The sequence below is a fragment of the Lepidochelys olivacea genome (assembly GCF_965140295.1).
Source record: "Lepidochelys olivacea isolate rLepOli2 genome assembly, chromosome: 2".
In the NCBI taxonomy this organism is placed as follows: domain Eukaryota; kingdom Metazoa; phylum Chordata; order Testudines; family Cheloniidae; genus Lepidochelys; species Lepidochelys olivacea.
In genome coordinates this window covers 267,180,347-267,437,564 of record NC_140412.1, presented here as the reverse complement: position 1 = coordinate 267,437,564, position 257,218 = coordinate 267,180,347, and the positions used below count along the sequence as shown (strand labels likewise).

At 51.0% G+C, this 257,218-nt stretch overlaps 3 protein-coding genes and 1 pseudogene across 14 annotated transcripts; 3 read left to right on the top strand and 1 right to left on the bottom strand.

The window, feature by feature from the left end:
* The first annotated feature begins 14,700 nt into the window (after positions 1 to 14,700).
* Positions 14,701 to 54,306, top strand: ELP6 (elongator acetyltransferase complex subunit 6). Of its 2 annotated transcripts, XM_084620497.1 has the most exons (8): positions 14,701 to 14,872; positions 15,626 to 15,760; positions 25,055 to 25,133; positions 27,138 to 27,208; positions 48,009 to 48,136; positions 49,969 to 50,161; positions 52,676 to 52,822; positions 53,793 to 54,306. In XM_084620497.1, the coding sequence occupies exons 2-8, from the start codon at positions 15,680 to 15,682 to the stop codon at positions 53,919 to 53,921; spliced, it is 828 nt and encodes a 275-aa protein (XP_084476623.1). In that variant the 5' UTR covers positions 14,701 to 14,872; positions 15,626 to 15,679; the 3' UTR covers positions 53,922 to 54,306. The 2 variants fall into 2 exon arrangements, with proteins under 2 accessions (XP_084476623.1, XP_084476624.1); XM_084620498.1 differs by lacking the exon at positions 15,626 to 15,760.
* A 6,940-nt stretch (positions 54,307 to 61,246) lies between these two features.
* SCAP (SREBF chaperone) lies at positions 61,247 to 171,156 on the top strand. Of its 10 annotated transcripts, none has more exons than XM_084621505.1 (25): positions 61,279 to 61,324; positions 61,908 to 62,185; positions 64,273 to 64,414; positions 90,696 to 90,922; positions 130,726 to 130,855; positions 132,932 to 133,089; positions 137,631 to 137,851; positions 139,076 to 139,181; positions 140,199 to 140,371; positions 141,079 to 141,205; positions 148,307 to 148,419; positions 149,412 to 149,506; positions 156,618 to 156,716; positions 157,158 to 157,376; positions 158,167 to 158,603; positions 159,406 to 159,600; positions 160,804 to 161,005; positions 161,936 to 162,051; positions 163,341 to 163,911; positions 164,921 to 165,006; positions 165,842 to 165,924; positions 166,765 to 166,931; positions 168,144 to 168,224; positions 169,184 to 169,390; positions 170,317 to 171,156. In XM_084621505.1, the coding sequence occupies exons 4-25, from the start codon at positions 90,801 to 90,803 to the stop codon at positions 170,560 to 170,562; spliced, it is 3,954 nt and encodes a 1,317-aa protein (XP_084477631.1). In that variant the 5' UTR covers positions 61,279 to 61,324; positions 61,908 to 62,185; positions 64,273 to 64,414; positions 90,696 to 90,800; the 3' UTR covers positions 170,563 to 171,156. The 10 variants fall into 10 exon arrangements, with proteins under 10 accessions (XP_084477635.1, XP_084477638.1, XP_084477631.1 ...); XM_084621508.1 differs by lacking the exon at positions 61,279 to 61,324 and adding an exon at positions 81,582 to 81,666 and having other exon boundaries at positions 61,802 to 62,185; XM_084621509.1 differs by lacking the exon at positions 61,908 to 62,185 and having other exon boundaries at positions 61,247 to 61,324.
* A 4,404-nt stretch (positions 171,157 to 175,560) lies between these two features.
* On the bottom strand, positions 175,561 to 220,414 carry PTPN23 (protein tyrosine phosphatase non-receptor type 23). The gene is made up of 25 exons (XM_084620437.1): positions 220,259 to 220,414; positions 206,229 to 206,303; positions 202,278 to 202,405; positions 198,757 to 198,833; positions 197,076 to 197,125; positions 195,479 to 195,610; positions 193,825 to 193,905; positions 192,322 to 192,453; positions 191,976 to 192,023; positions 191,026 to 191,082; positions 189,486 to 189,544; positions 188,897 to 188,976; positions 188,306 to 188,420; positions 187,640 to 187,705; positions 186,712 to 186,857; positions 186,068 to 186,376; positions 184,856 to 185,010; positions 184,283 to 184,434; positions 183,444 to 183,623; positions 180,519 to 182,895; positions 179,709 to 179,893; positions 179,194 to 179,298; positions 178,620 to 178,758; positions 178,356 to 178,469; positions 175,561 to 178,135 (listed from the first exon to the last, which is right to left on the bottom strand). The coding sequence occupies exons 1-25, from the start codon at positions 220,340 to 220,342 to the stop codon at positions 177,581 to 177,583; spliced, it is 5,601 nt and encodes a 1,866-aa protein (XP_084476563.1). The 5' UTR covers positions 220,343 to 220,414; the 3' UTR covers positions 175,561 to 177,580.
* Positions 220,415 to 235,404: 14,990 nt separating this feature from the next.
* Positions 235,405 to 238,364, top strand: LOC311516818 (cyclin-dependent kinase 5 activator 1 pseudogene; annotated as a pseudogene). Its single transcript has one exon. The product of its transcript is annotated as a cyclin-dependent kinase 5 activator 1 pseudogene (transcript).
* Positions 238,365 to 257,218: the final 18,854 nt, after the last annotated feature.

The window sequence follows — 257,218 nt, the reverse complement described above, 5'->3', positions numbered from 1 at the left end:
ATGCAGGCTACATTTGACAGGATGTGACCAGAAGACTGACAGGCCATAGTACGAAGGGGAGAAGAAAGCTGCTGTTGGTGATCACAACAGGACGTAGAAACCAGACTCAGCAATGGGGGACAAAAAGAGAATATTTCCACTGCCTCAAGCTTCTTGCCTGTAAATCCCTTTCCGACTTCCCTTGACCTGCCTAGCTACTCTGTTAATGCCTCCCCACATCAATCACTCACTTTCTCTCTGCCAACATCCCCAGCTGTCACTGTCTGTGGGTCACTTCGCTCTCCAACGGACTAGGGATTTCTTGCATGAGTGGGAAAACCGCTTGCAAAAATCAGCCACACTTCTAAAGCCTTCTCCTTCCAATCCCACCTGTGGCCTCAGTCCTGCCATGTTACCTGCAATGCTTATCATAGACAGGCAGGTGGGGCCGGATCCACTGAAATCAGCGGCAGTCTTTCCATTGAATCCATTGGGCTTTGGATCAGGCCCACGGTGAGCAGAGACCACTGTTCAGCGTACAGTGACTGACTTAGTTTGCCTCATCCTCTCCTGCTCCTTCGTTTGTTTCCGGCACCCGTTATATATTGTCCTAACCTCGTTGCTGAGCTCACTGGGGCAGAGAATACCTTTTTACTGCTGACTGTACAGCACCCAGCACAATGGGGCTGAGGGGCTCTTTTCTTTGATTCTCTTAAGTGCTACTGTAATACAATTAAGGAGTAACAATATATTGACCTGGTCGGTGGTGCTTACCGAGACAGTGAGGCTACCCTTCAGCATTTCAGTATGTGACCCCCCCTATAAACAAACCCTCCAAGCCAACTTCTGCTCTCAGTTACAGGGGCGAAGTCACAGGCGTTACTCTGGACTAACACAGTGTAAGCGAAAGCAGGATTTCACCCAATACTTTTTCAATCAGACATTGTTGTCTGATGCATTGTGGTTGCGTTGGTCACACTTCTGTAGTTCAGGTCACATTGAGATTTGCACTTAAATCAGCACTAAAATCAGAGGGTGACACACCTTAATGGTTGAACTTCGACTTCCAAACTGGGCATAATGACTCTTCAGAGGACAGTTGCAATTGGCATTATTCCTTGCTTTGTATGGTTTGCATTGGGGCGATATGCAATGTAACAACCCTAAATCAAAGTTTACACAGGTGGGTTTTTTTGTAGGAGCTGAATAAAAGACGGTCCCAATCCTGCCATTTTGCTCAAGCAGACCTCCTATTAACTTCAGTGACTTTGCACCAGATTCTGTTCTCACTTACATGGGTATAAATCAAGACTAACTCCATTGGTTTCAATAGCATTATTCCAGATTTGTGCTAGAGTTATCGACATCAGAACCTGGCTTTCTGTGTGAGCAGGGATGGCATGATCAAGCGCAACATTTACAAAGATCTTTCTCCGAGCTGTAGGGAAAGCGAAACTATGCCTATTACTCAGTACCGTTCTCCAAGTGAGTGCCCAGATCTCTTGGTTTTCCCTGGAGGAGGAATTCATCCTCAAGCTAAGCCTAATGTATCATTCAGAGAGCGAAAAATAAGCAATTAGCACACCATTAGAAAAATGTCATCTGTTAAGGATGAAAGCCTGCAAGCCAATCCCTCCAAGTCACATAAAAGAAGTAAAACAATATTTCACCATAAAACTTAGAATCGTCCCTGGGAACATAAACAGGGGAGTCTTGAGTCAAATCAGAGAGTTATCTTACCTCTGTATTTGGCACTGGTGCTATTTCTGCCAGAATAGTGTGTCCTGTTTTGATGTCCACAATTCAAGAAGTATGTTGATAAATTGCAGAGTGTTCAGAGCAGAGCCATGAGAATGGGTAACGGATTAGAACCCCTGCCTTATAGTGATAGATTCAAGGAGCTCAATCTATTCAGTTTAACAGAGAAGATTAAGGGGTGACTTGATCACAGTCTGTAAGTACCCACATGGGGCACAAATAGTTGCTAGTGGGCTCTACAGTCGAGCAAACAAAGATCTAACAAGATCCAATGGCTGGAAGTAGAAGCTAGAAAGATTTCATGGTGAGGGTAATTAACCCTTGGAACAATTGACCAAGGGTTGTGGTGGAGTCTCCATCACTGGCAATTTTTAAATAAGAATGGGATATTTTTCTTAAAGACCTGCTTTAATTCAAACAGGAATGAGTTCACGAAAGTTCTCCGGCCCGTGTTATGCAGGAAGTCAGATTAGATGATCACAATGGCCCCTTCTGGCTTTACAACTGCCACTAGTTAATCCATCAGCAAACCACGCCAGGAGGTTAGTGTAGTGCTAAGCCAGGTTACAGACCGGCTGACAGAGACGTTGCATGACTTACCTGAGCCTGCACATCAAGTCAGTGGAAGAGCTGGGTTTGGCCACCAGGATTTCCTGGCCCCTAGCCCTGTGCACAGTATATAGTTCACCATGCTCCCTCTCCAGCTAAACTTGACTGCACTTTCCTGTGATCTCAAACCAGTACCTGGCTAGGCAGGAACTTCCAAAGAACTCTCCCATTTGCCTTTCATGCACTTAAGGGGTTGACAAGGTGTACAGCAGGTACAATGCTAACTGTCCCCTGAGTGTGTGTGAAAGAATCCACCATCTGGCTGTATATATATGTTAAGTGTGCAAGTCCCTCTAGAGCGCATTTGTAAGAGTAAAAACAACGAGGAGTCCTTGTGGCACCTTAGAGACTAACAAATTTATTTTGGCATAAGCTTTTGTAAGAGTATATACCAGGTAGGTCCAGTGTTATTCACAGCTGACTTATCCTGTCCTTATCTCTCTGCGATCTCTTCTATGCTAGTTCTTACGCCAGGCACATCACCATAGTATTTGAGCACCTGCAATGAGGGTCTTTCAGAAACACAGTCCACCCACTTTGCTGCCACCCACATTTAGGGGAGTTATCAGAGCTAGGTGCTGTGGATTTGGCTACCCATATGATTCAGTTTTGCAGGAGAGGGAAAACTTCCTTTGCAGGGAAAAACCAGTGAGTATAAAGAGCCCCAGTAGCCAGAGGGACCCACTCTGTCCCTGCTTCCCTGGGAAGCCCTAAGCAGATTTCCAGTGCTTGATTTGTGCCAGGGCTTGCAAGGGCTGAACCCTGGCACCTCTAGGCTTGGCATTTCATAGCCCTGGCACCTCTGGGCTTGCCACATCAGTTATGAAAGTAAAAAATTTGCATGAGCCCCGGCACCTCTGTCATGACAAATTAAGCACTGGAAATTTCCCACTTGGTAGCTGGGCTGCCATCACCGTTTGGCTCTGAGAAAGAAGGGAAATTAGCATTTCTGCCTTCGCTTTTTGAATTTGTTTGTTTAGTGGTTGGTCAGCCTTCCAGCAGCCCACTGGCTCAGCCCTCATTAATCGTGGTCTGAGCCATTGCGCTCCTCCCAGACAGCCGCTGCTCTCAGCACCTTTGTGAGACTTCCAGGGCTTCTGGTGGGAAATGAAATGTTTTCAACTGTAATTGACCTTCACATTGGAGACTGCATGACCCATTTTTTATTCCTTGTCCTCTAGCTGCTATCTGGCTGCTCAGAAAGCAGCTCAGGCTATAACAAGCACAGAAAATAGAGCAGATAGCAAAAACCAAACATCCAAAAAAACCCATGCCTCACCACCTGTTTGAGTGCACTGGTGACCGCCTCCGAACCCACGCTGATTCCAGTACACTCCAGAGATTCGATGCAGAGGATATGAGTAAGGGGGTATAAATGGTAGGGAACCCAAGAGCCAAATTCTGTCCATTGTTACACCCATGCGTGCCCATGGACTTCAGTGAGTTACATGGGTGTAACTGAGGACAGGAGTCAGGCTGGAGTATATGAGTAAATCTAAGGGAGTCCATGTTCATGTAACCAACGTGTTAAGAGAGCCAGAAGATGTAAATTACTTCAGCTCAGGTTCCCCTGGACAATTCTAGTCTATGCTGTTCAGTTCTATTCTATCTCGGTTCTTATGCTGCCCTCATCACCGTAGTATCTGAGCCACTAAGTTTCCTATTCCATCCAGATACATGGAGTTCAATTGTTTTCCCATAAGAGAGACAATCTTCTTTTGCTAGCATACTCCTTGTATTTGCCTAGACCCAAAGGTGTGGTAATACATGACTGGGAGCCAGGAGTTCCAATCCCATCTTTTGCACACATTCCCTCTGGGGCTTTGGGCAAGTCACTTTGCCGCTCTGTGCCTTGGTTTCCCCACGTGTATAATGAGGTTGATGAAACTTTCCTAGTTGATGCGAGGGCTAATGTTTATAAAGTGCTCTGCTGATTGTTACCTACAAAGTTTTCTATAGCCTCAGGTTTAATGATCCAGTGTATCTGCTATCAATAATGGAGGGAAAAAGTGAGATAACAGCGGATCTTGTAGGGAATGGAGGTAAAGCTAGTCCTCAAAAGGACAGGAGTGACACCCTGGATAAGCAGGTACATTTGAGGGGTCTGGTTCCCATCCAGGGCCTCACTACAATACAGTGGGACACTGAAGCAGGGAATGGGTAAGAGGTGCCACACTGTGTTAAATTGGTCACTTGAATTGATTTCACATTCATGGCAAAGGAATGTGCCTCCCATTCAGCAGAATAACACATGTGCTTTAATAAGATGTTTAATCACTTTTGATTTGAGAGGCTGCAGTCAGCTATTCAATTTAGCTGCTTGGTTAGTTGGCCAGGAGGGGAGACTGTCTTTTGTGACAGGGCAATGGTTGGCATAGGAGAGAGGGTATAAAAGAGAGGGAACTGGCATATAAACCAGGTCTGTCCTTCTCACTCTGTCTCGCTCTTTTCTGTCTTGAACACATGAGTGGATTAGAGCCATGAACCTCCAGACAAGGAGCCTTTCTTCTCTTTGACTAGCTCCGCTTGCTCAGAACAAAATAGCACTGAGTTCTGATTCATCAACTAAAGGCCCAGAGCAAGGGACAGGGGGAAATAATAAAGGAGAGGAAAAGGGGTCAAGGGAGCAGCGTCTCTTCCCTCCATGGTGGGCACTGCTGGCGTTTTGGTATCCCCCTTCCCCCATTAACGGTGCCTGCCCCCTCCATTGCAAGGGAGTGTTAATCATTTCAGACCCAAATTTACCTCTGTCCCTCCCAGATCTGCTGCAGGATTTTTTCCCCCACTGTTTAGAACTGACAATGATTTAATAGATAGAGCTGGCAACCAACACAAGGGTAATCTTTCTACACTGTATGAACAGAACGGATCCTGTGACCTTTCTAGCTTCGCTCCTTTGCTGGGGTGGGGTGGTGACAGCTTTCGTTTTGAGTCTGCAAAATCGCAAGGGCCTCCTGCTGTGACTGTGCAACAGGCTCCGCAACCCTCCTGCCTACACAACCCTCCCGGCAACAGGCTCAGGTATCCGTCTATGTGATGGTAGCTAATTAGGAGGGAGGCCACAAGGACGTCTAGCATCTTCTTTAAGGGTGGCTGCTAGATCTGCTCTACCTTCCTCTACTGTTATCATGTTCCTCTCCCTCTCCCCTTAGTACTCTCGGTTTGCCTACCCTTGCAATGCTACAGTTGCACAGCTGCACTGCTGGAGAGCTTCAATGTAGACATTCCCTTCTGTGACGGGAGGAATTCTCCCATAGGCGCAGGTAATTCACCTCCCCAAGAGGCAGTAGCTAGGTTGACAGAAGAATTCTTCCATCAACTTAGTGCTGTCTAGGAGGGGGTTAGGTTGGCTTAATTACATCACTGACACAACCCTGACAAACGTAACTGATTTGACCTAATTTTATAGAGTAGACCAGGTCTCAGCGTAATCTCTCCTTCCACATCAATCCCTGAGCTCTGATTGTCTGTCTTGCTCTCAGCTTCGTCCAGTTTGTCTTTCAGGTATTGAGATTCCTAGAAATAAACCCATTACTGCAGACACCCCAGAGCTGTTTAGAGAGGGACCGTTCCTGTCCAGACGTGGGGCATGGTGCCACTATGTATGCAGCACCAAGCTGTCAGCCTTTTTCACTGCCACATTGCACCGAAAACTCATATCTAGCCCTGCTGCCTTCAGGTTCCATCTTCAGCACCTCACAGAATCAGGCCTCACTGTTCTCCGTTATCACCCCCATCTCTCTTTCAGCATTACTACTTCCCAGGACCCAGGGATGGATGAAGAAGGGTCAGGGCTGTGGGACTAGTTCTGATTTCTTTTGATCTATTTGGGTCACCACTGGGAGCTGTTCTGTCTAGCACTACTGCAGGGCTGGCAGAGCAAGAGGAGGATAGTGCATTTCACTGTACATCAGCGTTACTTTCCTGCCCTGGCATTGTGACTTAAAGGAGATGCAGCATTGAAAGATCAGCCTCTGTCTGGAGGAGTCCACTCCCTGTAGTGCAATGAGAGGGAACCGTTGTGAGCATGACATTTTTCTGTCATTGCTGGGTTGCCCTTTGGGTGTGTATGACTCTAAGGGAAATATTTGCCTCTCATTAGTATAATAACCTTTACTATCTGAGACATCCCCTGCCAGGGGGAGGACAGAGCATCCTGATCTAATTGGTATTTCCCATCTCTAACTATTATGATCCTAACACGCTGTCTGACTGTTTGTGCACCAGGGGGCAAAGTGATACTCACCTGAATCTAAAGATGGGCCTAGAGCAAATCCCTCATTCAAACCCTCCCAAACTGGAAAACACTCCAGGTAGACAGGGTGAGCGATGCTCTTTTAACACTGTGCTTGATGGTTGTGGTTAAGCCTTGGAACCAGCCAAGAGGATTTTAAGCATGACAGGTCTTGTCTATGCTATTTTACATCATTGTTAGTTAACACATCTTCTAACATGATGCATCTTCCAAGTGTGAACAAGCCCTGACAGAAGTGAGGCTGGAGCGTAGGTGGCTCTGGCCTGTCCTGATGATAAAGCTCTTTCCTTTACTTCTGCCTTTCCCCTGAAATGCCTGGACTCTGGCATATTGCTCAGATTCTTTCTTTCTTCCTTTCTTTCTTCCTTTCTTTCTTATATGCATGAGCCAGAACCCCATTGTGCTAGGCACTCCACAGACAGAACAAAAAGGTGTTCCCTGCCCCAAAGAGCTGATAATCTAAGCATGAGACAAGAGACAACAGATGGAGACAGGAGAATACAAAGAAACAGTGAGACAATATTGGTCAGTACGGTAGGGCAGTGTTTTCAGCACACCTGTAGCCTAACCATTGTCAAGTTTTTTGTAGGCATCATGGCAAAGGAGAGTTTTAAGGCAGAATTTGTAGGAGGATAATGAGGTAGCTTTGCGGATATTTACAGGGAGGCCATCACAAGTGTGAGGGGCAGCATGAGAGAAAGCACAAAGGTGCTTATTTGAAAATTTGATGGAGGCTGACTTGGCCGATCAGAGGCGGGAGTTGACATTTGGTAGTGAATGAGTGCTGGTGGATAGGTGCTGAAGGGCCTTGAAAGTGAAGCTAAGTAGCTTATGTTTGATGCAATAAAGAAGAGGGAGCTAGTGGAGGGATGCAAAAAGAGGGGTAGAAAGAACGAGGAGGACTTGTGGCACCTTAGAGACAAACAAATTTATTTGAGCATAAGCTTTTTGTGGGCTAAAGCCCACTTCATCAGATACATGCAGTGGAAAATACAGTAGGAAGATATAGATATATATATATATACAGAGAACATGAAAAAATGGGGGTTGCCTTATCAACTCTTAACGAGACCAGTGGATTAAAGTGGGCTATTATCAGCAGGAGAAAAAAAATCTTTTGTAGTGATAATCAGGATGGCCCATTTCAAACAGTTGACAAGAAGGTATGAGTAACAGTAGGGGGAAAATTAGCATGGGGAAATAGTTTTTAGTTAGTGTAATGACTCATCCACTCCCAGTCTTTATTCAAGCCTAATTTAATGGTGTCCAGTTTGCAGATTAATTCCAGTTCTGCTGTTTCTAATTGGAGTCTGTTTTTGAAGTTTTTTTGTTGAATATTTGCAACTTTTAGGTCTGTAATTGAGTGTCCAGGGAGGTTGAAGTGTTCTCCGACTGGTTTTTGAATGTTATAATTCTTGACGTCTGATTTGTGTCCATTTATTCTTTTGTGTAGGACTGTCCGGTTTGGCCAATGTACATGGCAGAGGGGCACTGCTGGCACATGATGGCATATATCACATTGGTAGATGTGCAGGTGAACAAGCCTCTGATAGTGTGGCTGATGTGATTAGGTCCTATGATGGTGTCCCGTTGCCCACTCTGTCCCTATTAGATATGTGGACAGAGTGGGCAATGGGCTTTGTTGCAAGGATAGGTTCCTGGGTTAGTGTTTTGGTTGTGTGGTGTGTGGTTGCTGGTGAGTATTTGCTTCAGGTTTGGGGGCTGTCTGTAAGCAAGGACTGGCTAGTCTCCCAAGATCTGTGAGAGTGATGGGTTGTCCTTCAGGATAGATTGTAAATCTTTGATGATGCGCTGGAGAGGTTTAATTGATGGAGTCAAAGGGTGGTTTAAGATGGGAGCAGCTACAGTATGTTTGTATTGTGAGCAGAAAGCTCCAGAAAAGACTGAGAGATTAAGGGGAGAATAAAGGAGGGGATGAGAGTGGGCACAAGGGAGACCAGGATATGTGATGATGGGGTCACTCACTGCGGGAAGTGGACGTGTTAGAGGAGGAGAGCAGATGAGAAACTTCTGTGACAGGGAACAAGGAGGAGACAGTTTCTTTCTGTGTATGTTGAGTCCCTTTTATCTACAATGGTCCTCAGAGTCTCTCCCATCCTAAGAAACCCCCACTCTGATGACTCTTCCTTTCTGTCTCCTGCTCTTTTTAGCACACTTTCTCACTCCACAGGAATTTTTCAATCTACCCTGGAAGATGGCATGGTGCCCCCTGGTGGCACATTGGCAGGCATCTCAGCTTCCAACCTCAAAAACTAATTTTAAAGGTGACCAGAAGAAGGAGGCAGGAACATTGGATTTGTGGTATTTTTTTCTACTTTATGATGAAAGTCCAAAAGGTTTTCTCCTTTTTTTATCAAAAGTGTCAAGTTTTTGCCTTTCCTGATTTTGCTGGAGGATTTATTGGAAGTCTCAGAAATGAAGTTTATGAGGTTTGTCAGCCCTTCATTGGAGGGAGATGGGATGCTGAATCATAAACACACAGGTAAAATATATCTTTGTTAATCTCATATTTGAATTAAATAGGAGTTATACAAACAAAAAGCAAAGAGTCTGAAAATGACTGAATACAAACCAATGTTCTTCTCAGTTAATCAGCTGTATTTATGTTGTATCTCCGATGTCACAGTACTACTAGGTCTTCATAGAATCTTCCAGGAAAAACAGGGTAGACAGGACCAAAATTTCAAATGTAAAAAACCAGAAAGGAAAACCCCTTTAAAAATAACTTCAGGCCTTCTTTAGCCATCATAAAGAAGTGGAAAAGGCTGCACACTCCATTTTTTCCCCTTTGAATGTCACTTTTAAAGAACGACTCTTAAGTTACCATTACTAGCAGGGTGTTAGATAACACAGACAATGCTCCATCAACAAAGGACTCTCCTGGCCGAGGAGTCCTGAAGTCCACTCAGCCTCCTGCTGGGTTCTAGGGCATTTTCATGTTTCTCTCAGACACTGCAGCAGGGGCTTCCTTTTCTGTTCCCTGACGCAGCAAAATAGGTGGACTCACTGTGAGCTATTGAGGAGAGAACTGGGGGTCTGCAGGTGCTTGAGAGACTCGGTTTCATCAGCCATGGTATTCCCAACCCTCGTTAAGACAGAGCAGTCAGGATTGTAAGGGATGTTCCCAATCCTTCCTGAGCCTGCTGGGTGGCTGAGCAGGAGTGTCTGTGTTTAGGTTAGCATGGGTCTTGTGACCTCTGATGGAGGGAACAGTGCCATTAACCACGGAGGATGGAAAGAAAGGGAGGTGACAGTGACTGTGAGGGTCCCAGTGGGTACTATCAAAACGACTAACAGTGGGCCCAAGTGATATCTGTGAGAGTGGCTCTTATCAATAGCGACACCATTGGTATCTGTAACCAGGTCAGGTACTTTTGCTCATTTGCCATAGGCAAATTAGAGACAAACAGGGCAATAGGGCAAATGTCCACCCCACCCAGCTGACATTCAGACAACAAACAGAAGAAAACAGCTGTTCTGCTTCCCTAGGAAATTGTTTGCTTTGCCTATAGAAAAGAGCTGGCTCTGTTGACACCAAAGGGACATTGCCAGAGGTTATGCCATGGTCAGAGGAAAGAACAGTGTGAGTAATAGAGACACTGACAGAAGCAGGCAGAAGCAGGCTCACTGACAATGGCATTGCACTATTTTCTCTCTAAGTAGTGCAGCTTCCTCTTCCCCATCTGCTGTCACACAGAGACCCACGTGGTTGGAAATTCTGTTGTGTCTTGTTCCCACATTGCTTCAGTGAACTTCAGCACCTGGCAAGCAGGCTCCCTTCCATTATTCCCTCCAGCTGCTTCTTTCTCACGTCACAGTGCTGCTCAAGTATTAAATTTATTTAATTTATCCCCACAACATGAGCTGAGTTAAAGTGTTAATTTGCCTGTTTCTTTTCTTATCCTCAGCACTTGCTATCCTACCTGCTCTGAACTGGTCCCTTGTTAAAATTTCTTAGCCTCACAACACCCATAACCTCCTATGGCTTTAATGTGGCTTTACATAGCAGCCTGGAGGACTGATCAGCAACGACAGAGTAGTAACACTACTGTGCTAATAAGCGATGGTCACATAAACACCACCTTATACTGGAAACCTACTGACTGCTATACTTACCTTCATGCCTCCAGCTTCCATCCAGGACACACCACATGATCCCTTGTCTACAGCCAAGCTCTACGATACAACCACATTTGCTCCAACCCCTCAGACAGAGAAAAACACCTACAAGATCTCTATCAAGCACTCTTAAAACTACAGTACCCACCTGCTGAAGTGAAAAAACAGATTGACAGAGCCAGAAAAGTACCCAGAAATCACCTACTACAGAACAGGCCCAACAAAGAAAATAACAGAACGCCACTAGCTGTCACCTTCAGCCCCGAACTAAAACCACTCCAGTGCATCATCAAAGATTTACAACCTATCCTGAAAAATGATCCCTCACTCTCACAGATCTTGGGAGACAGACCAGTCCTCGCTTACAGACAGCCCCCCCAACCTGAAGCAAATACTCACCAGCAACCACACACCACATAACAAAAACAATAACCCAGGAACCTATCTTTGCAACAAAACCCAGTGCCAACTCTGTCCACATATTTATTCAAGTGACACCATCATAGGACCTAATCACATTAGCCACGCCATCAGGGGCTCATTCACCTGCACATCTACCAATGTGATATATGCCATCATGTGCCAGCAATGCCCCTCTGCCATGTACATTGGCCAAACCGGACAGTCTCTATGTCAAAGAATAAATGGACACAAATCTGACATCAGGAATCATAACATTCAAAAACCGGTAGGAGAACAGTTCAACCTCTCTGGCCAGTCAGTAAAAGATTTAAGCATGGCAATTTTGCAACAGAAAAGCTTCAAAAACAGACTCCAGTGAGAAACTGCTGAGCTTGAATTAATTTGCAAACTAGATACCATTAACTTGGGTTTGAATAGAGACTGGGAGTGACTGGGTCATTACACATATTGAATCTATTTCCTTAAGTTAAGTATCCTCACACCTTCTTGTCAACTATCTAAATGGGCCATCTTGATTATCACTACAAAAGTTTTTTTTTCCTGCTGATAATAGCTCTTCTTAACTAATTAGCCTCTCACAATTTGTACAGTAACTTCCAAATTATCTGTATGTATATATATATATCTTACTATATGTTCCATTCTATGCAGCCAATGAAGTGGGCTGTAGCCCATGAAAGCTTATGCTCTAATAAATTTGTTAGTCTCTAAGGTGCCACAAGTACTCCTGTTCTTTTTGAGTTATCTAGTACGAGAAAACCCCTGTATTTGGGATGTGAAGGGGTCTGCTCTGTTTGCAATGACATATTTTTGATTTGTTAATATCCTAGGAGACTGGAATATGTCAGTCAGGCATCTCAATTCCCTGAGCTGGGAAATCCAGGGAGGTAATCTAGGTAATCTACATATGTCTGCTTAGCCCTCCTACATGTACAAGACTTGAAGGAAACCCACGTTTTTAGTTCAGATTCCCTGCCACACTCTTGGGAATTATACTGAAAGCCATGAGATCAAACTGCTTAGTACTGTCATGCATTGCATTTATTCATTGCTTTGTTTTCAAGATAGCAACTTGATTATATGCCGCATCATGACCCTATGGATTCCGTATGTCTCCACTTTTGATACTTATAAGGTTTGATGGGTTGTAAGTATAACAAATAAGATGGAAGTGGAAGGAGGGCTTGGGGCAACCGTTTTAATAGTTGTATTTTCATTGGTTTAGCACAGTGACAAACCCCAAAATGTGAGGAGGGAATCTATTAAGAAAGGCAATAGGTACAATAGGTCCAATGCATTATTAAGGATCTACAACCTATCCTGAAGGATGACCCAACACTCTCACAAATCTTGGGACACAGGCCAGTCCTTGCCTACAGACAGCCCCCCAACCTGAAGCAAATACTCACCAGCAACCACATACCACACAACAGAACCACTAACCCAGGAACCTATCCTTGCAACAAAGCCCGTTGCCAACTGTGCCCACATATCTATTCAGGGGACACCATCACAGGGCCTAATAACATCAGCCACACTATCAGAGGCTCGTTCACCTGCACATCCACCAATGTGATATATGCCATCATGTGCCAGCAATGCCCCTCTGCCATGGACAAACTGGACAGTCTCTACGCAAAAGAATAAATGGACACACATCAGATGTCAAGAATTATAACATTCATAAACCAGTCGGAGAACACTTCAATCTCTCCGGTCATGCAATTACAGACATGAAAGTTGCGATATTACAACAGAAAAACTTCAAAACCAGACTCCAGTGAGAGACTGTTGAATTGGAATTCATTTGCAAATTGGATACAATTAACTTAGGCTTGAATAGAGACTGGGAGTGGCTAAGTCATTATGCAAGGTAACCTATTTCCCCTTGTTTTTTCTTATTCCCCCCCGCTCCTCCCCCCCCCCCGGTTCCTCAGACCTTCTTGTTAAACCCTGGATTTGTGCTGGAAATGGCCCACCTTGATTATCATACATATTGTAAGGAGAGGGATAACTTTAGATAAGCTATTACCAACAGGAGAGTGGGTTTGTGTGTGTGGAAAATAAGGGGGGGGGAGAAGAAAACCTGGATTTGTGCTGGAAATGGCCCACCTTGATTATCATACACATTGTAAGGAGAGGTTTCAGAGCAACAGCCGTGTTAGTCTGTATTCGCAAAAAGAAAAGGAGTACTTGTGGCACCTTAGAGACTAACCAATTTATTTGAGCATAAGCTTGTAAGGAGAGTGATCACTTTAGATAAGCTATTACCAGCAGGAGAGTGGGGTGGGGAGAGAGAAACCTTTTGTAGTGGTAAATACCCATTTTTTCATGGTTTGTATGTATAAGAACATCTTCTGTATTTTCCACAGTATGCATCCGATGAAGTGAGCTGTAGCTCACGAAAGCTTATGCTCAAATAAATTGGTTAGTCTCTAAGATGCCACAGATACTCCTTTTCTTTTTGCGAATACAGACTAACACAGCTGCTACTCTGAAACCAGGTACAATAGTGCTCTCCAGAGCGGGGTGGCACCTGGGACTCTGTAGGGACAAGGATGCCTCATGATAGCTGGGATTAGTCCTGAAGAAGGGTCCTGGCAGGAGGAAGAAGGGAGCGGAGATGGGAGCCAGAAATGGAAACATTTACTAGCACACCCAGACTTTGCAAAGCTCAATTTGGAGTGACCTGTGTTGGGCCCTCTTCAGCTCTGTGCTGAGTTATGAACACCCCATGTTGTTATTCTTATTGCCATGCAGCTAGAGACCTCACCCAGTTACTGGGGGCTGTGACAGGAATTGTCACCCCACACAGGGGGGTAGTTGCTGGGGGTCATGAGGGGGAATTGTCACCCCACATGAGGCAGTTGCTGGGGGTTGTGAGGGGAATTGTCACCCCACACGGGGGGGTCGCTGGGGGCCGTGAGGGGAATTGTCGCCTCACACGGGGGGGGGTCGCTGGGGGCCGTGAGGGGAATTGTCACCCCACACGGGGGGTCGCTGGGGGTCGTGAGGGGAATTGTCACCTACATGGGGGGTTGCTGGGGGCCGTGAGGGGAATTGTCACCCCACACGGGGGGGGTCCCTGGGGGTCGTGAGGGGAATTGTCACCCACATGGGGGGGTTGCTGGGGGCCGTGAGAATTATCACCCCACACGCGGGGCTCTCGTGGGGGGCCGTGAGGGGAATCGTCACCCACATGTGGGGTGATCGCTGCGGGCCGTGAGGGGAATTGTCACCCACATGGGGGGGTTGCTGGGGGCCGTGAGGGGAATTGTCACCCCACACGGGGGGGGTCCCTGGGGGTCGTGAGGGGAATTGTCACCCACATGGGGGGGTTGCTGGGGGCCGTGAGGGGAATTGTCACCCCACATGGGGGATCGCTGCGGGCCGTGAGGGGAATTGTCACCCCACACGGGGGGTCGCTGGGGGCCGTGAGGGGAATCGTCACCCCACGTGAGGCGGTCACAGAGTCTGGGGCAGCACAGCTCGGAGTTCGAGGGGGCGGGGCGCGAGAGAGGCGCATGCGTATTACATTCCACGGGGTCAGGGCCACGAGCCGCCGCGCGGCTTCCGAACGGCTCTCGCGGTCCCTCGGCGGGCACCGTACGGGCTGTGGCGAAGGGAGAGGCAGAGCAGAACGCCTGGGGCAGGATGTTCGTTGAGCTGAACGAGCTGCTGAACGCCTCCCCGGAGAGGCCCGAGCAGGTGAGGAGGGGCTCGGTCCTGGCTGCCGCCCGCCACCGTCCTGATAGGATGTGGGGGACCCGATCGGGACTACGACTCCCAGGATGCACCGCTCGGTCACGGACGAGCAGCGCCTGCTGGGAGCTGTAGTCCCATCCCTGCCCCTCGGCTCAGGAAGGAGCGTTGCATGCCGGGAGCTGTAGTCTGTGTGGGGCCTGCTCGGGGAGCGTTGGGTGCTGGGAACTGTAGTCCCCGCGAGACCTGCTCTGCCCACGCGGCCCAAAGGGGGGCGTTGAGCCTGCGGGGCGCTAGCTGCCTCGAGGGGTCCCTGTGCGGGCTTGGTGGTGGCTCTGCCTCCTTCCCCAGGGCCCCTGGCCAGACAGACGGACGACCCCCAGCTCCGCCTCCCCTTGGGGCTGCAGGTCCCAGGGGTTCCCAGACTTTCCCCCCTGAGGCCCACCCGTGCAGCTGCAATAGGCTCTGTGGCCCACTAGGAGCGTGCAATGGGGCGTGCTGGGACCAGGGCTGGCGAGAGGCTGAAGGGGCCAGGCAGGTGCCACAGGCAGCCCCCGCCGACACCCTCTGCCTCAGCAGCCCCCCGAGTGCCTCCTGGCAGCCCTGCCCCCGTCGCCCGCCCAGCACCCTAGCACGCCTCACAGGCACCCGCTGCCCAGGAACGAGGTAAGGGCTCGGGGCAGCCAGAGCTAGGCAGAGGCAGGTGCTGGGGCCAGACCTGCCCGTTATCTTGACGGTCCAACTCATGGCTTTGTCCAGGCAGAAACAGAGCGGCACTGCTGAGCCCCGGTCCCTGGGGGGGCCACTGGACCGATGCTACAGGGGGCCTGCCAGCCACGGTTTGTGGGAATGGCCACGAATCCTCCAGCTGCCCTGGGAGCTGCCGCCTGTCAGGTTTGGCCCCTTTTCCTCACCCACCACTCGGCGGCTCCACTTTTCCCTCCGCTGCCCACTGCGGGTGCTGGGCTCCACCAGCCCTGGGTGGGGGCCGTCACTGGCTGCTACTCTGCCAATGTACACAGTTGGGGTGAGGGTTGGAGGGACCCCATGCCTCTCCCAACTCTGCCCATGGCAGACCACCTGGGACTGTGTTGTGGCCCACAGTTTGGGAACCCCCGCCCCAGATGACTCTGACACCCCCTTTGGGCTGCTGGATGCCCCCCTTAGTTGTGCTGCCTCATCCCTGGGGCTGTGGGATCCCTGGCTGGCTGGATGACCCCCCTGCTTTGCTTCCCCTGGAGCTGCATCCCCCATGTGTTTCCCTGTGACTGCAGGTCCGGTCTAATCTTGCATCTTGGAAAGGCAATAAGCGGGGCCCAGTGTCCTTTCCTGTTTCTCCAGAGTTCCCCCAGCCTGTGGCATGAGGTTCTCTGAGAGGGGCTGTGACCCGTGTCCAAACCATGTTCTGAAGTGTCCCTAGCCTCTGTTTGCCAGAAGGCAGGAATGGGTAACAGGAGATGGATCACTTGCCTGTTACCTGTTCTGTTCATTCCCTCTGAAGGATTTGGCATTGACCACTGTTGGAAGAACTTAAGAACATAAGAATTGCCCTACTGGGTCAGACCAAGGGTCCATCTAGCCCAGTATCCTGTCTTCTGACAGTGGCCAGTGCCAGGTGCCCCAGAGGGAATGAACAGAACAGGTAATCATCAAGTGATCCATCCCCTGTCGCTCATTCACAGCTTCTGGCAAACAGAGTCTAGGAACACCATTCCTGCCTGTCCTGGCTATTAGCCATTGATGGACCTATCCTCCATGAATTTATCTAGTTCTTTTTTGAACCCTTTTGTGGTCTTGGCCTTCACAACATCCTTTGGCAAGAAGTTCCACAGGTTGACTGTGTGTTGTGTGAAGAAATACTTAACATAAGAAAATAAGAATTGTCATATTGGGTCAGACCAAAGGTCCATCCAGCCCAGTATCCTGTCTACCGACAGTGGCCAATGCCAAGTGCCCCAGAGGGTAATGATCAAGTGATCAATTACTTCCTTTTATTTGTTTTAAACTTGCTGACTGACAGGATACTAGGCTGGATGGACCATTGTTCTGACCCAACATGGCCGTTCTTATGTTCAAATTGTTTGAATATATGATGGAGCTGCCTGCGATAGTGGGCACTTGACTTATTGCCCCAGGAGGCCTCTTCCAGTCCTATGTTCTTATCATGTTCTGCTGTGCAATTCTCTTAGCCCCTGTGTCACTCCAGTTTGGAGAATTGAACATCCAGCATCCCTGTCCTTATGGTTATGAGTTGAGATATCTTCCCCTCCACTTCTCTGGATTCCCCCTTCTGCCATGCAGGGAAGACCAGGCATTACAGTTCTGATATTTCTTTGGCTACTTCCCCTCCAGCCTCCCTAATCCCTACATCGCTGTCTTCCCATCAGTACAGAATGCTGCAAGATCATCTTCTTTGCTAGTTCTGAGACATCACTACTCCCAGTAAATCATGTCAGTGGCTCCCTTTCTTTCACCAGACCCTGAGCTTGTCAGAAAATTTGCACTGGTGTAACTATTTTATATATATATAGTAACTATTTTGATTGGTCCAAACCCCTAATGTAGACATACTACATCCTTGCAGCTTCATTCAGTAACTTACTACATTAATGTAATCATACTTGTGCACATTTGCTTACTATACACAAGCCCTAAGTTTAATTTTTTTGTCTTTACTTGCAAGGCCCTTAACAACTTGCCCCTGTCTTCTTGTGTCTCACTGTATCTCCATCTCAATTTCATTTGCTCATTTATCAGCTTCTTATGCAAACCTCTCCATGCCTTCTGCCACTATTCTCCTCCAAATCCCTCAAGACCCACTTCTGCTGGGACCCTTCTAAAAAACCAACCAATTAATGATGGCCAGGTTGGGGTAGCAATGTAGATAGCTGATTTTTGCTTTATTTAGTTATAATAATACTCACAAAAATGTGTATCTGTATAATGTCTGTTCCCCTTCTCCCAATGCTTTGCATGTCATTTGCCTTTGTATGTCCTGTCACTCTTGCAAAGACATATGCGTATGTATATCTTTATTCAAGTGAGTAGTCCCGTTATGTTACCCATATGTGTAAGTCTTTAGGATCAGGCCCGCACGTTGTAAGCTCTTTGAGGTAGTGGGGGACTGTAGTATCTTCCTATGTGTTTGCATAGTGTCTAGCACAATGGGGCCTTGATCTAGATTGGAACCTCCAGGTGCTCCTGTAACACAAATAATAAATAAGGTTTTTTTTTAAAAAGTGGGGAGTGGAGCAATCCTTTTTTGACAAAAAACCTTTCAGGTTTCCATAATACACCCTAATGAACCCTCTCCTTACTTTCATTCAGGTCACTTTAACTCCCCACCCTTCCCCCACCCCTTTAATCCCCAGTGAGACTTTGGTTTGTCTTGATTTAGGCCCCCATCCTGCAATCAGATTCTTGTGCGCAAACCCTTTGTACATGCGGGCTCCTGTTGACTTCATTTTGTCCTACTATAGGTAGAGCTGGTAGCTGCCTATAGTTAAGGTTGCCTGACACTTACCATTATAAGACTCTGTTTTCAGTTGTTTATAACTTTGCTAAACTTAGAATCATAGAATCATAGAATCATAGAATATCAGGGTTGGAAGGGACCCCAGAAGGTCATCTAGTCCAACCCCCTGCTCAAAGCAGGACCAATTCCCAGTTAAATCATCCCAGCCAGGGCTTTGTCAAGCCTGACCTTAAAAACCTCTAAGGAAGGAGATTCTACCACCTCCCTAGGTAACGCATTCCAGTGTTTCACCACCCTCTTAGTGAAAAAGTTTTTCCTAATATCCAATCTAAACCTCCCCCACTGCAACTTTAGACCATTACTCCTCGTTCTGTCATCTGCTACCATTGAGAACAGTCTAGAGCCATCCTCTTTGGAACCCCCTTTCAGGTAGTTGAAAGCAGCTATCAAATCCCCCCTCATTCTTCTCTTCTGCAGGCTAAACAATCCCAGCTCCCTCAGCCTCTCCTCATAACTCATGTGTTCTAGTCCCCTAATCATTTTTGTTGCCCTTCGCTGGACTCTCTCCAATTTATCCACATCCTTCTTGAAGTGTGGGGCCCAAAACTGGACACAGTACTCCAGGTGAGGCCTCACCAATGTCGAATAGAGGGGAACGATCACGTCCCTCGATCTGCTCGCTATGCCCCTACTTATACATCCCAAAATGCCATTGGCCTTCTTGGCAACAAGGGCACACTGCTGACTCATATCCAGCTTCTCGTCCACTGTCACCCCTAGGTCCTTTTCTGCAGAACTGCTGCCTAGCCATTCGGTCCCTAGTCTGTAGCTGTGCATTGGGTTCTTCCGTCCTAAGTGCAGGACCCTGCACTTATCCTTATTGAACCTCATCAGATTCCTTTTGGCCCAATCTTCCAATTGGTCTAGGTCCTTCTGTATCCTATCCCTCCCCTCCAGCGTATCTACCACTCCTCCCAGTTTAGTATCATCCGCAAATTTGCTGAGAGTGCAATCCACACCATCCTCCAGATCATTTATGAAGATATTGAATAAAACCGGCCCCAGGACCAACCCTTGGGGCACTCCGCTTGATACCGGCTGCCAACTAGACATGGAGCCATTGATCACTACCCGTTGAGCCCGACAATTTAGCCAGCTTTCTACCCACCTTATAGTGCATTCATCCAGCCCATACTTCCTTAACTTGCTGACAAGAATACTATGGGAGACCGTGTCAAAAGCTTTGCTAAAGTCAAGAAACAATACATCCACTGCTTTCCCTTCATCCACAGAACCAGTAATCTCATCATAAAAGGCGATTAGATTAGTCAGGCATGACCTTCCCTTGGTGAATCCATGCTGGCTGTTCCTGATCACTTTCCTCTCATGCAAGTGCTTCAGGATTGATTCTTTGAGGACCTGCTCCATGATTTTTCCAGGGACTGAGGTGAGGCTGACTGGCCTGTAGTTCCCAGGATCTTCCTTCTTCCCTTTTTTAAAGATTGGCACTACATTAGCCTTTTTCCAGTCATCCGGGACTTCCCCGGTTCGCCACGAGTTTTCAAAGATAATGGCCAGTGGCTCTGCAATCACAGCCGCCAATTCCTTCAGCACTCTCGGATGCAACTCGTCCGGCCCCATGGACTTGTGCACGTCCAGCTTTTCTAAATAGTCCCTAACCGCCTCTATCTCCACAGAGGGCTGGCCATCTCTTCCGCACTTCTACCATTCAGGCTGAAATTGTCCATGCCAGGTGTCCGCCTGAGGCTGAATTGTTGTGGTTTATTTGGCAATAAAAGCAAAGATTTTTGAATTATAAGTACTCTTTATTTGTTTCCACGCAAGGTATGATACCTCATAGCACCTGCAAATCAACAGGCACTTTTATTAGTTCCTTACATTGAATCCTAGGCCTTAACAATCACAACTGCTTCCTAGCATACCAAATGTAATTAACCATTGTAGTCCCAAGCATAGCAAGAAATATTACTGGTTTTCATCTTCGAAGAGTTGCCTCAAGGCATCCTGATTCTTATTGCTCCATGTTGTGCCCCTCTAATAGCCCTGGTGTCTGGCTGCTCAAAATCAGCAGCCAGGCGTTCTGCCTTGGCAGTCCACCCCTGAGTAAACTATTCGCCCTTCCCTTCACAAATATTATGCAACATACAACACGTGGCTATAACCATGGGAATATTTTCCTCATTCAGGTCTAACCTACCATATAGGCATTGCTAGTGAGCCTTTAATCGGCCAAACGCACATTCAAGGGTCATTCTGCACCTACTTAGCCTGTTGTTGAACTGCTCCTTACTGCTATCTAGGTTTCCCGTGTACGGCTTCACGAGCCATGGCATTAAGGGGTACGCTGGGTCTCCCAGGATCACTATGAGCATTTCAACTTTCCCTATGGTGATCTTCTGGTCTGGAAAGAAAGTCCCTGCTTGTAACTTTCTATACAGGCCAGTATTCCTAAAGATCTGTGCGTCATGCACCTTTCCAGACCACCCCACGTTAATGTCAGTGAAATGCCCACAGTGATCCACAAGTGCTTGCAAAACCATGGAGAAGTACCCCTTCCGATTGATGTACTTGGTCACAAGGTGGTCTGGTGGCCAGAATTGGAATATGCGTACCATCTATCGCAGTTAGGGAATGCCATCCACAATTTCACACATGTTGCCAAGAGTCATGGTCTTTCGCAACAAGATGCAATTAATGGCCTTGCACACCTGCATTAACACAGTCCCAATGGTCGACTTCCGCACTCCCAACTGGTTCACAACTGAACAGTAGCAGTCTGGAGTTGCAAGCTTCCACGCTGTGATCGCCACGTGCTTCTCCACCGAGAGGGCAGCTCTTATTCTGGTGTTCTTGCACCGCAGGGCTGGAGCAAGCTTAGCAAACAGTTCCAGCAAGGTGGCTTTCCACATCCGAGCGTTCTGCAGCCACTGCTTGTCGCCCCAGACTTGCATAATGATGGGATCCCACCACTTTGTGCTAGTTTCCCGAGTCCAAAAGCGACATTCCACTGTGTTCAGCTCCTCCATGAATGCCAAAAGCAATCTAATGTTGCTGCTTTCCATGTCAGGACACCATGTTAAGCAACTGTGACTGCCGTTGCCTTTGTAGCTTCAAGATCAACTCCACTGCCACTCATGATGTGCTAGTGAGAGTTATCAGAACAGTGGAGAGCAGTGCGGGATCCATTCCTGCAGATAGATGTGTCAGGGAAAGTAGAAAACAAAGGACATTGAAAAATGCTGCAAACTGAAGATGGAAGCACATGGAATGCTGGGACGGAAAGCAGTGCATCATAGGGCATTAAGCCCGGACCCATGATGAGATGCAATCCCCTCCGCCTTCCCACAAGATCTAGAGGCAGAAGGGGGAGAGCTGCACTGTGGGATAGTTACCCACAGTGCACTGCTCTCATTGGTGATGCAAGTGCTGCAAGTGTGAACACGCTATGCCTCCAGTGGAAGACAATGTGAAACACAACAATGGTTTTCTTTAAGCGCTTTTTCATCAGCGATTAAGCTCTCAGCAAAAAAACTCTGCCAGGGTAGACATAGCCTAAGTGTTTATTATTATTGGGAACAGACCTGTGGTATATTGCACAGCGTGCTGAAAGACAGGCTACAAAACTAGTTGTTTAATCTGAGATCTAGTCCTGTTTCCTTCATCATTGTAGTCGGGGAATTTATCTGGAACCATTCTAGCCACACTGAGTGCATGTTGCTCTGTGTCTTCCCCCGCGTTAGCTCATTTCTACAGTTGTTATGTTATCAGGGCATCACAGATCACCGACAGAGAAATTATATGTCCATTACATGTATACAGACAGCATTTGGCCTTAGACCTTGGAGAACCGATTTGAAAGATTTCGTCAAGTAAGTTGCATTGTCACTTATGAAAGCAGATACTTTTGTCAAAGTTCGCACTGTACTTTGAAATGGTTTTAATTATCACTTGAGAAACTGTAGTGTAGTTAACAGCATCCAAATAAATGCAGTCGGTGAGCACTATTGTTAGCTTTCCTGTCCGTACGTCTTCAGCCTTGCCAGACATAAAATCAAACAGAACACGCAGTACATGGTTGTCTTGTTCATCTGTGGACTCATCCAAAATGATTGCAAAAGACACATGAGTTAATTTGAGCCTTTATCTCCTCAAAATGTGTAGCAAAAACCTTTGGAAGGTAGTCCTGCCGTAGCTGATTCGCACTTGGTAAGCAACTGGCATTTTCTACATTCCGTTGAATGAACTCATACAGCTTTGGGTGATCAAGTTTGTCCAATGGTATATTAGCACTTGCAAATGCATCCACAAGTTCCATTCTAGCTAAATGAGAGTCTCAGAGCTCTCTGTCATCTTCTTAGAAAGAGAAGAAATTGTTTTTGGAACTTTTCGTTTACCAGCAATGCACTCTCTGCAGCCCTCTTTCTGCTTTGATGGGTTTCCAAGTCTGTGGCGCTGAACCATTTCCCGATGTGTGTGATCCAATAAAACATTGCAGCTTGTATAAAATTGTTTGTCCTCATCGGCGTGTAGAATTTGGAAGCCAAATCCGCTGCAGTAATCATTTTTGAGGTTTTTGATTTACTTTGGACACTCATTTTATAGTAATTGCATGTGTCTTCTGGTAGGCAGGCAATTGACATCACTACACTACAAAACCTCCCCAATGTCCATATCTACCAATCAGTGAGTTGAGCCCTGAGTATGATTTGCTGCTGTAAAGTGTCAATCAAAAAATTCTGTCAAGTGCCTCACCTTTCTTTCTGTTATTATTGAAATAAGCTAATAATTGCCCCTGAAAGGGGGGGCAGTTCCCTGTACAATGTCCCCTCCCCAGGCAGCTGCAAAGGGAGAGGGATAGGAAGTGAGTGAGGAGAAGGAGGTGTAGAGCTATCTGCAGCCAGGAGAGAGATCCAAGAGCAGTGCTGCAGGGAAAGAGCAAGTCCTGTCATGCCCCAGCCCTGCCTGGAGTAGCAGCTAGGAGCCCCCTGCTGGGATGCTCTCAGCAGCACAGGGAAGATTGGACACAACTCCACAAGCCTCCTGCAGCTGCAGGAACCTCAGGCTGCTGCCCAGTCCCAGAGAGCGTCCTGCAGCAGGGGGAGGCACCCGGAGGTTGGTTTGGTCGGGTTTCACGGGGAAGGGCGTATTTCACGGTCCCTGACGCATTTTTCATGCTGTGAAATTGGAAGGGCCCTACTTACCCGATCACGCCTCTAGGCAGAGTTCCTCTGGACGGTGTCCACTGACTAACACCTTTGAGGAGCAGTGGGCGCTATCTGGGGTTCTCTGCTTGGTATTCTCCTCTGGAGCCCTAATTTTCAACCTTTGACTTTATGCCTGTTCCTGCGTTTTCATTTGTTGTCCCCTGCATTGAGTTGTGGCCTGGGTCCAATGGCTCCTCCCACTCGGTTGATACTCCTTCTTGTCCCAGTATTGGCAATTTATGCTACAATTCGCGCGCCTCCCCCGCCTCCAATTTCTCACTACTGCTGCCGCCAGTGGCAGACTGGTATTTAGTGTTTTACCGTCATGTTGTCTAGACCTGCTCTGAGTATAGTTAGACTACACACAGTGGTCAAAATTTCAGCAGCCACCTGCCTCTTACTTACACTAACGTGCCTGCTATTGCTACTAACAGTAGAGCTACACCAGCAGTAAGAACAGTAGGAAATTCTGGAGGGCAAAAGACTAGTGTAGACACAGCCACAGCATCCAGTCACTATGCTTTTGTAGTGTCGATGGGGCTACACTGATGAAGGTAGCTGACTAGAACTCCGTGGTGACAAACGTGTTTATCCTGAGCCCAATGCCAGCAGGAACAGGCTGTTAGTTTTCCAACTGAAATCAGCCTGCTACATCTATGCTGGGCCAGAAGAAAACCTTAAAATGAATTTCAGACAGAGCTGCACCGTGTTTGAACAATATTTCTGGACCCGGCTACAGCTTTGGACTTGGCAGGGCAGTAGCACAATCTGGGCACACTTACAACCATTTGGTCCTGTTCATATTTCAAGACCAATCCATGCTGGGAGCCAATCATAGCTCTCCTAATGTGGTAGAATTTATAGAAGTAAATGGGACCTGAGTCTCTTCCTGAATCTAAGGGTTTTGTTGCTAATTGTAAGGGACGGATCTATAGAGGCAGCTTGAGGACCAGTCTGTACTGTGTAGGACTCTTCCCTGTAACCAGTCACAAATAGTAGTGGAGACCCCCTCATAGCTGTGTGCCTCAATCAACATAGATTCTGCCGCTTTGTAGCTGTGGTGGGGGGAGGGAGATCAGCATTTTAATTTTGCCACCTAGAATCATAGAAGATTAGGGCTGGAAGAGACCTCAGGAGGTCATCTAGTCAAACCCCCTGCTCAAAACAGGACCAACCGCAACTAAATCATCCCAGCCTGGGTTTTGTCAAGCCAGGCCTTAACCTGTAAGGATGGAGAGTCTACCACCTCCCTAGATAACCCATTCCAGTGCTTCACCACCCTTCTAGTGAAATAGTATTTCCTAATATCCAACCTAGACCTCCCCCCCGGCAACTTGAGATCAAGGCTCCTTGTTCTGTCATCTGCTACCACTGAGAACAGCCGAGCTCCATCCTCTTTGGAACCCCCCTTCAGGTAGTTGAAGGCTGCTATCAAATCCCCCCTCACCTCTCTCCTTTCTTTAAGGTTCTCTGTTCATTGTTTTCCAGGGGAAGCTCACATTGCTGCGTGACACCAAGACAGATGGCAGCTTCCTGGTGCATCACTTCCTCTCCTTTTATCTCAAAGGTATGTGAGAACGTGGAGCTCTGCAAAGAAGATGTGACTTGCTTGGCCCTGGTAGAATCATCCAGCCGACACATGAACTATGTCTGATGGGATAGAGCTTGGATTTAGGGAGACTGTGCCCTCTTTTGATTAGAGCAGGATACTGGGAGTCGGACCTCTATTCCTAACTTGTCTTTGGGCTTTCTCTGTGACCTTGGACAAGTCATTTAATCTCTCTGTGGTTCAGCTTTACCATCTGCAAAATGCATAGCATACTTGGACGTAGGGATGTTGTGAAATTAAATGAATGTTGTAAAATGCTCTGGCTTGTTAGGGCTGGAAGTTGCTATATAACATAAGCTTATTCACTACCCACACATTTTGAAATGTAAAAGGAATATTATGTAACAAATGTCAGCAAACTTTCTGGTACATGACTGTGTTTAAAAAAGAACAAACAAGAACCCAGCCCAAATGGCAAGTTGAGTAATAGTGTCTCTCATGCTAATGATTCACCTGCTACAGCAGAGCAGGCCTGTCTAGTTGAATTGTTTTAAATACTATTGTGAGGAGCCCTGGACTTTTCCAAACCTCTCATGGCAAAGCTGCAGTTCTGGATAAATCGGTTTGGATTGTGACGTAATGTGGCTCTCAGGAACCAGCCTTCTGAACCTGCATTGATGTTTAGCACATAGGTGCTGGTACATCAGATGCTGTCCTCCGTTACGCCTGCGTATCCTGTTGCACTCAGTGGGGTTGCATGGGTGTCCCTGAGGGAAGAATTTTGCCAAACTTTTCCTTCATTTGAACTGAATGTAAAATATTGAGCGCTTTTGAAAGTGAAGGATGTATACAGCTGCATATTGACCTATGCACCGTGCAGGCTTCCCATCCTGGGTTTCTAATGGACTTCAGTTCTGATCCTCAGCACTCCCTTATAATCTAGTTCTGTGTCCTGGCCCAGCTCTGTCAGTGCACTGCATTTCTGAGCAGCAAACACCGTTTGCGGTCCTGGAATCCCTCACAGTATTCCATCCATGTGCCACAATCCTGTCCTCTTAGTCCTGAGACCCACCCAAAGCTACCATGCTTGCTCCTCTACTTTATCTGGGTGTTCCTATAGCACCCACTGCTAGAGAAGCTTTGCTAATGAACCTCAGTCCAGTCTTGCAACACCCCCTGTTTCACTGCAACTCTGCCAGTGATCCTCAATCCTGATTGGTAGCACATCCGTATTGTTTGAGTATAATGTCACTGTCTAGCAGAAACTGCCCAACTGGTTGGTGGCTTTCTGACATCATTGAACATTCACTGTTGGCTAAAATGACCCAGCTCAACTCATTTTACCAAGTCACTGTCTCCAATGGGGAGAAGCAATTGCATCGAATTAATTCCATGTGCCCCAAATCTCAAAGACCGTGTTTCTGATGGATACTGGGTTTTATGTTCCTCAGACAGCCAGGGCCTTTATTTTCCAAAACCCGTATGTTTAAGAAGTCTCTTAAAGAGACTTCTTTGTTGAAACTTCTCATTTATCATTATGTCCAAGCTTGTGAATCTGTCAAGACAAGGACTAAACCATGTGCGTGCCCCATGATAGCCAAATGAAAGGGTCTTTTGCCACTCCAAGAGATGTTAATTCAGCAGACAAGACCATGTCTTGGTGTGGCCCATAGTCCTTATTTTAAAGACTCTCCAGTGGTAGAGAATGCTTGGGGCTCTCATGGCAGCAGGGAGGGGAGACATAAGAGGCTTTCTAATTTATAGGCTTTTTTTAGCGATATTTTAATTGTTCAGTAAAAAAAAAAAAAAGTTTTCTTTAAATGGGGGAGAGATCATCGGTTTAAAGGTTTAAAATAAACTTACATTAAATATGAGCCAGCAACTCCATCGGGGGGTGAGAGTCTTCTCCCCTTGGGCTCTTTTTGATCGGCTTTTGGTTGTCTGACTCTTCTTCATTTCAAATGCCTTGAGAGTGGGAGCTTACAACACTGAAGGGATAATGTGTCTTGTCTTATTTCCCAGCTGGCTGTAAAGTCTGTTTTGTGGCCCTGCTCCAGTCCTTCAGTCACTATAACATCATAGCACAGAAGCTGGTAAGTCTCTTGGAATATGATCATAAGTACCATTCACGCTTGAGTAGTGTGGTTACGGCTTGTAGCTTTTGGAAGCTACTGCCACTTGAGGGCAATGCCATTTCTGTTCCATGAAGGTCTGATTCTGGTCAGTAACACAACTCAGTTTTTGTCCAGTAGAAAGCAGTGGTAGACACAAACAGGATTTTCTATACATAACTTGCATGTTCATCCCCCCAAATCTGAATCTTTTACAATGCATGGGTCTGATCCCATGAAGCACTGAGCATACTCAATTTATTTTGAAATCGATGGAAGTTGTGGATGTTCAGGATTGAGCATGAATTTAGGGCTTGCTTTTCCCTCCATTGAAAATAGATATTTAGCACATGGCTCCTGTTACGGGGTTAACTCTTTGATGTACATTGTTATCTTTTCTAAGCACGATCATTTTTGTGAGAAGGATGTTTTAAATGTGCAGGGAACTAGCAGACATTTCTCAGAGGAAAGCTTTTGATTCAACTGGGGCAGACTTAAAACACTGATTAATTCTGTTAAGTATATATAGTAAGAGACTGTATCTAAGAACCAAAGTAAGCTTAGGTGTAAGTGGGTGCAGCTCCACTGACCTCAATGGGCATTTAATATACTTACTCCCAGGTTCAATTTGGCCCTAAATACTGGGATTGAAAGCATTTTTCAGGTCTGGCAGATTGTTACCAGCTGTCCAAGGTTAGGAATCCTTGAGAACTTTGATACTGGGCTCAGTGGTCCCCATATTTGTTATATGGAGAGGGGGACAGGTAACCAAATCCACATGTGGCCAATCTCCTCTTATATATATCCCTGCAATGTGTTGCAGCTGGGTTAGACCTAAGCTTAGGGCTGTGCTGAGTGAATATGGCAATGGAACGGAATGGATAACATAGCATTCTACCTACTCAGTGGTTTGTGTGTTAGGCCCAAAATAAGGCAGAGCACTGGCTGTGTATATGAAATCTGTGGAGCATCTACTTGTGGCCTTGGGAGAGCTGGCTGGTCATGCGGTAGAAACAAGGAGGAGCGTTAGCGTCTGCTACATAATATTAAAAGAAGCTAAAAATACATTAAATGCAGTTCAGGCAAGCAATTGGTGTAGTTGCTGCAGGGATGTTATGCGATTGCAAATTGGTGGGGAGATTGGTCCATGAAACAATATCTTTATTAAGGTGTAGTCCGTGTGATGAAAAAGGTTCAGAATCCCTGAGATGGAGCAATCAAAGTCACTGACATGCTCCTGCAGAGTGGGCTGGAAAGCCATTGTTATTGTAGAAAAAGATCAGTTCAACCATCACATCCATCCCTGAGCAGCCAGTGCAGGGTTACTCTCTGCAGTGTGTGCTTCAGGCCTAGGTAACTCAAGTATGGGATTTCTTCTTGGGGAAGCTTGGTTACACAGGTGATTGGGAGGGTGGGGGAGGAGCACTAGAAATGTCTGGAGAAACTGAACAATCTCAGAGAGATTCCAATTAGGAAGTCCTTAACATTCATTCTAAACATCATCCTTTGCTGAACTTCATCCAGTTACTTGCAGGTAAACCTTGTACCACCTAAAGACATTCCTCTGCCTCTTTGGTGTTTACACCTTGTGTGCAGTTACCGTTTACCCCTTAGTCAATGCTTAGCCAAACTGCATATATTTAGCTCTCTCTCAGGCTTCCTTCATAAATCTGAGTCCCTCCATCAACTTAATCATTTTTGTTACTCTTCCCTGAATTCCTTCCCTCACCTCTGGCAGCATTAAACGAAACTAAATCTAGCCTGGTTGGTGCAGTTTCATTAGTGCTATAGCGAGGAACACTTGCTGCCTCACTGTGTAACATGATGCCTTTGTATGCAATTCAAGATTTCATGGGCTTATTTGATAGCATTCTTCTTAGTGTATGCGCAACATGCTTCAGGTGACCAGGATTCATCACCGAATTTAGTCCGCTGGTTGGATCATTAGCTTCCCTGGCTTGGGCTGGGTACTGACTGGGAGTCCGAGATGAACGCTGATCCATGCCCCCTTTGATTACATTGAAAGCCCATATCTATCTAGTTTTCTGTCTGCTATCCCAAGTCTATGGATCTGTGTCTACATTGCTGTCAGCGGCATGAGTGCAGCACATGTAGACATACCCGAGCTAGCTTGCTTGAATAACAACAGCAATAAAGCTGTGGCAGCAGGGGCTGTTCAAGCTCGCCCAGAACCCTGGGTATGTACTTAAGAGGCTAGCCCATGCTGTCATGGTTTCACTGCTGGCTAGCTGGCACGTCTACATGTGTTGCACTCACATGTCTGATTGTGGTATAGACACACCTTACGTTGTGATGTACCAAATTGGTTCTAGGTGATTCTTGGTTTTTAACAATGAGTTAGAACACCTTACAATTTCCGAATAACATAATGGGATGAAGGGGCGATATTTTATAATATTTTTATGAGATTGTGCCTCAGTTTCTCCTATATGCTGAACTATTACGCAGTGGAAGTGGAAAACATCTGTTTGCTCTCGGGGCAGGCTAAGAGAGAGAGGTGTGATTGTTGCCTAGCTGTCTGGGCCTTGGCCCCCATATCAGAGGAGCATTTGAAAAGATGGTGGCAAATGCAGTTGCCCACCCATTGACATCAACCAACCAACAACCCAGCGGGATTTGGATTTTCCCACCTCTCTGCAGGAAGACTGAGCAACATTCTCCACCTGGAGAACAAAGGACTGGGAAGGTGTGACATTATGGGGGCGGGGAATAAGAGCTGGCTGCTAGCAGGAGTCAGGGCTCTCACCTGGAGTATGACCAAAGAGGTCAGAGGGAGAGACAGAGCTTGAACAACGAGGTTCACTACAGTTTGGCTGGGCTCAGGGCTAACCAGAATGGACTGTGCTTTAACCTTCAGTTCACTATGGTACCCACAGGACTTCCTGTGCTGTGTTCCAGTTAATGAATAAACCCGCCTGTTTTGACAATGCTGTGTGAGTGTCACTGCAAATGCTGGGCGAGGTGCATTAATCCCTGCAGAGTGTACAAGTCTCCAGGAGTCTGTCTCAGTTGGACTCACTGAACAGAGCTCATGGGTGAAGCCGGGGTGCTGAAGGCCCAGAGTCCAGTCTAAAGACGCCGTGAAGCTATCACAGACTGTTCCAAAGTTGGGGCATAGCACTGATTGTGTGGAGCTGTGATATACAGTAAGATGGCGCTTCTCTAGGAGCTTCCATCTTTGGCTCTCCAAGCACTTTGCGAGCATTACAGAATTGTCTTTGAAAGCCCAGTGAAACAGGCAAGTATTGTGCCCATTTTATAGATGGGGAAGGTGAGGCATGGAGAGGGTAAGTGACTTCCCCAAGGTCAGCCGTAGAATTGGATATAGAACAGGCAAGTAGCAGACACGACCAATTTGGTCAACTTAATGTACCCTCTCTACATAAAAGCACATCATTGGAAACTTATTATGTCTACTTTAAGATGAGGTATGATGTGATGCTGCTATGATGGAAATGGGGATAAACAGTGACACATCAACACATTAAAATGACCATTTTGAAATAGTTGCATTTGTTTGTTAGCTTCATGGTTATGTATTATTTCGAGAAATAAAATTGGATTTCTTTGTGACTTCAGAGCAACACAACAATCTGTGAAATAAAATCTAATAATTTGTACGGGTATCGCTGAAAGGTAATAGAGCTGGGGACATTTCTGGTCAACGTCATTATCATCATTTTGTTTATGGTCTCTGAGAGTGGGGGTGACCACAGTCCTCATTTCTTGGCATGTCCACAGTTGGGTGAAGTGACGATTGTTCTGACTGCAGATACAGTTTATTGTGCACCAATCTCTACTGCTGCAGGCACCGATAAGGCCTTGTAGAAGCTCAGATGCCACTGGGCCCTTGACGAATCCAGGAAATAGTTCATCATCCACATTTTTCCATCCGTGTGGCAATGGTGATCCAATATCTGGTTTACCTATGTGTGAAGACATACAGTCTTTAAAAAGAAAAGGCGGACTTGTGGCACCTTAGAGACTAACGAATGTATTCATCAGATGCATGTAGCTGTAGCTCACGAAAGCTTATGCTCAAATAAATTGGTTAGTCTCTAAGGTGCCACAAGTCCTCCTTTTCTTTTCGCGGATACAGACTAACACGGCTGCTACTCTGAAACATACAATCTTTGTTTGCCAAGATGCTCTTTTGACATGCTCTTCAAAACTATCCTCATATGGTGGGAATTTGGCCAGTGACTGGTCCTTTTTGATGTGAGGCACAAGTAATTCAGAGCTCTGTGGGTCTCCTTTTCTTTCCCGCTCTGGTCATACAGCCCTGCTACCAACTTACTTGCTGCAGAAATTGCGGCTTGTCTGTCACCTTCTACCAATTTGGCAAGATCGCTGCAAGTGGTAAGCTCTCTTTGTTTTGACAACATTAAACACATATTTTCCCCCCAGAACCATATAGGGATGACACAGAGTCGCATCCTGTTAATGCATATACAGCAGAAGTCAGGAATAAGTGCATCATAAATCGCATGCTCAGGTATGAAGCAACAGCTTGTCAGCTGTGCTGGTAATGATGCCTATTTCAAACCACATGTTATGTATGTGCTATTTTTGGAAAGTACTAAACAGCAAAGACCAAAATGTCGGTATCAGGACACTAAGACCCAAAAGCCATGATGGCACATACTGCATGCAGGAGGATCCTTGTATCTGCTTCCTCTTGAGTACTGGACAAATCTTGGGTTTCTTCAGCACCTCTACTCATGACAGACTTTGCTACTTCATCATTAGAAAAGCTTCCTGCAAGAAGGAAGGTATGTATTGGGTTTGCACCATATATTTACACACGAATTTTGCAAGTGACTGCTTGTTGAATGCCATGTTTAGAAACTTTTTCCATGGAGGCACAGGTTGTTCACCAATCACCTGATATTTCTTGCACCCAACCGTAGATCCTGTCCGGTGCTGACTTTCTGCAGTTTTCACAGAGTTACTGTTGCCATATCTGTCAAAGACTTAGATTACAGAATTAGCTTTGTGAAATCCTTTTAGGATCTGCCTCAACGACTCAGCAGCCAGTTCATGGAATGTGTGGAATTCGTTTCCAGACATCATTTGTGTGATAGCCGTGTATGCTCCGATTTTTGTTTGCATGGATTCTTTCCTGAATGCCCTCATTCAGCTTTGTCTGTTCTTATAGTTGTTCCCTCACCATGGAAAAGGGACATAGGCACAGGTCCTGTTGGGTGACTGAGAACAGTTGCCATTGAAACATCATCTCTGCATCTTGCGAAGGACGTGGCTCTATGGAAAACAATTTCTGGACAGAGAGCTCTTGTGACTATTCCTCCTTTGCCAAGCTTTAATTTGGTCATCTTGACCAAGTCACTAAATGTTCTGATACCAGATTTCTTGACTGGGCTGAAGAAGCTGTGTGTCCCATCAGAATCAAGTGCACCTTTCATAAATCTCTCCATTTGTTCTTCACCAACACCTGTTTCAGTAGAGACTCTTGCATGTCTCATGTTACATGCAGTAGATATGCTGGTAAGCACCTCTGGATGTGATTTAGGATGAAATGGGTTTGTTATATTGTTGATGACATGGTTGGAAAGAGCTGTAACATGATCTTCACCCCTTTTCAATGCAGAGGCAAGGACTTGTTTGTAGACTTTGTCTTAAGTACTTCTTATTAGGCTATTTCTTTCTCTCCTAGCCTTTACATATTTGTAATATGAAGCTGTGTATTGTCATCTCTAACGCTAATACTGACCTGTGCATAAGTGTCACTGAATTAAAAGGCAAGTTTCTAGAATATTTCAAATGGTTACTACTGCATGTATAGGTAATTACAAATTAAAACTTTCTACCATGTAAACTAGATGCTACGTTGTATGTATAAAAGCTTGCAAATGGAGAGGAAGCATTACACTAGGAATTCATTTACATTGTATCTACCCCTGTACAGTACAAACTGTGGACATGCAAGCTACTGCTACTGGGGCACAACCTTCAGTGTGAGACTGATCTGGCCAGCACATTTCAACTGGAAACACACAAAACTATTACAATCACTTGTGAATACTTTGATAATTAAGGATCATAGACTCATAGAATATCAGGGTTGGAAGGAACCTCAGGAGGTCATCTAGTCCCCCTAAGTAGAATATCTGATGTGAAAACACTTTATGTTGGTATATTTCAAAACGTTGATATTTGCTGTTTTTTGCCACATGCTAAACAGCTTCTTCATTTCTGAAGAAAAAAATACTTGCCCATGCAAAACCATTCAAAATATGTTAATACATTGTGGTTTGGGAGCTCTGACCAGTAAAAACCACATGAAGGTGTTGATATTAACTTAAACAATAAAAACTGGAGCTATAGTCATATTGCAATATTTCTGGAACTATGGAAAAAAATGGCTCTCTCATTTTGGGTACTATTGTTTCACCTCATCTATAGGCTTATGGCACTACTTGATAGCTCCACATCATACCCCATGTAAACATACATAAAATACACTTTCAAGTGATATATGATGTGGGTTTGTGTATGGTGAGTACATTAAACTCCAAAAATAAGGCCCTTTTTAGAAAATTTCCACATCCCTCTTGGTTCCCAGTACACCAGTCTCTTGCAGACACACCTCAGTCCATCTAGTGGCCCAAAACTTTGGCTGGTACTTTTCAGAGGATAAGCCCGTCTCTTCTACCATGGCTGCCTGAACCATATCATAGTCCCCTGGTCACTACCATGCAGGCTTCCTGAGCTTCCCCTGTCAAGTAGGGTGCTAGCTGTAGGGCCCAGGTTCCCTTTTCCAAACCTGCACCCATAGCTACTCTTTCAAAAGTGACCAAGAATCTGTCAGGGTCATCCGCAGGGCTTGTCTTACAGAGGCCTACCGCCTGTGTCTGGTCATCATACTCTGCAGCAGGACTCATCACACCTTAGAGTATCTGCTGCTGTGTTGGGGTTTGTTCTTGAATAAAATCCTGTGGGCTTTTCTGTTGCTCAGCCTGCCCTGCAACAGGGGTTGTCTGTCCAGGTGGTGGGTGTGCTGGAAGGCTTGCAGGGTCTTCTGCATCTCCTCCTGCTGTTCTCAAAGCCATTGCAATGTCTTCCATTGCCTCGACTGGTGAGCCTCTGCACCAGCTGCCCTGTCAGGTTCTTTGTCAGCATGAATAAGGCAGATCCTGGACAAGCCCACTCTTGTGACAGAGCACGGCCCTCTGCTCCCGTCTTCTGTAAGTGGCTCTGACACCTCTGCTCTGTAACCACCACTGTGTACTTTATTTGTGTTTGTTTTAGTTTTATCAGCCACTACCCTCTTTCAGTTCCATGCAGCAATTCTCTTTACAGTGTCATATAGTCATAAGAGAGGGAAGGGATCTCTCCACCCAGAGACCTTCCTTTGGCCCCGCCTAGCCCCTGCACTTCCTTCCTGTGCTCCTTTTCCACTCTTGTAGTTAACTGGATAATCAGCTCCTGAGATCTCCCCCGCCCAGGCTGCTCTAGTAATTAGTCACTCCTTCCCTCAGTCAGGCCCTCTCCAGGGGAACTAATTGGATTTCCAGTGACCAGAGTGCTGGTTCAGCTGCTGGGTCTCTGTCACAAGGGTGGGAAAGATGCTTGTAAAGCTGATGTGTTCTGTGCCGTGGCCAGTGGGTTGGGTTTGGTGCTTTATAAAGCAATTGCAGTTTGCTTATTTCATTTATTTATTTGTTTTGTATTCCCAGTGCACACAGGGGCCTTAATCACAGACCAGGACCCACAGTGCTGGGCACTGTACGAATACAGAACAAAAAAGATGGCCCCTGTCCCAAGAGGCCTACAATCAAAGTATAAGGCAAGAGACAAAAATTAGCGCCCAATTATTCCCTTGTAATAGGAGATAAACAGGCTGAGAGCTCAGACCTAATGTGAGTGGAATGAGTTTTCCTTGGTAAGATGATGAGGTTTCATGTAAAGTTTTATTTTCTCCTCCCATTCACACATTCTTAGGACAATTTTAGTAAGAAAATAGCACCTACAAATTAGATTTCCACACTTCAGCCCAAATCAGCCTCTGATGGACTCTGCTGGTTCTGTGGCTGCTGTGACAGGGAGCAGTTCTCGCCACGGCTGAGGCAGCTGGAGTGGGGAGATTTGCAGCCAAGCTGGCAACTCTGTTTACCTTGGGGAAAATGCATCATGTTAGAAACTGTGTTAATTAACATGATATTAAACATCACTTAGCAGCTATGGTAGACAGAGACAGTGCCCTAGGGATAACCATGTCCAGCGGTGAGCGTTCTTGTTTACATTAAGGGGAAAATCATGTTGGTTAATATGATTTCTAACCTGATGCAATTTCCCAGTGCAGACAAGGCCTGTGTGTTTGTTATTAATAGGTGTTGCTGTCATCTCTCTCTCCTGAGAAACTCTGAAAAAGTGAGAGAACAATGAGGATTAGTTGGAGCATGTGTGTGATACAAATTGAAATGTTTTGTTCCTCACTGCTCTGAACAATGTTATTGTCCTTAAAGGGATGTGCTGAAAGGAACAATCCAGTTCTTCTATGGGGAATTCCAAGAGAGAGTTAAATCTATTGATAGCTGTCAGCTGACCTCCTGACTTCGGGCTCAGTTCTCTGAGTTAATCTTATAATATAACTTCAGGATTCTCTGTGTGGATGGTTGTCCTTGAATTCCTCGGAGGCTCTTTGACATTGAAGGTTGTGCCATAGATTATTTAACCCTCCTGGATTTGCAATAAGATCTTGGATCTGACGCAGAGGTTACATCAACTTCTGTCTAAATTAACCCACTGTCAATCTTGATACAGGTGTTCCTTGGATGGATAGTTTCACTATTAGACGTGGGCCTTGTTTACAATGGGGATTTTCCCCAATTACAACTACCAGTGTAGCTGCAGTAGCGCAAACCCCTACTGGAGGCAGGCAAAACCGCAATCTGCATGGGTGCAGCGTACTCTGATTTCACTCACCAGTTCAAATAATAGCATGTATAGTATTTTTGCTTGTCTGTATTAGGGTTTTGCACCTCTGGCTGAAATCTCCAGTATAGGCAAGGAAGGCCCTTTGGTTGGGGAGGGGCTATTATAAAAAGCAGTATCTGGTAGCTCAGCACAGGATTATTAATTGTACTTAAGAATCAGGTTACACCAGTGGAAAACTTGGCCCACAATCTCTTTTATTACAGCCTTAGTGTGGTGATCACAGAATCATAGAATATTAGGGTTGGAAGGGACCTCAGGAGGTCATCTAGTCCAATCCCCTGCTCAAAGCAGGACCAACCCCAACTAAATCATCCCAGCCAGGGCTTTGTCAAGCTGGGCCTTAAAAACCTCTAAGGATGGAGATTCCACCACCTCCCTAGGTAACCCATTCCAGTGCTTCACCACCCTCCTAGTGAAATAGTGTTTCCTAATATCCAACCTAGACCTCCCCCACTGCAAGAGACCTTTTGTTTCTTGTTCTGTCATCTGCCACCACTGAGAACAGCCTAGCTCCATCCTCTTCGGAACTCTTCAAGTAGTTGAAGGCTGTTATCAAATCCCCCCTCACTCTTCTCTTCTGCAGACTAAATAACCCCAGTTCCCTCAGCCTCTCCTCGTAAGTCATGTTTCCCAGCCCCCTAATCATTTTCATTGCCCTCTGCTGGACTCTTTCCAATTTGTCCACATCTCTTCTGTAGTGGGGGGACCAAAACTGGACGCAGTACTCCAGGTGTGGCTTCACCAGTGCCGAATAGAGGGGAATGATCACTTCCCTCGATGTGTTGGCAATGCTCCAACTAATGCAGCCCAATATGCCGTTGGCCTTCTTGGCAACGAGGGCACACTGCTGACTCAGATCCAGCTTCTCATCCACTGTAATCCCCAGGTCCTTTTCTGCCAAACTGCTGCTTACTCTGAAGTGACTCTCCAAAGAGAGCATTGCATGTTTCCCTGTTTCTTGTCTCATTGGCTCTAGAACAAAGTTTGCTCAATTTACAAGCTAAAAGATGTTTAGTTTTCTTTTAAGTGCCAGCACTGCCAAGTCAAAGCCTGCTCTGCTGGTGATGACCTGCCGTCAGAACTCTTAACAGTTCCACTGCCATTGCACAAGTAACAGTAGAGACCTGCGCGCTCTCCTTGACCAGCATCAGCTTTTTACCAGAGACAAAAGTCATGGAAACTTGTTCTGGTCATTTAAAGTTGCAGACGAGATTCTGAATACATCCAGAGGAGCAGCGTCATTTAAATCAGTATGGTTTTGTAAGCTCTTTGGGGGCAGGGATTGCGGTTTTGTATGTGACGTAGTACCTCACACAATGGGACCCTGGATTTTCAGACCACAAGAGACCATTAAATATCGCATGCCATTCTTTTTACCCAGATACCTCTATGTTGAGCCTAAAGATTTTAGTTCTACTAAAGTGTTTCAGACCCTGGGAGACAGGCAGAGAACAGGAGAGATCAAGGTGCCACCAAATGCCTGAGGCCTCTGCAGTGGGAGGGAATTGATTAGGTGTGATCTGCCTGGTTATCCCAGCTGGCAATCTTTGGCCCATGCTATAGAGGAAGGTGACCCCTACTCCCCCCAAGGTATCTGCCAGTCTGACCTGGGGGTAAATGGACAGATTTGGATTCGGGAAGGCATTGGTTTGACCCTAAACATGTGATAACGACATGCCAGCTAGGCATCTAGACAGAGGATTCTCTGTACCAAATCAGAGCTCTGGTCAACCCTGTCCGGTCTCCCATCTCCAACTCTGGCCAATCTCTCATGCTTCTGAGGAAGGTGAAGAGAAACAAACCCAGAATACAGCTGGCTAATTGTGCTTCAGGAAAAAACCTTCTTTCCTGATCCCTGCAGGATGAAGCCATGGTCTTTAAGCAGAGCTGCAAACATTATGAGCATGTTAAGGGCAATGCAGGCAATTCTGTTCTCCCCGTGGCCCATGAAGGAAGGCAGTGAACAGGAGGATTCATAGATTCCAAAGCCAGAAAGAACCCTCATGACCATTCAGCTTGAGGGCCTCCCTCCCCACTTACTCTTTACTCTAGTTTCTTGGAGAAATTCTATCTTTTAGAAAGATTTCTAATCTTGCCTTAAAGGCTCCAAGCAATTGGGACTCCACCACCTCCCCTGGTAAGCTGTTTCAGTGTCTAATCACCCTCCCTGCTAGGAAACTGCATCTTATTACAAGGTTGAATTTGTCCAACTTCAACGTTCAGACACTGGACCTTGCTATGCCTTCTTTAGCAAGGTTGGAAAGCCCCCCACCGTCAGCTCTCTTGTCCATGTGTCAGTACCTGTACACAGTGATCATGTCACCTCTCAGCCTTCTCTTTGATAAGCTGAATAAGTTGAGCTCCTTAAGCCTTACACTGTAGGGCTTGTTTTCCAGTCCCCGGATAATTTTTGTGGCCCTCCTTCTTGAAGCGTGGACACCAGAACTTGACACAGTATCCTAGTAGCAGTTTTACTAATGTAGTGTACAGAGTCAAGATCATGTCTCTTCCTCTACTTGATATTTCCCTTCTTACACATCCAGGGATTGCATTAGCCCTTTTTGCCCCAGCCTTGCACAGAGAGTTCATGTTGAGGTGATTATCTGTGATAATCCCTAAGTCCTTCTTGAAGTCACCGCTTCCCAAGAGAGAGGCGTAGTCCACACTACAAAGTTAGGTCGACATGTCACCTTGCATCGACTCAAATTTGTCTCCTGTCAGCGTAAGTGCCCAGTAAAACCACCTCCCTGAATGGCACAGAGCTATGGTCGACGCAGTGGGAGTGTAGACACTTCATGACCTTTGTCACCATAACGATCCTCTCACAGCTGTTCCACAATGTCAGACAGTGACTGCTCTGGTCACAATTGTGAACTCCACGGCCCAGAGGTCACGGACACCAGGAGCCCTCTCTCTTCCCATTTAAAAACTCTGTGAATTTTTGAAATGCCTTTTTCTGATTGCCCAGCTTGGTGAGCACAGCTAGCAGCTCTTCCTTGTTTGTGTGCAATTGCCCGGCCAGCCATGCCGGTTACAGGCTGTAGCCATGCTCCGGTCTGGAGAAGACAGGAGGTGTGGGATCTCCTAGGCGTGTGAGGAGAAGAGGCTGTGCAGGTGCGAGTATGGAGCAGTTGTAGAAACATGTTTCAGAGTAGCAGCCGTGTTAGTCTGTATTCGCAAAAAGAACAAGAGGACTTATGGCACCTTAGAGACTAACCAATTTATTTGAGCATGAGCTTTCGTGAGCTACATCTGATGAAGTGAGCTGTAGCTCACGAAAGCTTATGCTCAAATAAATTGGTTAGTTTCTAAGGTGCCCCAAGTCCTCCTTTTCTTTTTGTAGAAACATGGACATCTATGAGCAGATTGCATGGGGGAGGCAGGTGAAGGGGTATGACAGGGCTCAGCAGCAGTGCCATGTGAAAGCAAAGGAACTGCAGCAGGCGTACCAGGAGCAGTAGCATAGCTAGGGGGGCAGCAGCTGCTCCCCCACTGAGCACAAGCGGCGCCTTGTCAATGTCTTGGCGCCTTTTAAATTTTCCCCTGTTGAGGGAACAGGGGGCGCGATCAAAAGAAAAGGCGGCAGCCGCTGAGGCGCTTTTACTCACCAGGCGGCGCTCCGGGTCTTCGGCGGCACCTCGGCGGCAGGACCGTCAGTGCCGCCGAAGACACCCGGAGTGAGTGAGGGCCGGCTGCCGGAGCGCCACCGGGTGAGTAAAAGCGTCGCAGCAGGTGGTGCCTTTTTTTGGATCGCTCCCCGTTCCCTCCAGCTGGCTACGCGGCTGACCAGGAAGTCAGGGAAGCCAACAGTCGATCTGGTACTGAGCCACAGACCTCCTGGGTTTCTGACGAGTTGCATGCCATACTTGGTGCAGACCCCACCAACACCCCGCAGAGCGCCATGGATTCCTCTGAGGAGCCTGACAGGCAGAGCCCTGCTGTGAACAGCGAGGAGGAGGAAGAGGATGGGGGAACATGTGACCAGGAGATCCAACTATGCTGTGAGCCAGGATCTGTTTGAGACTCCACCACAGTCTAGCCAGTCCCAGCGGGCGAGCCCGATGCAAGGGAAGGAACCTTGGGTAAGTGTGTGAATGCATTGTCCATTACAGTGTTTAAATGTACAGTTGGCTCCTGACCCCAACTTACCAGAACACAGGGTTCAACTTTTATTTAATTTGTTCCTAGTTAAAGAGGTAGCAGTACAACAAATAGAAGAAGAATTTTCTGCATTTGGTTGCCAGCAGTGTTAGGCCGGGGGGAGGACATGTGGAACAGTTTGTTTATGTGCACAGGGATGTCCCTTGAATCCTCCTGAGAGATCGCAATGAAACTTTTATGGAGGTATTCTGCTCCTCTCCCGAAGGGATGGCAGCCTTGTTTCTTCCGCTGTGGTAGGACACTTTCCCACGCCACTCCGTGAAGACTTCAGCAAGCACCGTTGCAGTAAGCAGGCTAGTGGCCTGTGGGCCTGGGGGGCTTCAGGACACCATCAGCAGCTGTGTTCTCTGAGCCTTTGTTACCCTCAGGAAGGAGAAATTGACTAAAATCACAGTGCTGTGCTGAGGTGCTCCAAAGCTGTAGTGTCAATAAGCATGTCTCGTTTAAAACTTCAGGGGAGCAAGGCAAGGGAGTTCAGAAACTTAACTTTCGCTTTCTGCTGTGACTATAAATATGATTCTTCTGCCTGCTTTATCTATAGCTGCTGACGTTGTGGCCTTGAGGGGGTGCCACCTCCACAGCCGTGGAATGCCTGACCATGACACGGAGGAGAAAGAAGAGGACTTGGGAGATGTTCAGTAAGATCCTGCAAGCAAGTGCTGCATCAGACCGTGAGCACATGGCACGGAGGATGAATGTTATAGACACTATGGAGAAAGAAAGAAAGTTGACGGGAGAAAGCCCCAGAAGGAAAAGGAGAGGAAGATGTACCTGGACATGATAGGGCTTCTTCAGCAGTAAACACAGATGCTGCAGACTCTTATTGACCAGCAGGTGGTTCAGAAAGCAGGAGCTCACTTCTCTTTGCAGTCAATGGAAAACTCAATTGTAGCATTTCCTTCCCCCCCCCCCCCCCCCCGAAATTTCTTCATGACATCAGGGGCGGCATCCCTTCCACGCCACACAGGGGGACCATAAGGACAGCTTCACATAAACTGACCTGTGAGAGCCATGGGTGCTATATGTGTCGCCAAAATGCTCTGAAATGGACATGAATGTTCTTTCCTCTTGTTAAATTCTGTCCTGTTAATTTGTTTCAAACATTTTTTATTTGCTTTTAATTACACAGATGTTTTTTGCACTGGTTTCATTATTCAATAAAATTCTATTTTTTGAAAAATAACTCATCTTTATTACTTCATAACATAAACTGTAGGATGCCGAGCAGAAGTGAAAGCACACATTTGTTGTTGTCCAGTGTGATAGAACTCATAGGATCTGTGACATACACAGTGTAATAATGATAAATGTACAGCAAGCAGTGCACAATGAATAGGTGCAGTGACAGTGTTATATTCATAGATGGGGTGCTCAGTGCACACAGTCCCTAACAGGCCCCAAAATTTCAGGGCCAGGTTGAGCATTGTCTAGCACACCACATTACTGTGGCTGACTGTTGAAGTGGTATTTCAAGGCTTCCCTCAGCTGCATAGCTCCACCTTGGCACTATTAGTCCTTCTAATAGTCCTTGTGTCTGGCTGTTCAAACTCAGCAGACAGCCACTCCACCTCCACGCTGGTGGCAGCTTTTCCCCTTTGTCTCACAGATATTATGTAGGACACAGCAGACAGCTGTAAACAATGGGATGTTTTTTTTTTCACTGAGATCCAATCTTGTGAGTAAACAACACCAGCATCCCTTCTATCGAGGAAAAACACATTCACCCATCATTCTGCACCTGCTGAACTGGTAGTTGAATCTTTCCTTGGTGCTGTCGAGGTGGCCGGTGTATGGCTTCATGAGCCAGGGGAGCAAGGGGTAGGCTGAGTCCCCCCATATCACTACTGGCATTTCAACATCGCTAATGGAAATCTGCTGCTTGGGAATGAATGTCCCTGCTTGCATCTTTCTGAACAGTCATATACTTTTAAAAATGAGAGCATCATGCACCTCCCCTGACCAGCCAACTTTGATGTCAGTGAAGCTCCCTGGTGATCCACCAGCAGTTGCATAACCAGAGAAAAGCAGGCCTTTCTGTTGGTGTACTCTGTGGGCAAGATGTGCTGGTGCCAAAATAGGCATCTACATGCCACCTAGTACGCTACTGCAGTTCGGGAACGCCATTGCTGCAGATCCATCCACTATGTCCTGCATGTTGCCAGGAGTCAGTCCTGCATAGCAGGAGATGATGACTGGCCCACACACTTCTATGACAATGGCCCCATGGTGGATTTTCCAACTTCCAAATGATTTCCCACTGACTGGTAGCAATCTGGCTTTGCTACCTTCCACAGTGTGATTGCCACTTGCTTCTCCACTGTCAGCGCAGTTCTCATTCTGGTCTCCCTGCACTGGAGGGCTGGGGCAAGCTCAGCATGCAGGTCCAGAAATGTGGCCTTGCGCATCTGAAAGTTCTGCAGCAACTGCTTGACATCCCAAGCCTGCATTATGATGCAATCCCACCAGTGAGTACTCGTTTCTCGGGCCCAAAAGTGGCACTCCACTCTGTGCAGCTGCTCTGTGAATGCCTCCAGCAATCTTGAATTGGTTTTTGCTATGTCTTACAGCAATCTGTCCTCCAAAAAAATTGTCACTTTCCCTGTGGCTGCAGTTCTTGCAGCTCTGCAAATACCGGAAGATCATTCAACTGTGTTTGCAATGCTCGTGACAACGGGATAGAGCTGTGTAGGCACCATGCTTCTGTCAGAGATGACAGACAGCAAGAGGTTCCGCGTGGGTCTGTGGGACTTGAGAAAAAAGGCACTAAAATTATGGGATATGAATCGTAATATGGGGTGGAGAAAGTTGCACGGTGAGAGCTTGACCCCTAGCTCCCAGTCATCCCTGTGCAACTCGTTTCTGCCGCATGGTGCATTGCAAAAATATCCCAAAAGACAGTGAGGCACATGATAACGAATTGCACATGGGATACCTACCCATGGTGCACCAGCATGTACATTGACACAGGCACTCCTGGTGAGTACGTGCTGTGTTGATGCAAGGAGCCAAGTATGTACATGTTTGAGCAATATACTAACTGTGGCGGCTGTATCCTGACAATACTTGCATTGACCACAATTTGTAGTGTAGACCTGGACAGAGTCTCCCTTCCTGTAGATAGAACCTGCAGTCTTTGTTCTCAGGTGTACTACTTTGTATTTGGCTGTATTAAAATGCATTTTGTTGGATTGTGACCTCTTAACTAGGCAATTTGGATCACTCTGTAACAGTAAACCTGTCCTCCTCGTTATTTGCTACCCTAACAATCTGTGTCATCTGCAAACTTTACCAGTAAAGATTTGTTAACACTGTCTAATCATTGGTAAAAATATTAAATAGTATTGGCCCACGAGCCGATCCCTGGAGACCCTGCTAAAAACAGTTCTGGTCATTGATATCTCCAGATAGCAAGTACATTTTGAGATCTGTCAGTGACCCAGTTCTTAAATCCATTTGATACGTAATATGGGCCCTACTTTTTTTAAAATCAAAATGTGTCATGTGGTAACTAAATCAAGCCTTGGCAAAATCCAAGCATACTATATCCACACTGTTGCTTCTATCAACCAGACCTGTCACTCCCCTCTCCCCTATGTTTGTTTAATAAGACCTACCTTCCATGAAACCAAGCTGACTGGCATTAATTGTATTTTTAGCCTCTGCCCTCCAATTCTTTGTCGATAGCATCCCAAATTAACCATTCCATTCTTTTACCCAGGATTGACATTGGACTAATCAGCATATGATCACTCAGGGTTTTTTTAACACAGCTCAGCAATTTATCAAATGGGTGGCAACTAACTACGTTTAACGTAGGTTTTTTGGTTGTTTCTATCTGTCATGTAATAGAATGTTTGGGGGGGGTTTCGCCTGGAAATTGGTTTTTCCCTGATGTGACTTCGTAGGTGCATAATAGGCTTCAGTAAGATTTCTATTCCCACCCTGTTTTCTTGGCAGGATTCTAGTCGGTAACTATCACCTGCAAGCTCGATTTCCACACTTTTTGAGTCCAAATCAGCCTCTGGTGGAAACTGCAGGCCCTGTGGTGGGTGTGACAAGGAGTGATTTCCAGCCAAAATGAGGAAATCTGCAGCTGTGTGCCAGCCTGTGTGTGTGTGCTACTAATGAGAGTTGCTGTGATCTGTCTCTCCTGGGAGAATGTGAAAAGTGAGAGGACAGTGAGGCTTAGATGAAGCATGTGTGAGATGGCCTCTATTGGAAGACAGGATACTGGTCTAGATGGAACATTGGTCTGACCCAGTATGTCCATTCTTATGATACAAACTGAAACATTTTGTTGGTCAACCCTGCACAGTGTGGCTGTGCTGAAAATGAAAGGGCCACGCTGAAAAGAACAATCCTGTTCTTTAAACAAAGAGCCCCTTCCCTTCGACTGATTGCAAAATCACAGCCTAGATTCTAGCCATGGGTTTGAATGATTTCTTTCCAGAAATTTGCACAGGAAGATTAGCTTGTCTTAATGAATGGCAGAGTCAGGGTTGATTTAATGCAAGGAAAAACATTAATCTGAATCTGCTACTTATCAGACACCCCCAGTAGCCTTCACTAAATTAAGGTATTTGTCAAAATTTCCAACCCTGTCAACTGGCAGTGATGGAAAATGTTGCATCAAAGCCACATTTTCTATACTGCCTTGTACAGTCCTTGTCTGGCATCAGCGTTGATGAATGACATTCTCTCTCCAGCATTTCAGCTGGGAAAGGAAGCTGTGCAGATCTGTCTCTCATATTACTAGCAGTGGACATGTGGCAGCTGATAAGCTCTGAAGGAGTGCATCCACAAAGAAGAGAATGCGAGGTTAGCCTTCCTGGAAATGACCTCCTCCTTATCTGGCGAAACCTTGTCTATTCTCTCCCACCGCTGCCATCTGTGATAAGGTCTTTTGGGAAAATGCCAAGCTTCCAAAACAGCTGGAACTAGTCACTTGTAGTGAACATCTCTTACAGACCAGACACTCACATTAGCTTTTCCAAATAAGAAAGCGAAAAAAGCTGAAATCTACCATGTTGCTGCCTAAATTTTGATGACCTAATAAGGGAGGGTGTAGATGTAGCATGGTGCTAGAAATCAGGAGACTATCCCTGGCTCGGCCACTGACCTTGCTGCATAACCTTGGGCAAATCACTGCGTCTCTCTGTTTCCCCATGTGTTAAATGAGGATAGCTTCCTAGGAGTGTTGTGAGGTTCAGATGATGTATAATGCTTATTAAGCAGTTAACTAAGGGTGTAGGAACATAGCTATTTTTACCCTTCTCCCTACTGTGCACACTAGAAACTTCACAAATTAATGTCTGTCTCTGGATCCCATCTCTCCTGGGAATCCTGCCTCAGAGGATTTCAGCAATTCTCTCAGGCAGATATACACACTTAGCAACTCATCTAAGAAAAGAAGCAATCTTTCTCACTACGTTACAGTTACCATTGTTACTGTCAACATATGCCAGACCTACTGGTGTATCTCTCTCCTAGCATTCAAGAATGAACCAATCCTAGCCTGGCTTGCCAGTTGTGAGTATTGAGCAGTACCATATTGAAACAAGGCTTGCTGCACCCTTCGGTAAACTTTCTATCTTATCCTCTCTCCTCTAGCTGCCTATTGTACTGATTAGCAACCCAATTTCTAATGAGCCAAAACACTGAAAAACTGTCTGCACTAATTTTCCTCTCACTCCCTCGTGGAGCAACCTTCATTTCAAAAGTATAGTCAGATCAGTGCTTAAAAATCTTATGGCTAGAACAGGTGCTCCTGAAACAAGATGATAGAAGAACATGTGTTACTGCAGTAGCTTTGGTTGATTATGAATGTGACAAGTGCTGGATTTCCCCCCAAAACAGAGTGAACCAGAGATGAATATGCCAGGCAGCTACAATGTACTCAACAAAAGAGAGCCATATTGATAAAGGGAAGGGGGATGTTCTAGTGGTTAAACAATGGACTGGGACTCAGGAGACTGGGACCTTTGTCCTGGCTCTGGTGTTGACTTTGACTTCGTGGGCAAGTCACCTGAGGCCTGACTTTGAAAAGTGCGGGGCTTTTTGTAACCCCAGTTGATGTCCGTGGGAACCGCAGGTGCTCTGCACACCTGAAAATCAGGGTCTGGACCAAATTCACTTCTGATATAGAAGTCCCATGAAACCAATAGAGTTACACCTGAGGTCAGTTTGGTCTCTGCTGCCTCAGTTTCCTCATGGTAAAATGGGGATATATTTAACACAGGTTGTTGTGATGCCAAATAATCAATGTTTGCCAAGCACTTTGAGATTCTTGGAAGGTGCTGGAGAAGAAATATTACAACTGAAGTAACGTAAAGTGTTGTACCTGGGAACCCATGTAATGGAGACTTAATTGTAATAATAATTCCTCTTAGCGGCTGCCAAGAATCCCAAAGTGTTTGAGGCAGGGGTTGGGTGGTAAAGCACAGGACTGGGTAGGAACCCTGCCAGGGCAGGGAACAGCAGAGTAATCTCTGAGGTATTTTAACTTCCTATAAATTGCCCAGCTACTGGGTTGGCCTGGTTACAGTGCTCTCCGTAACTGCAGGCACACCTTGCTTGTGGGCGGTAGCTACATTGGACGAATTAATGTTGCCAAGTGACTGTTGTTGCCACAGTGATGGCTAAAAATTTTTTTTAAGAAAGTGGCAATCATAAGTCCTCCACCGTCCTTGGAGGCCAGATGAGTGAACTGTTCAGAGCAGAGCACCTGGGGGAAATGGTTAGCTCAAACGTGGAAAAGTACAATATCAGCTCTTGGATACCATGCTGCTGGGTGCTGTAGAAGCCCTGAGATAGCCCAAAAGATCGACATTCCATAACCTTGTTACTGCATACAATGACTGCCTCCCTTCAAGGTTTACTGGCTTGTCTCTGGAGCCCTGACTGAGTGGAGGGTTTGCGTGGTGCACATCTGGCTGAGGGGACAGTTACTGAGCGCTGGGTGTAGAGGAGAGTTCTGTGACCTTCTCAGTCATTCCTCCTTTCTTCCCATCCCAGACTCTGCCTTGGGAAGTTCAGAGACTGCTTGACACAAGATCTAGTCAGGCTGGGTTCACAGAGAGCTAGTGCTAAAATGCCCTGATCCTTCTGTTGCCAAAGGAGAGGTACAAAGAGCAAGTGTTCTTATATGTGAAGCAGTAGACAGTCCAGAAGGAGAGCCTGTCTCACCACAGGATGGGGAGCCAGACATGCCTAGATTCTAATCTGGGCTTTTACACACACGCTCTAGCTTTGGGCAAGTCATTTCACTTCTCTGGCGTCCCTAGCTGTAAGATAACAATGATACCACCTCGTTCCCTGGGGTGATGTGAGGACCCATTTAATTAGTGTGTTTTTAAGGGTCTGTGAACTTGAAAAGCCACAGAAGGGTTCAGTGTCTGGGTGTTGCTATTCCTGACTGTTCTTTGGGACTGTTTGCTGAAAACATGGGAAGCTAAATGTCCAGCGGTGTGTGAAACAGAATTGTCTGACTGAGTGGCTGTGCAAGATCCAGCTGGGTATTGGCTTTATTAGCATGTTTAGATGAGACTTTATCAAAGTAGGCCACAGATCCACTTGGGACTCCGCTGGCATCATTCTTCTGCAGCTGTTTACTTCTGTAAGATGATATTTCCCCCTCCTCCAGGGAGTCAGTCTGACCGCAGCAAAAGAGCGGGGACAGCTTGTGTTCTTGGAAGGCCTGAAATCCTGCTTTGACATCTTGTTTGGTGAGGAGCAGCGTGTGGGGCAGCCCAATCCCCTTCAGTTTATAAGGTAATGCTCTGGTGCTTTGGAAGAGGTACAGCCAGTAACTCTTGGGATTAGAAATGTTGCCACCTCTTGTGATGCTGAACTCTCAGTCTAGTTCCTGGTATGCCGCTGTCTGCATCACAAACTAGCACTAACTGGCCTCACCCTGCAGCAGTGAGGTGAAGGATTGGGACTGAACCCCCCCGCAGGGCAGAGACAACAGTAGCTGGGCAGTGGGTGTGTTAAATTTGCCCTGCAGCTGTCCAGGCCGTACCTGGTGTGTGGCTAAATAGAATGAGTTAGTCTCATGGGCTGCCAGTCCAGCAATTCTCACTGGCATTAAATTCACACTTGCACATGGAAATAAATCCAAACCCTGAAATACCCACACTGCTAAGATTATCCCTTCCCCACTCTCTTCTGGCTGCTGAGAGAGGGACTGTGCTCCATCCCTCCCTCCACTGAAGACTAAGGGAGGGCATCCTCTCCTCTGTTCCTGCCTTCCTTGCACTCTCTAGTCTGTCAGTGAGCTGTAAAGGTGCATAGTGAATTACTGAGACTAACGAGCTAATTAGTGGGGAATCTTCCTCCTATCTGAAGCTCAGCTGTATAAGCCACCAGGGCAGCTAAGGACAGAGCCTTGCAGTAGGGATCTGCTATTACAGTTTCTGATGTATAACTCCAAAGGTCGGTTTCTGTAGACACTTGACTACACACTGCATTTGTCCCATTATATTAATTTAGAAGCAGACAAAATTACGGCAGTGGGACCCCCGACTAGCGTGGGTACAGTTATAGCTAGGGCCCTACCAAATTCACAGTCCATTTTGGCCAATTTCAGGGTCAGAGGATTTTAAAAATCATAAATGTCATGATTTCAGATATTGGAATCTGAAATGTCATGGTGTTGTCACTGTAGAGTCCTGACCCAACTCTGAAGGCAGCAGTGCAGAAGTAAGGGTGGCATGGTAGGCTATTGCTGCCCTGCTACCTGTGGGGCGCTGCCTTCAGAGCTGGGCGCCGGGCCAGCAGGCACTGCACTCCGGCCACCCAGCTCTGAAGGCAGTGCAGAGGTACGGGTGGCAATACTGTGAACTCCCCCAACCCTTTTTTGGGTCGGGACCCCCAGTTTGAGAAATGCTGGTCTCCCCGTGTGAAATCTGTATAGTATAGGGTAAAAGTACACAAAAGACCCGATTTCACAGGGGGAGACCAGATTTCACGGTCCATGACGCATTTTTCACGGCCTTGAATTTGGTAGGGCCCTAGTTATAGCTGTATAAAGGTGCATGTATCAGTGCAAAGCACATTTATGCAGGTATAACTGCATCCACATTAGATAGGCTGAACTGCTGTAACTGGCCGTGTCTACAGCGGAGCTGGAGATGTAACTTCCAGCACAGGTAGACCGACCCGCACTAGCTGTGACTGAGCGAGCATGCTAAAAGTAGTGGAGCGGAGGTTGCACTGGCAGCGGGATGGGCTATCCACCCCAAGTACAATCCCATCTGAAATTCTAGGCATGTACTCAGGGTGGCTAGCCCTTCTCACCACCCATTCAGCTGCAGCATCACTGGTGTTTTTATTGTGGGTGTGTCTACCTGAGATGGAAATTCCAGCTCCACTGTTGACATATCCCATATCTGCTTCTAGACCAATATCCCCACCCTTAGAGGTTTTTAAGAACAGGATGGTCTAGCTTTACTTGGTCCTGCCTCAGTGCAGGGGCCTAGATTTGATGACCTCTGGAGGGTCCTTTCTAGCCCTACATTGCAGCGATTCTGTGCTGTAGCTAATGCAGTACAAAAACCATGTTGAGACCAGGCCAAGTGAGAATCTCCTGTTTCTCTTTCCAGCGAAGATGGCTCCAACCTGAAAACCATGTATGAGTTTGTCCGGACATCCCTGATGGCCTCTGGTAGCGATTCCTGGAAATGCCCCGTGTTGCTGGTGGATGATCTCAGCGTCCTGCTCAGCCTGGGTGTGAGGCCGGTTGATGTTTTGGATTTCATCCATTACTGCAGAGTTGCAGTGTGTTCCCAGTTACAGGTACTGCTGCGTCTCTCCTTGTAGTGTTCTCAAAGTTCAGTGCCTTTACGGCCTGGCTCGCTAGGTGGTGCTCTTCCCTCTGAGTCAGTGCTGCTGAGCAGGGGTGACCAGGCACCGTGCTCTGTGGGGATGGGCAGAGTTCCTGACTTCTTGTGGCCATTAAAGATCCTGTGGTGCTCCCTGTGTGGGTGGGGCTTTCCCCTTTAGGATCCTGACCAGATTCTAACTCAGGTAGTTACATGCTATCTACCCAAATTCCCTCCGCCGTTTCAATTCAGTCTAGACAAAGATATTTCAGAGAGCCCGTCTCCGTAGTATTTAAGTGCCAGGATGCAGCTATGTGATACAGTGTTCATATCCTGTCCTAAAGTGCGGTGTAGTGTTGCTGTGTGCTGTTAAACATTTGCCATGTCCCACCCCAGAGGTGTTTGCATTTCAGTAGTCAGTCAGTAAAGTGATGAGTAACCCTTCTTCCTCCTAGGGATATTGAGGCGTAACAAATTAACAGCTGTAAAGTGCTTTGAGTTACTTGGATGGAAGGAGGAGAAGTTTCTATTCTCTTCATTTGGTAATCTGTCTCTTATGACAGGAGTGAGGTGTCCTGTGCTGAAGCTCCTTGGTATTTTTTGACACAGCAGGACCCTCAAGTAAACGAAGCCCTGCTTTGTCACTGACCAGACAGTGGGAGGAAGGGGAAAAACTCCTATACATCTGATTTTTAAAGGGATAGTAGTCTTCTGATGGAAAGAATGGATTCACTAGGTGAAAGGGCCAGTTGAGAGCAGAATGTGAAAGAGGAAAACTTGAGGATGGAGATTGGGGGAAAGAAAAACCCACACCCACTGCTTTTTAAACAAGTCAACTTTGTAATCACCGAACGGCACCGTTGCCCCCTGTGCCCACTAAGGAGAAGGGCTGGTTCTGTTACAGCTGGCTCAGCTTCCCTGGAGTAAACTGTTTCACTTTAATTGGGGAAAAAAATATGTACAGCTTGCAATCAGGAATTTAATAGTTTAAGAATGAAGTTATAACACCAAAGGCAGTTGGAGCATAGTCCAAATTTCTCTCCTTTTATATACACACCCAGTGTATCATCAAAGGAAAATGCAGAGTTTTAACAGTGTATTCCCAGGGACCAGAACATTCAGGATCTTTGATCACTGCTCCAGAGCCATTATTTGGCTAGTCCTGAAAGCGTCTGTGCTGATCCCTTCAGATATAATTTCAACAACTGGTCTCTCACATGCTGTTAGCCAGCATGGAATTTTCTGTATCTACATTACTTTCAAACTGGGTATCAAGGGTATAAAGATTGATTCCCAGAGCTAGTGTTTCTTGAGCAAATAGCTCCTCAGTTCACTGCAAAATTCAAGTGGTGGGGGGAGAAAGCAAGATATTAATCAGAACAAGGTGATTTTAATGGTCTGATATCGAGTGACTTTTCAGAACAGACTTAATTTTTAGTTCTGGTTATTAGTGGTCTATTGGACTTCAGATCCACCACTGCTCCCTCAGTTTAGCAGGGCTTTTTAATTATTAGTGAACCTAGCAAGTGCCAGATCACGGACAATTGTCACTGTCAATTCCAGGATAACTCCCATTGATTGGGATGGGAATGGAACAACCACTTGCACAGTTCTGAAATGTTACCCCAAGTCATGCATGCTGTTTTTTGAGTGTGTGTGAATACAATCAACTTCAGAAGTTCTCCTTATTTGTGTACAAGTAACTCCTGAGAGTATTGCTGCTGAAAGAATCTTAAAATACCAAATCCACCTTTTACTGTCTATGCAGTGCTTTCCCCTTCTCCCCCGATTTCCTATAGCTTGGATCACAAAAATAGACTAGTCAGCATCACCTTTTTATTCTCTTGCTGGCTGCTAATGCTACAATGTGTGAGATGAAAATGGTGCCAGTGAATGTCTGCTTGTTTGGAATACTGTTTGCAAAGTAATTTAAAAATAAATAAATAATAGAAATATTTTTATTTCTGTACAAGGTAGTTTTTTTTTCTTTTGGAAAACTTTAAATTTGGGCCAGAATTTGACTTGACTTTAAATATTCAGTGGGCTGAGACAAAGACTCTCATGATATATTTTTAATGGAACTAGTTTTGGATTTTATAAAACTTGTTTCTTTTCTTTCACCAAATCAAACATTGGACATAATCCCCCAGGCAATGCCCCCTTCAGCTAGTTCTCTATTAGATGGTTCTTTAAGGTATAGCTCACAGAGTAGATGTCTGCTTGGCCAGACAGATCAGTTTAACTAACATTGACTGATTTGTAACAAAGGTTTGACGTATTTTTAGACTGGAGAGTTATATATAAGCTTGGTTATTCTCCCACTTGGCTCTGATTGAGAACCCAGATTGACGCAGATACCATGAAGCTAAGTGGCGAAGTAGCTTAGTTCGCAATGTGTTCGTGTGAATCCACGTCTCTGATCTCCTCTCATAATCCAGAATTGATTGTCAATGAGTCATTAATTCCCGCGTGACACTTTCTGTTCCAGGGGAACATAGTGGTGCTAGTGCACAGCAGTGATGATTCAGAAGATGAGGAGAATGACCTGGTTGTGAATTCCCTCTGTCACCAGAGCAACTTGATCCTTTGGGCAGAGGGGCTGGCTACTGGCTTCTGTAAAGATGTTCATGGACAGGTAAATCTTGCGGAAGCATTTTCCCTGCTCCCATTGCTGTCCTGAGACATGGTAACTTATTATATTCACCAATAATGCCTGGCTAGAGCCTCAGGTGCAGCCAGGGTATGTTTCATGCAGTTCAGGGGGTGAGGTGCAAATGGGATTTTAAGCCCCCTTTGTAGCTCCTGATGCAAGCACCAGTCTGACCCCAGCATAATTCAGAGCAACCTTAGGACTAACTTATTCCCTGCTGCCCCCAGCAGCCAAGGATGCTAGAGCACTGTGGCATTGTAATTACATTCCCTTTTCTCAGCCGCACCTCCTGGGGGCTTCCAGTGGGGATGACAGAGAGACACTGCACCTGCTCTTGGTCACCTGGGGCTTCTCCCTATGTTGGGGGAATCAGTGTAGTGGTACAAAGCACTGCAGAGTGGCGTAAAGCAGCCAGAGCAGGGTTAGGATCTGGCCTGTGGACTTTGCAAATGGCAGAAGTATGAAGTGAAGTCCATGTTTTTGTGCATCTAGTGCTGATGAAAGGGGCTGGACAGACAGCCCTGGAGACTGAAGTTCTTTACATAGAACAGCTGCAACACAGGCTGCACTAGTGCAAGCTTGTGCCCTGACACTAAGGTGATGGGTGTGCTATAAATATGGAGAAGCTTCTCCAGACTCCCATTCAGTCAGTCTCATCCATGACCTGGCTGGATCCCCGCTGCGGGAGAGAGAGCACTTCAGTCTTGAGGGCCCATTTGCTGCCTGGCCTCTCTGCCAAGCCTGCCACCAAGAAGGAGGTTTAGTGCTTGTTAAGATGGCTGCACAGGGCTTTCCAAAACGGCAGTGTCGAATCCTCCAGCCAGGTCAGTTCTGGATGTTAAAGGTATTTTAACACAAATACCACATCACCTGCTCAGGCCTTTCCCTTGGAGGGAGGATGCTGTGATTGCAGCCACAAGGAAGCAGCTTCTCACTCTTTCCCTTTCCTTTGCAGTTAAAGATCATTCAGAAGGGGTCATCCGAGCTGAAAGCAGAGAGGAATCTCTTCCGAATCTACCAGTATAAAATTCAGGACAAGAATGTCACATTTTTTGCCAGGGGAATGTCAGTAGCTGTGTTGTGAATTCCAAGGCACAATTCAGTGCAGGACTTGAGGCCAAGGGGAAAGTGGTGCTTGATACCTGGGAAAAAACAGGAGATGCCAGCAATACAGCCTGGGTATTTTTTCAGCAGTTTCCAGGGCCAATCCAGTAAATGTGGTGTGAGCAGGATTTGCATTGGCACTAAGTAGCATTTAAAACCCAGTCCTGCAGGGAACTCTGTGCAGGTGGAGGGATCTGCATGAGCTGAGCTTATTGCAGGTTCGGGGCCTGAATCAGTTCCCCTCCCTTTACTGTCCAGCAGCATTCCACTGTAGTATACAAAGGGTTCGAATTGCAAAGAAGAGCAAAATGTAATGAATTTTAAGTATAACTAATAAGCAGGCAGCTGCCATCTCGATAGTCTGATACAGCTTATTATTGTTCATTTATTTGAAAAAAAAAGTAGGCCTAGTCCATCAAGATTGCAGTTCCGTTGTGCTAGGCACTATATAAATAGTGAGAGACACTACCTGCCCTGAAATGCTTAAAAACATAAGAGCGGCCATACTGGGTCAGACCAAAGATCCATCTAGGCCAGTATCCTATCTTCTGATAGTGGCCAATGCCAGGTGCCCCAGAGCGAATGAACAGAACAGGTCATCATCAAGTGATCCATCCCCTGTTGTCTATTCCCAGCTTCTGGCAAACAGAGGCTAGGGACATCATCCCTGCCCAGCCTGGCTAATAGCTATTAATGGACCTATCCTCCTTGAATGTATCTAGTTCTTTCTTGAACCCTGTTATAGTCTTAGCCTTCACAACATCCTCTGGCAAAGAGTTCCACAGATTAATTGTGCATTGTATGAAGAAATACTTCCTTTTGTTTGGTTTAAGCCTGCTGCCTATTAATTTCATTTAGTGACCCCTAGTTCTTGTGTCATGAGGGGTAAATAACACTTCCCTATTTACTTTCTCCGTATCAGTCATGAGTTTATAGACCTCCGTCATATCTCCCCTCAGTTGTCTCTTTTCCAAGCTGAAAAGTCCCAATCTTATTAATCTCTCCTCACACAGAAGCCATTCCATACCCCTAATCATTTTTGTTGTCCTTTTTGAATCTTTTCAGATTTCTATATCTTTTTAGAGATGGGGAGACCACATCTGCACGCAGTATTCAAGATGTGAGCACACCATGGATTTATATAGAGGCAATATGATATTTTCTGTCTTATTATCTATCCTTTTCTTAATTAGTCCAATTAGACAAGACAGAAGGTAGGAGTGAAGGAATCAGTGCTAGCATTGGAAAGGCCTGGCAATCAAAGTTTAAAAATTCTAGAACTTATTTTAAACGGGGTTAAGAGTTGGTTTAATCACTGAAACATACCAAATGAGACAGCAGCTACAGGTGATCTGCACAGGGAAAAAATAGCCCGGTGCTCCTCTTCTGACTGTGTGTCTGTAGAAGGCCTGACAGGGCTTTATTATGGTTTTTTTCTTCTTCTTTATTCTAGAAATACAGATCCCACTCTTTGTTTGTCTTGTCTATTTAGAGTGCAACCTCTGGAGGGCATCTCTCTTGCTGTGTATTATGTACAGAGCCTAGCACAATGGATGTGCAGTCCCAGTTGACGCATGGAATACAATCCATTACTGACAATTGTGATATACTAGCAGCTTCTAATCTGTGTGTCTGAGAAAACCCTACTGAGAGATCATAATCAGAGTTTAATTTAAAAAAAAATTACATGCATTAAGTGACAAGTATCATTACTCAGCTGAGCTTTTTCTGGAGACTTCCATCTTTGTGGCAATGGGAAGGAGCTTAAATAAGAAGCTTCAGGGTGAGAGGGAGAAATGTTGGCACTCTCATCAGGCTCTGGCCAAATTTCTTTAGATTACCTGGATGTTTCTGCTAAATGACCAGAAGTGAAAGAGTTAACTTTGTGGTAGTTTAAATCTTCTTCATTGGGCTTCAGAGTTACTATTGCACTGAGATGAAAGGAGGGAGGAGAGAAGGGTCACACTTCTGGCTAAATCTCTCAACTTCAGGCTTTCAGTGCTGTTGTGTCTGAGTCTTGTCTACGTGGCCTAGTTCACGTTAATTAAGGTGCAAATTAGGTACCTTTTAGTTCTCACTGGCAGGATCTACGCAGGGCAGTTACAGTGCAATGCTTTAGCGTGTACTGCAGTTCAGACCCCTGTAGACTGCATTGTGGGGCCCAGTGGCCAAGCCCTCTGCTGCCTTAGGTAGATCACTGCAATGGGTCACAGTCGGAAGATTTTCTTTCCAGCCAGATGGGCCAGAATTGGAATTTTATTTTTAAATAAAATCTTGAAACCTGCAAAGATTGATGTGGTCACCAGAGAGGTACTGGTACAGCATGCCACAGTATACCATCTCACTGTGAGCCATGCACCAATGCAGTTCATAGCCAAAATCATATCACACCCAACATACGTAAATTATAGGGCTAGGATATGAGTTTAAAAACCGTCAAGCAGGCATGTAAAAAACCCAAAGCATGTCTTGTACCTGAGCAGGGGTGTAGTAATTCTTGTCTTGGTGTTAGATTTTAGCTGTGCAGAGTTTTCTTTAGGGCAGGTAAAAATGTTGTGCTCCGTGCCCAAGTGGGCCCATCAAGATATTGGGAATGTTCTCCATTGAATACTAAATTATGGTATTTTGCTGTTCAGTTTGACCTTTATCTCCAGCCTCCTTAATTGGCTGAGTTTGCGAGGCCCTGCACTCAGCTTGATGGCATTTCTAGGTTTTCTGTTTGGATGTAACACAATAACCTTTTGAACACTGTGTCCAATCAATTCCAAATGGTCAGGGAATGTTCTAAATCTCAATGGATAGGACTATGAACCCACAGAACAATGAGTTCCCATGTCCTTAAAGGAGCCATATCTCAGAATTTGTTTTTCACTGGAAATGTTCCCATTAACTGGAAGCCATAGTGCTTGCAGCCAGGCCTCCTCAGGCCTTGATTTTGAAAGGCTGGGCTAGGTCAGTATTTGGATGGGAAACCTCTAGGGAAATGTAGGTAGTGTTGATTCAGTAGGTGGCACTCTTTTGAATCAGCCCTAAACCAGTGTTGCAGCGAGGGTGGCCACTCCCACATCCCCAGAACATTGGACACTCCAGTACTTCCGGGAGCAGCATGAGCCTGCCCCCACTTGTGTGACCCCAGCTCCATCGGTGTGACCTCACACGCATGGTGCGTACGAGGTTGCTCTGGTGGGGATTGGGTGTCATGCTCTTCACAATGGTGTCCCCTGCCCATGATAGCAGACGAAAGCACATGCAGTTTTGCCTCAGTACTGGAGAGAGGGAAATCATTTAAAAACTGGACAAATAGCCTGCCTAGTCGCAGCACTGGGGTCCTGTGTGCGCTGCTGGAAGTGTTGTCTTTCAAGTCCTGACCACATGTGGTGGTTAAAGATCCCATGTAACTTTTTGCAACAATAGGAGTATTAATTAACCCCAGTCTTGGCCACATGTTAACTTCAGTCAGGGTAATTGCATTCTGCCTCTCTACGTCCCCCCCCAGAATTTCAATTGGATAATGACATTTGAAGTATGTCTACAAAAATGACAAGTATTTAAAACAAGACACTATTTAAAGCACTTGCTAGCAGTGGCAAACCTGTAGCAATGTTATAAAAGATGCCACATCCCTGGATTAGGGGAACTCCCTGAGCGAAGGCATAAAATAATTTAAGCCACGGGAAACTGCAGGATATAGAGGTTAGTGCTGTGTGTAATGTGGAATATTTTAGCCTCAGCTGACGAGATGGGAAAAAATGTGCCTCAAAAGAGCATTGGAGAGGTACATGGTACCTTTTCGATTCCATCTTTTCCCTCCAATTTGTCCTTCTTTGCTTCAATCTTCTTTCCTCTGCTTCTCTCTCCTCCACCAGTCCTTGGCCTTCTTTCTCTTCCCCGTGTCTAACACCATCCTTTCATTGTCTCTGTTCATTGTCTTGTGCAGGTAGGGCACAGGAATTCCTTTGTTTTCCATGTGTGGCTTATATAGGGCTTCTGCTGCTGCCTCTGCGAGATGTTCTTATGGGACCTGCATGACCTAAGTTATCTGATGTTGGCTGAACTCCAACCCTACTCTCACTCCAGTGGCACCAAATTTGTACAGAAAAGATGTCTTACTTTTAATAACAGGTTCAAAGACAGCTAAATTGCAAGAAGCTGCCACTATTTCCTGACAGATCATTGGGCAGCCGCACTTTGCAATGACCTCCTGCACAGAGGCCTGGGAGGTCACAGTGACATAGTTGCATTGTGCTACAGCAGACCTGAGCTATGAGCTGGTTCCTTGCAGGCACCATGTGCGAGTGTGACCTCCTGCAATGTTCTCATAATGCCTTATTAGTTCAGCTTGTCTCTCACAACTGTAACCTCATCTCCCAGAATGACCTCCACAGTGTGAGACGAAAAGTCAGACCCTACCTCCATTAGATGAGTTCCAGTTAAGGCCCTACTCCTGCATACATTTAAAAACACAAGATCGGGGTCTGAGGGCTTGGCTACACTTGTGAGGTACAGCGCAATAAAGGAGCCCTGGGCTCACTAGCTCACTTCCCGTCCACACTGGCAAGGCACGTAGAGCGCTCTGACTCCGTGGCTACAGCGCTGCTGGTTCTCCACCTCCACGAGTGGAATGTTTGCTGCGCCAGTGTGAACAGGGTGTTGCTTTACTGCACTCTGATCAGCCTCCGGAAACATAATCCCCTTAAGTGAAGTGGCCACTCTTGTCGTTCTGCAGGAATGTGGAAATGCCCTTTCAAAGCTCCGTTTAGGAGAAGCCAGCTGCTTATCAGCTCTGAGAAAAAGCCAACATTTACTGTTTGCTTTGAGTGAGGGCGGGGGCAGTAGCTTCTGGAGAAGCTGAAAGATGGTCTGCGCCCTAATGCACTACAATGGTAACCTGGGGAAACAGATACAGCTGGGCTAACAGGGTTACTCATCAACACAGGCCACGCCAGCTACCATAATGCACTGCTCCCAACGCCGCTGCAAATGTGGCCATGCCAGTGCGCTGTCAGATGTCAGTGTGGACAGACTGCAGCGCTTTCCCTACTGCACTCTCCAAAGGCGGGTTTAAATCACAGCACTCTACATCTGCAAGTGTAGCCATGCCCTGAGAGAGTCCCTTCATTCCATCTTGCTGCCTTCCCTGCATGAAACTAGCTTCCCTCCATGGAGTAGCAGTAGGTGTCAGGGCTGACATCCCCTGAAGCTGGATGGGGCATTTCCTGGAGGTATCGTTGGGCCTACAGCCCCATAGCAAGTCATAGTGGGAAGTCTGTCTTTACACCCATGAGGCTCTGGAAACTTTTTCTCTTTTTGTAATGGTAGTTTAAATTCTGCAGAAACTAACATGGACACTGTAGCATCACAAAGTACCACCCTTGCCTAGACTATACCTTACCTGCCCATAGCTGACAATAATGGCAAATTGAAAACCCTCATATTTCTCTTGGTGCTGACCCAGGCCGCTCTCTGATTTCTCTGACAGCAGTGGGGGAACACTGAAATGTGTGTGTATGTATGTATATATATATATACATATATATAAAAATTAGGAAATAATATTCCCCTAAGTAATATATGTGACCTTATTATTTATCATTGCTGCTAGTGGGAATGGTTCTGTTCCTCCTAGATTGTATTTAGCCTCCCCTTTGTGCCCACACCCATCGCACCCATGGCTGCAGCACTACTTGCAAAGACTGAGAGCCTGGAGGCCATCCTGTGACACTTAGAACAGCTTGAGGTTAGGCACTGACCTAGTCCCTGACAGTATATGGAGTATTACTATATGTTGACCTAAGCTGGCCTGGCATGGATCTTTAGACTTCAACCAGCTGCTGCAGCATGGCATGATGAGCTGTCCTGACCTGGTCTCTGTACCTGTCATGATGTGGTACTGCACCACATCCTCACCTGATTTGTGACATCAGACTTGTACAGCACTATGTGGCAATGCAAGTAACTCAGCCCTGGTGCTGCGTGGCTTACCTTCCTGATCCTGCCACTGCACAGTTTCCAGCTCCCAGGGCCACATGGTATCCCATCCCTGACTGCAGTGCCATCTCAGCCCATCCCTGTTCCCGGTGCCAGCCCGCATCCCAACGTGTAGCGGACCCCAGTGCCATCTGGCCCCTGCCCCTGCTGCCACGGGCTGTCCTATCCCGGGCGCTGTGTGGTGTCCTGTCCTTCAGGCTGCAAGGTACCCCCGAGCCTGGTGTGGAGGGGCATCTGGCCCCTGTGCCGCGTGGCATCCCGTCTCTGTCAGCAGCCAGAGGTTGCCCCTTGCCTGTTCCTAACCCTGGCTACAGCAGCATCCAGGCCCCAGGCGGGGTTCGAGCCTGGCCCTATTGCCTCCGCACAACCCCATGCTATGCAGTGCCCAGCCTGGGGCGGCGGGGGGGGGGGGGGAGCCGGGCCCGGCCTTAGCCTTGGCCAGCTGCGGGGGGGGGGAGCAGACTCGGGGCTCTGTCTTGGCCCACAGCCCCCCCCCATGGCCTGACCCTGTCTTGGCCCACAGCCCCCCCATCATGGCCTGACCCTGTCTTGGCCCACAGCCGCCCCCCTCCATGGCCTGACCCTGTCTTGGCCCACAGCCGCCCCCCTCCATGGCCTGACCCTGTCTTGGCCCACAGCCCCCCCATCATGGCCTGACCCTGTCTTGGCCCACAGCCGCCCCCCCCCCATGGCCTGACCCTGTCTTGGCCCACAGCCCCCCCATCATGGCCTGACCCTGTCTTGGCCCACAGCCGCCCCCCCCCGCATGGCCTGACCCTGTCTTGGCCCACAGCCGCCCCCCTCCATGGCCTGACCCTGTCTTGGCCCACAGCCGCTCCCCCCCCATGGCCTGACCCTGTCTTGGCCCACAGCCCCCCCATCATGGCCTGACCCTGTCTTGGCCCACAGCCGCCCCCCACCCATGGCCTGACCCTGTCTTGGCCCACAGCCGCCCCCCCCCCCCATGGCCTGACCCTGTCTTGGCCCACAGCCCCCCCATCATGGCCTGACCCTGTCTTGGCCCACAGCCCCCCCATCATGGCCTGACCCTGTCTTGGCCCACAGCCGCCCCCCCCCATGGCCTGACCCTGTCTTGGCCCACGACCCCACCCTGCCCCCAGGGCACTGACTGGGGCGCCGAGGCCCCGCCTTTCCCCCTCAACGGGCACAGGGCGGCGCCGCTCCGGGCACCCCACGCAGGGGCGGAGCCCCCAGCGCAGAGGGAGGGAGGGAGGGAGGGGCGTGGTTATGGCCTGAGGGGCGCGGCCGTGGCAGGAGGCGGGGCCCAGCGCGCGTGGGCGCGGCTCGGCGTAAGGGTGAGAGGGGAAAGGTCAGAGGTGAGGCGCTGGCTCGGGCTGGGAGCCGAGCGGCGCGAGACCCGCCCACCCCCGTGAGGTGAGAGACACGCGCGCTTCTCTCCCCCCCCTTTTCAGGCCGTGGCACGAGCGCTCTGCGTCGTCGTGTCCCCCCCCCCTCAGCGGGGGCGGTGACCGCCCACCCCCGGGCTCTGCCCCTGCGCCGGGGCTCGGACACGTGGGGCCCGGGGGAGCCCCCGCGCCGTAGGGGGGGCCCGTTAAAAGGGGCCAGCGCTAGCGGGGGAGGGGCAGGTCGGGCCGCGCCCGCCAGTCCCCCGTTCCCTGCCTGGGTGGGGGGGGGGCGCTGCCGTCCCGTGTCCCCGCGCGTGCAGCCGCCTCGCGTGGGGAGCCGCCGGCCGGGACACACCGTCCTGTGACGCGCGCCGGGTGAAGCCAACGGGGCGTGCAGCGAGACCCCCCCCCGGCACAGCGGGCCCGGCCGGCCGTGGCCACCCCCCCCCCCCCCCGGCAGGGCGTGTGTGTGTGTGTGTGTTTGGGATGCCCTGCAACCAGTGGGAGGAGACCGAGCTCCCCCCTTCCCTCTCTCCCTCGGCCCGGGGTCCTTCGGCTCAGGCGGAGCGGGCTGGTGCCGGAGAGATTTTTGAGTCGGACTCTTGCTTCAGGTTGTTTCTGGTCCTGGGGCCTCGGTCTCCCACTGCAGGAGCGGAGACACTGCCTGGAGAGTTGTGCAGAGCGTCGCCAAAAGGCCTGCCCTGTGCAGGGGTTAAATAACCAGCAAAGCGGGGAGGGGGCATGAAGCAGCCCAGGGAAGAGAGGACAGGGAAGCCTCCCGCTAACCTGGCCTGTGGTGGAGAGCGCTCAGACGGCTTCTCTGGACCTTAAGAATGGCCGAGGAAAAGGCTCACTTGCCCACAGTAGCCGGATGCTGAAGAGAGAAGAGGCAAGTAGTAGGTATGGGGAGAGTGAAGCGGTTCCGCCACCTGGGTTAACTTACAGAGGTTTCTACAAAGTAAGGCTGGGGTGGGGGGAACTCGCTCACCTGAGTCAAATGGAGGTTTGGGGTATGCTGAGGAGCCACTGCTGTGTCTGCCTGCAGGAACAGGGGATGGGAAGGGAGCGTGGGGAACAGAGCAGCCCACTGTTCCTTCCTCTAGAGGTGAGCAGGGAGTGGTGACCCTGAGCCATTCCTCCTTTTGCAGGAGGCGTAGGTGGGGAAGGCATGGGGGATAAATGGACTCTCTAAGCAAGGACCTGTGAGAGAGAGAGAAAACACAGAGAAGGTAGGAAGAGACCACATGGTGGTCTGGGAGTGGAAATAGGAGGATGGAGGGGAAGAGAAGTTAATTACAGACGCTGAAAACCAAGAAGAAAATGCAATCTGATCAATGAAAGGAAAGAAAAGGGAGAAAGTAACAGGCAGTTAAGAAGGGAAAGAAGGTCTAATAAAGTCAGACATGAAGTAAGTTACTCAGTTATTAAGTAGACTTGATTGACAAGTGAGAAGTATTTGATTATCACTTTAAGAGAGCAAAACTGTACACTCCATGGATGAGGGGGTGTGATGGCACAGGGCTATTTCACTCTCACCTTCAGCTCTAGTAGGTCTAGCCTTTCAGCTTGTAAGTGTTAGATTAGTGATTTTCAACAGGTGGTCTGTGGACCACTGGGGGTCCACAGACTATGCCTAAGATTTCCAAAAGGGGCTGCACCTTCATTTGAAATTTTTTAGGGGTCTCCAAATGAAAAAAGGTTGAAAACCACTGGGTTAGAGAAACTGTTTCAAGCTCTGCGAAAGAGAAGGAGGGTGGCTTCTGGAAGGAATGGGGAGGCAGAGAAGCTGTTTGAAGACTGGCCAGGTCTCCACTACAGGCCTATCGCAGTATAACTTCATCACCAGGATTGTGAAAAATCCACACCCCCTGACCGACCTAGTTATACAGACCTAACCCCCTGTGTGCTATGTCGACAGGAGAGCTTTTCCTGTTGATGTCCCCACAGCCTCTTGGGGAGGTGGATTAACTATGGCAACAGGAGAAGCTCTCCTGTTGATGTAGTAGTGTCTTCACTGAAGTGCTACAGTGACATAGCTGCAGTGCTGAACTTGAAGAAAAGCTCTGAGGTGATGTGGTTGTGTCTCTCTGTGCGTGGTGAGTAAAAATAGTTGGGCCTTTGCTGGGTGTTGGACTTTGGGAGGAGAAGCTGCACCACTTGATGCCTTTTCCCAAAATCTCTGGATGCAACTTCCATTTATTTCTAGAGGGTTTTAAAATACAAAGGAACTTCCTCTTTGCACTTTATTATGATAAGTCCTTTGAGAAACCAATGACTTCCATAGCAACACATGAATACAATAAGATTAGGGTTACAGGAACTAGTGTGTGATGCAGCAGGTGGGTCAGTTGGTGTATTCTTTTAAAAAGGGAACATTGTTTGAGTTTATTTGTCTTGTTAGATATAAACTATGCTGAAAGTCTTGCTGTTAGTCTCTGACTTCCCTCACAAGAATACTTAGCTTTCAGTGGTTAATTGGAATGGCTGATATTAACTCTGCTTCGTATCTTGAACTACAAAGTTTTAGTCTAGCAGGATGCTTATTTTTTACCTTTTCAAATAAGTGGCTTCAGTAATCTGATGCACTAAAATTATAGAAGGGCAAAATACAATCAGTTTGGCTTTAGAAATGTGAAAGTGTGTCCTGATATTCATAGTCAATGCATCTGGTCAAATTAAATCTTTATTGTAGACAACTGTTGGAAGAATTTTTAAATGTTCCTTTTATTGAACTAAAAGGGTTGCTGGACATGCCTAGTTTCAAACTTTTAATGAACCTGCAGAGAGAAAAAAAATGACTTGATCAAAGGGCTGGAGAAGAGTGACAGCTTTTGGTATGAGCTAAAGATGTGTAGCTTGTCTAAGGGGTGTGGTACACTGAAAACTATTGGTATGGGTATGTCTCAGAGTGTGAAAAATCCACACCCTTGAGAGAGATGGGTATGCCGATGTGACTCTCAGTGTTGACCATGCTAGGTCAACGGAAGAATTCTGTCGAGCCAGCTACTGCCTGTCAGGGAGATGGACTGGCTTCAGTGACAAGAGAACCCCTCTTGAATTGTGGACACCAGAACCGGACTCAGTATTCCTGCGGCAGTGGCACCAACACCAAATAGAGGTAAAATAAGCTCCCTGCTCCCTGTTTAAGCATCTCAGAATTGCATGGACTCTTTGGGAGCTCATTTTCAGCTGATTATCTGCCACAACCCCCAAATCTTTCTCCAGAGTCACTGCTTTGCAGGATAGTGTCCCCCATCCTGTAAGGATGGCTGGCATTCTTTGTTCATAGATATATACATTTACATTTGGCCATATTAAAAACATATATTGGTTGCTTACATCCAGTTTACCAAGTGATCCAGATCACTCAGAACCAGTGACCTGTCCTCTTCATTATGTACCACTCCCCCAATTTTTGTGTTACCTGCAAATGTTATCAGTGATGACCTTTTCTTCGGGTCATTGATAAAAATAGTAAATAGCATAGGGCCAAGAGCTGATCCTTGAGGGACCCCACTGGAAAACACATCTACTCAGTGATGGTTCCACATTTACAATTACATGTTGAGACCTATCAGTTAGCCAGTTTTTAATCTATTTAGTGTGTTGCATTAAATATCTGCATATTATAGACATGCAAATTAATTACAGCATAAGGGGGTGCAGCTCAAAGAAATTGTGAATAGGGTGACCAAAGGAAAACTTAGGTTGAATATTCAGAAACCTTTTTACAGTGAAATCGCTGGCCTTTGCTGCCTTTTCACTCTTCTATCCTGACCAACACATGGCTGTGAAAATCCTATTCCTTGCCTGCTGCTTTCATGGTGTCCAACCCCTTTCCAAACCCCATCACTGTCTTCCTCCCATCTGTCTCACATTCAAGCTCCTTCTTTGTCTTTAAACCACTACCTACCCAACTTGTCCTCCATCTGCCATCATGTTCTCTTTTCATTCTACCCAGTCCATGCAAGTAACCACCCTTTCATCTCCTCATGGAAAGCAAAGAAAATAAGTTGTTAGATCTGGTGCAGGGTCTCTGAGGGGGCAGCGGTGGGGGATTCTTCAGTAATGCAGCTCTGTGGCTTATGATCCGTCTAGCTCAGAATCTGCAATGATTCCTGCTCATCTGAAGAGTCCAAATCAAAGAAGAAAAAGCAACAGAATGGGACTGTGTACTGTGTTGAGTGCTCAGTGATTCTTTGATGCCAGCCCTGAGGTTGGGGCACCTGCTCCATTTACATAACTCTTGCTAGTTGTTGCATAATCAGTGTGTCTTGACAAGGAGCAACAAGAGTCCTGTTTCTGGGACCGGGGGTTTCATTGTGAGGGAGCAGACAGCCTCCGAGTGTGGGAAGGGGAGAGGAGTTGCATTTCTTCTTTGGCAGTGGTTAAATTAATCTTGTATGGATCTTTGTGACAAAGGTGCCTGGGGAATAATAGATACCTTGTTCTCAACAGCAACAGTCTCAAAGTCAGACTAGTTATGTAACAAATCGCTTTAGGCGGTGTTTCACCAGTGGATGGAGAGACTTGAATAGTTGCTTGCTGCTCTCAAAAATCAAATGTCTAATCTGTAATTCTTTTTATATGATTATTGTATTGCTCAGAATTAAAATAGAGGATCATCTGCTCCTGCAAGGTGCTGGCTTCAGCAGGAGTTCTGAGCTTCTAGCATCTTGTGTATTCAGGCCTGTGAAAAGGTATTTTTGTAATCTAGAGTCTTTTTGAAAGTAATCTGTTGCTATTGTGAGTCACCTCACAGATACCTGCATTTCAGTGGAGTGTGAAATAACTTAATATGTCTGTACAATTGCTTAGTAAGTTTGTAGAGTGCATTGAAATTCCATTTTGTTGAAAAATGCTGTTTAAATGAAAGTTCATTGTTATACATTTTAAAAGAAGTTTTAGTGTTTGAATGCCAGGTGGCTTAAGGTAATATTACAGGGAAATCAATGCTGAAGGCTAACTTTTTACTTTGTGGGCTAAAAGGTCAGATGTACGCTCAGCTTCTCTTTTCATTCTAGCACAGCACATAGCTCTTTCTCTGGGGAGAGCACCTGTTAGTTATGTCAGAGCTGAAATTTACAAGAGTGAAGAAATGTATGTGACTGAAATAACTTTGCAAGTCTAATGCCTTGTGTACACTTTAAAGGATTTGTCAGTAGAGCTATTATCAGTAAACTCCCTTAGTGGAGACACAACTTATACTGGCAAATAAGCTATATGAGCAAAAAGAACTCATTACATGCCAGTTCTCCAAAGAGTAAGCTATACTGGCAAAAGGACTTTCTTGTTGATAGAACTGCATCTGTACACTAGGGCTATTGCTGGTATGGCTCTGTCAGGGGAATGACTTTATTTTTCTACACTCCTAACCAAAATAGCTATGCTACCAAAACTTTTACATGTACCTCAGGCTGAAGTACATGAGTTGTACTGGGTCCAGCTAATGGAAATATGTTACTTAAGACAGGAAAAGGTGCTTTTTTCCCTGCATTGCATGATACAGGGATTTTAGAAACCCTAGGTGCTTTTCCTATAAACTTGTTAGAATTTCAGAAGGTTCTTCAGATTCAGAACCATGATATTGCATAGCTCTGAAAAATATAAGGCAAAATGTATAGAACGGTTGGTTGAAGGGGTCGTATACTCTAATAGCCAGAGGACTGGCTCTTGGTTTTAACTCTGCTAGGCTTGATGTGGACCTTGAGCAAATCACAATCTCTTTCCAGGTTCCCATCTATGAAGCTGAGGCTTGGTTAGTGTTGGTAAAGCATTCACTTCCACAGCACCTTTCATCTGAAGAACTGAAAGTGGGTTTAGTAGTAATACCTGGTGTCTGAGTGTGTGCATGTTCTTATTCTAAAAACCACCAACTTCGGCTCGCTTACTCACAAAAAAAATTGAATCATTTAACGTTTCCAGCATATTCTACAAGACAAACCACACAACTGAAAGGCTAAGGTATGAATAAGCTCATAGGATAGTCCACTCAGTACCAACTCGGAACATCACCAAAGTTGACTAGTGAATTAAGTGAAATGGTGTGCTGAGGCAGAAAACAAAATTGTTGGTGGCACAAAACCTGATCCAAGTCTACTTGCCAGAAGCACAAAGACTTCCTGTAGGGCTCTCCTGCTCTTCTATCCCTCCTCCATCAAAACAATAAAATAATGGCCAGCAGAGTTGTTCTGCATGGCGAACCAATTAATTAATCCAGATGGCCTAAATCAGTCATTGGATCCAAGCACTGGCTGCTGTGACTAGCTTTCATCCTACTCTGAATAAAATCCCTTCTGAATACAAGAGGAATTGGTCAAGGCATAAAATTCAGAAATGGATCAGCCCAAATTAATCACTTGATCACCTCAAAAGGGTTAGATCCTGTCTCACTGTAATAGCTGTTGTAAATATTTGAGCTGGTACTTGTGAAAAAGGTGTCACTCCTGGCTGATAAAAGACCATGGAGAATTGTGCTTGCCACTAACAGAAATGACAGTTTCCTCCAGAAAAATTAACATGCCAACTTCTTTGAAAAATAGAATAGTCCACCTGATCCTCAGAAAGCCACTACTGGATGTAGAAAACCTCTCCAACCCCCCACTTCTAAGCAAAATCAAGAGGAGCTTCCTATTATGACGGGAGGGAGAAAACTGAGAAGTGTGGTAAGGAATTTGCTGTGAGATCTAGTTTAGCTGAGAAGTGCTTTGAAAATTCACTGCAGTATCTATGTAGCCCTAGATTGAGCTACTGATCTAGAGACGACAAGTGGGATAGCAATTTCCTGCATCATCACTTCCCCCTCCAGTAGAATACATTTGAGTGTTGCATAAACCCTCTTTCCCTTTCTCCACCAAAAAAAAAATTGCCCTTGAAAAATGGGGAAAAAAAAAATGAAATATGGATGTTCTCTTCTGTCGTGGTGAAATCCCCCTTAACAAGGCTGCAACAATAGAAAATATTTTGTTCAAAAGTGTACCCAAGGCCACTTCTAGGAAGGAGCATGACATGCAGAAATGATTCGTGGCCCACAGATTTTCTCCACTCTGTTTTTCGTTTCGTTGTGGGTTTTTTGTGTTTTGGTTTTTTTTTTTTTTTTGAAGTAGAGGGCAATAAAGACCACAGTTTATTCAATTTTATCTTGCTCTTCCTGCATCAGGGATTCGTCCTTCATAACGAAAGGAACCATGTGCTCAGGATAAAGATACAGAGGCAGTGCCAAACTTTTACCCGAAACTGGATGTAGGAGTAAACAGATGACAGTGCAGTTGGGGAATTGCTTACTTAAGAGACAAGTGAATTTTTTCTGGGTACACTGTGCATATAAGACATAACTGATGTATATTTATATTTTTTACAATAAAAACCGCCTTTACGCTGACAGTGTTATCCAAAGATTTCAGAAAGGAGTGGGGAGGTAAATATTATCCCTGTGCATACAGGTAGGGAAATGACTTGCTGAAGGTCAGAGTGAGGCAGTGTCAGAGCAAGGAATAAAAGCTCAGATCTTGTGCTTTAACCACTAGATTATAATGCTGCTCTGGCTAGTGGGGCAATAATATGCAGGTCCTCTAAGAACAGAGATGTCTCATTGTTTCCTTATGCTCCCTTGTCTCTCTATCCACCTATTGTCTCTTGTCTTATACTTAGATTGTAAGCTCTTTAAGGTAAAGACTGTCTTTTGTGTGTGTGTGTGTGTTTGCATAGCACCTAACATGATAGGGGCCCCAAACATGGACCAGGGCCCCTAGGCACTAGTGCAATGCATACAATAAATGATATGGATGCCACTCTATTACAGCCTATCATTTCTCTTGTTTGTTGAAGACTGTGTGGGGAAGGGACATAAGACACTTTTTAAAACTAGAGGGAGAAGATGCTGTGTTCTGTTTCAGCATAATAATTGGTGTGCAAAAGTGTGTACTGGTTTTGGGTGGTTCTGTAATTCTCTCACATCTGTTGTGATGGATGTGCTAAATTGTACTTCCTGCCTTTAGTGAATCGTGTGTGTGTGAGAGAGATATTAAAAAAACAAAGAAACCAAAAAACCCACCAGGATGTGATGGTGGAAGTGTTAGCTGACTGATGCATCCCCAGCCTAAAAGTACTTCTCAGTCAGACATACATGTTGGTCTTCCTTCATTGGTCTCATTTATCAAAGGTCTTGGCAAACTGAAGAGAGTTACTGTCTTATTTAGTAATGCTCAAAAGTATGTTAAGTGCTTCACGGTACAAATAGAAAGATATGCCCAGAAGCTTACAACTGAAGTGTTAACTTGAAGTCATGGGGTGAGAGGGAACACGAGCAAGATGATGAAACTTAGCTTTGGTAAGTGTACATTATTTGTAAACTCTAAATAACTGAGAGGAGCAACCAATGATCCGGGGACTGGAGGGATTGATTGACTGTGGAAAGAGCTAAAATGGTATAACTTGGTGAAACTATATCCAAAAGAAACCTACAAAGTGGTGGTGAAAATTGAGGGGTGGAGTTTAGTTAAGGCCTACAACAGGATAAATAACAATAATAATACTTGGCACTTCTAATCCCTACAGATTATTTTTCATGGAGATATAGTTTAAATTTTTTAAACTGGAAAAAAATACATTTGCAAGATAGTATGTATTGCTCTGGCATTTTGGGGTGTAATTGGAGCTGTATGCTTAAACTATGGTGGTGTTTCCTTGTATCCAGGAGACACTTTTTGCATGACTTGACTACCATAGCTGGAATCTGGAAAGAACTTTTCCTCCATGCCCATAAGAGCATGTTAATGGGATTCTTGGTGTTTTTTTATGCTTTCCTCTGTAGTTCCGAGCAGGTACCTGCTGAGTATCATGGGGGTCTGTTCCCCTCCATGATCAGTTGCAGAGGGCAGTGGTAGACCTTGCTCCTTATCGCTTGTAGGTTTTCAGTATGCTGCATTTCAGAGTGCAGAGGATGTAATTGCATGTGGTTGTTGCATCATCCTTTTGATTTATAGGGCAGGTGCATTCCCTAGCCATTTGCTGTGAAGCAGCCACATTGATAAACAAGAGGAGGCTGATTATTCCATGAGTGGTGACATGATCAGACATTATACAGCTTCCATTAGGTTGTTGGTGAAGATCTCCCCATAACTTCATAACTGCAGAATCCGTGAACAAAACCAGTTCCCCATGTTTTACCTTCTGCATGGCGTCTAAGTACAGAGTTCCTTCAAGTAATGTCCAGGTCTGCCCATGCAGATGGTGCCCCCTAATGAAGGAAATGAGACCCAGTGTTATGTGATAATGGCAATAGGCCAGTCGGGATCGGTAACTAGAGCTGATATTTGTGTCAATAAACCTTAAATTTCAGAGTAAGGCTATTAGCTATGGCAGTCCCAGGCAAGTTCTACTTCTGCGGTGGTGGTAGTGGAGAGAAATGGACTTGGCTAAAACTGCCTCTTAGTAGCCTATACTACCAAGCATGGCTAGCTTCAGGACATGAACGGTGGAAGAGGCTGTCAACCTGGTGTGGACTGATAGAATGAATGTTGGCAAACTACTACAGAATGGCTCAGTGGAAATCCTGTTTGATGAAAAAAATCCCTTGACCAAACAGTTTGTTTTCTGAAGGGCTTGATGACATTGAGAACCACTTAACACACTTATTGGAGAGGCATGTCCTTGTGAGACTGTGCAGAGGGCAGGTTCTACACTAAACTGATACATAGCTCTTTCTGTTGAGTCCTTCAGGAAATGTGATGGTCTGCATCTCTTCTCTATACCAAGCCATTGAACTTCTCTCCATGTTCACTTTGCTTTCTGGGCAGCTGTCGTCATCTGAAGTGCGACGCTTTGGGGCTCCCCATTTCTTCTCTTGCTGTGATTTCAACACCTGGCTTAATCCTGCTTAAATGTCAAGATTTCTCTAAATCATACTGGGTTTTGCTTTACATAACTAAGATTTTGTAGTTAGAATTTAGCTGATAATTTTATGTATGAGGCAGGATAAATTCCAGCTTGCACTCCCATATCTGTACTTGCTGTACAGGACATTCAGTAATAAAAATTTGACAGTGTTGTAAATGGCTATGACTCCTGCAAGACACGCTGGAAAAAATTATCTCCAGTAAGAAAGGTTTCCATGCTACATCTTCATTTTTTATTCCTGTTAAATATGGTTGTAGGAAGAACAGAGGGCTGCTAACCTGGACAAACGTTTGCTCAGAAGTGGTCTAAAGTAGTAGCTTTGTAGAAAAGGGAACTATGTTGGAAAAATAAGTCTTCTATTTCATATGATGTGGATAGAGGTTCTATTAACCTCCCTTTGGCTAAATCAAAAATGGGAAGTAAATTTCTAAACAACGTAGATGTCTCTTTCAACTGATCCTTCCATTTCTTTACTGTCTTTCATCCAGAATAGCTGGATTTCAGGGCATGCCCGAATGTGTGTTCATGTCATCCATACCAGTCAAAGCAGCATTATATGCCATTATATGACAAGAATCAAAGAACACCTAGTCCAACTGAAAGTACAGAGGGACATTCTGGCAAATGAGAACCAATGTAATTACTATACTTAACTCATTTGTCCTGGACAAATTTCAATTTAATGCTCTTCTCTTGTGGAGTAGAGGACCACGGGATGTCCCAAAAGTGAGGGCTGGTGCTTGTCTTGTGCTACTAAAGGAATCAGCACTTTAGGTGGTTACTGAGATCATTCAGCCTCTTTGTAAGATCAAGGGTTGCTTGTTTCAGCAGCTCCGTTCTCTTTTTTTAAAGCCTTTGTGAGGCCAGCTTACTTTTCTTGTTTGTGTTCTCAAATGCTGGCTATTTTGATACTGGTCATTATTTCTCAGCATCCCAAGATGTGGTAGGTGCCTTGCAAAACCATGGTCCATACTTCAAACAGCTTGCAGTCTAATACATCCCAAGACTTGACTGAGTGTTATAGCTGAGGGGAGAGGGTAGGAAAGGGTGGCACCAAGAGTGACTACGCACTGAGACATGTATACATCTTAATGGTATGGTCCCTTAATTTTTTGTTAAACTCACTTCTGCCATGAAGGTGTGAATATTTTTTTTGTTTTAGAGGGATTTGAATGAGCTGAGGGAAGTGGCTTGGGGAGCAATTCGAAGCCCAAGAGGCATGGTGGGAAAAGCTGTAGAGACACGTTGGGGAAAAGGATAAGCAAGAAGTAGCTGATGTTTGCTGAAAATGGTTGCTGTTTGTTGGTGAACCACATGAAAGAAGATCAGGTCAGAGATATAGGTAGGGGCAGCTTGCTGTTCTTATCTTCAAGACTCTAACAGTTAGAGCCTTAATTTGATGTGCAGTGCGATAGGGGGCCAGAGACCTGGCTTGATTGACAGTGTGGTCACAGATAGTGATATGTTTTGGATTGGAAAGATGTGGTCTGGTTCCGGTAGCTGTGATGTGTATCCCATGTGATGAGAGCATGGGAAGGGGCCCAGTTCAAACCTAGTTACTGAGTTGATCACTTGGCTGATGTTGTTTTCTGGGGGTAGGTGGGAATGGAACCTGAAATGAATTTTAGATTCTCTGCACAGAACAGATTCAGAAGCAAGGCTCCAAAATGTCCAAAGAGCTGAGTCAGTATTCACCCACACAAGACACCAGCCCCCAAAGGGTCAGTGCTTGGGTTGTGATTTTCCCACAGGAAATGTTCTGTTTCACTTGGCCTTTGTGTGTCTGCACTGCACAAAGCACGCTGTTCTCGCCATGGGAATAGAAGCAGAGAACAGCAGTGTGGTGTTATGAAGCTGGCTGTCTAGCAGGCTCATAAAGGGCGATTAATGTCCTCAGCACATACTTGATTTTTCATCTCTGAACCTCTCTTTAGAGAAATGGCTCCAATTCCCACCCACCAGCCCGCGTTGGAGCAGATGTCAAAATGTCAGTTCAGTCAGGAGACCTTTTTTATTGGGTGATTGGAAGGTTGGGTTCTATGGGTTCCTCTTTCATTTCCCCTCTCTCTTATTGTTGCTGCTATTGGAGCATCTTTCAGGCTGGGAGAGGAGAGCTCCTACTGCAGCTGCTGTCAGTACTCCTCCATGGATCTGCTTTGGTAAGGGGGGAAGAGAGGCTATAATGTCTAGCAGCTCCAGGTTATGGATCAGCTGAGCAACTTGTGCAGTGGCTGCTTGTATAGAATGCTGGCCTTGGGCCTGAGATGCCTGCTCCCTGGTGTATACCTGATCTAGGGCCCAGAGACCTCCTGTGTCTCTTGTAGTTGGTAGCAGACGGTGGTGGAATTCATTTTCATCTGTATCTTCATTGTGAACTCTTTGATGTTCTGAGTTTCAGGTAACTTGTACAGCAGCCACCTCTGCAGAGAGTGCTGGCAAGAGACTTCAGAGACCCTTGGCTGCTCAGTGAAGACAGAGAGGTCAGATTATAGACCCTGGTGTTAGAGGTGCCACTTGCAGATGCTGTGTGTCTCTGGGGGCACAGCACAGGACTGTGGTGTCCTCCTATGCAATCTCATCATGACAGCAAGTTTGTGTCTGTACGGTATGTAGATATGCATGTCAAATTCTGCCAAGTAAGGAGTGCCCTCTGTCCTGTAATGGCTGTCTGTTTACCTAGCCTGCTTTGGCTGGAAACTGAGCTTTCGGCACCTGTTACTGAACCTGTGATTCCCATGTGACAGCACAGTTTTGGAATAGGATGTTTCATCCAGCCCCAAACAGGATCAGTCCTGTTATCGTCTCTTGTTTTGAAATGACTTTGAAAGTAGAAGTTATTCTGTAGTCAATTCCCTGCTGATCTCTGGGGATGGACGCTGCTGGGAAGGTTATCGGTCTGGTAAATACACTGCAAGCGAATGTAGCATTAGGAAGGTGAATTCCCTCGGACAGTCCATGTGCCCTGTTTAACCTTCAGAGCTGCGTTGTAAGGGAATACTAGCCAGCTTTTTTTGCTTCATATTAGGCAAAGGGGGAGAGAAGTGGAACAACCTGTACAGATCTGCATTTTTTTGGTGAGTCCCTCCTTCTTCTGAAATAGTATGCAGCCAGAGCTTACATACGCAGCTACGCCAACAAAGGTCCCAGCATATGCTGCTTCTAAGCTGAGGGCTGGTCCTAATGAAAACATGTGTTTCCCTCATGCGAAGGAGAAGGGGGATGTCCGGTCTCTGTCTACTTGCTCTACAGTATGTGCGGACTGTGAATATATTTAGGATACATTTTACACTCCAGTGGGGATTCTAATAGTCAGCAGTGTAGCATAATGTGTCTATTCACCACTGTTGGATGCACTCCATCCCCAATCTCATATCTCCATACTAGCTGCTTTAAATAAATGTTGGCAAGTTAAAAATCCTATTTAAGGCAGAATCGTTTAGCTATGTTTCTAAAAAAGTAAGATTAAGTGAAATTACTTCTTTAAAAAAATCAGTGCTGCTTATTAACTGCTTTTCTCGAAGCTTGAACAATGAATATATAGTACTTATTTTCACTGTCCTACTAGCCCAGTGTTCTGGTATGTGTTGCTAAGACTGCAGAGGAATACTTAAACTATTCTTCAATTTTTTGTGACATTATGGAAAAGCTAGTTACAATGAAATTTTTTGAAACTTTTTTTTTTAATCTGTTAGTGTCCTGCTAAACTGGCTCAACCTTGTGTTCAAGGATTTGTTCAGAGGGGAAGGTTTAGTGACCAAAGCATCAGGTTTGAAATGCGTAGGCTGTCTGGAATCCTTGGGATCAAATCCCAGCAGGGTTGATTCATCTTGTCTTCTTCTGACATAGATAATCAGAGTTCTGTGACGCTTGCTGCGTGTGGCTCTTTCATGTGGGACCTTAAAACTGTATTGGTTTTAAAAAAAAAAAAAATCACGGTGTTTTTTTCCCCCCCATGTCTTTAGTAAAATCTACCCTCCACCTCTACTACTGAGTTTGTGGTGCACCAGTGTACCTTACTGCACCCATCCATGCTCAGGGCGGCTGCATTTCAGTGGTGAAGGGATGTCTTTTATATGTGGAGTCTGTAAAATGATTTTCAGGGTGAAAGGAAGAAGTGCAGAATATATAATGCTGCTGCGCAGTGAGGAGGAGTGGTATATGTGTGCAGAAGAGTCATCCAGCAACTGTTACCTCCCTCAAGGAGAAATTCTTTGGGTAATCTTGGAATCGCTCACTTCCCGCCCTGGTCAATCTGACATTACAAGCACTTGGAAACTTTCAGCCACTGTCTTGATAATCCCGAGAGTAAGCTAGCCAAACCAGAGTGTACAAGCCACATCAGAAATCTGAAATGCTGCAGGGTAACAGGGTGTACTCCTTTGCCTGCTGAGCCACGCTTCGGTGTTGGGCTGTCTAGTCATGGCTTTTCTCAGTTGGGTGGGTTTATGGCCAAAAGAAGTAGCCTGTTCCTCTTCTGTGCTTGGGAAGTGTGGCAAGCCTGATGGTTTACATAAAGTATGTGGAAATGGGAGAAAGGTATTTTACAGTGCAAGACTTGGGCCAGGTCTACACTAAAAAGTTAGGTTGGCTCAGTTACGTTGCTCAGGGGTGTGAAAAGTCCACACCCGTGAGCGACATAGTTAAGTTGACCAGCCCTCCAGTGTAGACAATGCTAGATCAACGGAAGAATTCCTCCATTAGCTTTGCTACCACCTCTTGGGGAGTTGGATTAACTGCAGTGATGGGAGTGTAGTAAGTGTCTACACTGAAGCACTGCAGCTGTGCTGCTAAGCGGTCTAAGTATAGACAACCTTATTCAGTATGATGGGTCTGTCACTGTTACATACTCTTCATTAAACTTTGTACGCTACAGCTAGCTTCAGTTAGGCTTATTTTTAACTATTGATTGTCACAGTTCAGGGCAACTGCACCAGTATTTCCCCCCCCCCTCCTCCCCCCACCGTGGTCCACCAGGGGCACCCGATTGAAGGTTTCTGGCTCCCAGCTCTCATCTCTCTTGAGCAGAGACTCTTGACTCTCTCCCTCACTCTGTGGAACTCTTTGCCAGAGGATGTTGTCAAGGCCAATACTATAACGGGGTTCAAAAAAACTAGGTAAGTTCATGGAGGATAGGTCCATCAATGACTGTTAGCCTGGATGGGCAGGAATGGTGTCCCTAGCCTGTTTGCCCAAAGCTGGGAATGGGCGACAGGGAATGGATGACTTGATGATTACCTGTTCTGTTCATTCCCTCTGGGGCACCTGGCATTGGCCACTGTCAGAGGACAGGATACTGGCCTAGATGGACCTTTGGTCTGACCCAGTATGGCTGCTCTTATGTTCCTGACTGGGGTTTGTCTAGACTGCACAATTCTCCTGCCTATGTTATGATATGTCCAGCAGGCCAGACTTCCCAAAAGGCCAGCATCTGCGCTTTGCTTTCTCTCCAGAAGTTATGAACAGTGTATTGCCAGCAGTTACGAGTTACTATACCCCTCTTTCAAAGCAAGCACAATTCTTCTTAAGGTGGATGCATTACAGAGATATCATATTAGAATCAAGAAAAGAACCCATATGCATGCTAAAAAGCTTCTCCGAGGTCACCCCAATTCCCCCTCAGGCTCTGGTAGTTGTCGATCCTTCACAACCTACAGCTGGATTACAAATTCTTTACTGTCTCAGATGCAGAACCAGACCAACCATGAATAGTTCCGTCTTTCCTTTATCCAGCTTGAGTTTGGTCTTGGCCTCATAATGTCAGCTGACAATGGCCCTATCCTCAGAGCGTAGTTTCCAAAGACTGGGTTTCTGCATAAATGGAGGTGGGGAATTTGCATTCACCTCCTCAAAGTTATTCCCCAGAAAAACCATTTAACATTTTTTGTTCCGAAAGTCCATTTTTTTCTGGCAGATTGTTCAGTAGAGTCCTTGTAACTCCAAGCCTTGTATTTGTCAAATCTCCCCCCATTGAGAGAGTACATACAATTCCAGCCCACAACAATACATAAACCATTCATTTAATACAATTGACCCCAAAGATTCTTAATCTGAATTCAGTTAGGTCTCCCAAGAATATTGCAGGGTATTGCCATCTCTGGTGATTTTTATCAGTTTGACAAAGTGGCATCCCTCTAGGCTGTAGCCTGTGCCTTCAGAACGTGTACAATGCATGCAGTGGCAGTGCAAGCTTTCCCATCCCAAGTCTCAACCCCACCACAGACGGACCAACCTCGAGTGATAAGTCTACTGCCAAAATGAAGGCGTCAGCTCTGATGGTAGATTTTTGTGGTGTGGACACATCTACGAGGAATTGATCTGAAATCCCAAGATTCATTTCATATTGGTCCCTGAACAGCCAATGGACGTGTGAAATATTTGTCGCTGGTGACCTAGGGGGTCAAGGTCCCATTACCAATTCCCTGATCTCTCTCTGTTCTCTCCATAGACCGGTCATACTAACACAGAGATGCTTTCACATATAGGAGCTATTTTGGCCACTGCTGACTTAGTCTGAGTTTGAATTAGTTGGCTGGAGATGAAAGCCATCAGTTTCCCACAGATATTTTTGCATAACTCAATTATGCTGTTGTAGCATTTATTTCACAGTGACATTACCAGATCCCCTAACACACAGTATGGTAGCATACAACTGATCTGGATAGGTTGTCTTCAATCAAATGGACCAGGTTCAGCTCCAATTCCATTGCATACTGAATTTGGTCCATTGTTTCTCAAAATACTTTATAACATTAAACTCCTGTAAAAGGGCTTTAAAGAGAGGAAAGTGACTCTTGTCTGAGTGAGAGTTCCTGATAGATGGATAACTCAAGAGAACGAGCTACTGCCAGCTGGATAGTCAGGGCAAGCCATGGTGTTTTTAGAAGAGAGATGAATGAGGAAATAGTGTCTGGTGTACTGCTCCAGTATGGAAAAGGGCACAGGGAAGGGAGTGGGGGACATGTAATGAAAGGGCTGTTCTTAGGCAGCTGGTATATACTGACAAAGTTCTTTTGGTTACTAGTAGCAGAATACAGTAGAATGTGACTTAATGGGGTGATTACCTGACCACAGAAGTGTAAGAACAGGTCATGATCTGCTGGAAGAGAGGTTGGGCCCTGGGGTGAATGGAGTGTGAGTGCTGGCTGTTCTTTCTGCCCATATTGCATTATGGAAGAACAGCAAGAAATGATTTCACTGCATCCACATGAGACTTCTGTGACCTCGTCTGTCTTGAGGTACTCTGTTGTGTTAGATACTGCTTGTCAGCCAGCGGGAAAACTCCTTTTTAATATAATCTTGTAAGCATTTATGATGTGTAATGACTTCATGCTTAGGCATTGTGATGTCATCGGGTCTCCAGCAACCCGCACAAGACCAACTATCCAAATAGCTCTCCATCCTATTGGCTCTGGCCATATTTCACTTCCTGCATATGGAAGGAAGGGATGAAAAGTTGTGGGATAGGGACTATCACCTTCCATCTCAAACCTTTGTGGTAAAGTAAATCTTACATTAGTGAACTGTGTTCCCTTGTACGCCTACTGAAGTCTCCTGGACTGTCCTAGATGGCAGAGCTGATTGAAAGGTGCTCTCCCTAGAGAAACCAGTAGCAGAATGTCCCACAGAGGTTCAGCTCTCTTCCCGAGGGAAGGTCCATCCTTACGAGTGAGGCACACTAGTGGGGAAGCTAGCCCCGCTGCTGCCTGTTGGTGAATGGAAGACTCCTATCTCCACAGCTGTCCAAAGAGCGCAGTTCACCAGTGTAAAACTTACTTACATATTTGCAGTCAAGCTTTGCTTCCCTTCAGGTGATGTGGCTTGCTGTGCTGTATTTCTCTGCAGTGGTTCAGAAGTGCTATTGCCATCTCTTACTGTACCTAGGAGAGGGGAGACCAGGCTGAGGTAACAATGTAGTTTCTGGCTCCAGCTTGTTTGAATCTTCTTCTATCCTATTTGTAGCATGAACTGGTTATAACCTGAATTCTCCTCTTCTGTGAAGCTGTTGCAGCATTGGACTGGCACTTTGTGGTGAGGCTGCGGATGCCGCACAATGTCTTTGATAGACTGTGTAGCAAGACTGCTTTGAGAAATGTTTCTCAAGCAATAGTGGAGTAATGTTGTGTTGTGCCATCATTTCTTAATGACAGGTTTCAGAGTAACAGCCGTGTTAGCTGGTGAAAATATAATGCGGTGCAGTCCTTAGGCAGCTTACAGGTATTGATAAGCTTCATCCCACCCTCGGGGCTCTTAAGTAGTTACATTAACTATTGTTTGCTGGGTGTAAGGATTGGTAGTTAATAAAGCATTGTAATTGCACCAAGAATTGGCCTACCTTGATTATCACTACAAAAGGTATTTTTCTCTCCTGCTGATAATAGCTCATCTTACCTGATCACTCTCCTACAGTGTGTATGGTAACACCCATTGTTTCATGTTCTCTGTGTATATAAAATCCCCCTACTGTATTTTCCACTGCATGCATCCGATGAAGTGAGCTGTAGCTCATGAAAGCTTATGCTCAAATAAATTTGTTAGTCTCTAACGTGCCACAAGTACTCCTTTTCTTTTTACCGAGAGAAAAGCATCTTAATTTAAATCACACTTGAGGCAGGTACTGGAATTTTTGTAATCCTCGAACAGTAATAATGCTCTGCACTTAAGACAGGAATGGATAAAAGATGTACAGAATTATTGTTTAAGCACCTTTTCATCTGAAGATCTCGAGGTGCTTAAAAAGCCCAAACCTGGCTTCTGTTCCTGGCTCTGTTACATGCTTTGTGTGTGCTAGGGCTGTGGGTCCCAGTCATTGATTTTAAAAAAAAAAAACCACACCAAACTGCTGTGAAGTGAATGGATGGAGCATGAAGCTTATGTATGGTGGTTCACATACCACAGAGTGGGATCCCCTATTCTAGGGCACGTTGTCTAACTTCAGTGCACCTCCATTTTTTACCATTAGTAAAATGGAAGGAGTATCTCACATGGGGGTGGTGGTAGTTTCATTACATGTCTGGAAAGTGCAGTGAGATCTTTGGATGTAAAGTGCTCCAGAAATGCAAAATACTGTTTTATGAGCTTATGAAAGAATTCTTTAATGGCCTTTCTATTTCCATGTAACCTTTCATTTTTGTTGGGTTGGTTATGCAAGACTTGACAAATCCTTTTGATAGTGGAGAGTAGGAAACGTTCTCTGAATAAGTGGGTTCTAAGTCAACAATAATTTCAGACTCAAAGCTTGTGGGGGTCTTTTAAAGAAGTCTAGCCATTATAGTTTGTGAATGTGAACTGATGCAACAGTATCTTGAGTCTGCACACTGACAGTTCTAATGCATGTGCTCCTAACACTTTCAAGAATTGGAGCAGAGTGAAACTGACCAAAAAAAAAAAAGCCCCCTCCCCTCTATCTTTAGCTAGTGCCCTGTACATTTTTCAAGACAGACTACTGGTTGCTGGGCTGGTGTTTACTGTAAAGAACTTCTCTAGCCCCTACTGTCTGAAGACTTCAAATTTTCAAGAATTAACAAATGCAAGTTTCTTTCTGTGAGGACAGTATTACCTGAATTTAACAAGCAGAGAAAGCAAAGGCACAGTGAAATTACATGACTTACTCAAGGTCATGAAGTGAATCTGGTGGAGGTGAAAGTAAAGCCCAGATCTTCTGACCACCAGCCGGTGCTCTACTGTTTAGAAAATGCTCCCTCCCAACAAAATACTATTAATGTTAGTAACAAAAGTTACTGATATAAGTTAATTTTAGTCCCAAAAAAAGTAACTTCTGTGAGCAAGATGTTTTATAACTTAAGTAGGATATACTCAGTGCTCCTAAGTTGCTCCTCTCTTGGCTGAAAAACACTGAGGTGTTTGTTCTAAGCCATGTGGGATTCAACAGGTCAGTGATACAGCGAGCCAGTGCCCGTTAGAAATCCCGTGCCCATCAGATACAATGACTGATTCTACATCTCTGGCTTAATAGAATGTAAGGAAAGCAGCAGATGCTTGAGCTTTGGGAAATAAACTGTTTCTTTTCCTGCATCAAGTACTAGGAGACTAGTTCTAGATGTCTGATTAACATGCCAAAAATGCCAGCTGTCCCCAGAAAGCAGCAGGCTGAGAAGCCAAAGGGAAATTTTAAGTGGCAGCTCTTCTCAAAGAGTGAGATTGCAACTGTTCTTCAGTAAACTTGGCTTCTGTTTGCACAGATTTGCCAAAACAAACAGGCAATAGTGGGTGTACAGGTATAGTGGGTAAATGACCTAGTGGACTCCCTGTTTGGGGCAATGACGTTTGGTCTCTTTTGTAGGAAGGTTAGTATTGGGAGCTCAGTTTTAAACTGACAACTGTAACTTAAACAGGTTTGCATATTGCTTTGACTGTGCTTGGTTTCTCAGGGTCAATACCGTAATGACAGTGGATTCTCAATTGTCACCTTGTCAGAAAAAAGAAGCTACCAAAATCAGGCTGCTCCAATGCTGAGTAAGTTGATGCGTGTTTGCTGTAATGTGGGCTCGGCTCACATCTCACAGCTGTGTTGTTGTACTGTATTGGGTTCTCAAAGCAGTTAAAACTGCATATTCCTATCACAGATGGCAGGTTTAGCCAGAGTGCGTCTAAGAGCAGAAAGGCAGAGGTGACCTTAGGTCTTACTGTCAGGAAGCTTTTCCCTCTTCTTGAGACTATACTGTCCAGTGCTGGATTTTATCACATTACTCCTAGTTAGACCACCTTGAACAAGCCTAAACAACTACTTTCCCTCTTTGCTGTTTGCCTTTCAAAAACTTGTAGGCAGTTATTACCTGAGTAGCCTTTTAGCCAAGCAATATGGAATTTATTTATGGTGGTTAAAAGCTTTTGTTAAATATCCATGTTCCCTGTCTCTTGTTAGGAATGTGATGGGATTTATATCTGATTAAGGCAATCACTGTCATGGGGCATATTCCTTTCTCATCACGCTGTATCTGCTTAACTGGCTTATCAGAGTGACTGACTTATACCTTGCCATAATGAATCTGAGTCTTTGATAGGGTATGCATATCCCATACTGGCCAGGAAAGGGTCAATGACCTACAGTGGGCTCAGTCAGGGCCCCCCTATACACCTGCAGTAGGTGTCAGGCTTGGAGGGAGGGATTAAAAGGAAAGAGCAGAGCTCATTTTCATCAAGAGAAGGAGACCAGACTTCCAGCTCTCACCCTGAGAGCTGTTCCTGCACCCAGAATTGTATAAAATCGCTTTCTAAAAATCGACTTCTATAAATTCAACCTAATTTTGTAATGTAAACATACTCTAAGTGTCAGCTGCCTGTCAGAGCCTCCCTGAGGGGAAGGTAGGCTGGGGCCGTCCATCTCTTGATTTGCTGCTGGTGACTTGCCTTTGGTTGGGAACAAGCAGCTGCCAGCCAAATAAAATCACCTTTTTGTTTCTGTACACCCAACCAAGGACTCAGACAGCGGGTTCTCCTGAACCCAGGAGAGACCTGGGTCATGCAGTCAAATCTTTTTATAATTAGACCATTTTGTGGAGTCACAGTTCACACTGGGTAAATGTTTGTTGCAGAAGGGTCGCTGGCAGCCTCAAGGGTATAGATTTCACTTTTTTCTGCAGCTTTGCCTTTAAAGATCCAGAAATATTTATCTTTTCAATTTTGTCATCCATAAAAGTAAGTTTTATGTCAGGGATATCTTTCATTCATGTGAATTCCAACATAGTGCTTTCTAGTTCTTGCAAATCCTCAGCCATCAAGAGAACCTCTCCTTGAAAAGTGAGAGTCTCAACTGTGATTAAGTCCATTGTGGGATATAATGTGTTCACAAACTTGCCTGTCTTAATGTCCTAAACAATTTCCCTAACTCAGGCTGCATCAGTTCTGATTCAGTTTCTGGCCTATGTTCCAACTGATGGTTTTTAATAATTGTTTTCAGTGATCTGGCCTGACTAAACACCCAGCATACATGTTGGCTATTTCTAAATAAGCTCACCGTTCACTCCAGTGTATTAATGAGGGCTTGAAGATGCTGTTGCCTTTTGAGATCTTGAAATTCACTATTCTCAATTCAAACGTTTAGAGGTTTTTTTTGAGATCTCAAATAGCAAGCTGAAGGTTGTGCTGGCTTCAGTGCACAGTATCATGAGGTTTACATTTGGCTTGCTCAGTATTTGAGCAGCCTGTATTTACTGTTGCACTAAACTCAGGCAAATCAGTTTTGAAAACTCTCTGCTGAGAGAATCCCCCACAACTGTTAGCTCTTCCCTTATTCCCTCCAGATTCCAGCCTACTGTGTCAGCAAAGAGAATGAAAGGTTAACCGTCTTGCACAAACCTGACATACAGTCTCACGGCTGATCTATAGACCAGTAAAAGTGGATCTGTTAACAAAGACTCATCAAACCAAGATTTCATATGCATTTTTGAGAAACTTTCCTGACTCTGCAATTACCTCTGTAAAGTTTCCCTCTGTGGGTATTAAATAGAGTTTGATCTGAGATTAAGGCCGTATTTGTCGTGCAGGTTGCAGAGTGTTTCAGAATCTCAAGATGAAGTCCAATTTAACAGCTCTGTAACTGGTTTAAAACAGGGTGGTCAACTTTGGGTCACCTCCAGGTGGACTTGATAGAGCAGCCAATAATGGGCACTTCTTGTGGACAAAGTGACACACTTTCTGCTTCCCTGAATTTGACATGAGCAGCAGTATGGTCCTGAATAAAGGAATTTTTGCCCGTTTACAAGAAGATTGCCCTTATCAAGGAAACATCTCATGCTTTCTGCAAATTACACATTTCATCTTTCCAACACACAACTTTTGGGTAACCTTTGCTTTCCGTGAATTGTGGAAAGTATTTACATCTAAGTGTCTCATTTTGTGGCTTATTGTTCTCTACTGGGGTGGGCAAACTTTTTGGCCCAAGGGCCACATATGAATATGGAAATTGTGTGGTTGGCCATGAATGCTCATGAAATTGGGGTTGGTGTGTGGGAGGGGGTGAGGGCTGTGGCTGGGGGTGCGGGCTCCCGGGTGGGGCCAGCTGTGGATGTGGGGTTTGTGGTGTAGGAGGGTGCTCTGGGCTGGGACTGAGGGGTTTGGAGGGCAGTAGTGGGATCAGGGGCGTGACTCGGGTGCAGGCTTGGGCCGCACTCACCTCAAGCGGCTCCCGGAAGCAGCGGTATGTCCCTTCTCCGGCTCCTAAGCAGAGGCACGGCCAGGTGGCTCTGCTGTGCACTGCCCTGTCCGCAGTTCCCACCCCTGCAGTTCCCAGCCAATGGGCGCTACAGGGGCGGTGCTTGCGATGAGGGCAGCATGCGAAGTGGAGCTCCCTGGCTGCCCCATGCGAAGGAGCCAGAGGGGGGGCATGCTGCTGCTACTGGGAGCTGCACGGAGCAGCCCCTGACTCTGCTCCCTGGCTGGAGCGGGACAAGCCCCAGATCTTGCTCCCCAGCGGGAGCTTGAGGACCGGATTAAAACGGCTGGTGGGCCGGATGCAGCCCACGGGCTATAGTTTGCCCACCTCTGTTCTATACCATGTGCTTTACGCTGGTTTTGCTCAGGGTCTTGGAATATAAGAATGGCCATACTGGGTCAGAGCACTGGTCCATCTAGCCCAGTGGCCTGTGCGAGATGCTCATTCAGAAGGAATAAACAGAACAGGGCAATATTGAGTGATCCATCCCCTGTCCTCCAGTCCCAGCTTCTGGTAGTCAGTGGTTTAGGCACACCTGGAGCATGGGTTTGCATCCCTGACAATCTTGGCTAATAACCACTGATGGGCCTATCCTCCATGCATTTCTCTTATTTTTTTTTAACCCAGTTGTACTTTTAGCCTTCGTAACATCTTCTGGTTCCAAAGGTTGAATGTGCATTGTATGAAGAAGTACTTCCTTTTGTTTTAAACCTGCTGCCTATGAATTTCTTTGGTTCTTTGTTATGCAAGGGGGTAAATAACACTTCCTCATTCATTTTCTCTGTACCATTCATGATCTTCTAGATCTCTGTCATATCCTCCCTTATTTTTCACTCCATGCATCTGATGAAGTGGGTTTTAGCCCACGAAAGCTTATGTCCAAATAAATTTGTTAGTCTCTAAGGTGCCACGAGGACTCCTCGTTGTTTTAGCACCTCAATTGTCCAGGGGCCCCACTGATTGTTTGACAGGCTTCCTGCTTCTGAAGTACTACATTGTTTTGCTGTTAGTTTTTGTCTTTAGCTAGCTGCTCTTCAAATACTTTCTTGTCTGCCTTCTTATACTTTTACACTTGTCTTGCCAGAGTTTATGCTCCTTTCTATTTTCCTCAGTAGGATTTGACTTCCAATTTTTAAAGGATGCCCTTTTCCCTCTAACTGCCTCGTTTACTCTGTTTTTAGCCATGGTGGCATTTTTTGGTCTTGTATAGTCTAAATAGGGTTGTCAAGCGATTTTTAAAAAAATAAACCGCGCTGTTAAAAAATAATCGAATACCATTTATTTAAATATTTGTGGATGTTTTCTACATTTTCAGATATATTGATTTCAATTACAACACAGAATACAGTGTTCAGTGCTCACTTTATTTTTTATTACAAATATTTGCACTGTAAAAGTGTTTTTCAGTTCACCTAATACAAGTACTGTTGTGCAATCTCTTTATCATGAAAGTTGAATTTACAGATATAGAATTATGTAAAAAAATACCCTGCATTCAAAAATAAAACAATGTAAAACTTTCGTTTAGAGCCTACAAATCCAATCAGTCCTACTTCTTGTTCAGCCAGTCGCTCAGACAAACAAATTTGTTTACATTTGCAGAAGATGATGCTGCCTGCTTCTTGTTTATAATGTCACCTGAAAGTGAGAACAGACATTTGCGTGGCACTGTTGTAACTGGCATTGCAAGATATTTACATGCCAGATGCACTAAAGATTCTTATGCTAAAGATCCTCATGTCCCTTGATACTTCAGCTATCGTTCCAGTGGTCGTGCATCCATGCTGACGACAGTTTCTGCACGATAATGATCCAAAGCAGTGCGGTCCGACACATGTTCATTTTCATAATCTGAGTCAGATGCCACCAGCAGAAGGTTGATTTTTCTTTTTTGGTGATTTGGGTTCTGTAGTTTCTGCATCAGTGTTGCTCTTTTAAGACTTCTGAAAGCATGCTCCGCACCTCATCCCTCTCAGATTTGGGAAGGCACTTCAGATTCTTAGATCTTGGGTCGAGTGCTGTAGCTATCTTTAGAAATTTCACATTGCTATCTTCTTTGCATTTTGTCAGATTTGCAGGGGAAGTATTCTTAAAGCGAACAACATATGCTGGGTCGTCATCTGAGGCTGCTATAACATGAGATATATGGGAGAATGCGGGAAAAACAGAGCAGGAGATGTACCATTCTCTTCCAAGGAGTCCAGTCACAAATTTAATTAATGCATTTTTTTTTTAATGAGCGTCATCAGCATGGAAGCATATCCTCCGGAACTATGACTGAAGCTTGAAGAGGCATATGAATTTTTAGCGCATCTGGCACGTAAATATCTTGCGACGCTGGCTACCACAGTGCCATGCAAATGCCTGTTCTCACTTTCACGTGACACTGTAATTAAGAAATGGGCATTATCTTCCATAAATGTTAACAAACTTGTTTCTCTTAATGATTGGCTGAACAAGAAGTAGGATTGAGTGGATTTGTAGGCTCTAAAGTTTTACACTGTTTTGTTTTTGAGTGCAGTTATGTAACACAAAAAATCTACATTTGAAAGTTGCATTTTCATGATAGAGATTGCATTGCAGTACTCGTATGAGGTGAATTGAAAATACTATTTTTTTATCAGTTTTACAGTGCAAATATTTGTAATAAAAATAATATAAAGTGAGCACTATACATTTTGTATTCTGCATTGTCATTGAAATCGATATATCTGAAAATGAAGAGAAACATCCCAAAATTAATAAATTTCAATTCGTATTGTTTAACAGTGCGATTAATCGCGATTAATTTTTTTAATCGTAAGTAATTTTTTTGAGTTAATTGCATGAGTTAACTGTGATTAGTTGACAGCCCTAATTCCAAATCAAAAATAGCATTTAGTTTGAGCCTGTGTTTTGGTGTTTTTAAATTCTCGGAGACCAGATTTCATGGTCTTTGACATATTTTTCACAGCTGTGAATTTGGTAGGGCTCTAGTAATATTTAAAAGTACTCCTTTACATCTGACTGTTCATCACTATCTCCTACCTGTAATTTACCACTACTTTGGTATCCTCTTTATTAGGATATAGAGTTCCCCCTTTAATAAAGTCATCCCTAAGGGATATCTCCTCCGAACCATGAGCTCCTATTGGCTTTCCTCCAGACCGGAGTTTAAAAAACTCCACTACGGCCGTTTTAATTTTACATGCCAGTAGCCTGGTTCCGTTTTGTTTTAGGTGGAGCCCATCCTTCCTGCATGTGCTTCTCCTTTCTCTAAAGGTGCCCCAGTTCCTAATAAATCTAAAGCCCTCCTCCCTACACTATTGCCTCATGTATGCATTGAGACCCTGCAGTTCTGCCTGTCTTCCTGGCCCTACACCTGGAACTGGGAGCATTTTAGAGAATGCTACCATGGAGGTCATAGTCTTTGATCTCTTACCTAGCAGCCTAAATTTGGCTTCCAGGACCTCTCTCGTATCCCTCTCTATGTCATTGGTGCCTACATGTACCACAACCACCGGCTTCTCCCCAGCACTGCACATAAATCGGTCTAGATGTCTTGCCAATTGTGCCCACATATCTATTCAGGGGACACCATCACAGGGCCTAATAACATCAGCCACGCTATCAGAGGCTCATATACCTGCACATCCACCAATGTGATATATGCCATCATGTGCCAGCAATGCCCCTCTGCCATGTACATTGGTCAAACTGGACAGTCTCTACGTAAAAGAATAAATGGACACAAATCAGATGTCAAGAATTATAACATTCATAAACCAGTCGGAGAACACTTCAATCTCTCTGGTCACGCAATCACAGACATGAAGGTCGCTATCTTAAAACAAAAAAACTTCAAATCCAGACTCCAGCGAGAAACTGCTGAATTGGAATTCATTTGCAAATTGGATACTATTAATTTAGGCTTAAATAGAGACTGGGAGTGGCTAAGTCATTATGCAAGGTAGCCTATTTCCTCTTGTTTTTTCCTACCCCCCCCCCAGATGTTCTGGTTTAACTTGGATTTAAACTTGGAGAGTGGTCAGTTTGGATGAGCTATTACCAGCAGGAGAGTGAGTTTGTGTGTGTGTATGGGGGTGGGGGGGATGTGAGAGAACCTGGATTTGTGCTGGAAATGGCACACCTTAATTATGCACATTGTAGGGAGAATGGTCACTTTGGATGAGCTATTACCAGCAGGATAGTGAGTTTGTGTGTGTGGTTTTTGGGAGGGGGGTGAGGGGGTGAGAGAACCTGGATTTGTGCAGGAAATGGCCCAACTTTATTATCATGCACATTGTGTAAAGAGTTGTCACTTTGGATGGGCTATCACCAGCAGGAGAGTGAATTTGTGTGGGGGGGTGGAGGGTGAGAGAACCTGGATTTGTGCTGGAAATGGCCCACCTGATGATCACTTTAGATAAGCTATTACCAGCAGGACAGTGGGGTGGGAGGAGGTATTTTTTCATATTCTCTGTGTATAAATAAAGTCTGCTGCAGTTTCCACGGCATGCATCCGATGAAGTGAGCTGTAGCTCACGAAAGCTCATGCTCAAATAAATTGGTTAGTCTCTAAGGTGCCACAAGTACTCCTTTTCTTTTTTCTAGATGTCTTGTGAGATCTGCAACCTTGGCACCTGGTCGGCAGTTCACCGTGCAGTTCTTCCAAACCCAGTCATTACAAACCCAACTCTGTTTCTAATAATTGAATCTCCCATTACTGTTACCTTTCTCAAGCTAATAACTGGGTTCCCCTCCCCTGGAGAGTATCCTCAGTGTGAGAGGATACCATGACATCATCTGGAAGAAGAGTCCCAACTATGGGATTGTTTCTCTCCACTCTAGCTTGATTATCTTCTTCCCCAAAACACTAATTCTCCTTAACAGCACAGAGGCTGTCAGACTAGGGTGGAACTGCTCTTCTGTATTCCTGAAAGTTTCCTCTATGTACTTCTCTGTCTCCCTTAGTTCTTCTAGTTCAGCCACTCTGGTCTCAAGAGCCCATACTATGTCTCTGAGGACCATGAGCTGCTTGCACTGAATGCACACATGCACCACCTGCCCACAAGACAGGTAACCGATCATGCTGCATTCAGTGCAATAAACTGGATACCGCCCTCTCTGCTGCTGGACTCTGCCTGTGTTGTTTTTTCTCTTGTGTGGGTGGTGTGGTTTGGTTAGGTTAGGTTATGGGAATATTATTGGACTAAATTTAGAATGTTTGTTAGATGTTTTTTCCTCTCACACTCCCTCTCTAACCTCCACTGTTTCCTGCTTCTGTTTGTTGGCTCGTCTTCATTATTATCCCTTGCTGATTCAAACTAAGTCTTTTTAAAAACTCAATTTCTTTCCAAAAGGCTGGTTTGTGTGTCCCTTCATATATTTTTTTAAATTCTCTTGAATGTCTGCGTATACTAGTAGATTTTTATAGAAAAGTTTGAACTGCCTGATCCTGGAGCAGCTTCTAGGTCTGCATTTGTGAGGCAGTAACAAAGCATTAGGTCCTGTCCTACAATCAAGGCAAAATGTCTTTTGCCAATAGCAAGCACTCAAGCTGTGTTTTATTTTACTGCACAGTCTACTCTGGCTTGATTGGCAAATTGAACCATTGCTTGCTTTCCCCAGCAAAAGTAAGTGCCTTGAAACTGTCTGTCTGTAGCTGTAAAGTCTAGGCCCAATCTCTTCCTCTGCCTCCCCCCATCACCACAATTGGATCGCTAACTGCCAGGATGCTCATACTGAGGCTCAACCTCAAGTATGCTCAGCAGTGTGCTTCTCTGTGGTCCCCCCTTCTCCTAAGACAGTATTTGTATTGCTGACAACTAGGCCCAAACCCTTCCTCTAAGTGACATGCCAGCATAGGGCATTCTGCCACCTCTTTTGAGTGGTAGCTCAGTTATGTTGCTGTGCCCAGCCCCTTCTTCTCCCTACCCATCAGGCACCCCACTTCCATTCCCACTCAGCCCTTCTGTATATCTTCCCCTCTAGCTGGTATCTCATCTCGCTTTCTGCTCCCCCTCTTCTGACTGACAACTTTATTCTGTTCTCTGTTCATCCCCATCTCTCTCTGCCCCTGAGGCACCTACATTCTCTTGGTTCTGTTCCCGCTCTGCCCCTAGGACTGGCTGCTCACTTGCTGTGCCTAATGACACGCAACCTGCTCTCCTCCTCTCCTGTTGTCTTCGTCTGGTGGTCAGGGAGACTGATGGCACAACTTATTGCTCAGAAGCCCAGGACAAGTTGTTTTTCCAGCTTGCTCCCGAGGAGATGTGCAGCTGGATGGCTGTGAAGCCAAGCTGACAATGCTCCTGTTGCTCCTCTGATTCACTCTCTTTCCCCTTTCCAGCTTCCTATCCTGCATACGGTGCCTTTGCTGAAGTGCTGCATATGGTGAACCTGAGAAACCCGCAGGACACATTCCGGGATGGCAGCTAGGTGACGACAGCTGAGGATGACCCTGACTGAAAAGCTGCGCGAGAAGATATCGCGGGCATTCTACAACCACGGGCTGCTGTGTGCTTCATACCCCATTCCTATCATCCTCTTCACTGGCCTCTGCATCCTGGCCTGCTGGTAAGTGCTGCAAAATACTTGTCTGCACAGGTCATTGCTCGGTTCCTTGCTACTGGTCTGTGAGGTTCTTTCTCTGAGCATGAGCACTTTGGTACGTGCTGTCCCTGAAGTGTTTGGGAGCTTCCAGTCATTGTCATGCTGAGGAGCAAAATGGAAAGCCAGGGACAAAATACCTTGATGTGTAAAAGCAGACCAACTAATGGTCAACTCTGAAACCAGAAATAGGAGGTGAGGAAGGGGAAATGATGGTCTTCCCCCACCTACCTACCCACACAATATTCAGCCTAAACTACTGTTCCTGGAACTTCATCGTCTTATCCTTATCCAGCTCAACCCTAGCTCATCTGCCCAGTTTTTGTTCTTGTAACTCCTGGCTGCTTGGTTCTTCTCTGAAAATAGGAACTCGGATGGGGTGTAGGGTGCACTTACTATTGTTGGATGATCAGGGATGTTGGGCTGGTTCGTAAGAGGCCATTATTATTTAGACTGGGCTCTTGGGGACTATGGCAGTTGAGACTGGGGACCCAGTTGTGCTAATCACTGTGCAAACACATGAATAGTTTCTGCTTTGAAGAGCTTGCACTCGAAGTATCTGCCTAAAATGATCAACATTAACTGAAGAGTGGAAGTTGATCTGTTGACCTGTCTCTCCTCCTCTCCAAATCCCTTCTTTTAGGGGGCCTCCAATCTGTGTTAAAATAGATGATAAAGAAATTCCCCTTGAGCGCTCGTTTTCTACTTGCTGTAGGGCAGCTTCCTCCATATGCATAACACTACAAGGAAGTGATTGTTAATAACTATTTCTGTAGTTCCTGATACCTTCTTGTTTAAAGAGAAATTTCCAAAAATGCATTGGACAGCTGCTGAAGAGTGTGGAATAAAAGGGGCCTTTATCCGTGTTTTGCAGTGTCCCAAGGCATGGGAATGTTGGTCCTAGGATTAAAAACCTCCTAATGGATGTTACTGATGTATCCATTACTAATAGGTCTGGGTCTCCATTTGAGAACACAGAATTACTCTTAATAGCACTGAGGCATGCTCTGGAAGAAGAGGAAGTTGCCTCATATCTTGTGGATCTGAATAGAGTTGACTGTAAATTCCAGCATAGTAGCAATTTCCAAAAGGGATTTGTTTCTCTGTTGTCAGTTGAGCTGAACATCCATCTGAGTATCCCATACTGGATATCTCCACTTCACGAGCAATAGGCATTACCAGTACAATGCTTCACCTTTTGGCCTACTTTCCTCTCTGATTTGTGCTTTAAACAGCACCCTTAACATCTTAATTTCCTCGGGTAAAAAGGGGTCCATTTTAAAACTACCTGCTCACCTGAGCACCCAGCCTGGGAAAGACCCATGGAGCAGCCATCACAGAGCCAAGATTATATTGTAGAGTAACATAGATTTGTCGACACTGAGAGTTGAATGACTCTGTGCAGTAAATATTACTTATGGGAGTCATAGATATCAACTGCTACAGAAATGTATTTCTATCAGAGGATAGGACTCAGAAACTGGTGGCCACAAGGCACAAAGATATTTGTTTTCTAGTCATATCTGTCAGGGCTCTTAAGTCTCAAATCAGAACGGTGATATCTTACACCAATGTACTATTGAGAGTGAGATTCCCTCTGGGTCCTCTCCAGAAATTTCCTAACTTCTTCAGCCTACAGAAGCCATCATCACCCCTTCCCTTGTCCCATTGTCAAAAGGTACCCGGAAGGGCACAGTATGTCAGAATTGGAGATGGGATTAATTTTCTCCACCAACCAGCTTCAGTAGCAGGGACGCTCATTTAGGTAGCAGTTTCATCCAAGGTTAATGAAAGAACGGGCCTCCCTCACACTACCACTTACATCAGACTCGGAGCACTTAGGCTGTAAGAGCTGTAACTCAGTCCTAGTCAGCCAAGATGTACTGGTGATGTCTTACAACACTTTTTCAGTGGCTTTCATCAACAAGAAAGGAGTAACGCATCCTTAGCCCTGGTGTGTCTCTAATATTCTCCGTTCTGGGTGAAGGGAAGAAGTAGTGGGGGGCAGGGAAGGAGAAAAAAGTCTTCTGCATTTTCAAGCACTACATATAAACATCAAAGCATCTGGTTAAGCAGGAATAGGGTAAATCCAGGAGAGTGGAGTCTACATCCCAAGATCTTTGAGTGTTGCATCCCCATCAATGGACCTATGTGCATCCAGGATCCAGCAAAGATCCTGGAGACTTATTCCAGATGGAGATCAATAGGCTGCAGCTATGATCATGCACTTTCTTCTGTGGGCAAAATCATGAGTAAATTTCTGTTCATAATGTTTTCCGGGACAGTTTAACCAAAGTGAGCTGAGTTGGCCCCATATTGTCTAGGAGTGTCTAGGTTCTCGCCTCCAATTTGGATGGTAAACACTGCTCAGATATGCTTTCTCTTCAAGAAGGATCTAGTCTCAAAATCCAAATTCCACAGCCAAGCCCAGAGTAATGTAGCTACAGGATATTTAAGAGGTACCAGTTACAAACACATCCAAATAACCTATTTTATCATACCTTTAGCCTTGAGAAAGTATGCCATAAACTGGGCATCTTTAAGGACCTGGTCTATGGGGAAGACATAGTGCTAAGTCATTAGCATGGATCAATCTACTCAAGGCAAGGGCAAAGCATATCTTTTTGGAATTCTTACAGTAAAGTTTTTTAATATAGTCCTAAGACCTCATACTCAAGGCCATTTGGTAGGCATTGCCAGCTCACTAGAGACTGCAAAGGGGCATGGGATTGTCCGCTCACTCAGACATAATTTTTTAGAGCTGCCTTACTTCTCAGCTCTACATCAGTGAGGAAAATTCTCTTCTGGGAACTAAATCTTGTATCAAATATCCTGACTAGGGAACCCTTTGATCCCTTATAAGAAGTGCCATTAGATTTTCTAGCTTCAAAGGTGGTCATCCTGACTGCAATCTATTGGGCAAGGTGTGGTGTTTTTTGTTTTTGTTTTTTAAATTTAAGGTCTATGGGGAGCTGCAATCCTGCATATCTCATGAAGCCAAATTTTGCTAAGAGTTAACACAGCCTTCATTCCCCAAATAAACCTGGTTACAATAGTGTTTTCTTCCAGCCTTCTTGACTTACACACAAAAAACTTAATAAATTTAAACAACCAAACAAGAATGAGCACCCTTCTGGCATGCTCTGTGTCAGCTCTTAAAAAAAAACAACAAAAAAAAAACAACCAAATCAAAACATTGAATGCAGAACTAAATTTAATCAGTCTCTAGCTTTGTTGGTCTAGAACACCCATCATAAACTAAACAAAGCTACCAAGGCTTCAGTTATTAGATGGCTAAATTGTTGCTTTCAAGCTTTCCAGGGTTGAAGCCATCTTTCTCCTCAAACGTTTGTGCAGAGCCATGGAAGCCTCCTGTCCTGAAGGACCATATGAAACATATAAAGAGATGTAGGGTGGCATCTAATCATGGAAACATGTTTCCACATCTTCACCAAATGTTACAAATTAAACGTGCACGCCTCTTCAGTCCCTGCTGTGGAGGAGGGCTCTCCCTACTATTCTCACCCAGTAACTGATAGATGCAGTTTTGGAGGGTTTGTAATCTTTTGTTTCCCTCTCTGGTGAGACATTTGCTGTTGGACATGCCAGTCTGGTGGATCTGGAGACTTTCCCTGCAAAATTCCTTAACTGGCCTGAAAATATCCTTTCTTCTAGTGGGAAAGTCTGCAAATCAAACCCAATTTGGCACAAGGACTAAAGTTTAAGGGAATTAGCTCTATGAAAAAAGTTTGGAAGTATCTTGAACTGGCTGGGGCTTCATAGGTTGTAGCTGTTTCTAGCCTGAATTGATTGGTAGGTCCGGTTCTGCCTCCACGGAACTCCAAAGCAAGGTTAAGACCCATTGTAATGGATCTGTGGACTTTCCCGCTAGAAAAGAGAGCGTTTTCAGGTGAATTGAGAAATTTTTGTATTTTACTCAATTGCTAATCTGACTTCAGATGTTTTTAACCCTTGGAACTAAGCTACTTTATGTTCCCAATACCCAAAGGGACTGCAGTCTCTTGGGGGAGTGACTGATAAAATCAGAAGCAAATACGCTGCGGAATGGGACTTCCCCAGTCTGTTTCCAAAATAAATCATACTGGTGGCACGGAGATAAAAATATGAAAATCTTTGCCACACGATGCACATTTGTTTTTTGGGAGTCCTGAGAGCATTCCTCAGTGGAATGCAGACAGTACTCATTCATCGTTCAGAAACTGGCATCTCACCATTATTAGCTTAGGTTTGTGCATTTACCAGAGTTAAACAGTGAGCCACTGTTGCCAGCAGCTGGCTGTGAACCAGACCATCCCTTGCCATTACCACCCCTGCCCACGGATCATTACTGGCCTAGAAAATGAAAACCTGGTTAACCGAAAACCAAATAGATCACATACATCTTGTGCTGCTCCCTAAATCTTGTCAAGCTCTTTTAGAACCACAAGTGGGAATGAATTGAATGTAGAGGGTCCCTCAGCCTTGTTCCTCTTGGGTGACAGGCACCAAGAACAGTTCAGCCAGTGGAATCTCACTGGACCCAGGTGGTGAGGTTGCGCTATTTTCCCTGTCTCAGCCAGACTGAGGATTGGATGAGAGCTCTTCTAAAGCATATATTATCCTGGTACCTGTGTGGTGCACAGGGTGGTGGTAATTGGTAGGTTCTCTCTTGTAAGGGCTGGCAGTTCTCCATCCTTGTTTGGCTGGTTCATTAGCAGAGGGTCCCTCGGGGATAATGTGGAGGTGGTGCTGCTGGGTTGAGGAAACCTCAGGAGTAGATGGTGGAGGCTCTTCTGATTCAGTGTTTTGAAGAAGGCTTGCAACAGTGGGGTTGGCAGTTCTGCTGGCTCCTCAGCTGCTCTTAGCTCAGCTGGCGGTTCTCCAGCCTTCCTCTTTATGCTGTGTTGAAAAGATATAAAAGCAAATGGGGCATAAATATATTTGGTTGGACTGCATCATGCTGTATCTTAATTACTCAAGTTCAACAGTAATAGAAACCTGCAGTCAGGGCCGGCTCTAGGATTTTTGACGCCCCAAGCAAAAAAAAGTTTGGCTGCCCCTGCTTTTTTTTTGTGCCCCCCTTCGCAACCCCTTCCCCAAATCCCCAGCCCAGCCTCCTCCCCAGGGCGTGCTGCATTTTCCACCCCCACATTGCTTTCTGCGGCTCCCCCCGCCGCCCCCCACAAACCCCCACCCTAGCTCACCTCTGCTCCGCCTGCTCCCCTGACCACGCCACTGCTCTACTTCTCCCCCCCCCCCCTTTCAGGTGAGGGAGAGGCAGCGCATTCAGGGGAGCAGGTGTAGCGGAGGGGAGCGAGGGTGGGGGGGAGCACAGGAAGTAAGGGGGGGTAGAGGAACCGCTCCCTGCCACAGCTCGCCTCCGCTCCACCACCTCCCCCGAGCATGCCACCACTCAGCTTCTCCCTCCCTCCCAGGCTTGCCGTGTGAAACAGGTGTTTCGCGCATGGCAAGCCTGGGAGGGAGGGGGGAGAAGTGGAGCAGTGGCGGCGTGCTCAGGGGAGCAGGTGGAGGCGAGCTGGGGCGGCGGGGGTACTGTTCTAGGGGTGGCATGGCCGGCACTGGAATGCCGCCCCAAGAAATGTGCCACCCCAAGCACCTGCTTGTTTTGCTGGTGCCTAGAGCTGGCCCTGCCTGCAGTTGACGATGGCTTGTCTCTGTGCTGTGGTTACAGAGAGCCCGCAAGCTGTGTTTTGGGCACTCGGTGTCTAGAAAGGACCTTTCTCAGAACCATGGCTGCTTCTTAGAGCTTCCTGTTTTCTAGAGTTGTCATTGATTCAGAACCGTACTCTCTTCCTCCCCACCGCCATCCTTTCCATTCCTGCCTTGCAGCTAGTGTTCAGGAATGCTCACTGGAACCTTATTGCTCTCTACGTTTCAGCTTTGTTTTCCTCAGTCTTTCCTTCTCACCAGAGATCCATTTTCTGCCATCTCTTCTCACTCCTTTTAGAGCCGTTTGGAGTCGTGTGGTGCACACCATCTTAACAATGAGCTCGTTTCGTTAGGTTTCCGAGTTCTCACCGTGCCTGGCCACTTGGGGAAAGCTGGAATCCCTTGGGCATCTCCGCTGGAGCGCTTTGGTTTATTTTAAACACCTCTTTTGTTTCCATAGGCGCTCTGTTTGCTTCTGAAGTAGTAGCTCTGGTGAATTTCTCAGTGTCACTGCCCTGCTGTCTCCCAATTCCTTTCTTCTCTTCCCGCTGCCAACTTACTTCTGCTGTCGGCAGTCACCAGAGCTGTTTCAGTATTAGGCCTGTCCATATTAATGCTGAAACCCACCTAGTCTTGTTAGCATCTTCTTTGACACCTGTTATTGGGGTAGCCTTGAACAGGGCCATAAAAGAACACTCAGATTCTATGGCTTTTGTCTGATCTCAGAGCCTTTAATCCTCACAATACCCCTGTGATATAGGTAAGTATTATCTTCCCCTGGAAACTGATGCAAGTTGCAACCACCCCAAGATCAGAGAGTCTGAGGCAGGGCTGGGAATAGAATCCAGGAGTCCTAACTCCCATTCCCCAGCTTTGCCTGCTAGAGAATGCTCTTTTCCTTTTACACTTTGTTAGTCTAAGGCAAGTGTAACCCTGAACGGTTTTTTGCAGCAGTCCATTCTCCAAGGCGGTTTCTGAATGCACACAAGGTACCAATAAGGTAGCAGCTTGTTCCTATGGGCAAGGCTTGAGCAAATGTAGAGATTGTTATGGTTACACATTAAAATTTAAATAGCTGTGGTTGTTTGAATTGAATGCATGAATATTCAGTTCAGATAACTGAAGGGCCATAATCTGCCTAGGCCGGGAGTCTCAAACTCAAATCACCACGAGAGCCACATGAGGAGCAGTACATTGGCCTGAGGGCCGCATCACTGAAACCTTTTCCGTACAACGATACAAAAGTATAGTAAAAATGAGAATAATATAGTATGCTATTAAAAATCAATGTATTAACTTTTTTTAAACTGTAATGCAAAAAGTCAGTGCTAATTTTGACAAGTCATTTCATTTTTGGACACTTAGCTGGCAGTGTTAATTTGTTAATTGTATGAGTTAAAAATTTTTTCTGTCAGCCTGTGATAGGGTATCCATCCCACACAAGCTCTGAATGGGTAAATGTGGGCCAGAAAGGGCCAATTAACCTTATATGTTGCACCTGGAGGGAAGCCAGGGATTGATAAGAACTAATGGAAGATGAAGCCCAGCAGGGGGAAGACCTGGGCTAGGATGATAAAGCCAGGAAGTGACAGCAGGAAGGAGGCTGCAGGGTGGAGGTCTGCAGCCACTCGCTAGAGGGAAGGGGAGTTGGCTAGAGACGAGGAGGTCAGGAGGAGAGTAAACCCCATGGTTCTGTCCTGGGTTAGGGATTCTTACAAGAGGCCTAAAATGGTGGAGAACCCACAAGAAGGTGCTCCTGCGGTGAGTGGACCCCTTTAAACAGGTCTGCAAATGTACCTTGTAATTTTAGTCCAGCAATGTTCTTTCTCACTTATGCTTCTTCACCAATACTATATTCTGCAACTGGAATTTAGGATCTTGTCTAACTCCCATTGAAATCCAATGGAAAGAATGTCATTGACTTCAATGGGGGTAGGATTAGACTCATAGTCAAAAGTTCTGTTGATGATGCATTAAACTAGAATAGCATACAGCTCATGCTCCCCCTCCCTGCCCCTATTCCAACCCCATCCCCAAATCCCTGTCCCAGCCCTGCCTCTTCTCCGCCGTGTCCCCGTTCCTCCCTCCTAGAAAGTCTGAAGCACTGCCAAACAGCTGTTTGGCGGCAGGAAGCGCTGGGAGGTAGGCGGAGTGGGGACGCTGCACGCTGGGAGGAGGGAGGGACGGGAGTGGGAGAGATGGCGTCTATGGCGGCCTGCAGGAAATAGCTCCACGTGTTTGAGAACCCTGGCCTAGGCAATTATCCAGCTATACATATCAGCATATGGTTTTAGATGTGTCATCTAGCTAGGCAGGGGGTAGTGTGGTCTAGTGGACTAAACACTAGAAGAGGAGCCATTCCTGCATTCTAATCCCTGCTCTGCATCTGACTCACTGTAATGGTTTGGTTTGTTGCTGCTGCTGCTGTCATCCCTCGTGTTGTGCTTGATGCTGTGAAGATACATAGTAAGGATTAAACTTTCCCCAAAAGTTTTACAACGAAAAGATAACACAACAGATGGGTGAGATAGACGAGATGTCCCGGGTGGGATGGAAGAGACAGGATAATAAATATATAATAGGATGTGCAAATTTGTAACCATTGCAGCTCTCCACCTGCCTAACCATTATCTGGTTGCATTACACTGTGCATTTTCTCCTTAAAGATACCATCATCTTTTGGGTGTCAGCCCCCGAGCATGAGACTGGTAGAACTCCTTAGGGACAGGTGGAGCAAGAGCCAGAATCACCACTGGCTGTTGTGGGCCACCTGCACAGCTTAACTACAGCCTTTGAAGCCTTCCAGTCAGTTAGCAGAAGAACTCCCTGTAGTAGCTGCATCCCTATCAGTTGCTGCTTCATCTCTTCTTCTGCATCACTTTGAAGCTGTTGGGTCCACTAAAACCAATATTCAGGTTTCAGAGTAACAGCCGTGTTAGTCTGTATTCACAAAAAGAAAAGGAGTACTTGTGGCACCTTAGAGACTAACCAATTTATTTGAGCATGAGCTTTCGTGAGCTACTACAGCTCACGAAAGCTCATGCTCAAATAAATTGGTTAGTCTCTAAGGTGCCACAAGTACTCCTTTTCTTAAAACCAATATTGGAAGTATGAGGCACTTTGCCTTGTCACCTGAGTCTGGGCTTTGGTGCCTATCTGTTGTGCTTTGCCACCAATGATTTTGGTGCAGCCGGGCAGGGAGCTGGACGGAGCTGCTTCTGCATGAGAGAGCCTGGCTGGGAGGCAGAGCTGGTTCTAAACTGGAAGTTGCTAGGGGATGATGCAGGGAAATCTCTCTCTCTCCTCCTCTACACCCCTCCACTGACCCCTTTTCAGACGCATGTCACTGACACAGGCGTGTTAGACTCTCTCAGGTGGAAACGGCTCCGTCCTGCTCCCCACCCAGTTGCCAGGGAGAGTAGCCAAACGTGGGGCAGGGGGAGGCGCAGGGAGAGAAGGAAGGACAGAGAGAAGGAGCCCCCTCCCCCATGCAGGTAAGTGGTGTGGGGAGATCTCTGCCCCGGGCTGGGTGCAGGGCAGGAAGGGTCACTGGGCAGGGGAGACACGTGGAGCCTTCATGTGTCCTCCCCTTTAGCTTGTGCCCCCCAGTATGGGAAGGCACCAAGCGAATCTGCATTTAAAATGTAGACTGGCAGAGCTATGTCGGTCCGGGCTGTGGAAACACCACACCCCCTAGCGACAAGGCTATGCTTACAAAACCCCTGGCGTAGAGACAGCTACGCTGAGACAAGAATGCTTGTGTGGGCATAGCTAACATCATCTCAGGAGGTGGTGTCCCGACCGTGGCAGAAAACCTTCTGTTGGCGTACGCTGCGTCCATGGGGGGCTGTATGGGCACAGCTGTACTTGCATAGGCTCGGCAACGTGCACGTAGCCTTGGTGCGCTCCCTTTCTCCCGCTCAGGGTACGCGGGTACCCTTGCTCTCTGAAAACAAACCTTCCTTTTCCAGCTGAGCTGTGTTTGGAATGCTGTCACTGGGGCTGTCCATTACTGCGAAATATATATAAACATGTGCAGGGCGCTCTCTAGGTAAGGGAGCCAAAGGTCCTTGCCTAGCAGGGCTTACAGTCTCAGCAGATAATGAACAGACAGCCATGAGGTGAATGACTACAGTAAAAAGCCAGTCTGAGTTAGGGAGGATAGCACCTGTTGTGTTGGTGTAGTGCTGCACCTCAGTGAGGTGGTCGCATGCCGTTTGCTTTAAAAATGGAAGTCTGCCCACAAACTGCTGCACACCATGGTCTGTAAAAGATGATGTCCTGCGTGGGATGGTGGTGGGATATGGAGCCTATCACCTGCAGGCTGCTGGTGAAATCTGAACAGGTTTGTAGTAACCAAAAGTGGTTACCATCTAAAGGTTCTCTGCCCTGTGGCAGAGAAGTACCTGGGTCTTGGCTCTGTACCCAGTGGGCAAATATCAACATAATATCCACCCACCACTTACCTACCTTTCCCCTGATTTTCTAACATGCACCTTCTTCATGCTTTCTCCTGTGCTGCCCCTCATGCCTGGGAGGAACTCTTCATGAACATCCACAAAACTACCACATTATCCTCCTTCCAAACCTTCCTCAAAGCTCTCCTTTGCTGTGATGCATACAAAAAACTGAGTCATTGGGCTGCTGGTGCGCTTAGACCAGTCCTTGTCATGGTGATCAATACTGTCATTGTTTCCTTATACTTCTCCCGTCTACTTGTGTCTATCTGCTGTCTTATACTTCGATTATAAGCTCTGTGGGGGTAAGGGTCTTCTTTTCGTTCTGTTTGTACAGTGCCTAGGGCATTCAGGTCCTGGTTTACCACTAGGACTTTTAGGATCTATGGTAATACAAATATTTGCAGTCTTTGCAAAGGCCAAAAGGTGAATGGGTCCAGAGCCTGGACTTCTCACTCCTGAAGGGGCCTCTTCAGGTCAGCAAAGAACTGAGTGGGTAGGGCAGTTTGGGGGATGTTTGTACTGCTGTACTGGCTTTATGAACAAGACTGACAACCTCGGAGATTGAAATCTAACACTGTTCGTTGTCTGATGACATTGTCAGAAAAAATGACCTGGGTCTTCGGTGTTAAATCTATCTTTATTTTTAAGAGTCTGGGGAAAATCAGAGAAACTCACAGATGTGCTTGGCATGATTGCAGGTGCTGAATTAGCAGCCTTGGAAGCATGAGCAGATTGAAGGGACAGCTTCCAGACAGATTTGGTTTTCCTGGCTACAACTATCAATGAATTTGCACCACCCTGAGAAAAAGAGAGGCAGGTCATCTAATGACCAAGTGCCGGTAGATGCCACCTCTCTTCTTCCTCATCTAACACAGTGAAAGCTTTCAGTGTGTGGCTGGGGGACATAGGATCTATCATGCTGCACTTACCTCTTCTGTATTTATGACCTAGCAATAGGATTGGAAAGGAATTTAAAACTGTGATGCAGATTTTGTTGTGTGGGGAGTTAGTGCGAAGGTGAAGAGGATAGTGGGGCGTAGGGGACTCCTTGTTGTCTTGGTTACGTTCCTGCTGTGGCTGTCGTAACACCTTTGGCAAACCTGTGACGGAATCTTAGATTTTTCTCTCCCATCCCTGATCCCCAATCCTTTTATCTTCCATTGCTCCACCAAGGTGCCATTTTGTAAATATTTTGTAAATGGTTTTTTAACTTGCATTTGGATTTAAAACACTGGGCAAAAACCATTGACCGTAAAATGAGGTGCTAGAATATTCAGTAATGTTTTGGGAGAGAGTGAATGTTTCACTATGTTTGTCCTCTCTTTTTAGGGTGGCTGTTCCTTCTCTTCCCTCCTCCCACCCCCAAGAGAAAATCAAACTCAGGCTGGTCCTGCTGTAAGGTAGAAAACAATACCGGTTTCCAGACAAATTAACCTGTGCCCACACTGAAGTAACCTGGGGCCAGATCCTCTGAGGTATTTAGGTATCTAACTCCCATTGAAATCAATGAGAGAGCCACCTGAATGCCTTGGCTTCTTTCTTCTTATAGACTCGTAGATATGAAGGTCAGAAGGGACCAGTATGATCATCTAGTCTGACCTCCTGCACAATGCAGGCCACAGAATCTCACCCACTGACTCCTGCAATAAACCTTTCACCTATGTCTGAGCTACTGAAGTCCTCAAATCATAGATTAAAGACTTCAAGGTGCAGAGAATCCTCCAGCAAGTGACCCGTGCCCCATGCTACAGAGGAAGGCGAAAAAGCCCCAGGGCCTCTTCCAATCTGCCCTGGAGGAAAGTTCCTTCCCAACTCCAAATATGGCAATCAGCTGAACCCGGAGCATGTGGGCAAGATTCACCAGCCAGATACCCAGGAAAGAATTCTCTGTAGTAACTCAGATCCCACCCCATCTAACATCCCACCACTGGCCATTGGGCCTATTTACCATGAATAGTTAACATGATTTTGGCAATTAATTGATCTTTAAGTTTATGGAGGAGATGGAATGATGGGATATAGAGTTTAATCTTGAAGCCAGATAGGTCTTTTGCCCCCACTGCTTCCCTTGGAAGACTATTCCAGAACTTCACTCTGATGGTTAGAAACCTTCATCTAATTTCAAGTCTATAAACTGCCCGATGGTCAGTTTATATCCATTTGTTCTTGTGTCCACATTGGCACTGAGTTTAAATAATTCCTCTCCCTCTCTGCTCTCTCTAAATATATCAGAGGGATAAATACCAATCATATCTCCCCTCAACCTTCTTTTGGTTAGGCTAAACAAGCCAAGTTCCTTGAGTCTCCTTTCATAAGACAGGTTTCAGAGTAACAGCCGTGTTAGTCTGTATTCTCAAAAAGAAAAAGAGTACTTGTGGCACCTTAGAGACTAACCAATTTATTTGAGCATGAGCTTTCGTGAGCTACAGCTCACATGCATCCGATGAAGTGAGCTGTAGCTCACGAAAGCTCATGCTCAAATAAATTGGTTAGTCTCTAAGGTGCCACAAGTACTCCTTTTCTTTCATAAGACAGGTTTTCCATTCCTCGGATCATCCTAGTAGCCCTTCTCTGCACCTCTTCCAGTTTGAATTTGTCCTTCTTAAACATGGGAGACCAGAACTGCACACAGTATTCCAGGTGAGGTCTCACTAGTGCCTTGTATAACGGTACTAACACCTCCTTATCTCTACTGGAAATACCTCGCTTGATGCATCCCAAGACCACATTAGCTTTTTTCACAGGCATATCACTGGCTCATAGTCAACCTGTGGTCAACCAATACTCCAAGGTCCTTCTCCTCCTCTGTTACTTCTAACTGATGCGTCCCCAGCTTATAACTAAAATTCTTGTTGTTAATCCCTAAATGCAATACCTTACACTTCTCATAATTAAATTTCATCCTATTACTATTATTCCAGTTTACAAGGTCATCCAGATCCTCCTGTATGATATCCCTGTCCTTCTCTAAATTGGCAATACCTCCCAGCTTTGTATCCTCTGCAAACTTTATTAGCACACTCCCACTTTTTGTGCTGAGGTCAGTAATAAAAAGATTGGTCCCCAAATCGATCCCTGAGGAACTTCACTGGTAACCTCCCTCCAGTCTGACAGTTCACCTTTCAGTGTGACCCGCTGTAGTCTCCCCTTTAACCAATTCCTTATCCACCTTTCAGTTTTCATATTGATCCCCATCTTTTCCAATTTAACTAATAATTCCCCAAGTGACACCGTATCAAATGCCTTACTGAAAATCTAGGTAAATTAGATCCACTGCGTTCCCTTTGTCTAAAATATTTGTTACTTCTCAGAGGAGGAGATCAGGTTAGTTTGGCACGATCTACCTTTTGTAAAACCATGTTGTATTTTGTCCCATTTACCATTGATCTCAGTCCTTAACTACTTTCTCCTTCAATATTTTTTCCAAGACCTTGCATACTACAGATGTCAAACTAACAGGCCTGTAGTTACCCGAATCACTTTTTTTTCCTTTCTTAAAAATAGGAACTATGTTAGCAATTCTCCAGTCATACGGTACAACCCCTGAGTTTACAGATTCATTAAAAATTCTTGCTAATGGGCTTGCAATTTCATGTGCCAATTTCTTTAATATTCTTGGATGAAGATTATTCATCCTGGTCCCATTCCATCTGGGCCCCCCCCGATTTAGTCCCATTAAGCTGTTTGAGTTTCGTTTCTACCTCAGATATGGTAATATCTACCTCCATATCCTCATTCCCATTTGTCATGCAACCATTATCCCTAAGCTCCTTGTTAGCCTCGTTAAAGACTGAGGCAAAGTATTTGTTTAGATATTGGGCCATGCCTAGATTATCCTTAACCTCCACTCCATCCTCAGTGTTTAGCGGTCCCACTTCTTCTTTCTATGTTTTCTTCTTATTTATATGGCTATAGAACCTTTTACTGTTGGTTTTAATTCCCTTTGCAAGGTCCAACTCTACTTGACTTTTAGCCTTTCTCACTTTACCCCTACATGTTCTGACCTCAATAAGCTAGCTTTCCTTGCTGATCCCTCCCATCTTTCACTCCCTGTATGCTTTCTGCTTTTTCTTAATCACCTCTCTGAGATGCTTGCTCATCCAGCTTGGTCTACAACTCCTGCCTATGAATTTTTTCCCCTTTCTTGGGATGCAGGCTTCCGATAGCTTCTGCAGCTTTGACTTGAAGTAATCCCAGGCCTCCTCTGCCTTTAGATCTGTAAGTTCTTCAGTCCAATCCACTTCCCTAACTAATTCTTGATAGTTTCTCCAAGGCAATATGCAGCACTGACCCAATTTGAGGCAATATTAGTAGGGCTTGGATGCACCTCCAGGGAAGGAGCAAGATAAAATTAAACTCTAAAAGCTCTAGTTGTAAGGGCTTGTGCTTTTGGAGCAGGGCTATCTGAGTGCCATCCCACTGAGCAGACAATGTGGCGGCAACAGCAGGAGGGTCTTCAGCAGTGGGGGAACCGGGATGAGGAAGACACCGAGCAAGTGATATTACAGGACTGATTCTTGCAGCAGCTTCATAGCATTCAATGCTGCTCTAAGCTTGGGAAACCAGCTCGGATTGGTGGGAAAGGATCATTCTGCAGACATGGAGTGACGAGCAATGGTAAGAGAATTTCAGGACGGGGGAATGCAAACTTTCTGGAGATACGTGCTGAACTAACTCCAGAGCTGCAGTGTGCCAACATGAGACAACCTATACCAGTGGAGAAGAGGGTCACCGTTGCCATCTGGAAGCTGGCTGCCCCTGAATGTTGCCGGTCTGTAGTGACCTCTTTTGGTGTGGGGTGATCAGCCACTGGGGCCATTGTCATGCAGGTGTGTGATTCCATGGCAAAGGTACTGTTGCACCAGGTTCTAAAGCTCGGTTGTGCTCAGGAGGTTAGTGCGGGGGTTCCCAAACATAATTGGGGTAATTGATAGGATCCATATCCCGATTATTTGTGCCCCGCAGCAAAGCTCACAATTCATGAACTGAAGGGGTGTTCCTTCAGGGTGCTCCAAGGGCTCGTTGACCCCCGTGGCAGATTTACAGACGTAAAGGCTGAAAGCATCCATGGTGATAAGGTCTTGGAACTCTGCTGTATGTACCTTAGTGGAGAAAGGACTGTGCCCCCAGGAACGTGATGGACATTTTCTTTTCCTTTTCTGCGGAAAAGGACCTAGGGGTGACAGTGGACGAGAAGCTGGATATGAGTCAGCAGTGTGCCCTTGTTGCCAAGAAGGCCAATGGCATTTTGGGATGTATAAGTAGGGGCATAGCGAGCAGATCGAGGGACATGATCGTTCCCCTCTATTCGACATTGGTGAGGCTTCATCTGGAGTACTGTGTCCAGTTTTGGGCCCCACACTTCAAGAAGGATGTGGATAAATTGGAGAGAGTCCAGCGAAGGGCAACAAAAATGATTAGGGGACTGGAACACATGAGTTATGAGGAGAGGCTGAGGGAGCTGGGATTGTTTAGCCTGCAGAAGAGAAGAATGAGGCGGGATTTGATAGCTGCTTTCAACTACCTGAAAGGGGGTTCCAAAGAGGATGGCTCTAGACTGTTCTCAATTGTAGCAGATGACAGAACGAGGAGTAATGGTCTCAAGTTGCAGTGGGGGAGGTTTAGATTGGATATTAGGAAAAACTTTTTCACTAGGAGGGTGGTGAAACACTGGAATGCGTTACCTAGGGGGGTGGTAGAATCTCCTTCCTTAGAGGTTTTTAAGGTCAGGCTTGACAAAGCCCTGGCTGGGATGATTTAACTGGGAATTGGTCCTGCTTTGAGCAGGGGGTTGGACTAGATGACCTTCTGGGGTCCCTTCCAACCCTGATATTCTATGATTAGTGGTGCGGATGTTGCTTATTCTCTGCTTTCCTGGCTAAGGAAGCCGTTCCCAGGCCGCTTGGACGGAAGGAAGGAACTATGGAACTGTTGCCTCAGTCATTGCAGAATGGCAGCAGAGGGTGCACTTGACCCTTTGTAAAGAAGGTAGTGTTGGTTGTGGAACAGGTTGGAAGCAGCAGGAGAGAGAAGTCCCAAAGATGTATTTGGCACAGTATTTGTGAGAGGAAAGGAGAAGGCCTTAGCCGTGGGTGCGAGGCTGAGGTGCAGGGATTTCCTCGGCAGTTTGAGAAGCCAGTGAGCTGTTCAGTGCCAAATGCAAACAGCCAGGGCGATATTGTCCGTGCTGGGTTTACAATGGTGCCAGCGGCTCCATGGAGCCGGGCCCATGCTCAGAAAGGGCCCCGGCCTGCTCTGCTTGCACTGCGCCCCGAGACCCCATTGGCTCTCCCCGCCCACCACTTGCTCCTCTCTATTCCCTGCTTCCACTCCCCTGCTCCTTTCTGTCCCCCGGCCGGACCCCAGTGCAGCTCTGGCTCCAGGCAGTGTCTGCTTCCCACCATCTGTGGGGCCCCACCTGTCTCCCCAGAGCTGAGCCTCCTGGGACTGGTGCAGAAGCCTGGCCAGTCTCGGCCAGTTGGGGGTTGGGCAGGTGAGGAGAAGTGGCTGAGCCCCTCCAGGCAGGTGGGTCCTGAGGGAGCTTGGCTGGGGCAGACCCTGGCCTGGCTGATCACACCGCTCCTGAGGGGCTGGAGCAATTCCCGGCTGTGGGATCAGCCCTGGCTGCACTACCGGCTCAGCCTGGCAAACGCAGTCGCCTCCCAGAAGGGTTGGTGTGTGAGGCAGGGAGTGGGGGAGTGGGTCTCTGGGAGGCCTGGGGTGCTGGACTGTGAGGGGGGCAGGGAAGATGTGTGTGTTGGGGCACTAAGGAGTAGGGGTTCTGTGGGGGTGCTGGGTAGTTGCAGTGGGGCTGTGGGCAGAGGGGTACTGGGTAGGGGTGATGGTGTACCTGGTGCTGTGCATTTGTGGAGGGGAGGGGGGTGGGCACTGGGCATAGTGGATCCAGAGGGGCTCTGGCCATAGGGAGCCGGGAGGTGGGTGGGTGGTTGGGTGGGAGGGCTGTGTGGTACGGCATGGGCCTACCCCTGAGGCGGGTCACTGTGTGTCTGGCAACTGCTGGTTTGTAAGTAGTGCCTTCTCATTGGGCTGGGTGGAGCGGGGCCACTCCTGCCATGCCATGCCCCATTGCCACTGGCTGACCCCTCGCTCTGGGGACTGACCTCCCCGCACCATGCTCCATTGCCCCCATGGGGGCCCACAAATATGTTTGGTGCCGGGCCCACAAAAGTTTAATCCAGCCCTGGGCATGCCTATTGCTTTTCGTGAGAATCTCAGTCCTGAAATCGTGCAGCTGTACATCCAGCTGTTAACCCGTGGGAGGCGGAGCGGTTTTTTGAGGGGGTTAGTGTTGCTGATGGGCGGTGGAAGTGCACCATTGTAGCAATCGCTGTTTGACCTTGTCTTTGCCTACATGGTTTTTACAACCTTATGAATTAGTGCAAACGTAATGATTTTCTCTGTAAAATGAGCTGGTAAGTCCTGTGAATGACGCTTTCAAGGTTTTGATTATTCAACAGTCTGTTACAAACAGAAATGAACCTTAATGTAACTATGATTAATTAGGAATGAATGAATTAATGAAATGAAAAAATAGACTGTTTCGGAAGAATCCATCTACAAAGCGCCATTTCATTAACACAGGAGTGAAACAAAACTGCATCTGGCAAGAGTGCAGTGCAGGGCACAACACAGGCTGGGGGGGCTTAAAGTCACAGGCAAGCATTTGTCTTGGCTCTGCCTTTTGTTCCTGGGCCTGTTGGCGTGCAGTGCCAAGACTCCAAGTTCCCAGGCATGACAGAGGGCTCAAAAGCACTGGGTTCCCAGGGGGCTGCTGTGCTCAGAGCCCTGAGCTTGGGTCTGTGAAAGGAATGGCTGCAGTGGTACAGTGAAGGAGGAGGAGTTGTTCCCAGTAGCCTGTATAACCCCATCAAATGTTGAAAAGCTGCATAACTTGGGTGAAAGTCTCACATGTGAAGCCATTTCCCCTACCTATGGCTCAGATCCCTGTGCAGCCACAGGAAGGATTGGGGTGGTTGGGGTTCTCCAGAATATCAGTGTTGATGTCCTTTTGGGAAGTGACTATCGCTTTAATGTGGTGTAGTGCAGCCATGTTGGGCCCAGGATGTTAGAGAGACCAGGTGAGGGAGGTGATATCTTCTATTGGACCAACTTCTGTTGGTGAGAGAGGCAAGCTTTCCAGCCACACAGAGCTCTTCTTCAGGTTCCAGTCCCTGCTTTTGTAACAACCAAAGATTTGAATCGCGCCAAGCGGGAGTGAAGGTGTCAGTGAACAGCACATAGCGTGTCTGGCAGGGAGGAGGGGTTTTTCCCTTTGGTAACACAAAGGAAGAGCTGCTAAGCTCAAGATATCTTTCTGTCTGTAGCTGAGTGGGCAGAAGGATGGTCCCCGCCTATCTCTACAGGGGAGATGTGAGTCTCGCTGACTCTGATGCTGTGCCTAAGGCAGCAAGCTCTCGCCCTGCCATCACTGGGAAAGCAAAGGCAGAGCTGAGCAGGGTGGGAATGCCAGCAAGGAAGGATGACTGCCAAAATATGCTTGCCTTTTTTAAGGGGGAGAGAAAGGGAAAGCAGCTGGAAAGTGATTGCTGGTTACAGAGACACCTGCTCAGAAGGTGGCCATGGGCATGGTGGGCCCACCAAGAGGTGCAAAACACAGCCCCCAGGAGAAGGGGCTGAGAGAGGACTCTGTCCTGGGGGTGAGGGCAATAGGTTGACCCCATGAGGGGAGATAGGTTCCTGGCGTGTGCACAGCTCTCTGGTTGGGACCCGACTCCAGGGGGCGCCTGCCAGTGTGCAGGAGCTCCCTGCCTCACCTTGGAAATCGGAGCCCCAGAGATGTGACGGGGTTAAAACAAAATGTCTCCGTGACTAGATTTGCTATTGTTTTCAGGGACTCTCCACTGACCTGTGCCCCAAACCCGAGACAGCTAGGTGTCAGTCACACCTGTACCTCTAGGCCTCCGCAGAGAGTCAGCAACCCTCCTTCACTTCCTGGGGGACAATGCAGTATATGGGGAAACCGAGGCACACCTCAGTACTCCTACAAAACATTTATAGAAAATTCCCACTCCATCACATCATTGTCCAGGGTCTGCCTCCCGAGTCTGGGTGGTGGTTTGCAGTACTGCGTTGCTTGCTGTCCTAAAAGTAACATGCTGCAACAGGGCCCTTTGGTGTTATATTGCCTCCAGGAATTGCCTTTGCATCTCCCTGTCTTTCCATATTGTTTTTGGCCATGGCAATGCTGTCCCTGGCCACTGCAGCTCTTTGTTTCCCTCTCTGTCCTCCAGTACTACCTCCATCTCTCTGTGACTTGACTTTCATTTTTTTTTTTTTTGTGGTTGTTACGGGGGCAGGGGGATGACTCTGTAATAATGTCTGAACATTTCAGCGTTCGTTTTCTGCCCCTCAGGCTCGCCAGCCACTCAGCTGTTAATAAAGGGGTGGGGGGAGAAGGAAACAGGCAGCAGGCTCCACTGCTTTCCTCGGTTGGGTGGTTGTGTAACCTTGGAAAATCCTGTCCAGCTCCTCAAATATGTACAGGTTACATGTCCCCTGCCAGATTTTTTTCCCCTGTCATCCCTCATTTTAATATAGGTCCTCGGAAGCTGCTTGCTCTTTGTATGACGCTGTTTCTATTCTGGTGGTAGCCTCTCCCATGCATCCTCTTCGCAGTGTCCCCAACCGGATCCTTATTTTGGTGACTGGCTGACTAGTTTCCTGCACCAAAGCACTTTCCTGCCCTTTCCCCAGATGACGATGAGATCCAGGGTGTCCGCATGGCTCAAAGTGGTTGCTTGAGGCACTTGGGGTTTCTGGAGTATTATCGCAGCAATGTGGATATACTCGTCTCTAGGAGCAAATGAGCAAAATCTGGCACTGCGGCAGCCTATAAACAGGGCTGGGGATATCCGGTCATCTTGGCCTCCGAGCAGCAGAAGTACACAGGTAAACAGACGAGTCAGTAACAGTCATCTGCAAAGCGGTGTTGGGATAGCAGCTAAAGTAGTTTGCAGCAGCATTGTATGCGTGCAAACAATAGACCAGACTCATTTGATTTTCAGCAAAGCTAGTTCACTCTGAAAGAGACTGCAGAGTTCCTGATGAATGAAGAGTCAGTGTACTACAATGAATTACGTTGTGTATGCAAGATTTTTCAAACCAGACTAACTCAATTTAATTCAGTTTAAACTTCCTATGTAGACAGGTTCTTGATGACCATTAATGGGCCTGTGTAGTAGGTAGGTATCGTGAGTGGCGGCAGCTTATTGCTGCATCCACCCACAGCAAGGAACACTTCTGTCATTCTTTACACTTAAAATTTTAAATCCACTTCCTCTCTCTTCTCCCATGCCATATTTGTGCTTTTTAGCAGCTGCCTCCTTGCTTGTCCTGGAACGAAGTCACATTGCAGGACTTCAGAGAGACAAGGTGGGTGAGGTAATTATCATAGACGTTGGTCCAATAAAAGCTATTATCAAAGCCACCTTGTCTCTCTCCTGTCCTGGGACTGACACTGGCTGCACCACCACTGCATATTGCAGGGCGTGTGATACTGCAGCTGCTTCCATAGCAACAATCTGTGCTGCCCTGAAATGCAGATATGAACGGGAGAGGGAATTTGTCACTAAACAGAAATAAGTCGTGTCAGTCGTTTCCCCCACACACACACACACACCCACCCCTTGGATCTGGCAGCAGGAGTGAACAGTCTTATTCAGATGTAAATCTGCCACTGGCTGGGCAGTTGTGGGGACGCTGAGAGATACCAAGAGTTGATTTGTTTTTCATAAAATTCTCTCTTTTGCCCCCCCTCCCAATAGATCTCTGGTATGTTAGCTGCCCTGTGAAGTCCTCTCCCCCAAGCTCTGAAGCACTGAAAGGATTAATGGTGATAGCCTGGTATGACATGCAGAACAGCAGGAGAGAGCATCTATCCTTCCTTGTGCATTTTAAGATTCATGCTGCTGTGTATTAATGTTAGCGCACTTCACTGTGCTTGAAATTGTGACACAGATTCTCTTAGCATCTCTCGGAGGTAGGTCAACATTAGCTCACTGTACAGAAGAAGCAAATAGAGGCTGGGCCCTGGACATGGCCTGTGGAGTGAGTTACTGTCACAGCTGGGAATAGACCCCAGGAGTCCCTGACTCCCATTTTCCTGTTCTCAATACTGCATTACCTTTCTCTCCTGCTGTTGGCCATCAGAATCCATGGCAATGGGCATATACTATATGGAGCACATGGAATTGCAGGTGAAGGTATTTCTGTGACTTATGTTCTAGGAGAGGATTGAGAAGGGTGCCAGCACACCCTAATTAATCCTGAAAACCCAGCTGCGTTTGTGTAGTGGGTGGGGGTGCGTGTGTGTAAGTTGTGGGGACGACTGACGTGTGTCCTCATTTAATGGGGGTGATCTTTTGTTTTCAAGTCACTTCTCCAAAGTGTGTCTTTCTCTAAACCTGCAGCAGTTGAGCAGACAGTCTCATAAAGATCCAGCAGAGACTGTAGATTCCGCAGTACTTGCGGGCTCAAGTTGTTAGATGTAGGGCCCAGATCCTCAAATGGATTTAGGCTCCTAGTGACCAGTGATTTCAGTGCAACTTAGGAGCCTAAATACCTTTGAGAATCTGGGCCTATGTTCCTTGGGATTGCCTCAGTTCTAATTTGCTCTTGGTGCCCTGTAAAATGGGGAGCACTCTGCTTTAATACGTAGTAAAGCAGCACCTTTAAGTTTAGAAGTGTGTGCAACAAGAGTGATGTAGTGGTGGGAGTCTGCTATAGACCACCGGACCAGGGGGATGAGGTGGATGAGGCTTTCTTCCGGCAGCTCACGGAAGCTACTAGATCGCATGCCCTGATTCTCATGGGTGACTTTAATTTTCCTGATATCTGCTGGGAGAGCAATACAGCAGTGCATAGACAATCCAGGAAGTTTTTGGAAAGCGTAGGGGACAATTTCCTGGCGCAAGTGCTAGAGGAGCCAACTAGGGGGGGTGCTTTTCTTGACCTGCTGCTCACAAACCGGGTAGAATTAGTGGGGGAAGCAAAAGTGGATGGGAATCTGGGAGGCAGTGACCATGAGTTGGTTGAGTTCAGGATCCTGACGCAGGGAACAAAGGTAAGCAGCAGGATACGGACCCTGGACTTCAGGAAAGCAGACTTCGACTCCCTCAGGGAACGGATGGCCAGGATCCCCTGGGGGACTAACTTGAAGGGGAAAGGAGTCCAGGAGAGCTGGCTGTATTTCAAGGAATCCCTGTTGAGGTTACAGGGACAAACCATCCCGATGAGTCGAAAGAATAGTAAATATGGCAGGCGACCAACTTGGCTTAATGGTGAAATCCTAGCGGATCTTAAACATAAAAAAGAAGCTTACAAGAAGTGGAAGGTTGGACATATGACCAGGGAAGAGTATAAAAATATTGCTCGGGCATGTAGGAATGTTATCAGGAGGGCCAAATCGCACCTGGAGCTGCAGCTAGCCAGAGATGTCAAGAGTAACAAGAAGGGTTTCTTCAGGTATGTTGGCAACAAGAAGAAAGCCAAGGAATGTGTGGGCCCCTTACTGAATGAGGGAGGCAACCTAGTGACAGAGGATGTGGAAAAAGCTAATGTACTCAATACTTTTTTTGCCTCTGTTTTCACTAACAAGGTCAGCTCCCAGACTGCTGCGCTGGGCATCACAAAATGCGGAAGAGATGGCCAGCCCTCTGTGGAGATAGAGGCGGTTAGGGACTATTTAGAAAAGCTGGACGTGCACAAGTCCATGGGGCCGGACGAGTTGCATCCGAGTGCGCTGAAGGAATTGGCGGCTGTGATTGCAGAGCCACTGGCCATTATCTTTGAAAACTCGTGGCGAACCGGGGAAGTCCCGGATGACTGGAAAAAGGCTAATGTAGTGCCAATCTTTAAAAAAGGGAAGAAGGAAGATCCTGGGAACTACAGGCCAGTCAGCCTCACCTCAGTCCCCGGAAAAATCATGGAGCAGGTCCTCAAAGAATCAATCCTGAAGCACTTGCATGAGAGGAAAGTGATCAGGAACAGCCAGCATGGATTCACCAAGGGAAGGTCATGCCTGACTAATCTAATCGCCTTTTATGATGAGATTACTGGTTCTGTGGATGAAGGGAAAGCAGTGGATGTATTGTTTCTTGACTTTAGCAAAGCTTTTGACACGGTCTCCCATAGTATTCTTGTCAGCAAGTTAAGGAAGTATGGGCTGGATGAATGCACTATAAGGTGGGTAGAAAGCTGGCTAAATTGTCGGGCTCAACGGGTAGTGATCAATGGCTCCATGTCTAGTTGGCAGCCGGTATCAAGTGGAGTGCCCCAGGGGTCGGTCCTGGGGCCCGTTTTATTCAATATCTTCATAAATGATCTGGAGGATGGTGTGGATTGCACTCAGCAAATTTGCGGATGATACTAAACTGGGAGGAGTGGTAGATACGCTGGAGGGGAGGGATAGGATACAGAAGGACCTAGACAAATTGGAGGATTGGGCCAAAAGGAATCTGATGAGGTTCAATAAGGATAAGTGCAGGGTCCTGCACTTAGGACGGAAGAACCCAATGCACAGCTACAGACTAGGGACCGAATGGCTAGGCAGCAGTTCTGCAGAAAAGGACCTAGGGGTGACAGTGGACGAGAAGCTGGATATGAGTCAGCAGTGTGCCCTTGTTGCCAAGAAGGCCAATGGCATTTTGGGATGTATAAGTAGGGGCATAGCGAGCAGATCGAGGGACGTGATCGTTCCCCTCTATTCGACATTGGTGAGGCCTCATCTGGAGTACTGTGTCCAGTTTTGGGCCCCACACTTCAAGAAGGATGTGGATAAATTGGAGAGAGTCCAGCGAAGGGCAACAAAAATGATTAGGGGACTGGAACACATGAGTTATGAGGAGAGGCTGAGGGAGCTGGGATTGTTTAGCCTGCAGAAGAGAAGAATGAGGGGGGATTTGATAGCTGCTTTCAACTACCTGAAAGGGGGTTCCAAAGAGGATGGCTCTAGACTGTTCTCAATGGTAGCAGATGACAGAACGAGGAGTAATGGTCTCAAGTTGCAGTGGGGGAGGTTTAGATTGGATATTAGGAAAAACTTTTTCACTAAGAGGGTGGTGAAACACTGGAATGCGTTACCTAGGGAGGTGGTAGAATCTCCTTCCTTAGAGGTTTTTAAGGTCAGGCTTGACAAAGCCCTGGCTGGGATGATTTAACTGGGAATTGGTCCTGCTTTGAGCAGGGGGTTGGACTAGATGACCTTCTGGGGTCCCTTCCAACCCTGATATTCTATGATGATTCTTTCTTTTCCTAGGTAGTGTCCCCGTGTGAAGGCACTCAACGTGTAGTGCAAATACAGACCTCTAACTTCCGTAGGTATTTCTCTTGGGCCAGATCAGACAGTCTGCATTTGCTGTTTCACATTTTGTCCTCTGTCCCCTGAATAGAATCATAGAATATCAGGGTTGGAAGGGACCTCAGGAGGTCATCTAGTCCAACCCTCTGTTCGCAGGCCCTGGTTCTCATGGGAGACTTCAGTCGCCCTGATATCTGCTGGGAGAGCAATACAGCAGTGCACAGACAATCCAGGAAGTTTTTGGAAAGTGTAGGGGACAATTTCCTGGTGCAAGTGCTGAAGGAACCAACTAGGGACAGAGCTCTTGACCTGCTGCTCACAAACCAGGAAGAATTAGTAGGGGAAGCAAAAGTGGATGGGAACCTGGGAGGCAGTGACCATGAGATGGTCGAGTTCAGGATCCTGACACAGGGAAGAAAGGAGAGCAGCAGAATACGGACCCTGGACTTCAGAAAAGTAGACTTTGACTCCCTCAGGGAATTGATGGGCAGGATCCCCTGGGAGAATAACATGAGGGGGAAAGGAGTCCAGGAGAGCTGGCTGTATTTTAAAGAATCCTTATTGAGGTTACAGGGACAAACCATCCTGATGTGTGGAGAGAATAGTAAATATGGCAGGCGACCAGCTTGGCTTAACAGTGAAATCCTTGCTGATCTTAAACACAAAAAAGAAACTTACAAGAAGTGGAACATTGGACAAATGACCAGGGAAGAGTATAAAAATATTGTTTGGGCATGCAGGAGTGAAATCAGGAAAGCCAAATCACACCTGGAGTTGTAGCTAGCAAGAGATGTTAAGAGTAGCAAGAAGGGTTTCTCCAGGTATGTTAGAAACAAGAAGAAAGTCAAGGAAAGTGTGGCTCCCTTACTGAATGAGGGAGGCAACCTAGTGACAGAGGATGTGGAAAAAGCTAATGTACTCAATGCTTTTTTTGCCTCTGTCTTCACAAACAAGGTCAGCTCCCAGACTACTACACTGGGCAGCACAGCATGGGGAGGAGGTGACCAGCCCTCTGTGCAGGAAAAAAGTGGTTCAGGACTGTTTAGAAAAGCTGGACAAGCACAAGTCCATGGGGCCAGATGCGCTGCATCCGAGAGTGCTAAAGGAGTTGGCGGCTGTGATTGCAGAGCCATTGGCCATTATCTTTGAAAACTCATGGCAATCGGGGGAAGTCCCAGACGACTAGAAACAGGCTAATGTAGTGCCCATCTTTAAAAAAGGGAAGGAGGAGGATCCTGGGAACTACAGGCCAATCAGCTTCACTTCAGTCCCTGGAAAAATCATGGAGCAGGTCCTTAAGGAATCAATTCTGAAGCACTTAGAGGAGAGGAAAGTGATCAGGGACAGTCAGCATGGATTCACCAAGGGCAAGTCATGCCTGACTAATCTAATTGCCTTCTATGATGAGATTACTGGCTCTGTGGATGAGGGGAAAGCAGTGCACGTGGTGTTCTTTGACTTTAGCAAAGCTTTTGACACTGTCTCCCACAGTATTCTTGCCAGCAAGTTAAAGTAGTATGGGCTGGATGAATGGACTAAAGGTAGATAGAAAGTTGGCTAGAGTTGTCGGGCTCAATGGGTAGTGATCAATGGCTCCATGTCTAGTTGGCAGCCGGTATCAAGTGGAGTGCCCCAAGGGTCAGTCCTCGGGCTGGTTTTATTCAGTATCTTCATAAATGATCTGGAGGATGGTGTGGATTACACCCTCAGCACGTTTGCAGAGGACACTACACTGGGAGGAGAGGTAAATACGCTAGAAGGTAGGGATAGGATAGAGAGGGACCTAGACAAATTAGAGGATTGGGCCAAAAGAAATCTGATGAGGTTCAACAAGGACAAGTGCAGAGTCCTGCACTTGAGACGGAAGAATCCAATGCACCGCTACAGACTAGGGACCGAATGGCTAGGCAGCAGTTCTGCAGAAAAGGACCTGGGGTTACAGTGGACGAGAAGCTGGATATGAGTCAACAGTGTGCCGCTGTTGCCAAGAAGGCCAATGGCATTTTGGGCTGTATAAGTAGGGGCATCGCCAGCAGATCGAGGGACGTGATCGTTCCCCTCGATTCGACATTGGTGAGGCCTCATCTGGAGTACTGTGTCCAGTTTTGGGCCCCACACTACAAGAAGGATGTGGAAAAATTGGAAAGTGTCCAGCGGAGGGCAACAAAAATGATTAGGGGACTGGAACACATGAGTTATGAGGAGAGGCTGAGGGAACTGGGATTGTTTAGTCTGCGGAAGAGAAGAATGAGGGGGGATTTGATAGCTGCTTTCAACTACCTGAGAGGGGGTTCCAAAGAGGATGGCTCTAGACTGTTCTCAGTGGTCGCTGATGACCGAACAAGGAGTAATGGTCTCAAGTTGCAGTGAGGGAGGTTTAGGTTGGATATTAGGAAAAACTTTTTCACTAGGAGGGTGGTGAAACACTGGAATGTGTTACCTAGGGAGGTGGTGGAATCTCCTTCCTTAGAAGTTTTTAAGGTCAGGCTTGACAAAGCCCTGGCTGGGATGATCTGCAAGTTGCCGGAAGAAAGCCTCGTCCACCTCATCCCCCTGGTCCGGTGGTCTATAGCAGATTCCCACCATGACATCACCCTTGTTGCTCACACTTCTAAACTTAATCCAGAGATTCTCTCAGGTTTTTCTGCAGTTTCAACTTGAGCTCTGAGCAGTCATACTGCTCCCTTACATACAATGCAACTCCCCCACCTTTTCTGCCCTGCCTGTCCTTCCTGAACCGTTTATATCCATCCATGACAGTACTCCAGTCATGTGAGTTATTCCACCAAGTCTCTGTAGTTCCAATCACATCATAATTCCTTGACTGTGCCAGGACTTCCAGTTCTCCCTGCTTGTTTCCCAGGCTTCTTGCATTTGTGTATAGTCACTTGAGATAACTCGCTGATCGTCCCTCTTTCTCAGTATGAAGCAGGAGCCCACCCCTCTTGTGTGCTCCTGCTCGTGCTTCCTCCTGGTATCCCACTTCCCCACTTACCTCAGGGCTTTGGTCTTCCCCCCGTGAACCTAGTTTAAAGCCCTCCTCACTAGGTTAGCCAGCCTGCTTGCGAAGATGCTCTTCCCTCTCTTCGTTAGGTGGAGCCCGTCTCTGCCTAGCACTCCTCCTTCTTGGAACTCCGTCCCATGGTCAAAGAATCCAAAGCCTTCTCTCGGACACCACCTGAATAGCCATTCGTTGACTTCCACGATTCGACGGTCTCTATCCAGGCCTTTTCCTTCCACGGGGAGGATGGAAGAGAAGACCACTTGCACCTCAAACTCCTTTATCCTTCTTCCCAGAGCCACGTAGACATTGACACATTGTAAGGAGAGAGATCACTTTAGAAAAGCTATTACCAGCAGGAGAGTGGGGTGGGGGAAGGTATTTTTTCTTGCTTTCTGTGTATAAAAAGATCTTCTACACTTTCCACAGTATGCATCCGATGAAGTGAGCTGTAGCTCACGAAAGCTTATGCTCAAATAAATTAGAGACTAACCAAGGTGCCACAAGTACTCCTTTTCTTTTTATAGTAAAGAATAGACTCAGATATCTAGATAAACATTATTTGGTAGAGAAGAGTAAACAGGGCTTTTGTAAAGGGAAGTCATGCATCACCAATCTACTAGAATTCTCTGAGGGAGTCAACACGAGGTGGGTAAGGATGATCCAGTTGATAGTATAGCTGGATTTTCAAAAAACCTTTGACAAGGTTCCTCGTGAAAGGCTCTTAAGCAAACAAAGGAGCCATGGGATAGGAGGGCAGGTCCTCTTATGGATCACTAACTGGTTAAAAGATGGAAACAAAGGGTAGGAATAAATGGTTTAGTTTTAACAGTGGAGAGAAGTGAACAGCAGCGTCCCTCAGGGATCTGTACTGGGACTAGTACTGTTCAAATATAATCATTAATAAGCTGAAAGGGGTGGTGAACAGATGAGGCAAAGATTGCAGACGATACAAAATTATTCAAGATAGTTAAGTCCAAAGAAGACTGTGAGGATTTACAAAGGGATCTCACAAAACTGGGTGACTGGGCAGCAAAATGGCAAATGAAATTCAGTGTTGCTAAGTACAATAATGCATATTGGGAAAAAAATAATCCCAACTATACATATACAGTGGTAGGTTCTAAATTAGCTGTTACCACCCAAGTAAGAGAGCTTAAACTCACAGTGGATAGTTCTCTGAAATTTCTGCCTCAGGTGCAGCAGTGGTCAAAAAGGCTAACCGTCTTTTAGGAGCTATTAGGAAAGGGACAGAACATAAGACAGAAAATCTGCTACTACTGCACCTTGCCTACTGTGCATGCTCTAGTTCCTCCATGTCATAGCTTCAGAGAAGGACAACAAAGATGATCCACTGAGGAGGTAAGAGTCAGCTGTGCACATACAAAAGGGGAAATGACTGCCTAGGAAAGAATACGGTAGAAAGGGATTTGGGGGTATAGTGGATCAGAAGCTAAATATGATTCAACAGTGTCACACCATTGCTTGCTTTTTTTTTTGCAAACATTCTGGGATGTGTTAACAGGAGTGTTGTAAGCAAGACACGGACTGATAAGGCCTCAGCTGGAGTATTGTATCCAGTTCTGGGCGCCACGTTTCAGGAAAGATGTGGACGAATTGGAGAAAGTCCAGAGAAGAGCAACAAAAATTATTAAAGGTCTAGAAAACATGACCTGTGAGGGATGATTGAAAAAACTGGGTTTGTTAAGGCTGGAGAAGAGAAGACTGAGGGGGAACATGATGATAGTTTTCAAGTACATAAAGTGTTGTTACAAGGCGGAGGAAGAAAAATTGTCCTTGTTAACTGAGGATAGGTCAAGAAGAAATGGGCTTAAATTGCAGCAAGGGTGGGTTAGGTTGGATATTAGGAAAAACTTCCTAACTGTCAGGGTAGTTAAGCACTGGAATAAATTTCCTGGGGAGGTTGTGGGATCTCTGTCATTGAAGATTTTAACAATTATATTAGACAAACACCTCTCAGGAATGGTCTAGAAGATAATACTTAGTCCTGCCTTGAGTGCATGGGACTGGACTAGATAACCTCACAAGGTCCCTTCCAGTCCTATGATTCTAGGATATGGGTATCAAACAGTTTCTGATCCAGGAGAGAGTAAAATAATCAGAGAAGTTCAGCTTAGAAAAGAGACAACTAAGAGGGGATGTGATAGAGATCTATTAAATCATTAGTGTGGAGAAAGTGAATAGAAAAGTGTTGTTTTACACTTTCCCACAATACAAAAAACAGGAGTCACCTGATGAAATTAATAGACAGCAGGTTTAATTCAAACAAGAGGAAGTACTTTTTCACACAACGCACAGTCAACCTCTGGAACTCATTGTCATGGGATGTTGTGATGGCCAAAACTATAACTGGGTTAAAAAAAGAATGGGATAAGTTCATGGGGGATAGGTCCATCCATGGCTGTTAATCATGATGCTCAGGGACAGCACCACATGCTTGAAGTGACCTTAAACCTGTGACTACCAGAAGCCGGGAGTGGAAGGCGGGTGGATCGCTCCATAATTGTTCTGTTCTGTACCCTCCACCTGAAGCTCTGGTACTGGCCACTGTTGTAGACAGGCTACTGGGCAAGATGGACCATGGTCTGACCTGGTATGGCAGCTCCTATGGTCTTATTTCAGTTTGAGTGGTAGGTGTGTATTACCTGTGGAAATCAGGCACACTGTGTCAGAGTAGGCCTCTAGCAATTGAGATACACAAGTAGTAGCTAATCTTAAAGATGTTGTCCTTAATTTCTCAGTACCTCACTTTTACGCGCCCTGATATGGCTAGCGTGAAGCTTCATTCATGATATATGTAAAGTGCTTTGAGATCATCTCCTGTATGCTGTGACAGGGCAAAGTGTTATAAGAGAGCAAAGACCATAGCTCCTTCTCTTGTAAGAATCCAGAACTATTTCACTTCTAACCCCCCCTCCCCCTTTTGTTTTGTTTTTTTTTTTTTGCCCGGTTGCTCATAGTTGTTTAAAACCTTTACTTTTTCATGCTGAAATTTTCCATGCTTGGTCTCTGTCAAGGTGATTGTGTGTGTGTGTGTAAGTTTGAGTAAAATCAGCTCAACCATGGAGTGAGAAAAGACTGAAAAATAAAATTCTCCCCCCCCATCCCCAAAGAAATTCTTGGCTTGTTTTTTGAACTGCTCCAACATGACAACTACTCTTACAATCCTATACGCTAAAGACCTTTACGTTCTCCACGGTTGCTATTGGTGACTTCTGCTTGGGTGTTAGCGGGGTTTCTCAGAACTCAAAGCAATGGTAACTTAACTCAGTGGCTTTCAACCTTTCCAGATTACAGTACCCTTTTCAGGAGTCTGATTTGTCTTGCGTACCCCCAAGTTTTACCTCACTTAAACTATTTGCTTACAAAATCAGACAAAGATACAAGAGTCCCAGCACACTATTACTGAAAGGTTGCTGACTGTCTCATTTTTACCATATAATTATAAAAAAAATCAATTGCAATATAAATATACTTACTTTCAGTGTTCTATGTAGAGCAGTATATACAAGTCATTGTATGAAATCTTAATTTGTGCTGACTTTGCTAGTGCTTATTATGTAGCCTGTTGAAAAACTAGGCAAATCTCTCGATGAGTTGATGTACCCCCTGGAAAACCTCTGCGTACCCCCCAGATGTATATGTGCCCCTGGTTGAGAACCACTGCCTTCATTGTTTCTCTTTGGGCCGTGTCAAGAATTAATCAGTGCGAACACAGTGCTTCTGTCTGATAAATAATTGATACAAAGCAGACGGCTTTCACCTAAAATTATGTTTTCATTAGATTTCAAGCACACACACAAACATGCTGTCACAGTAGGGTTACAAAATTTTAAAACACGTACGTTTACCTAAGGTCAAGAAATGGTTTTAAGGAATCAGCAGCCAGGTTTGAGTGGGGCCCTGCCTCCTGTCTGACTGCTGGAGAGCTTAGAGGCCGGATCCTTGCCCAATCATATTGTTCCAAAGCACATTCTTTCGCCTAATTGTATATAGCTAACTTTAAACAAAACAACCTGTTGTGACTCCTAATGGGTCACTCATTTTCCTAATTTCAATAAAACTACTTATTATAAAAACTTATTTATAAACTACTTATTTATAAAAACATTTCTAGGGTATACCAATAATGTATTAGTGACCTTGGTTTCAAATGCCCCTATCAACTCACACTCTCTTTCATACTTGTTAACTTTCTGTCCTATCTTCCCCTTCCGATTAAGAAACTGCAAGCCTGAAGTCATCTGACCTTGCTTCACAAAGGCCTAAGATTTTCCTAGCTATGTGATGTTTGGTTTTCAGCTAGCAGTGGCTGAACATACAAAATTGTTGGCTGCAGAATTGTCAAATTCTTGGGTGTATGCAGGAATGTCAGATTCTGGGGTAACAGAGGCACTAGCCATGGCTGAAGGCAGTTGAAATACAATTCATCTGATTTGCAATCTGGTGCGGGGTCTATCTGCCTACTCTGTTGGGCTGGCATTAGTACCTGCCTTTTCCCACCACCTAGAAGCACGTCTGAATTGGTCACCTTCCTGGTAAAAGTGTATCCATATTTATTAGCCTACAAAGTCCTTTTTCCATGTATGATCAAAATGCAGCTATCACTTCAGAACGGTGTTATAAAACAACCAAGAGCTGGGGATTGGCTCTGGAGCCTGCGTCTTGCACTGCTAAGGTGGATCTGATCTGGGAGATACCTGTTCCTTAGCAACACTTCCTTGGGCTGTGTTAATTTTGCCAGAGGGTGAGCATGAAGCTGAAATGATAGGTGTGGCAAGCCATGTGCACGCTTGCCTCTCCCTTGGGTGACACACTTTTAGCCTAGCTCCCCTTCTCTAGCGTCCTGTTGACTTAGGAGGAGTGTTCAAATCCTATCACGAGCTCCCGCACCACTGCCATAAAAACCCTCACACTTCCCTATTGGCTGTATAATTTTTAATTAAAACTAAATTCAGGTGTCCTGTCCTGTCCTAGGCATCTTCTGCAGGTGGTAAGCAATGTCTCATCTGTCTACAGCAAGCCCAGCCCCTTTCTTTCTTTGGTATGTCTTGTAATAATATTGATCTTTAACCCCTCTTCTTCAGAGCTCTGTTGAGTTAACTCCACCCTCCCCGTGCACCCTTTGTGTAAGTGCAGTGGTTCTCAACCAGGGGAACATGTACAGAGGTATGCAGAGATCTTCCAGGGGGTACATCAACTCATCTAGATATTTGCCTAGTTTTACAACAGGCTACATAAAAATCATTAGCAAAGTCAGCACAAACTAAAATTTCATACAGACAATTACTTGTTTATACTGCTCTGTATACTATACACTGAAATGTAAGCACAATATTTATATTCCAGTTGATTCATTTTATAATTATATGGTAAAAATGGGAAAGTCAGCAATTTTTCAGTAATAGTGTGCTGGTTTTGTAAGCAAGTAGTTTTTAAGTGAGGTGAAACTTGGGAGTACACAAGACAAATCAAACTCCTGAAAGGGGCATACTCAACTGTTCCAGGTTACAATCATTGTGCTAATGTACCTGGAGACAGCAGTAGATGTTCCCCACGATTTTGTGTACCAGGATCCCTTTTCTACAGCTGGGGAAAATAAGACCGAGAGAAACTAAGTGACTTGACCAAGGTGACATAATGAGTGTGTCATTGTGTGTATTACCACCTTCTAGGGGCTGGTTCCCTTAGAGGGTAACAACCCACTACTGCTGCCAGTTACTTTGTTAGCTCAAGTGGTTGAGATCTCTGCTGAGTGTTAAATAAAGGCTAGGGTTACACACTGAATGAGGGGGATAAAAAGAAGTTGAATAACTGTGCATTCAGTGAATGAGGCAGGGGTCCTATGGGAAAAAATAACTAGAGGGTCACATAGTTCATAGCTACTGTAGGCTGAGCTCACTGCACACAATGCAGCTCTTTGCATCCCTCCATTCCCCCAAAAATCTCCCTGTGTACCACCCTCCCATCCCCCTCTAGTTCAAGGTCTCACAACCCCTATCCCCCACATGCGCTCCCTCATGATAAGGACTCTGTGCCCTACATTCTGGGGTCCCCTATTTTCCTCCCCATTCCAGGGGCTCTGTGTGCCCCCCCTTCCCCTTCTCTGCCCTATGCCAGGGGCTCTGTGTGCCCCCCCTTCCCCGCCCTATACCAGGGGCTCTGTGTGCCCCTGTTTCCCTTGTGACTACTCCTGTCTTGGCCTACCTGTGTCTAGAAGGACACACACTTTGTAGCTTTTGAAGGCCAAGCTCACTGCACACATCAGGGGCTCATTGCACCCTTCTCTCTCCCCCCCCAATCCCCATAAGCTCCCTATGTGCCACCCTCCTGGCCCCCGCAAGTTCAGGAAGAGATGTAAATAGGTCAGTTTGTATAATTGGTAATTTGTTAAATGAGTTCTTTTCTTTGTGGTTTGGGCTATGCTGCAAAATTATGTTGACTGATGTCAACTTGTTTTGGGGTAGTTTTGCATTCATCCAGAGCTAAATTTGTCTCCCGCTGACGCTGCCACGCTGGTACCTGGACGCAGTCACACCACCTCCCTGAACAGTGTAAGGCCAAGGAGAGAGAAATCCCTCATATGTCAGCATGTTAAACTCCCTTGGGATTCTGGGCAGAACGGAGATGCAGGAGGTAGTTATGCCAGAAGGTGTTAAGGGCAGCCATCAGCCAGCTCTTAGACCTACAGACTGGTCACATGTTCAGAAGTTATCACCTTACATTCCCAAGGAGCAGAGAGCGCAGAGGAATGCTATTAAGTTGAGCATACAGCCTTACTTCCCTCGATCATTTGAAGCCAGTATGATGATGTATGGTTTCAGAGTAACAGCCGTGTTAGTCTGTATTCGCAAAAAGAAAAGGAGTACTTGTGGCACCTTAGAGACTAACCAATTTATTTGAGCATAAGTTTTTGTGAGCTACAGCTCACTTCATCGGATGCATTCAGTCCGGTGAAGTGAGCTGTAGCTCACAAAAGCTCATGCTCAAATAAATTGGTTAGTCTCTAAGGTGCCACAAGTACTCCTTTTCTTTTTATGATGATGTATGTGCACCAGGGAGTTAACTTCAGGTTGCAATGGCAACATTTGTTAGGTCATTTCCTAACTTCTGAGCAGTTACTTGGCAGCCATAACGTTCCTTTAACATTGTTATCTTGGCTGCCATATGGATTATAGTGCAGAATTTCATTCATCGCCTCAGTTGGTAGATCTCAAAGTCTGTGGCATAGCCCCCAGTGGGTTTCCGTAGGTCATAAACTGGTCCCTGTTGGCGGTCATTCCACTGCTGGGTGTTTCTGGTCAGCACTGTCCATGCTCTTCCCACACCATACGCAAAGTGACTGGAATACCTGTCACACCGGTGCTCTTCCAGAATACAAGGAAGCAAAACATCCAGTAGCGGGGAGGCACTGAACAACACTAGTGCTCTCCTCTGGCCAGTGAGAGCGGAGCCTGCCCCTCCCCAGCAATGAGGGAAGGAGAAGGTCTCCTTCCAAACAGGGCAGGGAGAGTGAAGCATCCTCTCCACATATGCCACAATCAAGAGCTCCACGAGGAATCTCTTGAAGGACTAAAAGCAGTAGCTCAAAGTATTCTGGGAGATGGGGGTCATGTGCAGGGGGTGGAGGAGGAGCTGCATCTTGCGGTACTGAAGGGGAGAGGATAAAACCAACCAGCCTGTGTGGACTGTACATGTCCTTATTTGTATATTTATAATGATAGCGCTACTTCTCGTGGCCAAGGCTCCCAAAGTGTTTTACACACTGTACTGAATTCACCCCACAACTTGGAATGTAGGAACTTCTTTCACTGTCTAGGGAACTGCCCACAGTGCTGTAGGACAGGAAGTGAGGAAGAACCTTCTGACCAGCAGAAGCAGCAGCGGGGTAAGATTTATCTATGGAATCAATGCCCTAACTAGGCATTTGTCCGAGACAGCAGGGGTAAACACCCTGAGTCAGGGCACAGTGCTATGGACTCTTTAGGAAAGTCACCCCGTGAATCACCATCATCATTTCCTGTGGCACTTGTATCTCCTATCCAAGCACTGGCCGGCCTGGACCTTGCTTAGCTTTATCTGTTAAGATCACAGTCCTGGGCAGTAGAGTTTTAACCAGGGAAGGGATGAGATGGGCTTCAAAGTGTGCACTGCTGAACAGGTGTTCATCAGTCATAAGCAATGTCCTTCTCATTAACACACTCGCTTTCTGCGTTCAGTGCACCTAATTTTAAATGAGGTAAGATATATGAATGAACATATATCTGGCGTTTAAACTTCCCAGGTGGCTACGTGGTGAGGTGCCCCTGTAGGTGGGCTACTGCCTTGTTTGAGCCAGACACGCTTGCCTGCTGCAAACACAGATGCAGGTCTGAACCGCATCCCCTAAAAGCTGCAGGCTTAACTGAAAACAGCTTAAGAAGTGTTCCTGTCTCCAACACTCAGATGCCCAGCTCCCAATGGGGTCCAAACCCCAAATAAATCCGTTTTACCCTGTATAAAGCATATACAGGATAAATTCATTAATTGTTCGCCCTCTGTAACACTGAGAGAGAGATATGCACAGCTGTTCCCCCCACCCCCCCCAGGTATTAATACATATTCTAGGTTAATTAATAAGTAAAAAATGATTTTATTAAATACAAAAAGTAGGATTTAAGTGGTTCCAAGTAGCAATAGACAGAACAAAGTGAATTAGCAAGCAAAATAAAATAAAACATGCAAGTCTAAACCTAATACAGTAAGAAAGTGATTACAGATGAAATCTCACCCTCAGAGATGTTCCAATAAGCCTCTTTTACAGACTAACCTCCTTCTAGTCTTGGTCCAGCAATCACTGACACCCCTGTGGTTACTGTCCTTTGTTCCAGTTTCTTTCAGGTATTCTTTGGGGGTGGAGAGGCTATCTCTGGAGCCAGCTGAAGACAAAATGGAGGGGTTTCCGAGGGGCTTATATAGACTTTCTCTTGTGGGTGGAGATCCCCGCCTCCCTCCTATCCAGAATTCAGCTCCAAGATGGAGTTTTGGAGTCACATGGTCAAGTCACATGTCCATGCATGACTGAGTTCCTTACCAGCCAGGCCACATTCCTGGGAAAGCTCAGATGTGGATTGGCGTCTCCAAGTTAATTGTTAATTTAAGTGTTTCTTGATTGGGCGCTTACTGAGAATAGAAAAGGAGTACTTGTGGCACCTTAGAGACTAACCAATTTATTTGAGCATAAGCTTTCATGAGCTACAGCTGAAGTGAGCTGTAGCTCACGAAAGCTTATGCTCAAATAAATTGGTTAGTCTCTAAGGTGCCACAAGTACTCCTTTTCTTTTTGCAAATACAGACTAACACGGCTGTTACTCTGAAACCTGTGATTACTGAGAATAGTCCTTTTTCAGGAAGCTGACCAACTGCTTCACTGAGGCTGCTTAAAATTAAACAAGTACCTAGGCAATATTCATAACTTCGAATACAAAAATGATACATGCATACAAATAGGATGAATATATCCAGTATATTACCTTACAGAGATACGTTACATGGCATATCTAGCATAAAACATATTCCAGTTATGTCATATTTACTTTCATAAGCATATTTCCATAAAGCATTATGGGGTGCAATGTCACACCCATTTCAGAGCCAACCAGTTTACTCTGTGAAATGAAACCATACCCCCTTGGGCTGTGATTTCACCAGATCTCGTGTGCTGTGCAGGTGGTTTAATGTTCAAGTTATTAGACGTTATGTCAGAGGTCCCCAAACTGTGGGCCGCGGGGGTGCGGAGGAACATTCAGGGAGGGGGCATGGCTGGGGCCCAGGCCAGCCCCGCCCCCATAGGGGGTGGGGAGGGAGTGCCACCCAGCTCAGCTGCCGGCCCTGTGCCCGGAGTCCCGGCTGGCAGCCCACGCCCTGGGCTCCACTTCCAGCTGCACCCCACCTCTATCTGTGGCCCCTGCCTCAGCCCCCTTACCCCGTGCGTATCCCCGCCTCCTGGAGTCACAGTCCTGCTCCCGACCCCGGCTCTGGGGGGCGGCGGGGGGGGGAACAGGGGTAAGGGAGGCACGAGGTAAAAAGTTTGGGGACCACTGAATTATGTAGAAAAAGGACAAAAGCAGGTAATCACAGCCCAGAAAAAAACAGTTGCTGCAACTGTGCCTCCAAGATTGTGGCCTGTACTGGGGGTTCTCATCCCGATGCACTGTCATCTTCCTCCCCGATCCACTTGCCATCGTCTGGGTCAAATCTTTTCATGGCCTGGCCAGTGGGTTTTGTCAAGTGACTGAAAATGTATGGAATATTAAAACAGAAAAGTGACCCTCTTTAACCAGTCACATCACTCTTTGTCCTCTTCTGATTTGCTGGCTTTTTTCAAACCTCATCTTCTATCTGTTGCTTGTCTGCACCCTGCCCTCTGAAACTTTAAGTCTTAGAAATCTCCTGTGTTGCCAGACTCTTTAACAGATCCACGGATAAACCAAGTGGGTAGTGCATTTATTACGGTGTCACTAATCGTTTCAGGTATTGAAAATGGCATTGGTCCAGGACCTTTATAGTTTGCTTGGGATCACGGCCATAAAAAGCTTTGCGAGGTTGAAGGACCAGTGACAAATTCCAGATCTGATATATTGTGAACCAACAAGGCTACAGAGCTACGCTGTATGCTGCTGGAAAACCAGGAATCCTGTCTTAATAGTTCTAGCATTGGTGGGTTGGCTTAATGGCATTGGCTGAATTGTTTCCCCCCAGTTCAAGTCTAACATGATTTTAGAACCAAAAGGATGTCTAGAGCTAAAAAAGAAAATGCTCTCTACTGTCTGAAAGCTGGGCCTCTCAGCTTTCAAGTGTTATAAAGCATTAATCTCTAATATGAACGGTTAATAGGTTACCAGCTGCTACAATCGCACTGAAATTGCAGCTGCAAGGGGGCAAGAAGGTAATAAGAATGACATGACTTTATGGTCTGGTGTCTCAGAACCCACCATTAACAGTGCCTTCAAGGCCAGTGAAATTTGTGGCAAGTGTCAGAAATGGTTCAAAACACACTGGAGACAGGCCTTTGAGTGCCAGTCCTGGAAAATTATAGGGGTGGTGCTGGATGTCAAGGATTTGGAAAGACCTGGGGCCTTTCGAATCCAGCTTGGATCAGGAGTGATCAAAAGTAGTTACCATCTCTTGGTTATTCAAGAATGTGGCCCATGCAGAGTGTGTTTGGTGGAGCCTAACTCTGTGAGAGGTGTCTGCTTTCAGAGTTCACAGACTGTGGAGTAGCCAGCCAGAGCCGGCTGCCTGAGCACCCTAATCTGTCTCTGACACTGCTAACTTTCAGGACTTTAAAAGCAATTTAGTTTTTCTGCTGTCTCTATGCTGAGCTGCTCAACGGTCCTCTCCCAAACTGCAAAACTACAGCACACATGACTAACCGCTCCCTCAAGGAAAAACACAAATCTGCTTCCACTAGTTCCACATCCTCACTATGTTCTAGAAAAAAGAAAAGGAGTACTTGTGGCACCTTGGAGACTAACAAATTTATTTGAGCATAAGCTTTCGTGAACTACAGCTCACTTCATCAGATGCATCCGATGAAGTGAGCTGTAGCTCACAAAATCTTATGCTGAAATAAATTTGTTAGTCTCTAAGGTGCCACAAGTACTCCTTTTCTTTTTGCGAATACAGACTAACACGGCTGCTACTCTGAAATCTGTCACTATGTTCTAGCTGTCCCACCCGCCCGGGGGGAGATGGCGTGGTGGCTCAGAGGGTGGTTGAACTGCATGGCTCGTTCATTCTTTGAGTTCTCCCCAAGGCTGCCAACTAAAGGGCTGGCTGTGATGCATAAATCCGTCTGACAGGAACTCTACTGAAGCCACCAACTCGGAGGGTATGTCTACATGGGGATAAAAGCCCCACGGCATGGCCGGCCCAGGTCAGCTGCGTCAGGCTTGCAGGACTAAAAATGGCTATTCAGGCTTGGGCTGGAGCCCAACCTCTGGGACCCTGCCCAAGTGTCTACACAGTAATTTTCAGCCCCAGAGCTCAAGACCTGTGAGCCAGCTGCATATTTGTTATCCCCATGTAGACACAGAGAGAGAGGCCAACAGAGGGTGTCAGCTTTGGGATATTACTGTGCTGGGTCAGATTCAGACTGGTAACCTGGAAAAAGTTCCCCATACAGCTCCCAGTCCTTGCAAGGTTGGCTGATGGGCCCAGCACATTTCAGCAAGTGACATGCAGTAAATCGTGGGCTTGTTTAAATGTATAATTCTTCCTGCTTGTGTCTTAATCTTAGCTACCCGCTGCTTAAACTCCCCTTACCTGGAACAGGCCCTGTGGAGTACAGCACCCCCGTGAAGGATTACTCGCCACCTTCTTCAGAGCCAGGCCACCAGCAAGGAGATCCTAGTGAGCGACCTGATTGGGTAGGTCTTTTGCATGTGTGTGTGTGCTGCCCCCTGCTGACTAGTGTGTGTGTGTGTGTGTGTGTGCACCCGAGAGAGAGAGAGAGAGAGAGAGAGAGAGAGAGAGCAGGGGGGAGTTCACTCTGGTGTTATTTGCACCTTAATGTAGTGAACTGAAGAAGTGCCTTGTAATTTCTGCACCTCGCCTGGCTGTTAAATTCGAGCTAATGTGCTCCTGTCGTCAGACTTGAATGCTGTCAGGAGACCCAATTCTGGGCCTTCAGCGTGGGTGGGTAAAAGCTTTCAAACGCTGTTCAGCAGGAGCCTGCTGTCCAAGGGGAGACAGAGAACTGTATCCTGAGTCAAGTATTGCATTTTGTTTGCTGCATTTTTTCACAATTGTTATTCAGTTGTTTTAAGTCAATTTAGTGCTAGTGGTAGATGCTGGATTCTTCTTAGCCTGTGTGCAATGTGCCACGGGTGGCACATGACCAGGATTCAGCACCGAATTTGGTCCACTGGTTGCATCCTTCGCTACCCCAGCCTGGGCCTGGGACTGACGGGGAGCATGACATGAACGTTGATCCATGCCCCCAGGGCTGGACTGACAGCCCAGGAGACAAAAGGTCTCAGTTCTTCCCCTCCAACAGGGACAACACGGGCAGCAACAGGGCAAGCTCCCCGTCACCACTCTGCTGGCATGGCTCAACCCTGCCATGGGACACTCCCCCCCCATAAGGGTGAGAATAGAGCTCAGCCAGTCCATATTGCTGCTATCATCCATAGAGATGCTACCAATCCGGGGGTCACTTACTGCTGTACCCCTGTCTGTGGAGATTTGGTCTCTGACCTACCAACTAGCTCACAACTCCTACTCCACTGACCAGCCATCAGAACAGAATGACTGGTCCATCACTGCCAAGCTCAGCTGGGATCAGACTGCTGGCCTGGAGATGAAAGGCTGTGGATCCCTGTGCCTTGAGCTCTTCGTCGTGTGTGTTCGCTCCTTTGGCTTGGCTAGCTGCCTGAAGTGTCCGTGGTAACTAGGAGCCATTTGCTGCCAGTTCGGGTCTCATCTCCAACATTTACGCCTGCTTCTTAAGGGCAAAACCAAGTGTTTTCCATTTGAGGTTAAGCAGCCACACTCCGAGCTGGGTGACTGTCCCAGCGTATTGAGCCCATTGTGCTCTGGCAGTAGAGGCATGAACAAAGGGTTAACACTGACGTGGGTAGAAGCCAAAGGTTTCTTGTATTGGGGAGGATCATGCAAATCAATGCTGCTTGTGTCCGAATGTACCGGATAAGAGTTTGACTTTTCTTTGGCATGAGCAGCCTGTATCCGCAGCCCTTCTCCTGGAGGCTGGGGACAGTTCAAAACCTCCCCCCCTGCTCAGCATAGCTCTGTCAATGCCCTTCCTTCCTGATCTGCGGGATCCCTGGGTATCCTAGTTCTTGGCGCATCACAGCTCTGTCAGGGCACCTCAAGCCTGACCTGCAAGCCCCCTGCTTTTACACTCTGAGGCCTCTCTTCAGCAGAGGCTTCCAAGGCATGAACATTTTTGGTAAATCAAGGTCTCCCCGGGCTCTTCTGACTGTGGCTGAAGACACTTGCCTTCCTCCAGGCTCCTGCAGTCGCTCCAGTACAGCCAGCCCCAGAAGCAGCTCGGGTGTGCAGGGCTGAAGGCTCAGGCTGCAGCTGGCTGAGGAAAGCTTCTCTTCAGCCATGGCACTCAGGTCAGCTGCTAGAGCACGAAGGGTGTGGCCACCAGAGGCCACACCTACTCCAAAGCAGCATGCAGCCACCTGGGAAGGAATGGGAGAGCTACCAAATGAGGGGAAACACGAGGGAAAAAAAACTATGAAGCTAGAAAGAAACCAGAAAATCAGAGGAGGAAAACAAGCCATGGTTGGGTGTGGCACAAGGGGGCATGTGGGGGGGAGGGGGCACCCATCCATCACAAGAGAGGGGACTGCAAGAAGGAAGGGTTAGGAGTTGATGCTGTACGATTTGCAGGAGAGATCCACGCTCACTCTGCAGGCTTGCCAACTCACTGTCTCCAGAAGGTCACCTTTCTCTCTACCCCCATTTTCCCCCAGTACCTGGGCGCTCCTGTGGCCTACGTCCAGCAGATCTTGGTGAAAGCTACTGTCTCGCCATGGCACAAGAACTTCCTCGCTGTGGACGTGTTCCGCTCACCGCTCTCCCGCGTCTTCCAGCTAGTGGAGGAGATCAGAAACCACGCCCTGAGAGACAGGTAAACTCCCATTGATTAGAGCAGGGGTCGGCAACCTTTCAGAAGCGGTGTGCCAAGTCTTCATTTATTCAATCTAATTTAAGGTTTTGTGTGCCAGTAATACATTTTCAACGTTTTTAGAAGGTCTCTTTCTATAAGTCTATAATATAGAACTAAACTATTGGTGCATGTAAAGTAAATAAGGTTTTTAAAATGTTTAAGGAGCTTCATTTAAAGTTAAATTAAAATGCAGAGCCCCCCGGACCGGTGGCCAGGACCCGGGCAGTGTGTGTGCCACTGAAACTCAGCTCACGTGCCGCCTTTGGCACGCGTGCCCTAGGTTGCCTACCCCTGGATTAGAGACTCTAGAGAGCAGGGATACGGAACTGGGCCTGCCAGTGTCGCACTGACCCCCCTTCTGACCTAGTGCTCTCTAGATCTAGCCATCAAGATTGAAATCCTTAGACTCCTGGAAATAAGGAAAGCAAGAAACTAGGTGGGCTTTGTGGCAAATGGTGTCACATCCTTTCCACACCCCGGTGTAGATAAGCTCATATTACTCCAAAAGTAATAGCAAAAAAAATTTTAAGTACATCAGAAGCAGGAAGCCTGCTGAACAACCAGTGGGGCCACTAGATGATCGAGATGCTAAAGGAGCACTCAAGGACGATAAGGCCATTGCAGAGAAGCTAAATTTATTATTTGCATTGCTCTTCACAGCTGAGGATGGGAGGGAGATTCCCAAACTTGAGCCATTCTTTTTAGGTGACAAATCTGAGGAACTGTCCCAGATTGAGGTGTCATTAGAGAAGGTTTTGGAACAAACTGATACACTAATAAGCCACCAGAACCAGATGGTACTTACCCAAGAGTTCTGAAGGAACTCAAATGTGAAATTGCAGAACTACTAACTGTGGTATGTAACCTATCATTTACATCAGCTTCTGTACCAGATGACTGGAGGGTAGCTAACGTGATGCCAATTTTTTAAAAAGGCTCCAGAGGTGATCCCGGCAATTACAGGCCAGTAAGCCTGACTTCAGTACCAGGCAAACTGGTTGAAACTATAGTGAAGAACAGAATTATCAGACACATAAATGAACATGATTTGTTGGGGAAGAGTCAACATGGTTTTTGTAAAGGGAAATCACGCCTCACCAATGTATTGGAATTCTTTGAGGGGAGTCAGCAAACACGTGGACATGAGTGATCCAGTGGATATAGTGTACTTGGATGTTCAGAAAGCCTTTGACAAGATCTTTCACCAAAGGCTTTTAGGCAAAGCAAGCAGTTGTGGGATAGGAGGGAAGGTCCTCTCAAGGATCAGTAACTGGTTAATTGACAGAAAACAAATGATAGGAATAAATGGTCAGTTTTCAGAATACAGAGAGGCAAATAGTGGTGTCCCCCAGAAGTCTGTGCTGGGACCAGGGCTGTTCAACATATTCATAAGTGATCTGGAAAAAGGGATAAACAGCGAGGTGGCAAAATTTGCAGATGATACAAAACTACTCAAGATAGTTAATTTCAAAGCAGATTGCGAAGAGTTACAAAGGAATCTCACAAAACTGAGTAACTGGGCAACAAAATGGCAGATGAAATTCAATGTTGATAAATGCAAAGTAATGCACATTGGAAAACATAATCCCAACTCTACATATAAAATGATGAGGTCTAAATTAGCAGTTACCACTCAAGAAAGAGATCTTGGAGTCATTGTGGATAGTTCTCTGAAAACATCCACTTAATGTGAAGCAAAAAAGCAAACAGAATGTTGGGAATCATTAAGAAAGGGATAGATAATTAGACAGAAAATACCATATTGCTTCTATATAAATCCATGGTACACCCACATCTTGAATATTGTGTGCAGATGTGATCACCCCATCTCAAAAAAGATATATTGGAATTGGAAAAGGTACAGAAAAGGGCCACAAAAATGATTAGGGGTCTGGAACAGCTTCCATATGAGGAAAGGTTAATGAGACAGGGACTTTTCAGCTTGGAAAAGAGACGACTAAGGGGGGATATGATAGAGGTCTATAAAATCATGACTGATATGGAGAAAGTAAATAAGGAGTGTTATTTACTCCTTCTCATAACATACGAACTAGGGGCCACCAAATGAAATTAATAGGCAGCAGATTTAAAACAAAGAAAAGGAAGTATTTCTTCACACAACGCACAGTCAACCTGTGGAACTCCTTGCCAGAGGATGTTTTGAAGGCCAAGACTATAACAGGGTTCGAAAAAGAACTAGATAAATTCATGGAGGATAGGTCCATCAATGGCTATTAGCTGGGATGGGCAGGGATGGTGTCCGTAGCCTCTGTTTGCTGGAAGCTGGGAATGGGCGACAGGAAGTGGATCACTTGATGATCTTGATACCTGTTCTTTCATTCTCTCTGGGGCACCTGGCATTGGCCACTATCAGAAGACAGGATACTGGACTAGATGGATCTTGGATCTGACCCAGTATGGCCGTTCTTATATTCTTATGTGCCAGAGAAGCTGCCTGTGCTGTGTTCAGAAAGAGCTTTCGATACCCTTCTAGTCACAACTTTTGGCTAAGTCCTTGCTACACAGTGTTTGTCTTCAGTTCAGCTGCCCTTTTATCACATATGTGTGGATCGCTATCTGGTGATGCCGCACATTCGTCAGTGGCAAGTTATAAGCCCTCTCCTCCTGGTGTGCACGGTGTCTCAGATCACTGTGACAGTGTCCTTGATGGGTAGCCACTCTGCATGGAAATGAAACAAGGCTCCATGTGCTCCGTGCCCAGCTAGACCTCAGCTCTGGGACAAGCCTCCCATTTCTGTGGCAGAGAAATAATTTCCAAACCGGATGTTCTTGAATTAAATCTGAAATTAGTAACACAGTCAGTGGCATATTCCTGGGGCTTGAGACTCATTTTGACGTCAAATTCCTTTTAGTTTAGTCTGCTCCACAATTGTTAAAGTGCTGCAAAAAAACTGTATAGGAAAAAGCATATCCGCATGTTGAAGCTGTCAGTGGGGGGTTGGGCGTCTGGGTACGGGACAGCCAGGGCTTTTTCCAGCCAAATGATATGGGAGGCAGTTTGCATTTTTTGCCCTGGAGACAGTTAAGGCTTTGGGCAGTTGTCCCTTCTGGCAGGGACAGGGATGACCTGAAATTTTTGGAGTGGTTTGAACACCTAATTCCAGATCCCAGCAGCCTTGAGGGCAGCTAGCCATTCCATTGCATCCTGTCCCAGTCTCTGTCACTGCATCTGGCATTAGGGAGAAGCGCATGAGCCATATATACCTGCTAAACTGATCCGGGATGTCATAGTGAATACTGTTGACAAGAACTTTGTCACCATTAGGTTTCAGAGTCACTGCCTGACTGAGGGGACAGAGCAGAGTTCTGACATCTTCCAGAGCTGTTCCAAGCTCTCTGCAGACTCAGGCAGGCCTCACTACGTCAGTTCCCATGCAGAAGGTTGTCTTTGCCTCCAGGAGGACTAGAAATGTAGTTTTTTCTGAAGTGAAAGCCTCGATTTTGCTGGGTGCCTCTGTGGCTGGACATGGATTTTAGGGTAGATCCTGCCAGTTGCCTTGGCTGTGCCCACTCACAAGGAAGTACTGCTCTCTTTTTGGGCAATGCTAGCCAACCCTGGCCCTGGCAGCCAGTCTGCCACTGAGCCTTGCACACTCGGACAAGTGCTAGTGTAGACCCAGGCTGGGTCAAGTCGGATGCGTATCTGATTTGTTAGTGGGTATCTAAGGATTGTGTAAGCATATAAAGCAAGGCTTGAACTTTTATAACAAGATCACTTTATTGTGAATGTTAGTGTAAGTCCAACGTTAACACGAGTTCACACAGCTTTACCCACTGGGAAAGCATCACTTTGCAGTGCTGTGACAGGTGCTCTGAAATGGAGGCCTGATCTTGCAGTCTGTACTCATGTGAGGAGAGTCCCTGAGCAAGGGCTGCAGGCTTGTGCCTACCGTTTGGAAATGCCAACCCATCCAAGCCATATATGACATGCAGGGTGGTGCTGCAGCCCCACGAGTTCACCTGGCTTGGGGCATTCCCTTCGTTGTGCACCGCAGAGGAGTTTGGAGAAGATTTTGCTGAGTTGCTTGTGCTGAGCAGTTTTACTCCTGCTATATCTTTCACGCACTTCAGAGCCGTGTGACCCCTAACTAATCCATGCCAGAAATACTGAGGGAGGTTTGTATTATCATCCCACATTAGCAAATGGGGAAAGAAGGAGGCAGAGAGGTTACGGCCCAAGTTTTCAAAAGTTCCCACTCCTTGGGTCTGATTTTAGAAACGCTGAAGATGCATAACTCCAGCTAAAGCTAGTTAGCTACAGGTGCCCAGCGCTTCTGACAATGAGGCCCTGAGAGTCTTAAATTGGGTGCTGAGAACTGAGGCCCCCAGAATTGGTGGAGGCTTTTGAAATTGTGTGGTCACAAGCCAAGTAGTGAGTGAGAATTAGAGCTCAGGAGTGCATGGATGTGTTGCCTTTCTGAGATGAACTGTCTGTGAATACCCTAACACGCTGAAGCTTCTGGTCTCTACCTGTCTTTCAGTTCTGGGATCAGAAGTTTGGAGGAAGTCTGCCTTCAGGTGACAGACCTCCTGCCCAGCTTAAAGAAGCTGCGAGACCTGCTACCTGAACATGGCTGCCTCCTGCTGTCTCCAGGGAACTTCTGGCAGAATGACCGAGAGCGCTTTAACTCCGACCCTAATATCATCAAAACCATCCACCAGCACGAACCAAAGACACTGCAGACATCAGCTACCCTCAAAGGTAGGAGGCTGAGTGGTACAGGTACTGGGAGAAGTGCCTTATCCCTGCTCTGCTGTTCCAGTCCCAGGTCTCTCGTGAGCCGATTGCCAGCAGTGCCAAATCGGGCAGTGGTTTTTACCTTGCGCAGAGTCTGGGATGAGGCCACTGGACTCATTCCACCTAGGGTTTTAAGTTGGATTTTGACCCAGCCCTCCAGAGGTGAAAAGTGGGTGTTCTAACCCCATCAGCCTGCTGCCTGTGGGTATAGAGAGAACATCTGTGTATAGCCAACAACCCCCCACCCGCCCCATGCCCTTTGATCTGAATTATTCTAACCATGCTGCTTTCTCCCACCCTGTCTATTTCCGGTTGCTCTGAGAACAGCACTGATTGCGCTGCCCAAAGGTGGGGCAGATTGCCATAGGTGAGGAGTGAATGTTCATAGTGCTCCCTCTTGTCCTTTTATTGATCGTTGCCTGGAGTGACCCACGGGGTTTGTCCTCAAGTGGGCTACTGGTGCCACTGAAAGTCTCTTGCATTAATTAGAATAAGGAATCTGGCCACGTCTGAAGTCATGCTGTTCCCTGGTTCCACCGAGTTAGAGGATTGTTCACTTCTTTCTGTATAAGGGGATCCAGTTGAGGTCAGGACCCCTGTAATCCCTTCTGCCTAAAGAGGTGCATTGGAGCCTTAAGACTTATTGATTAAAAAGTTTCCCAGTTCAGTACCCAGAATGTGTTCAGCACTATACCACCCCAAAGGAAGACAGGGCTACATCTCCGGGGACCGTACCTTCTCCCAAGCAGAAAACGAATACACACACAAACACTCACTCTCAGAGAATGTGCTGATGTAGCGTGTGGATGTATAAGTGTGCACAGAAATGGCATGGGGTCAGCATTGTACTAGTGAGATTAAGTAGAGGAGGCCGGGCTTAACAGTCTGAGCAAAACCTCAAAACACCATGTCTTCTTGAAACCACAGCTGAAAACCTCACTCAGTCGTTGCTCTCTCCAAAGGCAGGTGACTGAAGTTCCATTTTACTGTGTGTGGCGGTGGGGACATGGGGTTGGGGGAGCCCTGGAAGGCAAAGGCCCTGCTGCTCTGTGGGGACTTGGCAGCCCTTGCAATAAGGTGGGCCGTGGTTCTCCAGCATCCTTTCCCATCTGGTGATGAACACTCATGCATTGTCCCTCAGTGACCTCTGTCCAGGCTCATGGTGTTAGGCTCCCATTGTGTTTGCAGATCTCTTGTTTGGAGTCCCGGGGAAGTACAGCGGCGTGAACCTGTACAACAGGAAGCGGGTGGTGTCCTACACTGTCACACTAGCTCTCCAGCGATATGATTCCCGGTAAGTGCTTTGGCTCTGCTGCTCCCATGTCAGATCACCTGCCTGTTGGGCTCCCTTCTTTGTCTCCTGGGAAGCTCGTTGGTTCTCTTTATTTGTCCTTTCGCTGTTCTGGATAGAGCCGTGCAGAGCACGGTCAGATCCTCAGAGGGAAGGCACTATAGAAGCACAGAGTATTATCATCGTCAATATAAAGCTGTCTGCCACCACTGGACGCATAGCACTGTCGCTTTAAAAAGAAACCAGCACACCCAGGAGCCACCCCAGCATTCCTCTGCTGATGGCTGCCCCTGCCCACAATCACAGTCCTCTTTTCAGCTCATATTTGTAGTGAGTGGAGTCGTGGCCCTCCTGGTGGCAGCTGGTTGGTCTGGGGAGTTGGCTTCAGTCCAGCTCCTGGTGGATGGGCTTCTACATCCCAGTGAGCGCCATGCTGGTTGGCACTAACTGGCTCTCTTGTTGGCCGTCTCAGCAGAGAGGGCACAGACTGAATGGGACTGGAGAATGAATGCTCCTCTCCCTCCTCCGGGTGGTGCCTTCAAGGCAGCCTGGCAGGCTGGCGGGTGGAAGTTTGCCCTGCTGCTGACCATGCTGTGCATTGGGGAGAGAAGCCTCCCGTCTCCAGGACTGTCTATTAGCATCATTCATCAGCACTATTTACCAAACACCGGCAACAGTAAACGTGTTTGAACCGACAGCACACGCCATCCCCCAGAGTCAGAGTTCTTGGTAAACCCCAACACCCTTCTCTAAACACCTTTATTGAGGTCTTGCAGCTCCCCTCTTTGAATCCTCCGCAGGAACGCTGTAGATTTCAGGGGAACTTGGTGGTACCTGGTGATGAATGAGGTGCAAAACCTAGACAGGCAGAGCTGACCTTGCTCTTGGTTGCCAAGTATTGCATAAATCTATAGAGCCATGTTCCCAGCTGGCTGCAGCCCTGGGGCCCTCCTCTGAGGGATGTGTTAGGTGTACGTCATAGCACCAGGGTCACGTCCTTCTGCCTTTCTCACGTGTCAGGTTCCTCACCAGCCTCCGCTCCCGGCTGAAGCTGCTGCACCCTAGCCCCAACTGCACCCTGCGGGAGGAGCACATCATTCACGTCCACTTCAAGGAAGAGATTGGCATTGCTGAGCTGATCCCCCTCGTCACCACCTACATCATCCTCTTCGCTTACATCTACTTCTCCACACGTAGGTTTGTGGGCAGCAGGGAGGGCGAGTGCCCCACCCATGGGCTTCACAGCAGAGGGGGCACAGGGGCCTGATGGCACAGTACACCCTGCCCCACGTGTAGGGAGGGTAAAGCACCTATCTTCAGTGCTTGAGTCTCCTATCACTCCCGCAGCCAGGTGAAGCTAAATTTCCACTGGGACATAGAACTAGGATTTAGAGGGGAAGAGGCCCTATTAGTTTCAGCTGTTCCGTTCCCTGAGCCAGTGCAGGGTTGTTCCCTGTGGTATATCCTACAGGACTCTGACCTATTCAGTTCTAAATGCCCCACATGATGGCACATGTCCCGCTTCTCCTGGGGGACCAGCCCACGGCCAGAAAGATCCCACAAATAGTCTGTGTTTGTGCCGTCAGGACCTGCCACTGATCTGAGGTTACGTATGCTCCTTTCACACGTGCCCTGGACCATCCTGTAGCTGGAATGAGAGTCTGTGGCCCATCCCTGCGTTGCTCTCTTCTGCTGTGTCCTTTGGCTGGAGCGTGCCTCTCTGGTACTGTGTTGCTATGTCAACACCAGCTAGGCGCCCGAGGCCTTGAACCCACCACTACCATCCCTGTCTAGCGCGCTGCCTCTCGAAGTGAATGAGCACGCGGATCCTGCTCCCCATGATGGGGGAGTTGGCACTGGCTTTCCCCCAGTGATGTGGGCCTCGTGTTCTCTCTCACAGGGAAGATTGACATGGTGAAGTCGAAATGGGGCTTGGCCCTGGCAGCAGTTGTGACGGTGCTCAGTTCTCTGCTCATGTCGGTGGGTCTGTGTACGCTGTTTGGCCTGACACCTACTCTCAACGGAGGGTAGGTTTCCAGAAATAAGAGTCTCCTGCTAAAAGAAGGGACAAAGGGAGGGTGGGTGCTAACCTGTCTGATGCCGGCTACTTACCCCTTTGTGTCCAGGATTGAGGATTTTCTAACCATACCCACTTTCATTGCCTGATCACTTTCCACATTGCCTGGCCCTCCTTCCCCAGGATACTGATGGACTGGACGGCTCCTGGCCTCCTGGGGACATTTTGCTGCACATCTGTCACACTTGGCTGCTGACAGATTAATGAAATATTGTGTCCATCTTTTCTCCCTAAACATCAGCAGCTTGGCACGTAGACAGCCTCTTCCTGTTCCAGTCACCATGGCTGGCATGCCAGTGGCAGGAAGCCTGCTCTGAATCAGACCGATGTCCAGGGCAGGAGGTTGTGTGTCTTTGCCTTTCCTGGCCGAGGTTCTCTGTGTTTTGCTCAGTGAGGTTGGACGAACCTGGTGCTCAGGGCTGATGGGGACTAGCAGGGAGGCTTTGGGGCTGTTACTGGTGGGGATTATTGACTCTTCCCTTGGGCGGCGGTGTTCATGTGTATTGCGATCCATGCATTGGGTGACCTCCAGGTTGGGTTACTGCACTTGGCTGTACCGAGGTGGGAAACTGCATGCTCTGGAAAGGCTCTACCAGGCACAAAGCTCAGCAGCCTTCCTGCTAAGTAACACGGGGCCCTGTGAGTGCATCACCCTGGTGCTTGCTCTCCGTAGGCTTCCCACTGAATACAGCGCCCAGGTCAAGATCTCTGTCGAAGCCCACTTGAGAGATTGCCTCTCCCTACAGCACAGCCACCCCCCTTGCTATCTACGTTCCCCTGGGACAGCGATGCTACCAGCCAACGGGGGAGGCTGGTGAGCGCAGGAGCCAGAACTGTCTCAGGAGCCAGCTCTAGCCTGGGGAATTCCCTCCCACAAGCGCTAAGAAGGCTCACAGGTCTCACTGCACTTAGAACTCATTTCTTTTGCTTCGCTCGTGATGAGAGCAACCTGGTACGTTGTGGTCCATTCTCGAACCCTCTCTTCATGCTGGAGCAGCTGCCGGCACCTCTTGACTCCCTGCCTACCCCTGGCCCCCACAGTCTGGTTTCATAGGTAGGCTTACCACAGAGACCTGACTGCGAGGGATGGAGGATGGGGTCTTCCTGTGTGGGACACATGTAACCCATTTTGTTAGGTCTGGTGGCAGCTCCCTCTCTCTATAAAGGCTCTCACAGGGAGGGGTCCCACGGGGATGCATCTTGTCTCCCATGTGCATAGGGCTGCAAGGGGAGATCGTGAGGCATTTAGACCCTTCAGTATTTGAAAGGCAGTAGGATCTCTCTTCCTTTCATCAAACGCTGACACTCTGGTCTCTCCTTTCCCAGCACCTGTCAGAGGTGGGGACATGGTGGGAGCCAGGTAGCTTGGTCTGGGTGAGATGGAAGTGGTGCTGATAGGCCAGGGGAGGGTTGAGAGCCAGCTACCTGAGAGATCACCTCTCTCCCTGTGTCCCTTTGCAACCTTACCATCTGCTGGGGTTCTCTTCCTGCCGATCATGAGGGGTAGCTTTCCAGGCCTGGTGGCGAGGTGTCCTCGATGGAACCTGCACCCTCTGGCAGTGTGCCGGAGCTTGTGTTTGGCCAGCTTTAGGATGCCATGTCAGCCCTGTCTGTTTGCTCAAGCTTTCATTTGACCTGTTTCTGCAGCAAGGTTACTGGAGGGGAGGGTTTTAGTAGAGCCTTTTCTTATGTCAGGTCTCTCGCGCTTTGGTTTTGTACGGTACCATCATTAAGCATGCTGTTTGGAGGGCAGTACGTAGATCCTAGGATTACATAAGAACGGCCATACTGAGTCAGACCAAAGGTCCATCTAGCCCAGTATCCTGTCTTCCGACAGTGGCCAGTGCCAGAGACTGACAAAATTTGGTTGGTTAATAGCAGGGTCTTTTAATAAAGATGGAGCCGAGCCGTACTTGCTGGACTGGAGGATTCTTGAGGTGGTCTCTTTCAACAGGAAGTTGCCCAGAAGTGATCTCTGGGTATGTGTATTTGTTTCCCCAGTGAAATGCAGTTTCTACATGGCAGTTGTGGCCAGAAAGTGAAGAGAGTACTATGTCCAGCTGAAATGACAAAGGGACTGCAGGCAGGCGAAATAGAATCGCTTGAGTTTGCATTAGGCCAGGGTACCAGGGCTAACGTGTTTGTTGGAAAGAAAAATAATGCTCTGAGATCTTTAAGAAAAACCAGGAATGGCGAGGGGCTGGGGCTTATCTGAAACCAGTATCAGTAACAACAGGCTGGGGTAACTGTCTAGTCCAGCGTCTGAGGAATGAGCGCCCCCTACTGAATCCCCAGCAGCATTTCCAGTCGGTGTCCTCCTGGGAAGTCTCCTGTCCCAGTACTGGCCCAGCTTAGCTTGTGAGATCTGTCAAGACCACAGCCCGAGGTGGTGTGACTGCAGACTTCTAAAGAGACAGCCGTCTCTAGCCTCCCAGGGCATCCAGAGGAGGCTATATAGCAGGCTTGAGGAGATGTTTTAGGGATCTGTGACAATTCAGATTAACTTTTCCCCTGGTCATGTTACAAACATTAACAGCGAAGGTGATAACACAGCTGTTTTCCTGCCCTTTTCCCTCTCCCTTATAGTTTGTGATTCTTCAGACATGGAATTTGCCCCAGAATCCACCTCCAGCCACAGTGTCTGCTCTAGAATCAGAGCTTTAATTAAACAAAAGATAGTTCTAGCCCTCATGGTGTGAAGATAACCAGAAAAGCATGACCTGAATTGAACTGAGGCAGGGAAATCTGCAGGCAGCCTGGAACAAGGCTCTGAGAGCTGTGAAGTGCCCAGTTCATTTCAATTCGTTGTTGACTCTGACATGCTGAAAGATGGTAACTGTTAAATATTGCCAGTGTTTGCTGTTTGACTGCTGATCCTTTCAGCAGAAACACCCAGCTGATGTGTTTCTCCCATCATACTATACTGCTTCCCAAGGCTTTCCAGGTGGGCGAAGTCCCAGCTATCCCTACTCAACTGCTACAACCTTCTGCTTCCTCTTGGCAGCTTCTGTGATGGAGTTACTTGGTGATGATGCAAAATGCGGCAGCACACTGAGAAATGGCAAAAGTGGGGCCAGCATAGAGTGAATGGGATTCCCTGGGAGCTCAATAACGCAGGAGTTGAGTGCCTACTCCGCTTTCCTAAAGAATGCAATAAAACCTGCACTTTCCTGTTTCAAAGGGAGCTACCCCCCAGTTTCCAGCCTGGGGTGCCACAGAATCATAGGAGATCAGAGTTGGAAGGGACCTCAGGAGGTCATCTAGTCCAACCCCCTGCTCAAAGCAGAACCGATCCCCACTTAAATCATCCCAGCCAGGGCTTTGTCAAGCCTGACCTTAAAAACTTCTAAGGAAGGAGATTCCACCACCTCCCTAGGTAATGAATTCCAGTGTTTCACCACCCTCCTAGTGAAAAAGTTTTTCCTAATATCCAACCTAAACCTCCCTCACTGCAACTTGAGACCATTACTCCTTGTTCTGTCATCAGTGACCACTGAGAACAGTCTAGATCCATCCTCTTTGGAACCCCCTTTCAGGTAGTTGAAAGCAGCTATCAAATCCCCCCTCATTCTTCTCTTCTGCAGACTAAACAATCCCAGTTCCCTCAGCCTCTCCTTATAAGTCATGTGTTCCAGTCCCCTAATCATTTTTGTTGCCCTCCACTGGACACTTTCCAATTTTTCCACATCCTTCTTGTAGCGTGGGTCCCAAACTGGACACAGTACTCCAGATGAGGCCTCACCAATGTCGACTAGAGGGGAACGATCACGTCCCTCGATCTGCTGGCAATGCCCCTACTTATACATCCCAAAATGCCATTGGCCTTCTTGGCAACAACGGCACACTGTTGACTCATATCCAGCTTCTCGTCCACTGTAACCCCAGGTCCTTTTCTGCCGAACTGCTGCCTAGCCATTCGGTCCCTAGTCTGTAGCGGTGCATGGGATTCTTCCTTCCTAAATGCAGGACTCTGCACTTGTCCTTGTTGAACCTCATCAGATTTCTTTTGGCCCAATCCTCTAATTTGTCTAGGTCCCTCTGTATCCTATCCCTACCCTCCAGCGTATCTACCACTCCTCCCAGTTTAGTGTCCTCTGCAAACTTGCTGAGGGTGCAATCCACACCATCCTCCAGATCATTTATGAAGATATTGAACAAAATTGGCCCCAGGACCGACCCTTGGGGCACTCCACTTGATGCCGGCTGCCAACTAGACATGGAGCCATTGATCACCACCCATTGAGCCCGACAATCTAGCCAACTTTCTGTCCACCTTGTAGTCCATTCATCCAGCCCATACTTCTTTAACTTGCTGACAAGAATACTGTGGAAGACCGTGTCAAAAGCTTTGCTAAAGTCAAGGAATCAAGGGGGCGTGGCTGCAGAATGGAGGTGCAGCTTGCAGTGGGGGCTGTGGTTCTGCATTGAGGGTGTGGACAAAGGGGGAGGGGAGAACGCACTAGAGGAAATGTGTTATACAATCCCCCCGCCCCACTCTCTCTCTCTCTCTCTCTCTAGGTAGCTATGTCACAATAGATAGCGGGTTATGGAGAACCCTGCACCCTTCTCCCTCCCCCTCCCCCCCATTTAATACTTGCATCACTTTCTTATGCAACCATTGAGAGGGCATTAGCCAGTGCCTGTGTGATTCCCACAGCGTGACCTTCACGCTACAGACATGCCCCTGCGGCTCTCTCAGCTGATCTGGTGTGAGTGCAACGTCCCCCTCCCCTGGCAGAACGCATTGGCCAGTGGGCTGGGGCCCTTTGGATCACGCCACTGCTACTTGGGAGCTCAGTCACCACACTTGCCCACTCCCATTCGCTGGCAGCTTGAGCGAGAGCAGCTAGCGCCGCCGGCAGCCCGGGGAGAGGGTTGTGGCTTTGCTCTTGTTTGGAAAAGGAGCCAGTGCGGCTTCATCTTGCCATGTTTGTTTAATGGATCAGTTCGGGTGAGAAAGCAGAGCTGCCGTCGGTGCCAGACTCGTCGGTTCCCTAAACGCAGCGTTTGACCTTGACGACAGGAGAAAGCTGTTCTGCCCTCAGTTACACGTGTGTGGCTCCTGCTGAAGCCAGTGGCAGCTGCTTGCGGGTAACCGAGGGCAGCGCTTGGTCCTTAGGGCTCAACACAGGCAGCAGCAAAGGCAGCCACCCGGATTGCTTTGCCTCCAGCCCCATTGCTTAGCCATCCTGCCTGCTGCTGCATCGCCACAGAGAAGAGTTTCCGTCTTGGCTCCCTCTCCTGCCCACCCCTTTCCGTGCCACACAAGCCCAGTGCTCGTAGTGCAGTGGTCACCTTTGGGGCATGGATTTCGGTGCCCCCACGGGAGAGGTCGATGTCTGTGAATGACTGGCTGGTGGTGGCAGAGAGGTAGCTGGAACCTGCCATGCTCAGCAAATCCTGGGTACTGGCCCTATGCTTGGAGCAGCTGTTTGCTTCCCCTGAACCGAGCCAGCCCGGCTGCTGTGAGCAGCCCAGAGAATAGTGGCAGTAGGAGGGAGGGGTGATGGGAGCCCCAGCAGGGGCCAGGGAAAGTCTTGTAGTTTTGGAAAAACGAACTCATTGTCCTCCTTCAAGCCAGGCCTCAGAACTCTCCTCTGCCAGGATGCGACTTGAGAGTGGATAGGCTGCAGTTGTGTAGCAACACTCATGGTGATCAGTCTTGTCTCACTGGTTCCTTGCGCTGCCCCATCTGATCCCAGCCCACGGTGGTAGCTGTTTAGGTACCCTGACGCGAAGGGGAAGAGGGAAATCTTCCCAGAGGCTGATGTCTCTCCTCACTAGACAGGCAGATTGTAATGGCTCACGCTGGAGCTGGATCAGGGCACTGGAGTTTCATGATGTTCCTGGCCTTTAGAAAGGCTGCAAGGGACTGATGGGCTCATGGGCCATGGAGCTTTTCAATCCAGGTGACTAGTTCCACACCTGGCCGGTGACCAAAGGCCAGCACTCACTGTGGGGAAGGAGTGGGGAGCTCTGGGTGTCCATGTCACTGCAAACCTATCCCCCCATCGGGCTAGCTGATGGGCTCAGGAGGCCCAGGTATGACATGACCCCTCCAGTGCAGGGGCAGGGCAGAGCAAGTCGGGGCAGCGCAGGTTCCAGCTGGTCTGTGATCAGAGGGCTTCAGTCTCCAGGGCCACAGGAGTCAGCAGCACTTGCTGATCACCGCAGCCTGACCTCAGACAGGCAGAAGGGATTTCGTTTCAGCGGCAGGAAGGTCAGTGTTAGGAAACCCCACTGCTGGGCCTTCAGTGCCCGTCCAGCTGGCACGCCCCTCCTTTGACCCTCCCTACTGTACAAAAGGCCAGGCAGCTGTCCTCTTCCGTCGGCCTCCATCTGCATTGCAGTGTCCTGCACAGACAAGGCTTCCCCCTGCGCTCTCAGCACAGGCTTGCTCCAGGCATCAGGCATCCTTTGGGGGAGTTCCCCCCCAGTGTCTACGATTGTAGCAGAGCTGAGTCTTTGTAGTAGCAGCTGTACGGTGAGGAACCCGCTACCCATGGGCGCCTGCCCCTTCTCCATCCTTCCTCCCTCCCTCCCCCACCCCACCCCCCACACATCCCCTGACTCTCTCTGCAGTGGTTTGGTTTGGATAGTGTAAGGATTGCCTGGGGTTCATCAGTGGAGTTTGTGTTGGCGCCTGGCTCTGACTCCTCCCCAACTTGCTAGTTTTCGTTTACTGGCTGTTTATGGTTAGCTTTTGCTGCAGTGCTCAAAGCTTGGACCCTGGCCGAGGGCCCCCTGTGCTAGCATGTACAGACACCCAGAAGGGCACTGTCCCTGCCCTGGCAAGCTTAAATCTAACATAAGGATGGCACGTGATGGCCAGTCTGTAGTAACACGGTCAGCATTGCTGAAATGTTACCGCTTGTCTGAACCAGACACTGCACAACCTCTCGCCTGGTCGCAGAAAAGCACGGTGCGAGAGGGCCCCTTACTGCAGCTTGCTGAAGTAGCAAATGAGAGCTTGTAACCAGCCCTGCCCCGGACTAAGCTGAAGGGCGCCTGGCTGCTCCCTTGGTTCTCACGCTTGGCTTTGTTTTCCTAGGGAGATTTTTCCGTACCTGGTGGTGGTGATTGGCCTGGAGAATGTGCTGGTTCTCACCAAATCGGTCGTCTCCACGCCCGTTGACCTGGAAGTAAAACTGAGGATTGCACAAGGTACCCGTCTGGCTCTGGCAAGGGGGAAATTCCTATTCGCTCCAGCCCCAAAGGGGAGTGATTGTAATTCTTGGCCTGCGAGAGGGCGTGAAACAGCCTTGGACCGAGATGCTGTTATGTGGGAGCTGTGTGTTCTGCACTCTGGGTCTAATGTCCATTTCAGCTTGTTGCTTGTCAAGCCCAGGAGTTCCTGTAAGCCCATCAAGGGGTCCCCTAGTCACTGGGAGCCTGGAACACAGCCGTGGTTCCTCCATGCTACATAACCTGCTGTGAAATAATCACTGGCACAGGGATGGCTGCAACATCCCCTAGTATGGACCTTTGGTGCCATGTCTTCTCAGAGCACGAATGGCCAAAGTGCTGCCTACAGGCTGCATGCAGCCCCACGGGGGACAGGTTCATGTCTTTACTATGGTGCTACGCCCCCTGGGGGTGGCATAGCTCATCATGCAGTCCACTCATGCAGGCTGCTTAGCTCAAGGTGGAGCATTGCATGCTGAGATAGTCCAAGAGTCTGTGCTGGCTGCTCCATACATGTTCAGGCTGGCTTTTGGGCTCCTGGCAGGCAGTCAGAATGACTCACGGTTGAGCATGTTACCAGCCAAAAACCATGTGAAGAATTTAGCATGATCCCTTGCACATTATTCAAAGTGTTGTGCTCCCTTTATAGAGGGATGGACAAAAACAAGGGGCTCGTCCATATTTTGGTGGATTGGCTGTGACCCAGTGTTCCCTAGACTACAAGGGTTGGTCTCTCTGGGTAGCTGAGTAAAGGAAATTAATTTTTTCTAATCTCAGAAACTTCCTGTCTCCGGTAATAATAATAAGGCTTTGCTGCCTTCTGTCACGATCTCAGAGTATTATCCCCCTTTTACAGGTAGGGAATCTGAGGGACAGAGCCTTTTCTAAGTTCACTCGCAGAGGCAGACTAGAACCCAGGAGTCCTGAGCACCAGTCCCCTGTTCTAATCACTAGCATGTTTTGTTTTCTAGGCTTGAGCAATGAGAGCTGGTCTATTATGAAGAACATGGCCACAGAGCTTGGGATCATCCTGATTGGTTATTTCACGCTCGTCCCGGCCATCCAGGTGTGTGTGGTTGATCAATATGAACGGTTAAGGATTTTGTGGAGAAGAGGTGTGTAACCTCAGCTACAAGCACAATGGCAGTAGCTGATTTTCAGTAGCAAGCTTGGCACCTCCCAGAGGATCTCAAGTGGCTTTATGCATTCAATACACAAGGATCACGTCACTCCCTATTGAAATGCAGCCACCTCTGGGGTTAAATCCAACAGCAGTTTTACAGTGTACAGCTGCACCACGCCACACTTTAGGACAGGAAATGAAGAGTCCTATCTCCGTTTGCAACTACAGGAGAATGTATAGTGTTTTGCCCTTCTCCAGTGCCTTCTCAAAGCACTTTACAAACATCAAATTTCACAGTGCCACTTTGGGGTATGTAACATCCTCATTTAACTGTTGGGGAAACTGAGGCAGGGAGTGGTGACATGACATGCCTGATGTTGTACAACAATGTAGTGACAGCACTAGGTATAGAACGCAGGTCCCCAGTTGTTTGTTCTAACCTCTAGGTAATGCTGCCTCCCTTTTGAGGAGGCAGAATTTTATTACCAGAGTGAAGCAGTAAGACTTCCGTTGGCTATTGAAATCCGTATTGAACCCATGCCGCAGTGTGATGTTGGGGGGCTCTGCACTGGTGGATGGAGCTGTCTTTCAGATGAGATGTAAAACAAAGATCTAGAGCAGCAGTTCTCAAACTATGAGGTGGGCCTCACAAGGGAGGCACAGGAATGTGTCAAGGGAGGCACGAGCTGTGTGGTTCTGTTTTTTTATTTAAGAGCTCTGGCTGTCAGCCCTGGATGGCTGGGACTCATGCAGAAGACCGTGCCCACTCAGGACGCAGGGATAAAGGGGACAGCCGGAGTCCTGGCATCCAGGCTCAGGCTCTTCTCCCCCCACCCCATCTCTCACCAGGAGGCAACCCAGGCTTGGGCGGTCCTTCCCCACCCCAGTCCCTCACTGGGAGGCAGCCTGGGCATGGGCTCTCCTTCCCCTGCCCTCAATCCCTCCCCAGGAGGCAGCTGTCAGCCCCGGGGTGGCAGCGGTGTGGAAGTAAGGGTGGCAGTGGGGCGCTAAGTCTGCTGAGAAGAGAGAGAGACAAATACCACTTTTCACATTGCCACCCTCACTTCTGTGCTGCTGCTGGTGCAGTGCTGCTCTCCGCTCTGCCGTCAGAGCTGGGTGCCTGGCCAGCAGCCGCTGCTCTCCGCTCTGCCGTCAGAGCTGGGTGCCTGGCCAGCAGCCGCTGCTCTCCGCTCTGCCGTCAGAGCTGGGTGCCTGGCCAGCAGCCGCTGCTCTCCGCTCTGCCGTCAGAGCTGGGTGCCTGGCCAGCAGCCGCTGCTCTCCGCTCTGCCTTCAGAGCTGGGTGCCTGGCCAGCAGCCGCTGCTCTCCGCCCTGCCGTCAGAGCTGGGTGCCTGGCCAGCAGCCGCTGCTCTCCGCTCTGCCGTCAGAGCTGGGTGCCTGGCCAGCAGCCGCTGCTCTCCGCTCTGCCGTCAGAGCTGGGTGCCTGGCCAGCAGCTACTGCTCTCCGCTCTGCCGTCAGAGCTGGGTGCCTGGCCAGCAGCCGCTGCTCTCTGCTCTGCCTTCAGAGCTGGGTAGTGGTATATGTACTTGTTTGGGGATGGGGAGCCGTAAATGAGTGCAGACACAAAAAAGGGGGGCCTGATGAAATAAGTTTGAGAATCACTGGTGTAGAGCATTGATGGTATATAAGTCCCCAAATCACTTTTTTCAAGAGGTAGAGGGTCTTGCAGGGTCCTGGCCATGCTCCAGCCCTGTCATGCAAGCCCAGACCAAGTCTTCTCAAAGAGAGCTGACCAGATCACAGCACAGCATATGCAGTGAGAACCTGGTCCCTCATGATCACGGTATGAAAACATCACATGACTATGATTAAGTGATGGAAACAGAACCCAGAGGGACGATTGGAGTTCCATTTATCCTGCCTTTGTTTCTCTGGTGTTCTTGTTATTATTGAATGCGGAGTTTGTCAAACCAGTTTGTGCCAGCTTCATCAGTGAAATGCAGAGCCCTCTGACCACCATCCAGTCTGGGCAGAGGGCAGTCATCAGGGATGTGTGGCGCTGTCTGTCTTTGGCCCCAGCCGCACGTGGGAACTTCTCAGTGGCCCAGCTGTGAAGGCTGGTTGCACATTGACCCTGGCCCATTTGAAATTTGAAGGGTTTATGAGTGGCATGGCAAAGCAAAGTTGGGTGCACGCATAGTGGGGTCAGTTATGAGACTGGTTTCTGACATCAGCTACAGACCATTCTTCACTCCATATTGACATTGCAGAGAAATATGGGCGCACAACAGGCACCTCCACAACAATCACGTTCTTGGGTGGTTGAAGAGGTCTGTGTGTTGTGGTAGGCTCAGGTTTGCCTGGATCTTCTCAACCATTCTGACTGTAGCTTCCTCCCAACGGACGTGTGGAGGAATGATGTGGCTTAACACGGGGAGCATGGTGCTGGTGTCCGTCGAACCATCCTAGTGACAATGCACATGATTGAGTGTAGCTGTGTGTCTACTAACTTGACGTGAGACGGATGGAGCCAGACCGGAGCACAGTATTCTGCTGCAGAGTAACAGAGGGCTGGACTGGATGAGCGTGGAGTTTGAGCATTTGCTCTCCATGAAGTCCCAGCCAATTTGCTTAGAACATTATGTGACCTCACTGTAGCTGCAGTTTTCCTCAGGTGGTTAAAACGTGAGAGATCTCTCTAGGGTTACTCTAAGTAGCGTGGGTGAGCTTCATAGTTCAAGTAATGACCTTTGAGAAAGATATTCAGTTCTTGAGGGCTCTGGCGTTGTGAAGATTTGGAACACACTTGAAACTGTCATGGTCGCAAATAGTTGTAAATGCCACTGATTACAGTATTCAGCCATCTTAGTCAAGTCAGTGTTTTGGGTGCTTTCGAGTACTGGGAATGACTATGCTTGGATGCCTGAGCAAGTGTCATCTGTGTATGTGAACTTGCAGAACTGGTCAAGAAGGTCATTTGTGTACAGATTGAAAAGTGTCAATGGCAGCACAGAGCCTTGGGGTAGACCAGTGGTTTGTCTTTTTCACGTGCTAACGCCCTCTCCCATGTGTACTCAGAAATGTTTGTTGTGGAGGAGGAGGTCAAGGACATTGACTATCCATGCTGGGAGTGCTCTCAACAGTTTGACTAGGAGCCCCGTGTGCCAGACCATATCATATATGCTGCTGTCATGTCCAGAAATATGGCTCCTGTCTTCAGGTTCTTCTAAAAACTGTCTTTGATTAATGTTGTCAAAGCTAGCACTTGATGACAGGTGCTTCAACCTCTCTGAAAGCCTGTTTGCTCGATGCTGAGTATTGACTCCACTTCTGGGGAGATACACTGGAGAACGAGATGCCCCCACACTTTGAAAGGCACAGACCAACAGGGATATCATAGAGAATCAGGGTTCGAAGGGACCTCAGGAGGTCATCTTGTCCAACCTCCTGCTCAAAGCAGGGCCAATCCTCAATTTTTGCCCCAGATCCCTAAATGGCCCCCTCAAGGATTGAACTCACAACCCTGGGTTTCACTGAGCTATCCCTCCCCCGATGTTGGATAGCTTGCAACATTATGTGGCTCTTTCCCTGGTTGCAGTAGAGCAAATGGTGTTTGACATTGGCCAGGTCTTCTGAAATCACTCTATGTTGACTACTCGCATGAAGAACTGCACTAGCCACTGATGAGCACAAGTCCTAAGGTGCTTCAGAAACTCTAGCGATATGTTGTCATAGCCAGCAGCAATGCCAATCCTAGTATCACTCAGAATTTTGTCTAACGCTGTGGCTGTGAACGGCTCTCTGTGTTGTTGAGTGGCATTCCTCCGATAGAACTGATGCTATTAGTCATGGACTTGTTGTCGGACCTGCTTCTCATTTGGGGCCTTTGACGCATTCAGCAGGTGGGTGTTTGCTTGGTTTGACGTGACAGGTGGACCGCTTAGGGCTGGTGGTTGCTGAGCTGCAGCGAGACAGTGAATCGAATTCCAACATTTCTGGCTTGAGCGAATGCCATCTAGACTCCAAGTCATCTCTTCCCATCATGCCCATCCAGCAGCATCCAGTGACTCACTTAGACTCCCACTCGTCTCATTCTTCTCTCCTCTTACAGAAGGAGAGAAGAGACGAATGGGACGAGTGGGAGATGGGGCATGTCAGTGGGGTTGTGGAAGAAGGTACCACTATGCCCCACACCCATGTGTGTCCTTGGCCAGCAGGTTGCCAGCATGGCTTTTGCTTGTGCCAGGTCGGGGCACGAGGTATGTGGTCACACTCATTCTGTGCTTTGTACATGGTTTTGTCTTTCTTGGGGTGCAGACTTGCATACTCTGGCTTCCCTAGGCAGAGCCCCACAGCGATGCTGTCTAAGAGTGGCTGCTGCTCTGCGGGAGTCTGGTGTGTGTGTCTCCCTTATCTTTGTCTCTGGGAGCGAAGGACACAGCGGAGATAACATGCTGCCCTTGTGTCACAGAGTCCAAGGAGCCCTGGCAATAGGGAGCTGGGCTGCATAAATCTGGCAGGGACCTTTGCTCGTGGTTGCCCAAGGGAGCAGTGCAGTGCTGAAGTCATCTAGGCACCGCATGGTACAGAGAGCAGCAGCAGAGGGAAGAGGAATTCCCACTGTCCAAGGCCTGGGATCAGCTCCAAACATTTGGACAGGCCGCCTCCTCTCAATCACACCCAGGCAGCCCATCCGAGTTGGGGGAGGAGAATTTGCCCCCCCCCCAGCTGCTGCTCTCCCCATGCCTAAAGCAGGGAGCCATTTTGCAAGCACTCTGGTACAAGTTATAATGATGGGAGCCTCTTCCCAGGAATTGCAGACGTGCAGGACGCCCATTCTCCGGGGCTGGCGGCCCAATGAAGGCCTTGTGGAGAAACCCCAGGCCCTGAGACATTGTATGCACCTTGGTGCTTTGGGGAGTAGTCCTGTGTCCTCCTGCTCCTGCCAATGCCCTGCCTACCTTGCTCATGTGAAACATCTGACAGTCACAGACTGAGGGCCCAGTCTTGCTCTCACTGAAATCCATGAGAGCTTTGCTGCGGACGGAACAGGATCAGGGTCTGCCTGGTTCGTAGCCTTTCACTACTGGCATTCCCAGGATCAGGTGTGTCTTGGCTCCCAAGTGCCATGTGGAATTCTGTACAGAGCAGAGCTGGCCCAGCCTTTGTGGAGTCCCTGGTTGTGGCGGGCTTTTGTTCCCTTCTGGACCCTTGTCTAGAGGGTGGATTTGGCCTTGTGCTCCTGTGTCCCGCCCCTCCCAAAATCTCCAGCCCAGCTGCTGGGGAAGGAGCAGAAGGAAATATCTAGCCAGGAGATGCCTTTCCTTGTGGCTTTGTTGTCCGAGGGGGCAGCTGATCCAGTGATGAATTACGCCCCCTCATATGGCCTACTAGGCCTGTAAATTGCCAATTCCACCTGTGGCTCCAAGCAGTTGTTTGTGTTGCTTGGGTTTGAGAATAGCCCTGGCAGGCTGGGGAAGCCTCTCGGTTAGATTGGAAGGCCTGGAGGAGCCGGTCTCTCCCTGTTACCACTAGGCGCTTTCCGTCCCAATGTGCCTGGATTGAGGCAGTGCGTGACCAGCACTGCATGTGAGGCGGGGAGGCCAATCAGGCCGAGGACCCATAACAAGTGGCTCTTGGTGACCCCCATTTGAGTGGCTGCAGCCTGACTGGCTTCGCAATGGGTGAAATTGCAGTTCCCAGGGGCTGCGGCCAGCAGGCTCTACAAGGGATTTCTGCTGCGTCTCCAGGGGCTTTTATCTATAACTCACGCTCCTGCCTTGTCCCCTGGCCCTTGTCAGTGGTAGAAAACGCTGACAGGAGTCTGGTTCTCAGATGGTAGAAGAGTCACCCTCCGAAATGCCTTCCTATGGGGAGAAAGTTTGGTTTGGAGCCCTTTGCGGGACACTTGGTGCTGGGTTTGGGGTGACTGATTACATTTGTTTTGTTGTGGTTTAGGGCTCAGTTCATTTCCCTTCATCAGAAAGGTTGGAATTTTTGTTTCAGAGTAACAGCCGTGTTAGTCTGTATTCGCAAAAAGAAAAGGAGGACTTGTGGCACCTTAGAGACTAACCAATTTATTAGAGCATAAGCAATTTTTGTGTAATCCTTGTGCCTGCAATGACACCTGCTGGTGAGAGCTGAGCATTGCATGGGGTCTGAGAAACCAGCTTCATCACTATCCTGACAGGTTCATAGTGGTTAGAAATTGAAAAGACCTGTTAGCTCATGGAATCCATCCACCTCCATGGAAAGGGTTTGGGGACGGCAAAGTGTCTGTTTGGTGGACAGTGTGAAATGATTGTTGGAGGTCTAAGGCCAGGTCACGTCGCAAAACCACCAGCACTGCTGGCATAAACTGGCCTGGTTGTAGAAGTAATTGACTAGCCTCAGAACTCCCTGCATCCCTGTAGGACACCGATCCTCAGACTGAGGCTCGGGAGCGGCAAGCAGCTCTTTAATGTGTCTCCTGCAGCTCTTTGCAGCATGTGATATTAAATCATGGTGTGACTGAATACAGAGTGCTAGAGTAAATGAGACAATGAGTCACACTCAGGTGGCTGTTTTGGGGAACGGTGATTGCTAATTTGGCTCCTGAAGCACTGAGGTCTGAGTATCACTGCTCTAGGAGGTACCTTCAGGTCAGGGGTGAGGCTAATTGATGGAGTGGTGCCAAGAAAGCTGGCACTGCTGCTGACTGGGGGGCATTGTGATCTAGTGGTTAGTTCACGTGACTGGGAATCGGGGGTCATGAGTTTAGGTCCCAGCTCTGCCACTGCCTTGCTCTGTGGACTCAAATAATTTTGCCTCAGTTTACCCAAAGTACTTTGAGACTTTTGGATGATCAGTGCAAAGAATGTTAGGCCTGTCCCATGACTGCACAGTCTCCAGAGTTATCAGCTGGGCACCTTCCGCCAGAACGAACATCACACACACCAAGGTAACCAGAGTACTGATAACAGGGATTGCCAGTAGAATACACTCATGGCTGTGCCATAGACAGGCCTTTGCTGTGCTGCTTACTCTGGGGTTAGAAGACTTGCCGTGAGCTCAGAGAGCCCTCTGCTGACCCATGGACATGTTGTGTCCTGCAGGAGTTTTGCCTCTTTGCTGTGGTTGGCCTAGTGTCTGACTTCTTCCTACAGATGTTTTTCTTCACCACCGTGTTGTCCATTGACATTCGCCGGATGGAGGTAGGTGACGGGCACGGGAGGTAGGTTTTCACGCTTGACCTTTCTGCGGCTGTGCCAGGCAGCGAGACCAGGACAGCTTATTCCTGTGCTTTTCATGGCGTGACTGAGCGTGAGCAGGCTGGTTTGGATGGACAGGAGTGCATGCCAGGCATCCGGATGTGGGGGTGAGTGGGTAGGGCAGGGGAACAGCAGCAAGGGCGGTTGGGTGTGAAAGTAAGCAGCTCCAATCACATGAGTATAGCGAGACCAAGGACAGGCGTGGTCATGGGTGTATCTGTGAGACTGTGCGCTCAGATGAAGGCATGCACCTGTGGACCGCACAGCTGTGTGTGAGAACAGCCGGTGCCTGGGCTCGGATGTGTGTGCAGCTAATTGTGTTAGTTTCTCTCGAGGAAGGGCCTAGTCTCTGCGGCTCTACTCCATGTGCTCTCCTGTTGGCAGCTCGCTGACCTGAACAAACGGCTGCCAGCAGAAGCCTGCATGCCCCCGGCAAAGCCAGTGAGCCGCTCCCAGAGGTACGAGCGCCAGCCAGCCATGCAACCAGCCACCCCCCACACCATCACCCTGCAGCCGTCGTCCTTCAGGAATCTGCGCCTGCCCAAGAGGCTGCGGGTCATCTACTTTTTTGCCAGGACCCGGCTGGCCCAGCGGCTCATCATGGTACACCCTGTGCTGTTTGTTGTCTGATTCACCTCCCCTCTGGCCGTGCACGCCCTGCCCTGGCTGTACAACCACGGAGCAGACACCCAAAAGATGCTCATGCCTCCTCGTTTCTCGGCAGTCCTTGCACTCCCCTGAGAGGGGTGGCTGCTGTCAGAGAATTGATTTTCCAGGAAAATGTTCTACCTACACATGTCTGCTCTAGGGCTCTGCTTAATGGAGTGACCAGCTGCCGTGTGGTCTCTTGTTTGTCTAAATAGCACATGGATAGTGATTGACAATTCCCACTTACCCTGCAACCTGAGGGGTGCTCTGCAGAGGTGGCTCTTCAGGCATGGTTGGGCGAGGGGAGGGCGGAAACCCTGGCAGACCAGCCAAGGAGAGTTCAGGTCCTGGGGGCAGCGTGGAAGCTGGCACAGCAGCATTTTACTACGTTAGCAGTTAAAGTATTTTCTGCAGCACGTCATGGGGGCCCTGTTGTCAGTACGGAGCCGGTTTCCCAGAGTGCACTTGTGCATGTATGGGTGGGGGGGTGTCAGGTGGAGCCCAAGTGTCTGGTTTTTGTGGGTGGTTTTCAGACCTTTGCAGTCCCTCTTTGAAGGGTGAGTCTCTGCCCAGGCCTATGGGCATCAGTCCCAGGAAGCAGGGCTGTATCTCAGGGCGGGGTGCACCCTTTGCGGGATGTGGCTGAAGTTTGGCCACACCGATGCCCTGGTGTCTGCACAGTTATGGTGGTGGGGGGAGGGTGCCGTGTACTAAACAGCCTTGTCTCTTCGCTTGTACGGTGCAGGCTGGAACGGTGATTTGGATTGGAATCCTGGTGTACACGGATCCAGCTGGCCTCCGCACCTACCTCACGTCGCAGGTCGCAGAGCAGAGCCCGCTGGGAGAAGCGGGACTGCCTCCCATGCCAGTTCCTGGAGGGGTCCTTCCGGCTGGGGATGCCAAGCTCGCCCTCTCGGTCTTCCCCTCGGAGCCCGTGCAGCTGTCAGAGAACCAGACGCAGCAGCAGCGCGAGCAGAAGGAAGGGCTAGAGTCCCGGAATGGGCTGGAGGCAGATCAGCAGCCGTGGGCGCAGGGACCGGAGAGCCAAGGCAATGGGCAGCCGGAGCCTGGCACCAAGGCGGAGGTGACGTGGGGAGTGGAGGATGAGGAGATCTGGAGGAAGCTCTCCTTCCGACACTGGCCATCCCTCTTCAGCTACTACAACATCACCCTGGCCAAAAGGCAAGTGGGTCGCAGACCAGGTGCCCAGAGCCCTTGGAGTCCACACAGAATAGAATCCCATCAGGTTTGGCTCAGCCGTTCGCCCTTGGAGCAGATAAACCAAACTCCACGCAGCTCACTTCGGGTGGGTCTTCTGGGCAGCCCTTTCAAACAGCTGAGTCTGCCTTGCATGGATGCTGACATCACTGAGCACGTGGCATGGGGCTTTGTCTTTGTCCAAAACATGCCCTTTCCTTCCCACTGGTGTTGGGCGTGCTGTGTGCCTGGTGACTTCCCTCCACCCCAGAGGTGGCTGCTCTGCAGTGGGGCCATATGCACACGTTCGGAGAGCCGCTTGTGGCCATCTGGAATTAAAGGCCAAACTAAGGGTGAATGACAGACATGCTGCAGTGCAGCCAGCTCACTGGGCTCCGTGCAAGGCTCCCGGGGCGAGGTTCTCTCACCTGAGCCATACAGACAGTCGCTAGATCATCACATTGGTCCCTTCTGGCCTTAAAATCCCTGAAATCCAGGCAGTCCCCAGTGAGCAGCTCCAGTGCTGGCTGTTTGTCCCCCTCTTCGGAGAGCTCAGGGAGGAAGCTGAGCCCCATTAGACTTTGGAATGCTCTTCCAGGCACGTAACAAAGCCCCGGGGGTTGGGATAGCTAAACCTGGCCTGGATGAAGCCCTAGAGAATACTCGGAGTGGCTCTGCCCTGGCGTGGCCCCATGGGAGGGATGACTTAGATGATCTTATGGGATTTTGCCATCTCTGCATCCTGCCGTTCCTAAGCCGGTCCCTCGTCTTTCCCCACTCTCCCCAGGTACATCAGCATCCTCCCAGCCATCCCTGTCACCTTGTACCTGAATCCACGAGAAGCCTTAGAAGTGCGCCACCCTCAGGAGGCTGATCGCTACCACTCTTTCTTCCCTTCGAGCCTTGGGAAATTGGAGGCGGTGGATCAGCCTGGCGAGGCCTTGCCCAAACTGCAAGGGCACCGGGACGTCACACTCTACAAGTAAGAGAGTCGACAGTCCCCCGTGATCCACCCCTTTGGCCCTGCCTCTGTCACCCAGCTAGTTGCCTGGGGGCTCAGAGTCTCCTTGGGGAGAGACTACGGTCAGGGCCCAAAAAGAGCCCTGCAAAGTCCCTGGTGCTTCCATTCTGCTAGGGCAGTGTTACTTTAATCATGCCCCATATTGTGGTCTTCAGAGGCTGAGGGCTTCCAAGTGGGAGATTCAGTGAGCAGCCTAAGCTGTTAGCTAGTGCGCTGAGCCCCAAGAAAAGTGGGGCTGCTTGTCATGCTGTACTAGACACTGAGGGGCTGACGGTAAAACTCCATGCGTGCGTAAGCGTTCACTGCATGTGCGTGAGATAATCACGTGCAGTTAGCCAGGCACTTTGAAGAGCCAGCTTTGCTCGTTCAGAGCTATGGCTGGCGGGGCAGCTGTCAGAATGATGAAGCCACAAGGTCCAATATGGTGCAGCAGCTCGGGGCAGGAGGGCCAGAACGTGTCTGTCTGGAAATCGGAATTTCGATCCTGCAGGGAATTCTTACGCTTCGACGTTTGTTTTCATTCCAAAATGGACAAAAGGTCAGAATAGCAAACAATTTTGTGTAAAGTTTCTGAAAGATTTCCATTCAGAACTGTTGAAAAGACGTGTTTTTTAATGTTTTCGATTGAAACTTTTCACTCTGAATTTTCCCATTGAAAAATGCTGCCAACACTGACTTTCCCCCCAGGAAAAATGTCAATTTCAGGCAAACCTCCTATTTTGTCTTGGAGAAATTTCAGTCGACCAACTGATACCAGCCATTTGCTTGACGCTTTCAGGCTCGGGGATGTCACTTGATTGGATTTAAAACAATTTGATCAATAGAGAGAGATTTTTTTTTAACCCCCCCCCATTCCGTCTGCCTTTTTAACATTGTAAACAGGTGTGTAAAAGGCCTCCCAGACCGCATGTGCAGCGGCTCCTAAAAGCTGCAGGTGCTTTTTGCCCTCGGCTGCCCCAGCTGACTACCCGCAGGTGGCTGGACTCACTGAAGTTCTCCTCTTTGTTAAGAAGCTAAATTGGGAGCCCTAAACCGGCTCCCTGTGTAAGCAACAGTCCAGGTCAGACCAGCTGCTTCCTCGGAGGCACGCTGAAGCGCTGTGTTGGGAGTATTGTGTGCCAGAGGTGGTGGTGTGGCACAGCTAACATCCCTCTCTCCCATCAGGGTAGCTGCTCTGGGCCTGGCCTCTGGCATCCTTCTGGTTCTTCTGCTCTTCTGCCTGTACAGAGTGTTCTGCCCCAAAAACTACGGGCAGAACGGGCTCTCGCACAGCCGGAGGAAGAGAGGGGACCTGCCCTGTGACGACTACGGCTATTCCCCACCTGAGACCGAGATCGTCCCCCTGGTCCTCAGGGGTCACCTCATGGTAGGTTGGCCTGGGGCATATGCAGTGTCCAGTGCACCTCACTGCAGGGGGCCCACACAACCCACCTCTTACCCCCTTTGCCACCTTGAAGTCGCAGACATCAGAACTGGTGGGCATGTAATGTAGCACGGAGCCATGTGGCTCAGTGGGGCTAACGGGGGCCAGGGGCACGGTGCAGGCCACCCATGGGGTGATGGAGCATGATGTGCCCCCATGTCTTTGGCCCCCACGGTCTGTGATATGCTCTGGGCCCTCGGCTGCTGCTGCTCCACTACTTACTGACACAGCTGGCACCCTTCACTAGCCGGGCTGTTCAGCCCCTCTCCCCTGGCAGTAGCTTGCAGAGCGCGTCCTGGTTTGTTCTCAGTAGTATGAGGAGGTGGGTATGTTCCAGATGGGCTTCATAGAAATGTGCTAGATTCCCAGCAAGCTGACTTCCAGGCTGGGACGGCCCGGCATGGCTCCTTCCTCCATACCTTTCCCACGGGGAGCCATGCCCCATAGAGCACAGCAGGCCAGCATGTGGCCTGGGTGCCAGATGGGGCCCATGGAGACTACAGCACCCCACTCTACACACAGACTCCAGAGTTTTACCCTGCAGCTGCCTTCATCTTGAGTACGGAGCTGAGACTACAAGTCCCAGCATGCAGTGCTCTGTCTTGAGCCAAGCAGCCAGCCCGCATTGCATGCTGGGGCTTGTTGTCTCCTCAGGCCACACCTCTGCATTGAAAGTGAAGGCAGCTGGCGTCTGCCGCAGTCCTTGGGCTCCGAGCCTATTGCTCTCGGGATCCTGAGCCAGCGAATTGTTTCTACCTGAGCTTCATTGGCTAGGGGCTTCTGCCAGGGCAGGGGGAGGGTGCAGGGCACTCCCAGGTATTCTGGGGTTTGCTGGTTCCATGAACTCAGCCTAGGCTGCTCTTCCCCCCTCAGGACATTGAGTGCCTGGCCAGCGACGGGATGCTGCTCGTCAGCTGCTGCCTGGTGGGTCAGATCCGAGTGTGGGATGCTCAGACTGGAGACTGCCTCACTGTCATCCCCAAACAAGGGTACGTTCTCTACTGTGTGAGTAGCACAAGCACGCCCTGTCCTTATACAATCGCTGCTCGCAAACCCATGCAAACACACCCTTGTTCTTATACATTCACGGCTCGCTAACCCGTGCTAACACCCCTGTCCTTACACAGTAACTGCTCGCTAACCCGTGAAAACACCCCTGTCCTTACATAGTCACTGCTCACTGACCTGTGCAAATACCCCTGTCCTTACACAGTCGCCGCTTGCTAACCCGTGCAAACGTCCCTGTCCTTACACAGTCGCCGCTCGCTAACCCGTGCAAACACCCCTGTCCTTACACAGTCGCCGCTCGCTAACCCGTGCAAACACCCCTGTCCTTACACAGTCGCCGCTCGCTAACCCGTGAAAACACCCCTGTCCTTACACAGTCACCGCTCGCTAACCCGTGAAAACACCCCTGTCCTTACACAGTCACCGCTCGCTGACCCGTGCAGACACCCCTGTCCTTATACAGTCACTGCTCGCTAACCTGTGTAAATACCCCTGACCTTATACAATCACTGCTCGCTAACCCTGCAAACGCCCCTATCCTTACACAGTCACCGCTCGCTAACTCGTGCAAACACCCCTGTCCTTACACAGTCACCGCTCGCTAACCTGTGCAAACACCCCTGTCCTTGTACAGTAACTGCTCACTAACCCGTGAAAACACACCCTTGTTCTTAAACAGTCACTGTTCACTAACCTGTGCAAGCATGCCCTGTCTTTACACAGACACTGATCACTAACCTGTGCAAACACACCCCTCTTCTTACATGGCCACTGCTCACTGATTCGTGCAAACACATCCCTGTCCTTACACAGACACTGATCACTAACCCATGCAAGCACACCCCTGTTTTTACACTCTCACTCCTCACTGACCTGTGCAAACATGCCCTGTCCTTAAATAGTCTCTGCTTGCTAACCCGTGCAAGCACACCCCTGTTCTTACACAATGACTGCTCACTAAACCTTGCAAACATACCCCTGTACTTACAAATCAGTGTTCACTAACCTGTGGAAACACACACCTTATTTACACAATCAGTGCTCACTACCTCATGTAAACACTCCCCCGTCCTTATACGATCACTGCTCACTAACCCACGTAAACGCATGGTGGAAGAAATTAACTCTCATGGTTTTTGATAGGACACCCCACTGCCCCAGCTGTTAGGAAAGGGGTGATTTTCACCCCTCCACAGTCACAGTTCACCTGTTGCCTGTTGTTTCCAGCCTGTACGGAAGGGAGCACTAACCTGCAGCTGTTGCATTTCAGGTTGCGTAGAGACAGCAGCGGCATCTTTGATTACCAGGAGAGCTGGGATCAGAGCCCAGACCTCAAGAACGGGCTGGAGGATCCCTTCGACAACAGCCACCAGCTCAAGAGGATGCTGAGCCCCCCACAGCCCCCTCTGTTCTGCGACCAGCCGGACCTCACCTCACTCATCGACACCAACTTCTCGGAGCAGGCCAAGGTGGTGGAGCCAGAGCCCAGGCACCGCGCAGTCTGCAGCCGGCACAAGGACACTGGCTACGACTTCGACAGACTGGTAGAGAAGGTCTACGAGGAGCAAAGCGCTTCGAACTGCATGAACTTCGCCGGCTTCCCGACCCCCCATGGGCAGGCTGCTTCCTGCACTAGGACAGGCAGCGCCAGGGCCCTGAGCTGCGGGACCGGGGAGGGAGGGTACAGCGCCCGCAGGAAGAGCCTAGGGGACGAGCCTTTGGCCGGATTTGAAAAGTCCTCCCCAGTCTCTGCCTGGGCCGGTGACTTGGAAAGCTCTGTCTGGAGCCTGGACCTGCGGGGCAACCTCATTGTGGCTGGCCGGAGCAATGGGAAGCTGGAGGTAAGAGTGGGGAGCTCGCTGCCCCTGGAATGGGCACTGAGAAAGCCATAGCAGGGTGCACTCCACATTCACCCGTTGGTGGTCCCGGAGCGCTGGTCCTGCCGTGCCGCCCCTGCGAGTGAGAGCACAAGGCAGCTGTACTGGGGTGTCCCTAGAACTCCTGCAGAGCCAGGTGGTAACAGATCTGCAGTCAGGTACGCCACCTGCGTGCCCAACTCTTCTGGCGCCAGCACCAGGGCCGCAGCTACGGGGCTCCTGGAGGGACTGCTGTCACCTGCACAGGGCCTAGGACACGCACTGGTAGCCGAGGGCAGCAGGGCGGGGCTGGTGACAGACACACTAGACAGCTCATTACATGAGTTTCCATTTCCCGTCCATGCTTCTGAGCTCAGGCCACTCTGCCACACTGGAGCTGGGAAGGACTGACTGCAGCCGGGCCTCCCCTTAAAGTTAGGTCAAAAAGCTACATCGCTCGGGGTGTGAAAAATCCCCACCACGGACTGGCAGAGCTGGGCCGCCCTGGCCCCCGTGGAGCCGCGGGTCGGTCGTCAGTGCAGCTGCCATCGCTCCGGGAGGCGGTGTTCCCACAGCGACAGAAGAACCCGCTTATCGGCATGCCTGCAACTATGTTGCAGGGTGACGGCAGCTCAGCTGCACTCCGTAGTCGGGCTGGTGTAGTCTGCATAGCACAGCCGTGCCCTGAACTCACTTCTAAACCTTGTCTCCGGGCCGCCTCACAAGATTGCTTCAAAATCTGGTACAAATCAGTCTCTGCTGCGAACAGGAACAGCAGTGGGGCCGGGCCCCAGGACTGGACTAGCAGGGAGTGCTGCAGGGCAGGACTGAGATGGGTTGGGGGATCCAACTATTGTGATTTCACGGGCCCAGCTCTCAGGGGGCCTGGCCACAGCCAGCATTATTGTTACTATCATTTTAAATTCCAAACCGCTTAAATTCTCCCTGGCCAGCTGCTCTGCCTCGGCTCCCTGTAACTCCGCCTCTCTTCCAGGTGTGGGATGCCATCGAGGGGACCTTACGGTTCAGTAACGAGGAGGGTCAGTCCGGAATCACAGCACTTGTGTTTCTGAACAACAGGTAACGGACTGAGCCTCTGACGCTCCCTCCCCAGGGATCTCACCCGGGAGGAGGCTGGGAAGGCAGGAGCCCAGCTGTCTGGGTCCAGGGGAGGTGATGCAGGCAGCTCCAGGTCGTGGTGGACAGAGCTGTGAGCTCCCCTTTCTGGCCTGTACCCCTGAAGCTCTAGCTGAGAGCGGTGGGTTGCCAACAGGGTCTTATTGTATGGATGCCTCCATACAACAAGATCGGGAGCAGCTGAGTGCTGCAAAAAGCAGCAAGAAATACCCCTGGCGAATGCAGCTGAGTCCTGCTTAGTGGTGTTAATAATAGCAGGAGATGGGGTAGCGCGGGGTGCTAAGAAAACACTCCCTTCTTTTTGAAATGCAGTGTTGGCAATCCTAAAACTCTTGGTACCCATGTGCCCAGTAGCCTCTTCTCCACCACTTATTTAACCTCTCCACCGGGTGCTGAATGGTTCAGGAGACAGGTATAAAGAGCCTTTCCCCAGGTCCCCAGCTCCCATCCAGCCCAGCCGGGTGCCAGTCGAGCTGTTCCCATCTGTCAGCTGTTCAGTGGCCTGGTCTCAGTCTGGTTTCCAGGGGACAAGTGTCCTCATCACAAAAGCCACCACCCAGGACTATGTCCCCATGCTGGCAGACTGGGGCCTGGAGACTGACTCCCCCACTGCCCCTCTTCAGGTGGTGGCTGGGTCACATGAGTGCTGGGAGCCAGGGAAATCTGGGTGTTGTCCTTATCTGCAGCTGGAGTCGTCCAGCCTCCAGGGCTGCTACCCCAGCACCTGTGGGGACAGAGAAGAGGCCTCTCCTCACCTCTGTCTGTTTCTCTCTCCCAGGATTGTAGCTGCCAGGCTGAACGGCTCCTTGGATTTCTTCTCTTTAGAAACCCATTCATCCTACAACCACCTGCAGTTCCGAGGTGAGCGAGCGCCTGGGAGGGAAAACGGCCCAGATCTGTAAAAGAATTCAGGTGCCAAACTCCCACTGATTTCAATGGCACTGAGATACCTCAGTACCTTCAAGGATCTGGGTCTGTGGCACTGATCCAACAGACAGAGCACTGGAGCGGGACTCGAGAGACACGAGTTCTGTTCCCAGCTCTGCCATGTGCCTCTGTGGCCCTTCCAACCCTTTGTCTGTCTTGTCCAGTTAGACTGTGAGCTTTTCGGACTAGAGCCTGTCTGTCCCTGGGAGTTTGTTCAGGGGCCCTGATCTCAGCTGGACCCTGGAGGTGTCACTGCTCTGGGATGACGAGCCAGCCCAGCCCCCTGCCAGTGCACGATAGTTCCCTCCACTTGGGAGTGGGCTGGTGGGGAGGGGAGCTGTGGTGGGGTGGATGGCCTCTGAACCGTAGCCGTTGGGGGCTGGATACTGCACAGTCTGTGCAGAGAGGTGAAGATCTGAACAGGTCATGGGCACAGCCCTTCCTTCCCGCAGGCAGGTCCCTGTGCTGGACCTGCCTGCTGGGTAATCCCAGGGCACTGGTCTCCAGCAGCAGATTTACTCAGAAGCGGCCACTGATTTGGGGGCCCACCTGGAGCTCTCCAGGCCTACCTTTCTGAGGTGCTGAGCACTGCAGCTTCCAATGGCCTCCACTGGAGCAATGGGTGCCCGGCTGTGCTGAAAATCAGACACCAGGCGTCTCAGGTTGGGCCTCCAAAATGGGGGCAGCCACCCTCCGTGGCCACTCTTGGGCGTGCTGGCCCATGCGTGGAAGGCCGCAGTGCCCACCACCCCTGCTGTGTGTGTGTTCCCCCAGGAACCCTGAGCAGGAGCAGCATCCCATCCTCCCCCATGTGCAGCAGCAATGACCTCATCATCTGCCAGCTGACCCACACAGTGCCCTGCGCCCATCAGAAGCCAATCACGGCACTGAAGGCTGCGGCCGGGCGGCTGGTGACAGGCAGCCAGGACCATACTCTGAAAGTAAGTGCCCCACTGCCGTGGCTCTCCCCAGCAGGCCATGGGCTGGCGGGGCAGGTGTGGGTAGGCTGTTAGTATGGGGCGGGGCTGTTAGCACATGGGCGTCTGTCATGGGGGTGATGGGTTGGTAGGCACACGTGTGTGGAGAGGAGTACACATGTGGGGGCATGTCCTTGTGTGGAGAGGAGTACACATAAGGGTGTGTCAATGTGCGGAGCACAGTACACATGAGGGGGCATGTCCATGTGTGACACAGAGTACACATGGGGGGGCGTGTCCATTGGTGGAGCAGAGTGCACATGTATGGGTCGTGTCTGTGCGGAGTGGAGTACACGTGTACGAGGCATATTCATGTGCAGACCGGTGTACACATGCAGGGGGACGTTTCTGTGTGGAGCGGAGTACATGTGTACCGGGTGTGTTCATGTGCGGAGGGGAGTACATGTGTATGGGGGCATGTCAGCAGCAGAGTACACACATCCAGGGCGTGTCTGTGTGCGGAGTGGAGTGCAGGTGCACGAGGCGTGTCCATGTGCAGAGTGGCATACATGTGTATGGGGCATGTCTGTGTGCGGAGCGGAGTACACGTTAGGGGCATGTCTGCATAGCAGAGTACACGTGTAGGGGGCGTGTCTGAATGGAGTACATGTGTACAGGGCATGTCCGTGTGTGGAGCCCCTTCCTCACCACCAGGTCCCTTCCCCATCTCCCCCCCTCTGTTTCACTGGCAGCATGGTGTTAACACGCCGGTTTGGCTTACTCCCTTGGTGCACTAGTGTCTTCACGGAGATCGCCCAGCGGAGGGAGCTCCAGGGTCTGGCGGTGATGTCAGCCTGGCGTCCCCCCTCGCCCTCAGTGACCCCCAAGGGCAGAGCGTTCTCCAGGCAGCATCTGGGTGCCAGGGGAGGCCAGAGGCAGAGCCGCAGCTGGCAGCTCTCATGGCCCAGGCCACATTTCTAGATAGACGCAGCAGGAGCCATGACCCAGGGGGTCAGCGAGGTGCTCTGGCCTGCAAACCCCCCTGGACCGGGGCCATGGGCAGAAGGGCAATGCCAGCGTCCACCTGCGGAATCTGGAGGGCAGTGGATTGGACTCATTCTGCCAAGCCAACTTGATCGGTGCACTGCCCGCACACGTACACTCCCCATACATGTCTCTGAACCACCCACCCCACTAGAGCAATAGGGCTCAGGCTGTGTTCTCACTCCCCTGCAGGTGTATCGGCTGGAAGATTCGTGCTGCTTGTTTACACTGCAGGGTCACTCAGGAGCAATCACAGCTGTGTATATAGACCAGGTACGACCCTGAGGCCTTGAATGGGGAGACCAGTGCTGTGCGCCTAGCTCGGGGCATGGGCAGGGTTCAGGGCCTCCCCTCAGTGGGCTCCGTTACGGCAAGCAGCCAGCTGGCGCGCTAGGAGATGAGGGTCAGGCTCACCCTCCCAGCCAGAGCACTGCTTGCTTCAGGCAGGGGATCCCTGTTCCTACAGGTGGCACTTTCTGGGTTGTTTGCCCTTCCCGTTGGGAGCTGGCTTGGCCCCGACTGGCTGGCAGGCTGGCAGGTGTGATGGGGGTGCAGCTCTGAGGGGGTCCTGGGCGGGGGACCAAATCCCTGGCGTAACGCTAACGAAGGCAGCGGCTCTGACATCAGAGAGTCACATCAAGATGAGTTTGGCCCAGTGGTGCCTTTTCTACCCCGCTGCGGGAAGTTCCGCCCCGACGGGAGTTGGCCTTCACCAAAGGGGGCAGACTGTTTAGCTGGGCTCATCTCCCTGGGAGCACCCCCAGGGCTGCCGTGTGTGGGGATGGGCACAGGCTGGACACCGTGCCAGGCCCTCTGCAGCCCGTCCGGGCCGGAGCTGTCTGCTGGAGGCCTGGCACGGTGACTTGCTGCAAACCTGGCTTTAACAACAGACGGTGTGCTTTGCAACCCCACAGTAACAAACAGGAGCCCCTCTGTCCCCCTCTGCTGGACCGGTCCTCCTCTGACCTGTAGGCAGTAAGGGGAATGTGCCAGACGCCAGCCTTGCCCCAGCAGTATGCGTTACGGGCCTAGCCACAGAGACCAGGGCTCTTTAAAGCCTAGGGGAGGGTGTTGCTCTGAGCACTGGGAGGCGCTTGGATGGGAACCCCGTTGTCCCGGGTAGGCCTGTGTGCGAGCCGTGCTGCGGTGCGCCCCTGCACTACCAGGGGACGGACGAAGGGGAGGGCCACCGCAGGGATCACTGCTCAATCTCTTGGCCCATGTCCTTGCAGACAATGGGGCTAGCGAGCGGGGGCCAGGACGGCGCTATCTGCCTTTGGGATGTGCTGACAGGAAGCAGGGTCAGTCACATGTACGCCCACCGCGGGGATGTCACCTCGCTGACCTGCACCACCTCCTGCGTGATCAGCAGTGGCTTGGATGACGTGATCAGCATCTGGGACCGAAGCTCCGGGATCAAACTCTATTCCATTCAGCAGGCAGGTGCAGGGCCCAGGCCCAGCCGGGAGCTGCAGACGCCCCGATCCGTGGGGAGCTTTGTGGGGCGTGTGTCTGCTGGGGGCGGGGTTAGTTCTGTGGTCAGATCGCTGCGGGGGCTTCCTTGTTCCAAGGGCAGAGGCTGCGCAAGCTCTGACAGGAGCTGGGAGTATCCAGGCCAGCCGCGCCTGCCTAGCCTGGCTCAGGCCCCTCACTGCCCCAGCTCCGACAGCGTTTGCCAGCCAGCAGGGTGCGGGAGGTAGGAGCTGAGGAGCCGTGCGGGCAGGGCAGGGCAGGACCTGCCCCAAGGCGGGGAGTGGAGGTGCATGGAGTCGGCTGTGGAGAGCCTGGACCCTGCCGTCGGCAGCAGAATCCCAGGTGCTGAAATGAGTCATATCCCCTCTCCCGTTCCCCCCCTCCCCCCCCGAGGCAGGGCAGTTCCCCCCATCGGGCAGAGGAGATCTAAGACCAGACTAGGATGAACAGATGGAAATCAACCTTGTGGAGCTAGACCAAGGGACCTGCTCAAGGCCCCATGGGGAGGCCAGCAGGGCAGAATACTGAGGTCGGGTCTCAGGCCAGTTGCTGAATTCCAGACCAGGCTCCCCCAGCTCCCCCACTGCCCTTCAGCCCTGCCTGCAGCGCCCCCTACTGCTCCAGCACTTAGCCTGTAGGACGGGACAGCTGGGCCCAGCCCTGGGACTGACAAAGATGTGTCCGGCAGTGGCAGCCGAGAGGCCATGGGCACGTGGACACTCATCCCTGGAGGTGGCCCCTCCAGCGCAGGGGGATGCACTGATGGGGATAGCTGGGCCTGTCCTGGACCCGTGGCCCCGGGGCTCAATCCAGCACCTTTCCCACGCTGAGACCAGCTGTCCCTGGCTGCCAGGCGCTGTCTCTGAGGCTCTCCCCTCTGTTCCCGGCACAGGACCTGGGGTGCGGGGCTAGCCTGGGGGTGATCTCCGATAACCTGCTGGTGACGGGAGGCCAGGGCTGCGTCTCCTTCTGGGACATCGGCTACGGCGACCTGCTGCAGACCGTCTACTTGGGGAAGAGCAACGAGTCGCAGCCGGCCCGGCAGATCCTGGTGCTGGAGAACGCCGCCATCGTCTGCAACTTCGGCAGCGAACTCAGCCTGGTCTACGTGCCCTCGGTGCTGGAGAAACTGGACTGAGGGGGTGGAGCTGGGCCCTGCGGGCCACCGTATCTGAGTTCTGATTGGTTGGCGCCTAGGGTGGGAGGACAGGGCAGGAGCTCCAGGGGGGTTCCCAGGAGAGAGCCTGCTTCTCCATCCCTTCCTCCCCCTCCCCAGCTCCTTGGATCCCAGGCGCTCCCCCTGCAGCTGCCTGGGTGGGGCAGAGCCCTGCTCTGCCTGTGTCCCCCCCATCCGAGGCATCCTCCTGCCCTGCTCTTGCTCAGCAGGTCAGTTCTTCCCTTGGGGCTGCGGCTGAGCTCAGTGAGGATGGGACCCAGCTCATGGATCTGCAGTCCCCCGTGAGGCAGGAAGCTGGTGCTGTCACCAGCTGGAGGGATACCCTGGGGGAGCTGCCGCAATGGGGAATGTGTCTGGTGCTCGGTGCTGAGTGCCGGCAGCCCCGGCACATCCTTGGCTGCGTTGCACTGCAGGTGTCCAGAAAACCGAGGAGCAGTCTGTGGGATGGGGCTTAACAGAGCCTGGTATGTGCAGTGCTATGGGCTTGGGGAGCATGGGGGCCCAGTACCCATGGGGCTGAGACGGTAGAGAGGGGAACTCCTGCTACAGCTGGGGAGGGGGCTGCGGGGGGGGGGGGGAGCCTAGTGGTCTGATTGCAGGATGGGGAGCCTGGCCCTGCTGTGTCCAACACCTGGCTTGGCTGCTGCCTCCAGCAGGGGCCTGGGGCTCTCTGTGGGATGTTTCTGTAGCTGTGAAGCAGGTTAACCCTACCCTGCCCCCTGGAGACTGGAAAGCCTGGAGAGTGTAGCCCAGTGCTTGGTGGGGGGCGTTGCCCAGGTCAGCCACGGGGCCCTCCAGTGTGAGGAGAGGGAGTCCGTGCCGGCATTGCTCATAGGGTGGCCATAGCCCCACTGTGCGAGGTGCTGTACAGACACAGGTGCCAGGCCCTGGTTCCCCTCTACCGGCAAGGCCTGTGCCATGAAGGGCAGGGCAGGGGCCGCGTCTGTCCCCGTAAGGCAGGCCCTCGTTCAAATGAAATCCTGCCCATGGCCAACAGGCATTTCCCTGCAGTGAATAAGGGCAGCCTAGATCCTAGAGGGGATGGGCCTCAGCCCACCCCTTGTGTCCTGGCTGGCATTCAATGCCCACCACCCTTGTGCTTCTCCAGCTCTGCTTGCAGGTGCAGGTCCTGCCCAGGGAGGGGGGCTGGGGCCAGAGCCACCATCTGTGGGCAGGGGCTCGCTGGCCCTGGGGGGATCCCCTGCTCAGCTGGCTTGGGCTGTGACAGCGTGCACAACGGGCTGTGGGCAGGAGGGGTGTGTGTGTTAATTTACTGGCTGCTGTAGCTCAATCAGGCACCATTAATCAGCTCCTGCACTCACTTGGTCACAGAAGGGGGGCTGGGGCAGCGCTGGTGGCTGATTGGGCAGCGGGCGAAAGCAGAAGCTGACCACCAGCCCCCCTGTGTTAGCACTGGGCTCCGTCTCCCTGCCTCAGAACGAGAAGGGTGTATTCGGATCTGCCCTCAGCCCTGCCCCGGAGAGCCCTGTACGCCCACATCACGTGCCCTATTTATTGCTATGCTGTATATACTTATTTATTATGGTGGATGAGCTGCGGGCAGCCTGTAGCCCGTGGCCAGTGCTGCCTCAACTGCAGCAAATGCCGGCAGCTCCCTGCTGCTCTGGGGCACCAGGAGCCTGGTTCCAGGGCAGCCCAGAGCAGAGCCCCGGCATGAGCAGGGGGGCAGCTGAACCCTCTGGCTGCTGGCACAATAAAGGAGTGTACGTAGGGCAGGATATGCACACAGAGGCTGGGAACTGGCTCTTGGAACCCTCTGCCCCCACTCACCCCCCAAGTAAGTGGTTGGCTTTGTTGGAGGAGGGAGGCGGCACCATTGCCACCTGCTTGGGGGCCAGCCATTGAGATTTCCTGACCCCACAGGCAGGGCCCCTCCATGCAGACACCAGACGGGCTGTGAAGCCCTCTCCAGGGGAGATGACACCGGGAGCATGGCTGCAGGTCCAACAGCCAGCATGTGCAGTGGGACCAAGCAGGGCTTTTCCATCGCTGCTGTTGGGGCAGTTTCCCGCATGGGACCCGTGGTGCTGGGAGCCCAGCTCTGGCCTGATCAGGTCATTGAGGAAATGAGCCTATGGCACAAGCTGAGGTCTGTGTTGTCGTCGTCCGTGTTCCCATTCCACACACCACCACCACCACCACCCCCCCGCGCGCACCTCGAGCCCTGGAAAAAGCACCAGCCCCAGGGAGCCTGAACCTACCTCAGGCATGCATATAGGAGTCTCCAGCACCCGAGCTGGTTTCCCTGGGCATGGGAGAAGGCACCTGCCCAGGCCACGGAGCCAAGTGCAGGGGAACAGGCACCACTTCCATCCTCAATGCCAGTGTTGGGGTGGCAGAGGGGTTCCCCAGGGCCGTCTCCTGACTTGCTCGCCAGCCTAGCGTCTGCTCTGGTGAAAGCCTGGCCTGTGGTGACCACAGTGTGTGAACACCTTGCGCTGGAGGAAGGGAATGGGAGGCTGTGTGGGGGGAAACCAGGCTTGGCAAGCCACGTGGCCAGTCCTTGTGAGGCCCTTGGCCAGTAGCTGGGGGAAGCCCTAGAGGTGAGGAGCCCAAAGGGTTTATTTCAATCTATATGTTTCATTGACAGCAGGACGTGCTGCTCGAGTGCCTGTTCACATGTGCTGTAAGTCTGTGCCTGTGGCAACCCACTGGATGGCCCAGACCTTATGAGCCCCAAGGCTGAGTCCTGCTGAGAACTAATCTCTCGCCTGCCTCAGCAGTGGGGCAGGTGAGCTGAGGGCCCAGACAAGGCTGTGGCTCTGGTGGGACCTGCAGTATGGGAGTGGGCTGGCCCCTGAAAGTCCAGCCACTGCTGCAAGCAGCTTGTGGGGCGGGGGGGGGGTGGGTGGGTGTCCTGCCCCTGGGGCGTGTGCTCACTTGCTGATGCCCTGGCTGTGTCTGTCCTGCCTCGGGTGGCCTTAGCCCTGCTGTACGCTTTGTACTGTACAGTGGAAGCTTTTTTGTACCAGATTGTGTTTTATAACCTGTACAAAGACACATTAAACCGAACTAACCAACCCCTCTGGCTCTGCCTGCTCCCTGCGGCCAGCTGGCAGCGCCGGCTTCTGCACTGTGCCGGGGCACACGCAGCACCGTGCTGCCTGGGGCCTGGTAGGGAGCCGCTCTCTGCTGGTGAAACGTAGCTACAGCTTTGCCCGTGCGCAAAGCATGGCCAGAGGCTGGCTCTGAGGCACCAGCCCGCGCCGTGGGCAGCCCAACACGCAGGGAATCGCCACTGCAATGGGTCCCATGAGTTCCTGCATTGCACTAGCTCAGTGCCACCACCCTGCCAACACGGCAGAGGGACGGGGGTGCTGGATGAGTGCCTGGCCTTGCGCCCTGTGCTGCTGCATGGCCCCCCCCCCACTGCTGTGATGGCACCTCCCCAGTGACCAGACAACGGCCCCATCACTACAGATTAACAGAGTCCCTTTTGACCTAGGCTTTTACTCATAAGAACAGTCATCCTGGGGCAGCCCAAGGGGCCAGCTACTTCTGGCAGGCAGAGCCTTAGAACACCCAGACCCTGGGCTTGTGTCCCTGATCATTGTGGCTGATAGCCGTCCATGGACCTAGCCTCCATGGCCTGCTCATTCTTTCTTAAGCATTAGTGTTGTTTTGGCCTTCACACCATCCCCTGGCAAGGAGTTCCACAGGTTCCCTGCCTGTTGCATGAAGTGCTTCCTTTTGTTTGTTTTAAACCTGCTGCCTATTAATTTAATTGGGGGACCCCCTGATGCTTGAGTTACCTGAAGGGGTAAATAACACGTCCCTAACCACTTTCTCCACACCCATCATGACTTTATAGACCTCTGTCATGTCTCTCCTTAGGGGGCACGTCTATAAGCTGACCGAGCCCAGGTTTTGTAATCACACCTGCTAAGGGAGCTGGTCCATGCCCCTAGTCAGCTTTGTTGTGCTGGCCCCTTTTGAATGCTACTGGATCTGAGCTGTGGCAACCAGCGCGGCACCCAGGATTCAAGGGGTAGGCGTACCACGGAGTTATAGTGGGGTAGTATATTGTCTGGCTTTATTAGCTCTTTCCACATTGTTCTCCAAGAACGATCCCTGCTGACACCACCGGCCTTTTCTGGAGCGGTAACGGCTGATTTAGAGCCCATCTGTTCCAGCCATCGTTGGGACTGTTTGCCGATGTGCACTACTTTGCCTCTATCAGCGTGGAATTTCAGCTGCCATTTTGTCACCCAGGCCCATGCCACCAATTTGTAACGCTCCTGCCAGCTTTGGACTTTAGCTTGAATAATCTTGTATCCACTGCAAATTTTGCCACCTCACTGGGCGCCCCCCTTTTCCAGTTCTTGTTGAATACGCTGACGAGCCCCTGCTATTTACCACACACCTGCTAGCCCTGCAGAAAACACAGTCACGCCGGTGTGAGCCGGACGGCTCTGGTGCACCCCAACCAGATGCTTTACCTAGTTCCCACCACGTCTATCTGGGCAAGTGGGGCTGGATGGGGGCTAAGTACCTCGCGTGAACCATGAGCAGGAAATAAGGGCGCTGGGATTCCAATCCCCAGAGGCTCTCCCCTCAGCACGGCAGCTCTGGGAGACCCAAGACCCAGCTGCAGGACTGCACTGCACATGGACTAGACCCATTGCTTCAGTCCGTCTGCAGCTGAGCTCTGGGGAGTGGGTGATTTAGCACTTCCGAAAGCCTGCCAGCCCCCCAGCAGGCTGCTCCCAGAACAAGCCCAGCACACGCTGTGGCAGCTTCCCTGCCAGGTCCCTGGGGGAAGGCCCGGGAAAGGTGAGCTCAGACTCCAGCCCCATTGGGCTAGAAAAGCTCACACAGGCAGTCCAACAGGAAAGGGGGGAGGGGTTCCATGCCACAGCCATTTCCCAGCTTGGCCATGGCACAGGATTCCCCCACCCCCCATCTCCAGCAGGGTTTAAGTCAGGTCCACAACGCCCCTGCGGCCCAGAGCAAATCATCCATTTATTGGAGTAGCAAAGAGCTGAAAAAGTCAGTTCTAATTACAGAGTCAGATCAGAACATGGAGACGGACAATGTTACATTTGTACAAAAGCAGAGGAACCGAGCGCGCCAGCGGGGGCCGTGCGCCGTGGCCATTTCTGCCCAGGCCGCCGGAGGCAGGGCCCAGCGCTGAAGCCTGGGGGGGCTGTACAGTATGAAATTCAGGCCAGACGCAGGGGGAAACTACTTACCGAAGCAATCGAGGTCCCACCCCAACCCCCGCAGCAATGGGTGCTCCCAGGGCTTGCTAAGGACATGGCTGACCAGGTCTCCTGCTTCTGTCAGCCCCACAGCTTAACACAGAACAAGCCCTTCTCCCCAGGCAGCAGCGGGCCACCCGCTCCTAGGCCCAGGAGAGGCCAACCCAGCGGCTGGGATGTTGCCTGCCCCCCCGAGACAGTCACTGGCTCTGTAGGACAGCCCCAGGGGGTGGACACTGACTCCACTTCCATGCACGGCCTGCGCCCCTCCACGCCCAGCGGCTGGAGAGCTCGGGGAGAGGTGCAGAGAATCAAAGCGACTGCAGACACAAGGAACGACCCATCACCGCTCTACTGTACTCTCTCCTCCCCCTGGGACAGGGGCCTTGGGGCTTTTCACCCTCCCCAGCCCTGCTGCCAGCAAATCAAGCCCCCTGGAACACGGGGCCCTGCTGAGTAAGCCTGCCTCAGCCGCCCACCCCAAGCCCAGGGCTTGTGCCACCCCGGCTGGGGTTACCCGGCTCTAGGTGCCCTCGACCTGCAGGTTACCCCAGGCTGAGAGCGCAAGGCCCAGCCCCTGCTCTCGCTGTACCAACCCCCTGCAGTTGTCCGACCAGGCCAGGCGACAGGCCCCAGCTCAGCTCAGGCCGAGGGGGCACCCCAGGCACCCAGTCCCAGGAGAAGCACTGAGGGAGGGGTCACCGCATGGTTCGGGCAGGGCTGGCAGCGGTGCCCGGGGCCAGCTGGGCACACGCAGTGCCGTAAGCACAGCCGCCAGCAGCTGCCCCCAGCCGTGCGGTGCTGGGCAGGGGCATTAAGGCTTTAGGCTGGTCCAGGGGGTTTCAAGGCCCCCCAGACACTAAAACCCTCATGTAAACTGCTGCCACATGGGAGGGAGGGGGGGAAGGGAGAGAACGACTGAGGCCAAGGGGGGCTGGAATTGCTCACTCTTCCCCAGCGCCGGAGCAAGAAGGGAGGGGGGCAATTGGGCCCCGTGAGGGGCAGGGAGCCACGCTGCAGCCAGCGAGCCGGGTGTGTCTCCAGGCAGGCGCCTGGGACAGCTTTAGGGCTTCACCACGGCCACCCCTCAGCACTTGCCCTCCCTGCCAAAGGCTGCCCCAGGACCCGTGGGGGTGGGGGCTTCCCGGGGGGCTCTCAGCCAGCAGCCCTCCATGGGGGCTCCTGCAGGAGCTTCCAAGGGCTGCGAGCTGAGGGGTCCTGCCTGGAGAGCGGCCAGCGTTCTCCACGCCGCAGGGGCGGAGGCTCCTTCCCCTGGGGGCTGTGAACGGAAGAGCCGGGGGTATTGCAGGGCCCCCCCCAAACCCCCAGGCAGGAGCAGCAGCAAGGGGGCCTTCTCTCTCTGCTGGACCAAGGCCAGGTCTCCGCCAGGAGGTGCTTGGGGACAAGCAGCAGCCCTGGCTTAGGCCGCAGAACAGCTGGGCTGGAGGGGCTGGGAAGGGAAGGGAAGGCTGGCTCTCCATGCTGCGGGGGTCACCCTGGGCTAGCTGCCGGGGGGCCCAGGCAGTGAGTGTGGCACAGGCTTGTAGTGCTGTGTGCGCATTTCGCAGCCCTCCCAGAAGCCCAGGACTGAGTGGGGACAAGGGCTGTGGTCCAACACCCCAGATTCCAGCCACCACACTGGGGGGGCTCCCCCCAGTCCTCTTAGGGGCAACAGAAGGGGCATGCTGGCATGGCCAGGGAGGGGCTGTGCGTGCCATGTCCCCAGAGCCGAGCCAGGCCAGGCCCGGCCCCCTGGCTCAGGTTTTATTGAGTGTCCACAGTGGGTCCAGCATGCTGAGGGGGTCGTCGCTAGGCCGGGGCCCCCGCAGCCCCTCCCCATTCTGGGGCTGCAGGAAGCTCTGCTTGCTCATCCGTGGCTTGCCCTTCAGGGAGCTGTCCAAGGAGAAGGCCTCAGGGGTCAGCGACGCCAGGAGCTCCAGCGAGGAAGAGGAAGGAGCCAGGCTTGTGGCTGAAGGCTCCCTGCTGGGTCTCTCCTCTACATGGTTGCTGCTTTCGGCTTCAGGGAGTGGCACAGGCATGGTGGGGGCGGAGTGGGCAGGGGGCAGCTCAGCACTGGTTGGGGGTACGGGCTCCGTCAGGCTGGGCTGGGCGACACTGTCGGGTGCTGCAGGAACCGCCCCTGGGCTCACAGCTTCGGGCGCTGCTGCTGGCTCGGGCAGCTGCCAGTTTGGGGGAGGCTCCGGGCTGCCACCAGGGGGCTTGATGCTCAGCTTGGCGATAGTGGCCTGGATGGAGCTGATGGGCATGTCCCCGCCCAGCACCAGGTCCTGCGGGTCCTGATGCAGGTACAGCTGGAAGAGAAGTGAGAAGGTGGGCCCAGGCACTTCCTTCAGACAGGCCCAGCCCACCACCCGCCGCCCCTGCCCCACTCCTCTCAGCATGGATCAGCCGCCAGAGCCAGCCCCGGAGCCATAGCAGAGGCTGCTGAGCCTGGCGCCAGACAAGCGGAGCCTGCAGGGGGGGTGTCTCCAGAGCCCCGCTCTGCCACCGCCTGGGAGCGCGGGTACCCACCTTCTGGGTGGCACTGCTGGGGGCTTTGCTGGGGGCCGGCGTGGTGACCCCGTGTCTCTGCAGCACCTGCTCAGCGTGCTTGAGGACAGCTTCATAGCAGAACTTGAGATGCAGCTGGAAGAGAAGCAGCCGGCGAGGGCCCTTGAGCCAAAAGCTGACGAAGGCCCAGGCGCCAGGAACTGCCAGAGCCGACTCTGCCCTTCGAAGTGCGTCAGGGCACTGCCGTGCCCACTGCCTGGCCCCCCCGCCCTCCCAGCTCGTTACCTTCTCCTGCAGCATATGCTTCCTCTGCTGGCGCATCCTCTTCACCAGCCGGGCCAGGTCGGGGATGCTGTTCCCGGCCTCCACCTCCTGCACGGCCGCGTACATCAGGCAGAAGGCGCCGGTGCGCCCCACCCCGGAGCTGGTGGGAAGAGAGCGCCCAGGGGCCATGACCGGGGACCCTGCCGAAGCCCAGGCAAGCCGGAAGTCCCTGGCCCCTTACCCAGCACTGCATCGTGGGTAGAGGGTCCCTCTCCCCAGGGGCCAGGGGCTCTGGGAGTCCTCTGCCCCGCACAGCAGGGCTGCAGTCTGGCTTGGGAACTCCTGGGGAAAGGGCCAGCCCTGCGGTCTCCCAGCAACGCGCTAGCTTTCTACGCTGGGCTCCTCCTCTGGCCCGGGAGGGAGGCTTGCTCCAAATGGGCAGGGTGCCCGCCCTGCTCCCATGCCCCGGCAGGAGGGGAGACCTGGTGCCCGCGCGGGTCGCTGCTTTGGGCCTTACGCTGGGCCAGGCAGCTGCAGCGACTGGCTCGCTAGCTGGGGCTGGGCGGCGAACCCGGCCCCGGGAGGGCTGCCTTACCTGCAGTGGACCACGATGGGGGTGTGCAGGGGGCGCTGGTGTAGATAGTGCCCGTGTACGTCCTGGATGAACCGCAGCAGGGTCCCCTTGCTGTCGGGCAGGCCCCTGCAGGAGGAAGGGGGGAGCTGCTGGCGAGTGGGCGAGGACCTGCCGTGCCCAGTGCCAAGCCATGCGGGGGAGGGCTTCCACCCCCAGCCTGGGAGGTGCCACGCGTCTCCCGGTGGCACAGGGCCTGATTTCCCCTCCCCCCTAGGGGCCTGGTAGGGCATAGGGTGCCGCTGGTGAGGAGATCTCCCCTCAGTGCCACCACACAGGGCCCTGGGGGGCACCAGCTGGGCTCCCAGGGCTCCACAGCCAGGCTGGGAGGGAACAGAAGCTCTGCCCTAAGAGAGCGCCTGCAGCCCAGCCCAGCCCCCCGGGGTGGGAAGTTCTGATCCAGTCGGCTGGGTTCTTCCCCCAGGGCCCTGACCCCCTTCTCCAGCCCCCCAGACAGGCCCCCGCCCCACGGCACATACAGCTCTGGCCAGGCCGTGAACTGCAGGTGGATGACAGTGCGCTTCAGGCTCTGGTCGCGGAACTGGAGGGTGATCATCCTCTCCACGTGCGTCGGGGCGACCTTCAGGCTGGTGAGCACCAAGGTGATGGGGCCCTGCACCATGGGCTGGCCCCGCTCCAGCGGGAAGTACCGCACCACCTTCTGCTGCGGGGCGAGAGACCGGGCTCAGCACGCGGCGAACAGAGCCCAGGAGCACAACACAAGGAGTGGAGCCCTGTCCCCCAGCCCAGAGCCACCCCCCCACCTCCTGGCCCCAGCCCAGAACAACGCCAGGGCCTGAGCCACTGGCCCCGCCCCCCCGGCCCCAGCCCAGAACACAACTCCTGCCCCAGGCTCCGGGGCACAGACCAACGAACTGCTCAGAGGAACTGGCAACGCAGAGGGCCCACCAGCAGGCTCCATGCCAACACCCAGCCAGAACTGGCCAGGAGCTCAGCTTTCAAGTGAGACCGTCCCTACCTTGGCTGGCACCCTGGCTGGCCGGAAGGACCTCCAGAAGTCATCAAGCCCACCCCACCATGCTGAGGCAGGACCAAGTAAACCTGGACCATCCCTGCCGGGGACCCACCACCTCCCTGGGAAGCCTGATCCAGAGTGTAACGACCCTGTTCGTTCAAAAGCTTTCTTTAAGACCCAGCCTACAGCTCCCTTGTCTCAAGCAAGTGGGCACAGAGAACTATTGATCACCGTCCACTTTACCCCCCTGCCCCCCTTCATGGAAGCTGCCAGGTGAGAATGTCCTGCCCTGAGGAGCTCCTGGAGATCCTACCTTCTCTAGTTCCTGCTCCGAGACCAGCATGACTAGGAGGGAGACCTTCTGTTCGTAGATCATCAGCCAAAAGTCAGAGGCCGTCCCCACCAACGGGGCCTGGGTGGCGATGATGGTGGGGCAGTAGGAGGACAGGTCCTCCACCTTGCTGGCATTGATGTAGTCGTCCTTGCCAGACTGCAGAACGATGCGGTTCTTGTCGTAGGGCATGATGTCCTGGTGGCGGTTTTTCATGGAGTAGCAGCGGGCGATGGCGATGGACAGCTGCCGGGCATCCCTCTCCTGGGCATCCTGGAGCTCCTTCCAGATGCCATCCAGCTCGGGGACGCTCCCAGGGACAGGCCTCTCCAGACTGGCCACCACGCCTCGGAACCGATCCAGCTCGGAAAGCAGCCTCATGATATGCTCAGGCTTCTCGTACGGGTCGTTCTCGATTAGCTGAACGGCCTTGGGTTTCTGCCCCTCCTTGGCATCTGCCTTGGTGGGCTGCAGCAGCGGCTGGTTCACCGCCGTCTTGGAGCCCCCGTGCTGGCTCTCGGGGCTTGAAGACAGGAGATCATCTGTGGAAGAGCTCTGCCGGTGGAACTGGACCTCAGCAGGGCCCTGTGCCAGCGGGGCCGCACCGGGGGTGAGTGATGGGGGGGGTCGCTGTGGCAGGGAAGGGGCGCCAGGCACAGAGGAAGGCAAGATGGCTGGAGGCTGGATAGCTAGGGATGGCTGGGGGGATGGCGCCGGTGAAGGGATGGCAGGACCCGGGACAATAACGCCGCCTTGCATCTGGCTCAGAACAGGACTGGGGGAAGATGGGACATGGTGAGGGCCGGACTGACTCGAAGACGGGGGCTGGGGACCAGCCAGTGGCATGGCGGAGCCAGGCGGCATCTGGTTTGTAGGGGGCCCTGGATGGCAGGCAGAAGGGGCAGGACAGTAGGGCATTGCAGAGACCACTTGAGCTGAGGAGCCGGCTGGCATGGGCTGCATGCCTGCCAGCGAGGGGTGAGGGTGGAGCTGCTGAGCCGGGGCCAGCATAGCGGCTGGGAGGCTTTGAGCCCGTGGGGGAGGCCCGCGGGGCATAGCTGCAGGGAAGGAGTGAGGGGGGTTGTCCTGAGAAGGAAGCGGATAGAGCTGTGTTCTCAGCTGGCCATGGATCTGGGCAGGGCTGGGAGGCTGGGGAGAAACGTGCGCCAGCCCCGAATGCTGGCCAGGGAACTGGGCCGGGAACTGGGCCTGCGGCTGGTACATGGGCAGGGGCTGGACCTGGGCCTGAGGCAGGTATTGCTGCTGTTGGAAGCTCGGAGGGGGCGGCCCCGCTGGGAATGGGGGCTGGGGCTGCTGGCCGAATGGCTGGACGCCGCCTTGGGTGTAGGGGAACTGGGCAGGCAGGCCGAGGAAGCCGCCCTGAGGAGGGAGCCCTGGCGGCTGGTTGGTGAGCCGCGGGGGCATGGGCCCGCCCACGGCCCTGGGCGCAGTGTAGCTGGAAATGGGCGCCTGGATGCTGTCGACAGTTGTGGTGGCCGGGCGGACCCCAAGGGGGTGAGGAGGGCCGTCGCTGCCTCCTGGGGCCTGGCCACTGAACCGGGGGGGCTGGGGTGGGCCCATGGCTGTGGGGAGGCCGCCTGGCAGAGCCCCACAGGAGGAGACAGGCTGCCCCATCCTGTAGGTGGCATTGGGGGCAATAGGAGCTGGAGCAGAGCCAGGCATGGGCACATGCTGGGGGGAGGATCTCTGGGGAGGCACCTGGGTGCCTGCGTAGCCGGGCTGAATGGGGGCAGGGGCGGGGCTGGGGTGCCCAGGGCCTCTCCTCAGGGTGCCAGCCGGGTAGAGCTGAGGGCTGGGCGACGGGGCAGAACTTGGAGGTCTGTGGGGCTGCATCGCCTGGGATGGCAGCACAGGGGGCCCGCTGTAGGTCTGCGGGGGGAAGGGGCCTTGCAGAGGGCTCCCAGGGGCACCTTGCGGGGGGGTCGCCAGCCTGCCGGGGAAGTAGTGTCCCGGCAGAGGCGCCAAAGCACTGAACTGAGCAGGGTTAAAGGGAATGCCAGGCTGGGCTGCCATTGGCCGCTGTAGCGGAGCGTTGGCTGTCCGGGCGCCGGCCGGAAAAGCCTCCGGGCCTGGGGGCCTCACGCCACCGCTGCTGAAGGCCGGGTTGATGGAGAAGGCAGCCATGGCGTCCGCAGGCAGCCTGGTGAGATGCGCTGCCAGCACGTCGGGGGGCAAGCTCCGGAGCTCTTCCGGCAGGTCGGCCAGCGAGAGGGAGCCCAGCTGCTGCAGGTCTGCCCCGTCCAGACTGGCTGCGAGGTCCAGGTCCCGCTCAGAGGCCTTCTTCTGCAGGGCCGGTTTGGGAGCAGTGGGCCTTGGAGGTGGCTTCTTTTTCATTTCTCTGCCAAAGCAAGAGCAGGCACGTGAGGAAAACCCAGCTCCCTGGCGCCGGTGCCTTGAACGGAGAGGCTTTGCGCTCCCTGACCCACCAGCCCAGCTCTAAGGGCCGGCGTCATGGGCGCTGGCAGAAGGTACCTCCAGCCTCTCCTGCAGGGACCCCCCGTGGGAGCGGGGAGGGGAGAGGGGTTTGGGCTCTATTGCTGAGTCAGCCAACAGCAGTGGTGGATTCTGCACCCTTGACACCCAGCTGCGGCCCTAAGGAATGGGCTGAGGCTTCCATCCTGCACGTCCGATTTCATCCCCAGGCGCCGTCGTGTCGCTGTTGGGGCTCTCTTGTGCCACTCGGTCTCTGCACCGCTCCTAGTCACCCTCCCATGCTAGGGGACTTGGGGGAGCCTGAAACACCCCAACGTTCGGGTTCTCAGCGCTACGGCATGCCCAGCCCCCCCACAGAGAAACATGAACATGGCGAACGAGCTGACCACTGCAGACACAAGGAGTAGCAGAACCCACCCCGCAAGGTGGGCCGGATGTGGGGCAGTGACCTACCTTTCCAGGACCTGCTGCCGGCTTGCTTCAGATGTTTGGCAGGCCACTCGGGCCTTCTCCAGGAGCTTGGCTGCTTTGCTCTCCAGATCCGCATAGAAATCTTTCCCTTCCTGAGACTTCTTCATCAGGTCTTCATAAGCTTCATAGGAGGCCACCAGTGTCTGCAGCGTGGTGTTCCACCTGGGAGAGTCAATGCAGGGTATGCAGTGGGGGGCGATATTAACAGAGCAGTCCTGGAAACCTGGGTGATTGTGGGGGTGGGGGTTGAGAGCAAGGCTCACTGGCCTCTATGCGCCCCACCCCTGAAGTTGGTTTGTTTACACCCCAGCCATGGCACCAGCACATTCCAAATCAGGGACCCGGCCCATGGGGGGCCCAGGTTTCCTCTCCTCCACTGACAGCCCCGGGGGACCACTCCTCTGGTTTATAGCTGAACCAGCCTCAAAGCAGTCAGTCAAACACTAGGGCCTGCAGGGGGGCAGCCTATGGGCGCCTTGGGGTTAGCGCCATGGGGCACGGCAGGCAAAGTCAGCAGCAAGCACCACAGGCCCAGCTGGGATGTGGATCTCTGCACAAGAAGAGCGGAGGGGCTGGCGAGGCCCGCAGACCCCACCCCTCTGGCCGCGCCAGCCAAGAGGTGCTGGGGCACACAGAGTGAGCGGCTGGCTTCGGGCTAGCGGGGGGGTATTCCCCACCGGAGACCGGGAGATGGCAGACCCTGGCCGAGGGCTGGGCTCGTTTTACACAGCACAGGGCCAGCGCTGCACGCGAGGAGCGGACTCTGCTGCAGCGACCGCCACTGCCCCCTGCGGGCGACGCCATGCTTCCCGCCCACTCACTTGTGCTCCACCTCAGCCAGGACCTTCCGCACTGCCGCATACTTGACATTGGCGTCCGTCAAGGCCTTCAGGACGTTCTCCTGGGCCGCCAGGTTCTGCTCCAGATACACCTTGATCTGGTCGTACTTCTTCAGCTGCTCGTCGAAGAGCTTCTGTCAGGGGCGAGAGGAGCACGCTAGGGTCAGCGGGAGAGCCGGGCTGAGTGCGAGGCTGGGGAGCTCAGCGGGGAACCCCACAAGCTGAGTGCGGGGAGGGCTGGGGCCAACTGAGAGCGGCAGGAAGCGGCCGCGATAGGAGCAGGATACCTAGCAGGGCGGAGCAAGGCCCTTTGTATGACTGGGGGGACCGCAGTCGCCACCATCAGCTCTGACCAGAGATACTAGCGCACTAGGAGTGCGGAGAGCAGCGGAAATGGCCCAGGAGATCACTCCTCTCCAAAGGGGATGTGACCACGGCCAGCAGGCAGGGACAGGGAGGAACAGCGAGGGGGGGAGGGGGAGTCTGTTTGGAACGTAACAGGCTCAGCTCAGTCCCAGGCGAGGCAGCAGCTCGGCACTCTGCCCCGGGCCTCACCCTCATCTCCGAGTGGTCGGTCGTCACTAAGGAGGTGGTGATGTCGTCCTTCTGGATCATCTCACGGAGCTGCTGCTCCAAGGACATCCGCTGGTCCTTCATCTCCTGCACTTTGGACAGGATCCGCTTCAAGTTCTGCAGCACCTGCTTGTCGTCTGAGGGAGGAAGGAGAAAGCCATCACCACCTGGGGGCGCTCCCCAAGCCACTGAGGAGCCTGCTCTGTACAGGCTCCATACTGTGGTCACCCAGCTCACCTAGCTACAGCCACCCCCCGGGAAAACGATCCCTCGGACAGGCAGGTACCGCTCCTGTTGGTGCCAGTGGAACCTGACCCCCTGCTCCAGGGCTAAATTTGGCCCTTGCTCAAGACACGCTGTGGGTCCAGAAGCCAAGCGGGCCTCCTGCCTCCTACAGCCCCCCCAGGAAGTCTCCAGCTGACATTCAGAGGACTGGCGATGGAGAGGCACCACCGAACCCAGCCTGCTCACCCAGCCCTGAAGCAAGACAGGATGAGCAAGCTGCTGGCGTCAGATCAGACTCCGCCCCGGGGAGCAGCTCCGGGGTCTCAGCCAGAGCAAGGGTGTGACATTAGCTGGAGGCATTCTGCCCTTTACACTCCACCCATCACCCACAGATCTGATCCTCTGCCCTGTCACTATTAATCTAAGCCATGCAGCAGGCAGCATGCCATGCTCAGCAGTGCTAATTGGCCAGTTAATACTAGGCCCCTGCAACCATTTAACCGAGTTGCCTGGAGGTTCTCGCAGCACTGCAAGTCTCAGCTGTCTCTCTAGCCACCTGGGAGCTGGGGTGCATCTGTCTGTCTGTGTTCCAGAGCTCGGAGCCTCGGTAGGTCAGAAATTTCACCTGGAGTCTAGACCCAACCTGCCTCCTGATCCAGCCTGTGTCCCCCATCACTAGCTCTTTATCTGACCCCACAGGCTGGGAACCAGCAGAGCACTGCAGAGGGACCCAGCTGGAGCCCAAAGCATGGGAGGGACAAGGCCAAGAGGGAAGGCACTGGCTTGGGGCCCACAGCAGGAGCAGATTCATTCTTCTGGGGCAGCGAGAGACAGGGAAGACCAAGGAAGGAGAATAGCCTGGATCTCAGCATTAATGCCTCCAGGCCAGCGAGCCGGCACAGCTCAGCCCCAGCCAGAGCTCTCCGAGGGAGGGGCGAGGCTCGGGGTGCCATGGCGCTGGGTGCTCACCTTCCGTCAAGGCCGGCGCAGGCAAGGCAGTCCGCACCTGCTCCAAGGGCCCGCTCAGCAGTCGCAGGTTGCTGATGTGCAGGTTCATGGCTTTGTGCAGCTCCGTGTTGGTGAAACTGGCCTTCTCGTGCACCTCCATGTACTTGGCCCACTCTTTGCTGACCTCAGCCAGCCCCGGGGAAGGGCTAGGAGGAGAACCCGGCTTGCCAAGCAACTCCTGCAGCTTCTGGTCCTGCAGCTCATCATCATCCAGGAGGTCCCTGATCTCCTTCAGAGAGGCCTCCACGTCGGTGAAGACTCCCGAAAGCACTGGAGGGGCAGAGACCCAGAGGCATTAGGACACTGGAGGTGTTTCCAGCAAGGCTGGGCAAGGCCCCGGAGAACGACTGGAGACTGAGCCGGCTCCACCTAGGGCCCAGTGCTAGGACAGGTGCAGCGAATGGCCTCGTTTGTCCCAGTGAAATTAGCGAGCTTCACCAGCATACCGGGGGAGGCAGAGGCAGAGACAGGAGGTGGCTTGTCAATCAGGGCAGGGAATAGAGCCCAGGAGTCAGATCCCCAGCCTCCAGGAAGACCCCTTTGCCATGACTCACTGGCCTTTCCTCCGTTGCGGATTCCCCCAGACACACGCCATCGGATCTTACCCTGCATGGACTGAACCAGGTTCTTCACTGTGTCTGGCCGCACACTGAGTGCGGCGCATTTCTCCATCAGGATGGGGGGAATGTGGTTGTACATTTCCAGGTTATCCACCGTCTCAGGGTCCAGCTGCATGGAGTCCATGAACTGGCTGTAGACAGAAAGCAGAGCCCTCTGAGCAGCAGGAGAACCCTTCCCAGACACAGCCCTGGGGATGGGAGCATTTGCAGACGCTGGAGCCAGTTTCTTGGCAGTGGGATCATGGTTCTCAGAAATGAGAAACTGGAAGGATCCCAAAGGGCTTTACAGAACGCACACCCATGGTCACCTCCGCCAGCACGGAAACACAGCCACCTCTGGGGAGGAGCACGACAGCACACACTGCATGACACAGTGCAGGACAGGAAGTGAAGGTGAGCACCACACAGACAAACAAAACTACAGGGTGAATCCAGGGAGACAAAATGTAATAACCCAAATTGGAACCGGGCCTGAACCCAGGGTTAATACCCTAGCTATTGGGAATGGGCCATGGGAACTGTGGGGTCCACCAGTGCCTTGGTTTCCAGATCTTCCCAAAGGAGAGCTCCAGCAGCACAGCGCCCTCTAGGGCACTGGCTCAGTACTGACTCAGGAAAGGGCAGCATGTACCGAATTGCCTGCCCCATTTCCTTCAGTGCCTTGGGTCACCCTTGGAGACCTGCCGTCCCACCACACCAGGTCAGGGGAGGCACTATTGCTGAGAGGTGACCTTGCACTGGGCCATGGCTGAAGGGAGCAGAGCTCACTTCCCATCAGCTGGGATGGGGAAACGCAGAACAGCGAGGCAATGGGGGACCCCCGCACTGTCGGGTGTGCACTGGCCAGGGACCAACTCCATCCACACCAGCGAGGAAAACCCCACACGCTAGCGCAGTCTCAGAGCACACATACTCCAGGACTTCATTCTTGGCCTCGATCTTCGCCATCACTTCTCTCAGCAGCTTGGCCTTCTCCTCACTAGGACAGACGAGAGAAAACCCCTCAGCACCCAGACCAACCAAGGTACTTACAATCACTGGGCCCTATGCTGCGTACCCTGTTCAGGACTCGAACCTTCCTCAGGCACTCCAGGAGCAGGCTGAGCCGGCCCTATGGCTAGCCAGGGGCTAGCACTGCCCTGTTCCAGCAGCTCCCGGAGAGCCAGGCTGGAAGAAGCGAGCAGGTGAGAGCCGAGGAAGAAACACTCAGGACTGGAGACACTGGAAGGGCCCTTTCAGGCAGGCACAGCCGAGTGTCCAGTTTCGGCTGCTCCCCTACAAGGTGCTGGGGACCCAGCCCCTGGTGGGGAGGGGGTGGGGGGTTCTGATTTGTTTGGGGAGGTCTCAGGTGAGTTCAGCCTCCTGCAGTTCCCATTCACCTCGGCGTGCTGAGTGCTGGACACGTCCTCACCAGAGCCACAAGCCCCTGCTCGAGAGAGATCGCCACATTTCTGGCAGGGAATCACTGGACCCAGCTTCCTGGCCCCTGAGGCAGGATCCACACCCTCCCGTTACTGAGCGCACAGATGCCCCGGGGCTGCCTCGAGAAGTACTTGCTATGGAGATCCCCTCCACTCACCTGTACAGCGAAGATGCCTCATGGGCGGCCATTGGCACCAGCTTGGCAAAGATATCCGGGCCCGTGACAGCTGGGTCGGTGGGGTTGACGGGAAGGGCCTTCACCAGGGTGGCACCTGAGTATAGAAGAGAACAGCCTGACACCGATGCCTGCGAATTATTCAAGGACACAGGATTTCCCTTCGTGCCCAAAGCTGTTTTTCGGGCTGCGCCTGCCACCAAACACAGATCAAAGCGGCCAACAGCTGTTCGCCTCCAGCAGGTGCTGTGGAGACCCTGGGAGCAGGAAGTCCCTGGCGTGAGCGCCATCAGTGGTGCCAAGGGGTTGGAGACCGGTACCAACCCCCCCTGTGCTGCTGGGGCAGCGTGTTCTCATCGCTGCCCATTACCAAGATACCTGAGCAAAGCGCAAAGTGCTTCCCTTTCGGAGAGGCTTCTTCCCCACTCGGACCACCCCCCCCCACACACACACACTCCAGCCCGCAGCACGGATTGCGCGGGGCTGAAGCTTTATGCACCAACCACAGTGTGGTTTTGCAGAGCTGCGGGCAGCAGCAGAGGGATGGACGTGCCCGGGTCTGGCCTGCCTTACCTTTCACTGACTGCAGGGTGTCCAGCGCAGGGACAGCTTCATGATAGATGAAGTCATTGTCCTTCTTGGCCGAATTGTACCTACAAACAGTTGAAGTGTAAGTCCAGGGAGGGGAAAGGTGGACCGGCTGGGACTCAAGGAGTGAGCTTGCTGGGTTAGGTGGGCAGGAGCCTCACGAGGGGTGTTTTGCTGCCCACCTGACGCCCCCAGAAGACACTATCTGCCATCTCTATTCTACAGGCTGATCCTCACCTGCCATTCAGTGGGTACAACCCCACCCAGTTCCCTCTGGGGAGAGGATGGGCCACATGTGACAGACATTAGCTAGTCACTTAACAAGCTGCTCACAGCACTGAGATGCTACGGTGCGGACAGCGTGAGAAGACCCTGTACAGATCTACACTCACCAGCAGCACATGTGAATTTGGCCCTAGATACGGAGACCCTACACAGAGAAAAGCATGTGCCAAAGCTCCCCACAGTGAGTGGCGGCGGCGGGGGCGGGGAGGGAGATTCAGCAAAGAGGTTTGACCCCAGAGAGCCTAGAGACAGACTCCAGTCCCAGAAGCAATTCTGGCTGCAGACTCACTTTCCCCCAATCACATCCAGGGTGAATCGCAGGGCTTCCTGCACCATTTCAGGCTGACCCTAGAAGAGGCAAAAAACATGAGTTAACACAGGCAGTCCTGCCACATCACTGCAGTCTATGTAACACGCTGAGCCGCCCTTCTGAATGCTGCATCCTGCTGCCCTCCACACACCAAGCCGTGATCTGAAGGCAGAAGCAGCCTGGCAGCCCCTCACTGCTCCCCTATTTCCCCCATCCTACTTCCAGAATGAGCAGCCGGCGGAGACGAAAGGAGCAGTGAACAGCTCAGAGCTGCAGTTGCAGGCTCCCTGCAGACTCTGGCAGGCACCAGCCCTTGGGTGCATTCTGGTCGCATTCTGCAGGCTGACTTGTTATTCACAACGGACAGCTGGGATTCGGAGCACCACAAACACAAGGCGGGTCGATCCTGTGCCAAACTTGCATCCCATGCCCCAAAGGGAGTTTTACCCCCGACTTCGGTGGGGGCAGAGACAGGCCAATGCCAAGAGCTTTTCAACAGCTTCTCCAGGTCTCCGTGCAACAGAAACACCACCTACTTCTTGTCTGCATCACGTGATGTAAATGGGCCAAATTCACCAGCTGGGCAGCGGGTTCAAGACACTGTAGTAAAATCATGAATGAGTCCGGCCCGGCCCCCCCCCCCCGAGCTGTAGAACACATCTGGAGTCAGTACTACAGTGAGTGGGGGTCAGACGCAGCCTCCAGTAGAAACTTAGGGCTTTACCGTATGGACCAGGGCTGTGTTAAACCAGCAAGTTCCTTCTTTGCAATGGAGGATGTCAGTTAAGCCCCACGCTCCCCCCATGGTCCAACATGTGAGAGGCACGTAGGCTCCTAGGGGCCAGGGAAGGAGAGGACACCTTGTTGAAGATCCAGAATGGGCTTTACTCAGTCTTAGTGCAAGAGCCAAAACTCCCATTAGACCTAGAAACCAGGAGGCACCAGTCTTAGGTCTCAGCATTCACAAATCCCCCGGGCAGGAGACAGACCCCCTGCTGTACTGGAAAAGCAGGACCTTGAGCTTTCCAATGGCAGAGGATTCATTTCAAACCCTGGATGACTGTAAGGCAGGCTTTAAAAGTCACATCATTCTGATTACCACCGCCCCCACAAATTCTCACCTATTCTAGTGACCAGTCTTCTTGGTGCCAAGAGATGGGCTACGTGGAACCTGGTACCAAGAGGTCTTTCTCCCTAACAGTGCACAACTGCTCCCTATCGTCAAGCAACGGGGCTTCCGCCACCTCCCTTGGAAAGTTCTTCCACAGAGCTGGTGCTTGGAAAGTTTCCTTGAGAGCTGCTGGAAACCAACGTTTTGCACCATCTGAAAGCTAGCCAGCCCTGCTCCGATGGCACCGAGCAGATGTCTCCTTCTGAAAGTGCGCGAGGCTGCTACAATCTTTGGAGAAAGTGCACAGCTGGTTGCTCACTACCAGCACTCTCAAAACCTGTATTTTGAGCACTGATCCCAGAGGGTTTTTTAAAGACCATCGGTACCATGGACAAGAAAGCTGCTTACCTTTGCCAGTTTGATAGCTTCATTGAGTTTATCCAGAGCGCTCTGGAAGTAGACAACCTGCAGAGAAAGCAGAGATAAGTTCTGCCAAACTCCTCTACAAGCTGGGAAGGAATCACAAGAGCACACACACTTGCTGTGCCACATGCAGCCAAACAGGCCAGCGAACCCTCTGTAAAGATACCTAGGACAATCCAACGCCATTAAATACAGTGGGGACTTCTAAGAAGAAGGAACAAATTAATAGCACAATCAAGCAACCCAGATGAAGGTACTCTGCCCGTGAGACACCCAGGGGCCATTTTCTAGAGAAGGACGGTACGTGAGAAATGCAGTGCCCCACACAGCCACGTCAGCAATCCAGCTATTGCCATCACATGCTGCTGTCCCTCCAGGCCAGGTTCCAGAGCGGGTGTTCCCACGAGTAGACGAGTCTCACATCCTGCGTTTGAGATCTCTGGAGGTGCCTGCACTGCACCCAATGGGAATCACATGGAAAATGGCAATCATGCAAGTGTGGATTCTCTTCTGAGAACAGGGTCGGAAAGTCACATCCACCGGCATACGCAAGCTTTCAGCCTTAACTCTACCCCTGCTGGGGGACAGCTCCCTCCGTGGGCAGCACACCTGCGTGGAGTTTTAGAACAAAAGAACAAGCCTCGCTGGAAATGTACACAGTAACAAGAAAGATGGTGCCCGAGTTCATGTGGAGTACGGGAGGCCGATCCGCTATTTGCCTCATGGATTGGTGCAGAAGCAGCAGGGGCTTCCAAGTTACAGTTTAATAGACACCAAAGCTTTCAATGTATCCACCGTATCATGGACAGTTGAGTTCCCCCCGTGTAGCCCAACCTCTTCAAAGGGTAAAGGCCAAGCCCACATGAGATGGGACTTGGTTTACAGCTGGACTGCAGGAGGATTAACCAACCCAAAGCAGAAAAAGTTTTACTTACTCGTTCTCCAAACTTCTGCTGCTCCTCAGCCTGTTTCCCCATATGCAACTGCAAGGAAACACAGCCGCTGATGGCAGGGGCCCTCATTCAGGGACGGGCTCAAGAGGAACTGACTGAAGCCCTACAAAGCCAGCCAGGGGACGCTCTACAGGAGACTGCATTTCGCCAGTCTCCAGGTACACTCAGGAACTCCACGCCCATGGGGACCACACCACCACCTCCCCCCGGCGGGTTTACGCAGCCACAGCCACCCGCAAGCGGAGGGATGCAAGGGGGGCTGCTGCTGCTGCTCTGGGGCGGCCAGGGTGGGTCTCCCCCGGGGCGCAGCCTCATTCTTCCCACTCACATGGGCGACGGCAGCAAAGTAGTAGATCTTCATCTGCACCAGCTTCTTCCAACCCTTCTGAATCTTCCCCAGCAGCGAGGCTGTGCCCGAGTCCTCCAAAGCCCGGCAGGCCTCCTTGTAGTAGTCCACCACCTACATGGAGAGAGCCGGTCAAGAGGCATCTCAGGGTGGATTCACAGCATCAGAATCCCAAAAGAAAGCCCTAGCGCCAGTTAAGAACATAAAAGAGGCCAGACTGGGTCAGGCCAAGGGTCCACCTAGCCCAGTGTCCTGTCTGCCGACAGTGGCCAGTGCCAGGTGCCGCGGAGGGAGTGAACAGAACAGGGAATCATCAAGTGATCCATCCCCTGACGCCCATTCCCAGCTTCTGGCAAACACAGGCTAGGGACACCATCCCTGCCCAGCCTGGCTAATAGCCATTGATGGACCTATCCTCCATTAACTTATCTAGTTCTTTTTTGAACCCTGTTATGGTCTTGGCCTTCATGACATCCTCTGGCAAGGAGTTCCACAGGTTGACTGTACGTTGTGTGAAAAAATACTTCCTGTTTGTTTGTTTTAAACCTGCTGCCTCTTCATTTCGTGACCCCCTAGTTCTTGTTATGAGAAGGAGTAAATAACACTTTCTTATTTACTTTCTCCATATCAGTCATGATTTTATAGATCTCTATCATATCTCCCCTTTTTTTCAAGATGAAAAGTCCCAGTCTTATTACTCTCTCCTAATACAGAAGCTGTTCCATACCTCTAATCATTTTTGTTGCCTTTTCTGAACCTTTTCCAATTCTAATATATCCTTTTTGATATGGGGCGACCACATCTGCAAGCAGTATTCACCATCAGGGCATACCATGGATTTATATAGAGGCAATAGGATATTTTTCCATCTGATTATCTATCCCTTTCTTAATGATTTGCAACATTCTGTTTGCTTTTTTGACTGCCGCTGCACATTGAGTGGATGTTTTCAGAGAACTATCCACAATGACTCCAAGGTCTCTCTCTCGAGTGGTAACAGCTCATTTAGACCCCATCACTTTATATGTATATTTGGGATGTTTTCCAATGTGCATTCCTTTGCAGGGAAGTAACGGCAGGCTGGAGTTCTGGCTGCCACACAGCGCCCAGGTATTGCAGCTTACAGGGCTCTCCCTCGGCCGCAGGAATGCCTGAGCCAGCGTCCTCATTCGGACTAGATCGTGTCAAGTTCAGACACTGACTAACTCAAATGATTTGACTTTAAAAGGCTTGGTCTTTAAACCATTACTCGCTTGCCCTCACGCTCTAGCAGAGAGCGAATGTCCCCCACCCTGCCGCCCGTACAGCAGTGACTGTGTATAGGATTTCCTTCTCTGCTTGCAAACCACCTCAGCTGGTTCCCGGGTTTCAGAGATTCCCGTGGAGTTGTTCTTGTACATGGCAGGGCAGCAGGAGGGGATCCGTCTCAATCACGGTTCAGGTGCCCACAGAGCGTAGTGCAGCAGAGCTCCCCAGGTAACTCACCTGGGCGCTGATCCTGGCCACGAGGAAACTCTTCCTGTTGTCCAGCATCGACTTCTCCAGGAGACACTCCTGAGCTTGACCCTTCCAGGAAAAGCAATGGAGACACTCAGCTCTCCCCAGGGCTCCGCATTCCAGGGCTCCTCAAAGTCACCCCAACCAAACTCAGCCAGCCCCCTCTCCCCTGCCCCAAAAGGGTCACTCAGCAGTGGCTCCAGTCTACCATGCTAGAGATGCCGACACCGACCAGCTACAATGCAGAACAAAGCCGAAGGAGCCAGAACAGCTCATGGGACTAGCCACGCATAGAAAGCCTCTCCCCTCCATTGCCACTTCAAAGCCAGCCCACCCATGGGAACCCTAAATCACTGTGAAGTGAGCGTACGGATTCACCCCACCGCCGCGTTGGAGGGCTCAGGTGCGAGGCCAAGCACAGACTGAATGGCCTTGGAGACCGATCTCCCCTCTAACTTCCAGGGGCAACCCTAGGACTGAGGTACATTGGTGGGCCCATTTAGGGGACAGGGCTGCACTGGCTCTGGAGATCAGAGCTGAAAAACACAGGTCAGCCCCTGCCAGCGCAGGGCTCTGTCTGCTCAATCCCTAGGGCTGTCAATCAAGTCAAACACTTCCACCACTTCTTTCTCCTAGCTAAAGTGAGCTGGCCACGGAGGCTGGACTTCACCTACGCTCAGCTTAGCTCCAGTACTGCGGCAGTGCGGCTGAGCCAATAAAGCCACCTCATTTGGAGAGTCAAAATCCAAACCCTTCCTCCCTTTCAAGGCCAAAGTGCTGACCAGACAATGGCTATCAGTCTGACGCCTCCCAGAGCTGCACACGAGAATGAATAAAGCAAAGAGCATGCAAGAGGCAGGTGCCATTATAATGGGATCCACTGACGCAGTAAGCCAGGTCAGCTTCCTTCGCACCCACCTCTACCTTTCTCCTCTACAGCGAGGACGACAACGTCAAGGTATTTCCACCTGCTCTGTCAATAGCCCCACCCCCGACCCCTTGGAAACGGGAACCAACTTGTTTCCTTACCACTTTTATTCTCCCCGATTTGACATTTAAAACTCCCTTTGCTGTTCAGGCCATTAGGCTCGAGAGCTCAGTATCCCAGCCTGACAGACTGGGGACTGGCCACTTTCTGAGGAAAGCGAGCAGCCCCCACAATGCATGCAGCCACCCATGCAACCCTGCAGATGGAGAGGAAAATATTCCTCTTGTCCCTGTGTGTGTGTGGGGGGGGGGGGGGCGCGCAGGGGAAGAGAATCAGCTTATGTTCTGGAGCCGGACTCGCAATTCCTCCCCTACATCAGCACTCTGAGATCTCTCCTGAAGAAGGACAGACACCGGAAGCCTCTCTTGGCCACTTTTTGCAGACAATTTCCCTCTAAGCAGACAGCAGGCTTACAATCTGTACGTTCCAAAGTACTGGGACAACTCCATCTTTATCCAGCTCTGTCCAACGGTGGCTCCCACTCCATCTGGCCTTTGAAAAATGAGACAATGCCAGGCCCAATACTGAGCACGTCTCCTTCTCCCCTCGCCTCGTCAGCTTTGGTGAGATCCCTTTAAATGAACTGCATCTAACGAGCCCAGCCACTGGATCCCAGCACGAATGGTGAGCAGCAAAGCCAGCACCCACCCTTACCAGCATGAGGTTGATGTTGAGGTTAAGGATCTGGTGACTCATGTCCACGCTGTACGAGTGAGGGAAGTGATCCCGCAGGTAGGTGAAAGCCCCAGCCGCACACTGGAAATGGGTGCAGGAAACCTTCATGCCCTGGCCAGGGCCGCCGCAGAGGGAGAAGAAACACGTAAGGCTCTAATGCACCCAAGCCAAAGCAGAGGGCACTGCACAGACGCCATCCTGCCTTAGAATCATAGAATATCAGGGTTGGAAGGGACCCCAGAAGGTCATCTAGTCCAACCCCCTGCTCAAAGCAGGACCAATTCCCAGTTAAATCATCGCAGCCAGGGCTTTGTCAAGCCTGACCTTAAAAACCTCTAAGGAAGGAGATTCTACCACCTCCCTAGGTAACGCATTCCAGTGTTTCACCACCCTCTTAGTGAAAAAGTTTTTCCTAATATCCAATCTAAACCTTCCCCACTGCAACTTGAGACCATTACTCCTCGTTCTGTCATCTGCTACCATTGAGAACAGTCTAGAGCCATCCTCTTTGGAACCCCCTTTCAGGTAGTTGAAAGCAGCTATCAAATCCCCCCTCATTCTTCTCTTCTGCAGGCTAAACAATCCCAGCTCCCTCAGCCTCTCCTCATAACTCATGTGTTCCAGTCCTCTAATCATTTTTGTTGCCCTTTGCTGGACTCTCTCCAATTTATCCACATCCTTCTTGAAGTGTGGGGCCCAAAACTGGACACAGTACTCCAGATGAGGCCTCACCAATGTCGAATAGATTGATTACCGAAATTTACCAACAGCCGAGAGATGCAGCAGGATTTCTTTTAATTACCTTTTGCCTTCACGAAACCCCAAATGTTACCATCTTAAGGGCAGTTAAACCTTCTCCTGCCCCAGTTATCCAGGCTTTCATCACCTGGAGACTGGATAACCATGATGCTCTACATGGGGTGACCCCCATGAGACCACTCAGACCCGAGAGGTTGCCAAAAGCACCTACTGCTTATTACTGCCAGAAGCAAGTTACCCCCTTGCTCTGGCTGCCGTCGGGTTCCCAGACGGGGCTGGTGCTGATTTTCAGCTGTGAATTCCTACATGGCTTGGGAGCTGGTCAGCAGAGGGACTCTCTTCCCAGGTGATGCTTCCATGAGCCAGGTCAGCTGGGAGCTCCCCAGGTTGGGAGAGGAGGGAGTGGCTGGCAGGACTCTCCAGGAGGGGTCCTTGCCATCAGGGCACGTGGTCAGGCCCGTCTTTTCCGAGCATCTGCTTGGAGGGTGGGGGAGGTTCTGTTATTGGCTGGAGGGAAGACTGCATGTGGGGTTACATTGGGGTGTTAAATTATGTCAGGGTGCCCAGAGCTTGCCACAGACACTGCTACAGGGTTTCTATAACTATACACAATGTAAAAAAAAATCCTGTATTCATTCCTCCCCCACAGTCCCAGGAATCCCAGCACCTGGCATGAGGGACACAAAAATCTTCAGACTTCAGTAAATGTGACAAGTCCCCACCAGAGATTAGCTATCGCCGACCTTTGTGCTCTCATTGGTTTGAAAGAGACCACCCATGATAAAGGGAGGAACCACGAGGTGTTTAGCATCTTTACCTCCTCGGAGACTCTCTTGTCCATGGCGCCCAGCATGGAATGCAACGCCCCTGTTGGGAAGAGGAAGCTCAGATCAGGCCATTGGCGCATTCCTGCAGCATTAAAGCCCCTCTGCCAGTCTACGACTGACACAGCTACATTTACACTGCACATTTTGTTCCAAAGGCTCCCGAGCCACATAAAACATACAAATAATACCGATCAGTTCAGCTACCGAGAGGCAGCCACTTCTGGGGTGGAGCGCTGCAACCATGCACAGCACCGTAAAACAGTTCAGAACAAGAAATGAAGATTTCCCCCTGCAGTTACAAGGGCTATGGCAATTTGGGGAAGCAGGAACATCCACCTGGAGCTGGGCTTTGTCACAAACACTTGGGGCTACCTTTCTTACTCTTGTACCAGGGCTCTAAAACCCAGTGATCCGGATCTCTATTGCATGTCTCATGGTAAAATTAGCAGCACCCCAAGCGCCACCCTGGAGCATTGGATCCGCACTGACTCAGAGGAAAGAGTGCCCAGCACGTGACTCCATTCTCCATCTTCTCTGGCTCAGCCTCTGGCTCAAAGCCTAAGGGGCCAGACTCAACCCTGGTTTAAGCTAGTGCAAGTCTAGCAACTTTAAAGGGCCGATCTATCCACTAGTACAGACCCCTTTATCGATGCATCTACATCAGCCATTCTCAAACTTTAGCAACCCGAGAACCCCCATTTTGATTTACTTTTTTTGCAGACACCCAAGCCCCCTGCTCAGCCCCAGGCCCCGCCCCCACTTCACCCCATCCCCCCAGGCCCTACCTCCTGCCCCTCCTCTTCCCTGCCTCTTTCCACCCCCTCCCCAAGCATGCCCTGTCCCCGCTCCTCCCTCTACCTCCCACATGCTGCTAAACAGCTGTTCCCCCAGTGTGCAGGAGGCACTGGGAGGGAGGGGGACCCCCGGGGGTCTGCGGAGCCCAGTTTGAGAAATGCTGACCTACACCATTTTAATCCTTGCTCATTTTGATTGTTGACAGCTCACTGAACTAAACTACACCTATTTACATGAGGGATAAACCGGTTTAAGTACAACCAGCTGAATTGGATCAATTTCAAATTGATTTAATTAAACGGGGGCAACTTTTCTCCTAGACAAGGCCTGATTGGCCTGCGGGGGAGGGTGATGCATAGTAATGCTCTGGCTTGTCGTTCATCGATCAGAGTGAAGAGCCCTTCGGAGCTGACCCTGAATATCAGCCTCACCCGCACCGCAGATGCCCGGACTGAAGCCTCACTTGAGGGTCTCGTGCCTGGCACACACAACACAGCCAGGGTTCAGATCTGGCTGGTGTCCTCATGGCCAGCAGAATCCGCCAGAGCCAAGGAAACAGTGGCTCAATTGTCCTCAGTGACCACAGTAACACTTCAAGATGTCATGGGTCTTCTCTCCCAAGGGCCAGCACTTCCAGCTGTGGGCAGCTTCATGCCGACCGTCACCACTGGCTGCGGGCAGATCGGCTGAATGCCCCTGCAGCTGACACCCCTCCCCCAATTGAACAGCAGGACCAGGCTGGACGATGGACCCTGTGGAGAAGGGAATGAGGGCTAGCCAGGGAGGAGGGCATTCTCTGGTGCTAAGCAAACCCCAGGGCACTCTGGGCAACACACATTGCCAAGCCAAGCCAGCAGGTGGGCTCCAGCGCCTTACCGAGGTTATAGAGGATACACGCCTGCTCATACTTGATGTCCTCATGGGTAACTGCCTTGCCAGAGAAGATCTCCGTCCTGTGAACGAGAAGCCCAGGGTTAGCCCCTACACTAGTGAGCTAGCGAGATGGCCAGATGCACAGCCCACAGCCACATTTCCAGGGAAGGCAGATGGCTCACAACTAACGGCTCAGAGCAGGCAAGGGTGATCCAAATGATTTAGACTCACTTTCTTATCTAGCTGGCATAGAGTCCACTCCAAACCGAGTGGGAGATGGGAAGCTGCTAGGTACATAAACCAGCAAGCCCCTATAATGTTTGAGTGGTGCCAGGACCAGTCTTCTTAGCCTACTAGGGAAGTGTTATCTAGTGGTTAGGAGGAGGGGCTGGCATCAGATCTCATCCAAAGCAGGGTCAGGCACATGGGTGGGAGACCTCCAAGGAGCACAGCCGGGAAAGGTGTCACTTGTTCAGTAAGCAGCACTCCTCCCTGCGAGGGGGCACTTGACCGATGGCTCTGTCATGTTTCAGTCCTGCCCACCTGTGGGCATTAGATTTGCCATGGCACTCCGGGAGGGGACAGCCTGATCTTACACGCACCAAAAGCGAGTTCGTGCTGTTTGAACGTGTTTTCAGTTTCACACGCCAAAGCCGCAGACTGGATTTTAACCTGAGGGGCTCTACTAACTGGGGTGTCCCTTGGCAGAGACGAGCGACCGATCTCCCTCCCCTGGCTTGGCCATGCCTTTGAACACCAGGCAGGGACAGAGAACACGTGCTGCTCTGTCCAGGAAGGTGTGTTTCTACACATCAACGGAGAGCAGCCAGCAAGCAGCCCCAGGGGCTGAAATTCCCTCTCGAGCCACAAGCCCCAAAGCCCAGCCTCCACCACTGCCACCAGGCGGCGTAAAACCATCCCTCTTGGTCAGTCCTGTGCCCCCTAGGGCCATCGCTGCACCCTAACGCACTGAAATCCCAGCTGCGGCAGGAAGTGCAATCGCTGGCTGAAAGGTGCTATAAAAAACTCTCAGTTACTACACTGCACTTCTAATAGCTTCTTCCATCCCAGGCTCTCCCAGTACTCCACAAACCTCCACTAATCCTCACGTCCCCGGGGAGGGAAATACTCTTCTCCCCAGCTTACAGTATTAGATCTCTCTCCAGAGTCAGATGCGCATGGCCTTTGGTGGAGAGACTAGAGACGTGGCTCTGCCCGCAGGGCGTTCCAGGCAGGCTCAGAACAGAGGCACGCTGCTGGGCGAGATCACACTGGGTGCAGGAGAAGGACACAGTGAGGCTGGCGGAGCTTGGTCTGGGTTTGTTCCATTGTACAGATCATTGGGAAGGCTGGCAGAGGGAGGGAGTCAGTCATTGGTGGCTGGATGCAGGATCAAGGAGGAGATTCCTAGAGAGGGGGCTGCAGGGAGGGGCACTGGCGGAGCACAGGGACAGGAGGGGAGATGTAGGTGGGGTAGAGCTCAGCAGTATGTGAGCCAGTGGAGGGAACTGGGTCAGGGCAGAGGAAGGTCACGAACAAGGTCAGCTCCCAGACTGCTGCGCTGGGCATCACAAAATGGGGAAGAGATGGCTAGCCCTCTGTGGAGATAGAGGTGGTTAGGGACTATTTAGAAAAGCTGGACGTGCACAAGTCCATGGGGCTGGACGAGTTGCATCCGAGAGTGCTGAAGGAATTGGCGGCTGTGATTGCAGAGCCATTGGCCATTATCTTTGAAAACTCGTGGCGAACGGGGGAAGTCCCGGATGACTGGAAAAAGGCTAATGTAGTGCCAATCTTTAAAAAAGGGAAGAAGGAGGATCCTGGGAACTACAGGCCAGTCAGCCTCACCTCAGTCCCTGGAAAAATCATGGAGCAGGTCCTCAAAGAATCAATCCTGAAGCACTTGCATGAGAGGAAAGTGATCAGGAACAGCCAGCATGGATTCACCAAGGGTAGGTCATGCCTGACTAATCTAATTGCCTTTTATGATGAGATTACTGGTTCTGTGGATGAAGGGAAAGCAGTGGATGTATTGTATCTTGACTTTAGCAAAGCTTTTGACACGGTCTCCCACAGTATTCTTGTCAGCAAGTTAAGGAAGTATGGGCTGGATGAATGCACTATAAGGTGAGTAGAAAGCTGGCTAGATTGTTGGGCTCAACAGGTAGTGATCAATGGCTCCATGTCTAGTTGGCAGCCGGTATCAAGTGGAGTGCCCCAAGGGTCGGTCCTGGGGCCGGTTTTGTTCAATATCTTCATAAATGATCTGGAGGATGGTGTGGATTGCACTCTCAGCAAATTTGCGGATGATACTAAACTGGGAGGAGTGGTAGATACGCTGGAGGGGAGGGATAGGATACAGAAGGACCTAGACAAATTGGAGGATTGGGCCAAAAGAAATCTGATGAGGTTCAATTAGGATAAGTGCAGGGTCCTGCACTTAGGATGGAAGAATCCAATGCACCGCTACAGACTAGGGACCAAATGGCTAGGCAGCAGTTCTGCGGAAAAGGACCTAGGGGTGACAGTGGACGAGAAGCTGGATATGAGTCAGCAGTGTGCCCTTGTTGCCAAGAAGGCCAATGGCATTTTGGGATGTATAAGTAGGGGCATAGCGAGCAGATCGAGGGACGTGATCGTTCCCCTCTATTCGACATTGGTGAGGCCTCATCTGGAGTACTGTGTCCAGTTTTGGGCCCCACACTACAAGAAGGATGTGGATAAATTGGAGAGAGTCCAGCGAAGGGCAACAACAATGATTAGGGGTCTGGAACACATGACTTATGAGGAGAGGCTGAGGGAGCTGGGATTGTTTAGCCTGCAGAAGAGAAGAATGAGGGGGGATTTGATAGCTGCTTTCAACTACCTGAAAGGGGGTTCCAAAGAGGATGGCTCTAGACTGTTCTCAATGGTAGCAGGTGACAGAACAAGGAGTAATGGTCTCAAGTTGCAGTGGGGGAGGTTTAGATTGGATATTAGGAAAAACTTTTTCACTAAGAGGGTGGTGAAATACTGGAATGCGTTACCTAGGGAGGTGGTAGAATCTCCTTCCTTAGAGGTTTTTAAGGTCAGGCTTGACAAAGCCCTGGCTGGGATGATTTAACTGGGAATTGGTCCTGCTTCGAGCAGGGGGTTGGACTATATGACCTTCAGGGGTCCCTTCCAACCCTGATATTCTATGATTCTAAGGGGGATATGCCTTCAGTCCATCCAGAATAGCACAGCTGGTGGCTTACAAGAATAGGACATCACAGGAGTCTAGGCAGCAGATTACCAGGGCCAAGGAAGCTACCCACCTGGATGGGGAAATTGAGGCAAGAGACGAAGCCAGGTAGTACAGTGAGTCCACAGGCGAGCCCCAGCTTCAGCTCCTCTCCTCCTGTTGCTCAAAGAATCTCCCAATGGATCATAGCCAAGCCCCCAGCATCAGCCGAGGGTGCCCTGGCAGGGGCAGATAGCTGGATGTGGAGAAACCTGCTCCCTCCCCTGCCACCACACAAACCCCACCAAACCGGTGAGCTTACCACGTGATGGGGACAGCCGCCTCGTGCTCCGGGCCCATGGGGACGCGGCTCTGCAGGTAGTGAAGCTGGCCGAAGTACTTCCGCAGGATGCTGCAGCCCTCGAAGTCCCTGGGCACGCTCACGGCGTTCTGGAGGAGGAGAGAGGAAGGAGCAGCGCTTCAAGGCAACAGGCAGTGCCACGCTTACAGACAGAGGCCTGGGCTGTATTTGGCTGGCAGCGAAATCCACTTACCTGATCATGGGCAGGAGATCACCCTGAAATAACTCCACAGAGGGACTTTCCGGGGCCCAGTCACAGAAGCCAGGGTATTAGCCACTCTCAGAGAGAGTCCTCTGGGTTGGGCTGGAGTGGGAGGCTGCTGTAGACTCCCCACTCCTTTCACACACATGGGGCAGGCAGTTTGCCAATCCAGTGGTACAACTGCAACAAAGTGCTTCTTACGCGAGGCTCGGGAGAGGCCTTGGGCCTCTCTGTTCTGGAGCTGAAGGCAGCCAAGTATGTCACAAACTCAGGAGGCACCCACCGCCCCACAATGCCTTCAGCCCAAGGTTTTCAAAGTACTTTGCTCCATTAAACGCCAGGTGTCAGCCTGACATCCGTCCTGGGCATACTGGGTGAAACGATCACTAAAAACAAACCACCTGGCCGCTCATGACTGAGGAGGACTAACCAGCACCGATTCTGCAAAGGAAAACGGACTTGCTGATCTCCTGGAATTTTCTGAGCATGTCAGGAAAGGGCGGGAGACAGGAGAACCAGCGATGATATGCTTAGACAGCCAAAAGGCCTCTGACGAGGTCCCACACAAAAGGCTGTCAAAGACGCTAAGTCATCATGGGGAAGAGGCAAAGTGTTATCATGGACCAGAAATGGGCGGAGACAGGAAAAGTAGGATTCAATGGTCAATTTCAGCACAGCGAACGGTTAACAGCAAGCGCTGCAGGTTCCACTCCAAGTCCCGTGTTGTCTAATGGATTAATTCGTGATCTGGAAGAGGGGGGTTGGGGGGCGCATGAGTTGAGAGTTACAAAGCTGACAAATGACAGTCAGGTTAATGGGAACCAGGGAGGGCTGCAAGGAGCTTCGGAGAGAGCTAACGGAGCTGGGTCACTCGCTACATATGGCCAGCTGGATCACTTAGTGCTCTCAGCATTAACAGCAGAATTCTGGAAGGGGTTTTAAAAACCAGGCTTCAGGGCTTAAGCCGATCTCTGTCAGAGATCAGGAGACCAGACAACCCACAGTAAGCAGGTGTGGGATCCTTCCACCAACACAGCTAGTGCTGGCTCCTGCCAGAGAGGGGCTAGCGGACTAGACGGACTGTGGATCTGATCCAGCCTGGCCGCTCCTATGTTCCTGTGTCACGGGAGGCAAGGTGATGAACTGCATTTTACAGATTAGGAAGAAACAGATGTGAAGGGACTTTCCTAAGATCACACAGAGCTCTGGATTGCACGTGTCCCAGCTCCAACCACTAGACCACACTCCCTCAGGAGCGGTTTTGTCACGGATCTTTTACTATAGAATTTTAGAGACAGTGCGGTGTAGTGGACAGAGCACTGGACTGGGACTCAGGAAAGCTGGGGGCTCTTCCTGGCTCTGCCACTGACCTGCTGGGTGACCACAGGCAAGTCACTTTCCCCCTTTGTGTCTCTGTGACCCCTTCCACCCTCTCTCAGTCTGATCCATTTCGGCTGCCAGCCCTTCAGGGCAGGGATCATCTCTCTCTGAACAGTGCCCAGAACAGTGGGACTCCGATCTCAGCTGAGCCTCAAAGCACCACTGGAGCACAAATGAATGAGAGATTCCCCTCCCAGTAAGGGAGTGACTTTGGGAAAGCAGAGACCCTGTCCTGGGAGCTGGGCAGGAAAAGCATAACTTTTTCCAGCAGAGAGGAATGTGCTCACTCATCACTCCCCGGTGGAGTGCCGAAGCAATCACTCAACAGCGTCAGAGCTCAGCCACAGCCTTGTGGGAAACGGCTGGCGCTCTCTCCTTCGCAGCATGGCCACAAGAACGGAAGAGAGCAAACCTCTCCCAGTGAGTGCTAACCGCAGTGCTCCATCATCTGGGCAACCAGGTGCTAGGATCCAGTGGTGCTGCACCTTAGTGACACGCTTGGCTTGGCCTGGCTGGATGCAGAAGTTTATTTCTGCGCCAGGCCAAGCTGCTCCTTAATACCCCCCCATAAGCAGGCCCCACCTCAGGGCTCCGCACACACAGAACAGGAGAAAGCTAATGGCATAACCCTGACGTTTCTCCCTCTGGGTTTTCAAGCTGGTCATTATGGCTCAGGTAACTCCGGTCACTCCGGCTGGGTTGACCACACTGCTGCTGTGGAAAGCGGGCACGACGGCAGTCCTGCGTGGTTACGCTAAAAGGTGCCTTGCAATGACAGTCTCCGTTTATCCACAGCAACGAGCGGGTCGCCTCCCCTGCGCTGTCTCCCTACGGGGCAGTTGGGTTTCCATGGCCCATTCCGTCCTGGGCCTGCCTGCGGGAAGTGCCGCTGATCACACAGACACTTATCAGCTGGGGGGAATGTCACTTCACCACGCGATGGAGAAGACTGGCTGGGAGCTGACCTGGCCCTCGAGATGTGAACGCCCTATTACCAATTCCCTGGGCCAGACAGCCCTCTCCGGCTTTGGCTGCCTGCGTTTCGGGCTCAGCTGAAGCAGGTGCACGAACTCCAGTGTCTGGCTTGGCTGGAAACGTTCCCCCCGTCCCAGGGTCCTTCTCCCGCTGATGAGCTCAGCTGTTGTGAGTGGCGCTGACCTTATCGCAGCGCCCCACAAACGTCTCTGGGAACTCGCGTCAGCCACCCACAACAGCTCAGCTCTGGGATTCACATCACAGCCACCACGGCAGGCAGCTCCTTCCCCTAGGTCCCTGGTTCAACTCCAGAGGGGGCCAGCAGTGACCACTGTTGGCTGTGCCGGGCGGCCCTGCAAACCCCAGGGCCACAGAGGGTGGGAGCATCTCTACTCTGCCAGCCAGGAGCCCTGCCCAGCCCTCCTGTTCCCACCATCATTTACCTGCCTCTCCTTCAGCCCTGCCTACGATGTGCCTGACAGGGGCATCATGAGGGTGGGGGCACGGAGGGGCCTTGTTGCAATTCCCCACTGCAGGGGTAGCCCCCCCACTGCCCCTCCGCCCGAGATCTCCTCTATAAGGCCACTTGCCCTTGCAGAAGGAACCAGCCTCCCTGCCCCCACTAAGGAACCTCCTCTCCCCCCAATCTCGTGAGACCCCTAGCGCTGATCTTTGTGCTGCCAGGGCCCAACCACAGTAACTGCAGGGGCTGTCGAAGGAGCTGCGCTCTAAGTAGCTCTAGGGGGGCCTCAAACGCCTTCCCCACTGGAGGGGTCTAAAATCCCAAGGGGCTGCTGCTGTGTGTGAGGGTCCCAACGGACCGGTGTCCACAGCACTGAACACCCCCCTCTCCACAAACGGCACTGACAGGTCCCCTTGTTCACACTGACTCCAGCACGAGCAGGCCACGGAGCGCAAAGAGAACCAATCCCCCGACCCCACCGCGGGCACTCCGGCAGGGGGCGCGGGAGGCGAGCACCCCTGCCGCTGCCCATGCAGCTGGAGGGCTGTAGGCTCCAGGGCTGGGGCTCCCTCACCTGTATTCAGTTCACACTGTGCCTGGGTCCCCTCCCAGCAAGGCAGTGGAGGTTTCACATACAGAAAGCTTCCCCTGGAGGGTCCCGGGTGGGGGAGCAGACCCAGCACACACACAAGAGAACCATTGGCTCTCTCTCGTGGACTGTGGCCAGGAGATCAGGAGTTCCTGGCTCAGCCACTGGCCTGCCCTTGGGCAAGTCACTTTCCCTGCCAACCTTTGTCAGCCCCAGCTTGACGGTGCGCTCTGGGCAGGGACTGTCTCCCCACGTGACTGCCCCGCCTCGCAGCGCCGTTACACAGCGCCAGGGCACACTTACCTGCCGGAGCAGTTCAAGTTTCTTCAGCTCTTCATTGTAGCTCTCCGGATTCTCGCCATAGTTCTTCAGAACAAACTGGAGGGAGAAAAAACTAATCAGAGCTTGTGTCTAGGACTGGTGCGTAGAGGAGAAATCGAACACCACTCCCCGGAGCAGAGCTGCCCGGGCATTGCTGGAGAAGCCAGGCAGCAAGAGGGGCAGCAGAAGCCCCAAGAAAGAGCTCTGCACGAAGGGTGGCGGGGACACTCGGGGTTGGGCTTTTGGGGTGTTGCACAGGCCAGGCTGTTTCTGTCTTTGCTGAGGGAGAGGAGCTCAGAGCAGGAGAGTGAAAGCCCCCCTGCAAGGCCAGGAACGTGTCACCAGTTCCCTGTGCTGCCCCCACACAGCCAGTCAGCCAACAGCACATGGCAGCCACCTCCACTTTGAAGGAGCCCGTATATTTCCTCAGACAGCGGGTGCCCCTATTTCCCCGCAGTCTACAAGCCAGAGCCAGGCCTTTTGCAGAAGGAGCTCCACAGCCTGAGCTCAGCTGGCCACCCCCAGCCCTGGTCAGACACACCTCAGCCCACAGAAGTCAATGGAATTTCGGACCCAGCCTGCAGACTTGTTCCCTCCTGTGGCAAAGGCTTAACAGGGACCATGGCTGATCTTTGACTTAAGTAGCCATATTCAGCGTGAGCGGCCAAGAAGAGCATGCTGCCAACATGAATCTGCAGCAATTGGCCACCACTGCCCAGGTGACAGGCCTGCTCAAGCAGCAACACATGCCGCATCTTCACTTGTCCAGCAAGGGGCTGGACAGGGGAAAGGTTTCGGCACAGCTTCTTGTCCAGTGGGCTGCCAACCTTTCATCGCACAGATTTGCCATGGCTACTGGAAGCTGCACGCTTGAGCCAGGCTCCCAGATACCCTGTTAAGTGTCCTGTATGTAAGACAGGCCCACATGTAACTATCAACCTTTGCATGCTCCTCCAGCTCCCTTCTACGACTCAGCTTTCCCGTCACATTCCCCTTCTCCCCTCCCCACCATGGTAGAGCTTCTGGAGGCATCAGTCTAGGTCAGATGGCAAGATCCTCAGGGCTGGGACCTTGTCTCCGATGTGCCTGTAAAGTACCATGCACTGTGCAAATCAAAACCGATCCTGGCTCTCTTCTCCACGGGGCCCAGTAAAGCATCCCCACCGCCCATGTCTGATGGCACTCATTCTCTGATTTCCCCCCGAGCAGCCAGGCTTGGATTGTTCCTTCCTGTGCAGCCTCCAGTGCTTTACCCAGCCCAAGCTTAAATAACGAATGCCTTTCCTCAGCTTTCAGCCCCAACACCGCTCAGCTCTGAAATGCAGCTACCTCTGGGATGAAACCCAGCAGCTGTTTACCAGCACACAGCAACATGAGAATCCAGATTCAAAGAGAATCTGCAGGGAAGATTCGGGAGACAAAGGTTGTCAAGGTTCCTTCCCCACTCTGAACTCTGGGGTACAGATGTGGGGACTTGCATGAAAGACCCTCTAAGCTTATTCTTACCATCTTAGGTTAAAAACTTCCCCAAAGTACAAACTTTGCCTTGTCCTTGAACCACATGCTGCTGCCACCACCAAGCGTGTTAACAAAGAACAGGGAAAGAGCCCACTTGGAGATGTCTTCCCCCAAAATATCCCCCCAAGCCCTACACCTCCTTTCCTGGGGAAGGCTTGAGAAAAATCCTCACCAATTTGTACAGATGAACACAGACCCAAACCCTTGGATCTTAAGAACAATGAAAAATCAATCAGGGTCTTATAAGGAGAATTTTAATTAAAGAAAAGGTAAAAGAATCACCTCTGTAAAATCAGGATAGTAAATATCTTACAAGGTAAACAGATTCAAAACAGAGAATCCCTCTAGGCAAAATCTTATGTTACAAAAAGACACAAAAGTAGGAATATACATTCCATTCAACACAGCTTATTTTACCAACCATTAAACAGATGGAAATCGAACGCATTTCTAGCTAGATTACTTACTAAATGACTGAAGTTCTGAGACTGCATTCCTGATCTGTTCCCGGCAAAAGCATCACACAGACAGACAGACCGACCCTTTGCTTCCCCCCCTTTCCAGCTTTGAAAGTATCTTGTCTCCTCATTGGTCATTTTGGTCAGGTGTCAGCGAGGTTATCTTAGCTTCTTAACACTTTACAGGTGAAAGGGTTTTGCCTCTGGCTAGGAGGGATTTTATAGCACTGTATACAGACAGGTGGTTACCCTTCCCTTTATTTTTATGACAAAGGTAGTCCTCAGGACTGAAATCCATCCAAAACACTGGAGGTAATACAGCCCCTGGGATCTCGAGCGACCACACGAGGCCAGCGCGATGGTTCTGCGTCTGACGGGAAAGATGGTGCCTCCTGCAGCACAGTGCCCCCACGACCACGCTGAGGTGCGGAAGCGGTCCTGACTCGAGAGTGAGGAGAGCCATCGAGGCATCGCCCGTAGAACCTTGGAGATTCCCCCCCGACCCTCTCCAACCTCACTTAGCTTGTCTGCGCAGCGCCACGTGGGTCCTGGGCACTGCAGGTGACTTCTCCACGAGAGATGCCTGCAGCGGGTAACTGATCCGCTGTTCACTGTGCAGAGCGCCTGAGGGATCGTCCATTTCTTGGGTGCCCTCAGGTGCTGGACACGGCATGCTCCCATTAGGGGCGTGCATTGCACTCCCGCAGCTGGAGCAGCTGCTTAAGGACCAGCGTGGCTCACGCACAGGACGGGGCTGGCCGTCCGGGCCCCACAGAAGGTAGCGATGCTGACTGCATCACGCAGACTGTGACTAGAGCAGCGAGCTAGACCCTTCGGAGCTATGAGCACACAGCTGCCTGGCCTGGGCAGAGCGAGGACTCCACTGGAGTCCAGTCTAGTGCCCAGCATAGGGGACTAGAAGCCAGGGCACAGGGAGACTATTTGGGGCTCTGGCACTGACGTGTCATGGGGCTTTGGGCAAGCCAGTCCCCTGTTACATGGGGAGGCTCAGCACACAGAGGGGGTAGCAGGGTCGTGGGGCTTAATGAAGGCTCTGAGCTCTCAGAGATCCCCAGCCAGTGCTACAGGAGGGCAAAGGATTGTGAGAGTAATGCTCAAGGGAAGAGGACCCAGCCATGCCCAGCTGGCAGCAAACCAGCTGGAGAAAGACTGTCCTTGTCCAGTGTTAGAGAGACTGAGGCTGGTGATTGCAGACACGTACTACCCTTGACTGAAGGGACATAGCTCCACACTGGCAAGAAATCAAGCTGCCTGCTGTGGTTTGGGGGAAGGGACTGACACCAGCTAGAGATCTGTGGGGGTCCAACTGTCTTGGCAAACCTAGGGTCCGAATGAATAACACACAGGGGCACTAAGTGAGAGAGGTCAATAGCTCTCTGGAGGGGAACTGAAGATTCGGCAGCCTTCCCAGACTCTGGAGGGGAGAAAGGATTTCTGAGAGAGACAGAACAGCCTGAAAAACCAGCGTGGAACACAATGTACCTGGCAATACCCTGCACACTTACCCAGTCCCTAGGATCCCAGAGGGCTTTCACAAACACCTAAGCTGCACACCCTCCCAGGGTGGGCAAGTCAATCACATTGCACAGACCCAAAGGATGAGCAGCTTGCCCCAAAGCCACACAACAGAGGCAGGAATAGACAGCAGGAGTCCAATGCCCAGTGGCCCTACTATAACCATTATATTACACTGCTTCCTGTGACATCTGGTGGGATGAGTCACAGCAAAGGCTCCTAAGTATGTGCCACAAGGTCAGCAGGATGAAGAGGAAAGCAACTAACCCCAGACTGCAGGCCGTCCCCACCCACGGGCAGAGCAGAGTTTATGGGTAGATCTAGTCAGAGTGAGAGAAACCTGTCCTCTAGGTCACTGGGTTGAAATCTAGCCCAGCCCAGCCAAGCCATGACTCACAGCTATCATTATCCCCAACTGCTCACTGACAGGGATGTCATGAGTTGGTGGCTTCAGTTCTTTTCTTAAGGGTGGATAAAAACAAAATTTATTTGAAAACAAAACAATTTTTAAATATGGGATTTTGATTTAAATTGGATATTTTGATTTTGTTATTTAAATTATCATTCATTTTTCTTTTTAAAAGTACACCTGCTTAAAATGAATCTGAATCTAATAAAAAACATGTGAAGGCCTAAAATTATAATCTCAATACATTTAAATAAAAAAAATAATTATGCTGAATCCATGAGCCTCTGTCAAAAACTGAGTTAAAGGCTGCTTTTCTAGAAGAAGAAGAACTAGGGGAAAAACTTTGAGGTCAGACTTTATAAATATGGCAGAACAGGTCAGCCTAAGTAATTTAGGAGACTCATTTTCCAGAGACTTAGCCCTGGTCTACACCAGGGGTTAGGTCGAATTTAAGCTGCATTAGGTCAGTTTTAAGCCCTGGGGTTAGGTTGAATTTAGCCGCATTAGGTCGATTTTAAAATGAATGTGTCTATCCAACCAACCCTGTTCCGTCGACCTAAAGGGCTCTTAAAATCGACTTCTGTACTCCTCCCCGGTGAGGGGAGTAGCACTAAAATCAACCTTGCTGGGTCGAATTTGGGGTAGCGCAGACGCAAATCTACTGGCCTCCGGGAGCTATCCCAGAGTGCTCCAATGTGACTGCTCTGGACACCACTTTGAACTCCGATGCACTAGCCAGGTACGCAGGAAAAGCCCCAGGAAATTTTGAATTTCATTTCCTGTTTGGTCAGCACGGGGAGCTCAGCAGCACAGCTGACCATGCAGTCCCCCCAGAATCGCAAACGAGCTCCAGCATGGAGTGAACAGGAGACGCTGGATCTGATTGCTGTATGGGGAGAAGAATCTGAGCAGGCCGAACTCCGATCGAAAAGAAGAAATGTAAATATATATGCCAAAATCGCACAGGGCATGGTGGAGAGAGGCTACAACAGGGACACACAGCTGTGCCGCGTGAAAGTCAAGGAGCTCAGGCAAGCCTACCAAAAGACAAAGGAGGCAAATGGTCGCTCCGGGTCAGAGCCCCATACATCCCACTTCTATGATCAGCTGCATGGCATTCTAGGGGGGGACCCTACCACTACCCCACCACTGTCTGTGGACACCTGCAAGGGGGGAGTCTCATGCAACAGGGAGGAGGAGGAGGAGGAGGAGCAGAATGTGCAGCAGGCAAGCAGTGAATCCGTTCTCCCCGGCAGCCAGGACCTTTTCATCACCCTGGAGCCAATACCCTCCCAAGTCGGGATCCCCAACCCTGAAGCCGGAGAAGGCAGCTCTGGTGAGTACACATTTGTAACTACGGTACAGGGTTTAAACACAACAGTGTTTAATGTTTGATTTCCCCTGTAGAATTGGGATGCATTCACGGACAGTACAGCTACTGGAAAAGTCTGTTAATGTGTCCGTGGATGGAGCAGGAATCCTCCAGGGACATCTCCATGAAGCTCTCCTGAAGGTACTCTGAAAGCCTTTGCAGAAGGTTTCTGGGGAGGGCTGCCTTATTTCGTCCTCCATGGTAGGACACTTTACCATGCCAAGCCAGTAGCAAGTAGTCTGGAATCATTGCAGCACAAAGCATGGCAGCGAATGGTCCTGGGTTTTGGTCGCATTCAAGCAACATTTGGTCTGTATCTTTATATCTTAGCCTCAGGAGAGTGATATCATTCATGGTCACCTGGTTGAAATAGGGGAATTTTTGTAAGGGAACAGTAAAAGGACCCCGTTCATGCTGGGTTGTTTGCGCTTGGCTAAAAGGGATCATTCCAGAGAATAGCCACACCACAGGGGAAGGGGTGAAGGGATCATCCCAGAGAATAGCCATGCGGTGGGGTGGGGGGAGGTGTGTGCTGCACATCCACCCAAAAACCGCAGCCTCTCCTTTTAAATGTGAAGCCCAACCAGCATTGCTTGCTCTGGGAAAGGAGGGCGCTGCAGTTTGAAACCATTCCCGCATGTTATGAAGGCGGAAGAAGCCAACCCCACATACCAAAAGGCTTACCATGGCTGCCTAAAAACCAAATTCTGTTGCCCAGCAGTTTGTGATGTGCCACCATACCGGCAGGCACTCAATATAAAAGGCAAAATGTGACCTCGTACCTAAAGCACACGTGCTGTCTGCTGTGAATTGCTTGATTCACTGTGAAAGAGTCTCCCTTTTGTTCTCAGAAACATAGCAGCTTAAATTTTACTCTCCCTTTTTATCTCCCCCCAGGTGCAAACGTTTCTATGCTCCCCCATCATATCCGTCCCTGAGGTTATCGCAGATTAGAAGGCGGAAAAAAACGCACTCGCGATGACATGTTTTCCGAGCTCATGCCGTCTTCCCGCACTGATAGGGCACAACTTAATGCATGGAGCCATTCAGTGGCAGAGGCCAGGAAAGCATTAAGTGAGCGCGAAGAGCAGAGGCAGGAGGCAATGCTGAGGCTAATGGGGGAGCAAACGGACATGATGAAGCGTCTGTTGGAGCTGCAGGAAAGCCAACAAGAGCACAGACCCCCACTGCATCCACTGTATAACCGCCTGCCCTCCTCCCCAAGTTCCATAGCCTCCTCACCCAGACGCCCAAGAACATGGGCGGGGGGAGGCTCCGGGCACCCAGCCACTCCACTCCAGAGGATGGCCCAAGCAACAGAAGGCTGTCATTCAAACAGTTTGATTTGTAGTGTGGCTACGATAAGCAATGTGGCCTTGTCCTTCCCTCCTCCCGCCCCCAGGTTACCTTGTCAGTTATCTCTTTTTTTTTAAATTAATAAAGAAGGAATGCATGGTTTCAAAATAATAGTGACTTTATTTCCTTTGCCAGCTGTGATCGAAGGGGGGAGGGTGGTTGGCTTACACGGAATTAAAATCAACAAACGGGACAGGTTTGCAGCTAGTAGAAACACACACAACTGTCACACCGTAGCTTGGCCAGTCACGAAACTGGTTTTCAAAGCCTCTCTGATGTGCAGCACACCTTGCTGTGCTCTTCTAACCGCCTTGGTGTCTGGCTGTTCAAAATCGGTCACCAGGTGATTTGCCTCAACCTCCCACCCCACCATAAATGTCTCCCCCTTACTCTCACAGATATTATGGAGCACACAGCAAGCAGCAATAACAATGGGAATGTTGGTTGCGCTGAGGTCTGACCTAGTCAGCAAACAGTGCCAGCGAGCTTTTAAACGTCCAAAGGCACATTCTATCACCAGTCTGCACTTGCTCAGCCTGTAGCTGAACTGCTCCTTATTACTATCCAGGCTGCCTGTGTACGGCTTCCTGAGCCATGGGAGTAGGCTGGGTCCCCAAGGATAACTATTGGCATTTCAACATCCCCAATGGTAATTTTCTGGTCTGGGAAGTAAGTCCCTTCTTGCAACTGCTCAAACAGCCCTAAAGATGCGAGCGTCATGCACCTTTCTCGGCCATCCCACGTTTATGTCAGTGAAACATCCCTTGTGATCCACCAGTGCTTGCAGCACCGTTGAGAAGTCCTCCTTGCGGTTTACGTACTGGTTGGCAAGGTGGTCCGGTGCCAAGATAAGGATGTGTGTTCTGTCTATCGCCCCACCAGTTAGGAAACCCCATTCCACAAAGCCATCCAATATGACCTACACATTTCCCAGAGTCACTACCCTTGATAGCAGAACATTAGTGATTGCATCGGTTACTTGGATCACAGCAGCCCCCACAGTAGACTTGCCGCTCCAAACTGATTCCCAACTGACCAGTAGCAGTCAGGCATTGCAAGTTTCCACAGGGCTACCGCCACTCACTTTTCAACTGTCAGGGCAGCTCTCATCTTGGTATTCCTGCACTTCAGGGCGGGGGAAAGCAACTCAAAGTTCAAGGAAAGTGGCCTTATGCATGCAAAAGTTTTGCAGCCACTGAATCATCCCATACCTGCAACACTATGCGGTCCCACCAGTCTGTGCCATCACCACCTTGATATAAATCAATCCACCTCAAGAGCTGTCCCCACCACAAGCAGCCCCCTCATAACAGGTGCAGCAGAAGGCCATGGAGACCGACGTTCTAGTGCAGGAGTGGCCAGGCAGTGCTGGAGGCCAGTAGAGTGGCCATGTGGCAATACAACACTCAGATCGCCATGCCACATGGGAGCTGTGCTCGCTTCGTGTGGCGCTAAGGCTTCTGGGAGCACATCCCAGCATTCTTAGCACTGCAGCAAGCCAAGCCTCGCTTTGCATTTTCCCAGTGAACTATGGGAGAACTTGTCTGTCCTTTCTGGGCACAAGGGGTGGAACTGTGGGAAGGCACTGGAGGACTAATGGCACGCAAGTGGGGCTACACCTGTATCCATACTCGTGTTAGCAGTGACGAGTTGCGCTCACTCACGTTTTAGTGTATGTCCCCCTGAGGCCACCCAACTGGAGTTAAAAGCATCGCCACATCCAAGGCCAGGATTCATGTGTGGGGATGGGATTGGAATTAGGGACAACACTCTTGTTAGAAGTGGAGTTAATTCTGCAGTGAAGACCTGCCCTATGATCTTCCAATAAAGCCATGCTCAAGAACACCCACAGCAGCCAGAGCACCCAGCCACCTGGACCTGAAGGGTTACAAGCTAATGTGGAAGAGCCGGTTTGAGCACAAGCCAAAAAAGGTCACTCTCTGAACTGATGGCTTCTGCCAATGAGTGTCAAGCTTGTCCTTAATCCAAACAAATTGCTGACTAAAAGAGACTGAATACGTAGCTGGCACCCACCCAACCAGGAGGTTTATAATCCCAGGGACTAATATAAAAGGAAAATTAAATGGGATCTCCTCTGTTAACTGCACAAGCCCAGCTCCTCCAGCCTACGTGGGGCTCTAAGTAGTAGCAAGCCAGTGTAGAGAAGAACTGGACCCGGGGCTGGAAAGCAGGTACTCACTGATTAATCAACTTCCCTAGCATTTCCCATCTGAGGCTCGAGCACAAGGGTGTGCAAACTTTTTGGCAGGAGGGCCACATCGGGGTTGCAAAACGGTATGGAGGGCCAGGTAGGGAAGACTGTGCCTCCCCAAACAGCCTGGCCCCCACCCCCATCCGACCCCTCCCACTTCCCACCCCCTGACTGCCCCCCTCAGAACCCCCCACCCATCCAAAACCCCCTGCTCCTTGTCCCCTGACCGTCCCCTCCTGAACTGCCCCCCCTTCCGGGACCCCACCCCCTATCCAACCCCCTCGCTCCCTGTCATCCCCCTCAGGACCCCTCCAACCCCCCCGAGACCCCCCCATCCAACCCCCCTCCCCGCTCCCTGTCTCCTGACTGCCTCCGCCCCATCCAACCACCCCCTGTCCCGACTGCCCCCAGGGACCTCCTGCCCCTTATTCAACCCTCCCCTCCCCCTGCCTTTACCAGGCCACTCAGAGCAGCAGGACAGGCTTATTGGAAAGCCTGTGAGGTGGGCAGGGCCAAGCTGCGCTGCGAGGGAGGGGAGGAAGTGGGAGAGGGGCCGGGGGCTCCAGCAGGTCAGGGGCCAGGCAGGATGGTCCCACAGGCCATAGTTTGCTCATCTCTGCTCTAGCATGTCACAATACTCAGCTAAGCCTCTCAGCCCCATGTAAGTGGGTATTATCCCCATTTCCCAGGTGCAGAAGGGGAGACAAAGAACTCCCCAAGGTCGCACAGCAATTTGGCAGCAGAGCAAGGACTAGAACTCAAGAGTCCTGACTCTGCTACTCAGCCACAGGGGGGCCCTCAGCAGGCCACTGAGCCTGTCCATTACTTAGTTTCCCCTACCTCACAGGGTGCACGTATGTGTGTGTATGTGGGGGGAACAGGATTAAATGAACACGTGTTCATCAAGGGCTTGGAGACCGTTGGATTTTAAAAAGTGCTTTTGCCAGACTTAGAACTTACTGATGTCAGACAGATGCTACCACTGCGCTCACCAGCAGCGTCTCCTAAACCTCCAGGAGTTTAAACTGAGACCTGTTATCCAACCTCCCAACCACAACCAGAAAAGGGGGAGGAATCTGAGATCCCAGATGATACACTGCAAGTCCAATCTACTTCACCACTCTAGGTAAATACAGGGAAGAAGAGAAGTGCTGAAGGTAAACACTCTGAAGTTTGTCAGATTAAAAAAATATCAGATTTGTTTTAAAAATAATATGCTATACCTCACTATTGCCTAGATTATTAAAACTGAAGGCACTTAAAAAAATGTACTTTTCACCACTTCTGCATCTCTCCACTCAGTAATAAAATTGGATGAGTCAGTTTGTCTGATTTCTAGGTGGTTTCACTTCCTGTTTAATGTACCAACCAGCAAAATGCAGAGAAATCTGGGTTGTGAACACTGCAGGGAAATCTTTACATATAAAGAGAAGAGTTGCACAAAAGTATTTCTATTAATATCAGGTTTTCAGGATTTGCTTTTTTAAATAAAGAATAAACTCGAGGTTTAAACATGCTGAAAGAGACAGCACTTGCTCTGACCAAGTGGTAAGAGCATCCCCTCACATGCAGCCACGCCTGCCAGACAGCCATGTGATTTTCAAATGCCTTGTTTTGGAGGCCACCCTCCTCTAGGTAGGCACCTATCACTCCATCCACTGCAGCAGAAGTTATACTGATGGCTAGTCTCCTTTCCAGCACTAGCAGACAAACTGGAATGGCAAGGACTGTTTCTAACTTACTATCACTACCATGTCAGTACCCTGCAAAGCATGACTCAGCTCTCTGGACTGCATTAGAAAAAGCTGAGGACGGCCCAACTACTTATGGTCATCAAAGATCCCATAAAAAGAAAAGGAGGACTTGTGGCACCTTAGAGACTAACCAATTTATTTGAGCATAAGCTTTCGTGAGCTACATCGTTGCATCCGATGAAGTGAGCTGTAGCTCACGAAAGCTTATGCTCAAATAAATTGGTTAGTCTCTAAGGTGCCACAAGTACTCCTTTTCTTTTTGCGAATACAGACTAACGTGGCTGCTACTCTGAAAGCTGTATAGAAGGACAGGTGCCCTTCCTCCCCAAAAAGCAACAAGAATTTTTGCACATTGTACAAAAATAATATGAATTAATACTAACCAAACATTTCTCAAACAAATCTCAAAGATGGGCATGTATTTTCTTTTACAAAAGTTAATACAAAATGGGCAAGTATCATACTCATTGATAGAGATACAGAGGGGTCCCAGGGACACAGCCCACTTGAAATCTAGTTAATTTAAGAACAAGTTAAGACAGTTTCAGACACTACCCTTGCCCCGACTCCCCAGGGCCAATTTTTGTTTTACAATCACTTCCCCCACCCCCCTTTTTGCTGTGTGAAAAGTCAACAGAGAAATTGACCCGCACTATCAGGGAAACAATGAAACTGACCCTGAACAAACTGCTGTCAAAGTCACAGAGACCAATCTTTCAATTCTAGAAATTTTAGGCATTGTTGGTAACAATGGTAAGTAAAACATCCCCAGACAGAAGAGCAATATTTAAGCTGGTCTCTTTCTCTGTGACCTAACACAGAGGAATTCAGTGATCAAGTCTCCTATCTGCAAGTCCCTGCTTTATAACACTGCCTCTCCTTTATCATAGCACAGTATTTTACAGCAGCAAAGAGTTCTCAGTTAAGCTTCTAGTTTCTAAAAATGTGAGATTGAGAGTACAGCTGCCCCTTTGCTCTTTTATCTACTTTCTTAGGACCTGATTCAAACTCCCTTAAAGCCAATGCAAGCCTCCCACTGTGGTTATCACTGGCTTTAACAGACACTGGATTGTGTCCTTATTAAATAAACATTATTGAGACAATCTCAAAATGCCTAGATTAAATACATTATTGATTACAGTGACATGGGGCAGGATGGCTCCCACTTGTCTACACTTCAAAGTTATGTTGTCATAGCTGTGTCAGTCAGGGATATGAAAACACACCACACACCCCCGTGACATAGCTCTGCCAACAAAACCTGCAGTGTAGATGCAACTATGCCAACAGAAGAGGGCTTTGTCGAGGTAGCTAATGTCGTTTGGAATGGTGATGTTCCTACACTGGCAGAAAAACTCCCGTTGGTGTAGTCTGTCTACACCCTAAAGGGCTATGCTGACACAGGCTATGTAGACACACCTATAGTTTGGACGAACTGGGCATCGAACTCTAGCAATCGAGGGTCCGTGTTATGAAATCCTCCCACAGGAGGTCTGCTCGAGCCCCTTTAGGGCACACAGCAGGAGCGACCCTGTTTTGACAGGCTTTTCCATAACCATTTGGAGCTCCCTCCTAGGGGATTTCTGCCCCTCCTACCTCCTTTAGAATCATCTCTTTGCATCACCTGGGACTTTATCCCATTTGCTGGTGGAGCAGTTCCCCTTGAAGGTCATTATGTCTCCCATTTGCCTCTCTCTGACAGTACATTTGATCTGGTTGGGACTCTTGACCATTGATATCTGGTACTTTGGCTTTATTGAACAGGGCGGAGCTATCCCAATGAAAAGCAACTTACAAATGGGTTAAATTAATACTGCTCTCTTAGAAAGTCACTGGGTCCAGACACATGGGAATGATGGAAACTGTCTCTTCCTCATTTTAAAACCCAGGGGAAGCAAATACCCAAGACAGACAATCTAGCAGGGGTACCAAACCGGGCTTTAGATCCAGATTTACCAGCATCCCATAAGGCCCTGGTGCTATCTCACTGCCAGGGAGAATTACTCCCACCAGAAATAACAAGCCATAGAACAGAGCCCACTCCAAGCTGGACTTGGCAGCTTCCCAGGCCTCCTCTCACAACTGTTGTCTCTCCCAGCATGTGCAGCAATGGGGTACGCTGTGTCACCGGACGGATCCTGAGGTGCAGAGGCCAGAAGAGGGAGAGAGAAGAGGGAGGATGTGGTGATGGGATGGGTGGGGTCCGAGGAAAGTCACGGTAAGGACATTACTTGCCATGGCCAAGTCTTGCTCACTCAGAACAAGAGATTTTTAAATCTCTCCCTCTCATGACAAAGGGTGGCTCAATGAGACACGAGACACTTCACTCCTTTAAAACTCTCCCAGCTCTCAGCCTTGGAGCATGGAGGGGTGGGGGTACCAGCAAATGCAGCCCCACCTGCCACCTCCTCAGGAGCATCTGAGCTGCATCAGGGCTCGCAAGGGGTGCAGCTTCCAGTCACGGGGGGGCTAGGGGGTAATGAGAGCCGGTGGGCCCAGAGCACTCGCTAACACGGCCAGGCCAGTCGCCCTGGGCATGGGGGGCATCTTCAGGCTGGGGGGAGGAGTGGGGAATAGGGACCGATGTGCCACTGTGGGGATGGCAGGGGCAGACTCGGGCCTCAGGCCCAGCCCCCCCACACTTACCCCACAGTGACCACCCCCAGGATTATCCGCTGGAACAAGGCCCCCCCAGCTACAACCCCCTGCCCTCCCCGTCAACAAGTCTCGCCCTCCCCCGCCCCAACACCCCCCCCACACCAGCCCCAACACCCCCAACGGCCCCCCCACACCCCCCCGCCCCAACACCCCCCCCACACCCGCCCCAACACCCCCAACGGCCCCCCCACACCCTCCCGCCCCAACACCCCCCCACACACCCAACGGCCCCCCACACCCGCCCCACCCTCCCGCCCCAACACCCCCCCACACACCCAACGGCCCCCCACACCCGCCCCACCCTCCCGCCCCAACACCCCCCCACACACCCAACGGCCCCCCACACCCGCCCCACCCTCCCGCCCCAACACCCCCCCACACACCCAACGGCCCCCCACACCCGCCCCACCCTCCCGCCCCAACACCCCCCCACACACCCAACGGCCCCCCACACCCGCCCCAACACCCCCCCACACACCCAACGGCCCCCCACACCCGCCCCACCCTCCCGCCCCAACACCCCCCCACACACCCAACGGCCCCCCACACCCGCCCCACCCTCCCGCCCCAACACCCCCCCACACACCCAACGGCCCCCCACACCGGCCCCAACACCCCCCCCACACCCAACACCCCCCCCACCTTCCCCTCCCTCCCCAACGGCCCCCCCCACAGCTTCCCCTCCCCACACGTGCCCCTCCTCCCCAGTCTGGCCCCTGGGGGCTCCCCCCCCCCTCACCTTCTTCACGGCCGGGTTGAACCCGAACTCCCCGGCCTCCTTGAGGTCCAGCCAGATCATGGGCATGCGGGGCACGGCCTCCATCCCGGCCGCTCCGCCGGCGCCGCTCCGCACCCGGAACGCAGCAGGCCCGGAGCCTCCCGAGTCCCCGCCCCCGGCCCGCCGCGGGGCCTCACCGGAAACCGCCCTCCGGAAGCCGCCGCGGCGCCTGATGGGAAATGTAGTCCTGACGCGGACTCGCTGCTGGGCGGGACAGGGCACAGGTTCCTCCCCTAGGGACCCTCCCTCATTGCTGGGCAGGGCAGGGCACAGGCTCCACCCCTAGGGCCCCGCCCTCACTGCTGGGCGGGACAGGGCACAGGCTCCTCCCCTAGGGCCCCGCCCTCACTGCTGGGCGGGACAGGGCACAGGCTCCACCCCTAGGGCCCCGCCCTCATTGCTGGGCGGGGCAGGGCACAGGCTCCTCCCCTAGGGCCCCGCCCTCACTGCTGGGCGGGACAGGGCACAGGCTCCTCCCCTAGGACCCCGCCCTCACTGCCGGGCGGGACAGGACACAGGTTCCTCCCCTAGGGACCCTCCCTCATTGCTGGGCAGGGCAGGGCACAGGCTCCTCCCCTAGGGCCCCGCCCTCACTGCTGGGCGGGACAGGGCACAGGCTCCTCCCCTAGGACCCCGCCCTCACTGCTGGGCGGGACAGGACACAGGCTCCTCCCCTAGGGCCCCTCCCTCACTGCTGGGCAGGGCAGGACACAGGCTCCTCCCCTAGGGCCCCTCCCTCACTGCTGGGCAGGGCAGGACACAGGCTCCTCCCCTAGGGCCCCTCCCGGATTGCTGGGCAGGGCAGGGCACAGGCTCCTCCCCTAGGGATGCTCCCTTCCTGCTGGGGTTCAGGACACAGGCTCCTCCCCTGCTCCTGTGGGGTGGGTGGTACACAAACGGGCTCCTTCCATCCCTAAAGGTGTCACTACAGAACCCCCCCACCCCCACATTCTCTGTCCCTTGCTCCCCGCCTTGCACTGCTGCATTCCTCAGTGCTGTGGCCAAGAGCCGCCTGCAGTGGGTCCAGCTAGGCTCTGGGGCCCGGCATTCAGCCAGTGCTATTCCCCTGTTTAACTGTAGCACGTCACAGTGGCGCATGGGCTGGAGCCCCTCTCAGCGCTGAGGTCTGAAATGATCCGGGATCGGAAAAGACCCCCGCAGCCTCCCACCCTGGGCTCAGACCCAGCCAAGATCAGCTGTGAGCGGAAGCTCTGCCATATTAGGTGTCCCATGTGACACAAGGGCAGCGGGTCTCACACCCAATCCGAGCGGGCAGGTCTCCATGTAACAAAACCCACTGCAACTGGGAGGCCCCGGACTGAATGCGTCTGGAGACAGGGGGCTCTGTTGGCCAGGCAGGCAGGCGCTGCAGGGCCCAGCTGAGACACACTGGCAGGGCTCAGGGGGTATGGGAAGATCGCCCGACTACTGCCCGTGCTGTAGCAGCTCAGTGGATAATGGCAGATGTCAGACTCCAGGACTGTCCAGCTGTCTCTTTTAACCAGCGTCGAAATTCACTCAACAAGAATCACCTTTATGATAATTTCACAGACACATTTTGCATTGGAATCCAGGCCCCCATTAATCCTCCAGTAAAAAGCAACCAACAAAGAAGGACAGAGTGGGGAAAAAACCCATCACACTGCTGCTCAAATACTGGATCTGTTGCTTTCCAATAAATGCAACTGGCAAACGTGGCTGTGGTGAGGTCTGGCCCATCTGATCCCTTGACCCACTGAGTGCAGGACATGGCACGCCCATGGCTCACACCAGCACCTAATGGAGAGGGTGCATAGGAAGCACCTGGGTAAAGATGGCTGGATAACATTGGGGCTGGGACTGGGACCTGATGAGACCAGAGAGCTTCTCGCAGACTCCCCTGTACTGAGCTAAAAGATCTTAGCTAAATCAAAGCATTTCTTTGCCTGCTGCCAATAAGCCAGGGGCTGAGAGCAGCGGGGGAGGTGGGAGAGGGTTGGAAGGACAGCTCCATTCAGCCGCTGGCCGGTAAATCGGTGTGCTCTGCCCTTCTGTTCCAAGCAGAGAGTCTTATCCATTAGTGAACATTCCCAGGCCAGGCCCAGCTCGGAGCCTGCAGACAGCACACACTGGTAGCGGCCACATCCTCCAGACCCAGAGAGGGCTGAGCTGACCCTAGATTTCATGGGGGGCTCATGTGAAAAAAACAACTTCTCCCGACACCCCCCACTCCTGGCTGCATCCCGTCTCCGCACCTCAATTCCCTCCCACACCAGAGCAGGTGTGAGTCCAACCCAAATGCAGGGGAGACCCTATACGTGTGGGAGGATGCCCTTGGATAGTGAGGGGTTAAGGGGGATCATCTAGCCTGGGGGTCCCAAATGTGCAGGCCCTGGGGCAGCTGCCCCTGCAAAGGAAGAGAAACATGTGAGCAGCAGTGGAAGAGGGGGAATGTAGAAATCACCATGCTGATCCAGCTGGTCCAGTAGCCAGTCTCTGGCCGTGAATGATACCAGCTGCTCTCGAGGCAAGAGCTGGGAACTCCCAGCTTGGACAGACATACAGTAAAATACCCCTGGGGGAGATCTCTTCCTATCCCCAGACTTGTGCCCTGAAGCACGGGGCCCATGATATAGAGAAAGGCCTTTTGGGAATGCTTCTATGCTCTTAACCTCCATGATATCTTGTGGCCATGAGTTCCAGTAGCTAATCCCAGCTTTAGCTGTGACACCTATTGATTGCTTTGTGTCCCCTTGAGCTTCTAGCAGGAGAGGATCAAGCTGTCCTGTCTGACCAGCTGAGGTTCAGCTTCTGGCCTACTCTCTCTGCATCCTGCCTTGTTTGATACCTCTCTAGTGCATCCCCTCTATTAGTTGGAGTCAGTCCACCTGTGAATGAAGTGAGAATGTTCTTTATGCTTTCTCCGAATACTGTGTGGGTGCCTCAGTTTCCCCTCTGCATTTCTTAAGTATCTAGGTGGGGGGAATGTCACAGAGTCCCTGGGCGATGCTCTGGAACTGCTCCCCATGAAGCCAGTCAGGACTCTGGGGAAGTCTTCTCTCTGGGAGCAGCCTGTCTTCAGGACACACAATACACACAGCTTCCACCTTCCTGGGTCTGACCTCGGAGCATTCAGCATCCTCTGCCCCTCCGTGCGCTTCCCACAGCAAGTCTGCTCAGGCAGGGCTCCTGGGGAAGCCAGAGGGTCCTGCACCCCAACTTCGCAATCAGACGTGACTCTCAGCCAGCCAGTAACACAGAAGGTTTATTAGACGACAGGAACATGGTCTAAAACGGAGCTTGTAGTTGCAGAGAACCAGACCCCTCAGCTGTGTCCATTTTGGGGGCAGTGAGCCAGACAACCACGTCTGCACTTCACTCCATGTCCCAGCCAGCCCCAAACTGAAACTCCCTCCAGCCCCTCCTCCCCTGGGCTTTGTTCCTTTCCCCGGGCCAGGAGGGCACCTGATTCCTTTGTTCTCCAACCCTGTAGCTCTCACCTTGCAGGGGGGAAGGGCCTAGGCCATCAGTTGCAAGGAAACAGGGTGTCGGCCATTCTCTGTGTCCAGACCCCTGCACACACCTGCCCTCTAGGGCTCTGCAACGATCATACACCCTTACCCCACCACCTAGATACTTAAGAACTGCATAGGGGAAACTGAGGCATCCCCACACGATTCAGAGGAAACATTAAGAACAGTCCCACTTCGTCACAGGGGATAAAGGTGTGTAATTGTTGCAGAGCCCAAGAGGGCCAGTGTGATGGTGTCTACACAGAAAATGGCCGACACTCTGTCTCCTGGCAACTGATGGCCTGGGCCCCTCCTCTGCAAAGGTGCCGACTGAAGGTGTTGGAGAACAAAGAGATCAGGCAACCTCCTGGCCTGGGAAAGAGACAAAGGGGAGAGGAGGGGCTGGAGAGTTTCAGTTTGGAGCTGGCTGGGGAAATGGAGGGAGGGCCAGATGGGGCTCTGGCCTTCCTGCCCGCCCCGAAGATGGACCTGACGGAGGGGTCCTGGTCTCTGTACCTACAAGCTCTGTTTTAGACTGTGTTGCTGTCATCTAATAAACCTTCTGTTTTACTGGCTGGCTGAGAGTCATGTCTGACTGTGGAACTGGGATGCAGGACCCTCTGGCTTCCCCAGGAGCCCCGCCTGTGCGGACTGGCTGTGGGAAGCGCATGGTAGAAGAGGATGCTGAATGCTCCGAGGTCAGACCCAGGAAGGTGGAAGCTGTGTAAGCTTTTTGCCCTGGAGAGGAGGCTCCCCCAGAGTCCTGACTGGCTTCATATGGAGTAGTTCCAGAGCAACGCTCGGGGATGCCGTGACAGCACCCCAGGAAGGGTGTGAGACCTCAGAGGAGATACAGGTGGGGAGAGGGCTTCTCCCACAATCTGCCTGCCTCACTGCAGACCCACAGGGACCATCTGGATGGGTGGTCGGAGAGGTCAATCATGGTAGCCCATTCAGTCCTTGGCCTCTCTGCTAAGACTGCTGACAGGAGGGCTCATCCGTTGCACATGTGAGCATGTCCCCTGGCGATGGGCTAAGACCCATTTCACAGAAGCCATCAACCAGTCCTAATTTCCAGTCACCTCGGACCTAGCACGGTTCTGAGCCAGTGCTGGGGAGATCTGCAACCCATGCCTGTCCCCTGGCCCATCTGACCCCCTGCGGGCTTGATCCCATGCCCCCTGCATCTGTCAGCCCCCTCCCCTCCGCTCCCTGGCTGGGATGATTTAACTGGGAATTGGTCCTGCTTTGAGCAGGGGGTTGGACTAGATGACCTTCTGGGGTCCCTTCCAACCCTGATATTCTATGATTCTATGATTCCCTTTCTCCTTTGCTCTCTACCCTCAGACAATGGGCTCCCAGAGCTGGGGGCCAGATGTGGAGGCCGGAGGTATCTGAGGCTTCCCTGGCGCAGCGGCGTTTGTGAATTATTGATCTCCTCGCTGCGGAACATGAACATGCCGGGGGAGGACAGAACTCAGTGCCCCCCCCCCCCGCCTGGCTCCCCACTCTGTTTCCATGGCAACAAAAGAGGAGGCGGAGGAGAGGGTACCCTGCCTAGGAAGAGGAGCAGCTTGGGAAGTCCCTCCTGAAATTAACCCTTTCATCTCTACAGGGACCGAGGCCAGGGTGCCGGGCACATCTGACTTAGGGAGCTGGGGATAGGTGCTTGAGTAGATGGACATGAGCCTGAAGGAAGGTGGGGGGGGGGGGGTGTGGTGAGGGACATAGCACCATCCAGAGGTAGGATTGGTTGGGATCTGGGTTTTCCAAGCCCAACCATGATTCCATTATGGATCCCATTTCTTCTGGACGCCCAAGGGCCCTGTCCCATTGGAGATGAACCCAAGCATGGCAGTGGTGGCCCCGGATAGAAGATAGAGACTGGGAGTGGGGGGGGGGGCAAGGAGGGGTGGGGGTGTCAGCTCAGCCGTGTTTGGAGGGTAACACCTGGACATGATTCACTTCTCCATCTGCCCAGGTGGGCACTGATCACCTGCAGCCAGAGGGGCTGTACGCTCCAACCCTGGTCCCAAGAGGATGGCTGGGAGATGGGGGGAGGGGAGTGTGAGAAGGACGAGAGTCTCAGAGGATGGTTGGGGGGCAGAAATGGAGAGGGCAGAGAATGGTTTTAATCATAGTCTCTCTCTCCTGGCTTAGGCTGGGGTTGGCACCTGGGTGATGCCCTCTCTGAGATCTGGGGTCACTCGGCGATGGGGGGTTACCCTGTGCCCATGATGGCATCTGCCCATTGCCATAGTATTGGAGCATGTTGGTGTCAAGTGGGAGGAGCGTTGATGGTGGGAGGAGCTTGGCAGAGTAACACCGCCTACATTAGCCCAATGTGCTGTAGATCAGCCTCGATTTCCCTGTGACAAGGGACCAGGCCTGAGGAAAGAGACTGGAGTGTAGTGGAGGAGGAGGGAAGGAAGAGGAGATGAGAGATGAACAGAACAGGGAACGGGCAGGGGAGTAGAGGGAAGGGTTGGAGATGGAGAATAAGAAAGTGGAATCCAAGAGGAGAGAGGGAGAGTGGAGGAACCAGAGCATTGAAGCGTTTGCAGGTGGGAAACCAGGCCTCTTTCTCTGTTCCAGCCACTCGTGTGCGTTTGTGCAGGCCCATGGGTGGGTTTCGGCACTCACCTCACTGTGGCAGGAGGCCTGTTGGTGCTTAGGAGCATGGTGTGCATGCACGCACATGTGTGTGACTCTGTAGTTGTGTATGTGTGTGTAAGTGTGCTTGCAGTTGTGTGCCTTCACCCCGCGCAGATGTGCTTGCATGTGGCCACAAGCACAGCTGGAAAGGCAGATCTCAGTTTGTGGGGCATTCCTGTCCGTATCCCTGTATACACATGGGGGTGTGGCAGCCTGTATGCAACATGTGTGCATGCCTGTGTGTGCTTTGCGTGTGTGTGTCTGGTGGCTTATGCTCACTAGCCCTGTGTGACCCGATGCCCTGATTTATGGGGGGCAGGGATGGGGATTTATCTGGGTGCATAAAGGTTCCTAACTCTGCTCATCTCTAAAGTGACCTGCAAAGGGAAACCCAAACCACAAAGATTCGTGCCTCTGGGGGCCCCTCAAAAACCATATTTTTTTCTTTTAACCCCACCATTTTTTCTTTTAACCCCACCATTTTTTTCTTTTAACCTCTTTTAGTAGAGCTCTGAGGCCTTTGCATCTGTTTCTGCTGGAGGACTCCTTAGAGAACTGCAAGCCTCAACTGGGTCCGGCTCAGCGAGGGGCCACCTTTCACAAAGAGGACTTCTCTCCCAAGCGGTTGTTGGGTGTTTGAGTTAAATGGGCACCAAAAACCAACCCGACGCCAGAGCTTTGACTCACAATCCCTTCCTCGGGGTTTCAGCTTCCTGTAGATCCTGATCGTTCCTCAGTCACCACAGGGACGCAGATACTTTACATGTGAACACAAGCCGACTCCCCCACCCCCTCCCGACAACCTACACGAGAAGTAGCCGCAGCGCCCCCTATCGTGCCCCATTTGCAAATGGCTTTTATGAGTTCGGCGGTCTGCTATGCACTAAACTCAAGTGACCAGCAGGTGGCGCCAAGATTTTTGGCTCCAGCCCTGCTCAGACACATTGCACAGGGCAGGGGTGTTTTTTTGGGGGGTGGGAGGAGGACTGTTTTTTATGGCACCCAGCACCACAAACAGCCTTACCCTAGGCTATGAGCAAACACCCGCCAGCTGTGCTTTGCCCTGGGGGCTGGGGGTGAGTATGTAGCACAGAGGCCCCAAGTTCAGGATGCCGTCCCATGGGGCCCCAGCCAACAGCATCACTGGGATGGCCATGGGCGGGGGGTAGGAGCATCTCTCTTGGCAGCAGCAGGCATTATGGGGTGCTCCATGACTTGGGTGCTCCTGCCATGACACTCTCTCCTTGTGCTCAGCCCCCCCCCAGGCCTGGAAGCAGCAGCCTGGAGCTCAGAGCAGAAGGAAGAGAGGGACAAAAAGCTGCGATCGAGGGGACACCAAGCCAGCCTCCGGACAAATTTGCACTAGAGGGGCCGGTCACTCCTGCTAGATGTCCCGGGAGGGAGTGACGGTGCGGGGCTGGGTGTGTGTGTCTCCTGGGCAGGCCTGATGGGAGCAGGCAGGATTCTCTTGCTCTCCTAGTTCTGGTGGGTTTATCAATCTCCCGCCCTTGGAAGGGGCACGTTCTCCCTGGGAGACACTGGCGTCATCCCCAGCCTGAGGAGTATCAACCACCCCAAATTCCCCTTTTCCCCTTGGCTCCAGGCTCCGATTGTTGCCCAGGCAGGCTTCTCCTTCCTCAGGGCCTCCTAGGGCCACCCCCTTCTTGCAGCCTCATGTCTCCCAGCTGCCTCCCAGCCTTGAGGAGGCTGCAGGAAGAGCTGCTGGGAGTGACACTGCTTGCAAGGACTCACCTCCCGTGGGGCCACGTTGGGCCCTTGTGCTGGCTGGCCTCTGGTACCAGGAAGGGCGCAGAGGAGGGACGAGTCTCCGTGGTTGGGATGAGCCGCCGAGAGCGCATTATATCAGGGCTCGCAGTCTGCAACCACCGCTGACTCCCCAGTCACGGCCGGACCAACGCCCTGGATCTCAGAGCTGTTCGCCTCCGTCCCCTGGCTCTGCTGTCAGGGTCGTGCAACCTCGGGGAACGCCACTCTGTCGGGGACCCAGCCCTTCAGCTCTGCTTGGCTGTCCCGTGCCCAGGGGCCAGGGCTGAATGGCAGAGCCCAAGGCAGGGACTCTGGGACCCCGACCCCCGATGTCACCAGGCAGCGTTGGTGTAGCCAGTCCCAGGATATTAGACACATACGCAGGGTGAGCTCCTAGCTTTTATTGGCCCAACATCTGTTACTGATATTGCCTCACCCACCGGGTGACCATGTCACCTTCACGCCCCACCCTCTTTGCCAAAGCATTTGCCCGTCCCTGAGGGGAGCTGGCAACGTGCTCAGTGAGAAGCGCCAGAGGGTGAAGCAAAGAGCAGGCCAGAGACTTGCCCGTCCCAGCTGGGCCGGTCCCGTGGTTGTTGTTAACCCATCTCCGAAGCAGAGATTTTCTCCCGGGATTCTGCACGATCCCTGCTCTGTCTCTCTTTGTTCCTGGGCTGCTCCCCCAGCACTGGAATTTCCCTTATTCCTCTGGAAGGTGCTGCTATGGCCTGAGATTTCCCCCAGTCGGTGGCTGCCCCTTCTCCCCTCCTCAAGGAGGCTTCTCCCCCCACAGCTCATCGCTCCAGCCAGCCGGCCTGCGGCTCCAGCTGTGCCACCTCCTTGCTGCACGAGGGTGCCCCGAGCGCGCACCCATCCGCACGGGGCCATCTCCGCCTAGCACATGCCCTTGGCCAGTCATGCCGCGGGTGGGCGCCTCTGCACTTTGATCTCCACGCACCCGCATGGGAGGGAACAGAACATGGCCCGCGATCCTTGAGAGGAGAGGGAGGTCCTCAGGGCTTGTTTCCACACAGGGAGGCAAAGCCGGCTCTCTCCTCTTACCAGCCATCAGCTTCCAGTGAGCCAAGCCAAGCCTGGGCCAGCCACCCCTGACCAGCTAACACGGGGAGGGGGAAGGGACCAGACCCCAAGCTGCACAGTTTGGACCATGGTTCTCCAGGGCTCAGATCCAGGCTTCTCTGTGCTGATGGGAGCTGGGAGGGTTCTGCAGCTCAGGACCGATCCATTCCCCAACCCAGCCAAACTTGGACCATTCTGAACCCTGCCCCTCCGTGCAAATGGGGGGCAAGAAACCACCCTGTTTCCATGGAGCACATGTACAGAGAAACCCTACAGCCAGGCAGGACTGTGGGGGCTTGGCCTGGACACTACAGAGCGTGAGGCAGGTTGGGTGACTGAGAAGAGAAGCATCATTAGCCTCTCTTTACAGATAGGGAAACTGAGGCAGAGAGCGGGACTGTCACTTGCAGCAGGCCCAGGGCAGAGCAGGGCATAGAACCCAGGTCTCCCAAGTCCCATGTCAGTGCTCTATCCACTAGGCCAAATCCCCTCTGGTATTTCATGGATTAGTGACTGGCACACATGGTGAGCCTGGGTGCTGGGCCCTAGTATGTCACCACTGCTTGCCTCCCATTGGGTAATGAGTGTTCACTGCTCGAGGCAGGGTTATTGGTGCACACCCCAGCCCTTGGGAATTGATTGTGCAGTGCCACCAGCTGGCTGGCTCTGACGAGGCTGAACCTGTCTGTCTGTAAGTCGGCGAGTCACCCCCTGAAGTCAGCACAAGTTAGAACTGCACCCTCCAGCCTGGGGTTTCTTGTTCCAGCCGGAGCTGCGTGGGGCTGCGTGTAGCGTACCACCTGTACAACATACGTGTGTGCGTCTACCGCTGCCCCCTGCTGGATAGGATCAGACCCACTGCTCAAGTGTCAGGGAGTATGTCCTCCCCTGGTGGCAGGCCTGAAAAGAGGATGGTAGCCCTGCTGATCAGTGCAGAATGGGCTGCTGCGTCGGGGCCCGATTCTCCATTCTGATACATCCGCATCCCACCATTGACTTCAGGGGAGTCCCAGCTGCAACCCTGGGGGTCAGAGAATGAAGAATTAGCCCCCTCCACTTCTCCTCCTTGCATGGCTCTCACTAGATACCAGGTACCGCTCACTCCGAGCGCTAAGCCCCGGGTTCCGTCCCCCTGTTTGCTCGGGGATCTATTTCTGTGCTCTGTAAGAAGTTTATTCTGGTGTTTGTGCCGGCAGCCTCCCCTCCTCTCCTTCATTTCCACAAAGGCTGCCCCAGAATAGAAAGCCAGCAGCAGGCAGGAGCCTATTCTTACTGAGGTTGAGACAAAAATGTTAATTGCTTGTTTTTTTCCCCATCAACCCCCCCCCTTTAGCCCCTCCCCAGTGGCTTGTCCCTCCAGCCCCGAGTCTGGCGGCCTCTGGAACTGACCAGTGAAGTGTGTGTCCAGCACCAACAGACAGCAGCAGGTTAAAGGGCGTTGTGTGGATGAATCAGCGGTGCCCACCTAGAGCTGCCTTGGTGAAGCGCTCCTGCTTCGGCAGATCTGACTCAGAGCTGACTCTGCCCTGACGCAAGGGACTCTCCCACTGAAGTTCACCGGATGCGAGGCTCACACGGCAGCATGGCGTGCACAGGGGTGTCCTGGGGCTGGAGGCCACGACCTGCCCCATTTCATGCAAACCGGGCGCAGGCTTCTGGCACGGTGTGGACGTGGCCCTTGACAGGGCACCCCTGCTGTACACCGGTGGATGGGCCCCTACCCGAGAGGGAGCTGCAGGGAGTAACCTGAGCAGAATGCCCTGTACTCATCTTCACACTGGATCTTAACAGAGGCCCCAAACCTGGGGGCAGGGACCAGGCAATTTCAGGCCACACCCCTTTTCCAGCATTCCACCCTAGCCCCGCCCACAGTCCACCTGGCTGCTCCTGCCCTAAGGATGATCATCTTCTAGCAGCAGCTTTCGTTGAGGGACCCCAGCACTCCACAATGGGTCCCCTGCTCAGCGCCCCCGCTAGGCAGTTTCCCCGGCTCCCTGCTTTTGGGGGTGGGGGCAGAGTGGGAAAGCGGCCCTGCGGGGATACTGGCTCCAGCAGTGAGCTTGGCAGTCCCACACTGGATCAGTTTGCTCAGTGAGCCACATAAGAACAGCCAGACTGGGTCAGACCAGTGGTTGCTCTAGCCCCAATGCCCTATCTCTGACAGTGGCCAGTGTCAGGGGCTTCAGAGGGAATGAACAGAACAGGGCAATTTATTGAGTGATCTATCCCCTGTCATCCAGTTCCAGCTTCTAGCAGTCCGTGACCATCTTAGCTAATAGCCATTGATGGACCTGTCCTCTGTGTGAACTTACCTAATTCTTTTTTTAACCCTGTTGTAGTCTTGGCCTTCACAACATGCCCTGGTGACGAGATCCACAGGGTGACTGTGCATTGTGTGAAGAAATACTTCCTTATGTTGTTTTAAACCTGCTCCCTATTAATTCATTGGGTGACTCCTGGTTCTTGTGTTATGTGAACGGGTAAATAACACTTCCTTATTCACAAAAAGAAAAGGAGGACTTGTGGCACCTTAGAGACTAACAAATTTATTTGAGCATAAGCTTTCGTGAGCTACTGCTCACTTCACTGGATCCAATGAAGTGAGCTGTAGCTCACGAAAGCTTATGCTCAAATAAATTTGTTAGTCTCTAAGGTGCCATAAGTACTCCTTTTCTTTTTGCAAATACAGACTAACACGGCTGCTACTCTGAAACTTCTTTATTAACTGTCTCTGCATCAGTCATGACTGCATAGACCTCTGTCAGATCCCCTCTTAGTCAGCTCCTTTCTAAGCAGAACAGTCCCACTCTTTTCAGTCTCTCCTCATACAGAAGCTGTTCTATACCTTTAAGCATTTTTGCTGCCTTTCTCTGTACTTTTTCCAAATCCAATAGATCTTTTCTGAGATGGGGTGACCAGAATTGCACGCAGTATTCAAGCTGTGGGTGTACCATGCATTTATATAGAGGCATTATGATATTTACTGTCTTATTATCTATCCCTGTCCTAATGGTTCCTAACATTCTGTTCTCTGTTTTGACTACCACAGCACACTGAATAGATGTTTTCATAGAACTACGCACAATGACTCCAAGTTCTCTTTCTTGTGTGGTAACAGCTAATTTAGGCCCCATCATTTTATATGTAGAGTTGGGATTATGTTTTCCAGGGTGCATTACTTTGCCTTTATCAACATTGATTTTCATCTGCCATTTTCTTGCCTAGTCTCCCAGTCTTTTGAGAACCTTTTCTGACTCTCTGCAGCCTGCTTTGGACTTAACTATCTTGAATAATTTTATGTTATCTGCAAACTTTGCCACCTCACTGTTTACCCCTTTTCCCGGACCATTTATGACTATGTTGAACAGCCCTGGTTCCAGCACAGACCCCTGGGGGAACCTGCTATTTATCGCTCTCTTCTGTGAAAACTGACCATTTACTCCTGCCCTTTGTTCCCTGACTTTTAACCAGTTACTGATCCAAGAGAGGACCTTCCCTCTTATTCGATGACTGCTTACTTTGCCTAAGAGCCTTTGGTGAGGGCCTTGTCAAAGGCTTTTTGAAAGTTCAAGTACACTGTATCATCTGGATCACCCTTGTCTACATGTTTGTTGACACCCTAAAAGAATTCTAATAGATTGGTGAGGCGTGAGTTCCCTTTACAAAAGATGTGTTGACTCTTCCCCAACAAACCACATTCACCTATGTGTCTGATAATTCTGTTCTTTACTGTAGTTTCAACCAGTTTGCCTGGCACTGAAGTTAGGTTTACCAGCCTGTAATTGCCAGGATCGCCTCTAGAACCTTTTAAAAAGATTGGCGTCACATTAGCTACCCACCAATCATCTGGTACAGAGTTAGTAGTTTGGCAATTTCACATTTGAATTCCTTCAGAACTCGGGTGAATACCAGCTGGTCCTGGGGACTTATTATTGTTTAATTTCTCAATTTGTTCCAAAACCTTCTCTGTTGACACCTCAGTCGGGGACAATAATCAGATTTGTCACCTAAATAGAATGGCTCAGGTGTGGGAATCTCCCTCACCTCCTCTACCGTGAAGAAGATGCAAAGCCCTCCTGCCTGATTGAGAAGGAAGCTCACACACGGATCAGTGCTTGGGGTGGGGGCGGGGGAGAAACTGAGATTCCCTTCGTTGCTATTAACCATAGAGTGCAGTAAGGCCCACTTCACAATTCAAATATCAGGAGTCAGACCCAGAACTCAGGAGCCTGGCCCCCCGATGAAGAGAGCTGTTTAAAGATCATGGTGCTGTTTTTTGATCTCTTGATTTTGGAACTACCCACACACCATGGTGCATTGCTGGGGGCAGGAAGCCACCAGGGCTGCCAACACTCCCACACATACAGAGCAGGGCAGTTCTGGCCCCACTCAGCATTCGCTCTCTCAGGGAATGCCTGATGTTGCAGAGTCCTCCCCCCTTCTAATTAATTTATTTGTGCCCCATCTGCCCACCCCACAGCCAATCAATTCATTATGCACCCATGTAACGAAGTGGGAATGTTGTTAATGTTTTCTCTGCATACTGTGTATGCCTCAGTTTCCCCTGTGTGGTACTCAAGTATCTAGGTGGTGGGATAAAGGTGTGTGATTGTTGCAATGACCCCTAGAGGGCAGGTGTGATTGCTGACTGGCTGCAGAGAACCGCCAACACTCTGTAGCCTGGCAACTGATGGCCGGGCCCCCTCCTCTGCAAGAATCAGCCACCCTTATCCCACTGCCTAGATACACCGCCTAGATACTTGAGTAATACATAGCTAAACTGAGGTGCACACAGTGTTCAGAGAAAACATTAAGAACATTCCTACTTTGTCCCAACCTGCAAGCCCCACACCAGTTCTACCCCACATCTGTGCCCCCAGAGCCCAGCAACTAATTATGCATTCCCAGCCCCCCAATCTGCCCTCTGCCCTCCCCCTCCTCCAGCATCTCTCAGGGTTCTTCACTCCCCTCTCCCTTCCCAGGCCTGGCCTTGCAGGGATGGAGGAAGGTGGGGAGGAGCAGACAGACCATCTCTCACACGACGGGCAGAGGGAGCAGAGTTGCTGTGAGCTTCTGGACTCTTTCTGCTTCCTCTTCCCCTCCCCTAAAACTCCTCTTGGCTCCTTGGAAGCAGCAACTGGGGCTCATGACTCAGGGTGTCCGTTCGCTGCAGGGGTGCGTCCCTCCCCCAAGGAGCACACGCGGCGGCCAATCCTCCGACCCTTGGACAGAGACAGGATCCCGGGCCTAGCTTGCCCAATCTGCGATGGCAAATCCTCTGGCCTTTAAGCTCCTTCCCCACCCCAACCACTTCCCAGGGCACAGGGGGCTGGGTTAGCCCAGCCCAGGGAAAGCTGCATTCCTCCAAAACTTTGTGTGGGGGGGGGGCAATCTGGCCAAGCAGGGAAGGCAAAAGACCCCCCCTCTCCTGTGACGCTGGCAGCGCTGGTCCCCTCCAAGCCCGGGGGCGGAGGGGGGGCTGAGAGGACACACAAGGGGCAGTGGCTCAACACCGGGCCCTGCCTGCTTGTTTGCACCCCTCACTCCTGGCCCGGTCCCGGCCTCACCCCCTCATGCCCTGCAGACCTGATATCCCCTTGCTGCCAGCAGCATCCCCCATCGAGCAGGTGCCCACAGATCCGGCAGCCCGTCAAACCCTGTGGGGAACGCCACCCCCATGGCCCCCTCACTCCATTGCCACTTGCCCCCCGCCCCCCGCCTGCAGGTATTCGCACCCCCCCCCCGCCGTGCCTGGTAGAGCCCGCTTGGGGGTGCAGCCTGGGAAAGGGGGAGATTGCCTAGGGCTGCTGGCAAGGGGGGCATATTGGCAGGTACCCTAATTGCCCCTGCCAGAAGCCATTCTACCCAGCCTGGATTCAGCCCAGCCCATCTCCTGGGGCGGGGGCCTTGGCGTGTCGGGGGGAGAGGGGCCCCTGCCTGTCTGTCTGTCCGCCCGGTGAAGTCTATTCCAGCGGCCCAGCCATAGGGGGAGCACGAGCCCCACACAGCCCGGCTCCCTGCCTGCCCCACGGGGCGAGGATGCCTGCGGGGGGACGTGGCTGCTAAGGACCATCCCTCGGTCCCTCCTCCTCCTGCTCCTGCGATCCCGGCGGCTCAGATGCGGCAGGTCTCCCCAGGCAGCGCCGCACCGGGCCGGGCCCCGCAGAGAGCCGCGCCTGGGGGGGCAGGAAGAGGTTTGCTGCTGGACCCCCGGGAGAGCCGAGCGGGCCGGATTCACCCCGCCCCGGGATCGGGCTTTGCTGCGGCGCCCGGCCGGGGGCCGCTGCTCCGGGCGGACCCGTGACCCCCCCCCCCACGGCAGGAGATCCGCTGGCGCATCTTCCCTGGGCCGGCTCCCGAGCATCTCCCCGTAGGGGGGACCCGAGATCGCGGCGGGAGGGGGGGCCGCCGCCCGCCCCCCCGCTCCAGCCATCTCCGCCGCGGGGAGGCTCTGAGTGCAGAGAGGGGGGGCCCCGCCCGGAGCCTCTAGATCCCGGGGTGGGGGGCGCGGCTGCCGCCCAGGTAGCCAGGCGAGGAAGCGCCATCGCCAGCAGCAGCCGCCGGCTCCCTGCGGCCGGTGCCAGCCCGGATCCGTCCTCGTCCCAGCCCATGGCCCGGGGGCTGCAGCCGCCGGCGATCCGGGAGCAGCCCTGAGCCCCCCGGCCCAGGGGCTCGCCCGGCTCCCTGCCTGGCTCCCGGCGGCGGGACGCGAACCTGCGCAGGAGCCCGCCCCCCGCCAGCGGGCCTGGCCGGCGATTGGATTAGATGGAGCTCGGCGCGGCTGGCAGCATCCTCCTGCCGGCTGGGCTCGAGCCTGCTGCTGCCTCGCCTGCCCGGGCTGGCCACGCAAGACTGAGCCTTAATTGCCTGCACGGAAGCGCTCCGCAAGACGGCTAGTTACGTGCACGCGTGCCAGGCTGTTAATTGCAGGCACAGGACAGGACCGCCATGCAACGCTGCTAATTAACGCTGCGTCCGCCGCTGCCCCATCGCAGGCAGCCCGCTGCCCGGCCAGGCTGCTGGGGAATGGCCTCCCTGCCGGACGGCGCGTCGCTTGCAGCCCTGCCGGCTTGCTAATTAGCTGCATGCCGGGATTTGCACTCGCAGCCCCCTTGCTTTCGCTGCCTGGCTCCCGCCCTGTTGGCTCATCCCTCCGCCGGCCTCCCCCAGCATGGGCACCGTGCTGTCCGTCTCGCCGGGCTCCCGGAAGGCCAGCCTGTACGAAGAGGGCTCCTCCGGCTCGCCGGCGCACTACCCGGCCCCGCCGAGCGCCAAGGGCGGGGGGCAGAAGGGGGACAAGCCCCTCAAGCGCCACTCCATGTTCATCCCGGCCTTGACCTGGAAGCGGCTGGTGGCCTCCACCAAGAGGAAAGGCTCCCGGGGCGGGGGGAAGGGGCCCGCCCACAATCACAACCACCCCCCGCCCCACGCCAAGGACGTGGCCCTGCTCAACCACGAGAACGTCAAGAAGTCGCTGTCCTGCGCCAACCTCGCCAGCTACGAGGGGGGCGGGGCGCCGCTCAGCACCCAGCGCATCTCCACCACCTCCGTCTCCTCCCTCAAGCCGGGCGCCTGCCCGGGCGGGGGCAGCTCGGCCTCCCCGCGGCGCGTGGTCGTCCAGGCCTCCACCAGCGAGCTGCTCAAGTGCCTGGGCGAATTCCTTTGCCGCCGGTGTTACCGCCTCAAGCACCTGTCGCCCACGGAGCCCATCCTGTGGCTGCGCAGCGTGGACCGCTCGCTTCTGCTGCAGGGCTGGCAGGACCAGGCCTTCATCACCCCGGTCAACGTGGTCTTCGTCTACCTGCTGTGCCGGGAGGTGATCGACGGGGACTCGGTCTCCAGCGAGCACGGCCTGCAGGCGGCGCTGCTCACCTGCCTCTATCTGTCCTACTCCTACATGGGCAACGAGATCTCCTACCCGCTCAAGCCCTTCCTGGTGGAGGTGGCGAAGGACGCCTTCTGGGACCGGTGCCTGCGCATCATCGACGCCCTGAGCGGCAAGATGCTCCGGATCAACGCCGACCCCCACTACTTCACCCAGGTCTTCGCTGACCTCAAAAACGAAGGCAGCGCCCGCGAGGACTTCGCTCGCGTCCTGGACCGGTGACTGGCTCGGCGCCCCAAGGACCAGCTGCCCCCCTCCCCGCCAACCTCGTGTGCAGCGCAGCCCTCTCCCTGCTGTGACCTTTGAAAACCAGCTTGCAGCGAGCCAGGGATTTTCCTCTGACTCGCCTGGGCCAGCTCTCCCCCAGGCCAGGCCAGACGCGTCCAACCACTTACAAGGAATCTGGCTTGGCTGTCCCCCCGCCCCATGAGCCAACAACAAGGGGTGTCTGTGTATGGCGTGGGGGAGGCAGCCTTCAGCTCCGGTGTCTGTGTCAGAGACAGAAGAGGAGCAGCCAAAGGCCAATAGTTTGATTCCCTTTTCATAGGCCAATAAGTGCCTGTAGGTTCCCTCCTCCCCCTCCCTGCCCCCCGCTTCTCCCCCCCCCAGTGCCATGTTTGTGGCTTGTTAATGTCTTCTTCTTTCGGGTCTGCTTGGGATGCATTCCAAAGCGATGGGGAGGATCTCAAATATACACAGACGCTCGGACACGCGCTTTAGCTTCGGTCGGTGATGTATTTGTACAGGTGTGTTCTTCCCTTCGAACTAGCTCTGTCTTGCTTAGAAAACCTCCCGCCCCCTCCTTGCCAGACACTGGGCCAGCCGGTGCGTTGCACTGTCTGATGGTACCAGTCCCGCCAGATCCTTCCTTTTTGTACCTGTCTGACCTCTGCAGCCTGGACTTGGCGCTGGCTGGGGCCTCTGTCCCAGGATGAGGACAAGTAGCTGATGTCCCCTCCTAAGGACTTTGCAGGTGCGTGGCGGGGGGTGGGTGGGTGGAGGAATTGGGCCCAGGCTGTAGATGGAGGGTAGCAATAGCATGACTGGCCTCTGCATGCTTTGATTGGCCTGGGCGTGGCCTTGGGAACCGAGGAGCCATGGCTAGAAGGGTTCGAACAGGCCGGTGTCTTTTAAAGTAGCCAGGTCCCCTAGGTGTTGTGTGGTGTAAGCAGGGGAAGGGAGAGGATGGAGGAGCTGAGAGAGGGCGGGAGGGGCAGGGCTGGCTGGCTGGCTGGGAGGGGACGGAGGGAGGGGCAGGGCTGGCTGGCGGGCTGCGGGGAGAGGGGCAGGGCTGACCAGTGGAGGTGCTGCAAGCCGGCTCATTACTGGTTTTGTTTGTGAGTTCCCTGTCCCCTTCATCTGGCAGGGTGAGAGTGAGCCCTGGACTCCTTTACTCCCTGATCCCCGCTGGGTCCCTGTGAGTGTTGCTCCCCAGCGTTACGTTGACTAAATCTCATTTGAAAAGTCTCCTGTACCCCACCAAGCATGAGGGGTGGGTTCGGCACCTGGTGTCTCTCTTTGCTTGCCTGTCCCTTTGCTAGTCTGGCTGCAGGATTGGGGGATGTGCTAACCCACTCTCTTGCTGTCTGGTGCTTCACCAGCCTTGGGTCCAGCCCCTTCCTTTGCCCCCAGCCTGGCTAATTCAGCCCGACCTCGCAGCGCCCTTGCCGCGTGCCCGCTCTGAAGAGGGTTTGCAGCTAGGATCTAGGGAGGGGGTACGCAGGATCTGCCGCAGGGATGATGCTGGGGGAGTAGAATGGCTGGAGGATTGATGGCTCTGGGCCGTTCCAGAGGAGAGTGTCCCCATAAGCAGGGGGGTGTAATTGGAATGGGCTGTGGAGGGGTGTGGATATTCATAGAATCATAGACTATCAGGGTTGGAAGGGACCTCAGGGGGTCATCTAGTCCAACCCCCTGCTCAAAGCAGGACCAATCCCCAATTTTTGCCCTGGATCCCTAAATGGCCCCCTCAAGGATTGAGCTCACAACCCTGGGTTTAGCAGGCCAATGCTCAAACCACTGAGCTATCCCTCCTCCCATTGGGGACACTCTTCCTGCAAGGCACGGTGGATTGTGGGTCACCATTACAAAATTCGCACTTCGCATGCTGTACCAGCACCCATGACTATTCCCAGCCCCTCCCCGCCCAGGAAGTAGGGCAGTATTACCACCCCACTTTATAGATTGGGAAACTGAGGCAGGGAGCAGGCAAGCCACTTGCCTGAGGCCACGGAGGGAATTACTGTCAGAACTGGGAGGCTTTTCAGAGGACTGACCTCCAGGCCTGGCCTGAGGCTAGGCACTCAGATACTGCAGCGACCAGGCAGCCGTTGCTTGGGTCACTTGGAGCTGGACTGGAGTGCGGGGGACAATCCTGCGTGGCAGGGCGCAGGCTGGGAGGTCTGATAGGTCTCCTCCATCTCCAGCACCTGAGGTTGCAGCTTTACCTGCCCGTGGCTTGGCTCCTATTGGCGCCTGAAGCCACGAGAGATTCCCAAGGGACGAGCGTTCACGTCTCTCCTCCACGAGCGGGTGGTTGGGAGGGCACAAGAGCTGGTGCCAGGCTGGAGGCCATGCTCAGGACACGGAACGAGGTAGCTGACAAATGCACTCAGAGCAGAGAGTGGGCAGGGAAACCGCGGGGGTGCTACCAGACCCCGCGCATCAGGATTTCCCGTGGAGGCGCTGCCCTGCTGGTGAAAACTGTCAGGCGCCTCCAGAGGTCCGGTGGCTCATCCCACTCAGCCTCGCGTTGGGTGGGGAGGCCATGGTGCCCTCTCGCGGGAGCTCGGGGGCCTGCAGGTGCGCACAGGTGGCTTTGCCGTGGTATATCAGTGCCTGGGGCGGTGCCGATTGGTTAATTGATGCCCAGGCACCGGGCTCAGCACCATGGTAGCTGCAGCCACGGTCAGGTTTTATAACCAGCCTGGCTGGGGAGTTCTCGGTGCAGCGATAAGCCCGCGGGGAGACTGCACCTAGTTCTTCTACTATGGCTCATCGGAAACCTTTCCTGGGTGCCCTGTGCTAGGACTGACCAGGGCTCAGCTGGGTCACAGCCTGGTTAGCTCTGAGGCCTTTAACAACGTCCCCAAGGCAGAGTTCCTAAAAGCCCCGACTCCCGGGAGTTCTGCTCCCAGGATCTGGCCCTTACTGGAGACAGGAAGCCATTCAGGGACTCTTTCTTGCTCACCCTTAAAGGGGCCCTGCAAAGAAATGGGGCTTGTGCCTTTTGCTGTTCCCTTTCTGATGGATACCTGAGGCCTGAGACGTTGGGCCATAAGAAGGGGTCGGTTTTTACCTGAGCTAGTCGGGGCGTGTCTCTAGGCAGCTTCAGCCCTGACGAAACAAGCTCCAGCGCGTGGGGAAGGGGCCTGTTTTCAACGCTTTTGGTTGTGTTGACAGCTATTCACGCCAATGCCTAATGCACACCTGGGGAAAAGGCCATCTTTGTTCGAGTCACCTGTTCAAGGTGGGAGCCAGCGCTGGCAGCCGGGGACTCCTCCGGCAAACCCCAGGGGGCTCCAGCCCTGACTCCCTGCAATTTGTACGGGGACAAAATTCAGATTCAGAATATCCGCCAAGCTCAGGGGTTTCTTTGTGCATCGACGAGCAAGGGCACAATCCCAGACCAGTCATCGTGAGGTCAAAGACCCCCTGCATAGCAGTGAGCAGGCTCAGACCTTCCTGAGCGTCCCCATGGCATTCCCAGGCCCTGCACATCTCCGGGGCGCTTGTGTGCACAGATACATGATTTATAGGCAGGGATATAAAGTCCCTTTATAGACACACGCAGCCCTACTGTATCATAAGCTATATGTATATTTTTATATGAGAGAGTATCAGTAACTAACATGGGGATGGGCCCAAATGCCTTGTTGCTTTTTTTTAATTAAAAGATCAACTCCACGACTATAGAAGCTTAGGTCGTGTCCCCCAGCCCCACCCCCCATGACCCTAAAATCGGGACTGTTGGCGAAATCCACGCCAGTTGCTGCTAAACCAGCATCCACCGCCATCCTCCCCGCCCTCCCCTGTCCCCCGGTGGATATGCTGTTGTGTAAATAGCCCTGTATAAAGCGTCGCGAGCGGGTACGTGACGATTGTGCATGTAAAGATGATTTATTTAAGTTGTCACTATCTTTCTCTTTCCATTTGTGGAGCTGTTTTTCAGCAGTGAGTTTCTTATTTAAAACTGGGAGGGGGGGACTCCCCCCCCAACCAAACACACCGCTCTGGATTTTCTTCCATAAGGGGAGGACATTAAAGTGCATTCCTCGGGTCAGGATTGATGCATTTTCACTGGAAGCAGACTCTGTTTATTTTTAGTATTTGTTGCATTTCTTCTTTGGAACCACTATTTATTTGGGTGGAGCTGTCCAGCCTCCTCCTTCCCTCCTCCACCCCCAAAGACACCCATGAGGTGAGGGGCTTTGGGGGTGATTCCGGACAGAAACTTGTCCCTTGGTCCCTGTACCAGGGCGTGGCCAGTGTTGCTACAGAGGCCAAAGAGCCATGAGACTGCAGTGGGAACCGTGTGAGGTTTCACCTTGCAATCTGGCGATGCTCCCAACAGACGTAGGGGCCTTCGCTTTCACGCCCCTCCCAGTGCGGAATGAAGATGACAGTTGATATTTAAAGCAAAAATGCTTCCCTTCCCCTCACCCCCCGGAGGTGTTTGAAATCTGTTTGTAATATGTACTATCTCAGACTTGCCTACATGTCTGATTTCAAAATGTGTCATTGCTGGGTGCGAGCTGACCCCCCCCCCAGGTGCTCCAGGGATGGAGCCTTGTCACAGGGTGCCGGGAGCAGTGGGGGTCAAGTATTTTCTGCTGATGACCATGGCACTTTATGCAAAATAAAATTGGGGAAAAACAATCTGAAATACAAAGTCTTCTACTGAATGAAACAAGAGTGAGCGCCTCAGGCTAGCTGGGGACGAAGAACGCAGGCCGGACTTTCACAATCGGGGACTCCATCCTAGGAAGCAGCGACTCTGAAAAAGATTTGGGGGTGGGGGTGAATAATCAACTGAACATGAGCTCCCCATGTGATGCTGTGGCCAAAACAGCTAATGTGATCTTGAGATGCCTAACCAGGGGAATCTCGAGTAGGAGCAGAGAGATTATTGCATGGGCGTATTTGGCACTGGTGTGACCACTGCTGGAATTCAGTTCTGGTGCCCACAACTCCAGAATGGTGCTGAGAAACTGAAGAGGGGTCAGAGAAGAGCCATGAGAATGACTAAAGGATTAGAAAACCTGCCTGAGAGAGAGCGACCCAAGGAGCTCAATCTATTTCGTTTAACAGAGAAGGTTACGGCGTGACTTGATCACAGTCTATAAGTATCTACATGGGGAACAAACATTTAATCATGCTCTTCAATCTAGCAGAGAAGGGTGATCCCAATCCAACGGCTAGAAGTTGAAGCCAGACAAATGTACATTTTTAACAGAGTAATTAATCACTGGAGCAATTTTCCAAGGGGCGGGGTGGATTCTGCATCCCTGACCATTTTAAAATCAAGATGGGATGTTTTCTAAATGCTCTGCTCTAGGAATGATTGTGGGGCAGGTCTCTGGCCTGTGCTGGGCAGGTCTCTGGCCTGTGCTAGTCAGGAGGTCAGACCAGATGATCACCATGGTCCCTGCTGGCCTTGGGATCGATGAGACAGGGACAGGCACTATAAAAATACACCTATAGCAATGTAGGCTTGGCTACTCCATGCTGCCGAGGTTATTGCATTTCCGCCATAGCATCTGTATTCAGTGTATGGAACGGCTTCCTTTCCCTGCCCCACATGCCGCGTTATACCTGCCCCCCCCACCCCCCAGGCCTGCCAGTGGCATGCAGGGGTCAGGATGCATTCATGCCAGGCATTGGAATTACAGAACTGGGATTTACCCACATACAGTGGGGAGTTCAGGAGCTTGAAATCTCTCCCCATACACTCAAGTCTATAGAAGTAAATACAATCACTGTGACTAGAATCCACTGAATGGGACAGACCCGCGCTTTTCAACCGTTCTTCATTGGCAGGCCCCTAAAAATGTCAAATGGCAGTGAAGATCCCTGTGGAAGTCTTAGATGTAGTCTGCAGACCTCCAGGTCCACGGACCACAGGTTGAAAACCACTAGGATAGACTATGTGACCTACTATACACACTGATTTAGCAAGGGCCGTATTCTAGTAGCGACTGCTGCTGGAATACGGTGCCCAGTTCTGGTGCTCACAGTTCAGGAAGGATGCTGATAAATTGGAGGTGGTTCAGGGAAGAACTCCAAGAATGATTAACGCATTGCAGACCATGCCTCGTAATTACAGGAACTTAATCTATTTAGCTTAACAAAGAGAAGATTAAGGGGTGACTTGACTTCAGTCTATAAGTACCTTCACGGGGAACTAATATTTGATAATGGGCTCTTCAGGCTAGCAGACAAATGTCTAACAAGCTCTAACAGCCGGAAGTTGGAGCTAGACCAATTCAGACTGGAAATAAGGTGTGGATTTAACAGTGAGGGGAATGACCCATTGGGACAATTTACCAAGGGGCACGTGGCAGATTCTCATCACGGGCAATTTTAAAATCAAGCCCGGATGTTTTTCTAGAAGCTCTGCTCTGGTTGAAACAGGAATTATGTCAGGGAAGCCATATGGCTTGTGCTATACAGGAGACCGGCCTAGCTGATCACAGTGGTCCCTTCTGGCCATGGACTCTATGAATCTTAAGTATGTGCCTAACTTGAAGTCAAAGTGACCGGTGAGTTGATTGGAGGTAGGTGGGCACTGGGGCTTGAATGTCTGTTTCCCATCGCTGAGTAATTTCCATGAACGAGAAATTGTCTGCTGGTTGAGGCCAGAATGTTGATTTGCCTACAAGGGGGCAGGTTGACTTAATAGGAAAAGAGTTTTTTTAAGGACATGTAGAAACTAAATATCACTGCAAAAAAATGAAGTGAGGGGGAGGTGGCCAATATGTAGCCATTCCCCAGCCTGGTTGCAAATCCAAAGGCAGCAATGAAACTAACAGTGAAACTAGCTAGAAACACAACAGGAAACTCACTCGCCCAGGTTTGCTGCCCTGGTGCAGTGCAATGCAAACCCGTGAACAGCCGCTGCAGTGACAGGCCCCTTAGAGATGCAGTTTCCAAAGCACTCAGCTCTGGCCTTTGAAAATCCCGCCCTGTAAGGGTTTGACACAGGAAGACACTGAGCGGTTTGCTTTCCATTCCATCTTGCCCGTGTCTTTTTGCTCTTCCTGCAAAAGGGACATAAACGTGCTTGTTTTTCCAAGCGAGTGTAAGCAGCACTGCGGTGTGGACAGAGAAGCCCCTCCATATTTAAGGTTACAAACAGGATCCCATTGGAAGGCTGATTTTTGCAGCATCTTTCCCTTGAAAATATATTAAAAAAATCTCATCTGCCTTTTACATGTTTAGAGGCAAGTGATGTCCCTAGAAAGAGGATGGGTGATCCTGTGATTAGGACGGTAGCCTAGAACACGGAAGGCCTGGGTTTGAGTCTCTGCTCTGCCACAGACTTCTTGTGTGACCTTGGGCAAGTCCCTTAGATGCTCTGTGGCTCAGTTTCCCATCTGTACAATGGGGATAACAGCACTGCCCTGCCTCCCAGGAGCAGTGTGAGGCTCAGATCCCACGGTAATGGGGACCACACAAGTACCACAGCTAGAAGTCTCGGTGGGAATTTGTTCAGAAAACATTGAATAAACTGAGTGCGTTGAGCTTTGAGACTGAAACATGCACCCTTCTTTGGTGCCATGTCCTCCTCTCCCCGCAGTATTCCTCCCCTGACTCAAAAGCAAAGTAGATTTTAAACCCTGACTCACGCAACGAGTGGTTTTCAAGGCTAGGAATAGCGCTGTGACGCTGTGTCCCTGAAGCAGGCTGCGGAAGGCACAGGCCGCTGGGTAGTACTGCCTGCATCCAAGAGGATGGACGATGTTTGGTGTGATCCCATTTGAGCTGGGAGAACATCCTGAAGGAATTGACCCCTGGGAGCAAGGGACGTCATCCTCACATCAGATAGGCACAGAATGATTGCCCCATCATTCCTCATGCCACCAGGCCACTCTCCAGCCCCAAACCCAAAGCTACAGCCCCTAGCCCCTCCCAGCACACCCAGGCTCTGGGTTGCTTCCCAGATCTTCAAAGACACGTAGGGGGTCAGCGGATCTCATCCAGTGCATGGGCCAAACTCCCTATAGGCTACAGCAGCTGGGAAAGAGCCCAGACCCCAGACCTCTCGCATCCTGTGGGAGGAGGGGAAGGCTGGCACAAACATGGCACGGGTCAGCTCACGAGGGTTTGGGGGCACAAGCTGCCCTAGGGTGAAACCTTCCATCACACACACGGTTATGCCCAGAAGCCTCTATGTGCTGAGAGTAATCCCACCCATGGGAAAACGGAGCCAGCAAGAGATCAGACCAAAGCGTTCAAATGTTTCGCGGGGGGCGCTAAAGTTAGGAAACGGCAGATTTTTGGTGTCTCAAGCGGGGGCCTGAGCTCCCCCATTTCAGGATGGCTACTACAGTGGAGTCAATGAGAGCTGAGATGGGGGGGTCGGGGGGGGCCGCATTTCTGAAATCAGGCCACTCCTTTAGGTGCCTATGCATGGACCCCAAGGCTTGAAACTTTTGGCCTAAGTGTTTTGCCTCTGGCATGGCCGGGACGAACACCCAGCTCTTCAGCCTCCTACCCCTATGCCTTAAGGGTGTCCTGCCTGCCCCTTCTCAGGAGCAGACGCCGCCAGCCTGGGGTTCCTGCTATCTTGATGATTAAAGCCCAGCGATCCCCAGACGTTCCTAACGTGCTCCCAGCTCTCCTTCCTTGTTCGAGCACCACTCTCCGACCGACGGGAGCTGGGGGGCAGGGGGGGGCGGAGTGATGGAACAAAGCGGCCTCCCTGGATGGTCTGGGATTCATTGACGTCTGCTTGCCCCTGAGTGCTGGGATCACTTGGGGGTTGCACAGCAATCGGGTCATGGCGTCCAGCGAGAGCGCAGGATATCGGAGTGTCTAAACACTGCCCAAGGAAGTGACCTCAGCATCCTCCCATGGTATGTATGGACGCACGCAGAGGGCCAGATCCTTTGGGATGGGGGGACCCTCTAGTCTATCTGGGTTCAGATCCTTCCCCGTGTGGCACAATCCAGGTCATTATCCCGGAACCATCCCGACAGGTGGGAATCTAGGTAAAGCCTTAAATCTCTTCTGCAAAAGCAGCTCCGTGATGCCAGGGGCAGCTTATTACAGTTCATGATTTGCACGATGGCGTCCCTCCCTCATTCGCTCGCTCGGGGGCTTGGCTGGCTGGTCCTTGCTCACATGTTGGCAGGAAGAAGGTCCCGCAGCTGCACGTGCTCAGGCCCCGCAACAGGCAAACAAACCAGTGAGGTGACCTGACGGCACCGCCCTTCCTGACCTGCTGAGGAAGCCAGTCCGGTTCTTACGCCCAGCCCCAGTGCCAGCTCGCTGGCTGCTCCACACACCCCCGCAGGGTCTCTGCTTCCCTGGGCTCGTTTCTCTCCAAGCCCAGCTCCTGCTTTGCTCCTCCACAGCTCCAGTCTAGCCCCTGCCCTGCCCCCAGCCTTGCTCCTGGCTCAGAACCAGCCCTGACTCCTGGCTGATTTCTGGGTCCCACTCTGTCTCGCCCCTTGACTCTGGCACTCGGACTCTGATCACTAGGCCTCATGGCCTGGTCCCCAGCCAGTTTGAGCAGCCAGCAAGCTACTGCTGTTCCTGGGCTTAAGAACCAGCCTGCTGGCTTGTAAAGCCATTGTAAAGCCCTGTAAAGGCGCAGCTGCAGGGCTGTACTCCTGACATAAGAACATAAGAACAGCCAGACTGGGTCAGGCTAAAGGTCCATCTAGCCCAGTATCCTGTCTTCCGACAGTGGCCAAGCGAGGTGCCCCAGAGGGAATGAACAGAACAGGGAATCATCAAGTGATCCATCCCCTGTTGCCCATTCCCAGCTTCTGACACACTCTCAGGGTCAAACCGACTGCCATATATGGGGGTCGGGAAGGAATTTCCCCATAGGTCAGTCTAGCGGTGACCTGGGAGGGTTTCACCTTCCTCTGCAGCGAGGGGTGCCGATCGCCACCCAGGATTATCGGGGTTTAGTGTGGGGGTGCTGGGGGTCTGTGATGTACAGGGGGGCAGACTGAATGATCTGCTGAGCCCTTCTGGCCTTGTACTCTAGCACTCTGTGATCACCTACTGAGAGCAGGGCCCCACTGCGCTTGCCACATGGGGCCCATCTCCACGCGGGGCCGAGGTGCCATGTCCGCATGAGCAGACGTCCCCATGATAGCGCTGATCAAGCTCGCGCTCAAAGCACAGAAGCGTAGCTGCAGCTGGGGGAGGGACTAGTCGCCCCGTCTACCCTCCCATCCCAGATGCGAGGCACGTCCCTGGGGTGCCCAGCCCCTTCCCCAGCACAGGTCTGTCTCCTCGAACTGGAAACGACTTCCCAGCGCCAATGGGGCCACACCCGGAAGGAAGAGACAGGGCCTGCCTTGGAGAGCTGGCTGTCTACACAGGGAATCCAAGGCACAGGAGAATGAAATAACAAGCCCAAGGACGCACAGCATGTCGGTGGCAGAGCTAAGACCAGAATTGAGGACTCCTGACTGCCAGGGTGCTGCCTTAGCCACTAAGCCACATTGCACGTCCTTCCTCAAAGCATATAGACCTGAGGCTAGTAGGGGTCACGCCACTGATCTCCAGGGAGCTCCCTGGCCTCCAGGCAGATTTTATCCTATGAAGCTTTTCCGAGGTTTGAACCCATCTCTCCTGCTGCAGCTTGTCTCTGAGACTGTCCTCGTTTGACTCGGGGCTGTTAACTGATCCCGCTCGTCTTCCCATCATCTGTTGACGTGTTTGTCAGGTTCGCCTCCCACTGCCACCTGTCACTGCTGAGTGACGCCACTGTGAGGGTTTTAAAGGGAGAATTCTAGGAAATCATCCCTGTAAAAATAGCGATCATCACAGCCAGGCACCGGTTTATTCTCTGGAAGAATAAGCCGAGGAAGGTCGTTCTCCTCACTGGGGCATTGTCAAGATAAAAACCGGTGCCAATAACTCCTTCTCCCTGTTGCTAGCATCACCCCGGGTTATTAAGAGGGCAGCAGTTAAAATCAAATCCATTAGAACATTTCACCATTTAAGGCATTTGTTCTCTAGTTGGGCTTTAGCTTAGTGAATCAAAGTTGGTCAATTTCAGTTTCTGGTCAGTTTCATTGTCTGGTTTAAAACAAATAAAAGGAAGTATTTCTTCACACAATGCACAGTCAACCTGTGGAACTCCTTGCCAGAGGATGTTGTGAAGGCCAAGACCATAACAGGGTTCAAAAAAGAACTAGATAAGTTAATGGAGGATAGGTCCATCAATGGCTACTAGCCATGATGGGCAGGGATGGTGTCCCTAGCCTCTGTTTGCCAGAAGTTGGGAATGAGCGACAGGGGATGGATCACTTGACAATTACCTGTTCTGTTCATTCTCTCTGGGGCACCTGGCACTGGCCACTGTCGGCAGACAGGACACTGGGCTAGATGGACCCTTGGTCTGACCCAGTAGGGCCAGTCTTATGTTCTTATGGTTGCCACAGCAGATCAGACCAGCCATCCGTCTAGTCCAGAAGAAGACGCAAGGAGCTCTGCCATGGCCAGTGAGGGAACAACTGCCCATAGGGGAAATTTCCTTCCTATCGGCCATCAGTGTGCAGTTGGCTTATGCCCTAGCTCAGGGGTTTCAGACATGTGGCCCACGGGCAGAGCTGACTCATTTAATATCTCAATGTGACCTGAGAGGCACAGCAGCTTGCCCACAGGCTAAGCGTTCATTTTAAAAAAGGACGTTTCCAGCGTCTGGCTGTAAAGAAACCCAGGGGTCAGTGTACCCGGAGGCAGGGATGTCTGCCTGAATCCACAGCCAGCTCTGAACAGGGACTCGGGCATGTGAGCTCCTCAGCACTCCAGTAACCTCGCTGCAGGGTCAATCCAGGGCCCAGGCTAACTGGTCAATGGCTGATTGGGCCCAGACCACGCAGAGATGGTAGTCGGGAGCTGCGGCAGGGAGGGAACGCAGAGGGGAGAGCAGAAGCCACACTGAGAGACAGGAAAGAGGGAGCGAAACCGAGGGAGGTGGATGAGGAACAGAAGGGCAAGGGCAGCAGCGGGCCCGACAGCTCTCCCTGGCCGTGTATTCACTGCGGGGTAGCTGGGTGAGGAGAAAGCCCTGCCCCTGCCTGGGGGTGACCACAGGAAGTTCTCTGGTCTGCACTGTGTTTTCCCTGGGGCTAGGATCCGGGTCTTAGGCCTGCTGGGTAACAGCCCTGCCCTTGTCAGCAGGGACCACACAGCTGGTGAGTGCTGCCGGATGCAGCAACAAGGTGCTGCGCAAGCAACTGCAAAGAGCTTGGCTCCCGGCCCAGGGCCTGCCAGCCCTCTCGGAGCAGAACTCCCGCTGGCGGGCGCTCTGCGGAGCTCGGCGGGCAGGACACACTCTGGGATGTCCAGAGCTGCCAAGGGAGTCAGGTGCCTAAATGCCTTTGAGGATTGGGCCTCAATGCATCCCCCAGCCCACAGCTCCACGGTAACCCCGGCGTCCGCCTCTCTGCCGCAGCGCGGGGGACCTCGGAAGAGACAGGCTGGAGCCCAGGGCAGAGGGAGGCCCCGGAAGAGATTAGAGGGGAGCAGGGGGACCTGGGAGGAAGGTGGGGCAGAGGGGGTGCTGGGGAAGGCCCAGGGGAGCAGGGGGTGACTCGCTGCAGAGCCCATCTCGTCCCCACCTCCCCCTTAACTGTGCCCAATTCCTGCTGTCCATGGGGGGCTCTGCTGACTGGGCAGAACTGCTGCCCACTCCCGACACTGTCTGGCTCTAACTGCAGTGTCCCCGGCTCCCAGTGCGCCAACCCCCCGCCCACTCCCAGCTGCAGTGTCCCCGGCTCCCAGTGCGCCAACCCCCCGCCCGCTCCCAGCTGCAGTGTCCCCGGCTCCCAGTGCGCCGACCCCCCGCCCGCTCCCAGCTGCAGTGTCCCCGGCTCCCAGTGCGCCGACCCCCCCGCCCGCTCCCAGCTGCAGTGTCCCCGGCTCCCAGTGCGCCGACCCCCCGCCCGCTCCCAGCTGCAATGTCCCCAGCTCCCACTGTGCTGACCCACCACCAAGCGCCCCCTGCCTGGGCCCAGCCCCTGCCTGCTTGGCGGATGCGGTGCAGCTGGGGAGGGAAAGGAGACGCCCAGCCCGGGACCCACAGAAGTGGCGGAACCCCGTTCTGGCTCCCCAGGGCATTCCGGCGTGACTTGAGCACGACCTTCCCGAGTCTGACGTCACTGCCTTGCCCGGCATCAGGGCCTGCAGCCGAACACCCTCGGTGACAGCTGAGAGGCGGCCCCAACCCTGCTCTGGAGCCCGGACGCGGCACTAGGCCAGCGGCTGCCCCACGCTTAGGCCCACTGCTGCGACGTTCTCAGCCTCACCCCCTGCTTGGTTCCTGACTCTGGCTTTGCCCCATGGCTCTGACTCCTGCTTCCCGACTCTGGCTCTGAGCTTCAGCGCTGTTCCTGGCCACAGCTCTGACCACTGGGCCTGACCGCCCATCCCCTAGTCCGGGACACCCAGTCTGTATGTGGGTCTCCCGCACTACAGGGCAGGGTTTCAATCTTCTCCCCTCCCCACACCCAGTAACACTCACAAATCCATAGCTCTTTGTAAGGAAACCAACACCTTGCTTCAAGGAAGAAAAAAATCACTATTTTGGGCCCAAGAGCTTTGAGGTAAAGTGGCCAGATGCAATTTCTGCGTCAGCCAGACCACACGCGGGGGCACCAGACAGCAAGGCGCAGTGAAACAGACCAGCGCACGACTGTACAGTGAAATGGATCAAGGCCACGCCTGGTTCCGTGACGCGGACACAGCTGCGGTGAGTTGTTCTGGGTTTTACATACCGCGGTATCTTTTAAAGAGGATTCTGTGCCTTCGAGGTTGAAGTTCTGCACCTGCCTCTCCTGTCTGCCCTTCACAGCACAGTCCCTGGCAGCCCCCAGATATTTGGTACAGTGGGGTTCAGGCAAAGCCAATGGCTGATCTTTTAAACTATACGTCTATGAAATCTCTCGTGGCTTCCGACTAAGGCCTCTAAACTGCGGCCAGCTCTGCATCCGTATAAGAGCTGTCACGCTGGGGGGTAGGGGGGGTGGGGGGGCTACACAGCTACCCGAGGTGTGATTGCCACATGGGTTTGCAGACCGGCGCTTGCTTTGCCCACCTGGCACAGCTAAAGATCGCAGTGAAGCCGCGGCAGCATGGAGCCGGGCTATCTGCATGGGCTCTCGTTCACCGTGCTCCAGCGGGTACGTCCAGCCGTGCTGTGGTCACAGCTCTGACGGCGGGGGAGCTAGACCCATAGCGCTTAATGCCCGGCACCCACATGTGGGAGCCTCGTGTCTGATCGCTAGCCTTGGGCGAGTGCGCGATGCTTGGGAACCTCCACTTTCAAACTGGGCTTCCAGTCTTGTGGGCACTAGGAGGGTGGGGAAGCACTGGAATGGGTTGCCTAGGGAGGTGGTGGAATCTCCTTCCTTAGAGGTTTTTAAGGCCCGGCTTGACAAAGCCCTGGCTGGGATGATTTAGTGGGTGCTGGTCCTGCTTTGAGCAGGGGGTTGGACTAGACGACCTCCTGAGGTCCCTTCCCCCTAATCTTCTGTGAGTCTATGATTCTATGCTGCCAAACTGGGGCTCTGGAGTGGCCGCTGGAAGCGGGCTAGGACCAGCGCCTTTCATGCAGGCTTCGACCCGTCCTGGCAGCCCTGTTTGGACCCGGCGGGCTCGGCTTTGAGCTGCCTGCCTGGAGGGGATGTTTCTTAGCCCATTGGTAGGAGCAGGATTTGCACCGCTTTGGGGAGCGGGAGGCTACTGGTGCTAAAACAGAGCAATCCGTTTCCGCTGCGGCCACGTCGACACTCGTCAGCAGCGGCCAGGCGTCTCCAGTCGGGCTCGCCACCGCCTTTCAACCCCATCAGGCGCATCTGGCCGGGGAGCTGGAGCTGGACCTCACCAGCGGCCAGTGCTCGGTGGCTGGAGAAGGGTTTTCCTCGAAGCTGGCTGACCGAGGGAGATGGGGCCCTGCCGAGGGGGATTTCTGTGTCCACAGCTGGGCCGGGAATTACCCTATAAATATGGCCCCGACTCCTTAGCAAGGCTCGGCGTTTCCCTTATTCTGTAGCGGCAGAATGTGCCAGGGAGTCCAGCCCCGACTGCAGCATTGGGGTCCAGAATCTCACCTTGGGAGCCCTCGTAGCTGGGGTGAAAAATTCAGCCCCTGGGATGGATTCTTCAAGACCCGGCTCTGCACCCGCGCGGCTGCTCCAAATCCCTGGCCAGGGAATGCTCCAGCGGAGGGGAACCGCAGCACTTTGCAGGGACACAGACCCCACCACAGAAGGATCTCAAAGCACATCGCCAATAGTCATCGACCTGGGGACGGAGCTATTATTATTCCCTCCTTTGCTAAGGGAGGGAACCAGCGAGTTGCCCAAGGACATAAATACAAGGAGCTGGGAATGGAACCCAGGAGTCCTGAGGCCAATTGCTCTGCTCTGCCCCACACCAAGGGGGACGGGCGAAGGTGAAGAGAGACTGGAGTCCATCATCTGACTGTCGCTGTGGTAGATCTTCTCCGAGTTCCGCCTTTCTGAGAACGCATTATCACAACTCAGCCGCGCGAGCCCCGGCTTTCCCTTCATCCCATCATTGGCTTAAACCACCGCGACCCCCGGCATTCCCAGGGGGCTGCTCTTGCTTCGGCAGGTGTTGTGCTCCAGGCTGTGGAGCAATGACAGGTCACCATCAGACCACTGGGCTTCCCGACGGTAGGGTCTGTGCTGATCTCAGCTGGCCCTGGCCATTGGCAACGCCGGCTGTCACGCACACACATCTCCTTCCTGCAGCGCAGACATAGCCGGGTTGTAGCCTGGGGCACTGAAACTGTCCAGCCGTTGATGAGACAAGACACTGGTACACGTACTGTAGGGAGCAGCCCTGCACCGGCCCTTCAGAGACGCAGTTGCTGGGATCCACTCGGTTTCTCCATCTTTAGCTGCTCGGATCCCAGGGAGCTGGAATCAGAATCTCGGCCCAAGTCCCCAGCTGCCCTTTGCACCCCTGGGCCAGTCCAAGGCTCTGAACTCCCCGGAGACTCTGGGGCACAGGGCCTGGGGCTGCCTCTGCGGGAAGGTGCCTGCCCAGCATGGAGCAGCAACAGGCGCCGGGAGAGGGAGGCATGGAAGAAATAAAGAAAGGCCAATAACCAGAGCTGGAGCCAACGGCACGGCCCATTGCAGCCCATGGATGTCAGTGACAGGTCCCCGGAGCGCTGGGCCCAGTGATGAGCGCCCACGGCAGAAAGCCTTGGAAAGGTCCTGGAGACGCTCTGAGAAGGAGGGACTCTGAGAGCCAGGCTGGAGCAGGTGAGTCAGGGAGGGGCTGAAGGCTTCACACTCTCAGCAAACGTGAGACCCAGGGGCACCGGGAGAACTAATTGCCAGCGCTTTAGAGCAAACACCTTCCCCATGCAACGCGCCCACAGCCACCAGGGAGTCGGGGACTGGCTCGGGACTGGGGGGGGGTGTCTTTGATGGCTCTGAATGTCATCGGTGCCTCCCTTTCCTGTGGCGCATCAAGTCCTGGGTATTGGCAGCGACACGGGGTCAGAGCGACCGGGGGCCTGGCTAGACCTCAGCTCTGAGCCAGCACGACACGAGGGGAGGATACCGGCGTCGCTGGGCCAGTGTTTGCTCTGGTGTGAGAGGATCGGGGACACCCATCTGGAAGGAGCAGCAACCTTAGCTCGTGTGAGACACCAGGGGCTGTCCATGGGTGGCCCTGCAGTCTGCTCCGGTGTAACTGGCTCAGGGCAGCTGAACTAATGGTCTTACTGGTGTGAGACTGACAGAGGGTCCATCTCCACCAGACTGCAAGCCCTGCTGCATGCCTGAGGCTGCCTCAGACTCGCGGGGCCCAGGCTGTGGGGCTCAAAACTGCCATATAGATGCTGGAGCCTGGGCTCTGGGATCCTCCTGCCTCACTGGGTCCCAGAGCCCAGGCTCCAGGCCCAGCCTAAATGTCTACACAGCAGTTTTACAGCCCTGCAAGCCCATCAGCCGAGCCAGGCCAGCCGGGGGCGTTTCACTGCTGTGTAGACAGACCCAAAGCGGATCCCAAGCTGTATGGCCCAGCAGTGAGATGGGCTGTGGCAACTGGGGGATAGTGGCCTTTGTGGACCAGCAATCTGAGCTGGTCTGACAGGAGGCCTCTGAGCTCAGCTGCAGCTGGCCATGTCCTCCCGGGGCAGAGGCGGCAGGTGGCTGGTCTGTGAGGCACCCGGACTAGGGGCTGGCAGTTGGGCAGTCGCACGACCGGAGCCTGCTGAGTTGCTCCCCTTGGCCCAGTGGAGAGCTGGGCAAAAAGCCAGGATGCTCTGGCTGGTGCCTCAGGACCGAGCTCCTTCCCGTGTGAATACCTCGCATGGCACCTTTTGCTCAGGTGGCAGGGGCCTGTGCTTTGGGGCAGCAAAATGGCAATGGCAGACTCGCTGCAGGCTGGGGGGCGGCTGGGAACAGCGGGCTATTAAAAGCCTCTTGCCTGGGTTTGATCGGGAGATGTTACTTGTACCAGCTGGTGCCTAGATCTCAAACTCCTTCTGCTTAACTCTTTGCCGGGTTCCCAATTCTAGGCGAGAAGACACAGCAAGCTCCCCTAGAATGACTCCTTGTGGCCCTGTGCTCCACCAGCCGGGCCCCAGGGAGACAAAGAAGTGGCCCCGGGCAGAAAGGGGCTGGGGCTTGTACTGCATGGTGACAGGAGCCCCTTCACCTGCTCTTCATTGTTATTGATCTCACTTTGCCCGCTCCGATGCCGCATCTGAGGGGCTCTCCGAGTACGTCAGCAGCACAGGATAACTCCACAGCTTCCCCGTGAAGGAAGGAATGAGCAGGGATTATCACCCACCACTGAAATACAGCCACCTCTGGGGCAGAACACAACAGCTGTCCGACGGTGCACGGCAACATGGCGCAGCAGTTCGTGATGGGAAGTGAAGACAAATCCCATATCCAAGGAGCTCTGCAGGGGGATTGCCAGGAGGCAGAGGGGATCCCCCAAGTCAGAATTGGCCCAGAGAATCCAACACTTCAAAAGCACTGCAGGCTTTTTAGTAAGTAGCTGGGGGCCTGGTCCGTGGCAGGGACTCTGAGGTGCTATGATAATACAAATAATAACCACGATCGGTCAACATCTCCCTGATACAGGCCCCCCAGCACCACAGCACCCTCTAGTGTTGTGCTGGGCTGTTGGCTCACTACTGACTGGGGAAAGGGCACCGCCCACACCACGTCTCAAGGCAACAAAGCATTTCTTGGAGGCCTCCCATCCAAACACTGACCCAGCTCTACCCCAGGTGGGCTGAGAGCTGATGGGGTCACAGTGCAAGGGGAGAAGGCTGCAGGGCTCCCCTGGGTGCTGCTGCTCAGCTGGCTCCCATCTCAGCCCAGGACCCCACAGGCCGGCCTGGAACCAGAGCAAGAAACAATAATAATCAAGCCAACTCAGACACCGCCCACCTGAAACTGACGGGCGAGCTCTGTGGTTAGAACTATCCTCCCTGGGACTCAGTAATGCAGGAATGAGGGGTCCCTCTCCCGGAGCATTCTGGAGATATCAGGCTCTGCAGCACAGCCTGGGCCACGCCCCAACTTGCAGCGGCCCTTGGGATCAGCCTTGAAGTGGGGCGGCCGGTCCAACAGCAGCAGCAAAAGGTCTCACTCTTGTGGTCTCGAGGGCCGGGAGGAGCGGAGAGGGAATTTTACTGCTGTATTTGGCACTGCTGCAACCGCTGCTGCAATCCTGGGTCCAGTTCTGATGCCCGCAATTCAAGAAGGATGTTGATATATGGGAGAGGTTCAGAGAAGAGCTGTGAGAATGATTAAAGGGTTAGAAAACCTGCCTTAGCATGACAGACTCAAGGAGGTCAGTAAAGAGACTGGAATGCCCAGTCAAAAAGGGACCCTGATGGCTCCGGTTGGCACCACCAACCAGGCCATTAAAAGTCCGGTCAGCAGCGCAGCGGGGGCCCGGGGCTAAGGCAGGCTCCCTGCCTGCCTTGGCTCTGCATGGCTCCCGGAAGCAGTCGCCAGGTCTCTGTGGCCCCTAGATGTGTGGGTGACCCGGGAGGCTCCGTGCGCTGCCCCTGCCTCGAGTGCCAGGTAAGCAGCACCCAATGGCTGGGAACTGCGACCAATGGGAGCTGCGAGGGCGGTGCCTGCGGGCACAAGGGCAGTGTGGGGAGCCTCCCTAATCGCCCACGTGCCTAGGGGCCACAGAGACCTGGCGACTGCTTCCGGGAGCCGCGGTGAGCATCGCCGGGACCCCGTACCCTGAACCCTCTACACACCCCAAACTTTCTCCCTGCAGCAGGACCTTGGCTGTGGGGGAGAGTCACCTCTCCGTGCCGTGGCAGCTCCGGGGTTGAGTTGAGGCCGGGGGAGGGGAGCCCTTGGCTGCGGCAGGTCCGGGCCACCCCTCCCCCAGCTGTGGCAGGTCCGGGGCTGAGTTGGGGCTGGGGGAGGGGCCCCCCTCCCCCGGCGATGCGGATTCTCTGAGCGCCTGCACGGTGCTTTATAGGCTGCTGCGTGGCCACGCAGCTTACAGGGACCTCAGAGCATCGGAGCTCCACACAGGTCGCTGAGACCCGCAGGTGACCTTGCACTCAGAGGATTCTCCGTTACCGCAGCACTTGCAGGAGCCCAGACCATTCAGGCATTTCAAATCAGGGCCATCGGGCTGGATTCTGATACAGTACAGTCTGCAGAGATGCTGGATTTTCCCGCATGTGGCTGAGAGCAGAGTCCGGGCCCTGAGCTCGTGTCGATGGTAGCAGGTCACGTGCTGTGACGGAACCTGCACTAGCCTATCTGGCCGGCTTGCTCCCTTCCTTCTCAGAGCCGGCAGCACCAAGCTGGCATGTGG

Bases quoted from the DNA above. Each gene is read 5' to 3' on its own strand.
- ELP6 (XM_084620497.1), top strand. From the start codon at position 15,680: ATGCTACAGGGGGCCTGCCAGCCACGGTTTGTGGGAATGGCCACGAAT. The intron at 15,761-25,054 runs GTTTGGCCCCTT...ATTGTTTTCCAG, and splicing joins TGGGAGCTGCCGCCTGTCAG to GGGAAGCTCACATTGCTGCG. The intron at 27,209-48,008 runs GTAAGTCTCTTG...CCCCTCCTCCAG, and splicing joins ACATCATAGCACAGAAGCTG to GGAGTCAGTCTGACCGCAGC.
- SCAP (XM_084621509.1), top strand. From the start codon at position 90,801: ATGACCCTGACTGAAAAGCTGCGCGAGAAGATATCGCGGGCATTCTAC. The intron at 90,923-130,725 runs GTAAGTGCTGCA...TCTTAATCTTAG, and splicing joins CTCTGCATCCTGGCCTGCTG to CTACCCGCTGCTTAAACTCC. The intron at 133,090-137,630 runs GTAAACTCCCAT...CCTGTCTTTCAG, and splicing joins AACCACGCCCTGAGAGACAG to TTCTGGGATCAGAAGTTTGG.
- PTPN23 (XM_084620437.1), bottom strand. From the start codon at position 220,342: ATGGAGGCCGTGCCCCGCATGCCCATGATCTGGCTGGACCTCAAGGAG. The intron at 188,977-189,485 runs GTGAGTCTGCAG...AACTGTTTGTAG, and splicing joins CTGGATGTGATTGGGGGAAA to GTACAATTCGGCCAAGAAGG. The intron at 185,011-186,067 runs GTGAGCACCCAG...TTCCTCCCTCAG, and splicing joins TGCGCCGGCCTTGACGGAAG to ACGACAAGCAGGTGCTGCAG.